A 221130-nucleotide genomic window follows, 5' to 3' on the forward strand; every position below is an offset into this window, starting at 1 on the left:
ACCTGGAAGGTCCTTGAAAAGCTTTAAAATAAGACATGCACAAAGACCTTCCCAAAATAATAAGACCTCATCAAACAGAGGAACCTAGACTAAAAAAAAAAACATTCCCAGTGTTGTGTTAGATGAAATAGAGTACAAAAGATGGAAAGATGGGGGGACATGGTTTTAAAATAAAAATGGAACTCATCCTAAGGAGTGAAAAGGAGACAAGAGCCTAATAATATACCGTCGATGATGAAAATGATTGTTGGTTCCAGGGAAACGAGGCTGTAAAATGCTCCGATGGATGCGGAAAGAAATTCTGAAGCTGAGGGATGAAATTTTGAAGAAAAAAAAAAGGAGAGGGGACTTGGATATAATAAAAAAAGATCAGCACAGACACAAGTGGAGAAAATGGAAAACTGTTTAGTGAAAGGCAAGAAATGTAAGCAACAGTGCAGTGGGCGGAAGTCAAATGCAGACTGGCCTAAAAGAATTGTGTATATAAATACACACCCCTGAGGTTTAGCATTTATTAAGGACCTGCTTAAAAGTACTGCAGTCATTGTTGTTGATAAATGTCAAATTTATACTCAGATCAGAGCATTTCATGCCTTGAAATATGACTGGAGGATATTAATCTTGGTTGGTTTGGTAACACCTGTTGGTTGTTTTGGTTGTTTGGACGGTGTGAGGGGTCTGAAGTGCCAGGAAGGAGATCTAAAGACTGCATTGTAGGTGGTTGATAGCTGGTGGTGTAAGCCAACACCGCTGACATCTATGTCACTGACACCACCGACATAGATGGCTTCTAGTATTCCACGTTTCACTTTGAAATCAAACCATTTCTGTGTTCTCAATCCAAAATGTGAACACTGGTATCCTTAAAAGAGTGTCCTTTCTCCTTTCCTAAGTGCTTCAACCCAACTCACACTTTGTCTCAGTTAACCTGAAAGGGTCACATGATAAATTGGGTAATCTCACACTGCTTTCACCTTTAACCTCCAAACCTTGACTTATATGATCTGCAGGAAATCTATGTCCCAACTTACGTTGTAATTAGAAACCCCTCTCAACTCGACACACGACCATTCAGGTCGGTGCAGGCTGCATTGACCCGACTTGTAGTTAAAAGGAGTTTCCGGTTACATTGTATAAGGGTTATATACCATTTGTTTTTAGAACTGATGAAGCCTAATAGATGAGAGATGAAACATCTTCACAACATCAAGTTCTCAAGACTACCCTGACCTGGATGACTGAATGCCTACACAGACATCACTATGATGAACAGAGCAACAATAGGACTCTGTAACATGGGATGTCTTGCTGAGGAGTTGGAGATGTGCATCCTGCCACTTGTGACTGCTCCTCTTTGATTTGTTACACTTTTTTTAATTATCAACTTGAAAAACTGTTATTTTGTGTTTTCGCTTCTTTTTTTGTTTGTTCTTTTGGAGAGTTGTTTTCTTGTGATACCCTCAGGTGGTGAGTATCAAATTAAAGAGAGGGTGATGGTGGGGATGGTGCACTCTGCCACAAACAATGAAAACTGATATGAAGAAGAAAAAACTCCTGATTCAATTTGACCTTATTCATATCACTGAAATTCATTTCTATTCCAGTGCACAAGCATCAGAGTTTTCATGTGAGGTTGAGAGAGGAAGGTTTTGCAATGTTTGGGGCTCAAGAACATCAGGACCCTGTGGACGAGTTGGGAGTGAAGAGTTGTTTGGAAGACATGAAAGAAGGAACTGAAGACCAGAGTATCAGAGGAGCTGAAGCGGTAATGGGCAGGAAAAGAGGATGCAGAGGAGGATGCAATTATTATTTATTGATGTGATGTACCCTTGGTGAGATAGACATGAGAGTAACCATGGAAACTAAAAAGGGTATGAGTCACAGGTAGCAACATTCGGGTGGGGAGAGGGGGTTGAATGAGGTTTAATCTGCTATCAAAGGCTACATATAAAAAAAGCCAATGAAAATTTGTTGTTATCTGAATTACTAGTAAAGAATTTATTCCCCAAATACTCAGGTGTTTTCATTCTAGTATCAAATATATTAGATTTATTTGACACATAAATGTGTTTTCGTCAAAAGATGATGTAAGTAAATTCAATCCTACTGATACAACACAGCTGCTACTCTTTCCTGCTTTCAGCCCAGCTGAGTTGATGATTTCTAGTTCAACTACAAAAAAGTAATTTGATTATATTAATGGTGGACTCCAACTTGAATTTGAAACAAAACAAATTTAAGTAAATATTGAGCCCTAATTTAACTTTCGGGATCCTGGAAAACTCTTGACTGTTGCTACAGAAATATTTCATTAAAATTAATTTTTGTGTGTTGTGTGGTATTTAGAGTTGGATTTACCTCATAAGAAGCCATTTAAATGACTCATTAGAGATATAACTTTATTTCACAAATTTCCAGATAGAGCTTATAATCTATAAAATGTGCAACAGGGATGACTCTGAAGAATTTGAAAGTGCGTGCTGATAATCTGCGTATAGGAAAATCTTTTATTCACGTTTTTCTGAAGTCCATTCAAACAACAGTTCAAGAGTTCAAGGAGGCAGAAGTCGTGTTTATAATTCTGAAATATTAACCCTTTCATGCATAGTGGTCACTACAGTGGACAGCTATTCAAAGGCTGGTTTCTTATATTTGTGCCAGTGTTGATGGTATACTTGCACATAAACTACTACATTGGACACTGATGTGTATTTGTTTGTCAAATTCGTAAAGTAAAAATGTATGTTGTCCACCTAAGTGGACATGCAAAAAAAACTCTTTGAAAAGTACATGTTTAAAAAAATGTTCAAAAATCTTTTTTTCATGCCTAAAGATGAATAAAAATACTTAAGAAAAAAAATCCTGATTGAGTTTGTCACAATTCATGCATGAAAGGGTTTAATGAAAATATTATATTCCCCAAAGAAGATTTCATATGCTTCAAAATTAAGGGGAAAAAAGTATTACAATTAGTGTTAGTGTTAGAAAAAGCCACTCATGTTCATGATGCACTGAAATTCATCTGTAAGCACGCACCTGCAACTGCTTGACATGTGTCAGTGCTGATGTCACTCTGACATCACTTTTATAATGTGCATGGTGCAGGGTCACACAATACATGCAGATATACACTATATGAAAAAAAGCACTGGGCCACCTACAGTTACACCTACATGAGCTGCTCAGAACTAAAGAATCACCAAAGCAATTACTTTTATGCTCTATGCACTCCTGGTGGCTCCAGTCTGTAACTTTACACTTTGCAATAATACCACTTTCACTCAATATAGAAAAATATCTAGGAAGCGTCTAGGAAGTATCACACCACTGTAATAGGCAAGTGCAAGTAATGAGTATGAGCCAAAAGCTCAGTCTACAAACTGCTCGAAGTCTGCTGTTTCACACAGTTTATTACACATAGACAGTGTAAAAGATGGACGGTAATTCCAGATCGGAAAACTGAAGCTAATTTGAAGTGTTTGGAAGCTGCATTCTATCTGAAAGCCACCAGATGGTGATAGCTGTGGTTGGAAAAAGACTGGTCCTAAAGTCCCTGGAAAAAGCGCCTTTGTTTCACCTCTGTAAACACTTTCCTGCTGAGTTTATTAGTTTAGCCACTTGTTTGGGGTAACACTGGATAACACATTAAGAGTGTTTGATAAATCTTGGTCTTGCCGTGTTTATTAATGGATTATGTTTGAGATGATCATTTACTCACAACAAACCAACCAGCAGTCATTAGCCAATGAGCGTGTGGCTTTACAGTAAGCTCTGAGTCTCACCGTCGTCTTGCTTTTTTACGACCAACATGCCAGAAATGCTGATTTTAAGGCTTCAAACTGGAACTTCAGAAACCAGTGGATCGTGTCCATCTTTTATAGTCTTATGTCAACTCTTGTCTCTGTTTGATGTCACTGAGAGTGGATCTTCTTTTTATGGTCATACCAGGCACACAGGCGTCGACTGTGAGCACAGACGTCCCATCCATCTGCTGTTCACAGCTTTTGTTTATAAAGGGCAGCAAATCAGAGGAAGGTTTCCCTCAAAAGCTAAAATAATCTTTTTTAGGCCGTATATAAAAAGTGCAGGATAACATAAACAGGGATTTTTTTTGTTTAATTGCTGAATCATCTAATAAAGTCCAAGCATAGAATTAAGTATTTTTAATGAGTATAGGCCACCTTTAAAGAATAATAATATACAGACTCAACAACAATCTTGTGTTACCTTTCATTTCTTTATATTTTGCAAGGAAAGTTGGACATGAGTGTAGTGATTTATTGAAACATCTGCAAACATAAATGGAAATACAGTTTATAAGACAAAAACAGAGTATGATGAGGTTGTATTGTATTGTAATATTTGGTTTGACCGCATTAATTCTTCAACACAATCTGATCTCTTTTACACAAGCTTTCTTTTAATTCCCTTAAGCTGTCCTCAGTAATAGGACATTCAGAGTCATGCTTTGACTGCCTTTTGTTCTTGCTAGTGATTCCACACACAGTAATGTTGAGGTCGGGGCTCTGAGGAAGCCAGTCTATGACTGAGAGTGTTTTTCTATCAATGCTTTTTTGTTGTTGCATGATGGATTTAATCTGACTGTGCTTTTCTGTGTTCATAATTCAGTCAACCTTGACAAGATCTCCAACACAACTGGGGATGCAGACCCAAACCATGACAGAGCCTCCATCATGTTTCACAGTTGGCTGTACATAGTAATAAAATTAATAATAAATTTTATTTATAAAGCGCCTTTCAAGACACCCAAGGACACTGTACAATAGATAAAACACATAATAGAACAATGACACAATGAAGAACAATAAAACAAAAGCACAAGATAAAATTAACAAACAGTGGGTTCACAGTGAATATGCAGATTTGAACAGATGGGTTTTGAGTTGAGATTTAAACTGGGGGAGAGTTCCACAGCCTGGAAGCAGAGCAGCTAAAAGCGCTGCTTCCTATGGCGGTGAGACGGAAGGAAGGCACAGAAAGCTGGATAGAAAAAGAAGATCGAAGTGAGCGGGCAGAAAAGGTAGTGCTTAACAGGTCAGAAAGGTAAGGAGGTGCGAGGGGGTTCTGGTGATAATGCGAGCAGCAGTGTTCTGAACCAGTTGAAGCTTATGGAGGGATTTTTGGGGGAGACCATGCAAAAGAGAATTGCAGTAGTCAATACGGGAGGTAACAAGACTGTGGACAAGAATGGACGTAGACTGTGTGGAAAGAGAAGGACGTAATCTGTTAATGTTGCATAGATGGAAATAGGCAGAACGGGTGAGATTATTGATGTGAGATTTATAGGAAAGTGAACTAGAGTAATTGTTCTACCTCTCTCCTGACCTGCACCACACATACTGCCACCCTTCCACTTAGACCATCTGCTGTAGACAGTTTTTGTTAAGCCTCCCACTTCTTCTTCTTCTTCTTCTTCTTCTTCTCTTCTTCTTCACTTGTCCAGTTTCCTCAAACTTTTGAAGGACACATAAGCTGAGATTTGCAAACCTTTCAGATAATAACTCTTTGGGAATCACCTTGCAAAAATGCTGTCTGTCAAAACTGTGTTATCTTTTTCATAGATTCACCAAAGAATCCTGAACAATTTATTTTAAAGTGGTTTTGCAACAGGTTTCTAGTAACAAGTCCCTAAAGATACAATATAAAAATGTGGTATTTTATAAGTAGTCTGTTATGTGCGGACACAACACTGGTTAATCCCTCTGATTAGGTGCCCTTTTACATGAATGATGTGACTTGACAAACAAAAAAAAACTGACATGAACATCTAACTCCACATGAAGCAAAATACAAAGAAATGAGTGACAGCTCGAGCCTTTTGGACAGTACTGTAGAAAATATGTAAAATCTCAAATTATAAAACAGTGTAGATCGTGTTCTGTTCTGTGTTCTGTCTCTTCGCATGCCTATGTTCCATCTAGTTCACAGCCGTGGATGTAAAGTATTGCTATTAAATCTATAAACACACAAGATAGTTTATATAACGTGTAGCATTTGAGCAATAAAGCGGCTCTTTTTTTCATTATGTCTGGTTCTTACTACAGAATGTAACACACACCACATCTAAGCAACAGACCATCTGCAGTTTAATATTTGTTTAAATGTAGTATAAATATATATATATTTACTATATACATAGAGTGTCACATAAAGTTTACGTCTCCATGTGATTCATGCTTTTCATTTTGTTAGCACACTTACAGCGGCATTTCTACCCCCATCTGAATTTGCTTACATAACACCTATAGGACATTTTTTTCCCAGTAATTTCTGGTGACTCGAAATTTGTGTTTTTCCTCACATTTCCTTACATTTGTAATAAAAATGACAAGAAATAAACATTAAACTAAACATTTGTCCTGTTTGTTGTGCCAAAAATCACTCACGCTTCCACTTCGTAATGCAGAGTCATTCTCGGCTGGTCTTTCAAAGATATGTCACTTACCTTCTCAGCTGAATTTATGGGGAAAAAAAATCGAAGCGCTGGCCCACAGCTGACCTTCACTGCTTTGTAGATGAATGGGTAGTCGCAGTGCAGAGAGAGGTGTGCTCTGTATATAGAAGAGGTGAGTAAAGAGGACAAGAACAAAGAGAGGAAGAAGAAAGAGCACAAACACCAACAAACTGAAAGAATCCAGATCATTTATAAATAGAGATCTCTGTTAAGTCTCTGAGAAGACCTGTGGTTGGGGGGACTTTTTCCAAGGAAATATATATTTGACAGTCAGACATTTGGAAAATATCCTCAACAAGCAGAGATGACATTCCTCGTCCTGAACAAGAACTGATTTAACAGACAACCCAGGGGGGAAAAAGCAATTTATTGCTTGTATGTGTTGTTTTTTTGTGTGGGATTCAGCATTAGTGTGGAGACAGTTAGTCTTTGAGCAAATAACAAGAAAGATCGCACACCAGACTTAAAGAGGCCGTAACATTTATGAAAGGTGAAAACAGGCCAGCGAGGGGATTTTATTGAGCTACAATTTAGGGAAGAAGTCACAGGAGACTGCTGGGTTTTGTTTTGCTGTTTTTTAACTCTGGTTCAGACTCATACTCTGTTTCAAATTCAGCGATCCATTAAGTTTACAAAATGTCTATCATCATGGTCTAAGGAGCTTGGAAAGAAAAGAGTCTGGACTTCTTTAAGTTGCATGAAGACGTTTCACCTCTCATCCAAGAAGCTTCTTCAGTTCAGAACTGAAGAAGCTTCTCAGATGAGCAACTTAAAGCAGTCCTTAAAGAAGTTCAAGCAACTTAAAGAAGTCCAGACGCTTTTCTTTCCAAGCTCCTTAGACCATGATGATAGACATTTTGTAAACTTAATGGATCGCTGAATTTGACGCAAACCTTGATTTTTCTGTACATCTAAACTTTGTGTGGTATATCCTTTGTCCTCTAGTAGTGTTAGTCTTGTATTAGGAGTGTGTTTTAGTTCAGCAGGAGGCATAACCTGTTGAGGTTTCTGCCAGATTGTCTTCTCACCTATCAGGCATTAGTTTGCACTGGCTCAGTGTAGAGTGTCGTGTACCCAGTATATTCTCTGATGCTCCGGCCTTGGCTTCCCATTATGGATGCCTACCGCTGTCCCTAGCCTAGCTGCTTGCCCATTCCCAGTATGTCTGAACAGTTACTAACCTTTCCCATGACCCTGTTCCCAGTACTCAGGTCTGAGCATTCACTTAGGATCAAAGGATTCCCAGCACACCTGCTCACATTTCAAATTCCACTCACCTGGTTCCTGTTTTTGTTTTTCTGTGCAGCATTTATTTGAACATTTTTTCTCCTGCTACCAGTGCACTTATGGTGTGTCTCAGTCACTTACACAGATGATCTGTGTGACATCTCTGTGACCGATCGGTACCAGTCAGCTCATCGAGTACACACACTGCACAGTCTGTGCTGGTTGGATATTAAATACTTCTTAAATAAGACACCAGCACTCACAGGCATTAGTATTTCTTGTTCTGCAATGCTTTCTTTGATGAATCTGGTTCCCAGATTCCAGGTGAATTTCCACTTCAGTGTGAAATATATAGTGCGATTAATTCAGGGAGAAGTGCTGCAAGAGAGGCCAAGCTGAATGACCCAATCCAAATTTGGAGTGTGACAAAATTAGTCCCCGTCTTGCATCAGGAAAGTGTAATCAAGGAAACTCAGACCTTTATCTCGATTATTATCTTCCAAATTTGGTAATCAGCCATGAGCAGATGGGAAGCCTCATTGACATGGAAAACTGCTGGCAAATACTTTCGAGTGTCTCTTGGCAGTCTTGGTGTAAGATGAATTTCAAGTGCAGCTTTGCAGTAAAGAAGATAAATTATTTAATGTGGCTTTAAACAATTTTGACAGACAGCCTCACGGAGTGAAAGGAGTAAATATAGATCATAGGTACAGAATGCAATGATATGTAAATCTGATAGACCCATATTTTATTCACAATAGTACATAGAAAACATATGATGTGTTTAAACTGGGGACAGAAAGAAAAAAAAAGTCACATAAAACAATGACTGCCTGTGCCATGTGAGCTGTAGAAAGCTTGTGACTCTTATTTACTGTTGGGTATTGGCCAAGCCTGCTTTTGTGTCTAGAAGAAACATAGTTCTGAATATTTCATGAAGCTACAATGATTTATACACTACTGTCGTCCCTACATGTGTACACCTATGTCACTTCTGAGGTGTGAGTTCTGCTGCACTATTCAATCTTGAAGAGCCATGGTCAGACTAATTCAGAGTACTGTTGCTGTGTGCCATAAGGTCTGTAATAATTAAAGTACTCTGCATAAACATAAACTCCATAAAATGAATAAATTCCAAAGTCCAGCTGATTCAAGAAAAAAAATCACTTTCTAGTCAGGATGTTTTACATTCTGCAGCCCTTTATGTGGATCTGAATATGTTATCAATGGTTCACATACCTGGTTGTTAAAAGGTTATGTGAGCTGAAAGCAGCTCTTAATTTCAGGCTGGCTGAGCACAACCAACAGTCTTTCTTAATGGCTGTGCAGACTGAGAGCGCGAACCTTTTAAGAAATGTGTCCAATTAAATGAAGAAGAATCACCGTGCATGGGCGAGGGTTTATTTAAAAAAAAATCAGTACAATCGAGCTGCAACTTGAAAACGACTAAGGTTTCCACCGAAACATTTGAAATTCAAACGACACCGTCCTTCTGTTCCTTTTTCTTTAGAAACAAGTTGAGTTAAAAACATTCATTCGTTTTCTTTCAAAGTAAAACCAATTTTCTTATCTGGGCTAGACTGTGACTGTGTCTGCTAGTTGTTTGCATCTTCGTGTATTTGAAGTCAACTTTGCATGGTGAAGAAACTGCGAGATTTAAACGTGATGATAATCTTCTATACCACATAAGTTTCCTGGTGATGTTTGTCAGCATGAGAAGCTCTTTCTCTTTTGTAACTTCACACACCCCGAGGTTCTCTGCTAATTATGTCAGTTAATCATCCCGTTCCTCTCTCATTTTTGGATGTCAGACTGAACATTTTTTCCCACATAACAAAGTGCTGCTCGTGTTTCCTCTGATGAAGGATTTTTGTTCTTACTGAGTTTATGCATATCTCAAACCAGACATTTCTCAGAGCGGATGATTTATATTTTACACCTTGAGCTCTTATGATTACAATAAGCTGAAAGGGTATTTTTGGAGAGAAAAAAATCACTGGTGACAGACTAGTTGAATGATATTCTGTTATGATTTGAAAAAAGAACCCAGAGCTGAAAATTATAATTTTTTTAAGAGCAAAACTCTATTTTTTACCTCCACCTGATTATCTGTATTTTAAAAAAACATACTGTAACTTTATTGTATCATACAAAATAAGACAGATTATTCTGTATGATAAAGCGGCAGAATAAAGATTTGCCTGTGCTTCTTTATACTCATATGATCCTTTCATACCCTCTCTTTGCTTTTAAGGGTTTCCACAGCAGTGGTGCTGCTGTGCTTCCCCTTGAATCTTACTTAGTGTAATAATAGCTGCCTTAGGCCCTTCTTTTTAAAACACATGAAATGGATGTGTTCAAAGCTGAACTGTGTCGAGAGCACTTTGATTTCTCATTAAGATCTAAAGCAATACTATGCTGCATCCATTTAATTTCACAAATGTAAAATTTCAGTAAAATTGCACTGGTAGGCTGATTTAGCAACAGGTGCCTGACAGTCAAGCAGTGTAGAAAGTCTCTATAGGAGGCAAAGAAATCGTGTTAAAAGGGCATTTTCAGAGGTGTCACGTTGACTCCCAAAGATAAGATCCCTACCAGGTAACAGAAATAGGCCTGAGTTTGAATTCAGCCCTCCTGACACCATTGCTGCTTTTGCTCAAAAACTGTTTTTTGGTGTTGAAGAGAGAAGATATAGTGTAAAAACAATCTTTGAAAAGACTTTTTGTTTTTCATTTCACTTTGAAAGCGAACTTATTAAACTGAAAGTGTATGTGATATGACTGGAACAAATCGTACCTGAGATTTTTAACACATTGCTTATTGATTTTTGGCGGTTTTGGGATAATAAATAATGTGGGAACAACCTATATTAACTGATCTGAGGCATAGGGTTGCTGCTACTGTGACTGTTTTTGCAAATGCATTTTATTCTCTGTTTATCAAGCAGGCACCGTACACTAGAGTTGCAATTTGCATGTAATTTGCCAAATGTTAGTTGCATATGAATGTAAAAGCAGACCCTGTAGATAATTGGAAGAGGTTAGCATGGAGGTTTTATTTTCAAGTGCGGTAACAATTTGCAACAGTTAACTTTGTATGCATTGCATACCATATAATCTAATTAGCACCGAGTCTTCAGTTATGCAGTGAAAGACTCTCAGAGTGCTAAATAATCTTATCTAAGGAGGAGAAAACAGTCACAAATCCTGTGGGTTAACCCTAACCTTAACCCTAACAGCGATAGGGGTATTACTCAAAAAAATGTTACATTTTATAAAATATACCACAACATGTATGTAATATAGATTCAGCATTTTACACATTTTCTCCTTCTGTTACAGTAATCATTATATTACACTTTCACCTCACCTCAATTGTCTCATAACTGCCATAAGAACATCAAACTTACACTCAACATCAAACATACACTCAACGGCCACTTTGTTAGGCACACCAACTGCTCATTTATGCAAATGTCCAATAAACCATTCACATGACAGCAACTCAGTGCATTAAGGAATGCACACATGGTCAAGATGACCTGCTGCAGGTCAAAGCATCAGAATTGCAGAGAAAGGAGTTTAAATGGCCTTGATGTCAGATGTACTGGTTTGAGTATTTCAGAAACTAATGATCTACTGGGATTTTCATGCACGGCTATGTCTAAGCTTTGAAGAAAATGAGCTTAAAAAAAAAGTAAATATCCAGTGAGCTGCAGTTCTTTTGGTGAAAATACCTTTTTGTTGCCAGAGGTCAGAGGAGAATGGCCAGACTGCTTTGAGCTGAAAGGAATACAGCAGTAACTCACCATCTCATGTTTGTCCTTTAGCTAAATTCAAAGTAATCTCCATATCGACAGCCCTCAAGGGCTGCAGAGCGATCTGCTGCTTTTTTATGGTCTCCCACAAAAACTGCGATCGGGCAGTTGTTGCACAGTTGTTGGACATGATTGAAGGTGGGCAAAAGCATTGACATAACATGGGTTGTTGAGATTGAACAGACTGGATCCAAGGATTATTAACCATATACACACATTTCAACTGATGCAGTGAACAGTAATACATTTATCCATCCATTCTCTTCCACTTATCCCTATCAGGGTTGCAGGGTGGCTGGACCCTACAATGAACAGTAATGTTCTTGCTCAGTTTTTTAAAGTAAAAATCCAGATTTTCAATGTGGAAGAGACTAGAAATAGAAAAGTAAAAGAGGGAATTGATGACAAGTTTAAAAATGTAAGGGAACCCTCACATGTTATGAAGCATGAGCATATAAAAGCATTTAATTAAGGAGCAACATCTGTTCATTGTCATAGGCAGTGCAGTCTCTGTAAGGGTGAAACATGTAAGAAAAGTTGAGGTTTTACAGTTAAGTCATGAGCAGACAGAGTATTAAGCCTTATTATCTGCCACTCTCGTGGAAAAAAGTATGAACTCTGCTCACTTGCCTGGGCAGGCTTCAGATCCATCAGTGAGGAAAAGAGCTTTAAGTGGGCGCTCAATGCATAAGTGAACAGGAGCCTTCGGATGTGACAGACTTGATGAGAGGCTGCTCTCATCTTTAATGGCCATCTAATTTAGTTTTCAAGATGGTTTTTTTTAAAATGTCATGTTAAAAGTCAGAATTTAGAACATACTAATATCCTCATGCTAAACTGCTGAAGGGGAGTAAGGCAGATGAACAGTAAATAAAGTGTTTCATCTACTTTTGAGTAGCTCTTAGGAATTAAAAAAATGTATTAAGTTCTTATATTTAGTGTATGATTTGATTTCTTTGCTTTAGACTGGAATCAATTTTTCTTTAATTTTGTGTATGGTTGAGTGAAACCATTATTTTTCCCAGTGGACTCAGACAAAGAAGAAACCTGACACATGCTGTTGTTATTCAGGTCTTATCATTTCTTTGGGTAGAGTAAGTGTGACTGCAGGCTCTATATGTCCATCTGTTGTCTATCTTTCTTCCTCTCCCTTTCTGTATCTCTCTGTATCTCTCATACATGTGGTATACAAACAACAGTCAAACAAATTAACTCCAGAAAACCCCAGAAGGCTGTCTGGGCTCAGCTTGACAAAGCCCACAAACACAATGACCGCAGGGTGAAAGATAACTGTAGGCATGTTCAGATAGTATGGAAGGGTCTAACTGAAGCAATCCATATACTTTTTCTCAGCCTTGCTGGTGGCTTTGGTGGCTGGATAATGAAGATGTCAGCTGCTCAAGTATTTATTTATTTATTTATTTATTCATTTAAGACTAAAATTAGCAAAAATTTACACTGAAACTAAGTCAGGAAATTCCCTGGGAGGAATGCGTCAGGATGAGCATCTGGTGTAAAAAATCTATGCCAAATCAAACATGCAAATTCATCTGCTGTGGTGACCCCTTGTGAATATGGGAGCTGCAGTAAAATGTTTACATTTGTGTGTGTCTTCTTGAGAATATCAAATAAGCATGACCAGTCACATAGGATCCTAATGTAATAAAAACAGAGACAGATGTGGGTTTACAGTCTATATATACACTGATCATCCACAATATCAAAACCACTGATAGGTGAGGTAAGTAACATTATTAGGGATCAAAGGAACTTGAAGGAGCAAATTATGAAGCCAATGGACTCACAGCTTCTCCAAAATGACATGGGTGCTTCTCTTATGCAGGAGTTACTACCTACCAAAGGTCTTCTAAAGCCAAGTAGTGGACCAGCAATAGGGTCATGGGTGCCCAAAGCTCAAGGTGGGAAGCAAAGGTTCGCCTGTCTGGACTCTATCAGCAGAGACTACACGAAACCTCAATCCAGGCCATGACAGAAAAATGATATGAGATATGATGCACTGCAGCATGTTGTGTTTGTGGCTGCATAACCTGAAACAGCGAGAGGTTCATGCTATGTGTCTCTAATTTGCTGACTCCTTTCCACCACTTAAAGGATCTACAATCGGCATGTGAGCATCAGAACTAGATCAATGAGAAATTGTTTTCTCGTTTAAATCTTGTGGGTGGTCAAGCATATGTGCATCTTTTAACTGTGTGTGAGATGGCTGTAGGATGGATTAAAACTAGTGTTGAAGACAATGTTCTGTGAAACCTTAACATTCATGGGGATGTTACTTTGACACCGACGACCTACCCTAACATTTGCAAACCAAATGGACCCCTTCATCACAAAAGGCGATGGTAATGGCCCCTTACACCATGGTAACTGTTTTTTTTTTAACACTATTATGTTTCTGATTCCTGAACAATTTTTGCAAAGAGTTCAAGGTAATGACCTGGCCTGTAAATTCTTAGATTTTCATTCTGATTATCTGTAAGAAGTGCTGAAAGAACAAGTCTAATGCATGAAAGCCCCAGGTGTCTTGGTGGATTAAAAGCACCTTCATATGTCTTGTTTAACAGATTAGGCAGGTGTTGTTTGAATGGACATTTGTGGTGGTTATGCAGCACTGCCAGAAAGTCAGCATTTTTGCTTATTTTGTTTCATCTCTAGAGCAGCAGGGGAGCTACGCTAGGCTGCTCTTTGTAAACTTTAGCTCAGCATTTAATCACCATACCCCTTACAAAATGGTGACCAAACTGACAGATCCGGGACTGTCTCACTCCATATGCCTCTGGATTAAAGGATCCTTGTTTGATTGCTCCCAGAGGGAGAGAGGAGGACCCTATACCTCCTCAACCCTCAGCCTCAACACTGGCTCTCCACTCCACTCCAACAAAAGCATCATCTAATTTGCTGTTGACACCGCCATAGTGGGGCTCATCTCAGGGGATGATGAGTTTGTTTATCAGGATGAGGTGGAGCAACTTTCTGCATGATGTAGAGATAACAACCTGATCCTTAACACCATCAAGGTCACTGAGTGGAATATTGACAACAGGAATAAGAAAATACATGTAAAGCCAATTTTCATCTGCAAGAAATGTGTGGAGAGAGTCTCAGATATCCAGTTCCTAAGGATACACATAGAGAAGGACCTGAACTGGAGTGCAAACACCACTGTACTAGTAAAAAAAGAAGAAAAAAATAATAATACTTTTACCTTGTGGGCCAAATATATCCCACTTGAATTTTAAGTGGGCCAGTCCAGTGAAACTCCCCTTTCTGTAAGTGTACAGAAGTTGAACTACATATTTAACCCCAGAGATATAAGAAAAAGAAGTGTAACTACAATAGCATGCCATTTTTCTACATGATAAAGAAATGCCACTATAGTAAATGAAAGAAGTCTGTCAGCACAAATCTTTGGCCTTAAATTGTGTAAAATTACAGAACAGAAAATTACAAAACTTCTGATAACTCATTGATCAGCCCAGTCTAGTCCACTCATTGTCCTGTGAATATAAAACTTAATATAAATATGAAAAAAGTTTTCTTTAATTAACAGAAAATATCCTGAAAATCTGAAATTTATGCCCTTCTTTACATCTTCAAAGTAGTGCAATGGGTCAGATTAGAACCTGTGTAGGGGCAATTGTGGCCCTTATGTTTGACAACCCAACCCAAAAGCTTGTGTTCTTCCATGACTGCTCAGTAGAGAGCATACTGACATGCATTTATGTGTGGCTTGCCATCTGCACAGTGGCAGAGAGTAACGTAGTCAAGAAAATCATCGGATGCCTTCTCCCATCCTTGGAAGCTCTTTGCTGGTCCAGCTGCCTCGAAAAAGCCTTCTGAGCCATCCCACCCTGGACATGTTTTGCTTGAACTGCTGACCTTGAGCAGATGTTTCAAAAATAACAGATTAAAAAATACTTTTCATTCAAAAGCTATAATTGCATCAAATGCTGCTGGAACTGTGCAATTTTGTTAAGAGATTAAATTGTGCAATGAATATATATATATATATATGTATTTAAGGGGACAGCAAATTTACACTGTTATACAAGCTCTTATACAAGCTGTACACTGACTACTTTACATATCAAAGTGTCATATCTTCAATGTTCTACCATGAAAAGATATAATTAAATATTTACAAAAATGTGAGCGGTGTACTCATTTTGTGAGATACTGTAACAACTGGATGGTAACAAGGTAGTAGGAACTGAGAGGAATGTACTACCAGAAGGAAACACTGGAGATATTGAGGACGGTTACAAATACCTGGGAATCCCACAGGTAAATAGGAACCATGAAGAGGCGGCATATCAAGCCGCAACCACCAAATACCTGCGGAGGATCAGGCAAGTCCTAAAAATTCAGGAGAATTAGAAAAACAAGATCCAGGCAAATGACCTTACTTTCTTTTAGTCAGGTTGGCATTTGTCAAATGATTAACTAAAAACGGAAGTTGTGGTGAAAAGGTGGACTCCTACAGAATAATGGGGGTAAAGTACAACTCACACTCACAAAGTTTTGGAGTCACAAAACTAGTTTTGCAAAGAATGAATGATCTTTTTTCAAAGTGACAGAAAATGTTGCACAAAGCATAATTATGATGTTAAAAAGAAGCAGGAAGAGCTCTGCAATAATCCCACACTTTTGTTGAAGTGTATAGCCTCCTTAACGAGCAACCACAGTATTTTAGTGCCAAAACTTAATCCATTATATTTTAATGTCTCTGTTTGTGTTTATAGTGCCTACACAGTTTCCTTTATCTCTGATAAACATTTGAAAATGTTCTAATGCAATCTAATGTTCAACTTGTGCTTTTAAATCATTTTTGCATCACAGATCCACCAGATATGTGGTGTCATACTCAGCTGATTCAAAGAAGTTATCATCTGATATTGTATCTCCCTCTAATAGACAACTTCTTTATCCTACCAATATATCATTTGGGTAAATGGGCCGCACACATTGTTCAGATATCCCTTAAAGCAGCAAGGTTGTCCATGATGTGCCTGTATGCTCTGTTTGCTTGGCTTTCAAACCCCATGTACTCCTGGATCTCACTGAAGCTTGTTCTAGGTCTAGTAGCCATGGCAAGCCACAAAACATTGCAATGTAGTGATTAGAAAGCTAAAATAAAATTACAGCCTATGATGTTAAAAAAAATTAAATAAAACATACAGATACCTCAGATACAGAGATCCCAAATAGCTTTCCCTTGTCTTTGCAACACTGGTGGGCCAAAAAAAAAAACACTTCACTGTTTCTTTGAAGTATTGTTATGATTTTAAATATCACAGTGGCACATATAAATATACAGCTGGGGTCATAAATGACCCATCTGGGTTACTCGAAGGTTAATCTTCTTTCCCTCTTGTTTACATGTGCACATACTTATCTCTGAAAAACCAAACAGATGTTTGCAGAGTCACGTTTTGCCTAATTATTCATTGCTCACGAGGTATATAAATAAAAATGCACAAACACGTCTGTACTTGGATGTTCGTCAGCTGAGGACATGCACTCTTGTCTTCCGACTGTCTATGCCAGAAAATTCACTGCTGCATGTTCGAGATTTGCCACGATGAAGCAGAGTGGTGCTTTTGTGGCTCTTGACCTTTTCACATGCAAATCAGTGCAATCACTCTCAGCATGTGAAGAAAACAGGAGTTGATCCAGGCCTCTTCAAATCCCTATTAATGAGCCAATGGTGTCAAGGAACATTCCCATGTTCCATCTTAGCCTCCCAGCCATGACCTTATCGTAATTGTCCCTCTGGAGAACCAGAGTTCCTCACAACTAAACACTGAGTGCATCAGATGTATAAAGATGGAGGCCTGCCAGACAGTAAATGCACAATCCATCAGTTCTGGTACAATTTCCATGCAGAGCTCACTTAAGTGTTTCTTCTTTATGCACAGCGGGTTGTTATTTCACGCACATATAATGAGTTATTTGTCTGCTCAAAGCCTATAATTGTCACTGTAGCAGCAATAATGTTTCCTGCCATTTCCGTTCACACATATAGGGAGGCACATCGCATCAGAACAGGTGTTGTGTGCATATGTGTGTTTGAGAGAAAGAGAGAGAGAAAGATCGAGAGAGCAGAGCTGTGGTGCCCCCGTGTGGTGGAAGCGGAAAATATATTTACTGCCAAAACTGAGATTTACTAGATTGCGCCTGCATTCTACAGGCTGCACGGTGATGAAGGAAACATCAATTAGAATAAACGGTGACACTAAATCAGAAATACAGGAAATGCTTGCGATTAACACAATAAAGCCATAAATCGATTCTCTGATCCCCTGATAATATTTTTTTTCATGGATGTATGTTTAGAAAACCTCACTATGTGTTTATGTATTACATTTTAAAGATGTCTTTCTTTAAACTCACCTGAACATTATTTAAGAAGTATTTAAGCTTAATCTTAAAAGTGCGTATTTTAAGCATCTTGTTGTCTGCATGTGTATGTAAAGCATAATATGATCATCATACTGTGTTAACACTGTAAAAGTGCTAAACACATATGCTTCATGAAGTCGGTGCAGTGCATGGGGTTTTATGTTGAGACGAGAGAAATAATGCAAAACTTTGTTCCCATTTCTGTTTTAGTGCAGCAACTGTTTCTTGCGGAAACTGTTTTAACATCAGGACAGTCTGTATGTGAGATAGTTTATGGTTCATTTTTACGAGTTTATAACACGGGGACACATTTCCTCTTGTATGAATGGTGGCCTTCTAACTTTATTACCGGCTGACTGGCTTTCCGAAAGTGTGCTCGCTTGTGTTTAGGATACTGACTAAAGCCAGTACAGCATTGTTTTTAAAGCAAACTGAGCGTCTTCAGTTGTGCAGCAGCACAGCTGTGATAATGATCCTCTGTGACCGGACTGTGTGCAGCCTCGGCAGTGCATCTTCTCGCCAACTGCGGGCACAGAGCGGCGGTGGCAGCGCGCCTGCGCAGTGCATCCAGGGGCTCGGCGGCGTTCGGTGCTGAAGTGGGGCGGATGGCAGAAAAACAGCGGCGATGGACTTTACACCGCGGGATTCCCATTTACGATGTCGTTAAATAAGCATCGGGACGTCGCTTTTTCACACCTATCATCCTAGGACACTGACAGCCCACCGCAAAGGGGTAAGGTGGTGATTATTCTGCGCTAAGGGTCCACACGGGCTGGCTAGCTGACGTTAGCACGGCGCTAGCTGCTGCTCAGCTGCCACCGCCTCCTCTCCCTGCGAGAGATAGCCGATCTCAGGCTGACTGCTAAAGCTAGCGAGAAGAAAGTGGGTGGTGTTTGATTTCTGTAAAATGTCTGTGCGGCTGACAGCGCTGTGCAGCCCCCTCGCTGACTGCGTTAGCCGTCGGTGGTGTCAGCTGGGAGGGGATCCCCTCTGCCGGCCGGCTGGTCGGACCTGCAGCGACTGGGCTCAGATGGTTCTTGCAGCTGCAGGAGACAACCATGCAAAACAACCCAGCCGAGCAGCTAGCCAGCAGAGCTAGTGTACAGAGGGTGAGAGCAAGGTCTGATGAGCTTGCCTTCTTCATATCTGAAGATATGCACAGGCCTTCAGGGAGATGCAAAAGATTCCGTTCTGCGACTGTCCTGTTAACTTTCTCACTCGGGAGTGCATTTTGCGTGTGTTGTTTATCTAATGTAATGCACTGTTAAGAGATCATGCGGTGCACAGCTGTAGCAGCACCATCACTGCAGTTTCCCATGGGTGTGTTGAGTCAGAGGAGCCCAGGTTATGTTGCAACTGCATCCTGAGAGACTTCCTGATTAATCTCATTAGGCCTGTACTCTTCATTCAAAGAGGTTTAACAGAATGCAAGCTGACCCATCAGCATCTGGTGTTATTTGCTTCTAGGATGGCAACTTTTATTCTTGAAAGCAGTGAAACTCGGTGGCACCAGTATCGACATTTAAATTGATCCCTAAAAGCATTCAGTGATATGTCCTCTCTCAGATATATATATATATATATATATATATATATATATATATATATATATATATATATATATATATATATATAGTTAATAATTTAGTCACGGCTCATTTCTTGTCTCCATTAATTGATCACGGACTGTTATTCAGTTTACACTGGTTTAAAGCAGGACAGAGCAACAAAATATTCACAGTTAACAAGCCATACATGTTTTTAAAGCATTTGAAGATTACTTCTTTTCTTTTTTTTTTACCAGCTTTGGCTTCCTACAAGTTTATGTGCATGGATGCATATGTTGTCTTATTCAGAACATGATTAAGAAACACAAAATGCTTGAGGTAATATGGAAATAAGTTTAGCATATAGTGTCCAAAAGAGCAGCTCTAATGTCATTTTTAGACTCTGCTGTCTGCAGCACATGTAGCAGAGCAGCTATTTTTGTTTGTGATGTTGTCTGACAGGGTTGAAAGCAGATTTTTTGAGGGTTTTTTTTTTTTTTTTGCTTTGTTATTTTCCTGTTTGGGGGCGTTGAGTTTTGTGGATGTTTAATCGGAAGGTTGTTTAGGGCTTTTGATAGCCAAGTCAATCCTCTTGTTAAGTGTAGCATACTTATTAATTTCTGCAACCAAAAGCTTCTTCAGTTCCCAATAGCAAATTAGCATTTAGGCACCAGTTGTTGTTGTTTTTTTTTCTTTAAACGCTAATAAAGCAATCAATTTATTTCTTCTTCTAGATGTCCCAATCAGTTGTAGCATCTGGGTAACAATGAAAAATGTTTGTTTAAAATTCAGAAGTAGTCTACATGAATCCTGGCTGAAAAGATGAAAAACAAAGTGCTGGTGAAGTTTCAAAGGGTTGGTGAAATTAGGCTAGTTGTTAGCCTCCCGTCCCAAGGCTGGCTTCAGACCAACTAAGCTGATATAAAAAAGAGCAGCACGGGCAAAGTATTGGGAGGTTTTATGACTTTGTAGGGCTCTCGTTGACGTATCAAACCTGTAGGTGCCCAGTCAGCAGACACAAATTAATTTAAGGTATAAGGTAACATCATCCACAAAACAAGGTTAGTAATGAGTATTTTGTGGATTGTTTTAAATGATTCCCTACCAAAATCTCAGCAATTTCTGAATATATTGGTACTGTACAAAACGTAGCTTAAAGGTGTCTTGTATATGAATAGTGCTATTTAAAAAGACAAAAAGCTGTACAGAAGAATAAGGATAATAACCAAACAACTTTTTACAGCTCATGCCAATTCAAAAATATCAAGGGAGGTTTTACTGCAGCATTTCAACACTGACAGCGCTCCCTATGCAGCAGAGGCTTGGACCCGGAAAAAGGCTCGATACGTCATCAGTAACAAAGCTCACAGATTGGGCTCTTTGTTGTGTTTCGAAAGCCATTCCTGTGCAGTTTGCAGGATGATTTAGCCATATTGGAATTTTTTCACTCACTTGGATTATCAGCGGCATCAGTCTCCAAATTCCAAACCGGGCCGAGCTTTGTCGTAAACATTTCCGATAGTAATTCTCTTCATTTCATTCAGGAAGCACATCACTAAAGTTGGTGATCATCTTCGCAAAACGAATAAGCAAACTCACAAGTACAGTGAAAAAGCCTTATCTTAACATGCTGCTGTGCAAAATAATTTCTCATAGATTCTTAATATACAAGGGAAACTATTGTTTTCAAACCAGTTTAAACTGGCACGAACGGATGTTGATGCTCCCCTCACGTTGCTTTTACAGTAGAGCAGTATTGAGACAGCATGTTGTGTCATATGGGAGGGATGGTAGTGACATGTGAACCTCGATTTTTTTGCTTTGTGCTGCTCTTTATCTTGCTAGACATCACTGAGGAGGAAATGAGCCATGTGTAGGCAAGGGTGGGTAGGGGACTGTAGATCAGAGCTGATAAGGCTGCTAACCCACCATAACTGAAGATGTTTAGTTTAGTTTGTTTGGTAAGTCTTTTCAATATTAGATATTATCTTTATCTTCTTTTTTTGTATATGCTAATTTTACACTGCAAGTTGCAGACTGCTGATAATTTGCAATAATGTTGAGGTCACCATGCGAACACCTCTAAGCTGCTGTTATGAGTAAGCACGGTGTTGGAGCACTAATTCCTGCATGAAAAACATGGAGCATGAGGGCTACCTAGGAGACACAGCAGCTTCACTCAGGGCCAAAATCCAGCATATGGCTTTTGACATTGATTGAGTGTTGGGTTGCAGTGCCAGTGAGCTTAATGCGTTGCACCATAAATGTTTAAGATAAGCATTCGCAGCATCATTTGCCATTTACTGCATTTCCTGGTTTGACTGGTCTTATTCTAACCACATCCTTTAGCTTATCACAAGTAAAGTATTATGGTATCAGCGTCTGTGTTGGTGGCTGAGAAGAGGAAGCTGTTGCACAAAGGCGTCAGAGGAAAAGTACAGCTCTTCAGCTGATGACTGTTCAATACAGATGAATATGCTAGCTATTTTTTTAATGAGTTATTAGAGATTTAATAAAAAAAACAAAATAGTGGACATTTTACAGAGGAAACGTCCTCAGATATCTTAAGCTGAAAACCAAAGGATTTACATTTTGGGAAGAACCATGCCATCTTCACATTTCTACAAGCAGGAAAGGGTGAAACAACTTTGATATTTAGTTGATTTTCTTTTTCACATAGTCAACTTCCTTATTAACCAGTAGATCTTTGTCATCTTTAACCCCTCCCGTGTATTGATTGTATATTAAAATACAGTCCATTCCCAAATTAAATGTAAATTTGTACATTTTCCTCTGGCCATAGTGCTGCTTATCTATCTAGACTACTTTGGTGTGAGCTGCTCAGTTTGGGAGGTTTTGGCTGAAGAATTGCCTACCTTTGTCTTGAATTTAGTGTAAGTAATTGGCACCTTCCTCGTAGTTCTTCAACGGGCACTACATTAAAAAAAATAAAAACACGATATCTTTTTTTAGAAATCAAAGCCCGGTGACTGAAAAAGTCCCGGTGTTCACAGGTTTATGCAGCAACTGTTTTTCTTTTGAACTACACCTGGCAACGACACAGGATGTGACAAGATATAAACTCAGCTGAGCTGAGCTCAAACGTTAGGCAGTTTCATACCTATTTTGGCCGGTGGGTGTAGATAGTAGAAAGAAAAGAGTTCTACAACAAGAAACATGAATAACCAGATCGCAGTTTCTAGAAAAGGGCATTGCTGCTTAGTTTCTCTGCTGCAATCTGGCAATTGAGCACACGTAGACAAGTAAGAGTAGATATCTTTACCACTTATAACTCCAAAACTGGGCAGCTCAAATTTAAAAAAAAGAAAAGATCTACACCTAATCTAGATCTAAATCTAGATGGATGAAAATGAGGTTCTGCTCTGTGTCGCATTTGCTCGTATCTGCTTCTGTCTTCTTGTCATTGCAGGATATATTTCTCCTGACTGATCGTTTTCACTTCAAGTCAACTTCTGTGTTTCATGGTGTTTTCTTTTTGTTCACATTCTGTGTTTTACAGATGCTGTACTCTCAATGCTCCCTACACCCTCAAGTCCATAAATGACCCTTTCACAGAGTTCTGAGGAAGCTTAGGGGTGCCGGTGAGAGAAGCAGAAGTAGCGAGTGAAGTAAGGAAACGAGGGGAGGAAGTGGTCGCATTTCACCTCAGCTCTCGTGTCCCTTTCTGTGCCAGTTGGTCAGGGATGGTGATACCAGTAACCTCCCTGCCCTGTGGTGAAAACAACCTCTTCGCCTTGCCCCAAATCTCCTGCAAGCCAGAAAGACACTCAGACAGCCCCCCAGTCAGTCACTTCGTCAACCAGCCTGCTAGCATCCAGCAACCTATTACCTCATGCCATGACTGCTCTGTCTGACCTGTGTTTAGGAACTCACTAATTCATGGTAAGTTTCATGCTTGCCCAGTAATTTAATTAATATATTTAGATATTTTTTAATTTATTTATTTTACAGAAACTGAACTTGTATCTTCAAGTTTACTGTCACGGTGACGATCCATATTCGTGTGAAATATAAAGTCAAATGCTTTGGTTAAAGGGTCAAAATGAAAAGTCATATGTTAATGTTCATAACCAAAGTTTGCAGTTGTGGTCCTGGAGGTTGACAGACCAAGCAACATCTGCCAGATCGTGTAAGATAATGGGTCGGCAGCAAAGGGTGACTGACTTTTACTTCTCGATTTTAAAGTTGAAGTTTTGATTTTGATTTGTAATTCTCAGAATGGACATGAATTTAAATGTTGCTTAGTAAAAGTCTTTTCTGCATGGAAGTGAAACAAATAACCACTGGTTATTTGTATATAGTGCTTGATATCAGTCTGTTATTAGCCATAAATGGAAAATGATCTGTCACCTTGAAAGGACGTTCTGTATCTTTGAAAACGAGAAGGTGTTAACTCAGAGTTAGAAATAATTTGTGTTCAGATAACTAATGGTGAGACACTTTTTCTCACACAGTTTCTCAACAAAAGGTTTATTTGTTTTTGTCTTTTTTTTAAAAAACGCTATTAACCATTTTTCCTACCACAACAAGGTGAGAATGGAGGCAGGCTGTGACTTACCTGCCACACTGACGTCATTATTTTACTTTTTGCACTTAGTACCTCATCAAAGCAAACGCTGCTTGCGCAAATGCGAGGTCAAAGTCTGCACAAGGTGCAAACTTTTCTGGCGTTTTGCATGTGGCACTAATTTGTGAAATAGGACGCTAGTTTCATTTGCATCGCTCTCGTGAAAAACTGCCTGATGGTGAAGCAGAGTGGAAGCTTCAAAGTAAAGTAGGACGTTTGGGCGATGATTGTTTTGGCTAATATGGCGCCCTCTATTTTGGTATTATTTTAATATTTGCAAAAATGTACTGCATGTATGACAGATCTTGTGGCTGTCTTTTTCATCTGGTTTTTTTTGTTTTTGCCCTCTGATGTTATTGTGTTAGAATTTCCACTCCTTATTTGCATGATATGTCAATGCATCCTCCTTCTCTGGCTTTGGAACAAAGCCATACCCTCTCTGTGGTTTACATCTAACAGCCTGTTTTTCCACGGTAGCCGCCCAGTTGCTAAATAACCGATGGCAGCTCCGCTGGACGGGCAACAGCATTTGCATATCGGGCTTGTCTTTTTAGCCGTACCTTCCATGTTTCTTCATTGAAGCAAATTATGCGTCTGTAGAGTAGAGGGAACAAAAAAGAAGAAAATTAGTTATTTTTTTCTTCTTTTTTTAAATTTGGATTTCACATTTTTTATGAAAAGATTTTAATTTGAACCATGACATTGCAGGTAGGAGTGCTTTTTCAGTCAGTATACTTTTAATTCTCGTACTGCATTTAATTAGACCTTCCCAGCTAAGTAAAAGCATAAAACTGTAAAGCAGTTGATCTTTCTAGCATTTCTAGTTGTATATGTTTGCAGCTGAGCTTTACGTTACAGTTAAAGCTTATGGCACTGTGAGGTAAGGGTTTTCCCAGTATAATAAGCTCACCAAGTAAACATGATAAATCGCATACGGGTCATAAGAGTAGGTGAAGTTTTAGATATAATAAGGGAAACTTCTTGTTTCTAAACAAGTTGATTTGGATTTCGTACATGGCATCAGTCATACCTGGAGTATCACACTAGGGTAGGATGAATTTTTTTCCCCACCATATCCAGGTTTTATCTGTGGAACCATTCTCCTCATTTTAGACTGTTTTAAAGAAAGTTATGTGCAATGAATATGAGAAGATGCGAACAAAATGTCAGTCCTCTATCTGCAAAACTGTGGTTTCTACACGCCTCCAGATTCATCATTCTGTGTTAACATGAGCTACACCCCTGAAAGTCTATGCGTATAGAGCCGTAGTACAAGATATTTACCCAAAGAATTTTGAAGGAATAAGTTTAGGTACTTTTCTAGATAATGGAATTTTAGAATGGCCTTCTCAAAAAAGAGTCCTTAAAAAAACTGTCTAAAAATAAACACCTCTAACCCCAAAATTTGCATAATTCCTATTAAAGAACTGCAATTTTCCTCTGGAATATCTTACAGGCAAATCAGATATGTTCAGAAGAGACATGGAGGAGCCCACTGACTAGTTTATAGTGTAATTTTGTAGACTCATGGCAATCCCCATTTATTTGTACTTTTTTTTATTTATTTATTTATTTTCTCCACTTTGTGGCACAGTAGTAAAGAAATCATGACTGTAAGAATAACTGCTAACGTTTTTCCGGTATTCGCATGCTTTCGTTTGCCTATGCAAAATTGATGAGACTAACCGGATAAATATTCGTCATTGCTACTGGTAAAAGTGATTTTGTTTCTCCAATTCTGCATCCACAGAAATTTAAATTCAGAACCTCATAGATTTGAAACAGAAATTCCTGCCAATCTTTCTAAGAATGATTGCAGTCAGTCCAAGTGGGACAGGAATTCTTTGGAGACCTGTGCATGAGGTGAAGTTGACAGTATTGCACTGGTCACTGCAACTACTTGCAGTCTTCCACAGCAGAAGTATTCAGTGCAATCTCTGGGCAACCACCGATTTATTTATTTTATTTCATTATTAATATTTCTTTTTCATTCAGTCACAGAGAGCTAGCCACCATATTTTTATTCCGCTGTGACTGAGAGGAAAGGACTCTCCAAGATGGCTTTAATTAAAGAGAACAGAGTGTGACTACAGAATTGCTAGCTGCACATTTTTGTTTCTCGTGGCTATTTTTAGGCATCGAAAACCATGCTGTAGCTGCAGCGGCAAAGCAATAGCCCATAAAACCCTTGCTAAAGTTTCCAAATGCAATCAGTGAACACTGCGCTGTGCTTACTGAATATCCAATTATAGTGGCTGACTGATGTTTTACAAAATTATGACAACTGATTTCTCCCTGTGCACCTTTAGAGCAATATTGGACTTCTTTTCTCAGTTTCCTTCTGGTGTTAGACAGTTTGATAAAACAAACACAGAATACCTCTAAGATTTTTTTTTTTTTTTCATTGACTCCTGATTCATCAGAGCGATTGAGGCAGTGATTGGCCGATTGATCAACAATTTCATTATTGCGAGGTCTTTTCCCCAGTGAAATACAATAACACCAAATGGTATTCACTATAGACTATGCTAATAATACAATGGGGGTAGTTTTGCTTTACACTTTGAATGACCTTTGTCTGAATATCCAAGACCTGACAGAGGGGGTTTTGGTTTTTAGTCTTCAGAATCTTTAAAAGTGAGTGAAAGTCAGTTTGAAGCAATAAGGAGACTGGAGGCAAACACTACATGTGTTGTTGTTCTAGGATATCGTTGGTTTGTTGCACGCCAAATGGCATCATTGAATCATCTGGACATTTATGTTCCTGATATGATGCTTTAAATGGCTTTGGTGCTCCCAGGATACTTGAGCACCAGTGTGAGTGTTTTAGCCTATCATACTGTAGCTGTCATGGATCAAGAAGTTTTTGGTCCAGCATGTGCGAGGAGTCAAACATGAAAGAATTTTCAGGATGTAAAACCTTTAATGGTATCGTACATTATTGTCATTTCAAAGCAAAAGGTCGCAGTAAATTTTTAGGTTTACGTCATGCATCATTGCGCATAACGGATGTACAAGACCTGAGTCAGTTAATATGAATTCTCATGAATTTGTGCATGCCTGTCTGTGTTTGTGATACGCAGATCCTGTTTTTCTGTGTCGGTTAAAATTAATTTGTAATTTCTGTCAAAGGTGAGTGAAAGACTTGGCTCAATGCCAGAAAGTCTCGCAACGTGTAAAGAAGGGAAGTTCCTATACTGTCCTGCCTGAGTGCTCTTCCTCTCTCCCCTGCACATAAATTCACCTGTCGCACAGTTTCTGTTTTGTTTCCTCATCTACTGTAACATCTGAAGGTTATGACACAGGCATAAGATGTTTAACTGCACGTTCTCGTCCTCTTTACGGTGCAGCCCCGGAGTGTGAGTGGAGTGGAGATGAGAAAAAGGCAGGCGGCTCATATTGAGGCCCCACCCCAGGCCCCTGGACAGCCCCGACCCAACACCTGCTGCCTCTGCTGGTGTGGCTGCTGCAAGTGTCTCTGGTAAGAAAATGCAAAGCTGTACTAACGAAACTATTCCATGCAAACATTGTGCTATACTTTATTAGTTTTTAAGCAGCACCCGTGATGTATTCTGTTTGTTTGTCCATTCTTCACGTGAGTGCAGTATCTCAGGGATGCATTGAGAGAATATTTTTCAAATTTTTGCACGAAAGTTTTCTGCACACCTTATCAGTTAATTGCAAACCACAGTGCGTGACATGGGCCTGGTGAACTTGAGTCGGCCGTCAAGTTTGATGCATGTAAACGGTGCAAAGACGATGCCCGCAGAATCAACCCACAAGGCTGTTTGTTTCTACTGATCGGGCGTGATGACCGCCAGAGGGTAGAGTTTGCAAACATGTTTGTTTTGCACATTTTACTTCCATTGTTTGGTTTCGTTTTTTCCCCCACAAGTACTGCTGTTGAAACGATTAGCATGGCAACTCATGCTGGACTCCCATTGGCTCATCGGCAGACGCAGTTCATTGTGGCTGTAATGTTGCAGGATATCTTTAGCCACAACAGCCAACTTTGAACCTATGTCACTGTGTATTATAAAACCAGGGCTGTGCAGCCAAAACCAAAGCTAGGTCAAAGACCCGAGGATGAACTGGTTACATTTTTGTGATCAAAGGTCACTGATGTTGTGGTTTCACTTCAGAAACACGCAGTAAAGGTCGCTCACACAACATGTTTTTGGAAAATAAGTCATCATTTCATGCTAACCATAACTACTCACACAGCTGTTTGTTGGTTGTTGTTGTTTTTTGTTTTTTTTTAGCAGTTTATTAAATTAAACTGTGAAAACAAAGCAAAATGTGTCACTTGCAGTGATTCAGCCTGACTATCACCAAAAAGCAAGTTAGGTACTAGCTGGTAGCATTTATCAGCTAAAATGTCAGATATTTTCCTCTGGAGCAGGTGGAGACCAACATAGAACTGAAACAAAGAATGTTAGTCATCAAGTAGCTCTAAATAAATGATTATAATAAACACCTTTGTGCTGACAATGCCATGCTGTCTGATGGTTATGTCATTGTTGTTCCTCTGCAGCCCATGAAGAGGCCAAAAAATCCGTTATTGCCAGTTAAAGTTGCATAGAGTATAATAAGTTGGCAGCGCAGACGAGCAGAATAAATAACTGCAGTCTGTTTTGCTTTAGATTAGCAGTATCTGACTTTATCTTTTGAAAAAGAGGCCCGAAGGAACCACTGAACAAAACCAGTGTCTGAATTGATCATACAATAATGCAAACAGCATTTTAGCATTGTGTGATTAGGCAGCAAGTTGACAAATTATTTATTTTTCTTAATGGTTTCTTCATTTTTGTGTTGTGCTGTTATTTTGAATAGTGTAGACATTTTTAATAGCGTGAGCCTTAAGAGATTAAAATACAGCCCTGGTACCTGAAATAATAAACAGTTGTCCTGCCCTTAATCCCTTTGCCCAATCTGTGATGTTGCACTGATACTGAGTTTTCCCTCAGCTGAATAAATTGTGATTTTTAATGGCAACACAAAGCTGGTGACTGACCAGCAAAAACAGAAAATAACATTTATTTCTCGAATTTAATTGAAAACATTTATGTTTTTCTTTAGTTTATTTTTAATGTCTCATTATTGTGTCTCACCAGTGCCGACATAGTGTAAACTGTCCATCATTGATTACCTAAGCCCTTGGGAATCAAGGCTAGCAGGTTTAGACAGGCATGCAAACCAAGATCTGGCGGTTAAAACTAAAGAAGTTATGCAAAAATGCTTTATTAATATTATTATTAGTATTATTGCTGCATTTGAGCATCTTTAGTCGCAGATGGGCTGTCCACTTAATTCATCACCAGGCAGCCACCCCTACACGATCTTTGGCTTTGCTGAGTTATTTTGAGCTCCAGTTGTAATCAGCTGCAACTTTATCAGGCTGTGTCTGACTGACTACACGACATTGTCATGCAAAATCACCATATGCACAACTTAAAGATAACAGTGGTGCTGCATATAGATATACGAGGATTACTTGAAGCAGATTGCTTTTTAGTTTTTTTCTCTTACACCGTGTACGGCTGCAGACTGACTGCTGCAGCTTGCTACTCTGTCACTCAGTGAACAGAGCCCTCCCTGTGCTGGGAGACCGCAGAGCAATGCTGTCCATGAATCTTTTTCCCTAAAAAAATGATGATTTTAATCAGCCAATTACCTTTCAAAAGCACAGTGCATTTAGACATGTAGACATGGCCAGGATGACCTGCTGAAGTCCAATAAAATCCAATAACCACTTTTTACAACCAAAATATGCAGAAGAGCATCTCTGAATGCACAACATGTTAAACACTGAAGCAAAGCTGCAGCAGCCGAAGACCAGGCTACCAAATCGAGACTACAAAATTGGAAGAAAAATGTTTTGTCTTTATTTCTGCTGTAAAGTTCAGATGGCAAGGTCAGAATTTGGCATAAATGAAGGCATGCAACCATCCGATCTTGTATCAGGGATTCAGGCTGTTGGTGGTGGTTCTATGGGGGAGATCTTCATGCATTTTGTTCCTCTTGTTACCAACTGAACACAGTGAACCCATCATGGCTGTATCCAGCAGGATAACGCACTGTGTTACAAAACTCAAATCCTTATTGTCAGTTTTTTGAACACGACAATAAGTTCACTGTTCTCAAATGGCCTCCACAGTCACTAGATCTTAATCGAAAAGAGGATCTTAGTGATTTGATGGAATGGGAGATTTGCATCCTGGATGTGCACCCGTCTATTGGCCCCTCAATGCGGTGAGGTCGTTCTGTACCCTTAGCACACAAACAGCCCCTAATCCAAATGTTTCCACCTCCGTGCTTGACTGTAGAGATGATGTTCTTTACTCAGAATTTTTGTTCCTCCAAACAAGTTGATGCTAAAAAGCTCAGTTTTTGTTTTATATGACCACAACACTTTCCCCCAAGCCTGTTCGGAATCATTTCCTGAATCATTTCATTCACTGGCCACCTTAAGATGGGCCTGTATATGTGCCTTCTCGAGCAGGGCGACCTTATAGGCACTGCGAGATTTCGGCATAGTGTGTTATCAATGGTGTTGCTTACTGCCTTCAGATCATTAACAAGCTACTCCCGTGTAGTTTTGGGCCGATCTGCTTTCTCATGATCATCCTCACCCATAAGGCAAGATCTTACATGAAGGATAATTGATGGTCATTTCATATTTCTTCCATTATAATGATGATAATAATAATAATAATAATGATAATAATAATAATAATAATAATGATAATAATAATAATAATAATAATAATAATAATAATAATAATGACACAAGCAGTTGCCCCCTTCTCGCCCACGGTTATCGTCTGTAATCTTGTCCCTGAGGTCCGTTGACAGCTCCTTGGTCTTGCCATGATGGCGGGTTGTAGCGGATCAAATATTCAATGATATGCAAATCATTTCATAACTTTTATGAAATGTGTTTGGTTTTCTGGGTTTTTGGTTGACATTCTGTTTCGCCGTTACAAGGAGATGAGTCATAAACTAAAATCATTTGTATTATTTTTAACAAAGCAGTGCAGATGTTACACACAGGGATAGCCAGACAAGAGACACTTACAAAAAAGAAGCTATATTAGAGTATTGCATAACTAAAGCTGGTGAATAGCAGGACACTGACACAGTTTTCACTGTTTTAGCTTCAGGGGATTGAAGGAAAGCTGTGACTGCTACGTCAAAGTGCACGATGAACTCTGAAGAAACACCTCAAGATCTGGGGATATGTGTGCGTTTGTTTTCTCGTTGAGAGTAGAGGAGTCGAGTAGAACTATTATTTTGACTTTACATAAATGCTAGAGAGCATTTTTTTTTTTTTTTTAAAGCTCAGACCTGTCATCTGTCACCATTTCTAAATTGTCTATGTTTGACACCAAAATCTGAGCACAAACAGACAGGTTAAAAATAAGTTTTGATATTTGGGGGAAGCAGCAGAGTTTCCAGGGCGTCGCTGAGTTCAGCCGAGTATCAGTTTCAAAAGTTCAGGGCAGTTGTGGCTCAGCTATAATTAATATTAGAGCTGGAAGTATTAGTCAGTGGTTTGTCAAGAAAAATGCATGGGGCTAAAAATCTCTCTCTCAAAATGTGAATTTTTAGTGTCGTGTGATTGTAAAATAAAAAAATGTCAACTTTGGTAAAGGTTGGTGATTTTATTTTTTTATTTATTTTAAACATTTAGTTTAAAAAAAAAACAAAAAAACAGTGATGATGTGCATTTGTCCCAGATTAAAGGACCAGAATCCAACACAACCAAAAAGAAAATAGTCAGTATCCTGTCACATACAGCTTTCACTTTAGGGAATAAAACCTCCAGTACCTTGTTGCCCATGAGCAAGGCACAAAGCCAGGTGCTAGTACGCAGCTCCTATAGCTGCTTTGCTGTGGCTCCAGTCTTGCTGCGAGAGGGGAGTGAATGAAACATTGTTTTCAGGCAGTGAATGGTGAATGTGCTGCTTTTTTCACACCACTTCATCTGAAGTGGTGGCAGCCTGTGGACTGTGACTCTGCTGTGTGGTTTTCAGTCAAACGCTCATGTCAGATCTCCAGAATGAGCCTGGAAATTTGTCCTCAGAACCCTATATGTTTATTTATTTTAGTGTCGAGGCCAGCAGGGATCATTAGTCCAGCCTGTGTGACACTGCTTAGAGTTGTATGCGAGCTGCTTGTAAAGCACATATTGCTCTCTGTCTCACTTTTTTTGCAGTCGCGCCAAGTCGAGAAGTAGAGGCGTGTGTGAGTTCGTGAAATCTCTTGTGCCGTTTTAGAGGATCGGGGTGTATGAAAGTATTAATCTTCTTTTTATTTTCTCCCAACCTCTTACCCTTTAACCCCTCCTCATCCACCCTTACACAAGGCCCTATTCTGGTAGGGGTGCCTTCTATTTCCATCCACACATCACATGCAAAACAGCTGTGAGGAACAGCCTGTATATTTAGCAGTATTGTGAGGGCGCCAGGGGGCTGAGGCTAGCTTAGCCCATTACTTCTGCACAATGGGGACTTTGACAAGAGACTGCAAGAGGAAGGAAAGATCCTCCATGGTGGGGACAAAAATAGACAGCTCAGTGTGTGTTGCATTGTGGACTCAGCAAGTGTGACTGAGCTACGATAGACACAGAGGCTACCGTGAGTGTTTGCATAAAGACCTTAACTGATGCTTTATTGTTTTAACAGAGTACAAATTAACAGCTGAGAGAGCAGAGCTGCTTTATCAGGTTTTATCAAGGTGGTTTCTTAGTGAGAAGCAGGAAGTAGAAAATGTCTGCCAAGCCACTGTTATGCATTTGAGGCTTCATGGTATAAAACTGTAGCTTGCAGTATTCGTAGTAGAAAGCAGAAATTTCAGTTGACACATAAGAGATTTAAAATGTGTTACTGCCTTTTTGTCCACGAGTCCTGACTTGGTGGGGTAATCTTTTTTTTTTTTATTTAATTTTTTTATCTGCTATTACTAAGTCCTGCTCCTAAATTTATACCACATATCTCTCTTATCTACACTCCTCTGAACAGTGCTACTGCACAGTGCAAATTTACTTAAATGTAGGCCTGCAGGAAAGTCTAACCAACCACTGAACAGTAAGGCATACAGTAAACACAGCCCACATAACCGTTTCCTTTTTAATAGTTTCAGACGCATGCAGATACACTTTTCATACAGCACTGTTTGTAGCTCTTTGCTATTTTAAACGATATGTGTAGAGAGTGAAGGTTGGGGCTGTACTGAGAGGATGGTTTAGACAGCGTGAGATGCTGGGACACGAAAATATATCAAGTGTTTATTAACCCAAAGCGGCTGTGCTTGCTGACAGTTACTGGAGCATGCTGTCAGTTTAGATATAATTGATATAAGCCTCTGGCTGCCATTTATTTGCCTCCTGATGCTGTGCATTATGAGGCAATTCCCAGGTTTAACACTGCGCTTTGGTTTATTTGACAGCTGGTGTACCCATGGAACAATAGACAGAGGATTACAAATAAATCTGGCTCTATGTAGCTGATCGAGTAAATTTGACTCCAGCGTCTCCTACACTTGTGTTGTTGGCTAGCTCTTAAGATCCTTCATGAGAGGAGAAATCGAGTTGGTTGGATGTAAAGAAGAGAATGCAGAAGACGTAAAGCAGTGCTTTACTTAGGTGGATAGACTGGACAAAGGATGTTGAAGATGGAGTTTCTTGGTCGGAGGAAAATAGGAGTACTACAGAAAAGATTCATGGATGTAGTGAAGGAGGGCTGGTGGGACAGAGGAAGATGGAGGCAGATGATCTGCTATGGTGGTGGGAGGGCTCACGACCTGAGCCTTTCCTCCCTGCAGTTTTAGTTTAGTTTTGTTGTTGTTCTGTAGCATGCTGATGAAAGTGAAATCATTTTTTAAGCATAATGATCCCTATGAACACTTTTAATTATTATATTAGGGAAGTCTGACCTGAATAAACAGTGTTGTCATTTTTTTTTTTTTTTACTGTTGTAGGACTAGCTTCCCGGCTATCAGCAGCAGATGATTATTTCCTATTGGGAAGCTTTTTATTACAGTAACAGTAATCTAATAACTTGCAGTCAGCTTAGGTAATGTTGTATTGGCTTCACGTGTCTCCTCTGCTCCATGAAAGGGCACATAAATTATGTAAATGACAAATTATTTATGAATTATTGATTTTCCCTTCTCCAATCTATCCAGAGGTAGAGAAAACACTGACACGTTCATCAAAGTCAATTTAATGTTACGACCCTAAGTGTATATAAATGTTAAAGAAACATGTCCATTTTAATAGACATATATTGAGGCTTTTATTTTGGCATGTATAATACTTTCTTCCTCTGATCCAGGAACGAAGACAGAATGGAGAGGAGTGAACGACAGACCTGCACCAAGATGGACAGTATTGAAGCTACTGAAGAACAGTGAGTTCAGCTATCTATTCTCCTGTTTGTGTGCCTCTATCAGTCTAACACAAGTGTGTCTTTTTTTTTTTTTTTAAACTGTAGACGCCCTAGCCTAGAGGAGGTGTTGTCGTGGGCACGGAGCTTTGAGATGATGCTGCGCTCGCTGGAGGGCCGGGAGGTTTTCAGGCAGTTCCTGCGTTCTGAGTACAGCGAGGACAACCTGCTTTTCTGGTTGGCCTGTGAAGAGCTGAAAAAGGAGACGGATCCCACAGCGGTTGATGAGAAGGCCAGGATCATATATGAAGATTATGTGTCCATATTATCACCCAAAGAGGTGAGCCACCACAGGAACGCAACTGAAACACTTTAAATCAAGACCTTGCACTAAATGGCAAACAGGTTTCCTCGGGTTCATCTTTAGTCCTGATTTATCAAACTCATGGCTGGATTGCTTTGGTAGTCTCCAGTAATTAATCCTAATGAAACTGCCGATGCTTTATTTTTCTTCTCGTTCCACTAGTTGTGTTAGGGCAATTTCCAAGGAATGCATGTGGCTATCAGGAATAAGTGTGATCACTTTACTATTCCCAAGATAAATTTTCCATTTAGCTACTACTTTATTTCCCATCAGCCATAGCTAGACTTCGTGTAGGGTTCATCGCTAATTTGAAAATGTGCCCATGAGAAGTCACTGAACTAAAACTGTAAGCACAGTTCATGGCAATGGGCTCTTATTTCTGATTTGCTATGCAGACATGTGCTAATGTGATTTACAACTATAAAACGATCAGTTTAATATTGGATAAATTCCTCCTTTGCAAAAGAAAAATAAAACAAAAAAACTGGTCTTCACTCTGCGCATAGATATGGGAACTGCAGGTATACTGTGGTATCTGGAACAGTAACTCTGGCAGGATCCGTTGGTTGCCTCTGTTGTACAGGCTAGTGCTGGCACACCCTGCAGATCGGTGTCCCTCTAGCCATTCCTCAGTGTTGTTTAATTATTCTATTAGTAGGGTTGTCACAATACTAAAATTTTAAACTGGGCACCAGTACCCTGAAAGATACCATTTCTGATGCCAATTAGGAAGAAATGACTAAATTAAGCATTTTTTTTTATTTAAAAAAAAAAAAGAAAGAAAGAGAATTAAATCATTACTGGTTTGTGCAAATGTATTCATCTGTTTATTTCCTGTGGCTTCTGGTGACTTGGCACCATATTTCCTTGCTGATCAGAGTTGGTAAGGTAGGGTGCCACAGCTTCTAGATGCAGACTTTTGTCTGCTTCATTTCCTGTCTGTTTCATAGCTTAACAGACAACTAATGTTACCAGTTACGCTGATGACAACACAAAATTCCTCATAAAGACTGGAGTGTTAGTCTTTAAGACGCCTCGTCACATTTGTTGTGTTGCTATTCATCTGTTCAGCTGCCAGTGAGGGGAGGGCCTGTGTACCATCACGTCTGCAGCAGTGCTGTGTGGAAAAAAACAAAAAAAATGAGACTATTGCAAATGAGTAGCTAATCCATGTCATGGCTACGGTACCGATGGTACCAAAAAACAAATCAAGTACCATCACATTTTTCAGAGTTGTGGTATTAAAATGTACTGAATGCATTCTGGTGATGTCCGTATCTATCATTGGATTTGATGTTCTGGTTAATCGGGTTATTTGTGCTTATTTGCTTACTGGCTTTACTTTTACGCAAATTGCTAGGTTTGTAATGCCTCAGAAAGGCCCTTTGTGGTATGACTACACTCAGAAGCATGATTGGGGTTTATACAGTAAAGTCAGTGAGCCTAGTCACTTTATTCAGCAGGGGTCTATGCATTTTCTTAATCTTTTACACTCTGAAAAAACTGAACTTTAATCATGCTTATTTAAAAACTGGCTAGCAGTGTGCTGGTTGTTGTGTTTGCATCTCTACTTCATTTTTGTTTCATGTAAATACTATTTTCACATGACTCAGTATGTTGTTTATGTTATTTCTGCCAACCAGACTGATTGTAGTGGTTGCAGTCTGTCACAACATTATGCTTACCTTTCTGGGGAGGTGCATGATTCAATGCAGAAGTTGAAGTCCTTAGCACATTTCCTGTGTAATGTCCCAACAAACCACAGATCATCACTTCTACTTAATTTTGTTCTCCTTACCCGAGGTGAGTCTGGACTCACGGGTCAGAGAAGGAATAAACCAGAGCCTGGCGGAGCCGAGCAACCTGATGTACGAGGAGGCCCAACTCCAGATCTACACCCTGATGCACCGGGACTCCTTCCCCCGTTTCCTCAACTCCTCTGTTTACAGAGACCTCCTGGCCAGCAGGAGGCGCACCTGCCTCGACACCTAGTCCCCCCCAGCCTCCATCATCGCCATCAAACGCCAACAAGACTACTACTTAAACTTCAAATACTACTATGGTGCCAGAAGTCGGGTTTGGAAAAATCTCTCCCTCGTTTTTGGTTGAAAAGGCTGAGTGACATCCGAGATAGCTGGTTATTAGTTTTTTTTATTTATATTTTTTAAGCAATTTATATCCAGTTCTCTGCTGGAGCTAGGTCAGCCTTTGCTGGTTGGTTATTGGTCAGTTTTAGACCATTAATGCTGGCCAGTGATTGTTTTGCTAGCAATTTGTGCTTTTTGTTATGGTTGACTGGCCAACCCACGTATCAGCTATCAGTTGAGATGGCCAACCTAGTGGCCCGCTGTTGGTTAACTGTGGACAAAGACTCCTGAGGAGGTGGGAACAGAGTGCGAGAGAGAGAGACAAAAAGGACAAGCCCACTGTTCCTGTACTGTAAAATTTTAGACCTCATGCTTTTTACCCTCACTTAGTGATATTCTCTGTCTTTACTCATTCTTTTTAACAATTTTTTAGTTTTTCCAAGTCTGTCCCATTCCTCAGATGTCTTTCATTTAATTTTGCTTTTCATTCTTTCACTGTCCAAACATGACACCTATCTGTCGGTGGGATTTAGGGCATTTTTTTGCCCTTTTAACCAGTAGACACACTGGCTCTGCATGCAGCTCTCTCTCACTATGATCGCTTGATGATATAAGCCGCGGACTGCAACTGTTTTTGAATATTAAGAGGTATTTAAGGGGGGCGGGGAGGACTGTATCTCTGTTTGGCTGTCTGTGTTCAGTGATGGGAAAAAGTAAACTTCTGACATCTTTAGGCTTACTGCAGTATTTTTATCGAGGAGATTTGAAGGCGTCTGCAGCACGTGCAGCACCTACTCATTTATCCACCTGTCCATCCAATCCATCCGTCCATCCAAGCACTTTCCTTCTTTAGGATTCGTTAACTGGGAGAAGTAAGGGCTAGAATTGTGGTTGGGCAGCTACATCTATTATTATTATTACTCATGAACTTTAGACAAAAAAAATCTCTCCACTGAGAAAATCACAATGCCTTTACATGCAGGAAAAGGCAGCACAAGTGCTGCTGGAGGTTTTCTGGAAAGCAACCACAGTTTGTCCACCAATCCCTACCTCCCATTTTTTTTTTTTTTTTACCCTCGTTTCCCTCCCTCCTCCTCCTCCTCCCTCCAGTTCAGACCATCAAGGCCTGACAAGCACAGGTGCCCAGTCTAGGGGAAAAAACGCAGCTGGAGAAAAACAAACAAACAAAAAAATACATTGAATCCAAATAAATAGTCATCTACATTTTTAAATTCTTGAGCAGAAAAAGAGGGCTTACCTTGTAGTGTTTTACAGTAAATTTTTGAGCATTATGGAAAGCCGCTTCTGCTTTAAGAACAGTAGCAGAAATTGCAGGTGCGGGTGTAATGTAAAAGGTTATCAAACCCTGGCTTTTGTCTGTAAGGCTTTAGTTGTGTGTGAGATTGGATGCCTGTTATAAGCAGTTACGCCGAACCAGGTGCCAAACACGATGTCAGAGATGCCGTGATGACGACAGTAGTGGTCGCTAGGCTGTGGAGCCTTGGTCCTTCTGCCGTGTGGTGGTCCTTCAGTTAGCTACTGCCCGTTCAAGACGCTTGTTTCTTCATACCAGAGCTAGTGAAGAGGGTTGGTAATAACAACGCTAGCACACGGGGCTAGTAAAAGCAGCTTGCATAGTCATGCTACACACTCGCCTTTTCAACCAGCCGTCTAGGTTTCAGCATGCTGTAGTCAAGCAGTTAGCATGCTTGTGCTAGCCATGCTAATTTTCTACTCCACTGCCAGCCCTCGTGCACACTCTGGTTTGTTTTTCTAATCAGACTTTGACAGCATGCTACGGTAAAGGCCGTGTGTTTATGGTACAGTGACACATTTACCAGAGGAAAAAAAACGAGAAAAGTTTAAGGGGTTTTGCCAAACGTCCCATTAACATTTTTAATATATGAAATGATTTTTTTTTAATGATGTAAACATTTGAACATGAACTTTGTTCCTGGCCTGTGGATGTACAGTAGACAGTGCATGAGTGCAGTATATGCTTTTTTTTTTTCTTTTTTTTTTAATTAACTGAGCCTCTGAGTGTATTCAGCACTCGATAGGTAGCTGACCTCCTGGCTTGGTTGGGTGAGTAGTGCCACATCTTAGAGTGTCAATGAAACGGTGCCACTCCTCACTGATTAATGTAGGCATCCGTGTTTCTGGCTGCTTTAACTACCTAACATTCATGTGCCAAGCTTGGTCTAGACTAAATATAAGAGCGGATGGTGCACGACGCCTAGCAGGCCGTTGAAGTGCAATTGGATGTCAATTTGAGGCTCTGTCTCACTTGTCGTAAAGTTGATTAATAAACACCTTTCAGGATATAAAGTTTTTGTTTGTTGCCACTGTTTCTAAACTGCAACTTCAGGTTTTGTTGGAGAAACTAAGTAAGGAAATGAATGAATTTAAAAAACAAAAAACCAAATCCTTTGCAAGAGCCTGGGATTTTGATGTTTCCTCCAGACTTATTTCAACAAAAGAAACAGACAGGATGTCACAGTAGTACGAAAGCTGTCTGCTGTGAATAATGGTCAGGAGGACAGGTTGAAACTAATAACCACGCCACAGTTTTTCAGTGTTCCTTATTAAAAATATACTCTTGTTTAACCTTTGGCAATATAGTACTCACATTCAAGCTATGTGAATATCCATAAGGGCTTGAACTGATATTGCTTGGCTGCTTTAATGAAGAGCTGTGCATGCATGCGCCCAGTTGATCAGAAGCAGAGGAATACAGAGTAATTTACCAATTCTGATACCGCAGGAACAGTTTTCACTCTCACTCCTTGGAACAGTTTTACCTTTTCACTAATCGAAAGCATTTTAGACATTTGTATTTGGACAACTCTGGAACTTTTTAACTCACTCATAAAGCTCTCATGCAGACAAATCCCTCTTCTGCACACTATAGCTACATTTCCTTGTTTTTTGCAGGTTTTTTTTCAGAGTCTATATAAGTAACATGAGAATGTTTCACCAACAACCAGATATTGAAATCATGGTGCAATCAAAACAAGTTTACATTTATAAATTGTGAGATGTGTGTACCTTATTAAATACTCACAACAGTGGGAAGCTAACAGCCAGCAGGTTTGAAGCTGGCGCGAGTCTCTGCCCAGGGCTAACGGGCAGGCTGGAGTTTAAAACTGGGAGCGTTTTACAAGGAGGACAGACACGGTAGAAACCCAGGTTTTCTGCTCGCGTCCATTCCTCGTAATTTATTGTGACTTTTACACAGCGGGGAGAAGTACACAGTTGTTTATTTTTAATACCTGCGTTTTAAATGTGGATTTTGCAAGCAATGACGATGATGTGAAGTGATATAGTTGTCATCGCTGAGTTTAGATTTGTGTCTTTAAATTTCCATGGATTCCAAGTGAGAGGGTCTTTAAAATGTGGCTGTGGTTTTATTGACTAAAAAAAAAATATATATATATATATAAAAAAAATATTAAATAAAGATTGCGAGCTAGAGCTGAAGTGTCCTAACGGGATGGAGGAGGTTTGCGAAGCTTTGGCCTTACTGACATGTTTTATTTTTTTTCTTTGTATTAAAAAGAAAACAAACGTCTCTGTAGGCTTTTCACTACCTCTCATGTTGGTTAATTTATTTCACATCTAGTTGTCAATGTAAAAGTTGTTTTTAGATCTACTTGAAGCCTAACACTGTAAACAAAAATGTGCACAGAAAATGACTATGTATATGACCAGAGGGTTTAAAGAGAGTTTGGCCTAGTCAACATATTTTTGTTTGTTTGTTTGTTTGTTTGTATGTATGTGTGTTTGTTTTGAATTGTGTTGAGCTGAACTAGATTTTGCATCTCTATAAAGAATTCAGGAATCCACTGTCTAAGGGCTAATCCCATTTTTGCCTATGCAAATCTGTTACTGTGGGTGAGTTGGGAAAGGGTGAGCTAATGCACCTTTCACCTGTTTTAGATGGACCATGGTTTACATTGCCCTTTGCTGATATTCTTCAATCTTATTCAGCAAAAATGTACGCTTATTTTTGTTTCTATATATAAATATTATATATATGTGTGTATATATATATGTATACATATATATACACATATACAAAACAAGTAATATACAGAGTAAATAGTATATGCCTTCGTGATGATAAAAAAAAGAAACCTTGATGAAAACAAATAAATGTGTTGTCTGACATTATGTGGCTGTGTGCTGGAGTCTTGGTAACCTAGATGACTGGAATTCAACTTGACTGTCATAAAACTGTCATTACTCAGGCTACAAGACTTGTAGCTGACCCTGTGCAGTATTACCTGACTGAAGGAATAAATTTTATTTATTTTAAGAGCAACCAAATCATGACTTTCTGTGACAAACATGTTACCCTGACAGTAGCATGTTATTAGACAGTGGGGTAAACAGGGGACCACCAAGGACTTGTCCTTATCATTTTTAAAGCCTAAGACTATGTAACTTTTGGTAGGAAAAGCCTTTTGTTGCCAAAGTAGGGGTAGGCAGGTGTTTAAAGAAAAATACATCCATAGTTTTTATGATCTGAGAAGGAACTTCACTCCTGCATCTCCTCTGGGCTTGTGATGCCTGTGATAAAGAATTTTGATCAACTACAGGTCCTTACAGACCAAATCACACATGGGAGAAGCTTGCCTTTAATGCTTTAACTAAAATCGAATGAATTAAAATCTACTCAACTAAAATGCAATCGGAAACAATATCAAAGTGCTATTACAAAAAGACTTGAAGGCAAACTTCTCCCACTTCTGACCAGATCGGGTGAGTAGTACAAGATGAGGATGAAGAACATAGGATAAGGTGGTACATTGGGCTAAGCCAGAGACTTTAAAGTTGGAGAATGTGAAACCAGAAGGGGTGTGACGTACAACCATATTCCTGTGCTCGACCTGTTAGTGGGGCTTGAAACAAAGAGGGGAGAGTGGCAGGAGGAGGGATGATTTTTCTTTTTTCTTTAAATTCTGTAATTGTTTTGTTTCTCCACCCCCCTTTTTAAATCCACATTTCTGCCTACTACAATTTCAGGGTTAAAACAAAATATTGTTTAGAAGTAGCACAAGTCATAGAGTTAGCAAACACGCTCAGTAATGTCAGTCGCACAGCAATTTTGTTAGCAATAGCTAACATTAGCCACTTCGTCACAGAAGCCTAAAGACTGCTCGGTGAACCCTTGGCAAACTCTAATCGCTATGAAAAAAAAATTATCTGATCGATTGGTGAGCAGTTGCTGGAGTACTACTGTAGTACTAAAACTTGAAAAAAGTGTGAGGCAAACTGAACACTGTTCGCCTTAAAAAACTAAAAAAAACTCACTGCTGAAATGGACCTTATTAAAAAAATTGGACGTAGTTACCATGACATCACCCATAGTTTTCTGAAGTCCTCTTTGAATCTTTGAGATTTCTACCATTGCCATCATGGTTTAAAAAAATGTGACTATGACTAATGACTAGCGACTTGTGATTGAACAAGTCCCCAGCCAGTGAGTATACCATGGATAATCATCCTTTTTTAAGCATAGTATAAGATTCACGAAAGATACTTATATTTTTTATTCAAACTAAATTAAAATGAGTGACTGAAATCATAAACTCATCACGAAAGTGTTCAACTGGGTCAGGACAGAAATGCTCGCTCCTGTAGACTTCTATAGACCCGTATGTCTTTCAAGGCTCTTTTGCATTGGGTTAATTTTTGGCTTTGGGAGCTACATCTGTGTTGTATACGGTCTATGGCTGAAGCAACATGTTTCAAAAGGCGCAGCTTTTACTTTGAAGGCGTTGCACTCTTTACAGTTTTAAAACCTCTTGGCGAGTAGTCAGCATCACACAAACTTAGGGCAACTGTAGCAATCTACTAAACCATCGTATACTACTTTGCTATCAGTTTCAGAGATGGCAAGCAACATCCAGAATCCTCTCACACCTGGTTTGAAAATGCTCCTTTTTCCACTGTGATTGATGGTTGCCAAGTGGTCTCCAACTGGTCTCTACGCCTGTGTGACAGGAGCCTTAGTGACATCCAAACTTTGAGTATACTGAGTTGAAAGAGTTTGTTTTACTGCTTATGAATATAATTGTTTTATTTCTAAGAGTGAGACCGTGTTATTGACTCATTCAAAAGTTACATAGTCTCACTTTTTAAGGGCTTTGGAGTTGGCGCAAACATGGAAACAAGCTAGCCGAGTCAATGACAGTATCTGCCTTTGAAGTGTGCACTGTCCACACGCAAGTCGCAGTAATTCACTATAACCATTCAAATAAACCCCGCTCACCATGAAGTATTCCATATTTTATTGTGATTATCTTTGTTGTTTGTCAGTGGACTCTCCACGAATGTTGTGAATTATATGATGAAATGAGTGCAGCACTGTGGCAACAGCAACTTATTTTTCTATTCTTCAACTTACTGTTCTTTTTGTAGCCACATCCAGTCAGACTATCACTGTGTTTATACAGTAGCATCGATGTGGAGCAGAAGTGGGCTTTGTGTTTGTTAAACACTCCACTAATGCAAAACGTTAGACTAGTCAGTAATAAGTTACTTACAGGACCATTTATTCAGCTCTAATGAGCCACTTTTAACGTTCAGTTGAGGTTTGATTCAGATCTAAATTATTTTTGAATTTTTTTTTTTTGTAAGGAAAATTTAGCTCCTGAACTGAAATGGAAGTGACAGTAGGATGTTTGATGCTGTGTGTGTGTGTGTGTGTGTGTGTGTGTGTGTGTGTGTGTGTGTGTGTGTGTGTGTTCCTTCTTCCCACAGTGCATCATGGCTAAAGAAAGGTTTATCAATTGATGTCGGTTTTGTGTGTTCCCTCAGTTGGATTTGGTGCCTCTTTATGCTTCACAACAGACCTCAAGATCTTGTTTTCTTGTCTGTCTCACTCTCCCCCTGTTGGGCTTACGCTTTCTCTTTGTGACATCACATATACAACTCTGTTATTAGCCGTTAGTGGAGAGACGGGCCTATTTTACAGCAAAAAATTGCACTGATGTTTAATTTCTCCCTCATGAATTCCCTCATATTGTCTGTTTTGTACCTCTTCCGGAGGTGTTTGTGCTACTCTCGGAAAGAGATTTTGTCCATGCGGGTACTGCTCGAAGTTGGTTCTCAACAGTTTTAGGCAATCACTTCTCTCTTTATTGATTTAGATGCCTAAGCCTCTTGCTTTATGTCATGCCTTTGTAGATAGATCACGGACATCGAGAAATTATCTGCAGGTGAAAATGAAAAAAAGAATTTTACCGTCACTTTAGGCGATTAGAAAAGTGACATTGTTTTCTATTCAGCATGCTTTGTGCTAAATAAATGAAATAATTCAGTTATTTGCTATAAACGATACTGTATGAGTATGTATTCAAGTACTGCAGTATGCAGACAATTAAAAATATGAGAAACTCTTTTGAGAGGGTCATATTTTTCTTCTAGTATGTTTGACTATAATATTGATGGTTATGGGTACTTAATTCTTGTTTTGAGTGTCTCATGAATTACCCGAATGATTAAATGAACATCTTTGTATTAACAGATATGGTCAGTTATTTCCACATGCATGATTTGAAGAGAGATTTTACCAGGACAGTGCTTTTTAATCCAGAGTCAGGCTCAACTTTTCGCTGTTTTTCACTGGTTGCTTGACACGTCTCTTGAGCGAGATCCTGATTGCTTTATTTTGACAGGTGAAATTTAATCTTTGTGGTCACTAATGGTCCAGAAGGTGGTCTGGGGTGAGATGTATATTTAATTTGGAGCCTCATCCTGACGCACTAAACAGATGTGACCTCCCTTTTCAGAATTGAAATGCAGAGATGAGAATAGTAGCCAGTTTAAGGGTGACGTCTTAAGACAATAGAAAGCATCTCACTGTCTCCAATCTTCAAGATGACTGCTTGTATGTATGACTTTGAAATTTATCAGAGGAATCTGATTGTCAGTTCTTAACTGTAGCATGTAAAGACTTTTATATCTTCTAGTTTAAACCCAACCTCATGTTGTAAAATAGCACTGGAGGGACTCAAGTCATGTGTCACACAGTGATTTAAATCTGTACTCCAAGAAAGAGAGAAAATTATTATTAGAGAGTTTGGACTTTGCGAGAGATATTCAGTCATGCTTGTACTGGCATTTTTTTGCATGATAGAACAAGACAGACAAAATATTTAAAAACAAACAAACAAACTAGGTTTAAAGAAAATTGCAGGGAGGAGTGTGAAAAGGAAAACAGATGATATATACTTATGTACTTTTTTTGGTGAGATTTATTTGGGAAGATGGGAAGAAACTGCAAGCCTGGCCCGAGGTTATTATTGCTGCAGTCACACTAGGGAAAAACGGGGTTGGAGACTGAGGCATGACCAATTATTGCAACCGTGTGCCGTTTTGGAACCATCTGCGTGTATTTATAAATTAGATGCCAATTATTTGCAAACGAGAGTGACTCTAGTCAGCCTGAGTTGACTGCTGGTATTTCTTTATTTTCAATGCCTGAGTCTCTTGCTTTATGCCATGCTTTTGCAGGTAGATCACAGTTGTTGAGCAGTTTTCTGCAGGTGAAACGGGTTGCCTGGTGGGAGAGAGGCCGCTCCCCAATAGGCAACCTGTGAAATTGCCTTATACTTGAAAGTGGTTGTTGCAACCACTTGCAATCAGTCTCCAACCAATTGCAAAATATTCAGTGTATTCACCAGGAGACCACTGGTTTATTTTTATTTTTGCCATGTTAATCTTTCCTCTAGTGTGACTGAACCATAAGCTACAAATAAACCTCACATAAAACCATTCTTTTCTTTTTTGTAACAGCAGCAGGCTTCAGTTTCATACTTGCAGTCCCTGTTTTACTCTCATCAAGAAAAGAAAATAAGCCTATTAGCTGAACGTCACACTGTTTCTTTAAGAATAAACAGCCTAAAAAATAATAGAGCTTTGTGAAATTAAATTAAATAAACAAAAAGAGGGAAACTCAAACTGCAAATGTCCAACTAAGTACAGAATGATTATGTCTCTGTGGTGGATGAAATGTGCCAAACTAATAATCTACCTTCCACTTCAGTGGAACGAGGTGAAAAGCATTGTTGGAATATAAAAAGATCCTGATGAAACGCATTTCATGAGCTTTCTTTTCATGTTGCTGTTGTGGGTTTGTGTCACTTCTGAATCATTCACATGTAATCCAGTTACCCAACAATTAACCAACAAAACCATATAACGGGCACTGAACCTTTTGAGACGTGACTGATGTGGATTGCAAGCAACCAGATCAGCTCCGAGTAAAATTGTACAACTCACTCACAAAAGAAGCTTGCTATTGTTTTTAATTTTATCTTTACTGTTGCTGTTAATTTATTCCAGTCAGAAGTTTTTCTGTCATTGTTTTTTTTTTTTTTTTCTTTTTAATCTGAAAAGACACAAAAAAATGTTGTTCATCAGCCTTTAACTTCGTGAGCATCATGTTTACACGGTGCTCAGTCTTGGTACACTTTGATCTACGGTTCTGTCTCTGTCTTTGTTTACACAATGACATCTTGCATTAAAAGAAAACTCCAACTTATGGTAACTGCCCTTGAATATCTGTAATTTAAATCGTGCTGCTAGAGAAAGAAATCTAAATGTAACAACTTACAATAAATACTTAATAGATTTTTGCCAAATGTGACTGTGTTTTTCTTTGAAGGTGTGGGACATAACCGGTGACTCTGATTTAAGGGACTCCAAATTGATTGTGTGAGAAAATCAAAGTTTTACAGACCAGGTCTGAAACAAAAGAAATATCCAGTGAGCAGCATTTGTGTCGATCAAAAGTCCCTGATGCCAGAGGTCAGGGAAGAATGGCCAGACTGCTTCAAGATGATAGGAAGGCGGCTATAACTCAAATAGCCTTTCCTTCCAACCAAGGTATGCAGAAAAGCATCTCGTTGGACCTTGAAGCAGGTGGGCTGCAACAGAAGACCACAGTGGGCACCGCTCCTGTCAGCTATGACAAGTGATCTGAGGCTGCGATTGAGTTCACCAAAACTGGACAATAGAAGATTGGATAAACATTGCCTGGTCTGTGCCTTGATTTCTGCTGTGACATTTGGATGGTGGGATCAGGGTACATGATGAAGTGAGCGGCGAGTTGATGCATTTTTATTGTAATTTCCCTTTTATTAATTATGGCAGCAGTAGGACTCAGCTGTAGGAGGGAGAGAGGTGGGGCATTTACGGGATGGCAAGGACTAAGTTCAGTCTCTTATTTCATCAATTTATCATTTTAGCCCAGAGTTAAATATCTTAAGTAACTATCAAGCAGGTGTACAGCCAATTTTGTGTAGGGATTCATGGATGAACTCTCTTTTGTAGCTTTTTAAGCCTGTTCCTTCATTTGTATACCCGAAGCTGGCCAGTTTTCACTTGTCTGGTACAACAATACAAATAGTTTTCCAAGATTAAACAGGAAAAAAGGAACCATTTTAAAATCCAGACTGCAATCTGTCCACATAGGAAACTGTGCAAACATTTTAGGCCACCACTTATTTCTTTATATTTTTCTGGAAAAATGGGTAAAGCGGTTTGTTGAAACATGCAACATATATGGAAATGCACTATATAAGGCAAAAACAGAATTTGTACAATTCTAATAGCCTGAACTCTCTTGGGTCATCTGTCTTGTAATTTCTTCAAGTGGTCTTCAGGAATAGTTCTTAAGGCCTCTTGAAGAACATTCAAAGCTTTTCTTTGGATGTTGGCTACCTTTTGTTACATCCTCTGTAAAACTGATTGCAAATTGCTCCAATAATGTTTAGGTCTGGGTTCTGGGGAGGCCAATCTATGACTGATATTGTTCCACTGTGTGTTTTTTCTGTCCAGGTATGCTTTTAAGCTTTATTGTCTTGCTAAACCACTCTAGACAGTCTAATCACTGTAGACAGTCACTGTTGCACCTCTCCTGACCTGCATGCAATTTGAACCAAAAATTCATCACTGGCTGGAGGTTTCTTCCTGTTAAAAGGGAGCTTTTCCTTTCCACTGTCGCCAAAATGCTTGCTCATAAGGGGTCATATGATTGTTGGGATTTTCTGTTTTCTTTGCATTATTGTAGGGGCTTTACCTTGCCATATAAAGTACCTTGAGGCAATCTGTTGTGATTTCGTGCTATATAAATAAAACTGAATTGAAAAAATTGGATCATTCCATAGGACCTGTTGTCAGTGATTTTCAATCCAGTTCTTCTATAAATTGGCATACCTTGGCCTTCTCTTCCTGTTTCACTTTATTATGAAGGCTTCTTGACAGCCATCCCTCAACTGAGATGAGGTTTCAGTGAAGAGTAGATGGATCAGCTAAAAGGCCAGATTCACCTCTCAGGTCCTCTGTCAAGTCTTTGCTAGATTTCTTGTATTTTTCTTAAGGACACGACTTTCAGATACTGGTCATTTGCTTGCATTTTTTTTTCTTTTTAGGTCTGATACTTCTTCTTTTATCCCCCACTTGGACAGCTTCCTCAATTTTTTTAAGGACACACTGCACACCCTGCAGAGACATGTCAAGTTTTCAGCTAATAGCTCTTTGTTAATTGCCTTGTTGGTTCAAAAGTACCAAATTATGGCCATAAAACTGGCCATAATTTTAACAAAAAACAGATTCAACAAAAGAAATTGGAACAAATTATATGCTTTGCAATGGTTGCTGGTAACAAAGTGGCTAAACAGAAATTAAAATTTGTTCTTTGCTAAGTTGTCACTGATTCATCTCTTGAATTAGATTACTTTTTTGTGCTTGAATGACTCATAGGTCAGTATTAAGTGGTGCAGCAAAAAAAAGAAAAACATTTATCTGTAAAAGGACAGAACTGAAAAAGCAGCCAATGACCAAAGAAAGACCTCCAGAAAGCCTGGAGAACCTGGTGGTCAGCACTTTTACATGGTACTGTACATTTTAAACTTTCTTTAGAGAATAACAATGGCCAAATAAGTCTTTTTTTCAGATTTAGGGGCTGTTTAATCCTGTGTTGTGTTATGTTTCTTTGCAGGCTACTCTTAACTTAAAAACCAACCATTCAGCTGAGAACTGGGAAGTCCTTTTCAGGTTACAAATCCACTGGCACAGATCTGTGTCAATAAGATTGCCAATAAGTGAGTCATCACTAAGATCATATCTCTTTCCTGTTGACTTGAGAGCCTGCCTTACAAGTCCACCAGGAAATGTTATTTGAATCAGGTGGTAGTTGGCTTTTTTTTTTTTTTTAAAGAGAAAAGACATTATACCCTGCTCAAAACGAGGCATACATTATTTTTTTAAATGGATTATGCATCAAGTCAAATAATGATTAACAGAGTTTTCTTTGCTGCGGGGAGATCATCTGACTAAAGGCCAAAAGGTTAGTGATCACATGTTGGACTCAGACATAATGTAGTTGCCTTTTTGAAACAATTCATGATGATTTAAAGTAAAATGTTTAAACAACCTAGTACACGGGGGAGTTTTGGCATTTCTGAGTAAGACTATATAATTAACCTGTGGCATTTTGATAAACTATACTTCCAAAAATAAATATTTCCTTCCTACACCCAGATCTAAATAAAACCTGTTAACCACAGAAAGAAACCACATCATTTAAAAATGTCTTTATTTTTATCCTCTGCATCAAAGACTGTGTTTTCAGACTTTACATTCAGACAACAGGGTGAGACCACATGCTGAGGACAGAGGAGGCAGGTTTGTGTGCATGGGTGCTCTCTCATACAATCTTCTTTATTTATGTGTGTATAACTCTTCATACAGTCCTGTCTGTATGTGGGCATGAGTATGGGCACTGTCACAGATGTGTTTTCTCTCTCAGACAGTCTTTTGATCAGTTGCGTCTGGAACTGTTGAGGCAGATGCTGAATCCTCCTGGGTCTTGTCTAATCCCTGGCTGCAGCCCTGCTCGCTTAACTGTGTGTCGTCTTTCACCGTGACTGCAGCGTTGGAATTGGTGGCGTCTATACTCTCATATGGCTCTGATGTCCACTGAGGAAGAAAGGATGAGAGAGGAGGCCGGTTTCAGGCACAGGAGAGCATTTGTTGTTTGTATAACGCAACTAGCATGTTCGAACACAACAAGAATATCAGGCGGCAACTCTGATCGCACCACTCAAATGTGTCAAATGATGCATGAGAGTAAAAATCTGATTTTTACTTAGTTTTTTTCCTCTATTTTAATTCTAGACTTCACAATTTGGGCTCCAGGAGTACAAAACAACCGAAATGAGAAGAGTTCTCTTTCTATGAAGGAAGAAAGTCATCATAATACACACAGTAGTTACATATCATGAAATCTGGGAAATTGTGCTTATTAGTTTTCTGCCCAGGAGCAAGATCAAGAGACGATCGATACCACTCTCAGACCTGTTGCCTAATTATGAAACTACACTCAGTAGATGGTACGTGTTTGCTTAAAGTGCAGTTGTGCTCATTAATAAATCAAGATTTTAACTTTTGGACTCCACTAGAATAGCTTGGAATGAGTCACAGTTTTTAAACACATGCACAAAAAAAATCCTATTTATCGTTTTATGATGCCCCCCTAGAGTCTAGGTGTCTCTGTTTTGGGTTTTTGTGCTGTGATTTGTTCTGAAGTAACTAACTGAAGGGTAACTGGCTACACTGAGCTGCACATGGGACCAAAGAGCTTCCTCCTTCCTTCAGTTATGGGCTCTGTCCTGACTCTGACACCAGCCCTGAGATGCTGAACAGCTTAGCTACATCATGATTTATAAGGTGTCCTTTGCTTTAGATACTCTGCCACTCATCTAGGCTTGTCTTACACTACTTACCTGCTGACAAACACATCCGCTTTAGTTAATTATGTTATCATTTTCTAAGCTGCCATCTTTTATGGTCTTCCTGTTCTGTCACATACTATTGGATGAGCTGTTATATATAAGTCTCCCCTTTTCAGCTTTCTTCAACTTTTTTCAAAACTTCAAACAGTGAAATTATGGGACTTTCTCCACTGGGAAAAAAAACCCCACACAAACATTTTTTGCCATCCACAAATTTTGGGGTTATGTTAAAATTTAGACTTAATAACTCAAAATTTAAGATTCCTTTCTCTGAAGTTTCAGTTGGTAAGTCTAAATTTGGAGATAATAACCTGAAATGTTGACTTCTGAATCTTAAAGCAATTGTTTTTCCAGCTGTTGAAACAGACTTCCACAGATTGATCTGTAGCTTTAGAGCAGCCTGAAGCCTGAACATTTGGCTCACAGAGACTCCTTGTAAATCCACTGACATCCTTATCTGAAACCCTGGTTATGTTTAATATGAGCATCCACCTTAATAACAGTGAATACATGACAGAAAATAAGGAAAAGCAGAATACGGGACTGTGAATAAGTATACGCCGCCCCCCTTCCTGATGCATTAGTTTTGTGCATATTTTCACACTGTTGTTTCAGACCATCAAACAAATTTTACTATTAGACAAAGTCATACAAAATGCAATTTTTACCATTTTTTAAAAATTACCCAGCTGAGTGGAAGCTGAGTTCAACAAAGTCATGAGAAACAAAGTCATTGACATCTATCTGTCTGAAAAGCTTGGAATAGCATTTCTAAGGCTTTGGGACTTCAGCAAACCACAGTTAGAACCATTTTCCACAAATGGTGGAAACATGGAACAGTGGTGAACATTCCCAGGAGTGGCCAGCCTACCAAAATTATTCCATATTCTATTCTATAAGCCCGCAGAGGTGACTCATTTAGAAGCTCACAAAAAAACTCAGATCAACATCTAAAGAAATCTAGGCCTCACTTACTACAGTTAAGGTCAGTGTTCGTGATTCAACAAAAAAGCAAGAGACTGGCCTTGGAAAATGGCCAAGGAGAAAACCACTGCTGACCAAAAAGGCTCATCTCACATTTGCCCCAAAACTCCCTAAAAACTTGTTGGAAAATATTCTGTGCACAGACACGACAAAAAATGTAATTTTTTGGAAGGTTTGAGTCCCATTACGTCTGGAATAAAACTAACAACATTTTATAAAATTAACACGATACCAGCAGTCAAACATGGTGGTAGTTGTGGGAGGGTATGGGACTATTTACTGTGACTGATACAACCATGAATTTTGCTCAGGTTGTCTTTGAATCTCAAACGCATTTGGATTATGCAGCAGCAAGTTCACCTCTGAATGGCTCAAAAAAGCAATTACTTTTTCACACAGGGCCAGGTAGAGTTTTCTTTCCCTTTACTATATGAAATCATCATTTTAAAACTGCATGTTGTATTTACTCTGATTTTTCTTTGTCTAATATTAAAATTGTAAATCCAATTTAATCTTCTCAAACAATAAAAATGAGCTGTGCTTTTAGACAGACACTAGATATGAGAGAAAAATCAGTCTCTTATCTATTGGCAAAAACTGCAAACAAGCTTCTCAAGATGTTGAATTGTTCCCTTAGTATTTAAAACCTCTACAAAAGAACCCCAGTGGTACAGGGTGTTCAAATGTTTTGACAAGCAAGTCGAACTAGGAAAAAATGTTTTTCTGTATATGTGTACATCTAACTGCTGCCTACCTAGTCCAAACTGAGTTGTGGAAACAGTCTTAAATGGGTGCAAAATTCAGACAGTGCTCTTTTCCCCACCCACCTGTGTGGCTCTGCTGCTGGACCTATGTGAGGGCCCGATGGCGATGTTGACACTGGAGGACGACTGTGTATCGGTGGTGTTGCCCCCTTCAGCAGCGGACAACCCGGAGATAACCAGGCCGCTGGAGAAACTACGCTTCCCAAACAGCAAGCTGAGTGTGGATGAAGATGAGGAGACCTGGCACCACAAGGAACGGAGATATTGCAGTTCTGTTATAGTGTCATACTGTAAACACTAAGGTGATTTATCGGAACATCAAGAATCTCAGTTTTCAGATCTTCCATCTGTCGGCCATGTGTTTAGGCATGCTGCATTAGCAGTGTACAGTTCCTACCTGACTGGAGCGCTGCTGATGCTGCGCTGCCTGAAGCTGTGCGCTGATGCCACCTGCTCCTGAGAGACGAGGGACCTGGAGACAGACAAAAATCCTCTTTACACTCTTAGTAAGGGAGCACAAAAGCAGCTGCAAGTGAGAAAAGTAGGCTTTTTACAATGTGTGTGTATACCTGGGAGAATATAGAAGCTATGGAGGTGTTAAAGGACAGCTGACTGTTGGACAGACGCTGGACAATCCCGTTGTTGGAGCCCGAGTCCAAGATGGGGCCAGACTGGCTGCTGACAGGGGGACGCTGACTTTGAGGTTGCACTGATCGACTGCGGTACTCTCTCCTGGCTGTAGAATTAAAAACGTGAACATTTGTAATGAAACGCAAGCTTTAATAACCTAATGTACAAATTAAAAGCATGTTGTCTTTGACTTCAGGATTTTAGTTAAGCTCTCTGTGGTCTCTTCAAAAATAAAAACACAGCTACATCTGTAAGTATTTGGACAGTGATGCAATTTTTATAAGTTTTTCTCTGTACTGTACACCACCATCAAAAAAAAACAAGATGTGAAATGAAGACTTTCATTTTTAATTCAAAGAGTTTAGCAAAAGCACTGCAGTAACTGTTTGGATTTTTATACACAGTCTTCCAAAAGTTATTGGACTAACATTTCCTTCCTAAAATGGTGATCAAAATTGTTATAATGTTAACGTAAGTAAACTGAGTAAATAATTTTCAGAGTTGAACTAAAACCATCCAAAACTATAGCCAGTGAAAGTTTCAACTCAAACACATGTTTTGGGTTGTTGGAAGACAAAGTGATGACACAGAGCAGTTTTGCTGCTCACTGGTTTTGTTCCAAAAAAATTCCCCCAAAAATTATTCTTTTTTCGGGATTCCTTCCAGGTTGATGAGAGTCCCAGCTCCAGATGCACTGAAGCATCTCCATAGCATAATACTCCCACCATGTTTCACTGTGGGGATGTTATTTGTTGGGTTGTACGCCTCTTCCTTCCAAACATGTTTTCCAAACATGAGCAGCATCTCTGTGGCCAAAGACCTCTAGTTTTGTCTCATCTGACCAAAGGGCGCACTTCCAAAATGCATGATCTTTGTCCCAGCTGTTCTTAGTGTACTTCAGTATGACTTGAAGGCATCTCTTCTGAAGAAATCAAGATTTTCTTGCACCGAGTACATTCCTGTGCAGGTCTCCTTCAATACTACAATTCCTGACCGGTCTAAGTCATTTACTAATGTCTTGGCAGTTGTTCTGGTGTCTTCACACATCTCTCAGTAGTTTTATTTCCAGAGTATTTAAAATCTTTTGCCTCCTACCTCTGCCAGGCTTATTCTGTACTGTGTGGCTCTCTTTGTATTTCTTGATGATACTTTTCAATCCTCTTCTTTACACTTTGAAAAAAAGTGACAACTTTGTATATCCATCTCCTACTTTGTGAGTATCGAAAATTATTTTTCTCAAGTTGAAACTGATTTCCTTTGTTTATGGCATGACACTTTCTCAAGTGACAGCTCAAACCCTTACTGAAGTTTTTTTTTATACTGTGTGTAAATTGCAAGATATCCATCAGTTTTAACTTGATTTTACAAATTTTGAACATTACACAGTTGCTCAGCAGTGGTTTGTACTATGGCTCAGTGGGAGGTTAATAATTTTGGCCCTCGTATTTTTTGTGTTTTCTGAAATATTCCTCTTATTGTTTGCAAATTTAAAAAATAGCATGTTTAGAAATGCTATGGTGAAAATTTGTAGCTTTATAAAGACAATTTCATAGGGGCACTAATTATTTTGTCCTCATATGTAAATATTAATATCACAGCGTAGTGTCTATAGAATAATGGAACAAACTGTGTTTGCGATGGTTACGCCTTGTATTAATCATAAAATGATACAATTTATACCACTGGGTTTAAAGTATCCCGGGAAAATAAAGGCTTGAATGTGCATTCCGATCAGGAAGAGGATAACGCCTTTGTTATATCTGGAAGTTACTGCTAACTTTCCTGGGGTAGTTGTGGAAAAACAGACCTGCTGTCAAAGGAGGAATAGTGACAGGAATCTAAAGTGCTTTAGAGTTCAAAAGCTGACCTTAATTTTACTACATAAGTAAGCAGCCTAATCATTAGTTACATGCGAAAAACTGAGTTAATCCCATGCTTGTAGAAACACCACCTGCTGCGCGAGTGACTTTATCGGTTTCTCACATAATTGTGGAAGAATTTTGTCCCACTCTTCTTTACAACATTGCCTCAGGTTACTGAGGTTTCCAGAGATTCATTTTTGTCCCACCACAGCATTTCAGTTGGGTTGTAGTCTGGACTTTGTCCCATTTTTCTTGATTCTTTTCTTTTTCGGGCATTCTGTTGTAGTTTTGCTGCTGTGCTTAGGATCATTCTTTTGTGGAAAAACCTAATTTCTTTCAAGTCATAGTTATTGTACAAAAAGCCTCATATTTGAATCTAGAGTACTTTGACACACAAAGGAGTTCATAATGGACTCAACAACCGCAAGGTTCCCAGGCCCTGTGGCTACAAAACACACCCAAATCATTACCTCTTCAACACCGTGGTTAACAGTTGTTATGAGGTGTACGTTCTAATATGCTGTTAAGTTTTTGCTAAACATGGTGCTTTTGATTATGACCAAACATCTCCACTTTATCCTTGTCTCTCTACAGGACATTATTCTGGAAGTTGTGTGGTTTGTTCAGATGCAACTTTGCAAACTTGAGCTGTGCTGCCAGTCTTTTTCTAATCATACTGTCATTAACCTTAACATTTAACATGGTAACTGGGGCCTGTAGAGTCTGAGATGTTCACTCGTCATTCACTCATCGAAGATCGTAGCGTTGTGTTAACACACACCCGAAGGCTCCAGACCAGCAAACTGCCAAAACATCTGCTTTCATAGAGGTAGCCACACTTGTTGATGATCAATTAATTAAATGCATTTGATTGACAGCACCTGGATGCTACTCAGTATGACCTTAATGCTACTGGAAGCGGTGCAGGTGTACTTAGTTTTTCACATGATGCACAGATTCTTTCCTGCAGCGGGAAAACCTCCCAGTGAAAAATTTGTCTGATTGTACAGAACTATAGGAAAATGACCCTATTGCTCAATTCATGTTTGACGTTAGTAAACACTTTTCTGATAGGTGTATGTTGCCTTTGCTTGTTTCAAATTTAAAATAAAACTACATATGTTTTTTTATAAAGCAGGGTCAGAGAGTAGGCTATATAACAGACTATAATTTAGGGCGGGGCTTAGGTTTGAAAAGTTGCATAGCTTGACTTTGGTTCATGTGATTAAAAACAAACAAAACCCAAACATTATTAGGTTTAGATCGAGGTTGTAGTAGAAGAATTTGTACCAGCATTGTGGTGTCTGTGGCTGTGTGCCGTCCTGGCTCTGTGCTGGCTCAGGCTGTTGGATGTGACAGAGGATGGGCGGTTGTGGCTCAGCGATGACGACCCACCAGCACCGCAGTCCACATCCTCCATGTTCATGCCGCTGTTACAGCTGGTCAGGTTGTCCTTACGCACCCTGCAGAACACAAGCACACAGCTCTGATTTATTTATTCATGTCCACATCAGTGCAAGGGATGCGCACAGACATGGGGACGCTCAAAAATGTAGCGAGCCTTAACTATCAGCACTGCTTAAACGACACACACACACACACACACACTCAGAGATGTTACGTAACTGTGCTAACATATGTGGTGGTGGTGGTGTTCCTCTTAAATTAGTTAAATGTGTTCTGGCTGGGGAGACTTGATCCATCTCCTTATCTCCTTTTCTACTTAGTCAAATTAAGACAACACCTTTCAGTCAAGGCGGATGAAACAGGATTAACAATCTAATCTAATCTGAAAGGAAAACTCTGCCCCAAGAAGCTTAAGGGCGAACTGCGCACACACCATTAGCTGACCTGTAGAGGTTAATGCAGCGCCTGTACGATAAGCTCTACCGAAGGTATTGTGTAAATGATGGAGAGAGAAACAAAAGGCAGGATGAAACTGGGGCTAAAGGAAGAGAGAGCCAAGGTAGGAGGTTTCTGCATAGCAAAGCAGAGAGTTAAAGCTTTCAGCTGCCCTCTTACTCTGTAATCCAGCTGTCTATTTCTCTCAAACATGCACTTGCACTGTCCCTGTACATGTATTTAAAACTACATCAAGTTGGCAGAGAAGCCTCTTCGCAGCACTGACTACCACCAAGTCAATATCTGTAAATCCACAGAGCAGGCAAGGCTCCAACTAAGCAGGCAGCCAGAGCATTACACTGCAGTTTGCATCTTATCCAGAGTGATTTATACTAAATGCAACCAGCTGAATAAGAGCATTAGGAAGCTGGCATAAACTGCTTTATCCCAACTTTTTCCCCTTTTGTCCTGGAGACATAAGGCCTTCTGTAACAGCTCAGAAATATATATAGATATATATCAGATTTAGTCTTTGTGACTTACAAAATGCTATTAAGTAGATGATGCATTTTAGAAATCGCCTGGAGAAAAACAGAGAATATATACTTATTTGGTGTAACCACAATACTTTTGTACTCATCTCTGTTCTTATTCACCTCTTTGAAATTAGCAGGCAAACTGTGGCAAACTAAAGGGTTATCAAGGCAAATAAAAATACAATCTTTGAAAACACAGAATAAGGAGACGATTTCAAACAATGAGTAAGTAAACAGTGCCATCAAAACAATGGTCAAACTAAAGCAAAAGACAAAATGATGGTAAAAAGAGCTGCTGACACTTAGAGGCATTTGTCAGTGAATTTCAATGCATACTATATCAAGAGGAAAATCCATAACATCTGCAACTGATGCACATGAAGCGATTGCACCGTCACACACTGCAACTGTCCACTGGGGATGTGATGGGCCACACTGAACATGCACCGTGTGCTGGAAAACTACTACAACTTACTTTCTGCAGTCTTTGCAGCAGATAATTAGCTAGTCCAGAAATTCAAATCTTCTCTCCTGAAATGATTTTGTCCCAGTTTCAGAGATTAAATCAACTAGATGATTAGAAGAAATATGAAAAAGTTTTTGCTGTATGCGTGCCCTCTAAATATTCCAGATAAAGAATGTGTTATTCAAGACTCCTCAGAGGCTCATGGTTCAACCAGACTGAACCCATGACCTTCAAGTTACAGCATCATCTTCTTACCCATCAGAGAGAACTAAATAAAGTCTGTTTTCTGTTTATCTTTAGCATGTGAAAAAAACCCACCTAATTTTGAAGCACAGTCACAGGAAGAGATTTGGAAAAGGCTGAGCCTGGAAGGCAAGGATGAAAAAAGAATAACAAACTGCACTTTCTACTTAAGTGGGACAAAATGTACTGACCGCAGCCATTTAGAGCAGAGCCAGGAACGAATGGCATCCAGGCTTAAAGCCCCTCCTCCGATGCCGCGTAGCGTACGGTGTGTTCCTGCGTATGAAGTTGTCAGAGGTGACACATACCTAAAAAAAACAAAAAGAAAGAACAGGGAAAACGTCTATGTGAGTGGGCTAAATACTTCTATTGAAGCAAATTAAGATTTTCCTGCGTAATAATTTGGCACGCACATGGGGTAGCCGAGTGGCTGGTCACAAGAAGAGTTGACCATGTTCCTCAGTGCTTGCTTTGAGTTTTGGATGCTGCCTCGCTCCGGGTTTCGGTTCCTTAAAAATATCAACTCCTGCTGCTGTCCTGCCCAGAGGCCTCGCACACACTCCTTATTGATCTGAAGAGGTACGGAAAAAATGGAAACAATCATACAGGAGTACAAAGTCCAAGCACGAGAGAAGATCCAGAGAACATCTGGTCTGTTTTATACAATGTGTGAATATGACAATGCTGTGGCCTGATAATTAGCATGTTTCAAAGTGCTTGTGTGAGGATTTTGCAACATCTGGGCAGCCTTAGGGTCATGGGAATGACACTGAGCTGTTCCTTTGTAATCATTATGTAATTTTAGGTGGTGTAAACTTTAAAATTGACCTATTATACTGATTTCTAACTCCATGTGAACCAGGTGCTTTTGGCAGACACCAATAAGCCTCTGGAATAATTCTGGCTGGATATGTGACCACTCTTCTTGGCAGAATTTGTAGACTTCATTTACATTGGTTAGTTTCTTGGCACAGGACCTTCTTTGAAGTGTAGTCCACAAATTTCTGATACGGTTGAGGGCACGGCAGTGAGAAAGCCATTCCAGACGATAAATGTTAGCCTGTTTTATCAGTTCCAAAATGAGTTTTGATTTCCGTTTGGGATATTTGTCCTGTTGGGACACCAAATTGTGTCCAAGTTTCACTCATCTAGCTGTTGACATGAGATGATATAAAAAACCGCAACAAAACAGCCCTAGACCATGATGCTACCACCACCATGCTTGACAGTTGGTACAGTGTTCTTGGGTTTGAAAGCTTCACCTTTACTCCTCCAAACATGTCACTTGTCATTGTGGCCAAATAGCAGAATTTCTCTCTGACCATAAAACATTTTGTCCATTGGCTTGTCCATGTGGACAGCTGTAAATTTCAGTTAACCATGAAGGTGCTGATTTTGGAGCAGGAGTCTTTGCCTTGGTTGGTGCCCTCAATGCACCAGCAGTTTAGTGACAAGTTTGAACCTTGGTGGTTCTTGGGATTTTCCTGAACATCCAGTTTTCTCTCATCTGAGGGTGACAGTTTGGGTCTTCTTCTAGACCTTGGCAAAATAGTGATACCTGTACTTGTACAGTCTTGGAATCTGGAGACCTTCCCAACTTGTGTAAATCTACAATTCTCCTTCTTCACTGAGTTCCTTCGACTTCCCATTTTTTTCTGAGTATTGGTCAATCCAATTAGTGTTGTTGAACAAATCCTTTTTATGCTGGCAAAGAGAAACTAAGATATGTAGTCAACCATGATCACCAACATGAAGTTAATAGGTTTTGGCCTTGTCGAGTTAAACGACACTGAAGAACTTTTAATGCCACTAATTAAAATATTTAACTGAGTGTTTTTTATATATTTGAGCCTTTATATATACTTTTGACCCTGTGTGGATTAGAGAAAATCCAAAATAAATTCAAACTTCCAAATCTTGTTTTTTTAAAGTCATTAAAGAAGTATGCTGTACAATCATTCCACCCTGGAAAAAAAACAGCTCAAAGAAATCATTAAAAGCCCAGAAATACCATAAAATGATGAGTGTATGTAAAATAGACGTGCACATTTTCAAAAGTCCATTTTACATCCTGAAGGGAAAGCAGCAGCTCCAGAATCAAAAGTAGTTTGAACAGAAGAAATTCAAATTTGCGCGATTTATTTACACTAAGATTAAAAAGCAAAAAAAGCCACAGTTATGTTCTATCATACAGATGGAAAGGTGATAGTGTTGGTTTGTTTATTGCCAAACCTCAGAGACCAACCTTCTCCTCATAGGTAGGCAGGAGGCTGTCACACTGTGCACACAGCATTTAGCTGTTTAGCCATTCAGCCAGAAAATTAAACTTATTTTACCTTGATGACCTTGAAGCTGAGGTGGCGTTTGTACAGCATGATGATCTTGTACTCGTCCGTGCCATCATCAATCATGTGTCTCAGAGTGAGCAGCGTGTCACGGCTTGACAGCACAGCCTTACGCCAAGCGGGATCGCTCTCGTGGCAGATTACGAGGTTGCTGCGGTAGTTTGTGATGGCTTCGTACAGGATAGATGCCTCCTCGGTCTCTTCCAGACAGGTAAAGTGATCCTGCAAAAGCAATGTTTTCTCTTTAATGTGTATTTCAAGTACAGTTTGACACTAAAGGTTGAAAAGCTACATGCTCTTTACCTGATGCAATTTGAGACTCATTCTGACTGCAGGAGCCACCACCTTCTGGAGAAGGTCCAGATCAGTGAAAACCCACTCATCCTTAGTGGCGATGCGGAAGTCGCCTTTAAACAGGGTGTTGAAACCGTACAGAAATGATTCAAGACTTTAAAGAGGAAGGGAGGGATTGGGGGGGGGGTAAAGGAAAAACAAAGGTAGAGAAATAAAGGATGGATTATAATAACATATTTTAGATTAGATTACAAGCCATATTAACACTGCAGAGTCAGAGGTATGTTTGAATGACGGGGATGTTTAAAGATTAATCCACTGGCTCCCCCTTCTGGTGTTTCTGTTTAGCACCGGGTAATATGTACAACATGAGACAGACAATAATTCGTGCATGTAATCTCAAACGCAACAGAAACATTTTTACTGTATTTTAAGATCAATTTAGCGCGAGCATTTAATTTAATTGGTTTTCATTTATTTTATTTTAATGAAATAAGTTTATCTACTGCCAAAGTGCACAAAGGAGAGGAAGCAGACTAAAGAGGTCGACACTCTAACAACACACAGGGTTTTAAAATTAGATTCAGATTCAGATAACTTTATCAGTCCCAAAAGGGCAATTTGTTTACAACTTACTCACACAACCTACATATATGGTCAAACTCACAAAACCTATAGTATACATATATATTGATCACAAACGCTATTGCATGTCAAGGCAGAGATCAGCAAGCAATGAGGTCAAAGCAAAATATAGTCTTAACAAATAAATAAATGTATTAAAAATAATGCACTGCATAAATAGAATAAGAAGGACAAATGTCTAAAAATGAACAATCTCATCTAAAAGACGCCTGAAAGTAATCTAGCAGCTGAGGGAATGAATGATTTAAAGTATTTGTTACCAATTACCACAACATCACAGTTAACACTGCTTTTCCTGCGTCCTAAAACACTTTTGAGCTAAAGAAATGACACTTAGTAACAAATAAAACACCTAAAAATGCATTATATTCCCAGAGAAAAGTCACACTTGAATATATTTTGCGCACAGTCAGACATTTCTACATGCTTACAACTGAAGCACATTGAGTAGCTGTAACTGTCTTACTGTTATATGACGGCACCTCTGCCTTTCTTGTGTGACTTCAGCTAATGGAGGCATAAATAAATACTTTGCTCAAACCGAGTTCTATGAAAGACTAATGGGCTACCAAATATTTGCTCAAAGTAATGAGCATAAGGGTATGCTGTATAAAGACCTTAATAATATTTCCACACAGCTCACTTCACAGAGGGATTGCAGGCCAGCCAAAACCAGTCACGCACTCTAATATTTCACTGGATTGCCTTCAGCTTTGATAGCCTATAAATGTCACAGCATTTATTTCTGACCACAGTTGGATTTATTTATTTATTTAGTCAAAATCTTTTATTGATGATGGGAGAGTCAGACTGCTGCATGTCTTGCATGCAAGTCTTCTCTGCCAGCTAAAACATATTGATTACTGCAGTAATTATGCAACAGAGGGCTTTTATGTATTTGCTTAGTTAAATCCGGTGGTGACCATTTTTGTGGCCAGGCAGTGTATGTGTGCTGTTTTTGGAGTCAGAGAGGCTTACCTGTTGGACATGTTGTGTGACGCAGTGCCAAGGGATCTCCTCCCCAGGACGGAGAGAGCATAAGACAGAGTGACCAGAGGAGAGTCTTCATCGCTGTCCACAGGCTGGATATAAGCACAAACACACGGATGAAGGCAATGGCATATGGGCCAGAGATAAAAGTAAGTACAGATTCAAGCCTTATGAGTGCTGTATGACAATTTGCAGCAGTTTATTTTCACTGTAGTGCAACTCTTGCTTTCCTTCTTACTCATGTCAGATTTCTAAACAAGTAAAAGCAGAATGACAATAAACAAAATTCCTTAAAGGAGACATAAAACATTACTGTTTCCAGCTTCTCAAATCTGAAATATATTCTAGTTTTTCCTCTTCTTTCAGCATTTTAAGCTTTTGGGGCGATGACTATAACCACATTAAGTTGCAGCAGAGTGTAAACTGAAACTCACAAGACGATGTTTAATAGAACAGTCTTAAAGGGACGTACCGTCTCCATTTTCCCAGCACAGTGCTGGATCCACTCCAGGTAAACGTTGCAGAAGCTGGCGCGTGTCACCCCCTGCAGGCAATGCACATAGTCCTCATCGATCTTCACGCTAAAGACCTGAGGGTCGCGCTCAATGTGGTGCCACTTGGTGTAGGACTGCAGCGCCTCCTGAATGGTGGCATCCTTGAGCCATGTAGACAGTTTGGGAGAGTGGACCAAGTAGTAGATGATACTCTGAAAAGGAGATTGAGAAAGAACAGGTCAGTAGGTAAAAACATAATACTCACTCATAAGGAAGACATGCTCTTTACTGCACTGCTCACGATATCTAGAGTCCCTTATTGCCATGCTGCTATTTGTAATGGTGATTAATGCATAAGATGTTAATTAATTTGTCATTTAAACTGCTTAACCTTTGTGCAGGCAACTCTTTAAGAGCCTTTTGAGATGAGCTGAATGTTCAATTTTCAGCCTGCCTCTGAAGTGAAGCTGACTGAATGCATCAGGGGTGAATGCATTATTAAAACCGTGCAGGGTTCCCTTTAATGGCAGAGATTCATTTGAATTTATTTTGACATGACAAAATCTGATCTTAAGTGGAAAGCAAATTCCCATGTAAGAACAGTGACTGCAGGTTTCTCTGGAGTCAGTCATCGCTCTCTGTTGTCTTACATGAAAACATGTTGCTGTCAGCGAGCCAAGCCTTTTTGTCCATCATCAGTGTCTGACCTCACAAATACACTTCTGGAAGAATGTTCAAAAATTCCCATAAACACACTCCTAAACCTTGTGGAAAGCCTTCCCAGAAGAGTCGAAGCTGTTACAGCTGCAAAGAGCGGGCCAACACCATATTAAACCCTTTGGATTAAGAACAGGATGTCATTCAAGCATGTGCGTGTGAACGCAGGCAAGCAAACACTTTTTTAGCAATATAGTTTGAACCGTTCTGATGCCCTGTAAACGCACATACTCTGTGCATCTGGAAGCTTCAGGTTGGAGTGTAAATGTACCTTCAGATAGTAGGTGATGAGCAGCTTTCGAAGATCGTACACTTGCAGCATGGTGGCAGCATTGTTCTCACTGATGCTGTAACCCTCCAGCAGGTACTTGGTGGCCATCACTTCCCAAGCCAGCCAGCGCAGGTTGAACGCAGCGTTGCATGACAGCATGTGAGGCAAGTGGCCCGGCTCACAGCAGCAACATGCGTCATCTTCCTCCACGCCCTCTGTGATGGCCTCCACCTCGCGCTGCTGACAGTACGTCCCTGGGATAGAGACATGGAGTCACAAGTAAAGCAATAAGATATATTTGCCAGGGACGCGATGGGATGGCTGTACTTTACCTCTGAACTCTAAACCCCTCAGCTGGAAGGTGACCAAACCATTGCCAATCTCTATGAGGTGGACCAGGGCGTTGAGGTAGTCAGAAGCCAGGATGAAACAGTCCCCAGCGCTATAGTTGCCCCATCGGCCCAGCATGAGGTCACCACAAAGCGAATGCTGCAGTGATCGAGTCAGGTACTCATAAAAGATGGAATTTAGGTTGTTATCGTCACAACCTGCAAAAGAAGAGCCAGAAAAACAGATCAAATGTGCTTGCTGCCTTATCTGATACCAAAATACACAATGCTCTTTGTGTTGGGGGAATGAAATGAATTAAACTAATGTGATAGTCCAGTTGAAGCTCACCTGTCTCCTTGTCCACCTGGGACACCAGCCTGCTGTTGGAGTTATCGATGCGTTTTGTGCTGCAAGGAACACAAAAAGAAGCATATCTGTGCAATGTGACCAAATGTTTTTCCTGTATGTGCTTATACATCAGGTTAAAAGCTGATAAAATATATCATGTAATCCTGTATGAAGTGTCTCACTATAAAACTACTGTATGCATTTTTTTTTTTCATTCCAGGACCAAGCTGCTCTGCTGTGACTGTTCTGCTGAACTTTCTGTGTCATGTTGCATTGGTGCTCATCTGAGCTTCACAGTGACAACTTGAGCAAACACTTCCTATTTCAACTGACTCCAGCTGAGGTGATGCTGTCAGTGATTTCAAGGTTTCAGGTCTAACACTGACAGTATCACCTAAATATAGTCGAGGGGTGAGCTTGCACATGAAAGCTGTGGGAGTATTTCTGGCGTGCTCTCAGGGTGCTGAATGCGTGCAGTCTCTCACATCAATAAGTAAGAGGGAACAAAGACACTTTATTGTGTAAGCAGCTAAGTGTGAGACAGAAGGGGAGCTCAGTTCAAAAGACGAAGATTGATTGCTTCTTCAGTAAATAAAAAAACAGATGTGCAAATTACAAACTGGAGAAGGAAGTCACGATTCAGTAGTTATCCTACCACGTAAGCCCATTTAACCATATAAAAGCCTAATCACAGAAAACTTCTACAAAATGAGGTGGGCTTGTTTTGTAGCTATAGGACCTGGACACCTTGTAGTCACTGAGTTGATCATGTGCTCCTCTATATATCAAAGTATTGTGGAGTCAAATGTGAGGCCATGTGCTGTAGCGTTCCAAAGTGAAATGCTGTGGGGGCACTTTAACAGAGTGGGCCAAAATTCCTCCACAGCAATGTGAAAGACTGACAAAGTCATACAGAATATACTTCAAGTTATTGCTGCCAAAGGTGGTACTATAAGCTACTGAACCCTGAGGTACAATTAGCTTTTCAAAAAATCACATAGACATGTGAAAAATAGTTTTTTCACAACTGCAAATCATTTTTAACACAGCTGGGTATTGTAGTTTTTAACTAAAATTACTTTAACTGATGAGGACTATTTTTTAGCCACATCTGCAGCTGGACTGTGCAATTCAAACTTGTAAAAAAGGACCATGCAACCCAGAATAAAAGGCTACCTCATTAGTTTGTTTTAAATTAGAAACCATAGCTCTGCAGCACAGAGAAAAAAAGGCTATTTTAGTAAAAGCTAAACACATTTATTTTCATGAGCTTTACTGACAATGACCTGTTCTTTAATTTTCAAGAATTCCTTAATCTGGACCATTTGAGAGACTGACGGCACATTCACTTAATTTCCTCATCAGGCCCTTACTTGTAGTTTCTCTCCCAGAACTTAATGGGCCTCGGATAAGAGGAAATGAAGATGGCACTGCCCAGGAAGGGAGCGAGTGGAGTGTAGAAAACTGTGGTGAGCAGAGTCTGGAGCAGCAGCATGGCTGAGTCTAGACGCACACACACGCCAGTCAAGGAAAGAAAAAAAAAAAAAACAGGCACTGATACACTTTCACACACGTGCAGGTCTTAGAGAAAGGATACGAGGCACAGCAAAGGGCTGAGCAAAGGCATGAAAAGCGCTGCCCCAGGCGATCTGCCAGGGAGCGATGTAAACCAGGATGAAATGGAGTTTCAGCAGCAGCTCACGCATCTGGACAGAAAGGGAAGCACACAGTCAATCCTCTGAGAGCCGCACAGCAGCGACAGCCTTATTTAACTGCCGAGCTTCATATACGCTCTAATTATTCTGCAAGGCTCACGACAGGCACATATTAACAGAACACAAAAGGTAAGTCTGTTGATGGTTTCATATTTCAGTCACACGGTTTCTGTCAACGGCTGCACATAAAACACACAAAAACACACTTTTCAATCGCAAATGAAAACATGTTTTTGTTGCTCTCAATCAGCTTGAAGTTACTATTTTTTTAAGAATCACTTTCAAAAGGTTTGTCAGCAGACTTACTTTTGATTATTGTATTTTCTCAGACTTTACCAGAGCATGACTAGCACCCTCTGTGATGAGTAACTACCCTTTGCAAACTTGATGAGTAAATTAGCAGTTAGCATTCAAGTCTCAGCTGTTGTGTATAACACCAGAAAAGTTAGGTCAGCTGGGATATTTTCTATGCTTTCTTTGTGACCTTGTTTCTGCTTATCACAAATATCTGCTTATTTCTATACCCACTAAGTATTGTATACATTGAAAATAACTGTGTTTCAACCTCCTGCATTCTCTCATGTGGTCCTCCAGAAATCATCAGTGGTTCTTTTACCTTGTGGAACACAATGGACATGATGAAGAAGTCCAGCAGGAAGCTCTCGGAGGCACGTGGACAGTCGAAGTGAAAGAAAATGAGCGTAAAGAGCAGGGTGAGGAACTGGAAGCTGGGGTTGCAGAAGGATGAGCGCAGGAGTTTCAGTCCAGCGACTGTCGTCAGGAGAACATCACAGCTGAAGGAGGCAAAACAAGGGCACAAAAAAATGATTAAATCCCCCTCCTTAATGGGCTCTGTACGATCTTTTCATTATCTAAGCAGATAAGCAGTCGCACCAAGCTGATTGTAAATTTTAGGGCGTCACATCAAAGGATTGATGTTGGCAGAATCTGATCAATCAAAGATCTACTATCTATAAATAAAGTAAACGCTGAACCTTTGTATACTCCTTCATCAAGTGTCAAGATGCAAGTGCATCTTCTTAAAAATGTTTGCTTTTACCTTCAGTGAGATGTTGTGTGGCAATGGCTATCATTTACGAACACTATTTAAGGCCGTGACGAGTTTTTCATTATCCTTGGAAAAGAGGGTGGTTTAAGGATACGTGGGCCTTGTGGGATCACTTCGTTTCTGATATATTCTGATAGAGTTACTGCATCCACTTGTTGTGAAGAAAAATAACTTCTGTAGGTCTCATAGTGGACATCATGTTCAAAGAGTGCCGTGGTCCTTAGTACCTCTTAAAACCACAGAAAGCAGAAGCTCCGTCATCAGTGTTTGTAGTCAGGGACTGGATGGTGTTGGTGTGATGCTGTTGTTCCATGATGAGTGTGTCTCAGAAAAATGTGATGCTTGAAAACAGAATGGACGAAACCTGATCAATGCGTTTCGGTCTGTTGACCAGGATGAAGGGCACAGGCCAAAACGCACTGGTCAAGTAATAAAGCTGTTCTTTATACAAGTGACGCTGGAGACTTGACTTCTTTAGGCATTTGTTTTTCTCTATGCACCTTGGAAGTAGGTGAAGTTAAGCTAGAAGCCTCCATTCTGTTCACAAGCCAACATGGTGAGTGTGTAAGTTAACAGACTTTTCACTATTACAGCTATATCATTAAGATGTTGTTTTGACCTTGTCCTTTTAATTAGGACTGTAAATTAATTCTTATCCAGCAATAAAATTCCTTTAAACTGTTTGCAACCAACAGGAAAAAAGAAAATCCAAATAAGGTTCATCTAAGAATCTAGATTTATAATTGCTGCTCATCACAGAAACATAAAGGCATCAGACACTAAAACTTTAGACCCGCCTACTATCGCCACACACACACAGAGCTCTGAGGGGTCTTCCACGAAAGGTGATGTGATTTTTCAGAGAATTAATTGGTCAGTAGGTGATGATTTCATACCTGTAAATCTCTAATCATGAAATTAACCTTCTCCAGAACAGGTTAGGTTCAGAGCACAAGTTACCATGGCAATATACCATGGCCAGTAAGAAGTGAACCACCTTTGTAGTTCAGCAAACCCAGGGTTAACCCTGAAGTTACCTGGTTAAGATGAAATCTTAACCTTCCCAGTGCATCCTTCTGGATCCGGTCTACATTTGTTATAAAAACACATTTGGCACATCCACTGAATAAACCAACTACTACTACTACGAGTATCATCACATTTTGTAGAGTTCAATAACATCAGTGTTAGTCATTCATTGTTTTATGGCTGCTACTTGGTCTCCTATCTGCATTTTTCAAATTTGACTGGACTGTTAACAAGCGAAAGGCGAATTATTATTTTTATTATATTTGAGGAAACTGCAGCCGACTGTCTGCCTGTTCTGCAAAGCCATGTTTTGAACCGGTCACAATCATACACATGCATTCAGTGACTCCTAAAAGCTGTGCTCTTTTCTAAACAGCAACTTGGTGAATGCCTGCGTGTGACCTCTGTAAACTGTAGCTACAAAAACATAGGTTACACTAGAAAATAATGATAATTAAAATCCAGAATCTGGAATCTTAAATGTGATGCTGTATGTTTTCTGTGGTCCACTTACTGGATTCCCAGCTTCTTGCGGTGACTGAGAGCAAAGCCATCATTAGTGAGCGCGCTCAGCACAATGGCGGGGTACACCACGTATTTCTCAAAGCACAGCAGTCCCACGTACAGGCGCTCAAACCACATAAGCACCGCGTCCTCTGTAACACATGACAAAATTTTAAAACCCATGAACGGAGCAGAATCACAAGATTCCAGAGCACAGTTAGCGGGACACGTTTAGAGTCTGACCCGCTGGTGGCACTACAGCAAAATCCATCCACCCCAACTCATTTCACAAAAACATAACAGCAAATACATACAGTTATGTAGATGTTTCAGTGTGGGCTAACCAACAGACACAGCCATACTTTAGGTTTCTCCACCAACATGAAAAATCATCAAATCGTGACTGTGTATAAGCAGGCAGGGTGTAGCAGTGCAGACCATTTCATTTATTCCCTCCATAAATTCAGTTCAGTTAATTTATATAGTGCCAAATCATAACAACAGTTGCCTCAAGGAGCCATCATTTAAAACCCATGTATAGCAGAGGATATGACATAGTACTGGTTCTGTTATTTCTCTTGTAAACACAAACTGCTGACTGAAAATAAAGAATAAAAAACATGAAACAACACCAAAAAGCTACCTTGGTCTGCTTTCTTATTCAGCAGAGGTCATTACAGCGAGTAGCTCCATGTTTGGTATGGCAGTTTTTTTACACCCGTCTCAAAAATATTCGAAAAAGTGTCATCTGCTTTTGATTTTTAAATGAATTTTCCTTTTTTTCCTTTCCTTTTTTGTCTGCTCAAGCCATGCCTGGACTTGCACCACCTTACTTATCTGAGCTAATTGTGCCATATAGACCAGCAGGCCCTCTTCACCCTCCCAATGCTGATATACTTCCCTAAAGTGCTCTTATCTCCAGTGGCTTCCCATTACATGATTAAGAAGCAAGTTCAGTAGAAATCTTTAAAGAGACTGAAAACCTGCCTTTATTTAATTCATTGCAAGCCATTACTCTTGCATCCATCAGATTTCCACTTAGCTGATGTTTTTTAATGTGGTTGTGATATTATTTTAGCGGTATATTTATCCCATGTACTTGCATTAATTATGTAGTGGGACCATGCTGCACACAGTGATTGTGCACTTTTATAACTGAGTGACTGATTGCTGTTATGCTAACTGTATGGTTTTGCTGTTTGCATGCACATACTTCATTATGAATTACATGCAGTAGGGACACTGACCTCTGGGTTCAAACTGGTAGTACTCCTTGGTCTTGAGGACTGGGTGGGAGATCCACAACCAAGGGTGATGCTTCCTGAGCTGCGGGATCAGGTAGTGGGTTACAAACCCCACAGTCCCCGCCAGAGCATACAGCACTATGGTCACAAAGGGCTGCACACATGGGTATATAATAAAAGAGACATAAGATGAAATTATTGTGCTAGTAGTAGAGATCAAATGTAGAAGGCAGTGTAAAAAGCAGAAAACAAGTTGGGCCACCTTGAGAGACAGAAACACGGTACTCGCGGTGATGGCGAAGGTTAGGATGTAGGCAACGGAGCACACGATGATGTCCGACAGCAGAATTTCTTTCTGCAGAGCACAAAAGGGAGGGACAGCTGCAGTCATTCATAATCCACATGAAAACGCATATCCAGCTCATTTAGGTGTGCGATTATTTCTGACTATCTGCGCTGAGCCGCCAGTTTTTGGAGATCAAAGGCACAGGAGCGCGGGAAGAGTTAAGAGCTTTACAATCTCCATTAATGCTGTAAAAGGCGACGGGAGGTTTGCGTTCTCTGATGCATAATTCCCTTTAATCACACACAGTGATCGCCAGCAAACACCGATTCATCATCTCACCTTTATGCAGTTTATGCCTTCTCACGCTGTATAAATTCAGAGATGCACAGAGATAATGAGGATTGATTTTCTGATAATTATTATCGCAGACTAACCTGAGCTAACAGGGACAGTCGTGTAATCCCGGGGCTGATAATAACCTGAATCTCACCATCTTCCACTAATATGAAGATAAATATTGTTACCATGGAATTCTGCAGTTTCTCAGGTAGAGGATCTTTGATGTTTGTATCATCCTCCTCCTCTTCGTCACTCTCCACAAGCGCAGGCATTATCTTTGACTTGATTAGAGATCTGAAAATAAGTATTTTACACGTTTAGATTAGTAATGACCGATGATAATAGGCAGCTAATAATAACAGAATTTATTTATGAAGCTTTTTAACAGCTTCAAATAAAACTTCTGAAGAATACAATTAAAGTGAGTCAGTGACAGTTATTTTTAAATAGTATAAGTAGTATCAGCGTGTTTCATCTGAGTTATCAACCGTCTGCCTTCAGTTCCTTGTGTCAATGATTTCAGCTTTTTCAGCTTTTTTTAAATAAAGAACAAGAGGCTGCTCGCAAGCAAACACACACACACACACACACACACACACCGCGTGATACTTACAGAAGTACAGAAGGGTCACTGCTTTGTCGGCTGAGGTGATAGGAAAGCACCACTAAAAGGCCACAGAAACCAGAGAACAGGGCTGGGGTGTGCTGCTCATCCCATGGTTCCTATAAACAACAACAAACACACACACAGCAATGTGAATTGTGAGTGTGTGTGACATGTGCTTGACTAGCAACAGTTTCTGTGTGTCACGGTCTTGGGTCATGCAACCCAGTGTTTTGAGTTTCACTGTATTTTGTTATTCATTTATGTTCTAGCTTAGCTTATCCACTTATTTCTATTATGCCTAGATTGCTGTTAATTTTCATTGTTTAGTAGATTCCTCTTGTGTTTTCACCCTGTGTTCATGTTTCCTGTTTTATTTTGAAAGAGTCTGGTGTTCTTTGTTCATTGCATTTAGTTTCACCTCCCCTGTCCCGTCATCAGGTTCATGTGTGTCAGCTGTGTCCTCATGTGTCTCCACTTCTCCTGATCACCTCATGTGTCTATTTAAGTCCTTTGTCTCCCTTGTTCATTGTTACGTCAGGTTTCAGGACTCTGTGCTAGTTATGTATATGTTTCATAGTTCTTTCATGTTCCAGCACAGAGTCCTGTTTATAGTTGTTTCAGTCATAGTATTCATAGTCACCTATTCATAGCCTTCCTAGTTGTCTTAGTTAAGTCTCAGTTTCTAGTTTTCTGTTTTCCTAGTTCAGCTTCTAGTTTAGTTTTGCCTCTGTGCTTTCTGCTTTGTTTGCCACCTTTAATCCAGCCAAAATAAAGGCTCGCTTTTCGTTTCAAGTTCAGTGCTGTCTCCTTGACTGTGTTTGCACCTGGGTCCTCACACTTCCACACACGGTCTTCCCCCCCCTTGCAGACCGTGACACTGTATTTTACTGAAGATTATTTAAATAATTCCTGTACCTGTACTACATGCTTCCCTCTACTCCTTTAACCAAGGAGGTGACCGTGAACACAGCATTAGTTCAACAGGAAAGGAAAAAAGCACGAAAGAAGAAGATAAGTAATGTTACATCCTCTAAGTGCTCTTCCTCTGTTTCCTACCTTGAGAGCGCCGAAGCAGAAACCGTAAAGCAGAGACAGAGCAGCCAGACTACGTAAGATGCTGTATACTGCAGAGATGAGACTGGTGGCAGCTGAGACACACAAGTTAGAAAGGTTAAAAATACAAACAGTGGTTTAAAATGGCAACAAACTAAGCTCAGAAGATACTTTTTACTCAATGGCCCTGAAAGGCTGTTCTGTCTTTGTATGTATGTTTATGAATAAACAGCCAAAAGTTACAGTTTATAGTGAAAATAGGAACTAGGATCTGAATTAGCTAACACGAGCAATGCTAAAATCAAGAGATTAGAAACCTGTTCCTCCAAAAAAGTGCATGTCAATCTGCTCCAGCAGGTAGATGGTAAAGGTGTTGATCTGAGGGAAAAGGCCCACCAGGAAGGTGATTGGGAAGCAGTAGGTAAAACCTGTTTAATGCGTAAAACAAAAGACATTTTTATGTATTTATCAAAGAAAAAAAATACTCTTAGCATACTGCAAGCAACTGTATCTGCATGTTTTCTCCTGTTATATTTATCCTTACCCACTAGGAGGTCTCGTAAGAAGCGCAGTACATCATAGCAGACGATGGTGACTCCATACAGGCTGGAGACCGGCAGGTCCTTCCTCCTCAGCAGCTGCTCCAGTACCCAGATCAGTGCACAGAAAATGCAGAAGTAGGCCGCTCGGCTGTAGGCCACCAGTTGGTTGTGACCCTGGAGACATAGAGGGATGCCACCTGTAGGGGTTTACCCTGATTTCCATCACAGTAAGATAACACCTACAACTAAACACCTTCCTCTGTTTTCACAATAATATGACACAACTACCATAGCAACAAATAAGGCAGATCCTCTGTAGCCACTTTGCATGTTCACCAGTCAAAGCTCAGCAAAATTATTCACATGGAAAAAAGGAAATGTTTTGAAATTCATAACATCATCAAAAACTGCAACACTGAAGAGGAAGAGCAGTCACACGCACGCACAACAAGGATGCACGTGTTTCCAAATTGTTAGTGATTATCATACAACCTTTTCAGTATTTTTTCAGTAACAAAGAAACAAACTTACATGGGTCGGTGAAGCCGCATCTGGTTGAACACTCTGCAAAACAAACCCATAAAAGCCAGTTTGAAAACAGCAGCGATAATACCAACTTTAGTCTGATAACATCCATCCACCAATCCTTTCATCTACCCATTCATCCATTTTCTGCTGCTTATCTGGGTCCAGGTCATGTGGATATCTGTGTAAGTATCCACTGTAAAAGCTGAGATTTAGAACCTTGACTTCACTTTAGATCAATCCTTGACTTTTGTTGCTCACATCGAGTCTCTGACCCCATCTTGCCTTTTCCATTTAACTCCAAACCGCTGACTCAAGAGTGAACTGGAGATGGCTGTTCATCCCTTCATCTCCTCCTACTTAAATTATTGTAATTCACTATTTTCTTATCTGTCTTAGGCATTTATCAATTTCCTTCAATCTGTCCAAAATGCTGCTGCAAAGCTTTTAACTCACACACATAAATTTTGATCATATCAGCCCATTGTTAAAGCACCTGCAGTGGCTTCCCGTCAGGTTTAGGTTTCAGTTAAAAACCTTGGTTCTTACTTTTGTGGCCTTGGGTGAAGCCCCCACCTATATCATCAAATTACTCCACCACCTATTCACAATGCTGGCTCCTTAGGTCCTCAGATAGAGGTTTTCTTGTGATCCCACATACTAGTCTGGAAACTAAGGGGGACTGTGTATTTCATATCTTAGCACCAAGACTGTGGAATAGCTTAACACTCTCTCTTCAGGTTAGGGTCATGTTTTTGTGTTCTCGGTTGTTTTATTTGGTTCATGTGTGCTCATTTTGACCTCACATTAGCTGTCTTTTTTACCGATAGTCTGAAAAGCACTTAATACTGCTTTCTTGCCTTAAAAAGGGCTAAATAAATACATTTTACTTTTACTTTACTTTTACCCCCAGACCTTCCTCTCATTAGCCAACTCCTCTAGCTTTTCTGGGGGGACAGCAAGGAATTCCAAAGCCAGCTGGGAGATGTAATCTCTCCAGCGTGTCCTGTGTTTGCCCCGAAATCTCCTGCAGGGAGGGACATGCCTGGAACATCTCACTTAGGCTGCATCCATGTCAGATGCCTGAGCCACCTCAACTGGCTCCTGTTGATGTGGAGAAGTAGTGGCTCTACTCCTAGCCCCTTCCAAATAACCAAACTCCTTACCCTGTCTCTAAGGCTGAGCCCAGCCACTCTTTGGCAGAAGCACATTAATTCAGTCACCAAGCAGCATAACACCAAGGCCTCTGCTTTTGACTACCACCTGACCAACAGGAGGGCTGGCCCATAGGCCAGAATGAGCCACATGGGTAAGGCCTGGCCACCAGACACTCACTGATGAGCTCCTCCAGCAGACTTGGCTCCTAGCATCCCCAATCCAGTAAAGTTAACACAGTCCACTGTTGTTTTTTTCTATAGAGATCCTATGAATCACAGTTAATCTGGCCCTTCACTCAGGGGCTGTTTGCCTTGGGAGATCCTATATAGCACATAACTCCAGGGATCACCAGGACATACAAATCTCTCCACCATAACGAGAGGGTGATTCATGGACGAGAAAATATGCTGGGAAACAATTATGACAGCAGCATAACATAGTGGGAGTTTACGGTAGTGTCTGAGGTAGGTCATCATTTCCTTGTTTCTGCATATATCATATTTCGTTATATTTGGCTAAATATTCTCCCTGGAGGCAGTTGACTGACTAAATTAGCGTGTAGGCTTTGCTGCATTTCAACAGAGAGGAAGTGAGTGGGAGCAAACAGGAACTGGCAAGTCTGAGGTCAGCTTTACTTTTTGTCTATATTTAGTGCCCATGGCTAACATTTTGACCTCACACTTTATTCCTTAAACGCAGCACAAGCTGTAGCTATTAATGTGGCAATTATATCGTGTTGGATTTTGCCCTCAGTTTGATATACAGTATCTTTATTCTGGACTGAAGACTTTTTTACCTTCAGTAATGAATAGTGGCAGCTGGCAATGACCAGACAGAACTGGAAGATCCAGAAGTCTTTGAAGCACCCATGGTTGAGAAGCACAAAACCCAGAAAGGAAACCAGGAAGGCCATGAAGACTGCAACTAGATTCTCCAGAACATCCTGGTTTCTATTATAAAAAAAAGCAGAGACAGGTCACAGCAGAGCCTCTGATACCTTATTAGGAAGGAAGAGTGCAAAGAAAATAAGTGACTCAAAGAGAGACCTGCTGCTGAACAATGTTCAACATAGTGAAGGATACAGGAGATATAAATACTAATGTCACATACAAAAACTCATCTGTAAAATTCTGTATGTAAACTAGATTTTATTTTCAAAGTGCGAACAGCTGGAAGATCTTGCAGCAGGTTTTGTGTGTTACCTGTCCAAAAGGGCGAGCAGCGTGAGTCGGTCATATAAAATGTTGATCCACTTCCCAGGAAACAGTTTGAGTTTGTAATAAATTTTCCTGGCCGGCTTCTCCTGAGTGGACGTCTCTGATGAGTCATCCAAAGAATCCTCTTCCTGACATATACACACACACATGCACACAGACATAAGCAGCTTACACCGACTGGAATTTCAGTGCAATAATACAGAAAACAAAAACAGTCTGCTGTTTGAAACCTACATGATCCCGCATAATTCAAAATGCAGTCTTTTTATAATCAGATCTCTGAAAATGAGGTGCAGTACCGATTCATTCACAAATCTGTGAATTTGGTTTTTCAGCTTCTATAACTGATCCAGACAGCTTATGTCACTCTTGCTCGTCTGGGTCCAGATGCAATAAAGACTGATTCAGGATTGATCTTCTTGCTACTACTACAGCCTGACAGAGACAAGACATTAATTGGGTTTAGCTAAGTTAAGTGGGCCATTCTAATGTGCATTTAGAATATATATTTTTTAAAATATATGCTGTTTATATGTGATTTTAGCCCTGTGACAGACTGGCAACCTGTCCAGGGTGTAACCGCTGCTCACTCTATTACAGCTGACAGGCTCCTCCTCCTAAGTGAGCATGGCACGAGCAATCCTACCTGAATAAACAGTTAAGAAAATGGATGGATGACTTACTATTACTAGTAACCACACTGAGAAAAGTGTAACAACAGTGGTGGCAAATAGCATATAAATATGGGACTGTTTATGTTTATGTACAACAAACTTAATTTAGATGTATGTATGATTAAGGGATCACGTCAACCATCCATTTTCTAAAAATGAGTCATGAAGTGTAATGAAAAACTGGTATGGACGATTTTGTTCAATTGCATATACACCCATGGAGTAACAGGAGACTTCATAACTTTCATAATGGTCGCACATTTACATCTATTATAGGTTATCTATGCATGTAAATAACACGTACGTGACAAGAACGCATACAATTACATGCTGGAAAAAAGCTACTCATCCAACATTAAACTTTTGATGTAGTTCGTAAATACACAACACTTGACTTCATAAGTTAAAATGTCTAATGTGGTAATAAAAATCAGAATTTGAAGACATCAAAACTGGTTGCATATTCAATTCAATATCTGCTAAATTAGATCCTATTCTCGTGCAATTAAAATTGTGCTTTTATATGTACATAAATGTTACAAATGGGTCACTTTAGCCTGCTGGTAGGTGGTTGCTAAGCAACGTGATGACATCCCAATAGTTAACATAGATATGAACTTTCAAGTATTTAAGTTGTGACTGTGCGCTAACTGTGGCTGCTCGAGTCCTGATGGTACAGGAGGAGTTTATAGAGAAACAGGCAGACAGATTTGGTGTGTTATATTAAGAGTTACTGTAAGTTAAGTACTTGGATTAAAAAAAAAACTGACAAATTTATCAATGGATTCATTTCTTCACCTGGTTAAAGTACCTCAGGAGTTTTTTTTAAGAAGGAAGCAGATGTGTTGTCAATCTCACATCATTTGGTTTCCTCATAAAACATTTACAAACCCCTTTTATAACCTTGTTTATTCTCATTTTTGCTTGCTAGAGGCTTCTTGTTGACTCCCTTTACAACATTTCTTGAGATTATTTTCATATCAGATTTATTATTAATTTGATGCTACTGAGTTGCAAAGCAAAAATATATATATATATATATATGTATATACAAAAAGGAGACAGACACCTGGAAGATCTCGGGGTGCGTCCTTCGTGGCCGAAGCCTGTGTGCAGGGATGATGCGTCGCTGGAAAGGGCAGTCACTGTGACCGCCCACAAGGCCGTCCTGACACTCTGAGTTGGAGGAAGTTGACAGCAGGTCACTGAAGACACACATAGTGGAGGCTGATGTGAGTATGTGGAATATACTTGATTATACAGGCAGAGATTACGGTTTAGCAGAGGATGGAAACAGGCATTGAGGTAAGATGATGTTTAGAAAAGCTCATGGGAGCAGTTACAGACAGCATGCAGGTAGAGAAAGCAGGGAAAAAACAACCGAAAAATAAAAATTATTTATAATAGATAACTCGTTGTAGGCAGATGAAGAGGGTGACGAGTGGAGCGTGGAATGAAGCTATAACAGCAGTACCACATGTTGCCAGTAATGAGCTCTGCTCCTAGCGGCAGATTGAGAGCTCTCTCTGCATACAGCTTACGAGGCCTGTCTCCTGGTGACACAAACAGACACATTGAACTAGTCAGACACGTTCTATTTTGATAATAATAGCTTGGATTTGTTTAGCATTGCAGCCATCTGAGACTGAAGGGCTGAAAATCTTGGAGCCATTCCAGGAAATTGTCATATAATCTACAAGCTGCTATCATTGTGTGTGGGGGAAGCTGCTGGCAATGCTTCCCACACACACAATGTATTTGCACAGAAGATCATAATATTATTAGGCCCCCCCAGATACTGACTGAGGGTATTAACAGCACATGGTTGTTGATTGCGACTACAGGCAAATCACTTGTCTCCTGCATAAAACACATAAAATTCCTAAGAACTAACAAAAAGATAAGGCAGTCTAAATGCTGGACAAGACTAGCTACTTACGGTGTACAGTATGAAAGGTGTAGGCCTCTTCTTTGTTGGTAGCCTCTGGTCTGCAGATGACCTGCAGCATGGAGCTCTCAGATTGAGACGTTTGCGAAGGAAGGGAATCGTAATCCGGATCCTTTTCTCTGTCTGTCTGTGGACTGCAGACAAGAAACCGAATCAGCCAGAGATCCTGGATGCTATTAGATTATATAAGTGCTGTAAACATGTGCTTATATCTGTGTGTGTGAAATCAGCTGAAACATGTGAGAAGTTAATGGAACGCTTACCTGTCAGGAGAGACTATTGGGATCTGTGTAGGTGGTATAGCCTGTAGTGTGTTGGTAGGCAGACTGGTGGGTGGTTTGGGTCTCTCTGGTTTGTTGTCAGTGTTGCTATTGGTTACTGTTTCATCTTGTTTCGAAGTTGCACTTTGATTTTCTGTACATGGATTAAAGGAAATAATTTTAATCAAATGAACCTTTCCAACCTTTTTCTTCTATCTATCTTTCTTTACCTTCCTCTGTAGCTTCAACTTCCTCCTTGCGCTCTGGCTTCTCCTCTTCTTGTGTAGTGCCACCTCCCCCTCTGGTACTCAGGGATCCCAACAAGGAAACAAACTCCAAGAAGTTTGATTCATTGGGAATCTGGCCCTCCTTTGCCTCCAGGTCTGATTTGGAACTGGTCATGGTAGCCTGACAGACAATGAGAAATATTTGTGTTTTTTAATGGGTGGTCATTTCCAAAATGGACACAGAAAAACAAGGGGGCAAATCTATCAACCGTGTTGTGTGAGCGGTCTGAAAGCAGAACTGCATCTTTCCCGCTGTCCATGCTCAGCCCTCGGATGTGAGTCCTCCCACCAGGTCCGTAGCGACCCAGAGTTTGGGGCAGGCGCAGGAACCCTTGTGAGTCCACGTTTGGTTCCAGAGGGTCCGTGTCATCTGGGTGGGAGTGGACGTCGATACCTGACGAGCTGTTATCATTTGTCAGCTGTGGACTAGGTGTGCTGTCAGTGGTGATTTGCAGACTAAGACGTTTCTGCTCTGGATCTGGGCACTCGAGCATGGTGGACTCAGAGCTGGTGGTTTCTCTGCATAAGTGGAACTCTTCACTTTGGCTTGTAGTCATGTGCTGTTTCGGGGTGGGGTCGTCCTCTGAGCAGATCACTTCCTCTCTCTCTTCCGGCTCCTGCTTCTCCTCCTCGGGGGAGTCGAATGTAATGACGGGGATTTTGATGTGACTTTCTCCTGCATCCTTCTGAGCCTTGCAGGGCACACAGAGACATGTCACTTGTACTTTCCCTCGAACGTAACAACATCTCTGACATAAATCAGACAGCATTTAACAGCCAACAAACTGAACACTATAACACACACAGAATACAAAATGTGATCTTCCACATATATTTGGAGACTTACAAATATGTCTACCTAACCAACACTGTCAAATTCTTTTGCACTTTGAGTCTCATACAGCAGCTAAGAAGCAAACAAATATATGAGAAAATAGTAAAGGTACACAATTTCAAAGTAGATAAAAGAATAAATAAATCCAATAAAAACACAATCAAATTAAATTTGAATAAAGGTCTGACTTCACTGGGAAAAAATGAGCTTTTATACTGTTTACTACTATCTTTAGTCATCTACAGCATGAACCTGAGAGTGCTGAAGGAGCTTGGTTTAAAACAAACCACTAAGGAAAATACTTAAACTACTAACACTGAGTTAATAACTGTCCAGCACATTATTAAAACCTGCAAGCAAAGCAGTGAACCACGATCTTCTGGAAAGAAATGTGTTGGAAAAACATCTTCAGTGATGAACAGAGATCACTTAAAAGTTTATTGAAATCACATTGTGAAAAAAACCAACAGCAGCTCTCAGGGTTAGTTTAATCGTGAAAGTAAGAGCATTTCCACACAAAGATAACTTTGGGATTGGGACTAAATAGCTGTGGAGCATTAAAGAAACCACTTATCAGAGAGGCTAGTCAGAAAAAAAGGTTTTGGTTTGCTAGGGAGCATAAAAATGTGACCCTGACTGGGTGCACCAGGGTATGAAGAGGTGGATGAAGTGATGCACCCATCATCATGTCCAGTGCCTAACATGCAAGCCGCTGGGGGCAGTGTTATGATCTAGGGTTGGTCAAATCCAGGTTCAGCAATGATATTTCCCCTGAAAATGATGTCAACTGACTACCTGAAAAGACTGAATGACCAGGATTTTTTTTCTTCCTTAATGGCACGAGAATATTTCAAGATGACAATGCCAGCATTCATCAGGCTCTAATTGTGAAAGAGTGGTTCAAGGCGCATGAGACGTCATTTTCAAGTATATCTGAAAGTCTTTTGGATCTACAGGCGAACACTTAACCTCTTCCTCTGACCTCAGTTCAGCTCTGGTGACATCTGTTCTTACAGTTCTTTTCAGCTGACCAAAGATGTATTTTAACACCCAGGAGAGATGCCAAGGTTTCTACAGGTCAAAAATATTGCTGGTGTTCATGATGAAGTCACCGTGATGCAGTACAGTTGGGCAGTGGAATGAGATAATTTTAACATATTGAAAGCTATGTAAAACAGGGACAACACCAAGAAAAAAAAACATTATGTCATAAAACTGAGTACTTGATTCTGACCTGTGCATTCTCCAAAAGACTCTGCTTGACGCTCTCTTCCAACTGAGCAGCAGTCTGAGGATCACAGCTCATAGTGATGATGATCTTGACGGTGTCGCTGTCGTCCAAGTGAGCTGGCACAGGTCCGGGGCCAGAGTTGTCTACCAGAACCACTTCGATCTCATCAGAACAGTATGTCTCCTCCACAGCCTACTCATAAAGAAAAATACTCGTAATAACCCGGCCCTTCAAATTCAAATTGATCAAACATGTCTTCCTACTCTTTTATAAGGTCTACCTGTGTAGGAAGTTCTGGGATATCAATGACATGCTCCTGGTCCTCATGGGGAGTCTCCAGTGAGTTGTTGTTGGCATCTGAGGGCTCTTTATGCCCCTCACTCTCCTCCTCACTCTCATCTTCACTTCCCTTGGAAGAAGGCAAACCTTCATCAGCTATTTCTCTATCTGCAGTCTCTTTGTCCTCAGAGTCTTTTTCTTCTATTCTGTCTTGCTCTGACTCTTTCTCCGCTGTCCTTTCCTGCTCCGACTGCTCTTTGTCAGTCCCTGTCAAAGATCCCTTAATGTCTATCCCTTCTTTCACAGGTTCAGTTTCAATTGTTTCTGTATCAGTTTTCTCTATCCCACCCGCAGATTCAGGCTGGATCTCCTCTTTTTCAGATTGGGATGGGGGCCTCTGCTGGGCCTGCAGCAGGGGGGCAGCCTGGTCGGGATTGGGGCTAGAGAGATCATCAGGGGATGGCTCTGGGCTTGGCTGCAAGCCTCCCTCCACAGGCCTCTCCTCTGCAGCAGTTCTGTCTTTCTCTGGAATGAAATGCAAATTCAATTTGTTGATTTAAAGCATAATATTAATAAAAGCCACAATAAAGCTTTAAATCCTACAGTGGAAATAGTATAATACCCATATTATTTGGCTGCAGCAATAACACACGCAATTCAAACTATTAAAGTAGGTATATATCTTCCCATTGGGGGGAAAATCAACTGCAGAAGCTATAGATTCATCCTTCTACTATTAAAAACAAATAGCACCATTTTTGCACAATCATCTGGTGCATTGCATCCGAGGATTTGGATTTCTTTTTTTTTTTCTTCTTTTTTCAATCAGCTGACTGGGCTCTGACTAATCACCAGTCCATTAGGTCATAAATTTACTAAAAGCAGTCAGCTGCTCTTGTTGGCTGGCTGCTAACTCTGTGATGTGTTTCCTTGGGAGGAAGTTGTCGGCCTGGATTGTGTAAGAAGCCATCCAATACAGTAGGGGAGAGGAACAGCTTTCTTCCAGCGCAGACAAATTTTGACAACACGCTAAACAGGAAACAGGTCTGTTACAATGAACCTGTCATGAGGGTTAAATGTGGAACTGCAGTTTTGGACTGCTGCATCCTGTCTTCACACAGTTTTTGCATGCTTATCTCTTAGTCATATTGTTTGTGCCATTTTTAACATCCGAAATAACCACAAGGTAGTCTGCTGGCATTGCTTCATACTTTGTACTTAGTGTCAGTCTGACTGAAGTTTTTCAGTCAATATGCCACCCCCACCCAAAACCCCAGTGATAACACTTAATAAAACATTTAAGTGAGTTTATGTATATATCGGAACCTTGGAGTATATATTTGACTCTGTGTGAGTGAAAGAAAATCCCAAATAAGTTCAAACTTATGCACCCAAATCTTGCTTTCAAAGTCATTAAAGATGTATGCTCTACAATCACTCCACCCTAGAAGAAGAACAGTTCAAAGAAATCATCAAAAGCCCCCAAATACCATGAAATCCACGCCCATGATGAGTGTATGAAAACTTTTGACGACGGTCATTTTGAAGCTGATTTTTTTTACCTTTCTAAAAATGTAACCCTTTTGTTATCTGTTAATATTTTTGGTATCAAAGCCTCTAATCTAGAACCTGATACTAATGAACCTCAGCATACTTGGATCAGTACAAGAAAGGAAAACCAATCAGCCATAAAAATGTTTCTGGTCAATTCAAAAACATCACTTAGCACATCCTTTGGGAATAACCTAATTCAGTCTTTGTTGGGGTGACACAGAAGAGCCCACATCTAACACCTCTTTCCAACATATTAAGGAGTGCTTCCTTTGCAGTGTTATACCAATCCTAATTTTGCTCCTACATTAGTTTAATGCAATTTACAAAAATAACACTGGCTTCATTTAAAATCAGCCACTCTAACCTCAGGCTAGCAGGTTAGCCCGAGTTAGCCTGAGTTAGCCTGAGGTTAGGTCAGGTTGTTCAGGTTGCTCAGACAGACCCTTTACCAGTTTTGAAAATTATTAAGTCCTGTTTTACATATTTAAGGACTTTTTACATCGGGTGAATATTCATGTCTGTATAAAGTCTGATTAATAGTTAGAGTAGATCAATAAAATCGCTGGAGCATATCACCCGTCTCTCCTCTTGCCCAAAAAGGGGGATGCATTTGCATTTGAGGTGCCCGTCTACTCCAGTCTGCACTTCAAATATCCTTGAGCAAGGTACTAACTCCAAGTTCTGATGCATCCATCGGAGTATGAATGTGTGTGAATGTTAGATAGAAAGCACTTATGTAGGAAAAGCATAGAAAAAAGTGCTTGTATGATTGGGTGAATGAGGCAAGTTGCATAAAGCGCTTTAAGTGCTCAGTTAGAGTAGAAAAGTGCTACATAAGAACCAGTCCATTTGTCATGTTTTTTTCCTTTATTAGTTAACTATCTGTATCTTAGATTAGCATTACCTTCCACGGTCTTCACCTCATCTGACTTTGAGCAGTCCTGTATGGAGGACAATTCAGAAGGTTGGGATTACAATTTAGACATAACACAGTATCCTCACACTGCCAGGTGTTAATATTTAAACCTTCTCTCACCACCCCAATCAGTCCCGGGTCAGTTTCAGTCTGTTTCACCGTCACCTGGATCACTGAACTGGGACGCTTCCGAGCCAACGTAGTCATGGCAACACTGTCAGGGACTGTGCTGCTCTTCCTAACGGACAAAGACATTGGATGAAAACAGACACAGTTAAGTAAGAATGTGAATAATGTAGCATATTTTTTAAATACAGTGCTGTACAGGTTAGAGATACAGATGAATAAAGAACACACAAATATACTGCTTTATACATGTAAATGAATTAAAACTTAATTTTAGTCCCACTGCAGTTAAAGGAAAACTCTAAAAACTGATGTAAAGACATTCTTTTGTTTATTTTTTATAGCTGTTTACAGACTGACCCTAATGGCAAACACATAATCACCTGTTGATTTACTGAGGTTGTATGAACTGGGTCACCAAGAGGTGGAGTGGGATCCAAAAGTGCAGAGACATAAGAAACAGCAATACTTTGAAGTGCTTTGTTTGTGATAAGCAATACTTTAAAATTAGAGAAAGGGAACCTTTGAAGAGCGTCTCAGGATTTCCGCCACAGAGAGGTCTAAGAGGTCTAAATTAAGTTCTGAAAGAAATATATTACCCTCAAAAAGTCCCTTCTCAGGGGTCAGGACTTTCTGAAAGCCAAACATTTCTAAAGGTCATATGTACAATTGCTAGAAAAAAATCTGCTTGATTAACATTTTGTGCCCAAAGTCTACCAAAGGGCAAATCAAACTTTCAGCATGCATCATATCTGCCTTAAACGGTATCTCTGTCATCTAAATTCTAAATTCTAAGTCCCTTTTGGACTGTACTGTAAAACTAAGGAAATCCTGGAAGCCCATTCAAAGCATCTAGACTTAGCATAAAACCCCTTTGCAAGAGTGTTGCCTTTAAGTTTCTTTTGCTTTCCAATAAGCTCGACAAGCGTATGTATTTCACACAATCAAGTATACTTTGCTGCCCCCAGTTCAGGTCCAGAGTTCTTTTGATTTTTCTCTAAGAAGGGATGTTTTTCTGCCTCACAGCAGACCATTTGGGAACAGCTTTAAAGTGTACTGCAGAAATGGCTGATTACATTTTTAAACACAACATCACACTTTGCCCTCTCATTCCCAGTTCAACAAACCCGACAGAGAGAGAGACAGAGAGAGAGACAGAGAGAGAGACAGAGTGGTAGTCGAGTGAAATAAAAGGTGAATGAACAGAGGGAGCAGCATTAATGGAAAATCAGAGAAGTAAAATATGATATTTTTTTTTTATACTGGGTATGTTCTGAAATACAAATAAATATGCTCACACCTCCGCACTACCCTGCAGGAAGGTGCCACATTGACAGATTTTTTTCTGAATGTAACTGAAGAGAGAGAGAGGGTGTGTGTGTGTGTATGCATGCTGCTTGTCAAACAAACATGCAGACCTGTAGCTCTGACACTAAAAGAGAAGAGAGGCAGAGATAGCCAAGATGTAACCTGGTAGCTACGATTTTATATGAAGTTTCACATGTAAAAGCCATAAAACAGAACTGATTTGGAATCTATAGTTGACATAAGTTAGCAGAGACAGAGATAGTCTATGGACCTCATTACGTCAGTGTAATTACATGTATTTTAAATTCTAAAACGCACTGACTCTTACAGATGAGGAAGTAGAAAGAAATATTTTCGTTTGTATTTCCTTTTTCATCTCAACTCAATTAAATGTAACACATTCACACAGAGAACAAGATTTTTTTTGTCTCCGTGCAGATCAAGTGTCTCAGCGAAGGGGCTGACTGAAGATCACTGACCTCTCCTCATTAGCTCGCTCACTTGCCGAAACTGTACTTTGAGTCTTTGAAATGAAGTAGAGAGAGTGCATCCCACTTTGAGACACTTGATCATGAAAGTAATCCAATCTCAGACAGAGGGAGAAAAATACAGAGACACATAAAGAGAAAGACAGGCGGGACTAAAATGGAGAGTGATCCTTGGCTATGTTTAGTATTGGTGGTATTATTTTAAAATTGGGTCTCAAGCCTAAATGTATAATTTCATGTTAATAATTAAGCTGTGTCATTAGGGATTTATACCTCTGGCCTAGATTTTGTATTGGTTATCCGAGTAGGGGAGCAGCTCAAGGCACAAGGAAAATTATTTCTTGGTAGTTATATGTTTGCAGCTATTTCATATTTATCCCACTGACTGTGTTTTTGGTTTTTACCTGATGCTGGGGGGCAGGCAAGAATCTGAGGCATTACTTTTCTTCTCCTGAGCTTTGCTGAGGTCAGAAAGGCTGCTGCGGACCACTGCCTCGCCCTCGTCGAACATCAAGTGCAGCCGATAGTTGGCGAGCTTGATAAGGACGAAGAAAACAGTGATGGAGGAGCAGTAGATGCTCAGAGCCATTGTAGTGGGAGGCAAAGCCTGTGGAGAAGAAAAGAAGAGCTTAGTCATATTGAAATCAGCATTTCCTGAATCTCTTGACTCCACCAGGACAGAGTTTGATTTAATGCTTCAAGCTTTAGCACCACCAGTTTCTTCTGATTTGTATTGCAACACGCTGCAAGATCTGATTTTGATATATTGGTAGATTAATAAAGTTTACTAGTCCACAGGGAAGAAATTGCCCATAGCAAAGAACAGGAATATCAAAGACAAAGTATCATGCCAATCATGAGTCATAATGTCCCAGAGAGAGTTCTTGCTGTTTTGAATGTCTGCAGGTGCCGATTTACAGCTTACATTTACAGACCAGGAGCATTTGTGCTATTGTCCCTCAACTTCCTTCCATCATTTATCCTGCGCTGAATACGACCTTCACAAAAAATGCTAAAAAACTTGAAATTTGAAACACCTTCCCTCAGAAAGCTTGTGTTGTTTCTGCAGGGGAAGCAGTGGATGTTTTCACACAGTCTAGAAACTGTCAGCAACAACAATTTAATATAGAATCAGTGCCAAAGTGCTTACCGTCTGAGGTGTCAGTCACACATCACCATCTGCCTTAATAGCTAAAATATGTGACTGGCTAATTTTGGAAGTAGCAAAACAGATATAATCAGCAATATCTTATCTTTAATAAACTGCTTACAAAAATATACTCTGTGTACAATAAGCTGCCATTGCCATTGTTTCCACAATCAAGTCACATTACCCTTTCGGTATTTGCACTGTTTTGCCATAATGTCTCCTATTCGTTGCCTATTCACAAAGCAGGTGGAGTCAGCATCATCACAGCTAAGGTTAATGTGTTTGACCTATAGGTAAACTGTATGGCAGGAACACAGAGGTCACTGAAGATGTCCCTTCAAAGAAGAAGGGGTCAAATTGTATTGTATTGTATTGTATTGTATTGTAGTAAAAGTCGAGACTATATATAACTAGGCTTTCTGCCTCTATCAATCACCATATAGCATGAAGCATCATCAGTCCGTGTATTGTCACTGGGAGTAATGTAGCCTGTGTCGCACCTTTATCAAAGCCCATGGCATGAAAATATTAGTGAACCACATTTCACGCTTTCTGGCTCCACCACTGTCACATCCAGGGGCAGCCATGCTTTCACTTACTGCATGCGGGAGAAAAATACTGCGACAGTGCCCTTTTCCTGGCCTAGTGTTTCCATCAGCTGCAACAACACATTGCATGATATTCCATTCTCCTACAGCTTGTGGTTGTTGTTTTTTTCTCCCAAGGATAAACAGGGGCATTATTACAATTTTACCTAGGTAGTGTGGGCACCTTACACCCCACGCACGGCCTTGAACGTCACGTTCCTCAATAAAAACTCACCAGATGGAGAGACAAGGGCAACATCAGGAGAAATATCCACAGATAGAGGTGACATGAGTTGTTGAATTTATTCTGGTCCGGGTCGTGGTACCAGCCCCCGGTCAGGGATGCCCAGACCCCCTGACGCAGGGTTTGCACAACCTGTGAGCCCATCTCCCCTCCTCTCCCCTCCTCTCCGCTCAGGTTGGACTGGCTGATGATGATGATGATGATGATGCTGGTGCTGCTAGGCTACAATGAAATGATCTCCTCTATCTAATCATGCATGCTACTGTCGCTACGCCTCCATGTTGGCGCGACGCAGCTCGACTCTTGAGTCTTTCCTTTCATGGCTCGGTCTTCCTCAGCGTTGTCCTCTCGTCTGCCGTTTCCCATCCCAGTGTCGATGCGTGCATTGCTGCTGCTGTTGCTGCTGCCGCGGTCCTCATCATCCTGTCCTGTTCGTCTCTCTCCTTCCTCTCTCTCCTCTCAAGCTTGCCTGTACAGATGCGCAGCTCTGACCACCCCCTCCCTTCTGTCTTTTTCACTCCTCCTCTCTCCATATCCATCCTTGTCCATTATGCGAGTTCCACCTTCAGTCAAACACTTTGCGACATCAATCAAGCCACGTTGTGCATTACATACAATGTATTTGTATCCTATGTACAGACCATGAATTGCGCACAGTACTTAAAGATTATAGAGCTTACGTTTAAAAATAATGTACAGGGGTGCAAACATGCAAAACATTATATTATATTATATTATATTATATTATATTATATTATATTATATTATGCATGTGCACGTGTCTTTTTGTGGTCCACTATCGTTATAATTTCCCTGAAGGCGCGCTCTCTTCATGCATTCCTACAGTGACTCCTCCCCCTCCCCCCTGCTGCTGCTGCTTTGGTCACGTGTCAGGTTGTCCACCAATGAGAGTGCAGCGCAGCCAGCAACGAGAGCAGCAGCCGTGTCCCCTGACCGTCTGTCCAGCCACTGCTGGGTCCGACTCCGTCTGGCGACAACGTTAGCGGGGGGCTTGTTTTGATTAAAGTTGACGGATTTTTTTCCGTTTCATATTTTATTCCCTGTATTGTTGTGTGGAAGTACAGGATATATACTGTGGTTCCCGAGTCCTTATCCGTTGGCTGTTTTTTTCCGCACATCACCGAAGGAGAAATAAACTTTGGAATTAACCGATCTCAAAGTGGAGAGGAGCAACTTTTCCATCAGGCTGACCTATGCTAAGCTAACCCGCTAAGCCAGAAGTCTGGAATGCAGTTGAAATTCCAGTTAAAAGTCCAGAAAGGAGCACACGAACTGTCCGTTTCGCTATTCGGTGACTATATGAGATTTACTAGAGACTCTCACAGTGAAAGCTACTCCGCGGAGCCTCTCCGTATTTGGTCGGAATGGACGCTGCAGGTGCACCTCTTGAGGCACCTGCGAAAACTTGGTAACTTGAGAGCTAACTTTAGCCTTTTCACGTTAGCATTCAGCAGAACCAGACAGTGTTTTGTGATAGCTTTAAATTAAATTGGCTTGGCAGTTAATTGTTATTTTTCGCTTTACTGGCATTAACCAGGAGCTTAAAAAAGCGTCGTTAGCTAACCCGTATTTCGGCTAACTTAGCCAGCAACCTCGCTAGCTAGTTATTGACCCTCACACTTCTACCGGAGTGGCGACGTGGATACAGACGCGCTCTCCCACGGGACTTTGGACACAGTTTGACCACGGCGTGGACTGCGCAAGGATACCCCCTCCTCTGTTTTCATCGGAGTCTTAGATGTGACAGCATGAGGATTTCAAAAAGTTACAAGTTACCTTTTTAAAGTTTTCATTTTGTCCAAAAAGCGCTGCACCCTATGGTGCCGCTACGGCCACCGAGAAATGGATGTCTCGCAGGCCGCTTTCCCAAACGGTGAAGGGCGGCCGGGCGGCGGTGGGACCGGGGAACATGCCTGGGCAGAGTCCCCCTCAGTTCGGGCTTGGGCTCACTCTGCCCCGCTGTGCCCGACTCGATCCCTGTGGACAGCTGCTTATGACTACGAGGCGAGCGGCGAGGACGAACTCAGCCTCAGGCGAGGTGATGTAGTAGAGGTCCTGTCCAAGGACGCTGCGATCTCCGGGGACGAGGGATGGTGGACAGGGAAAATCAACCACAGGGTAGGGATTTTCCCTTCCAATTATGTCACCTATCAGCCTGCTATATACCGTCTCCCAGCTACAAGTGTGTCGACGGGGGTACCAGAGCGAGTCCCGAGCTCGCCCGTCCAGATCCCCTTTAGTGAACTGGTATTAGAGGAGATCATAGGCGTGGGTGGATTTGGTAAAGTTTACCGGGGCACATGGAAAGATCAGGAGGTCGCTGTGAAGGCGGCTCGGCAGGACCCAGATGAAGACATAACGGCAACCGCTGCCAGTGTTAAACAAGAAGCTAAACTTTTCTCGATGCTGCAGCACCCCAATATTATTAAACTGGAAGGGGTGTGTTTGGAGGAGCCCAACCTGTGCCTGGTCATGGAGTATGCCCGAGGCGGGACACTGAACCGGGCGCTGACCGGAAGGCGGATCCCTCCACACATCCTGGTCAACTGGGCTGTGCAGATTGCACGCGGGATGCACTATCTACACGAGGAGGCCGTGGTACCCATTATCCATCGTGACCTGAAGTCTAGCAACAGTAAGCAAAGATCGATGTGTGTGTTTGTTTGTGATTAAGACAGATAAATTGAGGTAACATAACTTGCAGGAGGATATTTTGCACTTCATCTTTTAGTCATTTATGTTATGTTAGTTATGCTTTGGTTTCATGCTGCTCTGTCACTCTTTAGGTGTTAACTAACTCTTTTAAATCAGTTGTTTCTTGTTTCTATCATCCCAGAATATGTGTCAACGCTGTTTTGCAACTCCACATGTACCAACCTGTCACACAAGTAATGATAGTTTACCATTTCCTTAGTCACATGACACATTTAGAAAGGTTCAATGTATGTTTATTAGTTATTTGGAAGCACTGCATTGTGACTGCAATATGAGGTTGTCTATTCCCCAGTTTCACCACAGCTGCCATAGTACTGCTCTGCACTCATGACGTCTTACAGCTTAAGAAGTTTGTGGTGTATGAAGTGGTGGGGGATGCTATTAAGAGGATGTGAAATGAAGTCAGTTTGCTCAGCTGAGTTGCTCCCTCTTCACTCATTCCTTATCCTTTGACTAACACACACACACGCACACACACACACGCACTTGCTTTCTCAGCCCCCTCTCCACCAGCAGGTGAAATGCTGTTCAAATAAATTCAGTGATTTAACAAACATATTAGGTAGACACAATCTGTCAACACTATCGGGCCATGTCCTTCATCACCACCTGGCAGTAGCAAAGTTCATAGGTGGAAAAAGAAATCATATGAAAGTCTGGTTTAGGCTTTTTAATAAATATAACCTTTACGCAATGGATTTTCAACAGAACTACAACTGCTATAAACATTTGGTTTAGGGACAAAAAATCTTGAGTAGGTCTCACTTTTGAGCCTTTATAAAATAACAGTTCATTTAGCTGCGCTTGGTACAGTGTATTGGGCCAACTGTGCCAGTTCCACCATGGACTGGTAATTGACAACAGGCCAGAGAACTTTCCCAGGACTGAATAATGAATGGACAGGTCTTGATGAGAAAAAGGTTCTAACTCGCATACCCACTGACACAGACTGCTCACTTCAACTCAGGTGTGTTTATGTGTGTAATTTGACTCCCAGCACTTTTTCTCCCTTTTGTGACCGGAGACGCTTATCAACCCTGGGCCATGTGGGGAACAGCTCCAGTGCACTGATCTCTTATCTCCAGCTCTGGGAGCCAGTGTGTGAACACGGGGACAAAACGTGTGAAATCTATGCATACGAGATCCTCCATAATCATAGGTCAGGATGTGTGATTGGATTTTAAAAAGGATTGTGATGCACAAAGCCCCATGTATGCAGATCCCATGTATATGTTGTTATTGCTTCTGCTGGTGCAAGTATATCAATTCCAAATTTTTTCAGTTATTGGTATTAATAATTTTTAACAGCTTTATGATAAACTACTTAATATAAAATGTGCTGATTTGGGTCTCTCTGTGGTTTGAAGTTAGCAGATACCACTAAAGTTGTGATAAACGTCACACTTCTCTCTGCTGATGTGACAACCACACAATCTTGTGATCTACTTCATTGGTCACAGGCATGCAGAGGCTCCCAGTCACAGAAACGCTTGAGGAATGTGGTATGTTGCGGTGGCATGCTGTAAAGGCTAAGAGTATGGCAAATGTAAAGGGAAGTGGCAAAAGTAAGAACATTTGTATTAAAGTGCTCTAATTGAGGCATTTGTCTGCTATGGCAATAAAAAAAAAACCTTTTAAAAAGTAAGCTGTGGGTTCCTCTAACAGTCCAGTCCAGAGACATGCAGTTAGTAGAGTTAAGTTAACCTGTGATTCTGTATTGCCCATACCCCGCCTTCTGGCCTATGGTAGCTGCGATGCCCCCCGACTCTGATAAGGGCGAGCAGAAGACAATGGGTGGATGGATAAAAGCCCATGAGCACTGTGAAATGCTACAATAATAACATACCAGTGTGTAAGAGCACTTTCCTACAAATACATATTTTTCAATATACCGGTATGCAATTTCAATAATTGACGTTGTTTTGGGTGTGTTTTATTAATAATCAATGTTGCCCATGGATCCCTCATAATACTGTTAACTTATTAATAATAATTTGGAATATAGCTGTAAAAAGAATTAAGTTACTAGCTTTCGTAGCCATCAGTAAAACATAATCATCACATTATTTTGAAATGCGTTTGATGATGTTGATGTATTTTTGTGCATGTGACACACCTGATTAAATGTTATGAACAGTGTAGAAGAGCCCCACCCTTCAAGCAGTCTTATTTAGGATGAAGCTTTGTGTTAATTATAGGGCAGATGGAGAGAAAGGATTTAACTGCTGTTTAGACTGTTTGAGCTAATCGGATGTTTGGTGAACATACACAAACAGACTCCTCCAAACAGGCACAGTGCTGCTAACGCAACTCTTTATGTTTGTCCTGCCACTTCACTGTGACCTAGATATAGCATAGGCTTTTATTAAAGGAGGACCGTTTAAACTAAAATTAGGAGACTTTGATTAGTGTGTTTCTGCAAAGTTGAGGTATAATGAAATTCTGAATTCACAATAGCTCAGACCTCTACCACATAGCTGAATGAAGAGCACAATAATAAGCAATGCCTACAGAAAGAGGACAGAAAATTATGCCAATAGTCGATTTTTCAGAAGTCTGAAAATCTGAAGTCAATATAAAGTGCAATCTAAATAAACTGAGAGTGAATGGCGCTGTATGTGTTTGTTTAGAACCAGGGTAGCAAGTTCACAAAAGACTCTCTCCTAAACACAAATAGAAAAATGGCACCCTGGAGCGTGTTGGGTTGTTTTCCCAGTTACAAAAAAAGAGGGGGAGATCCAGATTAGGAAAGTTGTTGCATCCGCTAATGTTCCCAGTTGTCTCTTTGCTTTGGCATTATGTGTGCTTAGGTCAATCAGAAAAGCATCTAAAAAGATGTACTGAGCCACATTAATGGCATTTGATATCTGTTGTGCAGTTTTTGTCATTTTTTAATTCTGTTGTGTTTTGAGTTGTTGATTTTGAGAAATTTTGTTCTGTCAGACTGTTTCATTGTCTTCTCTCAGTTTAAGCCAGGACTTGCACAAGTACAAGTATACACTAAACTTTTCCAGCTTTACTCAACTCTCTGCCTGTCATTTATCAACTTGCAGTGTACACATGCTCCACACAGGCAAACATACAGCTATTTGATCAATGATTAGCCTGTAAAGTAATATGTTGGAAGTCAGCAAGATTTGCCCAATCTCCTTTGTGTTTTTCAACCTAATCTGTAAAATCCCAGCCTGCAGGGAGGAATGTTGCTAATGAGGATAAAAGCTTAACATACGTTTACACAATGGACTGGTCAAGCAGCGGTTGCTAGGCTACTGTGGCCAGAAGAATGGCTAGGACTCGGAGGGTCTCAAAGCCCTCGTTTTGTTTTGTTCCGTTCATATTTAATCTCCCAGAGAGCAGCGGTACTCTTTTATTGCCACAAACTGAGGGGGTTTCCCTTGTTACTTCGTTATTTTCCTCCTTGCTTCCCTTGCTCCATTCTGCTCCCACTTGCCACTTCTTATTTTTTGTGGCTGCATTTGAGCCAACATTTGCTTTTGTTTTCTTAATCTTTAAAACATCAGCGTTATTATTTAAGTATAGAGTTCTTCTTTAGCTTCATCCATGCTCACATCTGTGTGCACCATAGCTGCCTTTTCATCCACAAAAAAAAAAAAAGGGTTTGTTTTGGTGACATTTATGGAGTTTACTATGAAACAACCCTGCGGCTTGTTATGTGAACTGGAAATTTTCCAGAGTAGCTCTATATTGGGCATGGAACTTGCATGTTTAGGGTTTCTAAATGTAATTTGTACTGTATGTCCCCTAAATAGACAGGGACTTTGCCTGGCTAAAACAGGGCCTCTGATGGTTTAGCATATATCTATGCAATTCTGGTCAAGAATGCCAAAGTTTTATGAGGATAAGTTCATGGCTAATTTTGGTTGGAATATTTTGCTGTTTTCACCCTTCTTGTGCTTACTTTGTTTAGTGTTATTCATTAGATTCATCCAGGTCCTCCCTTTTTGCGTTCTAGTCCACTATGACTTGCATAATTTTCCTAAAGTTTGAGCAGGTGGATTCCATAAAGCAGCAAATATGAGCAGGAAGTCACACTGAAACCTGGCCCTGAGCCAGCACGCATAATCATTGGAGTTTCACACATATTTTGGTGCAAGCAGTAGTATGCCAGGAATGCATGCTTGAACGCCATTGAAACTGATAGAGTTCATTTGGAGCGTGTGCAACAGCATCCTCCCATCAGTCTCAGCCTTTTGTTAAACTTCAACACACTGTCTCTGTGTTCCCCTCCCTCTCCTTGTTTCTCCACACACTCATCTTCCGTAGATTAGTGAAGACCTGACAGATGCCACAGAAGCGCTGGAGGGATTTCCTTTCAGACCTGTACACTGAAAGTGGCACAGATGTAGCAGGCAGTGAAAAATTTAGAATAGCCAACACCACTGAAGGATAATATTGTGACAGCCACCAGATCTCAGTGCTTAGCCTTGTGCATAACAAGCGACCCTGTTATGTCCAGTGCTGTATGTTGCACACATAAATTATGGGCTTCTCAGCCAGGTTATAACTGGCTGGAAAAATGCCTCAACATACGTGGATTCAAGTAGAAAATGCAAGTTTTCCAGGCTTAAGAAAGGCAGTAAATAGGCCCTGTAATCATATCGTGAATAATAAACGTATCTGCCATGAATGTGTTTTTGCTGGAGCTAAAAATAGATTTGGAAAAAAACTACAGAAGTAGAAAGCAGTGATTCACCTATCACATGTTTTGTACCTAGAATAAGAGGAATGGCTTACCAGCTTGGTGCACTGTTAGTTATGGTAACTTTGAATAGCCTTTGGTATCTTCCCTTGAAACCATCTTACTTCTGTAGGAACAACATTTTAGACGAAACCTCTTTAAACTCTGTTTTTCTTTACTAGGTCACAACGCAAAGCAAAAACAGGTTGAAGTAGCTCAGAAACAGTGTCCCTGGAGATAATCTTTTTTTTTCTTCACTATATTTTGTGTTATCTTAGTCTACTCTTGGAATAAGAAGAATATAAGGGAAAAGTTACCAAAGCTTGACTAGGTGTTGCAGGGCAACTTTTCTCTGGCTTCCCACAATTACCCCTGGTGACACACAGACAGTTACTGCCTGTATTTTCTCTGACAAGAGAATGGGCAGAGGGGAGAGAGGAGGAGTTGAGATGCTTTCACTGTGTTTTTTATGACCTCTCCCTGACTGCACCTATTGTTGCAGGGCCGGGTGAAAAGGAAAAGGGCCCACAGCTGAGAAGAGCTGCCTTCCAAATCAACCAATCCCCTCCATTTGCCTCTGTAGCTCACTAGCACATTGATAGATGCTAGTGTAGAAAAGAAAGGAAAAAAAAAACTAGCTGCATACTTCAAACATTTGATATGTCTAAATTGGCCTATTTAAAGGTTAATTCAAGCTTTTACAGACCCAAAGGAGGAGAGGAAGAGGATAGACAAAGAGCAAGTGGCCCAGGGAGATGTGACCATGATAGATGGATTTAACCAGCCATTAGCCCTGATCCTTTTCCCATCAACCAGAATGCCTGGGGGCACTCTCCCTTCCACCAGTATAGACAGACCAGTTGCTGAATATTTAGCAGCCTTGTTTCTGCTTACTACAGGAAACCCCCTTGCGCTCATGCTTAGTCAGTTGGCACGGTTACGAAAATACTGCCACATCAAGTTAGGAGACCACGCTTTAAACTCTCTCAGCTACCATGGATCACTTTTGATGTAAATATTTTTACTGGCACATCAGTATATGGTTTCTGTTTAATAGCACCTCTAACAGTAGTATGTTACTGAATAACACAAGTTAACTTTAGAATGATCACGCCTCTACAGCTTTTCATGTTTTTTTTTAAATCTAGGTTTTGATTTTATTTTATTTTTTTCTTCTTCTGGAATTTAGAGTACTTTTCTACTTTACTATGCAAGTCTTGAGGCAGCTACTTAATGCCCAAAGTTGTAATGGAAAAAGGTAAATTGACAGAGATTAGTTTGCTTAAGAATAATGAAAAACATGATTAAATTAAAATATTTTGAATTATCTGTACAGCTAAAACATAAACATTAGGAGGCTAAATATTTGTCCTAAACATTAGGAAACATTAGGATAAAGACAAATAGATGCATTAAAGTGTTTCTGTGCTGCTGTTTTTGTTTTTTTGCAACTTTTTTGCTCAGCATTCCTGGTTCTGTGCTTGACTGAATGGGATTGTTAGGCATTGTTATTGTGTTCATATATAGGAATTTTTATAGGTATGGATGACGTTAAGTTCTAATTTAACAGATAAATGCCATGGAAATATTCCCTTAAATGCATTAAAAACACTAAGCACTAAGCTGCACCATCTCCCAAAACTGTTTATTTTCATTTATAACATATGTGTTGCCATTGCAAGTGTTTTAGGGGTTTTTCAGTTCATTAGAGGTCCGAAAAGTGTACCGTTTTGTTTTTTACCTTGAGGGGGAGAAAGCAATGAGAAGAAGCGTGGGACTTGCTTTGAACACAGGAGCTCTGCTTCTGATCTTCCCACTGTTCCAGTATGAAACATGGGTCTGCCTCAAGATCCACTGTTGGGAAGGGGAATTAAATGGGGGTTGGACTGAGGGTGGGGTCTGCCTTAGAGGGATTTTCGTCTCCAGTTGCGCTGAGGTGTCGTCTGCTTCAAAACATTTTCTTTTCAAAAGAGTGAGAAAAAAGCCACAGACAGAGCAAACATACATTCTGAAATATAACCTTTAAAAAAGATGTCTTTAGCACAGACTACAAACTATTACAGGACCTTTGCAATGCTGATAAGAGGTTCATATTATAAAATTGTATACACTGCCAATTGTTGTTCAAGGAAATAAAAAGGACAGTATCTAATCATTTTTTTTTTATTACACTGTGGCCAGATGCTTGTGACACCCAACTGTAATGATGATATGATTACAGATTACACATAGCAGCATTTCCAGATTTCAGCAATACTTCGTTACCTTTGTGGAAAGAGGCAATAATATTTGAAAAGTGCACACCCCCTATTAAATAGGTCCACCTTTCTGCATTTTCATTAAGCCATGTTTGCAGGCTTGATTTAAATCAGAAAATTCAAATGATGCGTTTTTAGTGCTGTTTATATTTCTCAAGAAAACAGACAAGTGAACAGACCAAGTTAGGCTATTTTGTTTAAAGAAATCACCCTAGTATGCTAGCAAAGGTTCTATTTCTCCTGGCATCTAAGTTTTTGAGCATGTGCAGTTCAGCGTTTCCACTGAACTGACATGTGAACAGTAGAGCTGGGCGATATAAGATTTTTTCATATCACGATATGTTTTTTTCATTTCAGGCGATAACGATATATATCACGATATAAGCCAAATAACTATATTTGTAAGATTTAAATGTGCCGTTGCTCACAAGTAAAATGTGAAATAATCAGCAGCTTGTTTTGATTTAAATATTTATTTCCCATAATAAGTTCAATAGGGCAGATGTACTTAAGGAACATGAGACTTCAGTTTCAGATAAATAAAGGCAAATATTGCAAACTACACAAAAGGCAGCCGCTAAAGCGTTTAAGTTTCAAAATAGAACAAACAAAACAGACCACTAAATTGTCAATTCCACTTAGAAACAAAATATTAATTCTAAAAATAAATCTTAGGTCGTTTTACAGAAGAACAGACAAAATTGACTAACTTTTGTCAATATCAAATAAACTGAGAACTAAAAGGAAATTCTCAATCTCTCCTTGTTGTATAGCTTAGCTTTTCAAACAGTTTTAACAGTTACTTTAGTCTGACAAAAGCCGAATGACGAATTAGCGCTTTCAGTCAGAGATTGAGCATGCACCGCTTTATTGTATTTCCAGACTTGCTTTCGGCACAATTTACAGTCTTGCGCTACTCTGTTTTTGTCAAACTTGAAATAGCGAAATACCTTCACACTACGGAACTTCTGTGGCCCTTCCGTTCGACAAGCTCTCCGGCATTGGAACCATCATCTGTTTTTTTTGGTAACCTTCGCTCACGCTCTCGGTTGATTTTTCTCTAGTCGGCTCCTTTCCTTCATTACCCGGGCTGCACGGCTGCAAAACAAATACACATGTGCGCCTTGGCGCTTGTGCTGTACGTAACAAGTCACGTGACGTGATGCTGCGGCTGTGATTGGTTCGGCTCTGCGCTACTTAATTTGGATTGGCTGTTCTTTTTTTTTTTTTTTTTTTTTTTTTTAAGAGGACAAGAGATGATGAGGCCTATCGCAATAGTTTAATTTTTCTATCGAGAAAAAGTTATTTCGCAATACATATCGTTATCGCTTTATCGCCCAGCTCTAGTGAACAGTGAACAATGCAGTTTAATAAGTTGGTTACCATTAGTCCTGCTTAAAAAATATCTTTTCAGAATAGGCCTTAGTTGGTCTGTAGATACTAAATTGACTGATTTTTTTTTTTTTTTTTTTTTTTTGCATTAGAGCAGATGTAAGGGCTTTACATGTATTAACATTACACTTGCATCTAAAAATATGTTTCCAGTAAAAGGCTGGTTTGGCCTGGGGTTTGACTTTAAGGCTACGTTCACACTGCAGGTCTTAATGCTCAATTCCGATTTTTTGATCAAATCCGATTTTTTTGTCTGCGTGTTCACAGTACACATAAAATGCGACATCAAACGCTCTCTAGTGTGAACGCTCAAAGCGGCCCGCATGCGCAAAAGAAGATGTCACACACAACTCGCTCTGTTTAGACCCAGAGCAAACAATATTGTTTGACTGATTGCCCTTAATATAAAGACTTCGGACTTTATGTTTCCAGATTTTTGCTTTAAGTTATTTTGTTATTTACATAATAATGTAGATGACCTAATAATGATCCTTTTTGCTGTTTTAGAGGAGCGGTGCTTCAAAGGATAGTTGCAGATTTCTGTCAGAATCTGCAGAAAATACAGTAAAAATAAAATGTTCACATTTCTCCAACGTTGTCTTCCCAACAGTTTCACGGATGGTAGGAAATCGTTCGCGATGTCCTCTATCGGGCGCTTCTCCGGCGCTGATAATTGGCGTCTGTCTTGTGTCAGTGACGTAAAGACGGATTTAATGCGACTTGACCGTTCACACAGCAGTCGCTTTCTAAAACATCGGATACGTGTCGGTTCAGGACCACATACGAAAGTGACCCAGATCGGTTTGAAAATATCGGTTTGTGCCGTTCACACTGTCATACCAAGATCGGATACGGGTCGCATAGGGGCGAAAAAATCGGATTTGATGCGCTTTCGCCTGCAGTGTGAACGTAGCCTAAGTGGGATCCTTACAAGAAATCTACTCGAGTAGCTTTTTATTCCTTTGAACTGCATTTTCAAGCTGCTTTCCATATAAGTCCTCAACACTGTTTAAAAATAAATTTAGCATCAAAGTCTCAAACCAATGCAGTGTTTTTAGTTGGGCTGTGCTATACCACATCATCTGCAATAATAATTTCAATGTTTTCAAAAAAAAATAGAGCAGATTTTCTTGAAATATTGTTATATATTTTTACTTTAGAATATGGTGAAGAGATCATAAGAGGTGGACTTCAATCAAAGATTGGTGATATGTGTTGCAGGCAGAGATGGGCAGTAACGCGTTACTTGTAACGCGTTACTGTAATCTGATTACTTTTTTCAAGTAACGAGTAATGTAAGGGATTACTATTGCAAAAGCGGTAATTAGATTACCGTTACTTTCACGTAGGGCAACGCTGCGTTACTGCGTTACTAAAACCGTGATTTTTGCGAGAATGTCTCATGACAGTGGCGTGGCGGTCGCGACGTTCGTGACAACAGCTGTGTGCAGATCATAATATATCAAGTGCGGGAGAGAGTATAGCATGCAGCGTTCAAAGCATGGAAGTACTGACCTTATTTTGAGTTTGATTCCATAAAAGTGACAAAAACATTAGTGTCCGTTGTGCGTGGAAGAAAACTTCTTTTTACAGCGAAAAAAACCCTAAACTTCCAAGCAAGCAGCGAGTGCGCTCTGACGTAATGTGAAATTCACAGAGAAACTCATGATTCTTCCACTGACCGCTGCGGCACACCTGCACCAGGGTAAACCTCCGCCTAACCCAGTCCTGCTTTACAGGTGAAAATAGAGCAACAGGACCGCTAGTCTTTGATTTTATTTATTTTCTGCTGTGTTTTACTTTCATCTATTTGAAAGAGTGAGTGTAAATACAAAAATATTTTATTTTATATGCTGGAATGTGCAGAAAATAGGTTTAATTGTTAAACAAATTTCTTCCAGTCAGAGAATGTTGCATATAATTAAGTTTTTGCTTGATGCATAATGTTAAAAGATTTAAAGTTTAAAGTTTTAAAAAGAGACGTTTCCATTTGATTACATTTTGTATGATGGATTATGCAGAAAAAGTAGAATTGGGCTGAAAGATCTATCGCTTTATTACCTATTCAGGTTGTAAATCGTCTTTTAAAAAAGTAACTAACTAAGTAATTAATTACTTTTGAAAATAAGTAATCAGTAAAGTAACGGGATTACTTTTTCGGGGAAGTAATCAGTAATTAGTAACTGATTACTTTTTTCAAGTAACTTGACCAACACTGGTTGCAGGTGAGCCATTAGTCATACAAAGTCATGTGGGCTTGTCCTTACCCATTTATCTCACCATTACTAATTTTACTAACAAATAAAGTGTCATCTCATGACTTCACAGGATAAGTTAGTACTAGCCACATACCATAAGGCACACTGTGTGGCCCAAACACAGTAGTTTTACTGCTGTTCAGGGTAGTGTATTTCTCGCTTCTGGCACGAAGTGAAAGAATGTAGACCAATACAGGGATGGGCATTTCAAGCGGAAATTCTATACGACTTTTTCTTGGAAGAGAATCCCAGACGAGAACCTCTCTCAAGTGACAATGCGTAGTTGTTTCAGACTTGAGTCATGCTAGCTGGTGCAGTTTTTTTATGTTTGTTTTTGAAGGAATTCCACATGAAACTTTGACAGCTGTCACACATGCTTTACCCATCTAACACCTGAAAGTTAGCAACATGTTCAGCACAATCCTGTTACAGAACCGAAGAAGACAAGTATAGCTGTAGTCTAAGAGGGTGTCACAAAATGCACAAAATATACAGCTTGCTTCAATAATTAGTTTATAGACACATTTCACTTTTCACATACATGTGTGCAGACTAATGCATGTTATTTTCCTTCAGTAATGAAGAGATGCTCCAAAACATGTGTATATGAAAATATACCTTTGCTTCATAAGGACATAATGGCATCAGTTTTTAATCACTCCTTAGGTAAAGCAGCTAAGGTTTACATAACATTTGTTGAACATTAGTAGAGCTTTAAAATTTTCCTAATAAGATGTTTGAGTTAACAGAGTGCCTGCAAATGTGTGCTACTTTAACATGGTAATGATTAATAAATTGACATAAAATATTGTGTATACTGCCAGTTCTTCAAGAACTTTACTCAAGTTCTTGAAAAAGTTGAAATGAAACAAAATAATGGGAAAATTGTAATAGGAGGTTTCCTGAAGTTGAATTCGCAGTATCGCATTTGTGTAGATCAGGGGTGTCTAACTCCAGGCCTTAAGGGCCGGTGTCCTGCAGGTTTCGAAATCACCCTGGGTTAACACACCTTAATCAAATGATTAGTTCATTACTGGGCCTCTGGAGAACTTCAAGACATGTTGAGGAGGTAATTTAGCCATTTAAATCAGCTGTGTTGGATCAAGGACACATCTAAAACCTGCAGGACAGCGTCCCCTGAGGCCTGGAGTTGGACCCTCCTGGTGTAGATCATAATTTCACTTTACTACAAAGCAGCTTCTTATTTATTATTGGTTCTGTGGTTTCCAGGAATAGGGCTAAGCTAAAGAGCCTAGAACAGCACCAACACAATTAAGGATAGCCCACAGAGCAGTTGTCGTTTAACAGCTACAACATGTAGCTCTCCAAAGCTTCTGTGTAGCTCCAACGCACAGTTATTCTGGTCCCATGCTTTCCAGGGCTGTTATATTCAAACCTTTTGTTCAAATGTGTAGCCAAAGTTATATAAATTGGTCTTCATTTTTATTGATTCCACTTTATGCTTGGCTAAATATATACATTAGAATAATGGTTGACTTATAGTAGTGCTTTACATCTGTGCACTGTAACATGTGCCTCCTCAGACCTGATGCAGACCTGATGTAAACCTGGTACTAAAATGTCACATAAGCACAAGGATAATAAAACAAAATATAACTAGCATGTTCATTTTGCTAATGAAATGGCTTGCATTCTTTCAGTGTAATGAGCAGTTTAAGTAATTTTTATAGTCTGTACATCTACATACAGGCTATGATTTTCAGATCTTTCTCCCTTTTTAGTAAAAGCAGCTGGTAAACATTTATTAGTTCCAAGTCTTAACATCAATAGTTCAGTTGGACTCAAGATTGCTGAACAATTCATACACACAAGGCCCAACTAAAAATGAATACATAATCACCCACTATGATTGGTGTATAACTTACACCTAACAGGTTAGCTACAATTTGTGTTTCTGATAGTTGCTGGGCTGCTAATAGGCTAAAATGGCTGACTGGCTGGGGTTTTTTAGCATAACGTCAGCATGGAGTCATGTAGACAGGAGTTAGGTCTTTTATCAGATATTTCTAGAGGGCTGACACTGAAGGATCATGGAGCTACAAAGAAAGTATTTGGCATGATATTCTATAGTTCAATCAGAGCAGAAAGTTTTATCCCAAAGCCACTGCTTTCCCAGGCTGTGTAACTAACCCACCATAAGTCATTATAAACCTACAGAGTCTGCTGGGAGGAATCTATGGAATCACTCAGAGAGGAGTTGACAACAGGAAGTAGTAGTAGTATCATTGGTGTTGTGAAACCCGTTTGTAATGGAATTCCCATTGTTGTAGCCTGGGTAGAGGATCCCCTCTGTGCCTGAGGCTAGTAATGGTACCAATACACTATTAGTGGAAACCCATGAGAGTCTCATTACAGTTAAATTGCTGCAAAATCATTTATTCTGGCTGAAAATACTTGTGCATAAACAAGAGAAAAGTACAGAAAATAATAAGGCAGTTCACCCCTTTTACCTCAGTGCCTATTTACAAGTGAAAAGTATCTACACACTATATACAAGGCTTAGCAATTCTCGGAGATCACACACACAAACTCATCATAGATGGTCTGGAGGCCAAGGACCGGTCTGCTGCCAGTTGCTGCCAGGGGACAACTGCTGGTGAGGGTTTTTAAAACAGCCACTTGATCATGGAACCAATCAGCAGCTGCCAGCTCTCCAATTAGGAACGATCTGCAGAGACTCTTAAAGGCAGAGGACACACACAGAACAAAATCCAGCCACCGTGATCCAAATTGTGGCCAGCATCTGCATCTGCATCATCATAAGAGCTTGTTTTCAGGCAGCACAAAAATTTTGCATCAAAGCACCAGCCAAACTTCAGAATGCTGATATGCTCGCTTTTCTTCATTGCAGCCACCACATTCTTCTTTAAAGACTTACAGACACAAATTCACTCACTCACTCGCACATTTTAACACACAGAAACACATGTACAAAAACGTATAAAGCCTTCCAAGAAGACAGAGTAAAGAATACTTTTTTTTTTTATTACAGCTTAAAGCAAAAAGCAAAAAAATTGGTTTCCATTTTAGAAAATGCAATGAGCAATTCATTTTAAAAGACTTGTATTTGTTCTCCTTTAAATATTTGTTATTATTATATAACAAAGAAAATCTGTTACATATTATCTAAATGTGTTCTGTAATTTACTCCTCTGCATAAAAATGCTTAAACAGAATTGTTTTTGGTTCGTTTATTCATTTATTTTACATATGAATATTTTAAAATATCACTCAGAGAAAAAGGAAACAGTCTAGGTGTTTACAAAAAAAAGAGCTGTCGAGTTATAAAAAAAAGGACATTGTATCTTTTACCAACTAAAATTGTATGGTCACTTGAGTTTTCCCAGGGTCTCTAAACTTATTTCTACTTATCTTCTATTCTCCATCTAGTCCTGTCCACTGCTCCTACATCTTTCAGCAAATCTGGTCCAAGTTTGACACACTTACTGTCTAACTGTATCAATGTCTTCTTAACTGCAGCTGAATATCTGTGTGCTTTATCAGTTAACTGAGCTACTTGAGCCTGAGATGGTAATAAAATTTGATTATTAGTGTAATATAGGTGCATTTTTTTCTGTATGACTGTGTGGGGTGGGGGGGCCATGGAGAAAGGGTTTATGTATAGGTGTGTGTGGATGTGTGTTTGTGTTGATTTGTTTAAACATCTTTATGAGGACCAAAAATTAGAATGCCACTATGCTTGCAGGGACCAGCAGTCAGTTGTGGGGACTAAATGCTGGTCCTCACGAATTTGAAGGCATTTTTGAGGCTAAGAATTTGGTTTTAGAGTTAAGGTTACAATTAGGTTGTGGTTAGGTTTAGGGTAAGAGTTAGGAGTATGCATTGATTCCTAATGGTTAGGATACGGTTAAGCATTATGTCAATTTGATGTCCTCACTAAGGTGTGAAAGCGAGTGTGTGTGTGTGTGTTTATTGGCAAGTCTTGGTTGTGTAGTTGTGTGGGAGTAAGTCCAAGGTCATCGAGTGATAACAGCACAATAGTGAGTCTTTAAACTAAATAACATTTTCAAGTTTACATTTAGTTACAGTCGGTCAAGGCACACAAATGCCTTATTACCTTGAACACTTCCACTATCTTTATCATGACGTTGTTTCTCCCTTGAAAATATTCCCACAGAGTGTAAGTGGCAGCAACATTCCATCCATCCACAGAGATATCAGGCTGTTTTTCTTAACAATAAACTCTCAACACTGATTGCCTCTGTCAAACCAACCAAAGGGGCATTTAGACTCTCGAGTTATTGCTAGCCTTTTGTTTGTTCTGTAGAATCAACACAGCTGATAGGACATGTTCAAATTGACCTGTAGTGTAAATAATGAAATCGGGCAGCTTGTAATGTGAGGAGATCTTGGCAAAAACAAAATTTGTAAACGATACAAAGAGAATCAAAGGATCAAAGAGTTCATTTTGGCTACACCAGTTCATGGATAAAGAGGCTTCTTGTTATTAGAGGTGTAATATTAGATTTATTCTTGTTGAAATGAAACATTTAACATTAGAAGAAATGTGGCACAGGTTGAGAAAGCCCAAATGCTGGTTTGGTATAGGCCCTGTCTGCACATACACATGTATTTTGAAAAACAAAGCTTTTTATGTGCATTGTTGCATTTTGTCCACATGTAAACAGCTTTGTGCTAAAAATGAAGCTTTGAAAAAGTACTCCCAATGTGATCATTTTCAAAAACTGCATGTGCATTCATGTTTGGACAGGGATTACAGAGATTATGTCTTGCAACATCAGAGGTGTGTGTCTTTATCTCCATTTTTGACGTCAGACTGGGCTACGTGTTATAGGCTTCTGACATTTTTGTATGGTTAGGGTTATATTGCTTTGACATGCTCAAAGCAACAATGGTTTTTGTATTTTCACATGGATGATGGTGTTCATCAAAACAGTGCCTATGAGGGAAAGGATTAAAAAACAAAAGCAGAATATTCCTGTTTTGAAAAATACCTTGTACAAGGGCGTTTTCATATCTATATTTCATTTACTTCAGTCCATATCAGTTGATGAGCCTGGAAACTTATAGCTGTCCCTTTTTACACACAGAAAAAAACTCCAAGCAAAATCAAACCAATCAAACCAAAATGTGTCACTAGAAATCATGTGAGAACTTTTTGTCCACCGATTAGTCAAATGTGTCTGGGATGGGAGCAACAAAAGTAACTAAAGGAAGAAGGTACTGTGTTCTGGCATAGTTGAAAAAAACAAAGGATTTACATTACATTTATGGGCTATTTGGCCATTCCAAACTGCAAAACAAACATGGCTACGGAAAAGCATTTAGCTCAAACTTGCAGCATACACCAAGTAGTTGGTTCGTATTATGTTTACACCATAAACAAACAGCTCTGGGGTTTGGAAAGACCACCACCTCCAAAGGGTCTCAGGGCAGTTGTTTTTGTTGGCACCCAAGCAAAATTACAGTGTTCACCCCTGCATCCCTCATTGTGTAGTTTTAAATTGATTTAAATGGACTAAACACCAGAGACCCTAAGTTGTTTTCATAAGCTCTGTGCTCCCTTTTTCATTTGGTTGTTATTTACAGTTTGTTTTTTATTCTAGTTTGTTTATTTATACATATGCAAAAGTACATTCAAGATTGCTCCTTTTTATCATGTTATTTCACCCTGAGTGTCTATTAAGTTTTAGTAAACAAGACATTTGAAGATGAGGCTGCAATTTTAAGTATTTTCACTATTGAAATACTTCTGTAGATATTTGTAAAGATATGATGAAGAATATCCAGTTGTGCCCCAGATTGCAAAAAAATTCCTAAATCTAGATCTGGATGTATAAGATGGGCAAAGCCCTATCTTTGGTAACAATTTAATGCAAATGCAAATCAAACCAATCTCCCTTTGGTGGTAACTATTAGCAAATTATAGTCTATGAATACTGCAGCCCTTCATTTTATACCCACTTTCTTAGTGAACCACAGGTAACTGATATCATGAAGTGCATGCAATTTGACAGCTAAGCAACCATAGGAGGCAGACAGGCTGTGGAAAAACCTGATGCTTTCAAGGATATTTAGGCAGCGTTTTTAGTATATTTACCCAGTACTGTATTCCTGGTGCAAGTTTTTTGCAAAAACACAACACGTTCAGTGTGTGTATACTTTACACGACAAGTTCAGATTATTTGGAATTATGTTTTGCTTTTTCACAACACGTTTGGATGTGTTTGCCGTTATCCAGAGTAATTCACAGAAAACTGTATGTGTGTTTGTGTACGTCTTCAACTTGTGTATTTATTTATTTATTTTATCCAGATCATGATGAACACTAAGGGTCTTGACTTCACACATTTTAGTTTGACTTCACTGGGGCAGCGCTCTCAGACCTGGTGTAGTGTTACCAGCAGGTTTGAGGGGTTCTTGCTCTCTTTAATGTGTTGAGCAGTTTTAGGACCTGAGGACAGGTGCTTTGTGGCACTGTCAGCCTTCTGTTTCTACAGTAATGAATGACCAGCATACTGCTTTTGGCCCTTTTTAAATATCTGCTATCATGTCCTCACCTGGACGGTCGTCCTTTTCTCTGTCGCTCACTCTTTGTATATCCCCCTTTCTTTCATTTCGCCTTTATTCTCCATCCCCTTCACATCTGTCACTTTCATCCCAGTCCCATCTTTCCCTTTTTCCTTTTATCTCAATTACACTGCTTTTTTATGCATTTTTTTTCTCCTGTTTTTTTTTTTTCTCTCCTACTTTTTTGTGCATTGATCTGCCTAAAGTAAATTATTTTTCCTTTTCAGTTTTATTACTTGAAAAAATTGAGAATGATGACATTGGGAGAAAGACCTTGAAGATCACAGATTTTGGCTTGGCCAGGGAATGGCACAAAACCACAAAAATGTCAGCAGCAGGCACCTACTCCTGGATGGCACCAGAGGTCATTAAGTCATCTCTCTTCTCCAAAGGCAGTGACATCTGGAGGTATAATGGATGATAACGACACATGAGGCCTTGACACTAGATTTAAATACTAACTTTTTCTCATTTGTCTGTCAGTGTTCTTTAAATTTGTTTATCATTAGTTTACTTTGTTTTCTTTCTCTTTGTACGTGTGCCACGAAACAGCTATGGTGTCTTGCTGTGGGAGCTGTTAACAGGGGAGGTACCTTACCGTGGAATAGATGGCCTCGCTGTTGCTTACGGCGTGGCAGTTAATAAGTTAACCCTACCAATCCCTTCCACTTGCCCCGAACCCTTCGCTAAGCTCATGGAAGGTAAGTATGAGCAAATATCAGTGCTGAAGCTTTGTTTTTCCACAGAAAATGTATGTGAGACTGGCATCTTATTCCAAGAGACGCACGAGAAGCAATGCCACATGTTCCAAAAATAGGCCATATGGCAATAAATATTAGACTTTAATTTTATGTGTAGATTTGTACATGTGTACATATTTCTAGTGGAAAATGTATGGATGGTAATAGTAAATGTACTCTTAAAATGGCTAATGGCAAGTTTGCTGGTTTTCCCCAACTTTGTGAATTTCTGCTGATCCAGCTGACTCCTTTTTTTTTTTTTTTTTTTTTTTTTTTTGTCAGAGCAGTTCACTAGGCCCACAAATACAGTATGATGTAGATGCCCTGGTCACAGTGGTTATGAGTCCATCTTTTCACGCATTGTATTTGTCCAGATTGCTGGGACCAGGACCCTCATGTGCGTCCCTCATTCTCTTGCATCCTGGAGCAGCTTTCAGCCATCGAAGAGGCGGTGATGGCCACCATGCCTCAGGACTCCTTCCACAGCATGCAGGACGACTGGCGTGTGGAGATCCAGGAGATGTTTGATGAGCTCAGGACCAAAGAGAAGGTAGAGCAGGAGGAGATTCTTTCATACACTAACATCAATATGTTGAAGCCACTGAACACAGAACTATCCTGGCAGCTGGTTAAACACTTGAAAGTAAACTTAATTTCCAGCATCCTCTCGTCTGTGTCGCACAGTGTGGGAAGTTGGACCCTGACGCCAAGTATGAAAAAGACCAGCTTTTCATCTTGCTTCACTCTTTGAGTTTTAGTAATGATACACGCAGGCTAATCTATCATTAAGTCTAACCCCGATGTATCGCCCTGGACTGCTTTCATGGGATAAAAATGTTTAATTGGTTACTTTTAGTGGATAAGGCTAAATCGCACGTTTAACAATCAAGTCATTAATGCCGAAGTGCTTTAGTGGACTTCCCCTTGTTAAAACCTTAATCTGCTTCCTGTATAAGTCTGCTGTTTCTGGCTTAAAGTGGGGAGAGGGGGGTTAATTAGTGTTTAGAGAAACAGCAGGATCAGCACACAGAGCTGAGTTAATGAATGGTGAACTGAGTTTTACACAAGATACAAAAGTGCACAGGTGGTGTTGTTATTGAGAGTTTTAATTTGTGCCTATTTTTGTATTGTGGATTTATGCTGTCTGCTTTGTTCTAGTTTTTCCAGTTCTGCTAATCCACCGTTTGAGCATGAGGTTTTCTTTTTTAAATCTTACAATCCCCAAATTAAACGCTTATCTGCACAGCTGGTAATTTCTGTTGCCTCACCATGCTATATTAAATTCAACCACTATGCAAAGCTCAAAGAATAAGGCTAATTTAGCTTTGAGCTTTCCCATCATAAATTTTACAAGATTAGGGAATTAGTCCCTTCATTTAAACAGATTTCCTGTAAAAAATCTCACCGTAATCTGTGTCTAGGTGGGTGGCTGAAGTGGTTTGACTGTAAAGCTGCTTTATGGAAGTCATCCAGTAAGGATTATTATTACTCAACTGAGAGCAATTCAAGAGAAAATAGAGGGAGGGAAGAATGAGTAAGCAGTGGTAGGAGAGCATAGCACTGCCTCAAAAAGAAGGCTCCTGAAGCAGTTTATTATTGGTGAATTATGTAAGATACCTACTCCTGCCTATTTTGAAGATTTCAGTGCTCAAAAAACATGTCTAACACCAGACACGGAACAAATGTGACACAGAGGCACAACTTAAGAGTAGTTCTGAATATTGATCTAGCGAGGATGAGATACATCCTTTCTGGATCTCTAAGGCACTTTTACTCATCCCAGTGTTATCCTTTAAATGTTGACTGTTCACTAAAAGAGTAGTTTATATAATTTACTTACTGTAAACTACTTACTGTAGACTTGACTAGCTCTGCACTTTAAATTGTGCTTGCTCATGTTTTAGCTCATACAGTGTTGGCAAACAATGCCAACTTGGCTCACTATTGTTAGAGCAGCTATTGAGGTCTATAGAAGGTGCCTTAAGGGTGTCACCATCTGAAATCTTTCAGCCAGTTCTATAAATGCGCTTACCTCTTAATACCTGCTTCTTCCAGGAGCTACGTTCCAGAGAAGAGGAGCTGACGCGAGCCGCCCTGCAGCAGAAGTCTCAGGAGGAGTTGCTGAAGCGTCGGGAGCAGCAGCTCGCAGAGCGCGAGATCAACGTGCTGGAGAGAGAGCTCAACATCCTCATTTTCCAGCTCAACAAAGACAAGCCCAACGTGAAGAAGAGAAAAGGCAAATTTAAACGTTCCCGCCTTAAACTGAAGGATGGGAACCGCATCAGCCTACCCTCAGGTGAGCATGCAGACTGAACTAAGCTAAAAATATTCCTGCATCCAAACCTCAAGATAGAAAGCCTTCCTTTTTTTCCCGTAATAGCGCTTTTAAAAAAAATTGGATTGCAGTGCTTTAAAACTGGAGTTCTCACTCTGGATGGATCCTCTCTGTCCCTTTGTGCCATCACTCAGTGGTACAAACAGAGTGAGATTTGCCATGCCCACTGCCTGTCAAAGCTTTGAAGTTAATTTGGTATTTGAATTTCTTGGAATCTCCTGTCAAAAACAACTCCAAAGCTTAACAAATTATGTTTTCCCAGTATATAGTTCTTTATGAGAATGGTGTATTTGCCACATTATTCCCATACATCTGTAGCAAAATAAAAAAGTTAAACCATATTGTATTTTCCAAGCTTTTAGCCTACACTTTTCAGAAAAAATAAGCAAACTAACACGTCCAGATTAAATGATCATTCTGATGTTGTTGTGTTTGCAACATTTTAACTGTGTTGAAAAATTTAAGTATACATATCAAACTGTAATCACTCAAACAACTCCTCTGGGATTATAATAACTGTTTTACTTGTCCGGCATATTGCAGACTTCCAACATAAGATCACCGTGCAGGCTTCGCCCTCCATGGACAAAAGGCGGAGCCTTCACAGTACCAGCTCCTCTCCTCCCAGCAGTCCCACACTTATCCCTCGTCTACGAGCCATTCAGCGTAAGTTCAGTTTATGCTTTTGCATATTCAAGAGTCCCTCAGGTTATCTTAGTTGTGCTTACTGTCCTACCTTGAGTCCAGCCTGCTCAAGTGTAAAAGAACCAAAGAAATCACATCAGCTCTGAGAATTTCACAGGAACTGGGAACATGGGAACAGTATCATGCACAATGACTAGAGCCATGTGAACAAAAGCTCCAGAGGTAGAGCCAGTTGTTTGAACAGTTTTATAAAGATGTTAGTCACACACCAACGCCCCTGCAATAACTGGGACAAATTCCTCTTGTGCATTTATGGTAGGTGATAATACAGATAGGGGTCTTCTCTGTAACATAGGAGGCACAGAAAAATCAGAGTACTAGAAAAAAGACGTACATTTTTATACAGATCCATGTGTTTAAACTTAGTCTTAATTGATGCTTTGAGCTACAAGATTAGACAGAAGGTCTGTGCTATCCAAGGAGGAGGTGTGTTTTAGAAGCCTGTATTTAGTTCACACAGGAATGTACACTTGATGAGGAATCATGCATTTGCAGTTGTGTACACTGATTTACCTCAGCATTTTATTAAATCTTTATGCATAGCCATATGATACATAACAATTGAATAACAGCCCTGTTGACATGGACACCTATTTCTTGCACATTTTAAAGTCAGTTTTATTTGCACCGCCCATAAATTTCATTCATACATATAAGTGTAAATGTTTATTCCAGCAGATAAACATTTAGACTTATTTATGGCAGCACTGGCTGAAGTACTCCACCTTCTGTTTTGCAGCATTAAATGCTCTGTTTCATAGTGCTCAGGCTGTAACATGTGCATTTCCCTCCTCAGTGACATCCCACAGGCCGAGGGACAGTTTGTATGTTTACCAACAGGATGTTGATTTGACCAGCGAGGTGTCAGCCTACTCTGGGTTCAGGAGGAAAGGCAAGGAGACTGGCTTCGCTCATGAGGCGTTGCCACTAGCACTGAGTGCTGTGTGTTACGTGTGGCTAACTTTTAAGTGTTGAAAGTGGTTAAAGTTTCCCATCAGTGCTGATTTTTCTCTTGCAGATTGACAGCATTTATCTGATGTGTGGATCATAACAAGACTTTGGTGTTTTCTGTTGTCATCAACCTCGAAATCAAATAAATTAGCTACACAGTTTATGCTGCAGACATGGGTCACGGAGCTGTTTATCGTTTTTTTTTTTTTTTTTTTTTAATTGTCTTTGAATTCTACAAATGAATTTGCTGGCAGCTTTCTTTGGCCCTTGTCTGATGCTGTGACATAATTGGTGGATGCTGCTTTTGCTGATGTTTATAACAACTTCACAACTAACCAGTACCTGTAAGAGGATCTTATAACAACACTGGTATTGGTTGCTGTTGTTTTTCTTTTTGAATTGTTCTATGCAAAATTAATATACACCTGATTATCACTGTCAAGATTATGACATTCACTCTGAATCTTCCTGAATCAGACATTAAATTAAAAGACTCGAAAGCCATCTAGTGTATAACTTTTGAACTACAGTACTCCAGGGGTTCGGTGTTTACCTAATGTTTTTTAAGTACAAGGGTCCCTCGCTATAACACGGTTCACCTTTCGCAGCCTCGCTGTTTCCCGGATTTTTCTGGGGGTGCAATTTTGCATGGTTTTGTTTTTTTCTTACAGCGCATTGTGTTCTGCGTCCTGATTGGCTGTAGACCATTGTCAATCAATCTCGTGCCATGTCTCCTGTACAGTACAGAATGCGTTCAGCTTGTCAAATTTACATAAATCTTCAATCGCTAGCAGCGTGACTCTGAAGTGATGTCCTGTATGTTTGTAAGTTTTCCTCCCAACAAACACAACAATGTCGGCGAAACGTTTTGCACCATCAAAGGCAACCGCGGGAGCCTTTGGTTTCATTCTATAATACTGGACTTATTTTACTACGAAGGTTTGAACTTTGAGAGTGTTTAAACAAGACAGAAAAGTGTGAAAATGTTCATGTCTGTCTGAGAAAAGTGTATACAGTGTATAGTGAGGGGTTTTACAGCCTTAAAACATCTATAATAATTGTAAAAATAAAGTTGGCTACTTCGCGGATTTCACCTATCGCGGGTTATTTTTGAAACGTAACTCCCGTGATAAACGAGAGACCACTGTACTTCACAATGCTTCTATGGATTGATTAATACCAGGATTGTACAGATGGCAGAAAACATTTAATAATCCTACTAACATGTCTACTCCATATTTCGTGTGAGGACTGTCTTTTGGTCAACAGCAGCTTGATTGATTGATTGGTTTGTTTATTTGTAAAACTTAACAATCCCTGCATTTACAGTTACTCAAGATGAGAGCAACCGTACGTGGGGCCGCAGCTCCCCCTTCAGGCCAGAGGAGTTTGATGACGTGAAAAAGGGAATCAAGAAGAAAGGAAGAACCTGGGGACCCAGTTCAGTACAGAGCAAAGAGAGGCCTGCTGCCGCTCAGAGGTGAAGTGTGTTTACACACAGGAAAAAAAGCAGGACAGTCACGTTTTAGTCACGCTGTGTAGTTGAAGTTGGAGTAAAGAAGTCATCATTTGTATGCTTCTCTAAAGGACTGCAGTGCAGATGGTGAAACATCTCAAAGTCTCATACATATAAAAAACAAACAAACAAAAAACTTTCTGTTCACTGGCACATGAAAGAAACTCAAATAGAAAATGCAACATTGCATTCACACAAGGATGGTGAAGTGAACATAATATATACAAAACCCTAAACAATTGTAATTTATAATCAATCCTTTTATAAAAAAAATATATAGATGTTAATAATCGCTGTACGTGTGATAATGTTTGTGCAAAGTTTCGCTCAGATTGGCCAACCCGTTAAAGAGGCGATGAGGTATATACAGACAAATGACCATATGCTACAATCATTATAGTAAGAGGATGGAAAGTGGCATGCACTGTGCTGCACTCTGAAACTCATCCGTCCAGTAATGGTTGGATCGCATGAGCCAATGCATATAGCACACACGAAGACCGTGTCACCTCAAAAGATGACATAGTAATGATATTGTGCAGCAGCCAACGCAGCACTAATTTTGCTTGACCTTGTGGTCCGCGTGGTGCATGAAAGAGCATATTCAATCTTTGTGGCCAGATGTCTGCACAGTTACAGTGCATTTTTATTTTTTTTCTTTATATGTAACTAATTCTGCAGTTTACCTCATGTCTGTACTTTTTTTAATAATTCTTTTTATAGAGTGCGTCCTCTGTCAGATGGCAGTAACCCGTGGTCCACCAGCCTGGTGAAGTCCCAGAAGTCTGTCCCTCTTGCTGCCCTGTTTGCCGAACAAGGTGAGCTAAAACTGTCAAGTGGTGACATTAAATTTGTTTAAATGGTGCTTGGATTTATGAGGAGCAGGTATTTATTGATATTTCCACTTCTGTGTTTTTAGCAGGGAACAGTAAAGATGAGACTTTCTCCCAGGAATGTTCTGACAGCAGCTCCAAACCAAAGCAGCTCAAGTTCCCCAACCAGGTGTACATCGATCTACCTCTGTGGAGGGACGAGCAGCAGACTCAGATTTGTCCTGGTGGAAACTGCGGGACAGGAGATGCTGGAGTGGGGTTAGCAGGTCAGAGCGGCCAACCAGAGACTCTGGACGACCCATATACCACCACATCCACTTCATCCACCTCAACTACCCCACAGCTTACACCCACCAACAGCCTGAAAAGGACATCAGGTCGCCGCAAGACCGACGCCGTGCTGTATGGCTGCGGTTCGCTACTGGCTTCGGTTGTGCTCGGTTATGACATCAGGGAGGCCCTGAAAAACTCAGCTGCTGGCGAAGACTGGGAGCCCCCGAAAGAGGAGAAAGAGAAGAAAAAGAAAGAGGGCCTGTTTCAACGTGCAACCCGTTTCCGCCGCAGCACCTCACCACCAAGTGGTCGCTCCCGTAAAGATGAGGCAACGTCAAACCACAACTCCCCCCAACCTGTCAATCTTATTTCCATGTCAGCCATCATGGAATACAACTCCACCAAGTGTCTCTTACAGTCTGAAGCGGAGATGTCGGAGTCTAACCCTGTGAAGGCTGAGCATGTGGCTGTCAATCATCACACAGAGCCATCCAGATGCAGCCCAACAGCAGTTCCAGAAGGCCAGAGTAACAAGACTGCAGCTAAAACGCAGACAGTGGTGCAAACCCAAAGCCAGCTGCCAGAGCAGACCAACCACAATCCAGCAGCACGTCTACGCAGAAAGAAATACACCACCAACCACAACAGTGAGTAACTAACACAAAGTGAGAAAACTTGTATATACAGGTTTAAAAAGGATTCCCACTCCAAAAATGTATATCCCTGTTTGTTCACAGCCAATGGCCTGCCCGCTCTGCCTCCTCCAGTCACACAAAAGAAGCAGGAGAAACAAGAGAAAGAGAAGGATGGAGGGCCAGAAAAGCCCACTGGTGGAGAGGCCTTCACAAGACCGCGGCCAGTGTCACTCAGGGCCAAACCCCACACATGGGCTCTGCTGCGAGGACGCAACAAAAGCTACTCCCTGGGTCACTATTCTGGAGAAAAGGCAGCGCAGAACCTAAACATGATGCTGTCCTCAGAGGTAGGGATGGGCTGCTCCCTGCTGGACATGGACACCGAGGGCCAGAAACGAGACTGCACCGTGCCGCTCTGCCGCATTCAAAGCTCCCCTGCACGGCCCTCTGTCTTTGAGCTGGACAAAGAGTTCCTCTCTTAGAAGTCTCGAGAAGCGATCCGCTTGCTGGTGGTTCTAGCTCGTTCCTCACAGCCTAGAGTGTTCAGAACATACACACACAGAACTCCTGGAGGGTTTAGAACCAGGCTGCCTTTGTTTCTATTTGATAAAGTTCTATACAGAGCGATAGAAACGGCTTTGTTGCAGTTCTAGCACATATTCTATGTTCTAGACTGCAGCAGAGTCTGAGGCTTCTAGAAAATTCCTGAGCCACAGGTGTTCTAGTGTGTTTCTTTCTAGTACACACACACACACACACACACACACACGGGGTTCTGAAACCAAGGCAGAACTTTCCAGAGATGGATCAGCAGCTCTTCCTGTGATCATCTCGGTGCTTGACTGCCACCTTTGTTACCCCTCATCCCTTCCTCGCTCTTGTCACCCCCCCACCCCCTTTTCTTTTCTCGTTCTATCGGTGCAGCTAAACGTTGACCGCTGCTGCAGCTTTCTCAACACAATACCCTCACCTTTTTATTTATATATATATTTTTATAGGTAATTTAATATGAAGAGACTTGACCTTACCTTAGAAACCAACAGGACACACATTCCATGTCAGTTTCGAAGAAGTGTGATCACGCTTTTAGATTTGTTTGTTTTTTTGACTTAAAAATCATGCATGCATGTACCCTTAAAATGTTGAACAAAAAATATACTATGCCTTGTTTGTAAATATTTCTTTTAATCCTTTATCGGCCTAATGCTGGCAGTTTTGTTTTCTTTTATATGGCATTAATGCTGTTTTATGACTGAGGCAGCAATGCTGCAGTACAGTTTGTTCTTGAGCAATAGATTCGGGTTTTGTCCGTGGAGTAGTCGAGAAATGCGTCTGTTAATTTGTGTTCATGAAGAAAAATGTTTTCTTTTGTTTGTTTGTTTGTATGCACAAAAACACCTGCCACACAGTCTGAGGGGAGTTTATGAGGTTCATGAACACAAATTGTAGTGTAGTCCACCCTAGGAAGGGGAAGATGGTGGCATTCACTTAAGAGACACGATTCATGTTTTTATGGTTAAGATTCTGACTAAAATCTTAGGTTAAGGTTTAAACACAGATTGTGGTTTAGGTTCAAATAAAACAGCTGAGCCATGTTTTAAAGCTCTGTTACACTTCCTTTTGAAACACTTCAGTTTTGCAGTCGGGGTTACTGTCACATATTTAATTGCTGTCCATGAGTACACAGGAACAGATCGCATTTCTGGACTACATCACGTGTTGCCACGAGGCCACGCTGTCTCGAGGTAGATTACATACTGGATCCAGGTAGAGATGTGTGTTTCTACCCAGAATTCCCTGAATATTTTAGAGATGCGGGTAGAAAACTGGAAGTCCTACAAAGCAGACCTGGAATCTTCTCATTTAGAAGTTGTGGTCATGTGTTGATAATATGGAATATGGAGTATTTATAGATGTTTTTTCTTTGTTAAAATTTACTTTATTTGGCACACTGCAGCAGAGCGGGAGGAACGCATCAGCCGTGAATGTTCATGTGAGGGGAAACCCAAATAAACTGCATGGATATTTCGGATTTCTACAAAGCCCATAAATGTGCACACAGGAGAGTGTTTACTTACCGTTTAGAGCATCAGCTGCACAAAACTGCAATACTTGTACTGTAAACCTGATAAATGTGTGCCTTTCAGCTTTGTCGTTTAAAAGCTCGGTCACTCAGTCATAGAAATCAGCCCCAGTTTGGTTGGTTTGATTCTGTGATAGCGCTGTTACATGTAACTGGTTTTAACGTTTAGTTGAGTCAGGTTGTCGGTTGTATCCGTTTCTCTTTGTACACTTTTTATACAATGTTAAGCAAAAGGTTTCTGCATTTAGAAAATATTCAGAGTCAAGACACCGTTGCCTTTAATGATCATGCTAGTTTTCCTCAGTATTCACAAAGGGCTTTGAATGTTGATTTGTCAACATGTTTCTTCCAGACTTGTGTGAACTTGACAGTATGCAGAGCTGATAATGAAGGATATATGCTGGACCCAATGCCACCTGTAATTGTTTAGTGTTGATTGTTCTCCCCCCAGTAAATTGAATATAAAAGTGGCCCACTCAAGTATTCATTTACTAAAAGATATGAATTTCCAAATGGTGTAAATATAACTGATTGCTCATGTGTATCTCACTGTGGCATTTTATAATTTCCTGTGTTGCTGTGTTTTATGACCACTGAATTCAGAGCAGCTCTAAACACTGTAAAGGGCCTTACTGATCATAAAGCTGTTAAAAGTGAAAGCTAGTTTTTTAAAAATAATTTAAGGGCATCTTTAAACACCAGCGTGCACTGCTGTTATAACACTGCAGACCTGAAGCATTCCCAGACACACATTCCAATATATTTGACAAACTGCAGCAATAATATTCGTGAATCCAGACACGGCACATTCAGGCTGTGTGGCTACAGGACCAAAATTCAGCTCTACCAGCACTAAGGCCTCTCAGTCTTCAGGACCAAAACCACTAAATGAACTAGCTGCTAGTGAGGAGTTCCTACAAAGAAGGCGACTCCACATGAAAACACCACAAAGATCTTCAGTGTGAAGCACTGTAGCTGAAAGACCCACTGCCCTCCCAATAAAATGAGAACTTCCTGTTAAATGCAGTGCTTCCTTTAAATCACTGAACACGTGTCACGCTGACTGTGTCAGATTGAGCTTAGAGTACATCTGTTTCAGTGAGCGCTGTTTGATATCATTACAGTATTTGTCATTTCATGCCTAATTGATCAAGAGTATCGAGTTTATCAATGTTTTCAATAAAGTCTAAGTCGAGACTAATGTCATTGGTTTGTCTTTTTTTTTTTTTTTTTTCCCTCAAACACAGTTTAAAGTATTATTTCAGTTTTTTGTGTCATCTGAAGATGATTTATGGGGATTTGATTCAATTGAGTTCTGCATCATGTTCAAAAGTTCCTGAAGATGCTGTGAAACCCTCAAAAAGCTGAAAGCTGCCCCTGCCTACAGAAGCAAACCCACCAAAGCGTGCCACAAAGGCTGGATGGTTAAAGGACAGGGCCCAGATTCACAGCTATGAATGTGAAAGTAGCAACAACACAAGACTAAAAAAATAAATTCTGACGCAGTGAGGTGAAGCTACTGTTGGTGAAGACCCAAATCCCAAACCTGCGCACTCAGAATATGGATTTTTATTATCATTATTATTGTTTTCCAAAGTCCTGCCTTTCAGGGTAAAACTAAAAGTAATCATTCTTACAGACAACCATCAAAAACACATGGTTTGAAGCTCAAGTGCAAGTCAGTCACCCCTGATGACCTCAGATGGTTCAGTTACCACTTTTAAATCTTCCTAACAAGCAAGCTAAGTGCACAGATTATATTATTATGCGACACATAAGCAAGTATAAAAAATATTGTAGGTTTTTTTTCCCATATATTTGATTTCAAAGTATTGTGTAGACTCCTAGCAACAGTTAAAAAGTCTGAATCTTGAAATCTGAAGGCACCACTATGGTGACTCTGTCCTTTAAGTTTGTATTCACTGTTGTCTTGGAATAAATCTAAACTACCACACTAAAAATGGATGAAGCCACAACTGAGAGTAACAGTAGGGAAAAAAGACACTTCAGGTTTTAGAGCCAAAGTTGATGTTTCTGCATATTACTGAGCTTTAATAAAAAAACAACTATATATTCATGACTGCACAAATAGGCGTAACACTATACATTTGTAGGAAATAAAATACAAAGAGGAGAAGACAATAAGAAAACTGCGAAAACACCACCAGCTTTACTGTTTGTACAAAAAGGGTCGAAGGGTCGAACTTACAGGACAGAGGTCAATTTCAACAGTGGATTTTATTTGTAGTGTGATACATTTGGCACAGTACATTCTCATAGTTTTCTTTTAGCAGTTTTTTCTTTACAAAAAGCTCTCTTAAAGACGTTAAAGCAGCATTCGCTGATCCTGCATGCGAGAGGAATGAGGAAACAGACATAAGTTGAAAATATTATATCTTGACCACGTGTGAATGAGCACACCAGATTGCATTTTTTTTGTTTTTTTAATGATTTATGGAGAGGAAAAGCTGCCTGTCACCACTTTTGACTGCCCGTTAGATAAAAAAAACTGCTGCGATCAGTAGATGAATCTACCGGGTGGCTCTTGAGTTCAGAATATTTTGCCATGAATAGAAAAAATTTTAAAAAAATACTCTTAAGTTTAAAAAAACAAAAGCAATCCTCTTCCGGTGAAGGTGAAAGTTTGCCTTCATATGAGACCTTTAATGTTTTATACAATAAAGTGCATCACTTTTACCGGCATGGATGTGAGTGGCTGTGGCCGTCGAGGTAGCGATGGAGATTTAAAGCTGAAGGGATGGCCGACGCTGTGTAAAAAAGAGAAGGAAATCAGCAAACGGAGCAGTTCTGCTTTGTCTCTCAAAAAGATCTAAATATAGTGAAAAGGGTGGGGTGAGCTGGGGTAATTATTGTCATCATGTACAGACTCTCATGATAGGATTTCTCCTCCAGGAGTTTCTTTCCCCTCCCTCCCTCTATCTCAAAGCCTCGGGCGATTGTGATGTGACAAATGATACTAGACGTCTCATGTGGGTGATCTTTTGTTGCAGCAGTATTGTTGGTCATCAACAATACTCTCCAACGGGTCTGTGTGCAGGCAACATCTGTGGTAATGATCTACAGGAGCTAGATATGTCTTTACCCTGCAGGCAGCTCGACATGATACGATGATGTGATTTGAGGGAATGTGTTTTCATACCTGTGTTGTCAGAGGGTAGTGACGCATTTCAGAGAGCTGCGGGCGCTGTTCTTGCCCTGCAGAGGGAGGACGATCTGAGCTTGGAGGCAGTATTCTTCTCTGTGATTCAGGCCCTTCAGAGTCAGCTTGTGAGAACAGCACTTCATGTCAAACACCTCCTAAGGGAGAGAGAGATAAGGAGAGAGACAGTGAGTGTCCACCAGCCCTCAGCAGTAATGGGCGGCTGGAAGCAACAGGTGGTGCAGTTTGACAGAAAATTTCAAGAACTACAGGCGGAAAAAAATACAAGTTGTTTTGTTCTTCTTTTTGTTGTTGTTCTTGTTTTGTCAATCATCTTTTGCTGCTCTTCCTCTTCTTCCTTCTCTATTTTGGAACCGTGCATCGATTCCACTGTAACCTTTCAATTTTACTAACCTTTCAATTTTATTTGTTCTGAGCTCCAGAAAAAACCCAAATACATGTTTGCATGCTGCCGTGACGGTGACTGTTTGTGTTTGTGGAAAGAAAACTGCACGCCACCTTCTCTAAAGTGAGTATTTGAGTGTCACAAACAGCGAGGAATGAATTTACAATGAATAATTTACTAATGTTAACAGTGAAACCTCCTAGAGAAAAAAAGATGTAATCTGGTGCTTATCATAGAGAAAATGCAGTGATTATTGATTATTATTTCATTCTAAAATGTTGAAATGTGTGCTAGAATTGGGGAAATGTAGAGATTTCGGCATGTTCAGCTGTTCTGGCTTAAATTCCCAATTAAGTGTGATTAATTTATCACGAGTGCACAAATCAAACATAGTTTTCCCATGGAATTACATTCAGGATGTAATGAGTCTAAAATAAACCCAGCCTAATCAGCGTGGAGATGGATGCGCAGCAGGGTGTTTGGTGTGAGTGTGTGTGCGTGTTTGTGCGTACTTCTTCTCCACTGGGGTGTATTAAGTAGATCTTGTAGTACAAATTGCTGTGCAGCTTCCGGACCAGCTCTCGGGGGGGCTTCACTCGGACCACAATGGCTGGTTGTTCGGTTACATTCAGTCTCAGCAGAGGGGGGCTGATTTTGGCTGCATGGGAAACAAATTTCTTAAAGCTTATCTGCAGAGCGATGAACGCACAGTTGTGAGAGCGTGAAGCAACACGGAGGAAAAGAGAGGAAGCAGCGGAGAGCATGCTGTTGTTGTTTTTGACTTAAAGAAGGAAGTTTAAAGAAGTCATGTGACTGTGATTGGATTGCAAGACAATGCAACCTGAACTTTGGAGGGGTTTTTTTATCTGACATTAGTTATACATATATATACATATATATATATATTATACATACATATGTAGTTTGGAGAGTTGAGGTAGAGCTTTTTTTGTTTTTTACTTAACTAAAATCATTGTTATGCTCTATTTAAATAGCTGGACTAGCTCATGAGTGTTTTTGTGTGCCTGCCTTCAGGCTGTGCTTGCTGCCATACGTTGCTGCATCAGTTTGGGGAAGTGAGAACGAACGGAAAGAGGATGCAGACGATGATGAGAGGTGTTGTGTAAACACTCACTGTCCCACCGTGGGCTGAATCTGGGGGAGAGGGCCCAGGCTGATTTGCTGCTGGTGGCCACAGACACAGCACCAACTCTGGCGTAGTACCACTCTCTGGGCTCAGAGGTCACTTCGCTGAGGTCACAGTGGTGCTTCCGGATCCTCTGACAGTCTGGCACATCGATCCACTCAGGCTCGCCATAACTGAGGGAGTAGACACAAACATGGAGGATGGTTATTTCATCCTGCGCAACCTACCCAGCATCCTACTGAGGGTGCTGGAATAATATTAACACAGTAGATAGATTAGAAATATTCTACACTCCAACTGCATTCATGTTAAACATTCACATCTCTTCTTTTAGAGTTCATAATCATTAAATTACATTAATTCATTACATTACACAAAACTCATGAAACTACCTTCCACGAATAAATATGATAATAAATGAGTTTTTAAAATGCCTCTGAGTGAGAAAAGGAAATTTCCATGCACTATGTGGTTAAAAATATTGGGCAAAAATCTCTTAAGCTTTGAAATCACCTGTTTTCAGTCCCATTGCCACAGGTGTATGACATCAAGCGCCTAGCTTCCACAAACAATTGCAAAAGAATGGGTTGTGGTAGTGTAATAGGATGCTATAATAGGATGCTACAGCTGCAACAAGTCGGTTTGTGAAATTTCTTCCCTCCTAGATATTGCACCATCAGCTGTAAGGGGGTCTATTACAGAGAGGAACTACAGCAATTCAGCAGCAGACCATGTAAAGTTACAGAGTAGGGTCACAAAGTGTGTTGCTGCTGATTTAATAACTGCAGTGTTCCAAATGTTAAAATAGAAATGTATTGTGCCAGAAATGCCAGAATCTCAGGTTAAAGCTAAAACAGCAAATTAGAGCAGGTAAAGGGATCCCGCACAAAGATGTAAACACAAAGCGCGGATCGTCCACCTGACAGCAGGCGGCCACGCTGTCAGGTGCTGAAAGCTGACAGCTCGCAGATTCAGAAGCTGCAGGTTTCGTCACTCTCTGACCGAAATCCACTGAACCAGCAACAAGAAGATCAAAACTACGTTTCACGTTTGAAAAACATCGTCATGAATTCCCTCTTACTTTTGCTTCCACCACCATAAAATCACACTTCCTGCACAGCTCTCTCTCTCAGTGTACTTTGAGACCAGTTTCCCATCTCAGTTTTCTGCATTATTCGCTGGCTTATTCGCACCAATCTACCGTTGTGTTCAGCGCTGTCGGCCGCTGTTTTATCTTTTTCAAAAATGACCGCTGACAAGAAAGCCTCATTTCTGCTGTTCAATACCAAAGAAATTTAAACTTTTACAAATTATGCCAAATTGCAAAAGCTTATTTGTGTCTCTAATAAAACCTTCATAACTTTGCTCTGCTTCACTTCAGCAGCATCAGGTAATGTTCATGTGTTGATTCATGGTTTTCTTCCGTTTTGATCTACTGCAGATTATTTTTAAGGCGGTTATCTGCTATAAAAAGCCAGGACTTGAAAATCTCCTTCATGTTTTTCTGTGTTTTATCCTCAGTTACAAAGGCGTCTGCTGTGATGCTTACACCTCTGATGAAATCTGACAGTGTCAGCTTTGTTTTTATACATAGATATAAAAAAATATGGATATGTACTGATAAATGATCAGAATGATAATGTTTCTGACTCAGTGAAAATTGAATCGAATCAAATCGAATTGGGACCTTGTGAATTGGCATCGAATCTGTTATAGAAATCAAAATTGATACCCAGCCCTACTCCAAAACTCCTCTAGCATTAACATCAGCACAAAAACTGTATGTCAGGAGCTTCGTGGCATGAGTCCGTACTTTAGTCCATGCAGTCTAATTCAGTAAGTTCCACCTTAACAGCAAAACACTTCCTTTGTTGATACTTCAGCAATAATGATACAATGATGAGATGTAATGCAGAAGAGGGAATGTTTTGCCGTTGAATGAATGCTTTTATTTTGATATTTTGAATATCATGCAGGACTGTTACTTGTAAAAGAGTGTTGCTTCCTTTTTTTGTAGTTAAAACTGTGCTGCTGCACGTGTGTGTGTGGGTGTCCCCTTACATCTTCCACTGGACGTTGTACTGCAGAGAAGAGTTCGTGGTGGGTGGAGTCCAGTTCAGGATGTTTTTATAGTCTACTGAGTCGAACCTCACCTGGGTGGGTCGAGGGAGTATGGCTGGAAGTGGGGAAAAATAATTAAGAACAGTATGGGTTTATGCAAAGACAATGTCCATACTAATGTGTATTATTCAGAAACATAGTAAAGATAATGATCACATACACAGAACAGCAGTATAGTAAATACAGTAAAGGTAAATGACAACATATTAGTTCATTTTACACTCTGAAAGGCTCTGAAACCCAGAATTTAGTAAGATTTTTCTAAGCTTTTTAGGTTAAGCTGCGTGGATTTTATTGAGGGCAACTTGCAAGAAGATGTTTTTAACATTTCTGAAAGATCAACAGCAGCTCCTGTCCAAACTTAACACACTACAGTTAAATTATTAGAAACAAACAAAAAAAAACCCCAAACAAACAAAAAAATCAGAACACACAAAACAATACAAATGACTTTCATAGCAAACATCATCTCTCATCTCTTTTTCTCACACTGGTGTCTGTTGTTCTTTCTGAACAAACACAGCAGTGTCCGACCATCTTTGTTTTCAATCCCAAACATAACATTACACTTTATTCTTTGTTTCAACAAGTCTAGACATTGATAATCACTCAAAAAGTGTGTTACAGTTGATCATGATTTACTAATAAATTTCAGACCAGGGAAAATGTAATGAAAAAGTAGATCTGATGCAGAAGATACTGTAAGTTCTCCTATTGGTTGGTTTGGTTTTCTGTGGCACCAATAAATATAAAGTTATACTTCTTGGTTTTATTATGCGAGCAGTGAGGTGAGGCAGATGTAAATTAGCCTAACTTTAGATCAAGAACGGCCCTAAACCACATGTTTTACATGGAAATAAAAATAAATAGAAATAAATTCTAAGAAGTTACCTTGTGCTGTGACACAGATGCCCAAGTTGCCCAGCAGCGCTGCTCCAAGCAGGAGAGAAGTCATGGTGTTTATGTGGTTTGTGGATGACCAGCATGCAAAGGTTCACAACAAGCCACACTGGACTGGTGCTGTTGGAAACACCCCTGCCTTTAACGTGCCATCAACTTCCCCTAACGTTCCTTATATGGCATTTTGGACACAGATATAGGATATCGAGTTACTTATTTGATGTAAGATGTGTTTTTTTTCCCCCTGTGTTTTGTACAGAAGTACAAATTGTACAAAAGGATCCATGACAAAAAAGTTCCAGATCACATTACCTGTGTGCCACCCTAATGCGTGCTATAGTATTGAATATCATGACTTTGCTGGGTCATTCCTGAGTCAATTTTAAAACACAAAAGACACAAAGCTCTTACAATAGCAGTAAACCTGAGAATACTTGAGTCCCCCCTCATTCTTTGTATTCTGCTAGGAAAATGGGTTTACTGAAAGTCCTTTTAAACTGCTTTTAATGCATTGGCAGTGTGTTTGGGATTTTTGTCGTGCTTAAAAATCAAGCTGTCTCCAATCTGATGCTTGCGATGTATTGTTGGTACCACAATCTGATGGCACCTTTCTGTGTTCATTATTCCATTTTTTAGCAGTGCAAGTTCTTTTTCAGCACTTTTTTTTTAGGGACAGACTGCACATGGTGTGGAGATGTACCAAGTTTTCACCTAATAGCTCTTTACAAATCACTTTGTTGGCGGAAAATACCACTTTATGCCTACCAAACTGTTATCTTTGGCATTTTTGTATATTGACTAAAGAACTCAGATTGTGTGCTTTTGCGATATGCTGCCAATAACAAAATGTAGAAGGCTCTGATTTAAAACTGGCTATTTGCTAAGTTTGGTCAGGTTCAAGGACTGGGCTAAAATTTGGAAATAAAAAATCGGGTGAAAATAATCAACACAATTTAAAATTGCAATATTTTGTGTGGCAAAATTGTGTCAATACAAGGACACCAAATATTGATATTTTATTAAATAAATTAAAATACTCTGGGAATACTACTCCTGAGATAACATTAGCTAAGGAAACTTACGTTAAATCGGCTCAACGAAAAAAAACAAACCCATCCAACACACTTGACAAATCTACCTCCTAATTCAGAGCAAGCTAATGGCTTCGACACCCCAGCAAAAATAGGACAGCAACCTCATTGCATCTAGAACAAGTGGCTGCGTGGTGACTGTATTGAGTTTCTTCACATTCTGTGACAGATTGTGGTGACTAAATGGTTGAGGGTGTTCCAAAGCCATTCAACTGTTTGCCTGATAAGAGGTGAACTTTCCAAAAGAAGTCGCTGTCTGCCTTGGATTGCCTAAAATCACTTGCAGGGAGATTGTTGAAGGTTTGCAAATAAATACAATTTATTTTCTAAATGCAGACAGTTTTCTAACATGTTGCCATCTTTGTCAATAAGCACAACTTGAGGGGACTGAACTCAACTGGCTGGCTGTTGGTTGCATTCTGGTTACATTTCTGTAGAACAGGAAACTTGGCCAGCATATTGGAAATTGTTAAAAGTCACATTAATTTCATATTGTGAGTGAAATATTGTGATAATAATAATGTGGGGTGTCTGGTGATGCCCACCTCATCTAAAAATGAATGAAAAAGCAGCCAATATCAAAACAAAAACAGAGATGGTAATTTAGAAAGACTGGAGAACTTAAGTAATCTATTGCTCAAGATCACTTTCTTTTTTTTTTTAAATACAGAAACTCTGGCTCTTTAGAAGGATTGGGTTAACCCACTACTTTTGCACAGTTCTGTATAATGAAATGCATTGTGATAATATAATAATGGGAAATGGTGCATTTCCCATTATTATCAGTCTCAATATGGAAACGCCTTCCGTAACCCAGATTCGCACAGGATGTAGGTTACTCCTGCTAAGGCCTTTTTTGGTTCCCTGTTGTTCAGGAGGATTACCACACTGCCCCATTTCTGGTGGACCCAGTTATAAGCAATGCGAATCTTTGTGCAGGAGTTTACTGGAAATCTGTTACATACTGATTTCCTTTGCATGACCTGCCCCTTTTCGTCACACTTCATATTTCCACTCTGTGTTCATTATTAGGTATACTGCCACCAGTGAGTATTTATAGCAGCTGTTATTAGGTAATGCAGAACATGAACCTATGCAAATTACTTTATTATTTTATTTGACATCATTGCAGCTAGACTTCATCTTTTTTTTTTGCTTCATAATTTAGCGCAGAGGCATCCCCTACAGCAGCCACGCAGTATGTGAAAAATATTAATTTAATTTAAAACAAAACAAAATTATGGAAGTTTTTTTTATACTAGTTAACTGGTATACTGATAACTGTCACATTCTACTACATATTAAAGTAGTGTCGAAAAAAGTAAATGGAAATGAACATTTGAAATAGTTAAAAGTAATGGGAAAAAAATGAAAGACTCCATACTGCTTAAGAACAAATTTAAATGCTGAAAGCTACAGTTTGTGGATATGCAGGGGAAAGTTTGAGAAAAGTAACAGATAGATATTAAGCAGCTACATGGTATGTGTAGATGTTAAGCTGATTTAATTTGTTAGCTATTAATATTGAATGTAGTAAAAGTGTCAAGGACAATATGTTGCTGGAAGTAATAAATAAGCAACAAAGTAACTAAGTAAATTAATAGCAAAATTTAAGCATGCCAGTAAAATGTGTAAGCTTATATCTATTGAATCAAATAGTGTTTCAAAAGATAAAGTATATGCAACAAATGACATAGCATCTAAAAGAAAAAACAAATAACAAAATAAAATAAGAAGTTGAATAAAGTAAAGGATAAATTCTGCATGCTAGTAATAGATCAATGGTGATAAAGTGAAATGCATTTGGTAAAATATTAAAGCAGGTACAAGGAACAGACAAACATAAGTGCCTCAAAAGTAATGGATAAAAGCTAATATTAGATGCCAGCAAAGTAGCCTAATGAGTAGCAAATAGTAAAAGCTTAAATGCTGTGGGTGAATGGTTAAAGTAGCTGAGAGCAAGAAATGTAAAAATGTAATTACTATCCATTGAATTAAGAAGTTAAAAGCAAATCTAACACACCAACTATGAAATCATGACTAAAAAAACAAAAACTCTTAAAGTATTGAATTTAGAAGTTTTAGCCATTCAGGCCTTTTTGTCTTTAACACATTCTTGCAGTGTAATTGGCGTGTCTTTGGGCTTCATAGATATCTGCAGCTGGGTATCACTGCATATCAGTGAACATGTATGCTATGGCTTCTAACAACACTGCCTAAAACATGCATAATGTAAATACAACTGGGCCCGGTACAAAACCCTGTGGAACTCCTTAATTAACCTTAGTGTGTTAATAACTCCATTTATTTGAACAAATCTAATGGAGTCTAATAGCTTTTTTAAGCTCTTAAGAATAAAGGCTATGATTACTTGCTTCTAAAAGTAATGGTTAAACGGTGACACTATAAGGTAGCAACTAGGGCCTAAAAGTAATGTGTGAAAAGTGCAGCAGGTAAATGGTTAAATTGGTGAAAGTAATAGATAATAAAAAGGCAACAGTAGCATTTAAATAAATGGATAAATGGTAAAGTTAAGTTAAGATTAAAAGATCTGGTAATAATTGGTAATAGTGGCATTTTGTTTTAAGAAGAAGAATGAATACAAACAGGCTGTAATTGACATAAAATACATTTCAGCTGTATCAACTTTCTTAAAACTAAATTTCAACTGAAATTGATTTCAGCACATTAAACACATTTTGAAACTCAGAGTTGGTTTTGCAGAAATTCATCTGATAGGCCTGTGAAGACACAGATAATGAAATCTGTTACTGGCAGAATAAAAAGAAGGTGTCTATTTTCCCCACACAAAGCAAAGAGGAAGGAAACACAACAGACACACAAACACAAAGGAGGTCCCCCGCCTGTTACTGGTGTTACTGGATGCCGAGGAACAGCTTGGGCAGCTTAAATGTCAAAATACCACAGGCATGAGCATTTCTTCCCTTACATGGTGAGGGTGCTGATAAAGTGATTTAAATACTACTGTTGCCTCCACTCCAATAAACCATCAACATAATGACACTGCAAATGCCAACTTCCCTTCCTTAATGCGTAATATCCACGTACAGTAACAGCATAAAATTGTTGCATGATATTTAACGTCAGTTAATCTGTCACATAGCAGCCTTTATAAGAACAGGATAGATGCAAATTCAGTTCCACAATTTATTGAAATTGCACTACAAAGACCAGACAAGACAGACATAACCACATTGTATTACTTTTTATATATGAAGTATGTTATTACAAGGGATAAGCAGATAAAAAGCATAGCATTATTGGGAATAGAGCATGTCGCTGTGTAATGACTTCTAGGTTTGACTGTGGCCGGACCTTCACAGCATGCCATTTTCACTATTCTCCATTGTCTGTTTAAGAAAGGCACATTAAAAAAATAATAATCTAGTGCAAGGGTTGAATTATTTGGCAAGTTTTCCAAAAGTAAAAAAAACAAACAAACAAAAAACCAAAAACATCACAAAAACAAAATACAATCATACAGTCCATTTAAACTGGTAATTAGACCCATCTTCTGTCATGTGAAATTTAAGGACAATAAAATGTTGCACAAAAAAAAAAAAAAAAAAAAAAAAAGAATAAAACAACCAAGAAAAAGCACCTTCTTCCTGTGAAATTGAAAAACCAAATAACCTCTTAACTGTTCATTGCTAGAAATGGAAACAGGAGAGATTCTGACATACATGCCAATATAAATAACTGCAAATAGACAGATGTTAACATTTATACCCAGATCATCATATGTCTAAGGCATAAAAAGTTGAGTTTCCAAAGAAGAAATAATACCTTTCATATATGTTCTCCTCAACCAGATCTTGCAGGGTGGAGAGCAGCCAAAGCATGTTCTGCATTTAATGCAGAAAAACGTGGTAATGTTTAAAGTGCTTTTGTTTATTAGATCACCTAATGTAAGGTTTATTCCACAGCTGTTCTGGTAGTAACTCTTTCTATAACTGTTACTCTAGCAGTGTGTGGATGAGTGAGACGGTGAATTACAGTAACTTACTGTACAGATTAATTAGTTTCAGTATTTGATTGTTATGCCTGATTAATTTCCAACTTTTCAGAGACGCCCTGTGTGCTGGCCAAAGTTGGGTATAAGAACATGAGTTCAGTTTGTTATTTGCCTAATAAATAACAATATGATTTTTAGTTTTACACAAGTTTAACAAATTTATAAAATGTTTGTGATTTCTAGTTTTAAATGACAGGTGGTCTAACAAATTTGTTAAGCACTATTACAATTTTTTTGGTGTGCAACAAAAAGCACTTTGATTTTTACATTTGAATTTTTGTTGTTTTTAAAGAAAAAAAAAAAAAAATCATACATTTCCCATTTATTCTCTTCAACCACATCTTCCTTAAAGCACATGCCTCATTTAATGTACACAAATGTCATAATATACAAACTGATTTCTAACTAATATAACACAAGCATAAAAGGGAAAGAAATGAATCAGACAGAAAAAGAAAGTGCAAGTAATCATCAAGAGTCTCCAGAGCAAATCCAGTATTCTGACTACCTGACTCAGTAACTGCCAAATATGCTTGTATATGAGATGCCCACAGATATATTGACTGTATTACAGAAATATTTACAGTGTGTGTTATTGTATAGGAGCCACTGTTCATTTTTGGATGCGTCTGATTATTGGATGGTTTCTGTCACCCTGATGATCTATGATGTAAGGCAGGAATATAAACAGGATTTCAATTTCCTCTTTACGTCTTCTAAGACCAAAGTTCCCTGTAACATTTCAAGTGCTTCCACTACTGAGGCCTCGTCATGAGGAAAAAGATGAAATTAATAGTTTTACTTTACAATTCTTTTAAATGGGATTTAGTCTGTGCAGAAACCTAACATAATACATTTCAGCTTTTCTATTAACCCTGACTAAGACAAATAACCCTTAACAGGTAAATAGGTAGATTTCCAGCACAAGAAGCTCCTCAGTCTAATCGCACCAATGGGCACTCATACTGATCAGGCTTTTACATGTGTCACCAAGTCTTTTCATATTTTCAAAATGTGAGATCCTGTGCACAACATCTGGTGCTGCCTTATATCCAGCCTTACATTTACTCAGGTGCGACTGGGCCTCGGTAGCCCTTAGCCAATTCATCTGGACCCAGCTCCACCACCACTGTATCACGCTTCTCATAACCAGAACCAGGATTCTCATCACCAGAATCAGGATTCTCATTATGTAAACCGGTGTTGCCTACCATGTAACCAGGACCCTCCCCATTTGGTTGCTCCTCCTCCATGACATTAGACATATCTCCATTGTGCGACACCCTGATGGGAAAGCGTGAGTCATAATTAGTAAATCTGGTCCCGTCCTCCTCTTCTGTCTGTGATAGTAAAGGTGTGGGCGAGGAAGGCTCCACTTCATCACACCTCTTTGAACACTCCACATGGTCAACAGTCACCGATTCGGGTGTATTCATGGGCCGGGATAAGGACTTAGGGAACTCCTAGACACAAAGAACAACTACTCAGTATGTGCTGAAATTTAAATCCCCCTCCACCTTCAGTGGGGATACATTATTTTAACAACTACAAACTTTAAATAACTCCTGTGTAATGTAATTAGAGCTGGTAGATTGAGATTACCCAAATGTTGCTGAAAGAATTTGGAGGTTTGGTCAGTTTTTGGAATGCCATGAACAGGATCACCCCGAATGTAGCCACAGCCAGTATAGCACTCACGACATAAACGGCGGTGAAATCTGGACAAGACAGAGAAATAGAGGGAGAATTTTTTTTTTTTTTAAACAGTAAAAGAGCTGTGCACAAATACACGTAAAACATATAAAATATGGATGTGCTTTTGCATCTATAAAGTAAAGCCAGCGCCAAAGTGCCTTAAACCTGTGGTTGATGTAAAAAGACTTCTGGTCCTACAGAAGACAATGGGAAACCATTTTTCACCATTTCTTGTTGACGTACTGAATAAAACGTAAGTCCAATTTATAAATCCTGGTTGCACTATGAAACGAGGTTTATTCACAGAATCCCAACAGGCTGACATCTCGTGATGCTAATCTAAGGGCCTCAAATGCCTGAATTACTCAACTGACATCGTGGTGCTGATTACATCTGATTATTCAAATAAAACAAGAAACCTGTAAGTGACTGATGACTGTTCATTCTCATTCTGACAGGATGAGCCCACGATGCTAATAAGCTCCCGCTTCCTCTGAAACTCCTCCTCCTTAACAGTACTGATTACATCTTTTAAACTGTCTATAGGTAGCTCAGATTTATTGTGCTCTCCTAAACTTTTATTTTTTTTAGTTAAATAACAGCAAAGAATATCATTAATCAAAGATAGTCACTGCCTGAGGAACATAAAAACCAAACAAACCCCTTTGGTTCCCATTTTGTTAGTTTTAAATGTCTTTATTTTAATGACTATCACCTGATAAAGTTGATTTTCCTTGCTCGTTTTTTGCAAGCTCATTTTTGTCAAACCAGCTTTTTTCAAATCTACTCAGGAATTTTTTTCCTAATATTTTGATGAGCTGTTTAAAACCCAGACAGAATACTATGAGTGCAGTGTTTCATGGAAATGTTGTTGCACTCACACTTCAAACACGTTTGTGCAGAGACGTTAATATGAACAGTCAGATAAAAAACAGCGTGACTGGAATTGAACGACCATTTGTTTTACTGAGCTCTCCTATTTTATTCAAGCCATGTTGTTAGAGGTTGTGTTCAGTTCTTCTTACCATCTCTTATTTTACACAAAAGAAAAGGTAGGCGTAAGAAATGTCAAATGTGCTCCCCACAATGGCAGTTTGAGTAAATCATAAATTGTTTACTGCTCTCAAGAAAAGCGACGAGAAAACCTTAAGAAAAAAAAAAGAAAGAAAAGATTTTACTCAACTGCTTTGTGATGGTTCGTGGAATGGCTTGGCACAGTAGAGTTGCTTAGCTTTAACCAATGTTCCTTGTGATGTTTGTCCGGTGATGTTCACACAGTGTTCAGGTTGTGCTGCGTCCACTGGCAGTGTGTTCTCACACACTCTTTCTTCACAGGTAAATGAGTGTGTCTGCACACACAAGAATTTTGAATAAAATATAACACCGACACAAATATTTTTACACATGGTCAGGAAATGTTGTGTGTTTGGCTGACTATGAGAGCATGGGATAGCAAAGTATCATATCGTATAATATGTATTTACTCTCCTTTTCAAATCCACCCGATACCCAAAAAACAAAAGAAAAATCTCCACAATCGTCTGTTTAATGGGATGTAATATCAACAGGCTAAGAAACAAAGACATATTTATGAATTTGGGATCCAAAAGTGAGCTTTTCAGCAGAAAAATATTTTGTTACAAGCAGGAAGAAGAAGAAATAAATCAAATATACAAATGTCTATTTTATGCCACTATATTTCTGAGTTTAGCTGTGTTAGAGTAAAGACATGACCAGTATTATGTTTTCAAAGAGCCTTAACAAAAACCAAACCAAAATGCAGGCGCTTGCTTAGTGTTCTTCCTACAAAAAATTTAGTGTGCAACAAAAAGCACTTTGATTTTTAACACATTCGTTATAAGTGAGATTTAATTGACTCTAGTTTAAAATACACTTTATGAATTATGCTCATGCTACCTCCCCAAAGGTGCATTTCAAAACTGTTGTTAACACATTTCTAGCAGCTAACGAGACAAAACGATCTTCTGACTTTGGTGAAACCCAAAGTTTCTGGATAGCTAGCAACATTTTCTTGGCATTAACTAGTGATACAGCATCAGTAGCAGTATGTCCTGTTTCTGATGACCACATATGGAAAAAAAAAATTACTGTTTGTTCAACTTTGTAACAATTCCTTAATATGTTTGCTTTAAAGGAGAAAAGTAAAAGAAAAAAGGAAGACAGAACTTGTGTGCACTCTGACCTGATTGAGGATCTTGACTTTAAAGGAAGAATCCTTGCTGCCATTGTCTTTGAGACATTTCGTTTTATTTTCCTTCATCTTTTGGCAATGAAAGACAATGGGATTCACAAAGCTGATCTGGACCTTGTTATCTCGCTGGGCTGTGACATTAACAGGTGGAAGATCCAAATAACCTGGAAACCAACAGGAACAAGTTTTAATCAGAAGTCACTTTTGATTACAAGTAAGGTCAGAAGTTCAGCATCTGTTACCGTCTCAGTTGCTTCATCCCTTCTTGAGCTATGGTGTTTAAAAATGAACCTTACTATATCACAATTAACATGACCTTTTGAATTTGAGATATTATGTCTGTGTGAAATTCTGTGATAGTGTATGAACTCTTTAAGCTATGGCCAAAAACAATGCATAGTTGTTTTTCATTTATTTTTATATACATCTATATATCGCTCTATATATAGATACATATATGTATCTACATATATATAGAGAGAGATAAAGATACATAAAAATAAATAAATATATATTTCCCTATACACACACACACACACACACTCACACTTTGTTCCAACTAGACTTTCGTGGAAATAGCTGAAAGTGATTCCATCTGACGGGGCAGGTTTAGACTCACTACCGTTAACCACAGCAGTTACGGTGACATAATACTCGTCTTTTGGGTGTGAGAGGAACGACAGATCAGCTTGAAGAGCTGGAGTATTCCGCGTGGGGTTGTCAGGGGGACTGAAGAAACAAATGAGAAAATTTGTTAAAAAACTTTGAAGAGACCTTAACAAGCAAACAACTCGAGTGACATTAAAAATACAGTAGACTGCAATTTAAAAAAAAAAAAAAAAAAAAAAAATCTTTATTGCAGCTTGAAACACACTTCTGATTGACAGTGTATATATACACTTAGGTTGATAAGTGAATAATGACAGATATTTGTCTCTGTACATCTCCACAGTGGATTGAACTGCACACTTTTAGTTTTATATTATGGGCTTTCACAAAAACCATAACCGTTTTAAATACATTTTTATCCATTTTTTTCTTCTTATACAAAGTTTTTGTATTATCACTCATATTCTCGGAAGTAGAGCCAGAGTATGTAATCCTATGAGGATTACTGTAGTCTACCATTTTTAGAGGCTCAAAAATAACTGGAGACACGATTATCATCTCCTGGAGATTGTTCTTGACTTGGTTAGATGTTATGAAGTTGTTTTATTTAACCATCATTTAGTCATCATGCACTTTAGTTGCCTTCTTTGGTCTTTTGGCGTTGCTGAACAGGCCATTGCATTCATTCTCTTTAAGGCCTAGTTTAGTGATTTGGCTATTAATTAAGATTTTGCTGTCTCTCTGGTATATTTATTTTGGTTTTGTTATGGTGTCCTTCATATGTATTAACATCTCTTTGAACCTAATATAGACAATTCCAGTCAACGGCAAATACAAGATAAATGGAATCAATTCGGCTTAATTCGTCACAAAAATGGCTCTAATTCTAACAATGCAAGATTTCTATAAAACCCCTTAAAAGCTGATAGTGTAACTGCATTTGGATTGTGTTTCTTTAAATCCACTGTGGTGACACGCACGCACGTCTGTCACCACAGTGGAATATTTTTTTTAATTTTTTTTTTTTTTAAACAGCGCATTGTATTCTGTGTCCTGATTGGCTGTAGACCAGGTTTGAACTTTGAGAGTGTTTAAACAAGAGAGAAAAGTGTGAAAATGTTCATGCATGTCTGAGAAAAGCGTATAAAGTGCGTAGTGAGGGGCTTTACAGGCTTACAACATCTATAATAATTGTAAAAAATAAAGTTGGCTACTTTGCGGATTTCACCTATCGTGGGTTATTTTTAGAACGTAACTCCCGTGATAAACGAGGGACCACTGTATCCCATGACACAGAAACTGAAGATGGGTTATAGAAAAAAAAAAAGGTTTTAGATTAAGACACTTGAAGTGGATGTAAAACTGATTTGATTGTTTTTAACATTAAATTTCATGTAGATCATTCCTGTACTTTTGAGGGTTCATCTAGGTTCAAACATATATTTCAAATTAAGACGTTCAAAATGCTGTCCTACTCCCATGTACTTTTAGGGCCTATAATTAAAAAATTTTATAGTATGAAGGTAAAATGTTGCCAGGGCTCATAATTAATATACTCTTCCACAGAGAAGAGCCATAGCACAACGCAAGGTATCAGGAGTGCTGTAATGAGCATACAGAGCCCCACACAACTTAAGGTTTCTAACCTAACATTCTTATTGTGACATAATAGTGCACCACAACTGCACCAATCTTTTAAATATTAATTATTTATATTTGAACAATTAAGATCCTCAAAACATGTTTTTCTCCCTCTGTATCCAATAACCAGCAAAAGCACTTCGATGATTTGTCTCCATCCGACTTCAATAATTTTCATAGTATGTGTAATTAAACTGTTAATTTTCAAAGTTGTTATTTTAGTTTGTTTTAAAGCATCTCAAGACAGACTGGCTGGTAAGCAAAAGACAAATTCATACTTTTGATATGCGCCAATGTCCAATCTGAATAAGAGCCCAGTTGTGTCTTCAGGGTAGCTCCACTTCAGCACATTATGGAAATTTCGACAGTGAAGGGTTACATTCGTTGGTGGCAGCACTGTGGAGAAAAAAAAAAGAAGACAAAAATCAGCAAATAACTGTTAGAAATGTGTTGTTTTGGGAAGCATTAGCCTATTGATTCAACTTTTACACCCCAATTGTTGATTTTAGTTTCCCTATACATTAAAGACTTAATGAACATTTAGTTACTAAACAGGTTCTCTCTCAGCCGTCACACTGCCATTCACTTACACTCAAAAACCACTAGAGGGGATAGTGTGAAAACTAGTGCACCTGATACTGCTGATGGAACAATTTCTGTGTGGTTTCCGTTGTTCTCCAATTTGTGCCTGTTTAGCTCCAATAGTCCTATATCTGCCTGCCTGAGACATGATGCAATCCTTAAAATAAATCAGGAGGAAGAAGGAGAGTGGAGGCCCCAGAGCCTCCTCCCGATGTGTCCAGAACATCTCACTCATTAGGCTCTCAAGGGGCATCCTAATCAGATGCTCAAACCCCCTCAACTCGCTCTTTTCAATGTGGAGGAGGAGCGGAGAGTAGGGCAGAGCATAAATGACCAATCCAACACTTGCCATGACTGTAAAACAAGATTATTTTTAAACCGCATTTTAAGATTAGCTTAGTTAGAGGTGAAATATTAAGAAAATGTGTTTATATTTCGTGTGGGGAGTGCTAAGACATAACAAGAGAATGTCAAAATGTAAACTGGGATATGAGAAAGAGCTGAAAGTCCCTCTGGCACAGTACCCCACTTAACTGTGAAGACTGTCAGAAGCATACAGACAGACAAGACCGTGAGAAAACAATGGTCAGATCTGCAGCGTCTTCTGCTAGTCACTGTGACAGTGCATTGATAAACACCCACCCACACACACACACAACACCCACAAAAAAACCCCAAGGACTGTTCTGCCACCAGGAGTATAATTGAGGCTTCAAGCCTCCAGACAGCTATAAAATCAATAATTAGCTAAGAAAACTGCCAAAACAAAAGTGTATATAAAAACATTTATGTCAGAGTGACAAATGAAAGTAAGGACGTCTTATGTTCTTGCTGCCTTGTGCCTCCATCTGCTTCTCGGGTAAGAGGGCGGGACTAAGATGGAACAAGAGGATGTGAAGATATAAACTAGGAAATGAGAAAGGGTGAGTCACTCTGGCACAGTACCCCACATAACTGTGAAGACTGTCGGAAGCTCAAAAGATTGCGAGCAAAGCGCAGAACCATACCAATGTTTATAAACAAGCCCATCAAAAAAAACAGAACAAACACTTCACTGATATAATCTGCAGCACCAAAAAAAAAAAAAAAAAAAAAACAAACAAAAACAAAAACAAAGCAAAGCAAAACAAAAACAAACAAACAAAAAAAAAGCATAATTTGCAGCATTGCACAAAACTCATTTAAAAGGATGACTAATTAAATCTCAATAGAAATTCTTTACCCAGAGCATGCTTATACAGGCCTGACACTTTACCACACCTACAACAGACATGCTTCATCACACTGCACGGTTAACCACACTTCCCTCCAAACATCCACGCCAGCTACTAATAAATTAAGTTAGATTTATTTATAAATTATTAAGCATTTTCTGGTTGGAGGCATAAATGTTGTCAATTACATGCACATGGCATGACGATGCCTAAGTTTGTTAATTTCCCTGACAATACAAATGAAGCTAGATGTGTTAATTCAAACACGAGTTAAAAAAAAAAAAAAAAAAAAAAAAAAAAGTCAGCGTTTGTGACTCAGAGAGTCAGAAGCTGAAGCTGAAATTGGACTTCTTGGAATTCTCATGGGCATTACTGAATATGCCAAGAGAGTTATGAGTCACATTGTACATTTAAGAGGAGGAGAAGAAAAAACCCAAAAGATATACCACGTACTTATCAGTTTCCCTTCCTCTGTGAACAGACATACAATCACTTTCACAAACTAATTCTCACCCACGAAGACAAATTTAAAAGTTTAGCTGAGATGTTGAGAGTGAAAGAAAAATCACTGGTGGGAGCGTACACACTGTAAAGAAGTGACAACCGCAACAGTAAAATTGGCGGCTGAGGGTTGTCACCACAATCTGACACATGCACATACTAAGAAAATGAAATGAAAGTGTTTCTAACAGTTTCAACGCCGTTTACAGATCGGACACTGAAAATGCAGAAGGTTTTTAGTATTGAGCACTATAGATAAATACCATAAGACGCCAGCAGCTTAATAGTTTTCACCAACAAGGCCACATCCCACTGCAACCAACCAACCAAAAAAAACAAAACAAAAAACCCCAAACCCCAAACATAAATTAAAGTAAAATAAAAACCACTGATTACGCTAACTGCTTTGCAAGCCCTATTGTAGTCCCCGCCTTTCATTTGTTCATTTAAAATTTGGATTCAAAAACCGTAAGACAAAAAACAAAAACAAAACCCTACAGCAGCTTTCCGGATGACTTCAAACCATACCGGGGGAAATCACAAGATTGAGTTAGTGAAGATAACAAATAGAACAAACAGTAGCAGGCAGTGCTGACACGCTTGTGCCTACAAAGCAAAAAATGTCACATAGGCAGGAAGAGAAACCAGATGGCATTTGAACTAAAAAGGAGGTTAATTGTGGTATGGAAAGTACAAAGTGACTGAAAACCTGAAGTGTGCTTTCAAATTTATTCAGAGAACAGTCATTCAAATCACATAGGTTTCCAGATACAAAGACTTCTTCATCTTAATTTTAGTACCTAACAGCATTCTGAATTTGCAAATGCACGTTCATTCCAGTTAAAGTAAAGCTCACTTAGCACCTTGTATAACATCCAAACGCAGATTTTCTTTCAGCCAGAGGCACTGAACAACATCAAAATATTTTACAGGAGGAAAGAACGAAAACAGATAAAGAGATTGACAGGGTGATAGACATACTCTGAAACTGGTTAAAAAAAAAAAAAAAAGCCCCCCCCTACACACATATATAAAACACATTTTAAACCATTTATCTAAATTACACAACCCACATGGCTTTCCTGTCTGCAGAGTATCATCCATGTTAACTTTGTCAGCAAAAAACACTGCCAGCACTGCTGTGAGGCTTCATTATACCAAGGTGAAGTCGAGAACGAATACAGTTTATGCGAGTACTCTTTTTGTCTTAAAACGTACTTTTAAAACGTACTTGTTTTAACCACCATCAGATACAAGTACATTATCAGTACATTAGCATCTCCAGAAGACAGTAAAAATACAACTACAAACTGTTTGGTGACCATCATTAAACAAGAGAAATAGAAGAACTTTCTATTAACTATTCTGTGTTAGACTGGTTAAGTGTGGGTCAATAAGCAGGAGACACAAGCTAAGCCAAAAGTAACTACAGCCACTAGGAGTCTTGTGTGGAAGTCAGTCATTAATACAAGTAAATGAGGTCTAGTCTAAACTCCCCTAGTTAGGTCTGCTGGTTTTGGGTGAGATGCCATTTCTGAAGAATAGATCAGATCCTAGTGAAAATCAAATCATAGTTTGTCATGATGAAATCCAGCTGGCTGCCTACCTCGCAGATGTGGGAAGCAGTAATGACTTTTTTCAGGAACAGTGTTGCATCAGAGTGATGTTATTTAGGAAAAACAATATAGTTACTGTCTGTTAGCAAATTACTGCTATTTCACAACATTGGGCACTTTCTTAATACAAAGTTTTCATATTGGCATGCTTTGGACAAAATATACTCTGTGAATGATAAATGTAAGGTTACCTAAATCTGACGTCTGATCTATATGTTGGTCGAGCTTGAATAACTTTTCTGGGAGAATCAGTTTTTGGTGTACGAAGAAGAAATTCATGACTTAACCACTGCTAAATGTCAGAGAAAAAGAAATTTGATATGACTAATTATGATACCACTGTGAGTAATCATGAAATATGCAACAGAACCACAAAACCTACCAAATAACTTCTATACTGCTGCTCAGGTTTAACGATAAATAAAAATCATGTCAACTGGTCCACCACAAACATACATGCCTGCATCACTCGGCCAGCATGACATGTTTACTTTTTGCATATCAACACTGGTTATTTACTTTATTGTTTTGGTTTTTTTTTTTAAATCAGAAAATAACAACAGATGGTCAGTATATACTCTGTATAAGGGTTGTGACTTTTCTTTGTGGGTTTCTTACACAAATGTATTAATTCAAGTAATCCAAATAAAAAACTGTTGCTACCAACTCTACTTACTTAGTAACACTAAGCTGGGACTTCACGAGGTTGTATTGCTGCAAATACTGATTAAGCTATGAAAAAATAAATATAGTTTGCCTGATTACTTTTTGTCTTACAGTAAGTAGTTTTCCTTGTTTTAAACTGGCACAGTGCAATGCACACCTTCCCCCAGGACAGACAACATGCATGCACAAGATTGCACATGCATGTTGTTTGCCGATTGCCATTAAACACAGAAACAGAAGAATGGACTACTGACTACTCTGCGTTTGACTGATTAAGTGTGGGCTGACACACAGATTGAACATTTATGATTAATACATGAGATAGTTATTACAGTTGTGTTGATGGATGCTGACATTGCATTTGAGACACCAATGGCCTTAACCTCCTCTTCAGTTGTGTGTGTGAGAAGGCATGGTGAAGAGCGGAGGAGAGACAACTGAGACAGATCAAAAAGTAAAGAGTCAAACTAATTAATAATTATTATGCCTTTAGTTGTTTTGCTGATATCCGTCCAATTTTGTTACTCACTTACAGCAAATTTAAATAGTTTCCTGCTAGCTTGTAAACCTCATGCTGCTCATGCTCATGAGAATCAACTCCCTTTGAGTGTGTTTGGGGTTCATATGGTGCATTAGGAGAGTGAAAAGTTTCCTAATGCATACACATAAAACCTGAGCTCTTGTGACCTCTGTGACTCACCATCTGCAGTCACAGAGGGGGGTGTCTCACTAACAGTACGGTAACACTAACATGTGACACGACATCCAAGTTTCGCATTTGAAACATTTTAATATCCCAGTTTCAGATTTTTTTTCCCCCCCCAACAAAATCTTTTAATTAAACAAATGTTGAGTTTAAACATGCAACCTTCAAAAAACTAGAAAGCAAATTTCAACTTCAATTTAAAACAGGAACCCTCGATCAAGACTGGGTGAGCCTGCCTCAGATCATCTGCGAGTTTATGATGCGCCCATAATATCGGTGGAGGTAACGGAGAGGAAAATCAGTGGATATCTTAGCAGATGGCTTGGACTGCCATGCAGCCTGAGCAGTACATCATTATGCAGCTTCCCTTTAAGGCCCCCCTTATAAGAGAAGCACTCAAAGGACCCTTTAGGGAGCTGGAGATGCCAGAAAAAAGGCTGAGGCACAGGTTGTTCAAAGAGCTTTCTAATCCCCCAATACAACAAGTTCCAGGGCAGGAAAGGAGACTACTTGTCTGGGAAGAGGAGAGAGCAGTAATGGCTAGGAAAGAACCAGTAGGATGGCAGGCATCCTCTGGAGGTGGAAGTAGGCTGCCTACTGAGCCTGTAAAATTCAGAGCATGAGTTGGCCTGGGGTAAGATCAGCCGAGGCAGCAGAAAGAGCTTCCAGCTACAGCTTAATGCTACTGAAACAAGTCAGGGCTTGATCAAACACAGCTAGGCCACCTGAGTAAAGATGCATGAGAATGAGCATAAAAACACCCTACAAAACCCCGGGAACATGATGGATGATGTGTCTCAGCACATCAACAAGAACACAGACCTGACCAGAAAAATTCAGTCAGTAATTCTTCTTCGTGTTGTATCAAAACAGGCAATATTCTAGCAAAAAAAGATTAAGAGAAAAGCAGTATATTTTATTAATTGCATTATCATTTCCTGTTTTCTACAAATTTTAGCATATCACACAAAAGTTCTGCAGTTTAATTCCCAGCATTGAGTCTAATTCCTGTAAGCGGTCACCAGACTACAGTGAGTTTTTCTTTCACTGCTCATTATGCCTAGGGCCTATCTGTTAGAAGAGAAAAATAAATGATAGAAACTTAAAGTAAAGGTGTGGTTTGTGTGTGTGTATGTTTTGTTTGTTTTAGGAAAGTCCCAGGCACAGTCACAGTAACTTATCGCTTTAAACCAAGTTTCAGGACAATGCCAAGCATTTCAATGAATCAAGTAACGCGGTGGTTGACACGTGATGTGTCTCCAGAGGTCAACAGCAGGTTGTCCTTCACAGAAAACTGCCAATACCAATCTTTACTGCCTGAAGAAATCTGCACTGTGCGAAAGCCACAGTGCCAACATCAAACCCTCAACAGCATGTTAATATATACCTGAGGTTCACACACTCGCCCACAACACCCTTCTGAAATTGACAACATTCAGGGTGTACAAAGGGTGAACCGCAAAATACAGAACCATCAGTAAACGACAGGATAGCGATGCTGCACACAATATCTTTTGGTGTTTTAGCGTGCACGGTGGGTTCACAAATAAATCATGATAGGGCTGGGCGAAATGAGGAAAATCTAATATTGCGATTGTTTTTTGGCTATATCACGATACACGATTTATATCACAATATTTTTAAATAACCTCCAAAAACAAATGTTATTTTCTTCCTTATAATGCTTAACATTTCACTGGTATACTCATTCAAATCAGCCATTCCTTGTTTAGTTTTTTCTACTTTTTCACAAATGGCAATACTGTCACAGTGCGTCTCTTTCTGTGGTTAACACTCGACCTTTAACAAATAAAAGATCATAGCAATAAAAAAAGTACACTGAGCTAGAATTCACGAGACAAAATAAAACAACTGAAATTAAAAAGGCGCTCTTTTGTGCTTATGACAAATTGTAAAATTAAAAAAAAAAAATGTGATGACCTCAAATTACAGAAACAAAAGTCTAGATAGTGAGTATGAAAACAACTGACCATGAACAGTGACAGGTATCGCAGCTGGTTTATTTAACCTTTTCTTTGGTGTGTTGGGAGACGTTGACATGTGGAGTTTAAAACGTCTTAATTTTGCAGCGGATGACTTTTCAGCTGGTGGGAAAAAAAATCGTGGTACTGCTACCCTGCAGCAATAGTTTTACAGCATGTTTTGTAAATTACCGCATTTTTTACAACATCCTCCTTGTGAAATCCAAACGACAAGCGAGTCTCATTCCGTCGCTCGTCTGAAACTCTCGCTGACACTATATCATTCCCTATCTGGTAGGGCTCACCACAGCGCGACAGAAAACTGTCTGGTCGGGAGGGAGGCATTAATTATGCATTCGCAGCATGTAGTAGAAAAAAAAAATCAGTGAATTACATGCAGACAGCTTAATATTGCCATGGCAATTTATAATTGATGGTTACGATAAAACCATTTGATACGTGGAAAAACTTGCGATACACTGAGTATATTCGATATATCGCCATACCCTAATTCAGCACTCTTCAGAGTTTCCACTATTCATTTTAAATACCAAAGACTGGCATTTGATATAATCCATCAGTCTACACAGATGATGTCACAGAGGCCAGAAGAAGTATGCCAGAGGTTGTTGTCAGGCCCACTGGAAGCCTTTTTTAAAAAATGTCCAAAAAGGAAGACAAAAAAAAAAAAAGAAAAAGAAAAAGAAAGGCATACATATTGCTGCCTTTTGCAACAGGAAGCATTGTGTCGCAAGTCTTTAGAAATGATTCCAGTCATTAGTCATTTTCATCAGAACCACGTCTCTGAACTGTCGTCACTAAAGGCATTCGTGACTTCCTGCCTCTACACAACCAGAAAAGTTGTTTTTTACACTACAGAGGAACTGTTTTTTTGGTTTTTATTATCAATGGTGTATTGGATGGAAAAAAAAAAGAACAAAAAAAGAGAAGACATTTTCTGTCCATTAACAAAAACACTTCTGGTTTTAGGTAACGCAACAAAGTCCAGCTGATTAACCATGGAGCTTGTGTGTCTATGGTTAAGTTACAAGCAGCCATGCTGACAGATTTCCTATACAGCGTGTTTTTATAATAATAGTAGACAGGTTGAATGTGGAATGACAGGTGTATTGTTTAAAAAAAAAAGCAATTTCATTCCTAAAGACATCTTGTATAGTTTATTAAATGCAAAAGTTTTTACGATGTACTTCGTTCCAGTAAAAGAAATGGAACAACTTGAGGGGTTTCCCCTCCTTATTAAACAGTAGGTTTAGTGGCCAGAAATTTTTACAAAAAATGTTTACCTTTCAAGTAAAGTTATTAGTTATTCTCCTGGCTTTTCAGCCCTGGAAGTGGAAGGTATTGAAGAATGAACTAAGCTTAAATATGAATGTATTTATTGTTGAATTAAAAGTTACCACAAGAGAGGGGTTAAGCAGATCTTATATCACACATCTTGCATTTTATATTGCAACTGTTGGACATTTAATATATTTTGAGTTTTTGTGGTAGCTACCTTGTCTATTATGTCTTGCAAAACATACTAGTCAATGGAAATGGTAAAATAAATAAATCTAAGTTTAAGTTACACTCTTTGTGGCTCTCAAACCAAACCAAGTTTACACACAAACCATAGTGTAAAAACCTTTTTTTCCCCCTCCCCTCATAAATATTCTTGATCCTTGGCTCAGTGGAGCATTTGTCATTGCTTACAGGAATTACAGGTCAAGTTCACTTAACTTTTTGCATCCCAGTATCATACTTTGATGGATGGTCACCGAGCCTAACCAAGTCCCCATTTTGTTGCCCAGCTGAAGAGTCTGAGTGTATCCAAACTTGTCCTATTTAAATACATTTTTGAACATTTGGGACACTTAAAGTTTTGCAAACATTTTTATACCCTTGACTCTGACCTCTGGATACATTTAGCTGGAGCCCACTTGATGTCCCAAACCACATTTATTATTTATAATGACTGAACCTTAAATTATAGATGAGCCATCTATTGAAGCTTACTTCATTATCATTGGTGCTTCCTTCCCTGCATTGTCTATGCAAACATAATTTCTACTTTCATTAACTTCACAGAAGTCAAAAGACGGACGTCAAGTTATGATTTTTCTTCCTCTGCAGCCAAGGCTGAAAAGATTTCAATTCCTGTCACGATTTTCACTTCATGCGTGGAAAAACAGTGTATAACCAAGGAAGACACAATGCTCAATTAGAGTAATGCGGTTACGTTTGTTACATTTCTCTGTGATGTGTCTGCTTCTGGGAAATTTGCTTCCTTTGTTAGAACTGTCACACAGGTAGCAAAAGATCCGAGCTTGATTTATACCAAAACAGATGCATATTCACAAAAATAACCATTTATATTCTGTCCTCAATTTCAGTGATAACAGGGCTGCAACAATACATTATTTTTAATAAATGATAAGACCGGGACAAATTTATACGAGGCCCTTTACAGCAGTAAAATTAATTGTTTATTTTCTTTCAGCAGCAACATAGCTGGGTTTTATTCCTAGCCCAAAGCAGGCTTGTAGGGAAGGCATTTAACAAAAGGCTCAAGAAATAAATTCTTGTCACGGTCGTACTGACTCTTTGACAAAAGATTAAATCCTTGAGTATTTATAGCAGCACACATACAACAAACGTTAAGCACTCATATAAATGAGGTGTAGATGTCTACACTTAATGTCTGTGTGTGTGTGCGTTTTATCGTCTTTGCAGACTGCACAGGATCAATACTCATTTGGTTGACGTCTTTGAGATCTGCCATTACCTCACTTCTATGATTTGAAGCAAACCAAGTTAGATCTTGACGTAACCTAAAATCTAATATGGTGAGATCATTTAAAACCAGAGTCTCCAACTCCAGTCCTCTAGAGCTACTGTCCTGCAGCTTTTAGATGCATCCCTACTCCAACACAGCTGAATGGTCACGTACACTGCAGAATACACAATGGCCTTCATTACCTCTTCCTGCCAAGAATTTTGGACAACTGTGTTGAAACACATTGCACAATGAAAAGATTGGGCAACACCTAAAACTACAAAGAGGAAATAAAGAAAAACCCCAGAAAGCTAAAGGGAATCCATTCAATGTCAGTGTCTGTTTTAGTTTGTGCAGTTTATACATAGACTCATATTAATACCCACAATGAGACTTAACAGCTAGTTTTAAGTATACCTAATAAGGTTGGTTGCCACATATGGACAAAGCAAGAGAGATACTCAGAGATATATAGGCAAAAATAAACACCTCATCGTGCTTTAGATGCATTTTTGTGTTGTTTTCAGCAACAGCTTCGCAACACCGTCAATACAAGACTACATATAATAACTTGTAGAATGTAAAATCCACATATTTTTAACCAGCTCAGGTCTTTTCCTGGCCCTCTGGTGTGGTGGCAACGTGGACCTCTGGTGCAATTAAGCGCAAACCTTCCTCGTAGAGTTAAAACAAACAGTCCGCACTACCTCACTTAGCAGAAGCATAGGGACTTTTCCTGATAGTTTTCCTACAAAGCCTTCCCATAAATATGAACCCTACAATAAACCTGTTAAAAATCAGTATTGGTGACTTTCCTTTGCGGAGGAGAGATCAAATCCTTTTTGTTGGAAGCTTGAATGTTAGACGCCTATGGTAAACTGTAGCCACAGGAAAGAACCTCCTTTTTCCTCTAATCTTTCCCTGATAGTGTTAGCCGTTAGCCATGTACCGTGTTTTCCCTGACAACACAGACAGACAGACAGACAGACAGACAGACAGAGAGAGAGAGAGAAAACAAACGGCGAAAATATCTTCAGATAAATCATTTTGATTCACACGCTCCAATGTCGACGTGTTTACAGTCTCACACGAACCATTTTAGCACATACTGTAGTTAGCAACTATCATAGCTACTCACCGCGAGAAGCTACCACCGTCATGCAGGAAAAATACAGAAAAACGGCGTGGAATGAATCCATTAGCCCGATTTAAACTTCTTCAGTGTTCCAACTTAGCACTTACAGTTCAGCCTACAGTCATACATATAGCTCGTCTAACACTTTAACCAACAACAGCTTCACTGCGGAATAAGTGGGAGGAAAACCAGGACTGCGTCTGCTGCTCCGGTGTCGTGGTCCCTTCACGGACTGTCGTTTCTTGTGAGAGAGGAAGCAACTTAACGTAGCGAGAAAGCCACAAAGACGCGTGACAAACACTGGCTAGGTACCTCATCTGCTTCCACTTTCATTTTATGTTGCTTTGTTTTTTATGTATTGTTTTAAGGAACTTATTTAAATGTATTTTCTTCTCGAGAAGGGTTTTTTTTTTCAGGATTTTTTTTAATCTCCCAAATTGTGTTTTCCTTTCAGCCCAGCAGTGGGTGGAAATTACAGTGGTTGTGAGGACGTCTAGGCCACACCTTTTACTGAAAACAAGTAAATCAATGTAAATATATTGAATGTAATTATTAAGTAATATTGCATGCAGTGAAAGCTGATGTTTTGCACTGCTTTTTCGCGCATTTTCAGTCTAATCCTTGTACATGGCCAATTTTACAGGAATTTTGTTTTTGTGTTAAGCCACTAAACACTGGCATATAAATCCCTTGAGCATATCCATATGGAAAAGATATATATAAAAATTATAAAGTTTGTATCTGTCTTGTGTGAAACTTGTATGAAAAGAATACAAGAGTGAAAACAGATATAAGATCCCTTGAAAAATCATATAAATGAAACTATGTTTTGGATACTTACTAAAACAATATATGAAAGTAATGAGCAAGTGGCCACTTTCATGAGTAAATCATATAAGCCTTATATGATTCACTATACGAAGTATTCCACATCTTATGCAAGTCTTTTATAAGTTTTTACTATTTCTTTTCCATATGGGTAAAAAAGACAACTAAATCAAGGGATGAACTTGAGTGTGACTATGCATAGCAGACAATTTAGCAAAAAGCAATTTTAAGTCATATCTTTTGGGACTTTGTTACTAGCAGCCTTCCACAAAAAGATACATTTTGTAGAATATAGTCAAAGGAATTTGCAAAGAAAAGCGTCTGGACTTCTTTGAGTTGCTTGAAGACGTTTCACCTCTCATCCGAGAAGCTTCTTCAGTTCTAAGGTCAAATGGCCGAGAGTCCCAGATTTAAACCCAGTGGGAGTATCCCCCCAAAGAGGGACAAAGGACCCCCTGGTGATCCTCTAATCACATGAGCCAAGGTGTGAAAGCGGGTGTGGTACCTAATCAGCCAGGGTTTCGGGTGAGCTCATTGTGAAACCTGGCCCCACCTTGTCATGTGAATTCCTGAGGTCAGATGGCCCGGGATGTGAGTGGGCGTTAAGGCGTCTGGGGAGGGAACTCAAAACTGGATTATAGATGGCAGACAGTTGCAAATTCCTTTGACTATGATGACCTGGATGACTGAGAACCTTCACAGACATTTTGTAGAATATAATTTGAAAAACATAAAATAGTCATTTTTGCACCAACAAGGCAATTCACAAATAGCTCTTAGTGAAAAACTTGGTATGTGTGGCATGCAGTCTTCTTGGCGAGTGAGGGGATTTCCAAACCACCAATTCACACCTTCAACTGATATTGTGATAATAGATGAAAACATTTGCAGGAAATCCCATGTTAAATACATTCCTAACAAACTGCCTAAAAGCATCTCAGTCTTGTCTAAAGCAAAGCATGTGATAAATCAGAAATCACTTCTCATTCTTTACTTTTCTGAGGTGTTACTATATAGAAACTGGAGGTCTGGAGAAAATACATATGAAAGTTAATCAAAACCACTGCATCCTCTGGGGGGGGTAATCTGTTGCCAAAGGTAGTCAGAAATTTTTCTTTGAAGATACACAGTGTTTAAAAAACTAGGGAAAGTTTTAAAGTTATTCATATTTGGAGTAAAATTGTAGAATAGACTAAGCTTTGCATTAAAGCCCAAAATGGTACAGGTCAAAAGCAACGTTTTTCTTGTTTACAGTGTACTTCCGTTTTATTTACATGTTTGAAATCAATCAGTCTTCTTCTTCTTCTATCCACCGCTCTCTGTTATTGTCTGCTTTCTTGTTGGCGCAGTGTATTGTCTTTTCCTCTTCCACCATCCCTTATCCGCTGGATATTGTTTGAACCTGACCTTGCAATTACAGATATGATTGTTTTTAATAACACTACTGCTTCTTGTGGGTACACACATATGCAGAAAGGTGCATCTTTAGATGGGCCAATTTCGACTAACCTTATGTCTTGACTTGTCAGAGTAGGCCATAACATGATCAAAAGTTACATCTCAAAACAAGCGGTGTGGATCAATAGGTGCTCATACAACTAGCAGTGCAGACTTATAATATAAATGTCGATAATACTTGACTCAAATACTTTGAATATGTAGGTTAAATGCTTAACATGGTGATTCCATTATATAAACACATTGTATGTATATAGGTTATACGAGTATATATGATTATGTAGTATATTTGTCGAGTGTAGGTATATATATATAGTGTATACAAGTATATATGTCATCAAAAAATCCACAACAAGCTCAAAAATTGAGTTAATTATGTAAATACATAAACTGCCTTTAGATAAGATAGAGAAAGAAAGACTTCTGACTGAGCTACGTAAATATCATTAGAGATAATGTCGCACTGCACTGTAAACTCAGTGAGCCTGCCTGTGTTGTCAAGGAGCACAAATAAAACATGTTGGAAGTAGGGCTGGGCCATATCATACCGTTCACGGTAATACCGGTGTAATTTTGGGCAACGATAGGAAAATGAAATATCACGATAGAATATGGGTAAAACGCGCATGCGCAGTGCCTATGTTTACATACTCACATGGCAGCAACGCAGAATGAGAAGAGCGAAAGTGGATCGTTAAATGAAAGGGATGAACCAGAATTGGTTTGTAAAAATGCTGCAACTTCCGTGGTGTGAAACTGGTTTAGCTTTCGTCCCTCAGATACACAACAAAGCACTATTTTTGGTAGCGCATGCTAGCGGGCCGTCGTTATTACCGTGTTTTTTGGAAAATACGGCACACTTAAAATTAATCCTTTGATTTTTCTGAAAATCGACAGTGCCCCTTATAATCCCGTGTGCCTTATGTATGAATTCTGGTTGTGTTTACTGACCTCAAAACGATTTTATGTGGTACACGGCCCTCGAAAATCTGTCAAATGTTTTAGTACGACTTTGCTAAGCTACGAAGCCGCACAGCTTGATGGATTGTCGGAGCATTACGGCTATCGTAGGCAGGAGCCTCGCGGAGTGATACGTACTGTGCTTCAACATAATATTACCGTATTGTGTGTGTATAACCTCTTTTTAAGTTTTGTGGATATTATACATGGTTATGCTGAGGATATGTCGGCCAATTTCCACTGGAAATGCCTTTTGGTTAAACTGTCAGCAAGGAATTTGCACTGTTACATTTTTATATAACTTTAATGCACATAAAAACAGCTGCTTGTTTAAGTGAAAATACATTGATGGGATTTTTTGCACTAATAAAGTTGTGGAGTTGTAAAGTATTTTGTCTAGTGTCAATTATATCGTCAGTTATATCGTTATCGCAAATTTTCAAATGTATATCGTGATAAATATTTTTGGTCATATCGCCCTGCTCTAGTTGGAAGTCTTGGCTTTAGCTTCCTGTAACCTTTAATAGAAAAAAATTGCATCATTATGTGTGTTGTTGGGATTAAATTATTTGAAGTGCCTCAGTTCTATGCTTTTTATTAACTAAATTGCCATATAACCATATAGTGTAGTATTAAGTGGACACGGCCCTGAAAATAAAGGTATTAGACTACATGTCCTTGGGGGGTAGAATGCTATAGAATCTTGCTCATGCTTGCCAGGGAGAAAGTAGATAACAGAGGACCATCTTCTAGTGGAAAGTTACTGAAACACTGTTGTTTAGACTAGAGAGGGACCAGCAGGCACCTAGATTTGATTTCTGTGTGTCAGTGTGTGCTGCTGGAACTGCCCCAGTGGATTCTGATGTTGGATGCTGAGCTATGAAAATCCCCAAGTACACGTAATAAAATTAATTGATTGTTTATTCTGAGAAAAAACTGGAATGGGATATTACACTGTTTTATGATGCATTATACTGCTGATTTATAAGAAATACTGTTTGCAGAGAATCATGGCCTTATTTGTCTGATTAGAAAGAACAAAACATACTGCACAGGAAGCCGAGGTCATAACTTAGGCTCATCGGGAGAGAGAAAGAATGTGAATGCTTAGTTTGGAGGGGGGCGAAGCTATAAGAATGTGAGAAACGGTCAGACACTTTGAGATTTTGCCGGACACCCTCCTGTGCAAATCTCCCGTCTGGACGTTTGTAATGCTCAAAGTGTGTGTATGGAATAAAGAGAATTGTACTGATTAAAGTGATTGTTGATTAAACACCGAGTGTTGTTCTTCCTTCAGCCCAAAGATCAAAGAGTTGGGGTTTTTAACAGTCTCCATCCTTGCTCATATTGTGTGCAACCAGAAATTGCAAAAAACCCACATCCATTAAATACTGGTGAACTGTTAACAGTTCTCACAACAAATCAGTTTCTTCCAGTGAAAATGTGCAAATATCTTATAAACAGAGAGTTTATTGAAGTTCAGTACCACCATCTCCAAACCATACACCATAGCAGGCTTTTATCAACCCCACATTAAACTTATATGTCACTTCTACCACACACCATGCCGCTGTCTCGCCGTCCACATACATGTCCAACACCTCCCCCACGTACTTATCTGCCACTTCTGACTTCCTCATGCAGTGGCTTCCGCTCTTGGCATTGTTTTCATCATTCAAAGCTCTTCTAAGTAATCCTTTGAGTTTTTCAGCTGACTCTCTTCACTTGTAAGCACATTTCCATCTCTAATTCTATTTGTCCTGACCTCATGCACATCCTTTCCAGCTCGATGTGGTGGTCGAAGCCAATAGCTTTTTAAGTCCTATTCGCCTCCCTCATCAAATTTTAAAAAGCACAATGTAAAGATGCTGCAAACTTAAATTAAGTAGAGAAAAAGCTAGCAAATCAGTATGCTTTCCCCCCCTACAAATGCTGTCTGTTTACACCCAGATCATCACCATCAGTCAAGATGCAGTTCTTAGTGGCAGACTGTAAGGTGGCCTTGCATTTTCTTAAAAAAAAAAGAAAAAAGCATTTTTCTTCTAAAAAATTTTTTCAAGAATGCAGAAAATCAGAAGTATAGAATAAATTAATCAATGAAGAACTTTACTGAAAAACACCTGAGTGTAGCTTCTCTCTCTTGAACTTCAAGACATTAAATTTTAGGTTGTTCCATCGAGATCAAGTCAAATTCTGGGATTTCCGATAGCACTTGAAAGCAGCAAACTTTGGATCCCTTCCATGTCGCCTTAACGGGAAATCACCCGTTTTTCCCATGTGTCAAGCCAAAGAAAACCCTCCTCACAGCTATTATGTGTTATATTTACCGACAGACAAAAAAAATTAAAAAGCCATTTATGGAGTCGTCACATTATATAGCTTATGAACAAAAGATGTTTTAAATCCAGAAACTTTAATGCAGTGATGACAAAAAACGTATATATAAAAAGGTAAACAATAGGATTCTTCATGGTTCACTTATATTCAGAGCAGACAGAACTTTATTGTATTGCACTTAAGGCTGATCTCAGTCTCTTCCAGATGTGAGTTACAGCTTCCTAAGTGGGATACTTCCCACATCTTGACGTCAGCTGGATGTTTGACTTTCCCTCCCAATTCCAGCCTCACTCTGACGCATTCGCATATCTGCTCCTCAGCAGCATTTTGGGGTAAGTTACACAGCAGAAAACCATGAAAAACTTTCTCTATGCTTACTAACACTGAAAAGGATTTAGTGTACACTAACAGCTGTCAAATGTGTTTGTTTGGGTCCTGTTGTTAACGCTATGTAAGGATCAGAAAGCCGAGCCCTATGTGCATTCTCATATTACATTACATAGCTTATGCATTCCTGGCAGTGTGCGTTATGTAACAGAAATATTCTCACAAATCTCTTTAGGTGAAACAGCTATGCTCATGATGCTGGATTATCAGTTGAGAGTGCCTTTAATTCACTGTTTTATGTCTCTTCACACTTTACTGCGAACCCCTGAAAGTTTTTCTTCTGAGACTGCTGAACAAACACGGATTTCACAGAGATTAAACTTAGGCTGTTAAACAGGACAGAAATTAAATTTAACTCCGACCCAAAGAATACAGCCTGATGTTTGAATTTTGTCAATGAATCACTGCATTAACAGACTCTTGCTGGACAGTGATTCATGTTTTTCACATATGGGGAAGAGAAAGGAAGACAGTGTTCCATCCCAAATATAGTCACGTGAAAAGAAAAGTTTATACAAAACTCTGTGTCTTGGGAAATACCAAGTACACCCCATTAATTTAATAGCTTTTTTTCCCCCCTCCGCTGTATATTTTCATCAGTCTCTCACATTGTTCTGTCTTCTAACATTGTTAGTAGGCCCCGATACAGAAATTTAATCAGAATGAGGTTTGGGCTTTAACTGTGACATGGCAACACCGTGATCCTGCCATTCTGTTGTGCTTGGGATCACTGACCTGTTACATGACCCAGTTTTAACCAAGCTTTAGCTTTGCTACAGATGGCCTCACCTTTGACCCCGGAATACTTTGCTATACAAAAGAGTTGATGGTGATAGTGCTGATGTGCTCTGTTTGTTTTTCACTGAACATAGTGCTGTGCATTATGACCAAACATCACCATCTTGTCCAAAAGACATTGTTTCATAAGTCCTCCAATTTAATGAGATGCAACCTTGCGAAAGAGAAAAGAAGCTTTCTCTTGGCAATGATTCCAAACAAGCTATACTTGGCAAGAACTTTAAACTTTTCTTTTTCCAAGTCTAACTAAATGCAAATGATGCTCATTTTGTAAACTGCTGTGTAGTGCCTTATGATGATTTATTTGGTAGCTCCGACTATTCCTCAGTCAGATATGCCAAGCACGTCTGATTAAATGTATTTTTACTAAATGAGCTAAGCAAACTGTTGTCGGCCAGATCGTCTGTCACAGTCTGTCTGCGAAGCTGACTGTGTGGATTGAGGAGGTGGACCCAAGTGCAAACACACAAAATGGCCAAAACTTGAGTGAAACAAAAGGAGACGTTTATTCAAGGCCAGCGAAACAGAATAAACCAAAAGGCAAAACTAAATCATACCCTAAACTGGGTGAGCTAAACATAACAAAACCCTGGAGACATGGCATGACATGGAAACAAGGTAGGATAACAGACGCTCAGACGAGGAATGAACACACACAGATGCAGGACACACAGGAGTTGATCAGGGAAAGTGGAAACACATGAGGAAAACAGCAGACACAAATGAACATAACAACGTCAACGTGGAAGAATAAAACTAAACACAATGAACATAAAAACACAAGACCTCTTCAAAATAAAACAGCAAACATAATGAGACGCAGACATGACAATACAAACTTGACAACATAAGACATGCAGACATGAAACACATGAAGGACAAGGGAGACTTAAACACAGGGGCTGAAGACACAAGGGGAATCTAATAAACCATGAATAGTAACGGCAACTTAGGCATAACAGGAATGAACTTAGAGAACCTAATAAATTTAAACTCAAACATGAACCATAAACATCAATATATATATAAACTCAAAACGCTGAGTCAAAAGACCCAGGATTGTGACATCGTCCACGTTTTAGTGACCAACTTTTCATCATCCATCACATTCAGACGTGACTACTGTGGAGAAGTACAACATGTGGACTCAGAAACAATTTTATTTTTTAATGTAACTTTATCTCAAATTATTTTTTAAAAAAATGCTAGGATTATAACTTTTCTTAACTGTTGCTACAGCCGATCAGATATTTACAATTTAAATTATGCTCCTTTTTCTCAGTTGTTTTACAAATCACTTCTTTCCTTAGTGTTTCACTGTCTTATGTCTAGTCCTTTGTGTGTAGTTCATTCCTGTCTATGTGTCTTCCCCTTATAGTTATAACACTTCCTGTTTTATTTTGAGAGTCAGTGCTCTTTGCGTTTTGCTTTTAGTTTTGCTTCCTTCATCTCCTCTCCTGTGATTTACTCCACGAGTCTTCTATTACCCACCTGTCTACTATTCCCCCTAAATATGTTGTCGCTGTCTCAACAAATCCTTTGTCAGATCATCTATTTCTGTTTCCTGGCTGCTTATTTCATTTTGTAAGCGTTTCTGTATTTGGATCTCACAGATTTATGATTTTTGCAGCCGTATAAGCCACTCTGCGTGACACAACTTTAACAAACATGAGCAGAACATCAAGTGTTTGTTTTCTCCTTCTCCTTTCGGAACAGGAAATGGTCAACATTTTGTTTTTGTTATTTTTCCTTGGGAATAGGATGGCTGTCAGTGATTTTGTGTTCATTTGATTTTTAGATGTGTTAATAGTTGTTCTTTGTATGTTGTTGGTTGTGATGGATGCAGACTGTAACATGCTAAATCAAGCATGGATCTTATGCCTCCTCTGTTTGTTGTCGTGCTATATCCCCTTTGGCTGGGTCATAACAGCTGCTGGGGGAAACCTTTTTATTTCAATCCCAAGCATTTTTTTCCTGACATTTTACTTCCAACCATTCCCTTTTGAGTTTGCTTTGGACTTTTCATACCAAGTTGATTACCCCCCTCTCCGATTTTAGTGGTTGGTTACATTGTGAGATGGTCATTCTAAATTGCTAACACTTTTTCCCAGGCAATCTTTGAAAACATGACTGTTAGAAAGGCCAACTTTGAACCTCATGTCATAATTCTTTCATTGTTGGTCATATTTTATCTGGAGCAGCCCAGAATCTCCCTGCATATGTTGACACGTTTTACCTTGTGTAGGATGGGCAGACTTTAGTCTGTGTTGGCTGTGGCCACCTGTAGGCACCATCAGCGTAACTTTGTGCTGAACATTGGGGGGGTCAAGATCTCTGTCTAAATAAATAAATATATCTGGGTAAATGTCCAGATGATTAAACATGCAGCTATTTTGCTGGTAATAACTGAAATTAGTAAAGAACAACCTATTTATACAAGATAATTTATAATTTTATTGGGGGGTTATATTGGTTGGGTCTGATTATTGGGGGGGGGTCATAACCCCCCCTAACCCCCCTGGAAATTACGCCCCTGGTAGGCACCACTTTGCTCCAACCCTGAAGAAGAATTAGTCTGAACAAAAGGAAAACACTCACCCTTAAGGCCATTGTCTGTCTGTGTTGTGCACAATGGTTGTGAGAATATGAATAATTCTTAAATGCTGGTAATCATACTCTCTACTTCTAGGATTTGCAAGCACAGAGTCAACAAGTTTCTTTTATAAATGCAAAATTAAATTGGATTTTTTTCTTTGCTTTATGTTACTTTAAGACATTTAATGCAATTTCTTAGCTCTTATGACAACCTTTGCAGTTGGTGGAAATGTTTGCTTTCTTGCAGAGAAAAGAAGCCCAATTTCTATCTGATAAATATAAAACCACAGGGAGCAGCTGTCAAGGTTAGCTTACCAGAAAGACAAGAAACAGGCATTGTAAGTTGTATTTATTAGTTGGAGGCTGTATTTCAGTTGGTAACAGCAACTTTCCCAGCTGTCATTACATTGCATTCCCATGCAATGTAATAGCAGTTGGCTGTCTGCAGATACCTACAGTAATGCACGTAATCCAAGTGCACATGACACAGCTGTAATCACATCTTATGAGTTTGATACATTTTAATTTTTTCCTGACTAATGCAAGGGTTGTTTGTTGTTCTTCCCCTTTGCCTTCCTCTACTTTATATGCTTTTCGTGATATGGTATTACAACTGAAAAAACCCCTTTTAAAATTTACATTGATATGTATGTAAAGTCACCCAGTTTTCTTATGTATCCAATTCTGCAGTCTCCAAAAATATTTTGTTACAAAGAAAGAAAAATAGAAAATAGTAATGAGCCCTGAGATGTTACGTAAATCTCATCCATTGGTGAATAAGTGTAAGTACAACAACAACAACACAATTTTGCTCAGGATCATTTGAAATAGTTGAATTTAAAATAGTACGTTGCTTTTGGTATATTTACAATAAAGGCTTTCAGTGCATTTAACATTGTGTATGTCATAGTTCAAGGATTTCTATGCTTCTGTGTATTATTAGTTTTTGGATCTATATCTATATATCGATATTTTTACAATGTTCAGCTTTTGGCATATCATTTTGTATCATTATATGGTATTCAAATATTTAAGTTTAACAACAGGGCTGAGGTGTCTTTTACCTAAACTACACAGAATGAAAAAAGTCTGTTAAATAGGACAGAAATTAAACTCCGACCCAAAGAATACAGCCTGATGTTTGAATTTCATCAGTGAATCACTGCATTAACAGACTCTTGCTGGACAGTAATTCATGTTTTTCAAATATGGGGAAGATGAAGGAAGACAGTGTTTCATCCCAAATACAGTCACGTGAAAAGAAAAATTTACACAGAGCTCTGTGTCTTGGGAAATACCAAGTACACCCCGTTAATTTAATCATCATCACAAACATCACGATTTTGGTCTTGTCCAAAGGACATTGTTTCATAAGTCCTGTAATTTAATGAGATGCAACCTTGCAAAAGAGAAAAGAAGCTTTCTCCTGGCAATGATTCCAAACAAGCCATACTTGGCAAGAACTTTAAACTTTTCCATACCAAGTCTAACTAAATGTAAATGATGCTCATTTTGTAAACTGCTGTGTAGTGTCTTATGATGACTAAAAACTTTTAAGACTAAAACTAAACACAATGAACATAAAAACACAAGACCTCTTCAAAATAAAACAGCAAACATAATGAGACGCAGACATGACAATACAAACTTGACAAAATAAGACATGCAGACATGAAACACATGAAGGACAAGGGAGACTTAAACACAGGAGCTGAAGACACAAGGGGAATCTAATAAACCATGAATAGTAACGGCAACTTAGGCATAACAGGAATGAACTTAGAGAACCTAATAAACTTAAACTCAAACATGAACCATAAACATCAATATATATATATATAAACTCAAAACGCTGAGTCAAAAGACCCAGGATTGTGACATCGTCCACGTTTTAGTGACCAACTTTTCATCATTCATCACATTCAGACGTGACTACTGTGGAGAAGTACAACATGTGGACTCAGAAACAATTTTATTTTTTAATGTAACTTTATCTCAAATTATTTTTTAAAAAACTGCTAGGATTATAACTTTTCTTAACTGTTGCTACAGTCGATCAGATATTTACAATTTAAATTATGCTCCTTTTTCTCAGGTGTTTTACAAATCACTTCTTTCCTTAGTGTTTCACTGTCTTATGTCTAGTCCTTTGTATGTAGTTCATTCCTGTCTATGTGTCTTCCCCTTATAGTTATAACACTTCCTGTTTTATTTTGAGAGTCAGTGCTCTTTGCGTTTTGCTTTTAGTTTTGCTTCCTTCATCTCCTCTCCTGTGATTTACTCCACGAGTCTTCTATTACCCACCTGTCTACTATTCCCCCTAAATATGTTGTTGCTGTCTCAACAAATCCTTTGTCAGATCATCCATTTCTGTTTCCTGGCTGCTTATTTCATTTTGTATTTCGTGTTTATTTCTCTAGTTTTAAGTTTTCAGTTGTTTTTTTACAGTCACTCCTTTGGGCTTTGTGTTTTGCTGGACTTTCTACATCGGGCAATAAACAACTTGTCTTCTGTTCGGCTTTGCCTCCCTAAGCGTTTCTGCATTTGGATCTCACAGATTTATGATACACTGAGATTTTTGCAGCCGTATAAGCCACTCTGCGTGACACAACTTTAACAAACGTGAGCAGAACATCAAGTGTTTGTTTTCTCCTTCTCCTTTCGGAACAGGAAATGGTCAACATTTTGTTTTTGTTATTTTTCCTTGGGAATAGGATGGCTGTCAGTGATTTTGTGTTCATTTGATTTTTAGATGTGTTAATAGTTGTTCTTTGTATGTTGTTGGTTGTGATGGATGCAGACTGTAACATGCTAAATCAAGCATGGATCTTATGCCTCCTCTGTTTGTTGTCGTGCTATATCCCCTTTGGCTGGGTCATAACAGCTGCTGGGGGAAACCTTTTTATTTCAATCCCAAGCATTTTTTTCCTGACATTTTACTTCCAACCATTCCCTTTTGAGTTTGCTTTGGACTTTTCATACCAAGTTGATTACCCCCCTCTCCGATTTTAGTGGTTGGTTACATTGTGAGATGGTCATTCTAAATTGCTAACACTTTTTCCCAGGCAATCTTTGAAAACATGACTGTTAGAAAGGCCAACTTTGAACCTCATGTCATAATTCTTTCATTGTTGGTCATATTTTATCTGGAGCAGCCCAGAATCTCCCTGCATATGTTGACACGCTTTACCTTGTGTAGGATGGGCAGACTTTAGTCTGTGTTGGCTGTGGCCACCTGTAGGCACCGCTTTGCTCCAACCCTGTAGCAGAATTAGTCTGAACAAAAGGAAAACACTCACCCTTAAGGCCATTGTCTGTCTGTTTTGTGCAGAATGGTTGTGAGAATATGAATAATTCTTAAACGCTGGTAATCATACTCTCTACTTCTAGAATTTGATGACATTTGACATTTAATGCAATTTCTTAGCTCTTATGACAACCTTTGCAGTTGGTGGAAATGTTTGCTTTCTTGCAGAGAAAAGAAGCCCAATTTCTATCTGATAAATATAAAACCACAGGGAGCAGCTGTCAAGGTTAGCTTACCAGAAAGACAAGAAACAGGCATTGTAAGTTGTATTTATTAGTTGGAGGCTGTATTTCAGTTGGTAACAGCAACTTTCCCAGCTGTCATTACATTGCATTCCCATGCAATGTAATGACAGTTGGCTGTCTGCAGATACCTACAGTAATGCACGTAATCCAAGTGCACATGACACAGCTGTAATCACATTTTATGAGTTTGATACATTTCAGTTTTTTCCTGACTAATGCAAGGGTTGTTTGTTGTTCTTCCCCTTTGCCTTCCTCTACTTTATATGCTTTTCGTGATATGGTATTACAACTGAAAAAACCCCTTTTAAAATTTACATTGATATGTATGTAAAGTCACCCAGTTTTCTTATGTATCCAATTCTGCAGTCTCCAAAATATTTTGTTACCTAGAAAGAAAAATAGAAAATAGTAATGAGCCCTGAGATGTTACGTAAATCTCATCCATTGGTGAATAAGTGTAAGTACAACAACAACAACACTATTTTGCTCAGGATCATTTAAAATAGTTGAATTTAAAATAGTATGATGCTGTTGGTCAGTGCTGAGTAAGACTATTTTAACTTAGATTTGCTGTAGATGATAATTGCCTTTTGTTTAATGTAACCCAAAGGAAGAATGTAGCGGTCAGCTTCATCCGGACTTCAAAATGAGGTTGAAAGTTGTGTTTCTGCACTGATTTTATTGCCAAACCAGAAAATCTACCCAGACGGTCAAACAAACCACGATTTCAAAACAGTGTTTTCTCTGGAATCTCAAAGCACAGCTGTAATTTTCTAAGTAAGTGTGTTTGTTCATGTGAAATTCAATGTGGGCTTTCTGTGCCAAACAATATATCCTTAACTCGGGTTCAAAAAGAGCACACCCATCACACATGTGTAGGAGTGAGTGTGAGTGCGTGTGTGGGTCCTAATTCAAACCATCTGTAGATACTGTCCATATCCCCTCTCTTCACGTGTTGATAAGTAAATATTTAATGCAAAACAGGTACAGAGTGACCTCAGTCCATTTAATTTAATTATTTATATAAATGAATTATATCCTTAAAGCTCGGGTCCTTGAGGCCTGGGAGCTTTAGGGTCTTGCGCAGTATTTTAGCTGTTCCTAGGACTGCGCTCTTCTGGACAGAGATCTCGGATGTTGTTCCTGGGATCTGCTGGAGGCACTCGCCTAGCTATATATGTATGTATATATATATATATATATATATATATGTATGTATATGGAGAGAGAGAGAGAGAGAGGGAGAGAGAGAGAGAGAGAGAGAGAGATACAGTTGCTTGCAAAAGTATTCGGCCCCCTTGAACTTTTCCACATTTTGTCACATTACAGCCACAAACATGAATCAATTTTATTGGAATTCCACGTGAAAGACCAATACAAAGTGGAACGAAAATCATCCATGATCCCAAACATTTTTTACAAATAAATAACTGAAAAGTGGGCTGTGCGTAATTATTCAGCCCCCTGAGTCAATACTTTGTGTGTAATCTAATGTCAGTACAAATACAGCTGCTCTGTGACGGCCTCAGAGGTTGTCTAAGAGAATATTAGGAGCAACAACACCATGAAGTCCAAAGAACACACCAGACAGGTCAGGGATAAAGTTATTAAGAAGTTTAAAGCAGGTTTAGGCTACAAAAAGATTTCCCAAGCCTTGAACATCCCACGGAGCACTGTTCAAGCCATCATTCAGAAATGGAAGGAGTATTTACACCTAGTGGCAATTTGGATTATCCAATTAACCTATCCCCACAAGCTGCATGTCTTTGGACGGTGGGAGGAAGCCGGAGTACCCGGAGAGAACCCACGCAAACACGGGGAGAACATGCAAACTGCACACAGAAAGACCCCGGCCTGATGGTGAAATTGAACTCAGGACCTTCTTGCTGTGCGGCAACAGTGCTAACCACCGTGCTACCGTGCTGCCCACTACATATTTATATCTATATATCAATGTTCAGCTTTTGGCATATCATTTTGGATCATTATATGCCATTCAAATAATTAAGTTAAATAACAGGGGTGAGGTGTCTTTTACCTAAACTACACAGAATGAAAACAAGATGCAGGCAAGTAAAAAAAAACAAAACAAAGTTATTAAAACAAAAAAGCTGCAATAACATGCAAAATTAATAACTATGGACATTCATCAATGTATCCATCTATTTTCTTTCACTTATCCAATTCATGTGGGCTAGAAAGCCTGAAGTGTATCCCAGCTTTCACGTTATTAATGTAAGATTTCATGATAACAGGCAGCCAACTGATATCCTTTACTTAAAGGGTTAGCGTTTGGCATCAGGGCTTTCTGCTTGATTCGATTTAGGAATGGCATGGTGTGCTTTCAAATTCCTGCTTTCGGAAATGTCAACCTTGTCTGCTAGAAAGCTTTGAATTCAAACCTCTCTCGCGCGCGCGCGTGTGTGTGTGTGTGTGTGTGTGTGTGTGTGTGTGTGTGTGTGTGTGTGTGTGTGTGTGTGTGTGTGTGTGTGTGTGTGTGTGTGTGTGTGTGTGTGTGTGTGTGTGTGTGTGTGTACTGTTTTTACTTTATTTAATTATTTATTTTAAATTCTTGTTCAGGATCAATTGGCTTATTCTAGTAATAGCAAACTCAGTTTGCTATTTGTTATTTTCAGTGACTGAATAAATCAGACTCTAAAGACGAACTAAAACTGCAAAAAAAAAGAGAAAAAAAAATAAGAAAATTGAAACTCATTAATAAAATATGTCCAGACTGAAGTCTCCCTGTTTCAAGCTCACACAGTCAATACAACTTTAGCTGTTTGTTTTCTGGCATGGTCCCTGGGTTGTGAGGTACAGTGGTATGAAAAAGTATTTGCCCCTTCCCGATTTCCTATTTTTCTTGTATGTTTGTCACATTTAAATGTTTCAAATCATCAAACAAATTTAAATATTAGACAAAGATAACAGAGGTAAACGTAACGTAGGGGGAAATTACATCTGAACCTACATTGCCCTGTGTGAAAAGTGAAATATTCTATGGACTGACGAGGCAAAAGCTTTTTGGATCCACAAACTTTTTGGATAGTGTGCATCCCATTATATCTGTCGTAAAAGTAACAACAGAAAAAGAATATCATACCAACAGTAAAATATGGTGGTGGCAGTGTGTTGATTTGGGGCTGTTTTGCTGCCTCAAGACTTGGAAGATTTGCTGTTGTAAATTTAACCATGAATTCTGCCGTCTACTAAAACATCCTGAACGAGAATGCCGGGCCATCTGTCTAATCTCAAGATGAAGCGCACTTGGGTTCTGTTGTAGTCCTCACATTGTAGTCCTCTGTTCCTCATTAGATGATGTTTCATTTTGTGTCCCTTCCTGTCTGTGTTTCTGTTCCCGTGTGCTGTTCCTTCTGGTTGTGTTTTGATCGTCTCTCATCTTGTGTGTGCTGGGTACAGTTTTGCTTCCCCTTGGTCTCATTGGCTAGAATTAGTTCAGCTGTCTTTTTTCTTCAGGGGTCTCCACTCTGCCCTTATCTTCTCTTGTCTATTTAAACCCTCAGCTTACTTGTGCTCTTTGTTGCGAACTTCCTCACGTTGTGTCCCATGCATTCTGTGTTTCTTCCATAGTGCCTAATTTGTAAGTTCCTCGTTCCTGCCTTCTCAGTTTTTTTGTTTGTCGTTTTGTTCCCGTGAGTTCAGCAACAAAGCTGCTTTTAGCTTATTTCTTGATTTCTCTCGTGTGCATTTTGGTCCCACTCCTTTCTGCCTTACAGTCAGCCCTAAAACTTTTAGCACTGAAATGGACGTTTCTTCTTAAGTACTGTACTATTTTATTATATGACAATTCCCATAATGTTATCATCCACTCTGGAAACTGAGCATTTATACTTAAACTTGTATATTAGGGTGCATACAAATATAATACCCAACTAAAAATGTACAAATGAATTAGAATCAGTGTCACATCATTACACTTTAATGCTGCATCAACACTATAGCTGTCATGGTCCTGGGTCTTTTGACTCAGTGTTTGAGTTTTCCTGTGTTTCTTGCCATTTTGTATTATGTTTAAGTCCACTTGTTGTTCTAAAGGTTAATTATTTAGTTCCCAGGTTATTCTGTTCAGTATGGTTTATTAGATTTCCCCTTGTGTCTTTGCCCTCTGTCTCCCTCTGTGTATCTGTGTTTATTTAGTTGTGTGAGTCCTTGTGCCTTGTTTCCCCTCCTAGTGTTTTATTCCATCATGTTTCCCAGTCAGGTCTGTGCTCTCCCTCGTGTTCCCTCGCTCCCTCTCGTCTGCCCCTCCTTCACTGCCGCATCATGTTTCCTGTTTTATTGTGAAGGTCCCGTGTTTTCATGTTGATTCTGTTCAGTCTAACTTCCCCTGTCTCCTTATGATTATTTGTGTCAGCTGTGTTCCCCGTGTGCTCCCATGTCCCTCATTATCTTTCTGTGTATTTATGTCGGCATCTCCCTCAGTTCCGTGTTACGGCCTCCCTCATGGCTGTGTACCTCTCCGTGTGTTTCCCCGAGTGAATTATTAATATTTCCCAGTTTAGTTTTGTACCATTTTGCCTTTTTTTCAGCAATAAAGCTGTGTTTTTGAGTTCACGTCCTGCTTCCATGAGTTTGCATTTGGGTCCTCTCCTGCCTCCGCTACACAGCCAATACAGCAAATTGTATAGTTATGTACACTCAAAAAAATCTGTTGTTGGATGAACACAATTTAATCATGGCACCTTTTTCCACATGATTTAACCAAGTACAATAACCTATTTTTGACCATGTGAAACCAACATATTTGGCATTTGGTGGTTTAATGTAATCAGATTTCGTTGGATCAACGTAGTGTACTTTGACTTTCAACATGTACATTAATCAGAATGGGGTTTTTTTGTATGTATTTTGTATAGTATTTTTTTTCTCTCTCTCTTATTTTCTTTTCTAAATGTACCTGTATATTGTTCACATGTTGAAATAAACATGCTCTACACTAAGAATGGTGGAGATTAACATAAAACAAGCCGTTTATTTGTTTATTAAAATATAAGTGACTTGCAAAAATATAATAATAATAACCTAAACTAGGGCTGAACATGGAAATGGGAAATGGGAGCTCTGACAAAGGTGAACAGACATTCAAGAGGAGACTGAGATAATATATACACAAAGGGCGATTCAGAGAAGCAGAGACACATGGGCAAAATAAAACTGGAAGCATAAACACTGGCAGAAACTAAGACACAGACTTGACAAAATGAAAACAAACATGGATACACAACAGACTGCATACAGGGAATGCAAAGAAGGACACAGAGATGAGACTAAGATGACAAGGATGGAAAAGGGAACTAATAAAAACAAGATCAAGTACTAGAAACATGAATAGCTAAACTAGAAAAGAGTGGAATTACTAAACTAGAACAACAAGCTTCTTCAGTTCAGTTCAGAACTGAAGAAGCTTCTCGGATGAGAGGTGAAACGTCTTCAAGCCACTCCAGACGCTTTTCTTTCCAAGCTCCTTAGACTACGATGACCTGGATGACTGAAAACCTTCACAGTGCCCTCAGAGATGCTTTTCTGAATACCTTGATTGTAATGAGTGGTTATTTGAATAACTGTTCAACGCAGTCTGGCCATTCTCCTCTGTCCTCTGAATCAAACAGGCCTTTTCACCCAGAGAACTTCTGCTCACTGGATATGTTCTGGTTTTTGAACCCTTCCCTGTAAACCTTGGAGATGGTTGCATGAGACAATGCCAACAGATCAGGAGGTTCTAAAATACATACACCAGCCCACCAAAGGCCACATTCAAAGTCACTCAAATCACCTTTCTTCCCCTTTCTGATGCTCAGTTTGAACTTTAGCACGTACATATATCGTTTGAAATGTGTTAAAAAGCATTCAAAGAGGTGTTCCTTAAGTAGTGACTGCCTCCGAAAGTGAGTACGTGTCAATAATAATGAACTGTATTCTCAAAGTTTTGGTTGCTAAATGACACTTTGGAGAATCAGCCTATGACTGAACTGTAAAAAACAATAAATAACAAATGAAAAAAATGACTGTCTGTTCAGAGAATAGTAGCCTTTGTTCATTCATTGTTCACCTTGATAACCGTGGCCATAATTTACTAAGACTGCTACAATAAGTGTGATTTGCTGATAATAATGTAATGTTGTGTTTAAATGCAGGAATGATAAAGATGCTTGAGACTCTCCTTCAGCAGTGATGGCTGCCTTCAGCCCCCCTGCCCCTTTCCTCTGTGTGCTGCTGTGTGTTTCGGTGGCTCTGCAGCGATCTGACTTGCGCCTGGCTTATGTAACCCACAACAGCTTTTTGTACTACTCCTGCAGCCAGGACCCGCAACCCTGTAGCATCTCATCGCTTACAGATTGCATATGCAAGGACATCCAGCTCTCCACACTGCACCGCCTACAGTCGCACTTGTCTCCTGTTTTCCAGATGAGACGTTTAACCGTTTGGTTCACGTCACCATCAAATGCAGCACGTCTGCTCAACAACTCAGAGGTGAGGCACCTCACATTGATCTATTGCGGATCCAGTGGGATGCCTCCTTTTAATCTGGAAGGATATTTTGCCGTGCACCACCTGGAGAGGCTGACGGTGGTCAACCTGCCGCAGAAGCCATTTTATCCCTATCCAGATTTGAACAGAGCCAAGAATGGAGACCCAGACAGAGAAAACAATGCTCACTTAGACACAAATAGGTACAACACAGAAATAGACACAAATCTGGGCTTGATCACAGACATAAAGAGAGATTTTTTAAGTCTGTCTCCAGCACATGTCCAAGACATCTTCCTGGGCAGGGAGATCGGAGCAGAGTATTATGAACAAGCCAGACTGGGAATCATCCACAAATCAGTGCTGGAGGGGGAAGCAGTGGTTAAAGCATACACAGTAAAGACACACATAGACAGCAGTGGTGCGCTGCCTTTCCCTGAACTCCACCTGCCGAAATTGCCAGAGACATCTGTCATATATGTCACTTTTGTATACTGATAAAAAAAATAGTTTAATCTCTCTTTACAAGCAGGATTTCGGTCATTTGAATTAGTGGGGAAAATGTCCAAGTTTCTTGGAAACTGAATGCATTTGAAAGAGTTTAAATTTGTTTTTGCATTCTTGTCCTGGGAAAAAGTTTTGAAGTTTTGGTTCAATAACTTTAATCACATCAAGCTTGCACAGTTCTTTATTAGTGTGTTAAAATAGGCCAAACAAAGAGTTTTGCTGTTTCTATGTACAATCTTTTTCCTTCCTGTGTTATCTAGCCGACCAATATTTACTCTTTTGTTTCCTATGCAGTGCTGTGAAAAAGTATTTGCCCCTTGCTGATTTCTTTCCTCTTTTCACATATTCGGCACACTTACAGGGTTCAGATCATCAAACAAGTAAATACAAAATACAGTTTTAAAATGGCAATTTTTATTTATTGAGGGAAAACTGCTATCTCAATCTACTAATTGACGATGCATACAAGAGATCACAAAAGAGCCCATAACATAATCTAAAGTGTTGGCTTCACTTCAATCAGTTAAAATCAGAGTTCATGGTTCAACAGTAAGAAAGAGACTGGTCAGAAATGGCATTCATGGGAGATTTCCAAGGAAAAAAACCACTGCTGACCAGAAAGGAAACAAAAGAAGCCAAAAACATTCTTGATAATCCTCATGACTCATGGGAAAATATTCTTTAGACTGATCAAAGCAACAGTCAAACATGGTGGTGTTAGTGTGATGGTCTGGGGCTTTTTTGCTGCTTCGGGATCAGGACATAGACGACTTGCTGTAATTGATGGAACCATGAATTTTGATCTCTAGCACAAAATCCTGAAGGACAACTGTCCAGCCATCAGTTCGTGCCCTGAAGTTCAAGCACACTTGGGTTATGCAGCAGGCGATTCGTGCTTGTAAAGCCTCGCGTGGCTGAAGTAAAGCAATACTGTGGGAAAAAATTCCTCCACAGAGATGTGACAGACTCATTGTCAGTTATCACTAATGCTTGAGTGTAGTTCTTGCTGCAGTAACCAGTGGCACAACTCGTTATTGGCCTTAGAAAATGACTTTTTCACATAATGCCAGGTAAGTTTGGAAAACTTTTTTCTCATTATAAATTAAATCACCATTTAAAAACTGCATTTTGTATTTATCCTGGTTGCCTTTGACTAATATTAAATTTTGATTGATCTGAAACACGTGTGACAAATTTGCAAAAATAAATAAAAATGGGAAGGGGACTGAATCCTTTTTCACAACCTGTAGAAAATGGAGAATGCAATGAAAGCTGTGGTCCACTTCCTTTATCTAATGTGAGGCTGCAACACCGTTTCATATACTGCAGCAGTTTTTTTTTCTGCATGTCATAATGTCAACCACAGCTGATGTTGTGAAAAGATGGAGGGTCCCTAATTGCAACTAAACATTCAGCTATTTCAAAATGATTTGGTGTAATGTTGACTCAAAAATAACTTCACTTACGCACAGTCTCACGTGTCTGCCATTGCTAGAAAAAAACTAAAGAAGTTCATTTGTAAGCAAAACATGTTTTTATGAATCCCTCCCAGTTCTGCTTTCTTGAGCTGACTTTTTATTTTTTTTGTACGATCAGCAGAGCTTTTTGTGAAAGTATTAAAAACAACTTTTTGTTGTTGTTGTGACAGTTACATCCTAATTTTTCTATGTTTTTATGATTTCATGAATTCAGTATAATGTCTGTGTAGTGAAGATGGATTCTCAGCTCACCAAAAAGCTCCTGGCATAGTGGAAGAAGTTGGTCTTTGAGGATGTTTTTAGTACAGTCAGTCCCACAAACTGTGATCTGCTGATATCAAGCAGCCCACGGAGAATTTATGAAAAAGAATGGGCCACACTGTAAATACCTTACTTTATAGATAAATTTGATTTATTTCAAAATAAGTCTTTGAAACTTTTCCATTATTTAGATTGCACAAAATCTGAATATAAAAATGAAAGCTTTTTTGGCTACGAGTGCAGAAATATATAAGCTAAATTGTTTGGGGTGGCTGTAGATTACAGAACAGGCCATCTACTAATGAGACGAATATTGAACCTTATGTTGCTCCTGATGCATTCGCTGGCATGTGAATGTGTTATTGTTAGATAAAAAGTGTTTGTATGAATTTTTGGGGTGAATGGAACATGTTGTATATATGCTCTGAGTGCTGAAGTGTAGCAGACAAAGACTATATAAGAATTCATTTCCCATCTAAACAATATAATCCAGACAACTGAAGTTGCAGCGTATGAAACAAAATGCGTGCCACTGTCATTTGTGCTACTCCCAAAAACGACAGTGGCACAAATAAACCACAAGGTGGCAGCAGATACATTTGAATCAAAGAGGTGGCGACAAACTGAAGGACTGAGGAAGGACTGAAGCGATCTACAGATCCAGTTAACCTAAATGTAAAAGTTGTCATGATTTATCAACACCAACCAAAAGCTTGTGAGGAGTGTTATATTTGTAGGCAGCGATTCTGCATGTTTAACTTAATAAAGCCAGACAGTATTATCTTTAATAATATAATAATAAACGATTTAGACTCTCAAACATTCGGGATCTGTATTTGAAAATCTAAACATATATGAAAAAAAATGAAAATGCTTCCCAAAGCCTCTTGGCTATGAGTGCACATATGTATGCTACATCTAAAAATACAGCCACGTGCTTATAATGTGCAAAATGTTTACAATAAAATGATGTTTTGGATTACAGTTGTGCTCAGTGTGGTTTTAATGTTTTTTTTTTTTTATCATTGATTATTGTTTTTGGGTCATTGGTCATTATGAGGCACAGCTGCATATGTCAGCCTTGTGTGTCTGTGGTTACATTTGTAATGCGATAATGACTGCAGTGCTGTTAAAGCCTCTGCTCGCGCGCATGCACGTGTGCGTGCGCACTCATGCGAGTGTGCGCTGACACCTGCTAGAGAGCTGCTTATTTGCATGATAAACGTGCAGCCCATCTTGTTAAGCGCCCTGTGAATGCAAACCGATACCGCCTGTTGGCCCCGCACCTGAGAGGTCAACGCTCAGCCGACTCACCCACCAACCGGGGGCAATTACCGGAGAAATCACAGGCGGGTGGAGGAGCGAGTCAACCCTGCGCTTTTAAAGGTTGGTGTGAGTCTAACCTCTGCTCGGGATAACCTGAAGGCAGACTCCTCTAGTAAAAGCAGCTGCTGAGCATGTCCAGTGCGATGACAGAGCGCGCCCCGTGTGCACGCTGCGAATATTTCTGTCAGTCTAAAAAGAGGTGGAGAGGGCCCCGACTAAATTGGATTGATTTTAGGTGGGCTCTCCCTCCTCAGCACCCCTCCAAAGTGAGTCTTTTACCACGCTGCCGCCGTCTCCTCACCGGCAGTTTAGCAGTAAAACATTTTTATAATCAGACGTTATTGTTCGCCGCCTCCTTGTGGGAGATGCGCCCATGTTCATTTTTTAAAAGGGCAAATCAGCCATAATTCAGTTTATAAACTGCTGCGCGCAGGGGAGAAATGCCTGGATGAATATTCATTAGAGTCCGCCCGAACTGCCACGCTCGGTGATTCATTAGGCATATGTAAATATCACTCACTTTAATTGCCCCTAAACTGACTCAACATAATGTTGTCATTAGCAAATTATTACTTATTTGCGATACTAATGGTACGGTATGGCGCGCGGAGCTGAAGCCACACATATATGATTGCAATTACAGCTCGTTTTATTCACAGGGTGACTGCGGGATCTGATGGATCTGTAATCCGTGTGTGTGTGTGTGTGTGTGTGTGTGTGTGTGTGTGTGTGTGTGTGTGTATGTGTGGCTAAAGTGGCAACAATTAATTTCCTTGATTCTGAGTCTATCAGCCAACACAAACACACTGTGCGCACATCCTGCCAAACCAGCCCACGATAACAAAATAAATCGGCGTGTTTTAAAATACCTCTAGAATGAACTCGAAATCATTTTAAAAATTGAAATGTTGAATTAACCTAATGAAAAACCAGTAAAACCAAACAGTTACTTTATCAATAAAGGAAGCATGAAAGTGTTTATGCGTCTATTCCATCGTGCTATTTAAACAGTTTAAGAAACATAAAATGTGTGTTTAAAAATATAATACGTGCGCAAAAAATAAAATGAACGTGTTTTCTTCCTCACTGATCATGAATAAATTTACTGATTTTGATTCATAACTCCTGTACTGGTTGATTTATAATGCTCCTTTAAATGTTGCAACACTGCTTTTGCATAAAATTTGCTTTAGAAAAACAAATATTTTGATCATAAAGAAAATTATTTGATAGTTTAAAATTAGAGGGGCGATTTGAACAGACTTAAATTGAAGAGAAATATTTGTTTTCTTCTTTCAAATACTGTTTGCTAACAATATAAGGCTACCTGTTTGAAAGGGGCACAGTGTAATTCATTATTCATATTAAATTTCATCAAATATCCCCTAAAGCTTCATATTAAATTAAGGGAAATCAGTCAGTGTTTAATTACTTTGTGTGTGTTCAGTTTAGCTTCAGAAAAACAAGGCTCAGCCTCAGATTCCTGTCAGGTACCTAAATCCTCTGATGCATGCTGAAACCAGCGGCTGTCACATTTTAAAAAATAAAAAAAATCCCTCACTGCTTGTCACAGTCTGCAAAACACAACTCGGTTTGGAGTTGTTTTATAGAGGCAGCAGCAGTTTGAAACAACAACCATGACAAAACAGGCCCACAAAACAGAGGGAGAGGCAGAGACAAATAATGATGTGTGTGTGTGTGTGTGTGTGTGTGTGTGTGTGTGTGTGTGTGTGTGTGTGTGTGTGTGTGTGTGTGTGTGTGTGCATCTGTGAGAGAGAGTGAGGGAGCTAATAAAGTAATGTGATGGATGATCTCCTTTCTCCCAGAGGGACCAGCACCATGTAAATTGGCCCACACAATGCATTATGGATAAGGCAGTTGAGATTATAGCTTGTTAATGTGTCCCTCCCTCGTCCCCTCCCTCCCCTCTCTCCCCCTACTTCTTGCTTTTCTCCCTCGCTCTCTCTCTCTCTCTCTCCATCCCTCTGCTTCGGCTCAGGCAGTGACATGGCCACCTCATTGTCGGGGCGCGTGGGTCTTTTAGGTGCAGATGGAGAGGAAGACGAGCTGTACTGCAGCGACCTGCCAGACTTACTGGAATAAGTTTATGTATCTGTGCATGTGTGTGTGTGTGTGTGTGTGTGTGTGTGTGTGTGTGCGTGCATATGCTGCTCACATTGTGAGGGCAACAGTTTGTTCACCCAGTCACATCACAAGGAGTCACCTCCCAATGCGGGGGGACAAGAAGTAAATAAGTAAGCTGCCTTTTTAAGGGTTAAGACTGAGCATTTGTCTATAGAATTATAACAGTCATCAGGGGATATATGGAAGTCAATGCAGCATCCTCCTAAGTGACAAAAACATGCTAATGCATGTGTGTGGTGTGTTTGTGAGAAAGACAAGCCAATCGCTAAGCAGCCAGCAGAGACAGTCCGTCAGCAGGGGCCAGGACTGTGGACATATGTCTCCTTCCTCCCTCACCCACACTACACCCCCCTCAGCCTTCCTTAGAGGGTGCCAACACCCCCTCCTCCCACACAGCCCCTTTCTCTCCACCTTACAGGCCCGTCCAGGGATCTGTTGGGCCATCTGTTGAAGCATGGCCAGAGGAGCCGGTCTAGAGAAAATGCTACTCCAGCGTAGATATGTGGCCAGTGTTGCTGTTGCTAACTAGCAGGGCTATGTTTGTATATGTGTGTGTGTGTGTGTGTGTGTGTGTGTGTGTGTGTGTGTGTGTGTGTTTGTGTGTCAGGGTGTCCCAGGGTAGACACACCCCATATTGTTTGAGCAAAAAACATGGCTGTGTTGTCTTTAAAGCCTGTATATGTTGTTAATGAGACAGAAAGCATTTTTTCTCTTTATTAATGTAACTTGAATGTGTTGATTGTGATTGATCACATGAACCTCGTTACAACAGCCTGATGACACCCATGTTAGCCTCAGGTCTTAATAGTCACACTGGAACTGCTACCAGGCTGGACTACCTGCATTTCCTCATCACTTGTATGTGAATGTATGTGATTGACATTAGCAGAACACAGTGAAGCAGGTGCAGAGACCTTCATATGTGACTTAACATTAGTGCTACAGCTCACTCATGCTCTCTATCACTTTGTGCAGCTGGAGTTGAGTTAGATGGCTAAGCTGCATGCAACCTTTCCAGCTGACACTGTAGAGCATGTTGGATTAACATTATAAAAAAAATACACCGAACAGACAATGACAACACTGAAGACGTAGTGAGTAGGTCATAAATTAAAAGCTATACTTATGAATTGTTGAGCTTAGGGGAAGATTTAGATTTTTGTTCCTGCACTAAACCAAACCAATCTTTCCTAAACATCAGCTCAATAAAAGGTTTAATCAGTTTGAAGTCACAGGAAGATCTGAAATAATTCTATCTGGAAAACAGCATCTGTGACCTGCAACCAGTAATGTCACTTAATCAGTGACCAAATGCATAAATGAACGATTCCTCATTATGAGTAGAAAAAAACAATCTTGCTGACATACAGCTTATGTTCAAATATTTGACGCTTGGAGAGAGAATGCAATAATTAAATGTTATTAATGTACTGTGTTTAAAATCAAAGTGCTACACTACGAAAAATTAAAACAGTGAAAAAATAAAAGTACTTCAGGATCAATAAAGTTTTATTGAATTGAATTGAATTGAATTGGAAGTGAATGGATGCAGCATATATAGCACATGTGCAGGTGCAAGACCATTTAAGGCTTTAAATACAAATAGTGCCACTTTATAGTAGTACTGTAGTTTGCAGTGGATTACAGTAGTCCAGTCTAAATGTAACAAATCTGATGCTTTTAAAACAACTTCTATTTTTACCAACAAATTCTGTCTTCACCACTCATCTGATCTTTTTCTAATGCACATTATTTTGATTAATGAAATAGGAACACAATTTAAAATTGTTTGTAGAGGTTTAAAACCATTTCTTCTTTTCTTTTTTCATGACAAAATCATACAGTAATTAAACTGTCCTTGAGTCACCCTCGAGGATACGCTGAACAAATGTGTCACTCAGTAAAAACCAGCCAAAACGCAAACCCCTTTCTCTGTAAAGAAAACCTTGGAGAAAAAGACCCAGAGAAGACTATTGTGCATTTAATGCTATTGACTAAATGATGATCTTAAACCTTGTAGTTCGCTTTGGCAAATGGTCAGCGGGGATGGAGAGCATATGTAATCTGTACCCAACTGGCTAACAACATTCAAAAGCAGCTGCATGTGTCCTTTAAGGGGTCTAATAAACAAGCATGGAGGAAAATGGCTGAATGATCCCACTGAGAGCTCAACACCTGCACACACTCAGCTCACCAAAACAGCTGGTGCGATCCACGGCGAGGTTTTCCCTCGTTCTGGAGAGCAGTCTTTGTTCGATCTCAGTTGATATGATAAGTTTGAATACCATCTCAAGTCAAACCATTTTATCACACAGCTGCTTAAATTGTGAGCCACTATCTTTGAATCCAAAAGTGCACAAAAGTCACCAGTTTTTAGCTTTCTTTACAAGGTTGCTCAGGTAAAATGCTTTGTTCCTGTTCCTAAACTGAAGTGTCAGCTAAATCTGCAAATCTGCAAAACTGCTCGCTTTATGAAGCTTTGTGTTAAGCTTCAAATCATTGTTTACGGTTTATAGTCCAGGACCCTCGTGTCATTTTTAGCTTCAGGGTGCAACTGCTTTCACTGAAACCAACAGTACACAAGAGATAGCAGAGCATTTCAAGAGCCTTGTTGTTCTTTCACGAGTTTGTGGAGAAAAACTATTGTAGAAAAGGCTGATGAGTTCATCACAGTTAAAAGCTTATGATGTGATGATCCACTATGGCTTGGTTTAGTTGTTATTTAAGGTTTAAAGCAAGACATTAAATCAAACAAACTAATAAATAAATGCTTCTTCATCTACCAGACAATTTTGAGATAGTGGAAAGAAAAATCCCCTATACACATGTCAGTATTCATTTAATTACTCAAATTATTCTATGTTTAATAAGATTATACCTCATGTGCAAATTACATCCAATTTCCAAAAACTTAAAAATAGATAAATAAAGAAATAATTAAATTAAATCCACTGGGAGAACATAATGTATAGGACAGTTCTTTGTTTTACAACACAAAGCTTTCAAAGCCTGATTTCATACTCTGAATCGGACAGTTTCATAAACAGAAAGTGTTCAAGTAGTTTCAAATACTCATCGCCGCAGTGCTTTTTGCTTCTTTTTTTAGTACTTTATTTGAGCACAATCCTTCAGAAGCTCTCTAAAACTCTGCATTATTTTTAATTGAAGGAATATAGTTGTGAATAAAATGTCAAGCTATCTCTTTACCTTATTCACCTGCAGTCTCACCTGAAATAAATCAGTAACTAATGGGCAGTTATGGTTAAAAACAAACAAACAGGTGTGCTCACAGGTGGCACAACCTTTATCTGCAGTAGATCAAAAGCAATACAGTACAAGTGTAACATTTCACTTATTTCACTGATTAATCTTGCAATGTTTTATAATAAACAAAAGTTTTGCTTTGCTACTTTACCACACAAGCAAAACATTGTGACAGATTTTCTGTGAAGTGACCGATCGGTTAATGATCTGAACTTCATCTCCAGACCAGCTTCGGCCGTCTGTCTTGACAGAGCAGGGCAGGGTTTCCACAAACTTGAAAATCATCTGTTAACGGTTTAAATCGTGCAGTGTCTCCTTGGCTCACTGCGTCTTGATAAGCCCGGCAATCTTCGGCTCTGTGTGTGTGTTATGTGTGCGTTTTGTGTGTGTTTTGGCTGGACCCTCCACGGCTGTGTGTGTGGGTGGTTGCCTCCACCCATTAGAACGGGTCATCTCTCTCTCATGGAGAGTTTTCACGGCTGTGGAGCGGATTAGGAGCAGAGAGGGAGGCAGACATAGAGAAAGGAGAAGAGATTATTGGGCATGCTGGAAGGAGGAAGGAGGGAGTCTCAAAAAGCGAGAATTAGCATCTACACTTCAGCATTTGTTTGTGGTATGTAGCTGACACTCATCCAGAGTGCCCGGGTGTACAGTGAGTACAAATGGAGGAACAAGTGAACACTGGCATCTCGTCACAAGTGGCCTTTAGAAGAGAGGAAAGGAGGTCTGAAGGGAAGAGAGAGGAAACTGTTGGGTTAAAGAGAGCCTATGTTAATGCATTTATAATTACATAAACTACAAGACAGGTTAAATCTATGCTGACATTTTAACAAGGTTTAAAAATCTGAGCCAAGATAATATTTGTTACAATCCCTGCTTATTTAAACTAAACTATCTTGTAATTACAATTGCAGTGTGATAAGTTTCACTTTGATTAACAGATAGAAGCTTAAGGTGAAAGTCAAGCGCATAGAAATTTAAACATTCTTTATTTAAATATTCTAAACCATTCATGTGGATGCAAATTGACTAAAGGCTTACTAACTTTTTTTATGGCTTATATGATCGAGTCTAGAGGTCCATGATAAACTGAAACAACACCAAAGCAGAAGAAGAAGAAGTTTAAATATCTACGGTCAACCATCCAAAGAAATGGAGAGTGCACAAGAGTGCCAAAAGAACAGCAGGAAGAGTGAAAGACATCTTTTACAAGAGGCTAGTGAAACCTCCTGAGGTATGAATTGGAGACGGTGGCACTGAGGAGGCTGAGGTGGAGGTGGTAGAGCTGAAGATGCTTAGATTTTTATTGGGAGTGACCAGAATGGACAAGATTAGAAATGAGTATATCAGAGGGACAGCTCAGGATGAGTGCTTTGGAGACAACGTTAGAGAGGCAAGGCTGAGATGGCTTGAACATGTGCAGAGGAGGGTTATAGATATACTAAATATAAAGAGTGTTGAAGATGGAGCTGCCAGGCAGTAGGAAAAGAGGAAGACCTCAGAGAAGATTAATTGATGTAGTGAACGAGGACATGCAGAGGGTCGGTGTGACATAAGAGGATGCTGTTGGATCATCTGGAGGCAGATGATCCACTGTGGTGACTGAAGGGAGCAGACAAAAGAAGAGCGTCTTGTTGTGGTTTTCCCATGTTGCCTTTCTTTCCCCGCCGTTTATTGTTGTCCGCCCCACCCTTTCCCCCTCTTGTGTGCAACTTGAAAATTTACCATGACAGCCTGAAATGTTACAATATACCTTCTGTACCAAAAAGATTGCCTTAAAATTACAAAGTTGCCTTTGTTGTTGTGTTTTGTTAGAAATATGTCAAGGCCTGCTGTTTTAAGCCCTTTAGGTGTGCATTTGACCCACCTGAACCTCCCAGTTATGTTGCAGTGGTGACATTTTGAAGCATGTTCATTTAAACTGGCTTCTTATTGTGTAAAATACGTGACGGGGGGCGGGGGCACCCATCTGTCAGCACGCCACATCTCAAAGCAATTGTTTAAAAAAAAAAAGTTGCAAAACCAACCGCGTTAAAATGTCATTGTGTCCCATCTCATATTTATAATGAATTACAGGCTCGACAGTCAGAGAATATATGATCGTCTTTATGGAATGTTTACATCTCGGTGGGTGTCTGAATGGAGCCGGGAGGTGATTAAGACTTGAAGTGAACCAAACATTAAACCAGACAAAGTTTCGCATTTACAATTAAAGTTTGAACTACGATCTTAATGGCTGTCCCTCTCTTTCACACACACAAAGACATGACACAACCCCCCTGCACAAACACACACACACACGGAGGAGCACCATTCGCCAGTTGGTCTTAAAGAGGCAAATTCCTCCACAGCATTTTCTCAACATCGTAAAGCGTCTGCCGTTAAAGCAATGTTTTTTCAATCCGTCTGCTCCCCCTGACATTTCCAGATAACGTTGGCGTTAGGTTGATTTGGGGGAATTTGCACACCATATGCTGCTGTGTCAAACACCTACATTTAAGCCGACTATGCCTCTGCATCTCCTAATAGCGGCATCATTGGAGCTTGTTTATCTAATGTGCCTGTTAATGTTATTTATTGGGAGTCTGCCCGCTATCCAGTTCCTCCATGCATGCTAAGGAGACAGACATAAGATATGCAAATGCTAACGTCGACCGAACTTTGTGGCAGTAAAACAGAACATTTGCATTTGATGTAGCACATAATAAACTAGTTATTAGCATTTTAAATGCGTCAAACAAACTTGAAAAATGTGGCCTGTGCTGATGTGCTTTTTATTATTGCTGTGTGCAAGGAAAACACACATACACACGCCACACGTGCCTTCAAACGCTCAAAAAAAAGAGTGCATGGGGAGATAAAACTGCTGTACACAGGACAGGATGTCACGAGGCAAAGAGTCACAGGACGAATGATTTTGTTTCCTCACCGTCTGGTATTCTGGTGCCATAAACTTCCTCTTTCTCAAACTCTACCCATTAAGCTATGCAGAAAATTTCATTTCATCAGCAAATCAGAGAAGAAACTCCAGTTTCAGCTTTGACAAGAAGAGATGATAAACAGGCTGGCCTGCCTGCTGCTGATTTATTAACTGAGTCACAGGCATAGACTGTATATAAAGGATGGACATAGATTTTCTGGTCTGAACAATGAAACCAAAGTGAAAGTGCCTTAAAATGCCATTCTTTTCAGTGGCCAGCAGGGGGCGATGGTTTCAAAAAGAAGGCAGATATCTCTTACTGTAATGCACAAAATCTGTGTTCATTTACCTTGAAGAGTTGAGGAACCAAACATGGCCAGATGTAGCTGCTGGGCTGAAGACACAAGTGTACGATTATGCTGGTTTTTGCCGCGGTTTTAATGGTATCCCTGCAAGGTTTAAAGACATACAAATACACACAGATAGATGTTGCAACTGTTTAAAAATTTGCAAAAAAAACCCTCGACAAAGTCTTGGCCTCTGGTTTTGACTTTTTCTCCTCCTTATCATCGCGTTTGACGTGATATTGTCTAAAGTTAGTGTTGAAAAGAAATAAATACAGCACAGCTGCAGGGGCCTATATGACCTTTTAAGGAACAATTTTAGCTGCTACTGAAGGTCAAATTTTTGTGAAACTTGCACACAATGACTACCTCAAGGGTCTTTAACCACACTGTGCTTAAGGTAATACAGGTCGTTTTATGGGGACTCAACACTCCTCGTGGAGTATTGGTGAGATTTCACTGAAACAAGATTTATTTGTCCTGGATGTGACTGTTTACAAGCTTCCTTCACGTCTCTGTAGATTTTATTTCTCACTAGTTTGTGCAAGACAGCAAACCAACCAAGAAAACTTGTTACTTCCTTTCTGTATTTCATGCATTATACTAACCTATTAATTGTGATGGATCATAAGTCAGATACGTTATTGACATCCTGCCATTAATCAGCCTCCTAGTAGTGCAAGGATGCTATCAGAAGCAAATTTGACTTCAGTGACTTGCCCGAGGGCACTTTGGCAGGTGGAAGATCAAACAGCTAACCATGGGAGTAGCAGCACAAGTCAGCTGATCACAGCCTGCACATGAAAAATCCACTGTGCTCACCCAATTTTTGGTTCCCACCTGTGGTATTCCACTTTAACCCCTGCTGATAGCCTCAAACCCAGCCTCAAAGTATCCCAAGCGACTGTATTACTACTGCTGGTGTTGGTCTCAAGCTTGGATAATGGATGGTTGCATCAGGAAACACATCTGGAATTAAATTTTGCCAAATCAAACATGAGGATCGATCTGTAGCAGGATCAGCCGAAGGCACCTTTACCCGATAGCTTAGCGGCTAATTCCTACGGCTATAAATAAAGCAACAACACAGTAATAATGTGTAAATAAACTGATATTTATACGGCATTTTTTTGCGTATTTTCCTGAGCATCCATATGAAATTCTAGTATTGTGACAATCCTGGTACCTAAATGATTTTAATGGGAGTAACACTCATTAATTAAGCTCATATTTCTTTTTTCTATCTTCTCTTCCTTTTTAGACTGTTTGTGTGATTAGCATGCTGAGCCAGAGCTTCAATGAATAAGAAGCATGGATGGCTTATGTTTCACTGCCCCTGCTACCTAGCGAACACAGAGCGGCGGGGGGGAGCTGTCTGAATTGGTTTTTCATTAGGAGTTAATGATGTGATAATCTCTCTAACAGTATCCAGGCCTTAGACCCTGCAGCCTGCAGTACTCCTCTAATCGAGTGTGTATGAGTGTGTCTGCCGTCCCACATACATATGTTTAAAAGAAGGGACTGTATTTGTGAATGTGCATCATTATAACCCAGTGTGGATCGTGAGCGTTATACAGTCAGGGTTGAGATGGATGGGCAGTCATCACTGAACCACACATGCATGCAAGCATGTGCACAGATCAGACCTGATCTGATCTCTACATGTAACCCCGCTCACCCACCCTCACCCCATCACACCAGCTTAAATCCTACATGTTAATCTCCCTCCTTCTCTCTGTCTTTCTCTCAAACACACACAAACATACTCGCTTTCATTCTCCGCTCGCAGAGACCCCTGCTTCATTTTCTGGTCATGTGCACCCATTGCGAGGGGGCGAAGCGGACACAAAGTGAAACAGGGAGCAGAATGGGGAGGAGAGGAGGCGAGGCTGGAGCTGCGGCCTGAAAGGAGGCGGTGGGAGGTGTCTAATTGTCCCACGCTGAAAGGGACAGTTAAAAGGAGAATCTTGTTGCAAAAGCTGGTGGGCTGGGCCGGAGGCTGGTTAAGTGCTGGTGGTGTGTGTAACTGAGTATGTGTGTCTGTGTGTGCTTGTATGAGTGTGAGTCTAATGAGGAGGAGGATGACTGATGACCAAAGGGAGGATGAAACTGAAGAGGATGAGTTTAAAGGTTAAAGAAATAAATTAAAATTGCAGTTAAGTTAGTTTTAATATTAATATCAACACTCAACACGATCCAATATTGTAATTAGCTAATAAAAAAGCAAATTAATTCCAAAAATGTATAACTAACAGCATGCATAGTGTCACTTTCACTCCTGGTTTGCACTCACACATCCAAAAAAAAACAGAGGTTATAAACTATGTTGCATGGTAGAAACCCAATTAATTTACATTTAAGACAGCACTGCTTATTGACAAAACATATTATTCTATCTAAGACTATGCTCGTATATTTTTTTATGTGATGAAAATGCTGTCATACCATGATAATATTGATATAAAGCATTTGCTTTCCCTGAGAAAACGAGACAAGGCCTAACATGTGAGACCAAGAGCTGCAAGACGATTTAGTACCTATAAAAGGGACATAAATTATACAAGTTATACTGTAAGTAATTGTAAGAGGTGTGTAATTTCTGGGTTAAACTTTCCTCATCTTACATTTAGGCACATTGGCAGTATATGTAGTGCCTTAACCTTGCCTTTTTACATTTTTATTATGCATTACATTGGATGATGAATTGCATGAATGATCCACTAATACAATTGTCCTCTTCATATATCTATATCTATATGTATATAGATATAGATATATATATGTGTGTGTGTATTAAATATGCAACAAGGACTGTTCTCCTTTTCCTACCTAGAAGAAAAAATAAGCACCAGCAAGCGTTGCAGTGCATAAACACATGTGATCCTGTAATGATGGAGTCAATTATAAGCCCCTTGTTCTAGTGTACCTCCAAGTATATGTAGGTAAATATAATTACACCATAACATCAAGTAAAATAAGTGAAAATTCCATTCATTTTTTGGGCTGTATTATAAAGTATTACTAAAATTTCCAGAGGAAACTCTACCTACCTTGGCTACGTTTGTACTTATGCTGTATCACTGCTATTTTACAATAATGTTGCTGCTGATTTCATCTGGTGGTGATAGATTTACAGTTTGAATTAGGTAGTGTGTCATCAGTGACAGTAGCTCAAAAACAAAAAACATTACTTTTTTTATATAGTCATAAAATTCCTTATCACAGATTTTCTTAAAATATATTATGGTTTAAGGGTACATCACCCATCCCTACCACCTGTACAGGCCATCCAACAAATTCAAGTTCTTTAATCCATATCACTAGTCATCGCCATGCACCTACCAGGTAGTCACACTAGTTACCTCAATCTAATGCAATCTAACAGCAGTTCATGAAATAATCACAACCTCTAATCTACTGAGTCGTGTCTATGAGCTTAATTTTTCATTGGGCTAAGCTCATATTCATAGATTCATGTGCCATCACTTCAGATGCACTAAGCTACTAGTAACTGAAGGGTTAGCTTTCGCTTTATGGTTAATTCAGTGACCTTGAGGAGATCAGGTGCTTCATTACCAAATGGCATGATTTAATTTGACTTACTGTTGTAGAGTATATCAGCAGAGAGGGCAAAGGGACATTTTTGGATGAGCATAGACACCAACACTGTGGGGTTGTTTGTGCTGATTAGCAAGCTAGCTGTGAGCTAGCTGTAGCGCTACTAACACAAGATGCAGGACATAGCCGGTGATAATAGCTTTGCTATGTACAGCTCAAATCTGTTGTCCTTAGGCCAATGCTCAGGCATGCAGTACAGTATGTACACTGATGTCTCAGTTGTGTTACAACACATCTGACTTAGACGCAGCAGTACATCAAGGAGTCCAAGCATGCACCAAAAGGATGCTGTCAGTTAACAGTCACAGGTGTTTACTTGATGTTTGACAAAGAACTGTTAAAGATGTAAAAGATTTCATGCACTGATATGTAGCAAAGATTCGAAACTAAATTGTTTTCCAAAATTGTTTTCAATAAGGAAAACAAGAATTGCACACATTGATCAGTCGTGCATTGGGATGAAAAATATGTGTCTGAAAACTTCATTGCTTCTGTTTGATAAAAACATGCCTCAGAAAGCTTTGAGATGCCAATTTTGTATCAGAGTGTGTTCAGACAGAGAGAAATAAGAACATGAAGGTATGTTTCTTCATTACTGAAATGTTAATTTGACTTGTTTTTGCCTAATTAACGCCAGTGTCTTCCAAGAACAAAACAGCCCCACAAATATTAATTAGGACCTCAATATTCATGTTGGCAGAGATGGTTGTGAGGTCTGTAATTAACGAGATTTTAATCGTTTGATCATCTCCTTAATTAAAGGCTTGCTATAATTTGAAGGTTTGTTTACTTTTCACAAAATAGGAATGAAGAAATCTTATTGATATTCTTTTACCCACAATTCACCCAAAGAAAACTGAGAAGGCAAAATCAAGCTTTTAAAAGTTGCCATAACATATCTGAGAGGTGCGGTACATCTTTTACTTTTCAAATGTTGACCTATCATTTAGACAAATAAATCTCAGAACTACTTTTTTACGGTTTCTGCTTGGCATCACTGTGAGATATCAATGCTCCTGTTGCTGTCTTCCATCTGCCGCTCAAACACTTCGAACTAAGCGAAATCTCTTTTAGTGAAACTTCAAACTGTGGTTTGATGGTGTCTTTGATGGGTAAAATGAAAGGAGTACGCATCCACAGTTATTCATGCATGGATTGTATTCAGTAAAATTATGTGTAGGCAACGTTTCTGTAAGAAAAACAAACTCTATCTACTGTCAGCTCAAATATTTACAAGAATTTACAAGGTTCTTTTTTCAGATTATATTAGCATATACACATTTGCCCTCTTAAAGAAGGAATAAATGTAGATTGCAAATCATTCACCACAATTAATAAGCCAATCACATGGTAGGAGCTCAATGCATTTAGGCATGTAAATGTGGTTAAGACGACCTGCTGAAGTGACTGAAACAGCAGTGTGTGCTTCTCGGTGAATAAAGGGAATAGTAGCTGAAATAACCAGTTATTAAAAACATCTTTCTGAACCTTTACGCACACGTGCTACAACAGCAGAAGACCATACTGGGTGACACCGTAAGAGCAAGAAACTCAGGCAACAATTTCAGGCTGTTGGTGGTGGTTTAATGATGTGGGGATATTTTCCTGACACACATTGTGCCTCACCACTGAACATTGTTTAAATGCCACAGCTTACCTGAGTACTGAGTACTGTTGTTGATCATGTCCGTCCCTTTATGACCACAGTGTTCCCATCTTCTGATGGCATCTTCCAGCAGGAAAACATGCTATGTCATAAAGATCCGATCATCTCAAACTGGTTTCTTGAACATGATGATGAGTTCACTGTGCTCAAATGGCATCAAAGAATTATGGCAGTCCAACACAGTACTAGCAAGGTGTAACTAATGAAGTAGACAGTGAGCGTACAGTTACTTGATTGCTACAAATGAACAGCTCTAGGTTTCTATTCCCACTTTTATATAGATGCTAATGGAGGTCCATAATAAATAAAGTCAGAATAACTCTCAGCAACAACTGCAGTACATTTTTAGGTTTGTGTGAGCAATTATATTTTAACCATCAGTAACTATAATATAATTGAATTTTTATTTTTTTTTTATTTAAAGTTTCTGTCAGATTTCTGTTTTCTTGTTAATTTGTTAAAGTATGTGGCATGAACCAATGCCAGATACTTCCACATTTTACTCCTTTGATAGTGAAAGTTAGCATCAGAAGAGATGGCACAAAAGACAAACTCTAAAAGTAACAAAAAACTCTACAGTATAAAACACACAAGCCAACTTTTGTTAATATGCCAGCAAAGAAAAAAAGTATTAAAGTAATTTTAAATCAAATTAATTGTTAGTGTCTTGTAGCCTCGAGCAGTTCGTTTTAACAAAATTGTTCAGCAGTAAATGTTACATTTTGATGATTTTTAAAAAATAATGTTAACTGCTTCATCTTATTTATGCATGATATATTTTGGCTTTCAGGAGAGTCCAGGTGAAGCTCTAATCTTTTAAAGCTATAACAAGATTTCTAATGAGTTCCAGCAACACAGAGTGAAGATTCGTATGCCCACCTCCACAGACCAGGTAAGTGTTTACAGTCTTTACTGAAGTAAAGCATGGTTTGATATACAGACGATTACTCCATGTGAACTAAAGCAGAAAGAACACAAAGAGGCAAAATTAGGAGACAAAACATGTCTAACTCATGCCCCTCTTGCCCGTTCTTCATTTCAGAGTGAACTCAACACATAATATTTCATTCTTTTTTATAACAGTGACATCAGCTATGATCTTTGGCTCTGACTTTTACCTTCTTTATTGTCTCAGGTATGTGATAGAGAGATACTCAGCCAGTCATGTGTCACAGACACTCACTGCTGACCACAAACTACCACAGAGAAGCCTTCATTCACTGTGGACTGTCCTGAGACTAGTAGAGGTGGTCTAGTAGCTGGAGCCTCCCAGGAGGTAGATGAAGAGGAGACTGGTTGCTACTGGAGATCATGTTTAATTTTTTAGATGGTTTTACATTTAAATTGATGATCTGAATCAAACTCCATGGGCCTTTAGAGATCATAACAAATAAGATCTTCTGAACGTTTAGTTGTCCGTCGTCTTCTACTGAATCCTATCCCAGGTGTACCAGGCAGGATGCAAGATGAACAGGTAAATAGCAACAGGTCACCTGCGAACTCCACATAGAAAGCCCCTCAGCCAGCTGATGGGTTCAAACCTGGGACCTTCTTTCTGTGATGTGATGATGCTAACCACCAAACCATCATGATTCCAAACTTTTAGCACAACATATTTGTCTTTTAAATTTATATACTCATATATACTTTTTAATTTTTTGCCTGTTGATATTCTTAGAAGACATCTAAACACATGCTTATAGAATCTGCATTATGGGACATAAACAATGCTTTTTCTTACCTCATTTTCACCAGACCTGCTGAGCAGATAGAGTGGACCGGACTTTTTCGAAGGGATGCCTTAAGTGGAAGGGGCTAAAAAAAGCCTCTCTGGTCAAAGGTGAAAAAAGGTACTGCAGTAATACAGTATATACTGTAAGGAAAATAATGTGACTATAAAACAATACATCAAAGCATATAAATGTGTTACTATCTTCTGCTTTTGGGGGTCTAGATCATGGGATCAGTAATCTAAGCAGACCTCCTACCTCCCGCTCTTTGGTGACACATCAGAAATGTTCCCTTATATCTCAGTAATTTAAAGGCATCTCTGTCTACATGCACACGTGTGCAACACTCAGTCAATTTTCTCATGACCCAAAGTATGATTGCATTGACCTGTGATACCCAATACATGCATTACAGAATGGTATATGTACAACATTAAAAAATGCAAATACACACACCTTTTAAAATAGTAACAAACAGTGACATCTAAGATTAAAAAGCAGCAGCACTGGCTCAGTTTGGGTCCCTGTGATTGTGTCCTTTTGCTGCCCAGAGAGCTGATGTGAGAGGGCAGAGAGCCACTTCTCAAAGAGAGGAAGAAAAAAAAATGTGAGAGGGTTTCAAGAGAAGAAGCAAGCCTAACCAGAATCTTGTGAGAAGGAGTACAGAGAGTGAGAAAGATTGTGAGAGGAGGAGAGAGGGGGAGAGATAAAAAGATACGAACAGAGGAATAAAAGGAAAACGAGGAGCTTACGCAGTGAAAAGAGCACATTATGGGCGACCTGCTGCGACAGTAGTGTGGGGAACGGTGAATAACTGCCTTCATTTAGGCCAGTGTCCTGGTGGTGTGGAATCAGAGGCCTCAGATGGACACACACACTCACAAACACTAAAATACATAAGCAAAAATACCCTTTGCAAAGCATGTGTTCCTGCACAAATTGATATCTGACACGCACACACACATGCTAACAGACCTGCTCTGCCCCTCTCATTCACACATTTCTCCACATTGGCCGGATTAGGAACACTTTCTCTTGGGTGTGCGAGGCTGCCCCACACACAAAGAAACACTTGGGGACAGGATTAGTAGGCTTACAGGGGATTCACATATGTCCAGTTCAAGCAATTGGTATTCAAAGCTTTACACTATCAAATGCCACCAAGAGAGAGCAAAGCCGACCAGCGCTTTTCTTTGCATTGGCAGCACCTTTATGAGAGGGGCTCTTTTGCTGGGCCAACAATGAGGCTGTGAATACACATTTTTACTGTTCTACCAGGGGGATCTCATTGGTGAAGGATGAAGCACGGAGCAGAGTTTGAGGCAGACTTTATTATCGGGGTTTGAAGTGCTGGGTGGGTGAGAGTGCAGACGGACGGATGGATAGAGGGATGGATAGACAGATGGATAGATAGGGATGCTGAGGTGGTTGGTCAGAGGAAGAGTGCTTCAGTTACTTCCACATGTTATTGTTGGTGGCCCGTTCCTCCACTCCACCTCGACAAAACAGATCTGGAGTAGACTCTTCAGAATGGAGAGAGCACTCTCAGCTGCTCAATATAGACAATACTGACTCAATTTACACCATTCGCCCAATATTTTAATGCACATTGAAAGATCAGCTTTTTGCTTCAGTGGATAAAAACTAACGTTTTGAATGTTTTCACTGCGTGTGTACAATACAGAATTTTTATGACTGGTTTTAAGATTTAGTAGTCTTTCTTCCCTTTTGTTTTTGACACATCTGTAGTTTGGCAAGTCTTCCCATTTTGTCTTTTAACATTTTTTAGACGTGGTTTGTGTGCATGGCTTGTATTTGCCTCATATTGTATTTTAAGTATAATTAAATTTAATTGATTGCTGAAATCATTACAATGTTTGAATGTTTTTCTTTCAGTGGTATTTATTTTAAGGTAATAAATATTAGATAATAATAATAATAATAATGATAATAATGTGCTTTCAGCACATGGAAGCTAGAAGTTGGGCCATGAGGCACAGCCTGGTAAACTCTGACATCCGCATGCTGCCATATGGCCAGCAGAGTGCCGAGAGTCGGAGCCGGCATGTTACCTCCGTCCCAGCGGAGGCCCTGCACCCCTGCGGCAGCACTAACCGCTGAATGGGAAAAGCAATTTCCCTTCCCATTCCTCCTCATTCCCTCAGGCGACCACCGGCGGAACCTCGGAGACTTTGGCTTAAATTTTGACCGTCCGATACAAAGTGAACAGTGTGTGTGTGAGTGTGTGTGAGGCTAATGAGGTTTTCTTCTTTTACAAAAATGCAGCATGCTCTCTGCAGTTGTGTTTCATTCAGTCAACAATTTTAAACGGCTCTCTTTTTAAAATGTATTTCTTCTTTTTGCGATGTTATCACGGTGCGTGTGTGCGTAAAGTAGGCTATGGGATGATCTCAAAATAAACCGCGTGTGCTTTTTTTCAGTAAAAATCACTAAGGAAGAAAACTGACCGGTTTCTCCAGGAAGAGCAACTTTCCCATCCACGAGAGAAGAGGAGGGGAGAGGAGCGCGGTGCCCCCCGACAGTTTTCTGACAATGGCAGTGAATGGTTGCGCACCGCGGTCACTGGGACAGTCAAAGCACACCGCCCCCTTTCTAACGGGCACGTCATCCTCCTAACTAGGCGTTATGAATAGGAAAGCCGCTTTTGTCTGTCCGCGCGTATAAATACCCACAATCAGTGTCCTCCTCACCACAGAGTTACAGAGACACACGCAGAGAGAAAGTCGACAGACACTGACGCAAAGTGGGCACCGATGTGATAAGGACAGAAGCGCGGGACAGGAGGGATACAGGCAACATCAGGTGACCAGAGTGACTAAAGGCTTCGGAAAAAGAGAGAAAGGGAGAGGCAGAGAGTAAAAGCTGAGAGGGGAGAGAGAGGGGAGAGAGTGAAAGTGAGAGTGAGAGAGAGAGAGAGGGAGGAAGCCAGCAGCGACCTCCTACCCAACAACCTCGGAAGCAAACTCATAAAATGAATTCAGACTCCAGCACAAGCAGCAGAGCCTCATCCCCGGACATGGACGGCATGTTTCTCCGTGACCACCACCCGCATCACCATCACCATCATCACCACATTGGCTCCTCCGTGTCCTCCTCCACGCAGAGTGGCGAGCAGCAGCGCCAGAAGATGACCGGCGGCGAGCACCTGCGCTCAGGAGAAGCAAAGTCGGCGTCGGTGGGAAGCAGCAGCAGTAGCAGCAGCAGCAGCAGCAACAAGTATAAACTGAAGAAGCAAGTCACCGAGGAGGAAATGTACCAGCTCCGTCTCAAGATTAACGGCCGGGAGAGGAAGCGCATGCACGACCTCAACCTGGCCATGGACGGCCTGCGCGAGGTGATGCCCTACGCGCACGGGCCCTCAGTGCGGAAGTTGTCCAAGATCGCCACGCTGCTTCTGGCCAGGAACTACATCCTGATGCTCACCAGCTCCCTGGACGAGATGAAGCGGCTGGTAGGGGAGATATACGGAGGGCAGCACTCAGCTTTCCACTGCGGCACGGTGGCGCACGGCGCCGGCGGACACTCCGGAGGTCCCGCCGCTGCCGCCGCTGCAGCAGCCGCTGCCGCTCACCAGGTGCACCCTCTTCTCGGGAGCGCGCTGTCTTCTTCCACGTCCTCCACTCTGTCCAGCGCGCTGCCGGGGCTCACGTCCATCAGAGCGCCCCACTCCCTGATGAAGGGCGCTCCAACTGCGCCCTCGGCCCTGCAGCTGGGCTCCGGTTTCCAACACTGGGCTGGGCTGCCGTGTCCCTGCACCATCTGCCAGGTGCCTCCGCCTCCTCCACACATCCCCATCACCTCCACCGGCCTCACGAGACTCTCAGGGGAGGGGAAAGACGGGATGAAATGATGCCTGTGTGTCTGATGAGCAGCAGAGACTGAGAGATGTAATGATGTTTGTAAATAGATAATTCAGGGCATGAGGGGGAATTTGGCCTCACTGGTGCATGTCGTTGTTTAGTCTGTTTTCTTGTTTGGCGTATAAGAGAAAAGCCTTTTTCCTCCTTGTAACAAGGACTTAGACTATATATATATAAAGACTTACTGATTTTTGCCAGTTGATGGTAAAAAAAAAAAGGAAAGAAAATATCTCATGCAAAGAGACACACCACCCTCCTCCTGTGTTTAACTGAGTCTTCGTTTCACATCACATTGAGAAAGGTGAAGGAGGCAGCATGAACATTTTAATTTTGCTTCTTTCTTTTTCTGTTTTAATATTTTTTGAATATATCAAGCGTCATTTTGTGAAAACGAAGAATGCTCTCTGTGCCTTGTACCAAGGATTTTAAAGTTGAGTTCTATGTAAAAATAAATAACAACATGTTTGTGTTTGGCTAAAACGATTCTGCCACCACGGAAATTTGTTTTAAAAATTTTTAAGATTTATTTTAATCGTGTGGCTCACTGTGTGTCGATTTGTGCCCTGATTTCTATTGATTTCTATTTTGATTTTAACTTCTTTTTTTTGCATGATGGTGTAATTTTCACAGCATGATTGTTTTTGCTGAAATGAATTTGTTATGCCCAGAGACCCCGTGTCTTTATTTTTGTACATTGTTGATGACTGATGAAATATTTATTATCGCCCAGCGTCACTGGATGAAATTTCAATAAAACTGGAATTATGAATCATACCCAATTTATTCCTCTGTTTATTTTAAATACTCACTTGAAAGCCTAAATCATCGAAACGACATTTTTTTCCTATCATATTAGAATTAAACCCCCGGAAGTTTAAGTCAGTTTTACTTTTTTATTTCTTTAATTAATTTTAGTAGTTTCACACAGAATCTTAAGATAAATACGAAGCTGTGCTTCTTTAAATATTTTATTTTGCCCACATATATTTAATCATTGCACATTAACAAAATAAATCTTGTTTTAAATAATAATTATTGCGCAATGATTATAAACATTTCAAGGCCTCAGTCAAAAACACCTCAGCGCGTTTTTTCTTTTACACTTCTCATCATTATTTGTTCTTTTTTTAAGACCCCGGATTTTTCTGCCCATTTAAAACAGGCTACACTGAAATCAACAAAACGCAGAGATGTTAAATGAACATTTGCTATTTTATAGTAAAAAATTCTAAGGAAAACTACATATAAATAAGTGAAAATTAACATCTGATATTTTTCTCCTTTAAATGATCCTAGAATAACTGCTGAAATTACGCAGTAGGACATTAAACATTTTGCTGGTTGTTCAAATTCATGTTTTAGAACTGTTCTAAAATTAACCAAAGTTTTGAAGCCATGTCACCTTCTTCTCGGGGCATACATGTCTGCACAATAACACGAATGCATCATTTATTTAGGATTCGCGCAAATGTTAGGAACAGGGAGAAGCGAGGGGGAAATGAGGCACTGAGCTGCAGCCTAATGGAGCCCAGCTGAATTGGTCCCTGTAGCAGCTAGAAAGTGATCCGCCTTGGGGAGCGCAGAGCAGTTTGTCCGCCGGGTCCCTTGGGTGTTTCTCCGTCTCATCTCTGCAGCGACAGAATGCACGTATGTTTGTGGAGATTACAAGTTAATTGTTCATGGGGGACCGAGAGGAGAAAATCACATCACAGAGAGGCGTCGGGATTACAGGCTTCTAAATGTAGAAGATTATACATTCAGACCCCCTCCTCGGCCTCGCCGTATGCAAATGAGTGTGTGGATTAAAAAAAGTAAAGAAAGACAGAAAGAGAAAAGGAGACGAAGCCCTTTTGTAACTTATTTGGAGGGAAGAAAACACAAGTTTGGTGGCTAAGTCGAGAAAGAGTGAAAGAGTTCATTTTACGCTTCTTCTTTTTTTGTCTTTAGGAATGAGTGTAGCCTGTCTGTCCCTCGCAGGCTGCCAGATGGGATGTAAATAGCTGGGTAGCTGCAATGGCCTTTTAACCACACAACACTGAGGAGGATGTTGTCAAGGGAAGCTGGCGGTTTGCGAGTTAATAGTCATGAGTTGGGGTAATTACTTAAGGTTTATTATGCTCTGGTTTCAAAGGAAATAGACTCTTCAATGGGCCGAGAAATACTTCTTAATTCTGGCTAATTAGGAGCCGAGCAAAGCAGAGACAACTGCTGCTTCTGCTGCTACCAGAGAGGGAGAGCATTTGTAAGTAAGCCACAAAATAACGCACAAAACAATCATGCACATGCAAATGGCGTGCACAAGACACATGCGTGTTAAAGAGGGGAATGTAAACCAGCTTAAATTTGGAAGTGTACGTCCTGCTCTGATATGTCGATCATATGGCAGAAGAAGCATCTTCCTGCCTTTGGCCTGCACACTCAAATGTAAGATTTGCCTCTTATTCTTCTGAAAGCTGGAAAGGTAAACAGAAAAACTAACTTGCAAGCAGCGAGTGAATTACAGGTTTTCTGTGTTTATCTAACAGAGGGGCTTATCTTCCTGGCAGGGCTCACAAAAATTATCCTCATTAGACTGAGACTTTTAGTTTTGTTTTAAATAAATCTCACTGATATTCAGATTTGTCTTTTTCATTAAGGCAAAAACAGGAGGAGAGAAGAGGATAATGATGCAACTCAACAACAATAACAACAACAACACAAACGCAAAACTAAAAAGAAGAACTGATAATGTTAAAGACCGAAAAACTCAACTGGAAAAATAAAAACGGCTTTCAAATGTGGAAATTTTTATACATTTCAGCAACTATTTGTTATACCAGAGACGGTTAAACCAGAGTAGGTTGTTGGACAGCTGACTTTGCTCTTCTTCTGGTATGCAGTTCTGCAGCAAACATCAAAATTAGAGAGTGTGCCAACAGAGAAATACAAATAACATAACATTCGTAAAGAAACATTAATGCATTATAAGTGAAAAAGGTGTATAATGTGGAAATTATATGGAAAATACCAAAAATACTTACAAAGAAAGCTATAAACTATAAAAAATGAGATGCATATATATTTATATAGCACGTGAATGAGGCTGTGAGATCAAATCTATCATTTCTACAGAAACTATCTGTGTTTTTGTTTGCAGGCTGGTCAGCGATCATAGGATGGACTCGTGGCCATCAGCTCTTCTTTTCATGAGGCTTGACAAATGACTGGCCCTTTACAGAGCACACACCTGTTACTGCGAGCCACTCGAGGTTTATCACTTAGAGCAACACTGCTTTGTTCACCCTCTCCTTACACACACACACACACACACACACACACACACACACACACACTGAGAGGCCTTTTTTCCCCATTCTTAAACATGGACGCTAACAAGGCAACAAATGCTGTCAGCCTCACTCGCTGGCCCTGTGACAAAGCTCCAACCTCCAAATCTGAAAATCCTCAAAGTTGTTTTAATTAAAACACCCGACAGATGCTTGCCAGCTCCATCACAGATATAGTTTTACAAAGCTGCAAATATAAGGGTTGTTTTAGAGGGGGTTTGTCAGATATGTACAAACAGTAGGGGCATTTAAGGCTTTTATAACTCCAGAGTTTGTATAAACATGTCATTTGGCAGCCACACACTGCTGTTGCATTGAGTGTGAAGAGTCCTGCCTGTGTGGAAGTGTATGGATGTGAAGTGGTCTGCTGGTTTGTTTACTTGCTCGGTCAGTGAGCTGCTGCCTGAGGGCAGCAATTGAAAATAAATTTTAGTTGAATAAGGGGCAGTGGCCGCATCAGCCGAGCTGCTGCTAGAACAAAAGCAGTTGAGGGGATAAGTTATTGACCGGGCTGACAGCCTGAACGAGGCTGATTATAACCGCCTGGTTATGCTCAGTGTGTGTGTGTGTGTGTGTGTGTGTGTGTGTGTGTGTGTGTGTGTCATAGTCATATTGAAGCAGGTGCAAACTCCGTTCCCTCTCTGAGTTTACCTCGCTCTATCTTTCTCCCTTTCTGCCCTGAGGGAAGCTTCTGAGGCCTCTGCCCTAATGTCCTCAGCTGATTCCTTAGACTAATGTTTAACCCATACTGCCAAAGCAGAAAGCATATTTCCATCATAAGAGCGCTTTGCCATCGCCATTAGCGACTCAGCTCATTTGCATGTTAATTGTGCAGTTAGAGAAGTGGTGTTGACACTTCCCTTTGTCCAAGCAGGGTCGTGGAAAGTGAGAGGATGGGGCTGCAGAATGATAACCATGTGTGTTATTGTTTCGGGCTGGTTATATCATCTGTCATCACGGGACGTTTGAACACAATGGGAGATAGACTGAGTTAATTTCATAAGGTGCTATTTATTTATCATGTGAGAATTAAATAAAGTGTTTATCTGTATTTAAAAAAAAAACGCAATAGTAAAGTAGCTCAAATCCGAACATTACTCCCAAATGAATTTGTCATAGTGTGAAAAGTAACACACATTTACTCGGGTAGTGAAATTTTGAGGCGTTTTGATCTGTGCACAGATGGTGAATTTCTGGGCCGATGCGGATACAGAAATATTTCCCATTTTTGCTCCTTTTTGTTTTTGATGTTATCAGCAGTCTCCTTTTGTGTCAATGAAACAAAGAAATAGCCATTAAGAAAAATGTCTGAACTATTCTAAAGGTTAAAAACTCTTCAATACACTTTGAACATTTAGCTAACAAAATTTTTTTAAGTCAGAAATTCAGTCTGTTTTCTCCAGTAAAGGTTATCTTCTCAAAGATTTGAGTTAGTAAGTCAAATTTTTGGGACATACCCAATGAAAAATTCTCAAAATGTTAATAATAACAAAAGTTTGGCAAAATAGTATGTTACTATGAATGTTAACTTGAAGTAAGCAGAAGAAACTGTGGGTGAACACAGCCCATAACAAGCACTGATGCAGTGTTATGAACAAAAAGTGCTTAAAAAAAATTTGTGCCAGCTTTAAATGCAATATTTGCTTTTGAAACATAGCATAAGTAGAAAGTAGTTACAGCACTTGAATAAATAAACAGTAAAAAATCCCAACATTTAAATGCAGGGTAAATGCTTCTACATCAATTACAAAAGTAATTCTCGAGGAACTTGACATGACTGCAACAAAGCCATCTTTCACCGTAGCAAACGCTCGCTTTCATTTAAGAAAATATCCGAGTTCTTCCTCCAATAAACGGCCATGTGTGCAGGATGGCTGTCAATGTTATCAATTACAGGCTTAGAAAATAAACTGAAACACACAAACAACGTTCCTGACAAAATGGACATGCTGTGTTTACACATACACAAACACACACACTTTCACTTGTCCGCATACAAGCCAGTTTTGGTGTGAATTTTGTGTGATAAATACAGATTCAGCCAGACAGAAAGTGCCTGTGCGTGCGTATCTGTGTGTCTGTGTGTGTCTGTGTGTGTGTGTGCGTCAGCAGTAATATCCTCCTACAGTGACTGACAGATGGCGTTCAGTGTTTGGCCGTAAATGTGCTCTCTGAGTGTTTGTCTGTGTGCCAGTCGCCTGTAGTTTGGAGACTCCCTGTGAGAGTCTAACTGTCCTGACACTGTTCAAAACCAACTGTCCTTGATTGTCAACCGCAGATGAACCGTAGTGTATGTGTGCGTGCGTGAATGTGAGTGTGTATATATGTACATGCTGATGAGTGTGTATACAGTGGCCTTCTGGAAGGAAGTGTTGAGCAGGCCAGGGGAGCAGATGTTAATGGGTGAGATATATCTATCTAAATCTCTGGCCACCACATGCTTCAAATCTGCCCAGAGGAACGGGTGTCTCTGCATGATGACACGAGGCAAACTGTGCAGGAAAGGTTTTCTTTTTCTTTTCTTTTTTTTGTCTAAAATATAGGAGACGGAGAGAAGATTTTGTGTGTGTGCTTATGTGTGTGTGTGCCAACTCCAGGCCTGGCACAGTCCTGGGTGACAGTCCCCTCTCAGCGGGGGGGAGTCGGGCGACAAAGTGAAACATGGTCATGAGGAGAGCGAGCCACGACTGAAGCCAAGAACAGACAGCACAAATAGAGAGATCAGACTACCTCTTTGCACGGTCCAGTCCAAAACAAAATAGAAATGTGTTTGATAATGTTCCTTCACTGACAACAAAATGAAATCAGGGGACAGGAAAGTTTTAAAATGAAGAGACTTTGAGCGCGGATCAAGTTTTTTTTGTTTTAAGGCTTTGAAGGGAACCAGTACTGAACAGCTCATCATCTTTGCCCACTGTGGAATCAGTCATTCCTCATATATTCTAACAGCCTGCAAAATTTCAGTACAGACAATTTAGTGTTAACTTAACTGATAATACATGGTGAGGTGCTTATGAATGCTTTGAGGCATGATTGATCAAGACATTGGTATTTAAGTTGATTGGCTGAATGCAAAAATGCAGGACCAGTATGAAAAAAGTAAAAAATTACTGCCCTTACACCAGCATCCGGACATAAAAATTTTTATTTCAGTGCTCATTGTCCAAACCAAAATAAAACTACTCTATCATCCTTTCATTTGTCTCATGAGGAAGCCAATTCAGTCTCTGAATCTGCTAATGCACGGTGATTGGTCATGAAGACCTAGAGACCTTTCGGCAACCACTGACCAGTTGGTGAAAGGTTGCCAGTTTGTCTGCAAACACATGATAATTAACCACCAAGAGGAAAGGTAAAAGTTGTGCCTTTGAAGGGGAGCAGTCGCCACTTCCAGTTTTGTTGAACTTCTCATAGTTTCACTACACATTGAGTAGTTGTTGAGTATTTGCAGAGTTGGTATCTTCTATGCAAACTTTGTTATCAGTTTCATCTTGTGACAACAAGCAACTACATAAATATTAGCCAAGCTATTGGAGAATACACATTTTTTCCCATTGACTGGTGTTAACCCCAGGTCACTGACTACTCTCTAATTATGTGTGACTGGGGCTTCATAAGTGATTTCACAGTCCAGCAACCATTCACCAACCAGCTAGGAAAGGTTTTTCCCTAGCAACCTGTGGTTACCGGGTGTCACTGGTCTCAAGACCTGTGTGAATTGGGGCTTAGGCTCCCTGGTACAGCACAAAGGTGACTCAAACCCCTGACCGCTCGCTATAAAGTCATACCAAGCTAACTGGTCTTCACACTCAGCTCATCACAGGATTATGATGCTGGGGTCGGGGAAGTGATGGTTGTGGCAGTCAAGACATGTTGAGTTCAGCCGGAAATAAGGTTTAAATTGAAATTACATAGATGTAAAAGGCTTAAAAGTCCATCCATCCATCCATTCGCTTCCGCTTATCCTTTTCAGGGTCGCGGGGGGCGCTGGAGCCTATCCCAGCTGTCATAGGGCGAAAGGCAGGGTACACCCTGGACAGGTCGCCAGTCTGTCCAGGGCCAACACACAGGGACAGACAACCGTTCACACTCACATTCACTCGCACATTCACACCTAGTGGCAATTTGGATTATCCAATTAACCTATCCCCACAAGCTGCATGTCTTTGGATGGTGGGAGGAAGCCGAAGTACCCGGAGGGGCTTAAAAGTGTCATAATAATAATAATAACAACAGAATTTTCGAGACCCTCAAAGCGCTTTACAATTCCACTATTCATTCACTCTCACATTCACGCACTGGTGGAAGCAAGCTACAGTTGTAGCCACAGCTGCCCTGGGGAAGACTGACAGAAGCGAGGCTGCCATATCGCGCCATTGGCCCCTCTGGCCATCACCAGTAGGCGGTAGGTGAAGTGTCTTGCCCAAGGACACAGCGACCAAGACAGACAGAGTTGGGGATCAAACCAGCAACCTTCCGGTTACAAGATGAGTTTCCCAACCCCCGGAACCACGGTCGCCCCGCCCAGTTATTTATATTAATAAAAACAGGCTCATGAAGAGAACATTGTATGGCTACATGTTCACACCCATTAAATAATCAGATACACTGTCAATCAAATGTATAAAAAATCAAATGTTTTAATAGTTGAATCGATATTTGTTGCTTCACAAGAGACTGTTTTTGTACACGTCTGTTTATCGTGTGACTTTTACCTTTTGACTGGGTAACCTCACTGACTCCTGTAGCTTCTGCAGGAGTCAGTGTTCAGTGAAATTATCAGCTGTATTTACCTCCATTGCATTTATCTGTAGTCGTAGTAGTTTCACCTGTCACAGTTAACATGTACAAAAACATGCCCGTGTATCAATCATTTCAATCAAAGCAAAGCATTTGTTGCTCTTCAAATTTAAGCATAACAATACTGATTAATTTTTATTTTTGTTCTTAAGTTTCACAATTTAATTACACAAATAGTAAAAAGCCAACATGCAATAATGTCATGTGATAAAGTGACCATTTTTCTTTATTTTTCAGCTAAACGTGAAGATGAGAGATTGAAAGAGGCCTTTGGGAATTGATCTAACATCTCTGTTGGCAGCATTGTTAAGACAGACATTACACCTCTCAAACTTAAGGTACGTGGCTTGGCATGTGCCTACATTTACAGGAGGTCTAACCTTCTTGTCTATCGTACATCAGTTGGCAGCAGAAGTATATATATTACATGTCTCCAATCTGACCAGATGTTAAGTACATCTAGGAAGGTCCTGATCAAAGAAACCCAGTTCCCTTAAAGCTTTCTCTGAAGATTTCAAACCTTTTCATTACATTTCCTCAGGTCTGTGTAAGACTTTGTGATCTGGCAGTGCTGTTAACCCAGGCGTTAGCCTGCTATCTAACCCTCTATGTGAGCTGGCGACGATGTTAAAGCAGACATTAGCCTCCTCCCTCTGGCCTGGATTCAGCTGGCACGTTCAGACCTCATTGATGGCTCTGCCAGGCGGACTCCGTCACAGTTGGTGATTTTGATCAATATCAACACCCAGACAGCTTGTTGGAGAACAAACAAACATGTAAATAATGCGTCAACACGTTCTGAAATTCTGGACAAGGTGATTACTGTATGAGAGGGCAGAGAAAGAGACAGAGAGATCAGCTTATGCTTTGCTAAGTGTGTGCAACCTGCATCTATAATCTTCTCATGAAGACAATTTCAATTGTCTCTTTCACTTTAACTCCCTCTCTAGAAGCTATTAATGCTATTCATTTCATTTCAAGGCAGCTTTTCTGAGCCTTATTATACCAACAGCCCTCTGGTTTCTCTCAGTCTAGACTTTGTTGTCCAGAGGACTTAGAGTTGAGTCTCTTCCACATATTATCCAATAACAAAATAATACTACTTTAGTAACCTCAGAATCTCAGTGTGGTAAGAAAGTCTTTGGGCTTTACAGGTCAGGGATTCTCAACCAGCAGGTACACCAGGAGAAATTTAACATGATTCTTGGAAAAATAGATCAGCTGACATGAAAAAGCAGAAATGGCAATTCAATTAAAGAATTAAGTGTACATTAAAGAGTTAAAACAGTTAACAGCTAACTGAAGATTAAAAAAAAATAAAAATAAGCAGGAGATATGACCAGAGTTAGTTGTTGGAGGTTAGAGTTAGCACGACCTAAAATTTTTGTTTCTGTGTGCAGTCTTGTTGCCTTTAAAATCAATGTGGACCAGGTCTGCAACCAGTTCCAGTCAAAGTGGCTTTGGTGCATCAATACAGTGACAAAAATCAATAAGATTGAGTCTGCTATCAGTCTTTGATTGAATGGAGCCAAGTTGATGATTGCATGCAATTTGCTTGTGCAAAATCTGTTGCTGCCTATAGATACAAAAAATTCACATTAAAGAGAAATTTTCATTTCTGTCCAACAAGAACATCATCCGTTTTAAAAGGAAAATCTGAAATTTCTCCACAAATGCTGTGCATAAACGTCGCCTTTATATAGGAATCTAACCAGAATACAAGCCACCTATTACAAAAAGATATGTCACAGACATCAGCAGAGACTGATTGCAACGTGTTGGCAATCTGTAATCTGCAAGCCTTCCCCAGTCTCTCTAAGAGTCATTGCAGTCAATCCGAGTCAAACTGTGGTTGTTTGGAGACAAGTTACCTCCTATCAGGTAGCCTGTGCACTCGTCTTAGGTCTGAAAGCGGTTGTCCAGAAGTTACCACAATTATTTGTAATCAGTCGCCCAGTGAGAAAAAAATTCAATGTCATTTCATAATGTGAATGAGCCATATATATGAGCCAAACGTAAAGCTAAAATGATAAAAGTTGGAAAATGTGTAACTAAATGTACAGCTGTCAGGTATAAGTACAGAATATTATATTCTGTTTTTCACATTTAATTAAGAAATAAGTTAAAATGGTGTAAAAAGTTCAGATTCTTAGGAAACCTTAGATAATCTAATGTATAAAGTCTTAAAATAGCTAAAAAAAAAAAAAAAAGTTAAATCAAAAATATGATTGACAAGTAAAAAAGGAAGTAGAAGGGACAGAGTGAGCGGTGGGGTATGACGACAAGGGTGATCCGGAGAAAGCATCAGTTCTAATAAAAGAAAAGAAGTTTAGGAGGTCACAAATGAAGCAAAAATGATCTCAACATGATCTCCCCTGAAGGGAGTCAATCTGCATCAGCTTTGCTTGGCAGTGCTGGTCGGTGTGAACACAGCACCGGCGAGGAGAGGGAAACACACGAGGAAGGCACAGCTCTAATTATAAACAGCCATTATCATGGGTGTGAAACCAGAAGTGACAGCAGCAATGGACAGCCAAACACACACACACACGCACACACACACTCTGATGGGCCAGAGTCATCATATGGCCGAATCACAACTGCTCTGGCTCAGTAATGTCTGGCAGATGTTAGCGCTTTGTACTTAATGACTCCCCCGAGACCTCACCCAATCAGACAGGACACAGTGATGCGCCAGGGGGGGAGTGTGTTGACTGTGTGTGTGAGTGACGCAGTAGCTAGTGGCTTGGTCAAAACGCAGATCTTGAAATTCATACATGTCATTAAACCTTGTTTAACATCTGTAGTAGCTGAATCTTCTGTGGTTCAGTTTAATCAGAGGTTTCACATCAACTGTTTAAAATGTAAGAGTGTGTGTGTGTGTGTGTGTGTGTGTGTGTGTGTGTGTGTGTGTGTGTGTGTGTGTGTGTGTGTGTGTGTGTGTGTGTGTGTGTGTGTGTGTGTGTGTGTAACAGAGGGAGAGGGAGAGGAACCCTTCTGCTACCAGAGAGTCATTTCATGCTTGACTACTGCATGTTTTAAAGAATAACTGGATTTATGTTGCACATCTCAGCAAGTAAAACGATCAAAGCGAACAGAGTGGGATTAAAACACATTTTCAAACCTCCTCTCTGAACGTGAGATCAAAGGACGACCCACGATAAATGTTAACGTTATTGCTGGAAGATACATTTAAGGTTAGTTTTGTACCTCTCCTCAAACTAACCCAGTATTGTTATGGTTATTATAATGATGATGATTATTATCAAGAGCACTAAAGTATTTTGTTTATATGGCATTTCTTTCATTCTTTGTCTTTTTTTCTTTGTTTTATCTTCTTTTTCTTTCCTTCCTTTCATTCATTCTACATTTCATTCTTTCTGTTTCTTAACTCTTTTTATTTTCTTTATTCTGTTTTGTTTCTTTCTGTCTGATGGGTTTCATGTGTTTCTCTTTCACTTTTTTGCCTTCCTTCCTTGCTTGCTTGCTCAATAAAGAATGAACTTGACACTCAAAATCCAGATTAATAGATTTTCTTTTCTTGTCTCTTTTGGACCAGTAAGAATTCTGTAATATAAGCTACAGTGAGAAAAGTGTCAAACCTCTTAATGATGGAACCAGAAACAGCTTCGGGGTGGGTCTGAGATTAGTGATTCAGTTGTGTACTGTGTGTAGGCGTTCACTACATAACAGTTGTTATTCAGACACAGTCTGTAAAAAAAAAAAGTAGTTAATGTAGCTTTGTGCAAAAATATTTCTCTCTAACACATAATGTCATAACAGCAGCAGTGCTCTGATTTGCTATATTGAAAATGTCAGCAGCAGCAGATGCTGCGCTAATGGCCACTGGATGCTGCACCAGAATCTAGCAGCTGGAAACCATGACGCTAACTACCACCAGGGAGAAACGCCAAGCGATCCACAACCCTGTTGCAGTCGGGCAGCAGTACACAACACTCCATCACAGTTTTGGGGACAATGCGATACATAAGCCTCAATTTATACTTGCTGAGTGAGGAGGCTTAATGAGGATATTCACTCAAGGCAGAGCCAAAGAGAAAGTTGGAGTGTGCAGTGCAGTGTTCAGAATCACCAGTGCAGCAGAGACAAATATTATATCCCACCAATTCTTCATCTCTGTAACCACTTTACCCACAAGGCAGCTTGACCATTATGTAAGTCATAGACTACATTTTCATGTAGTTTTCCGTATGTCACTTGAAGCAGTCCACATAACTTGGCCCTGTACTCAATGTCATATCAGAATAGGCCCAAGTACACCTGTGTGTGTACAGGTACTTAAAGTGAAACCTCCCTGTATGTTTCCAAAGTTCAGATGCAGCTAAACTAGTTAATTCTCTGGCTAAAGCTGCACAAATCCAGAAACCCAGAACCCTGCCAAATCTGGCAAACATTACTGGTTCATTGTCAAAACTGCTGAGTGATACTTCGCAGACTCCTTTGTCTAACACTTTTAATTTAGTTGCTTTCCAAATTTTCACAACTTTTTCACACCTGCATCAATGCCCAGATGATGAAAACAAACATTTTACAAAGTGAAAGGTTCGAGGTGCTGCTGAAAGGAAAAGTTGCCCTCAATAAAAACCTCCACCCATTGGCCCTGTCGCTTTCTGATGCCCCACCAAGAGCTGTCACTCACCCCCCAACTCCCCATCTTCCTCTGTCTGTCTGTCAAACAGGAAGAGTGCCTTTCCCCTCCATCTGTTATTATCTCCTCTTTTCCATGAGTACTGGGGGGTCAGTGGGGGCTGTCCATGGGCTGGCCATCCCGTTAGAGGCCTATTAACAGTCCCCAGGCTCTCTGCTGGGGCCTACTGGAGAGAAATCCATATCAATACCTGTCTGTTATGCCTCCAACCGTTAGACACAGCCATGCTGCCTGCCTGGCACAGTCAAGCACTGCATGGGCCTCCTGTCGAGACACAGAGAAGATGGGGTTTCAATGCAAGCGTGGCACTTGAGTGCGGACCTCCTGTCAGTCCTCCTGTTGCACTGACGGACCTAACTAGACAATGCACAGTTTGAAAAGGCACACTTCCCAGTCCTGTTGCTGTCTCTAATAGCATCAGTTGTCTCTTTGGATCACATCTGGCCTGCAGAGATTACAGCATGCCGCTTCCTCTAACAAGCTGGGAGGAAGGTGGCTAGAGGTGAGGTAAAGAGAAAGTTGGTGATGGCAACGACATGTGTGGGCTGCAGTTTGTAAAATTCACAAAACTCTCACAAAAGGCTAATGTGTGGTTAATGCAACTCATAAATTAAAGACACAGTATAAGTATCACTTTTCACCATTTTATTCAGTCTCATCGTCATTTGTTTGTGATGGTTTTTATCTCTTTTTTCAGTACCTGGATGCTGCAGGTGTATGATGGATCACATACACTCCTTAATCTCACAGGGTTAAATGCTCACAACATTTCTGCTGCTCAATAAAATTAATGTTTTATTTTTTTGCTTAGGAGGTGATTGTTCTTTATTTCCAGTTTGTGTCACATTTTTTGTAGTTTTACTACCACTGGGCTAAAAGGTTAAAGACAAGCTGGCATCTTCCATGCTTACGGCTATGGTTATGCTTGTGGGTGCATCATGCAGAATATGGCAGATAAATTAAACATTTAAAGAAACAATTCTTGGCAAACAGGATGGCTGTCTAGGCCGTTCTTACTGCAGTTCATGTTTATGATGTTCTCCTGCCACTCATGCACAGTGAGTGAGAAAAATAGCATCAGCTGCTCAGCTTATCCACCTGATTATCATGCAAACTGATTGTTGGATAATTTCTACACCAAAGCAGTGACTGAGTGCACCTTTTACACTGTTATACCTCAGTATTAAAACATGAACATGTACATCATAATAAAAGTAATCTTATTTATAGTAATCTTAATATATTTCTAAGCACTAGTGGCTCCCTCTGCTACATTGCTTTCTACCCATTGTACCTTTACTATATTCTTAGATGCTGGTGCACTTTTATTTTTATAAATATTGGCAGATAAAAAGGAAAAAGATATTAATAAAAGTATTTTATCAGTTTGTCTATAAAGAGTCAGAGTTCTTGTTTGTGCCATAAAAGAAAAAAGCAAAAACAGAAAATGTGACAGCAGTTACTAACAACAAGCTGACAATTTTGTAATAGCCGACTAATTTGTAATAAAATCTTTGTTATAGCATATAAATTACTGCCAGTCATTTGGCTCCAAATGGAGCTATGAGGACCAATCAGAGCCTTTTTGCCTCTAATCCATCATATCAATAGGAAGTTTAAAACAAACATGTCGTGTGTGTCCATCTGTCTTGATGTTAGCAGGGAATAGAGGTCTGTTTCCTCATTAGCAGCTTATTAACAGCCCCAGCTCAGCAGAGAGCACTTTCTCTGGAGGACGGGGGCCCTGGGGGAGGGCATTTGAATGGTACAGAGTGCTTTGTTTCTGGGTCTGGCCTCCCAGACCAGCCCCCTGTCCGAGCCTGCCCAGGGGAGGCTGTGTTATGCATGTAAGGGATAAGGGGAGCCAGAGGAGAGGGACGGAGAGAGGAGGAGAAGGAAGGATGGATAGAGGAGGAGATGGAGAGGGAGTGTTGACTGGAGGTCATCCATCAAACCTGCTGTCAATTTTCCCACCTCCTGTGGAGACACTGTGGTATAAAACCAGATACTTATTAAATATTTTATTCACCAAGCAGATGAAATGTAACTTTTATGTTTCTTTCTCCCACCACAGTGATCCCAAGATTAGTTTTGTCCAAGCGGAGGCGATTTATCTTGCAAAGTCACACTCTTGTAGCTTGTGTTGCAATAGCTTTTATATCTTACTCAAATTTAATGTGTCCCTTATCATTTATTCCTCTGCATTTTCTTACAACGCTCTGTATTTGAACCATAACTTTAAACCCTTAACTTTAAAGACTTCTTTGAAATCCTAAATCAACAATTTTGTTACAACGACAGAAAAAATACACTGCAGACATTTTACTGTAGTAGCTGCAAAAAGTCTGCAGAGAGTTGTATAAATGCACCTCAGTTAATTTGCACAGATCTGTGCAGATTTGTAACAATTTAAATCCTATTCATTTAGATTTGATACATAAAAACATATTTTTGCACAAAGCTACAAAAAATATATTAAGGTGTTATTAAATGCGCACAGATTGCCAGCACATTGCAATCAAGAGTCTGCACCGAAGTCTGTTGCCAAATGACTTTATTCTGGTAATATTCCTATATAAAAGCAAGGTTGCTATATTATTTTGTCAATGGTAAATGGATTGTTTCTTATCAAACGCTCCTACTCTGCTTGAGTCCTTAAATGAAGTAATTTCTTAAATTTTGTTCTATATCTATGACACCTTACAGATTTATCACAGATAATCGCTGAGTTTTCACAAAGAGATTATTTTCCAACCTGACCCCATGCAATCACAGACCGATAGCAGACTGACGCTGTTATAATGCTGTTTTATCAGCAATAAGAAAGAGACAGCAATGGACTGTGAGGAGTCGCAGATGTGGCCTCCATCCTCAAAGCAACCATTTTAAAGGCAAAAGGATCACATTCATTCACAAAAGTTCATTCCACAGTTGTTCCACCGTCTCCAGCCACTGTTTTCTCCGGTGTGACTGTAGCACAACCAGTTAAGGAGATGGATGGATGGTGGAGTGTGATTAAAAACAATTAAATTAAAATAATTAATAAATAGGTTAAATTGGCAGATTTACAATAAATGTGCATCAGCCACGTTCATCTTATGTAAAAGCAAAAATATTCCCCTGCTATGAGTTTAAAGCTCTTTATGCAAAAACAAGGAAGATTCTAATTTTACGTTTTAATATCATATTCTTTTCTCCCACCGTTTAACCTGTTGAGCCACAGAACTCAGCGAACTCACTTTCAGAAGACAATGAAGCTTATCACTGCTATTTGTCTCCCGATTTGAACAACACATCTGTTCAGTGTGCGTCTGTGCCAGCACAGACATGTGTTGACCTCAGACCAGAGTTTGACGGTGCAGGTCTCGAGGTATTTGCTGGGTTTCTAGCAGCAATCAGGACCACTGGTTTCAGGTCTCTGTTGACAACACCTATGCTGTGACCATCTGTCAAGCAAGCGATATATGCTGTACATGTAAGAACACTGATGATGCATATGGTGCAACAATAGACACTCCCACAGAGGCGCACAGGAGCGCGCGTGTTCGCACACACAAATGCATTCAAGTTTAGAAACACACACGGGCAGCTTCCCAAGGCACACACGTTTTAACAAGGAAAACACCATATTCCACCAGTTAACCATCTAATTATACAGTTATCCTCCTATTTACAGTACTATAGACGTGAAAGGCAGATGACACAAGCTGTCATTTCCTCACCATGCTTTGCAGAGCTCTGCGAGGCAGCTGGTTAGCAGAGGGCCTGAGTAGGAGGAGGCAACTTGGCAACAGCTGTTGGAATGAATGCGAGTAGTTAAACACAAGTCCTCCAGAGGCTCAGTGTTTGGAACGATCACCTGAAGCTTCATATTCCTGCACGATGCTTTAAACAGGATGGAAATGAGAGATGGGGCAGGTGAATGATGGCACGGTGATTTTGGAAAACAACAAATCCTCCAAATTAAATGACAAAAAAACTTTGCAACTGCACTTTAAACTAGAAGTAGAAATTCATTTTCGATATGATGTATCAGATGATGTGAACTGTGCTGCCTTAAGATCAAAAATCCTTTGCTTAGGTTTAGAGAGCTACATCATGGTTAGGTACTCTTATCAGGAGCAGTGCTGGAAAATATTACTTGATATTAATAATTACTTGATTTTTATTACAACAACAACAAAAATGTGTGTAAAAAACAAAAATGACAGTAAAGACTAGAATGAAATGGTCTAAACAGCAGCTAGATTTCAATAAAAAATAATATTTTATATATTTTATTTTATAAATATATATATTACAATTTTATAATGTATAGACATTTTAAGAAAATACTTTTTAGAGTTAGTTGTTGCTTTACAACAAAAAGTAATCTGCTATCTGCTAACTCACTAGTACAACTGTATTATCAAAAGTGAATTACCTCTTTAAAGGTAGATTGCATATGTTGGTAAAACTACCCACAGGGTGTGTAGCCTGACTTATATGCTTACAGGCATTGCAAGTTATTTATTGCCTGCTGACTTTAACTTGTGCCTAACATTGCACAGGGAAATAAAGAGGGACAGGTAGCAACAACACAACTATAGTACTTTGTATAACTGGTTGGGTGTTATCGTTGTATATTTTCTGGGTATTTTTGCAGTCAGCCTTGCGGCATTTTAGCTTCTATACGTAACTTTTTCTACAATAGGATCACTGTGGCCACATTTTTTTTATAAAGTGTTCTTTGTGCTGGTTTTCAACTCTGCTCTCAGCTTTGGTTCTTTTATATTTACTACAAGATCCCATGTTTGTTCCCATTAGGATAGGCATTTGTCTCAGTGTGTTTATGTATAATTAATTGGGCAGAACAAGAGGCAAAAAGGCTGCCAGTGGAACTAATTACTTTCTGCAGGGAGAGTAATTAAGTAGTATTACTTTTTTCAAAAGGTAACAAGTACACATTTAATACATTACCGTTTCTGCGTAAAAAATGTCCATCTAACAATAGTGCACCCATCTTCTGATGGCTGTCATGTCATACTATGTCACAAAGCTCAAATCAAAGTGGTTTCTTGAACATGACACTGAGTTCATTGTACTCAAATGACCTCCACAATCACCAGATCCCAATCCAAAGGAGCACCTTTGGGACGTAGTGGAACCATAGCGCTATCATGACAATATGGTATAAATATCTTTGAGGATTCTCTCCAACAGTTTTTTTCAGTCTATGCCACAAAGAATTACTGCAGTTCTGAAAGTGGCTAAAGTGACTGGTTAGTGTAGTTCAGAAATGATTACACTTGTGAAATGAAGGCTTCTGAAATAAGCAGCAGTCTTCTGTATTAGAGTCAAATGCTTTGAAGTCTCATCCATCCACCTCAGCCGCCTCCCTGTGTGGTCACCTGACTTCCCACTTCTCTCTGTTAAAAGACAAAATACAGTTTTCCCAACTCTTCTTTTTGTTCCTGCTCACTTGATAGTCTACCCCTTCCTATAACCACTCTCCTCCTCCTCCCCCACTCCGCTGCAGGCCACCCTTCCCTTCCCAGCCTGCTTTGCGGTCCCCGAGGCGCCAGCCGCACCCTGTCCCGTGCAGTCTCCTGCCGTCCCGCTGAAGACCGTGAAATCAGCATGATTAATAATTATAATTATTGGCAAACGTGCCAGCTGCTCTGTGGCAATGGGCACCTCTGATTTATGGTTCTGTAAATGCAAACAGTCATTGTCCATATTCAGAGAAGAAAGGAGCGAAGGCAGGAGGGGAGACTGAGGCAGACGGGGAGTTTTGGATGCCTGCCCTCAAAATATGATTTTATCTTCGGAAGTCAGCAGCCCTGTCCTGCAGGCATTGTCCTGCGTGCCTCCCTCCTTGCTTCCAACCATTCGTCTCTTGTTCTGCCCATATTCCTCACCTAGTCTGTGCTCCATGGAGCATTGCTTTTTGATCTCAGTGGGCTTCAAAGGAGTCTGGGGCCACAGGGTTTCAAGCATTGTGCATGCAGACTGTGGCTTTATGAACAAGCCTATCGTTAGCATTGTATTATCACAATTCAAACCCTTAGTGTTGAGGTGTTTGTACACTGAGCTATGCGCACTGATTAAAGACAATTAATGACTTAGAAGAGAAGTAAAACTATCTGGCTGAGATAAATCATTAATTATCTGGGCATAATATATCTGGAAAACAACCAAGAGTCTGTCATGAAGTAGACAAGAGTTTTGTTGCTTTATTTGTGTTTCCTGCATGCGTGAGTGTGTTTGTGTTTGTTTGCCCTGACTGATGGAGTGGCACGGTCTGTTCATCGGGCTCTGGGGGTCTGCTGATGTGTCTATCACTGACAGAACGAGACTATGGATTACCTCGCTCATTAATCACCATCAAAGTGGCAGCTTGCACACACTCACTCGTGAACCGCATACATGCAGTAATGCTAGCTCGCACAAGTTTGCCCACATACAAACACACACACACACACACACACATCTCTCCACACACAGACAGAGTGGTTGTGACAGCTACTGGCCACCAACCTGTCCGCAGCCTAATCTCATTAGGGTCCTTCTGGCATCTGGGCCTGTTGTGCTGAGGGATGGCCTATGATGGAGCGAAGAAGACAAGGCGTTCAAGCGTATAATGGATGTCTAAATCATCTGGCCTCAACCAGCGGGTCCTCTTACTCTTTCGTTTGATGATCTGGAAGCATCCTTTGGAAATTCCTGAAAGATAAAAGAGCGGAAAAATGCAAAAGACACCTTGATGCTTGAATTGCAGTTGTTTTTTTGTTTTTTTAAAAAAGGCAGTAACCGTTTGGCAAGAGTAATTACATGAAACTGGGGTTTGTGGTAGTGCAGCGACACTCATCACACCTGTCTGCCACTCTCTAGTATGCTGCAGGCCTGTCCTGTCCTGTCTGGTCCTGGAGCACAGTGTTGTACCTGTCAGTGTTGTGCAGATGGGTTTCAGCTCCCTCAGGTATCTGGGCTAAATACCCGTCATTAATCACCACATAAAGCCTCCCCAGCGGGAGATGCCCCAGGTTAGACCACATCAAGAAATAAATTGGCTGAAAAATGGCTCTGGACGAAGGCTCTATCCCTGGAGAGGAGAGGAGAGGAGAGGAGAGGAGAGGAGAGGAGAGGAGAGGAGAGGAGAGGAGAGGAGAGGAGAGGAGAAAACAGCCTTCTCGATCCCACTAAGTGATCTGTCAGCGGGCTAAGCGACACCATCATTCACTCGGCCCCTATCGTGTTCCCGTGGTGCTGACAATCTCGGCTGTTTGCTTTCAGATTTGCACACATTCATCTTCTTTATTTGCCAAAGTGGCTTTATGCTTAGACAGAAGGCTTGAGCTTTAACGCTTCAAGTGTGGGGGGCCTTTGGGTCCATCAGGCTTTAAATAAACATTTCTGGAAGATAAGGATTTAACAGAGGACACACAGAGAAAGTAAAGCAGGTTTTATGCTTCAAACTCACAGGTCAAAGCAGGATCATTAGCTTATTCAACTCTCTTATTTATTCTCTGACATGGAAATCTTGACAACTTGTTGTTGTGCTGCACACTGAGTTTCCAACTCCCTCAAAATGATCCATAATCTTCCCATCGCCCACCTTGAGGTCATGACCCAGTCTTGAACAAACACTGCTGTAGGGTTCACACTTATTTAAGTGCCAATAATGAGCAGAAAGCTAAGTTAGGACACTTCCCTCTGCTCACCATGATCCTATCAGCACTTAATCAACCAATTAAAATATGCATACACAGCATGTTTCGCTAAATAAAATGCAACAAAATGGAAGAAAATACTTTTCAGGTGTGTTAAATACTATGATGAGTTAAAAAATGATAAAATAAAGTTGATGAAAGCAGAGATAAGGTCAAGGACATGTTGGAGTCCAGTGGCCCAGACCTGCCCAGCTTAGAACAGCATGTCTGTGGCTGTCCACTCCTATGATTAATGACTGGATGGATTCCCCTGGTCAGTCACAGACTCGCTGCTCCATGACACTGGTCCACCTTTCACTGTATCCTGCAGCCCTCAGGGCCTCACTACACCTTCAGTGGTGGGCTTCACAATGCAAATATGATTATTCGTATTTATTTGCTTAAATTGAATAAATGATATGACATTTTTCTGTTATGTTCTTACCTGCATTTTTCTCTTTCTTAAAATCTAAAATTCAAGCAGACTGAGATAAATATATTTAACAATAAAATACAAAATTCCTCAAAAAAAATATTTTTAAGTGTTTTCTTTTTTTTTTTTTAAATAGGAGCATTAGTTCAGTGAGAATGTTTCAGTTTTGTTTTCAGTCTAGTGGCAGCTATTGCAAGAAAAGCTAAACAAAACAAAAATAAAGAAAACATTTATGTATATATATACATTTTTCAAATTAAAAAAAATGGCTTTTTAAAACTCTTTCATTAAGTCTTCATGTGTGCTGCTCCCATGTTAATGATAAGGATGACATAATGCTTTGTGAAACACTTGCTGCAGTGCATTACAACTCAAGTCTGTTCCTGAATGTTACACTGTGCCTGCCTGCTAGTCCTAATAGGAGAGGATCAGTAAAGGACAGCTTAAACTGTCTGATATCTATAATTCTACATATTATGGCAACAGGAAATGGATGGATTTTGGAAAGTCATGACTCTTATGCAAACATTTATGACTGCATTGTAGAAATATATCATTTGATAAATATTTGCATTGTGAATTTTTTTAAAATTTCAAAATAATCACTGATATTACAGTTTATATTATACAATCAAAAGCCACATGTTAAATTGCTCATTAACAAAAATATCTCATCAGCCAATCATGTGAAGGTAACTTGGTGCATTTGAGGACCAGAATAGGGAAGAAAGGTGATTTAAATGACTTTGAATGCCTAATTGATGCGAAAGGTCAGAGGGAAATGGCCTGACTGCTTCAAGCTGACAGGAGGGAACAGTAACTCCAATAATCACAATTTCCAACCAAGCTATTCAGAAGAGCGTCTCTGCACACAACACGAAGGTTCACTTTGACAGCAGAAGGTTAGAAAAATGTTTCCGGGACTGATAAGTCTCAAAGTTTGCTGCAACATTTGGATGGCTGGGTTACATTTTGGTGTGAACAACATGAAAGCTCCACTGATCACTTGAATTCTAAAACTAACATTTTATGCTTTTCGATGCAACAAAAAAAGCAATTTAGGTACTCTAAAACCAATGTGTCGGGGAGGAATGGTGATTTAAATGTCTTTGAATGTGGCATGTGTTTGCTGAGAAACAGAGTATGAACAGTTCAGGCTGCTGCAATGTAAGAAGGATATTCCTTTGGGCTCCTTGGTACAAACTGACCATTGTTTAAACATCACAGTCTGCCTGAGTATTGCTACTGACCACGTGCATCCCTTAATGCCCATCTTCTAATGGCTACTTCCAGTGGAAAACTACACCATGTCACAAAGTCCAAATCATCTCAACTGGTTTCTTGAACCTGGCAGTGAGTTCACCGTACATAAATGACCAGATCTCAATTTAACAGAGCACCTTTGGGATGTGATGGAACAATTCTCATTGTGGATTTGTAACCAGCAAATCTGCAGAAACTGCCATAGTTAGTTTTCATCAGTTTTTTTTAATCGAGTGAGTTTTCTCATTTCATTTTTTATTTTTTTAAATGAAGCGGTTTTGAAGTTTAATTCTACACTCCGTATTAAATGACATACACTAAAGATCAAAAAACCCCAACTTTTACTTTTTTTTTTTTTTTTTTTTTACTAATGTTTAGTTTTTGTTTCATTTCTATTTGTTTTAGTCATTATTATTATTTATTACTATTGTATTATATTATTTACAAGATTTGGGTAAACCAGTACAGGTATTACAGTAAAAACACAGAACTTTTAGAAAGCAGTTGACTCAGTTTTGTAGACATCTAAGGCTCAAAAAACATCTATCAAAGATAAGTTTTGGGGGTTTTTACCAAACCGACAAACACTAAAACCACTGGATTTTTATTTTTAGTTGGTTTTACAGGTTCACAAAAGTTTTACAGTCAGTTTTAAATTATTTCAAAGATCCAGATTTTATTAACTCAAATATTTTTTCACATCTGGCTTTAGTTTTTATGGGTTATTATAGCTTTTAACTACAACAGCCTTGGAAACTGCCTGATGTTATCATGACATTATGAACCAAATATGTAAATAGAATGAAGGCATTGCCACCTTAAGTTGATGGGATCACTTAATAACATGAAATCCCACCATATGTCAGTGCTGACTTTGAGCTGAAACACGGTCTTTACCTCAGCATCTCTGTACATCCTTTCTTCACACTCACTTAAAAGGACCACAGGCCATTATGTATTTTAAAAAGAAGGGCATGGTGAGTGGCCAGGTTATGCTGCTCTATTCTTCTTATTCTTCCCTCACCAGAGCGGTCGATGTCAGTAGGAGATGGAGGGACAATGGAGGTGATCTCTCTGATCTCAGTGCTCCTATTGTGGCTTGTCATATTATTAATGTTCATATCTGAGAAAAGCCATGGCCTCTGCCTCGCTGCTCTGTCATGTTCTCTGCTGGACTTTCTTTCTTCACACTGTTGTGCTTTATCTCAGTGCGGCTCTGATGCTGTATTTGATCTCGGCAATATATGGAAATGTAAAGAGGAAGTGTAAGAATTTCTCACATTTTCATTATCTGATTTGGTTCCCTTTGAAAAATATGCTTTTGAAGTCTCATTTGTCCTTTGTAGCACAATCATTTTAAGAGCTGCGACAACAGATTTATATTCTTGCTCTTCCCTAAGGTTTTTGCCCCGTTCTGCAAAAAAAAAATTGCAAGACTGAAGGCATGTTGGCCACTCTCCTTTCAAAGATGTCATTCATTTATCAGTGGTGCCGTGGCTTGCTCATGCCTTGCTGTGCTGTGCTTGGGGTCAGGGCTTCTTCACTGTGCACTCAGAGTAATTATTAACCCACTGGGATTGTCCAGCAGCCCTTTGGTCATCTGGGACTGCAGAGTGTCAGTCGGCAAAGGTCACAACTAGGCAGCAGAGTAATGAGTAAGGAGACGAAGAAAGAACACAGACAGAGGGAGACTAATTAATTAAACCTGAAAATGACAAGAACCTCCTTTTGCTGTGCAAACATTTGTAAGATATATTTGGTTATATTTTACTCCCTTGAAAAGAATAAAGACTATTGTTTTCAGCAAAGCATTACTAAGCAACATGAATGGCTGTGCAGTAATGAATGGCCTAACCTACTGTGGGATGCGGCCCCTTGGTGGGCTGTGAAGGTACTGCAAGTGAGAGGTGAAAATTAATTTACAATAAAACCTTTTTTTTAATTAAGCTTGAAAAGAACTTATATAAAAAGAATTTATAAGACTGCACATTATTTTCATTTTATGACCTATTTTTAAACTTATTTTTAAACTTAAACTCATCTTATGTCTTAGGTGTTAATGGAAAGTCAACCAACAAGCAAATCATCAAAAGGTCAAAAACATCACTGAAAACACAAAGAAGGAAATGCTTCATCTTAGACTAGTCTGATGATCACAGATGTGATTAAAGCATTGTGTGAGCTGCAGAAGAGTTTCAGAATTTAAAATGGGCTGTGGCAGTCAAAACGTTTGGGACTAGCCCGTCTAAAGGACTGTAACTCAAACATTACAATTATGAATCCCAGTAAGACTTCATTCTGGAGTTTGGATGTTTGCTTCCTTATTAGAATTTAGACTTTGGTAGATTACAGCTTTACCAAAACAGTCTGACATTAAAACAATGCAGTGAGTCAAAGAAATGGTGGAGTAGGAAATATAACTGTCATTTTTAGTGATGAAGAGAGGACCCAAATTCAAAGAAAAGAGAGAAACATAATAGACATCCTGATTAAGGTTGCAGGGAAGACTGGACTATATATACACAAACGGTGGGGAGTGAGACACAGGTGAAAACAATCAAGACAGTGAAAAACAAGGCGGTCAAGCTGAAACAAAACATGACAGGAAACTTAATGAGGTGTTTCCCTTCACAGCACAGAATCTGGAATAGGTACCAAAGTCTGCTGTTATCTAGATCAGGTAGCTAACTCTTGCTGAACTTCTTATCACTATCAGTTTTTAATCAATTACATTCCTATACTATAATAATATAACTATAAGTGCCTGTTTCTGCTGGAGGTTTCTTCCTGTTAAATGGGAGTTTTTCCTCCTCACTGTCACCAAAGTGCTTGCTCATAGGGAGTCATATGATTGTTGGGGCTTTCTTACAATATAAAATGTTGTGATTAAGAATTATGAATAAAATTGAACTGAACTGAATTGAATAACTTCTATAATTTCCTAAATCACAATTAATGCTAAAAAATAACTAAAAAAAAAAGTAACTTATTAACTGCATGCTTGTTCTTATTGGAACATTGCATGTGTCTGTTATGTAATGTGCTGCATTACTGTTCCTAATTTCAGTCACATTACAGTTATTGATAAAAGAATTATTGCACTGCATACATTTTGCAAAAATTTGCAAATTCAGGGGGAAAATTCATCAAATGTGGCTTTTCATGCGCAGTTTGCACCAATGACTTGACCTCAGTTTGTGCAGGACATAGAACAAAAATGGCAGAGTGGTACTCTGCTTTTTAAAGGTGAGGATATCGACATTATTTTTGGAATTTGCTTCACGAAATGAAAAGCCTGTGATGCGGAAGTGCAAATTGTATGCAGACAAGAAACCACTATCCACCTTAATAAAACAAAAACAAGTAGCAAAAGCCCTCCAGTCCCAAAATCATGATCAAGATTAGTGTAACAAAATTAGAAACAAGTAGATTCGTCACCATACAGCAGCTACTAGGGAAAACATTCACCATATCTATAGTAGATTGGTACTGCCACAACATTTTTAAGGTTACTTCCCACTTTGTCGTGATATTTAAACACCAAGACCTTGTTTGTGTCCTTTGTATTAGGTTTATCCCAAAGGTTGATCTATTTATCTCTGCAGTTTTCTCAGTACGAGGTTGCTGAGCATGCATCAGAAGATAGAGGTTTGTGGTCATATGTGAGCTGTGGTTATTATGTGACCAGGTGATCTCAGCTAATGTTGCAGAACTGAAAATGTAATGAAACAATCAGTGCAAGGAATGAAAGAGTGCAGTAATACTTAAAGTAAACCATCACTTTTTACTTTTTAAAGTAATAAACATGTCATTATGTTAGTAGATTAGTAAATCATTTACATTTACAACAGTTGTCACTTTGTAACTCAATAACATGACATATTCAGATTTGCAATTACCAAAAGATGTTAAAATATCAGTTTGATGGCCAAATCCCAGATACAGATTCTGCCTTCCTCTGCTCACTCAGCCAGACCCCTGTGTGTCACATAACCTGGGAAAAGTATTTTTTGCCATCATGGGAAGTGCAGAGTGTGAAGGTTCTCTACATAAAACCCACAACCTCAAACTGAAGGTTATTTATGCCACTACCGTGGCATTGTGGCCTACAGAGTCTTTGTGATGCAGGCAACAACATCCTCTAAAGCTGCTTGGGTTTTGTGGGGAATAAATTGTGCGGTTCCTCTGGTCCAGCTCTATATCATATTCGGCTAGCTTGTGGGTGCCACTGAGGTGGTGAATGGGCCGCCAGAGGCCCAGCCACTGGCGGGTGGTCTGACACAGAAAGGTTAAATATGGTTCAGCCATGGACTCTCTCAAAGGGCCTGGTTGTTAAAAAAATAAGTTATGTGTGCTATACGTCTTCATGCAGTCAGAAAATTGACAATACTGGCGCAGTGAGGCACAGGGCTGTCCGAGAGCTGAACTTCATGGTTGACCATCCCACTGAAGAAAAAGAGTCGCAACCTCACTTGTTTCCGGTGGATTTATTGACGGCTCATCAAAGACTCGGCTAGACGAGAGGTGTAAAATCAGCACAATGACCATAATGGTTATGCTCAGCTCTTTGCACTCAAAGCTATGAACTCTAAACTTGAACTCAGTGACAGAAAAATGGAAAAGCAAACAAAAATGTAGCCATTAAATAAAAGAAACAGTTCAAATGCTTAATATAGTACAAGCATTGAGTGATTAAATCAGACATTGCTCTTAAAGCCCAAGCGAGTTATTGTACTACTTGTATGGTCAACTGATAGGTCAGTTTTGCATGCCTTTATCCATTATCATCATCATCAGAGGATGATTACTGACTCCTCTCCTTCTTTTCTCCTCTAATACTACAACTATAACACTACAATCCATCTTTTTGTTAAAAATGTAATCAAATTAGGGATGATGCAGAAATAAAATGGGTCAACCGGTGTTATTTTCCCATCTACAGTGTGTATGCCATCACTGTTTTGTGCAGTTAGACTGACAGAGTCGAGATGACTTTATTTGAAAGCTCATCTCAGTTTAAAACATTTGAAAAAAGGAGCATTTTTCTACCTATTGTAGAACAATAGAAATTTCTAGTTATTTATAGATAGCGAAAAAACAGGAAATTGTTTATGTAGTTACTGGTCTAGTATGAATAGCCATGAGGTCTTTATCAGTAGGAAACGTTGTAAAACGTATTAAAATACAGTTGAAAGTCCAAAATTTATATCCTATAAATGTTCTAATGTCATACAGTGGGCCAGACTGGAGTCTTTGCTGTCTTTGTGCTTGACACCCCTGAATAGACAACGGGGCCTAGCTGATTTACCTGCAAAGAAGGTACAGGTATAACTGCTTTTCATAGAAAAGGATTAGTATTGTACAGAGGGACTTGCACACATTGATTCAACAACCCCAATTTTCTCCACACAGCTGTGTCAGCTTCTGGATTTCTGCGTAATTCAATAATAAAAAAACCTAAAAGTGCTTTATCCACAGAGAACAGGGGTGGGAGTGGGACATGGAGAGAGGGCGTGTGTTTTTGTATGTGAGTGTATGCTGGGTTGGGAGGTCCGAAAAGCAGTGAACGGGATGGGAAGGAGCTTCAAAGCCTGGGGAAGAGGTCCCTGGCCCCCCACTGCAGCCTTGTTCACATGAGAATCAATCTGGTGCCAGTGTTTGATGTGAACCACAGATAAAAGAAACGAAACAAAGAATGACAGCGGGGAGATATGGAAAGATGGGGCACAAACAGACAGGGAGATTAATGGGATAGGCAGATAAAAAAATGTAGAGGTATGAAGAAGTGCCAGAGGGCAATGTTTACCAAAGAGAGACAGGGCTAAGGTATCGGGACAAGCAAATGCATGGATATGGAAAAGGAGTCACGAAGATGGTGTGATTTTAGGAAAAATGCTGTTGGGAAGAGACAAAAAAGAAAATCAAACCATCTGATTGTCCTTCTGCTTACATGCATCTGTCAAAGTAAAAGACAAAATGTCTTTCAGTCAGACAGACACAATCCATCAGTCAGTCAGACATCGAAGGGCAAACGAAGGTTCAAAGCCAGCGTGGTGGACACCAGTGCCGTGTCTCCTCGCACAGTCTCCCCGTGACGCCAGGAACTCGAATTATCATCACAATGCAAACTGCATTATCATCATCACCATTACCATTATCATGAAAAATGAAAATCATATTGAGTTCGGAGCAAAGCCTTCAGCTGGACAGCTTTCACTAAAGGATTCACCCCTGTGGAATGTGGAGGTTATATCTCAGTGTGCCTCAGCTTATCGAGAGCTTTATATTCACAGATAACACTGAAAATATACTGTGACAAAGGAAAAAGTTGTAAAATCAGCATAAGAGTGTAAATTAGAAGCCTCCTTTTTTCCAAACCTCCTCTTTGAAACTCCCCCCTCACTTGTCCATCAGCTGGTCGTCATGCTCCTCATGGAACAAGGTAGGAATGTTGTTTTATTTGTACTACGTTGAACAGAAAAGTCACAGTTCTGTTATCACGGGCCGTATGGGGACAATGAGAGGCGGAGAGAGCAGCTTTTGGGTCTTTTCTTGTTTTCATTTCAGTTGAAACAGCCTCAGACATTGTTGTTCTTTCTGCTAATTAAGCTGTTAGAGAGAGGGGCTGGTCTGACAGGGCTCTGCTTGGCAGGGAGGTGAAGAGTCAATGGGCCGAAGCTGAACTGGAGACATTTATGGGCTGCCTTAAGCCATTGTTTCCCCCCACTGACGATCTTTTCAGGCCAGTCGCCTCTGTCTCGGTGACCTGTACAATGAGAAGAATGCCACTCTGAGAACCCAGAGCTGGCCACAAAGAGCAGTCCCGCAGAATGAGGATTTCACGGCACTGGGCCGAATCCGGACGCTGCCAAGATTCCGCGGATAGTTCTTACTTTTTCCGACCACGAGACACTCCGAGCAGCTCTGCGTGTGTCTGTGGTTGTGTGTCCAAGCAGGAAATATTTTAGACATGGATGTTTTGCATATATTCACTAATACAGGTAAGTTTAATTATGTCGTAGAGATGCTCCAAAGGTTAATTCAACAGAGCCATTAAAAAATAAACATTAAGAAATGTTATTTGTTCTCTGTAATAAGGTATTTATTTAAGTATTTTAACATAAATTCCTAGTTATTACCCAGGGGGGAAAAAAGAAAAATCAGATTGGGCTTTAATCAACTTTTTCTCCAAGTTTGTCCAGCAGCAGTTGTTTCAGCCACCTGTTCCTGTTACAGAAGCTGTCGCCCAACCTTGCAGATTAAACAGGTGAGATTAAGGCAAAGCTTTGGGCAGCTTGCAGAACATCCCCTAACACAGGCTACAAACACCCCTTCTGTGAGTGTGTGCATGCATGCATGTGTGTGTGTGTATGTGAGTGTGCTCTGGTCCATTTGATGGCCATCCAAGCGTCTCTGTGTGTTTACTTGGACTTCACGGCAGATCCGTCCTCTCTCGCCGAGTCACACAGCTCTGTCGCTGGCCTGAAGATTAATTTGTGATCTGCTTAGTTATCTCAGAAAACTTTTTTTTTTTCAAATTGTGGTTTTCTAGTGACTTAAAACAAACCATTTCTGTGTCAACACCACCTGCTTATGTCTTATCAGCGTGCCAGTTTCTGCTCCTTTAGCAACTGCCATGTGTTGTGGTAATGTAACTCCATTTACCACAAAGTGTTGAACAGCACTTTCAGACGAGTCTGCGTCTCGCACAACAAAGCGGCCCAATTATAGAGCCATTTATGTGTTTGTCAGGGGCTTCAAATGGGCACTGGTTTCTTGGGGTAGCCATATTGGCGAGGTCAGGCACAGCATCTAAAAAGGCAGCTTTATTACAGAACGACCCATCCCTCTCTTAGATGAACACCCAGGAAGAAAAAAAATGACAAAAAGGGAAGAAATAAAAAATGACAACTTTGTTCTTTACAACAGTTTGGCTCAGCCTGCCTGTCTGGCTGCTCTGTGGAGCGCAGCAGCATGTGTTTCAGGGATTGTTCTGGAAGGGGGAGTGCAGAAACAGCAGGGAGCAGAAGACAAACAGGCAATTCGTGACTCATTAAACACGGCGACGTTGGCCAGCACAGTGGAGGGGTGTGAGGACCCACGTTCCAACCGGGCGATAAACCCCCCCTGTACCAGCTGGAGCAGGCATCTGTCAGCCGCGCGCCGCACCGCGCCGCACCACGCCACGCCACCGATTATCAGCAACAAGCCATATCTGAGTGACCGGCCACCGCCATTTTCAAACACCTTACACTTACATAACCGCCCTGATTGGCTCTCAGGGGACCTTCAGGTCCACTAACAGGTTTCCTGTTGAAAAGTTGTTGCAGGTCAAGCTTTAGAGGGAGGCAAAGCAAAACCTGTCTTTTTTCTTTTTTTTTATCCACATGCCACTTTCTCATTTTGTTATGAGTAGCAGGTTGGCAGGTTTGTCTGGAAGCTTGTCTGCTAACAGTAGTCCATAACACCAAAGCAAAAAAAGGACACTGAACCCAGACTGACAACCTGTTCTCAGGGCAAGAGCTGAAGGCTGAAGATAGTTTTAATTATAAACTGGTGGCACA

The 221130-nt window shown here is 39.7% G+C and overlaps 7 protein-coding genes across 10 annotated transcripts; 4 read left to right on the forward strand and 3 right to left on the reverse strand.

The window, feature by feature from the left end:
* Positions 1–18458: 18458 nt before the first annotated feature.
* On the forward strand, positions 18459–38178 carry rgs17 (regulator of G protein signaling 17). Its single transcript, XM_031746800.2, has 6 exons — positions 18459–18672; positions 23007–23389; positions 27425–27555; positions 34412–34486; positions 34571–34802; positions 36630–38178. The coding sequence occupies exons 2-6, from the start codon at positions 23387–23389 to the stop codon at positions 36816–36818; spliced, it is 630 nt and encodes a 209-aa protein (XP_031602660.1). The 5' UTR covers positions 18459–18672; positions 23007–23386; the 3' UTR covers positions 36819–38178.
* Positions 38179–49506: 11328 nt separating this feature from the next.
* On the reverse strand, positions 49507–88101 carry pcnx2 (pecanex 2). The gene is made up of 40 exons (XM_031746741.2): positions 87649–88101; positions 86081–86283; positions 83875–83992; positions 83743–83779; positions 81286–81809; positions 81009–81197; positions 79149–79631; positions 78883–79060; positions 78656–78806; positions 78384–78526; positions 77919–77997; positions 77514–77649; positions 75756–75898; positions 75350–75503; positions 73402–73434; positions 72873–73044; positions 72646–72756; positions 72332–72423; positions 71282–71391; positions 70854–70962; positions 70306–70398; positions 70047–70197; positions 68810–68951; positions 66814–66991; positions 66080–66188; positions 65856–65985; positions 64483–64541; positions 64137–64352; positions 63805–64058; positions 62795–63028; positions 62311–62414; positions 60697–60841; positions 60385–60615; positions 58462–58619; positions 58240–58356; positions 56252–56424; positions 53039–53205; positions 52867–52941; positions 52533–52709; positions 49507–49906 (listed from the first exon to the last, which is right to left on the reverse strand). The coding sequence occupies exons 1-40, from the start codon at positions 87799–87801 to the stop codon at positions 49733–49735; spliced, it is 6405 nt and encodes a 2134-aa protein (XP_031602601.1). The 5' UTR covers positions 87802–88101; the 3' UTR covers positions 49507–49732.
* A 496-nt stretch (positions 88102–88597) lies between these two features.
* On the forward strand, positions 88598–118846 carry map3k21 (mitogen-activated protein kinase kinase kinase 21). 2 transcript variants are annotated; one of them, XM_031746708.2, is made up of 10 exons: positions 88598–90313; positions 107801–107981; positions 108126–108274; positions 108688–108863; positions 110369–110609; positions 111192–111314; positions 113634–113784; positions 114544–114638; positions 114740–115573; positions 115664–118846. In XM_031746708.2, the coding sequence occupies exons 1-10, from the start codon at positions 89521–89523 to the stop codon at positions 116041–116043; spliced, it is 3123 nt and encodes a 1040-aa protein (XP_031602568.1). In that variant the 5' UTR covers positions 88598–89520; the 3' UTR covers positions 116044–118846. The 2 variants fall into 2 exon arrangements, with proteins under 2 accessions (XP_031602568.1, XP_039477611.1); XM_039621677.1 differs by having other exon boundaries at positions 114743–115573.
* An 838-nt stretch (positions 118847–119684) lies between these two features.
* il22ra2 (interleukin 22 receptor, alpha 2) lies at positions 119685–127343 on the reverse strand. The gene is made up of 6 exons (XM_031746786.2): positions 125370–127343; positions 124419–124533; positions 122346–122530; positions 121723–121868; positions 120805–120962; positions 119685–120412 (listed from the first exon to the last, which is right to left on the reverse strand). Exons 1-5 carry the CDS (start codon positions 125431–125433, stop codon positions 120813–120815), a joined length of 660 nt encoding a protein of 219 aa, XP_031602646.1. The 5' UTR covers positions 125434–127343; the 3' UTR covers positions 119685–120412; positions 120805–120812.
* Positions 127344–129623: 2280 nt separating this feature from the next.
* Positions 129624–148103, reverse strand: ifngr1l (interferon gamma receptor 1-like). Of its 2 annotated transcripts, none has more exons than XM_031746716.2 (7): positions 147844–148103; positions 136941–137058; positions 134960–135141; positions 134404–134576; positions 133384–133549; positions 132108–132223; positions 129624–131965 (listed from the first exon to the last, which is right to left on the reverse strand). In XM_031746716.2, exons 1-7 carry the CDS (start codon positions 147902–147904, stop codon positions 131570–131572), a joined length of 1212 nt encoding a protein of 403 aa, XP_031602576.1. In that variant the 5' UTR covers positions 147905–148103; the 3' UTR covers positions 129624–131569. The 2 variants fall into 2 exon arrangements, with proteins under 2 accessions (XP_031602576.1, XP_031602575.1); XM_031746715.2 differs by having other exon boundaries at positions 129624–131968; positions 147844–148094.
* A 5547-nt stretch (positions 148104–153650) lies between these two features.
* On the forward strand, positions 153651–170474 carry si:ch73-52p7.1 (uncharacterized protein LOC100321084 homolog). Its single transcript, XM_031746790.2, has 2 exons — positions 153651–153755; positions 166911–170474. The coding sequence occupies exon 2, from the start codon at positions 166948–166950 to the stop codon at positions 167740–167742; it is 795 nt and encodes a 264-aa protein (XP_031602650.1). The 5' UTR covers positions 153651–153755; positions 166911–166947; the 3' UTR covers positions 167743–170474.
* Positions 170475–189459: 18985 nt separating this feature from the next.
* On the forward strand, positions 189460–190623 carry olig3 (oligodendrocyte transcription factor 3). 2 transcript variants are annotated; one of them, XM_039621377.1, is made up of 2 exons: positions 189460–189695; positions 189726–190623. In XM_039621377.1, exons 1-2 carry the CDS (start codon positions 189496–189498, stop codon positions 190372–190374), a joined length of 849 nt encoding a protein of 282 aa, XP_039477311.1. In that variant the 5' UTR covers positions 189460–189495; the 3' UTR covers positions 190375–190623. The 2 variants fall into 2 exon arrangements, with proteins under 2 accessions (XP_039477311.1, XP_031602600.1); XM_031746740.2 differs by having other exon boundaries at positions 189460–190623.
* The last annotated feature ends 30507 nt before the right edge of the window (positions 190624–221130 follow it).

Source organism: Oreochromis aureus, linkage group 13, assembly GCF_013358895.1.
Source record: "Oreochromis aureus strain Israel breed Guangdong linkage group 13, ZZ_aureus, whole genome shotgun sequence".
Classification (NCBI taxonomy): domain Eukaryota; kingdom Metazoa; phylum Chordata; class Actinopteri; order Cichliformes; family Cichlidae; genus Oreochromis; species Oreochromis aureus.

Coding starts and splice junctions, on each gene's coding strand:
- ifngr1l (XM_031746715.2), bottom strand. CDS start 147,904: ATGGATTCATTCCACGCCGTTTTTCTGTATTTTTCCTGCATGACGGTG. Junction 132,224..133,383: donor CCACGAACCATCACAAAGCA/GTTGAGTAAAAT, acceptor TGTCTTGTCCAG/ATTTCACCGCCGTTTATGTC. Junction 131,969..132,107: donor ATTCTTTCAGCAACATTTGG/GTAATCTCAATC, acceptor CTTTGTGTCTAG/GAGTTCCCTAAGTCCTTATC.
- olig3 (XM_031746740.2), top strand. CDS start 189,496: ATGAATTCAGACTCCAGCACAAGCAGCAGAGCCTCATCCCCGGACATG.
- map3k21 (XM_031746708.2), top strand. CDS start 89,521: ATGGATGTCTCGCAGGCCGCTTTCCCAAACGGTGAAGGGCGGCCGGGC. Junction 107,982..108,125: donor AAAGGCAGTGACATCTGGAG/GTATAATGGATG, acceptor GCCACGAAACAG/CTATGGTGTCTTGCTGTGGG. Junction 115,574..115,663: donor ATACACCACCAACCACAACA/GTGAGTAACTAA, acceptor GTTTGTTCACAG/CCAATGGCCTGCCCGCTCTG.
- rgs17 (XM_031746800.2), top strand. Junction 27,556..34,411: donor GGCTGCTGCAAGTGTCTCTG/GTAAGAAAATGC, acceptor CCTCTGATCCAG/GAACGAAGACAGAATGGAGA. Junction 34,803..36,629: donor CCATATTATCACCCAAAGAG/GTGAGCCACCAC, acceptor TCCTTACCCGAG/GTGAGTCTGGACTCACGGGT.
- si:ch73-52p7.1 (XM_031746790.2), top strand. CDS start 166,948: ATGGCTGCCTTCAGCCCCCCTGCCCCTTTCCTCTGTGTGCTGCTGTGT.
- il22ra2 (XM_031746786.2), bottom strand. CDS start 125,433: ATGACTTCTCTCCTGCTTGGAGCAGCGCTGCTGGGCAACTTGGGCATC. Junction 121,869..122,345: donor ATTCAGCCCACGGTGGGACA/GTGAGTGTTTAC, acceptor TTTCCCATGCAG/CCAAAATCAGCCCCCCTCTG. Junction 120,963..121,722: donor TACACCCCAGTGGAGAAGAA/GTACGCACAAAC, acceptor TCTCTCCCTTAG/GAGGTGTTTGACATGAAGTG.
- pcnx2 (XM_031746741.2), bottom strand. CDS start 87,801: ATGGGCTCACAGGTTGTGCAAACCCTGCGTCAGGGGGTCTGGGCATCC. Junction 83,993..86,080: donor TGCCTGCCCCCCAGCATCAG/GTAAAAACCAAA, acceptor TTTGTCCGTTAG/GAAGAGCAGCACAGTCCCTG. Junction 52,710..52,866: donor ATCAGCAGCGCTCCAGTCAG/GTAGGAACTGTA, acceptor TTGTGGTGCCAG/GTCTCCTCATCTTCATCCAC.